Source organism: Cyprinodon tularosa, unplaced genomic scaffold (assembly GCF_016077235.1).
Source record: "Cyprinodon tularosa strain WSP-4 unplaced genomic scaffold, ASM1607723v1 ctg66, whole genome shotgun sequence".
Lineage (NCBI taxonomy): Eukaryota > Metazoa > Chordata > Actinopteri > Cyprinodontiformes > Cyprinodontidae > Cyprinodon > Cyprinodon tularosa.
Window position 1 is genome coordinate 5,685,778 of NW_024039407.1, and position 288,358 is coordinate 5,974,135.

General features: G+C 38.6%; 2 protein-coding genes across 2 annotated transcripts; one reads left to right on the forward strand and one right to left on the reverse strand.

Moving 5' to 3' along the window:
* The first annotated feature begins 25,053 nt into the window (after positions 1-25,053).
* olfml3a (olfactomedin-like 3a) lies at positions 25,054-42,946 on the forward strand. Its single transcript, XM_038309227.1, has 3 exons — positions 25,054-25,392; positions 32,131-32,440; positions 41,366-42,946. The coding sequence occupies exons 1-3, from the start codon at positions 25,282-25,284 to the stop codon at positions 42,148-42,150; spliced, it is 1,206 nt and encodes a 401-aa protein (XP_038165155.1). The 5' UTR covers positions 25,054-25,281; the 3' UTR covers positions 42,151-42,946.
* Positions 42,947-50,903: 7,957 nt separating this feature from the next.
* Positions 50,904-237,669, reverse strand: syt6a (synaptotagmin VIa). The gene is made up of 7 exons (XM_038309189.1): positions 237,349-237,669; positions 79,965-80,355; positions 75,212-75,773; positions 61,724-61,844; positions 60,667-60,838; positions 57,115-57,265; positions 50,904-51,764 (listed from the first exon to the last, which is right to left on the reverse strand). The coding sequence occupies exons 1-7, from the start codon at positions 237,503-237,505 to the stop codon at positions 51,693-51,695; spliced, it is 1,626 nt and encodes a 541-aa protein (XP_038165117.1). The 5' UTR covers positions 237,506-237,669; the 3' UTR covers positions 50,904-51,692.
* Between the last annotated feature and the right edge of the window lie 50,689 nt (positions 237,670-288,358).

The following is a 288,358-nucleotide window of genomic DNA, read 5'->3' on the forward strand; positions in this document are numbered from 1 at the left end:
TCAGAAGCGACTCTGCATAATAAAAACTGGTGGATAAGCATCGGCTCTAACTTCTATTATACTTAAATATTAATGGTAAATATGCATCATCAACATCATGGGGAACTAATCAATGCATTTGTTACTTCGAAGCTGGATTATAGTTTTTCTGCACTATCAGGAATTCCAGTAAATCTAGTAAAAAGCCTTCAGCTCATTCAAAACACTGCATTAATAAGAGATATTTCTTGTATTTTAGTTTATGAATGTATAGATAAATCCATAATATAATCTGAATTAATCCTCCTCTCAGATAAAAAGGCTTAGATAAACGAGCTCCTGCTTATATCCGGGATCTGATTTTTCTTTATGTTCCTAACGGAGCCCTTTGCTCTCAATCTGCAGATTTATTAGTGGTTCCTAGAATTTCTAAAAGTAGAATGAGAGGCAGGTCGACTTTTTTGTTCATCTTCTAACTTTATGTTCTGTCTGCTTTTTCTCATCAAAATCTGGCCTGGTTCTGTTTAATTGTGACACCAAATCCAGCGGAGGCCATCAGCTGGGCTGCTACTCCCAACAACCTAAATTATAGATGAAACCGTTGGAGCTGTTTTTCAGGATTTAGTCTTGTTTCTCTCCTAGACACAGATATGGGCTCAGCTTTTAATGTGACTAATTGAATGTTCTCTCTTTCATCCCTTTTGACATAAAATCTGGCTCAGAAATCCTCTGCTTAACTGTTTTTTACCTAGACAGAGCCACCTTTGGAGCTAGTTTACTATTACCTGTTCTAATTATTTTTGGATCAGTGCTTTTAAGTTCCTTTTGTTTGCTTCTATCTCATTGAACCCTAGTCAGCCTCAGCAGAAGGCCAGCTGGGTTCGGTTGGAGGTTTCTTGCAGTTAAAAAATGTTTCCTTCTCCACTGTCGCTTTGCAGGTGAACTTCTGCTGTCATTGGAAGCTCATTCAATAGTGGTGAATGCTATAAAGTCAATGACTCTGCAATCAGCTGGATTACCTTGGATTGAAAACTTCTACCCTATCTTCATGTATTTTGTGATTGATTTGTCACTGTAACATGCCTTCAGATCTCATAAACTGAACATTAAGTTGCCACATAGATATACAGCATATATAGTCTATTGAACGAAGATAATACAGTATGTCATGATCTGGCCTGTTTGCTCCTGCTTAATTAGTCATTCCTTTCACCTGTCGTTTCACCTTTCCCTCCCTGCCTCAATTATAATTTATTCCTCTCAACTGTTTCCTGTTGGTTCAGTTCAGCCTGAGCATTCAGGGCCAGATCATTTCTTGTCTTTTTGTTAGCCTGTCTGTTAGTTTTGTTCTTTGGTTTGTGTCCTGGATCCTGGCAGCCAGTGGAAGGAGGGTTTTTGTGTTTGTCTCGTCTCCTGATCATCCACTGTTCCTCCCCCGCGGAGTCCTCTGGGTTTTTGCTCATTATGTGGGGAGGTTCAGTTTTTATCCAGTAAGCCTGGTTCCAGGGAGGAGACCAGTTTAAAGTCCTGCTTCAAGTTCCGGTTCTCCGTCCTGTCTCGGCTACCCTCTTCCACTGAGCCTGCCTGTCTGCACCTGATCTTGTCTGCTCCTGTGCGTGACCACCTGGTCATGCTTCTGGTCCCAGTCAGACTCTGAACCCTCCTGGAAGCCTGTGGATGCCTGGAAGTCTGGATCCTGCCACCTGTTTCTGTTCCTGTCTGTTCTGGATCCTTGACCAGGATCAGCTTCCAGCATGACCTCTGGGACTAAAGCACTGGGGACATTCTTGGCCTGGACTGTTAAACCAGAGTGTCTGAGATTGGGCGGTGCCCCGCCCCCCCGCCTGCAGTGTCCGCGAGCCACAGCTCTGCTTATGTTTGTTTATTTAATAAACGTTTTGAACTTTCCTACTGCCTGTCTCGCCTTGAATACTGGGTCAATCTGTCCTCGGTTCATGACATAATAATGCATTTTTTGCACCATGTTTTTGCACTTTAAGAACCGGAAATGTCATGAGAGCTTTTCAAAACAAAATTTCATTTTGCATACACTCTGTAAATACAAATGACAAAAAAAGTTGTCTAATTGTTATAGTCTGAACCTTATCTGTGTGCATATCAACACACAGGCAACAAGTTCTTGCCTTTAAAAAATTTATATTTCTGTGCTCAGGTATATGCCCTGCTATGTAAATGTCAGCTGTACAAATTAAATATGTGAAAGATAAAATTCTTTATTTCAAGGTTAAAAAAAAACTTTAGTCGCTCATAAAAACACCCTCATTAGAACGCACATAACACTTCAAGACCAGACGTAGGTACTCTACTGATTAAAACTGGAGCTCAGTTGAGAGGAAACCTCTTAACATCCACCTCATTTTGGGAAATTCTTGCCTATTTTGCATACCCAAATGGAAAAGCAAATAACTTAGGAACTTTAAGCCCAAATTACATGTGTGATACGTTACTCGGTTCTACTTGGTCACAATGGAATTTCCCATTGGAAACCTACTAGCACTAAGTTGCTAACTGGTTAGCAAGATGCTTCCGAGAAACCGGCCACAATAAAACTTTCTTGCAAACCTTCCACCACAACAATCCCGCCCCCCTTGATAAACGACCAATCACATTCACTTTATTCAATCGCGTAAAGTTGTGAACCGTTCTGGAGAATTCGGAGATGCAACGGTTGGAAAAGGCGTTTTTCCTACGACTTTAAGTAAAACTGAAAAATTCTGCTGCGAAAAAAAAAAGTGATCCTGTATCATTTTAATTTTTAAATCACAATTTAAACAGACCTTTAAAGAGAAAAATGTAATCAGTAACTATTTCAGCGAAGATCTGTCATGTTGGGGTCTAATCTTCTAACCCACATGCAGAAACACTCAAGAGACAGGAAAAATAGTTAAAAGGTTTATTGACAATGTTTTCAGAAAAATGTGAACGACGTCTTGGTTAGTCAGGCTGGTCACGGGAGGGAAGCAACTAGAGGAGGACAGAACGGTTAGAGTGGATCCAGGAAACTTGCTTTTTAACGGCGGTCTGGGTTAATACCTGCTCAGGGGGTATTCTGACCGGCAGGGGGGGGAACCTTGAGGGTCCAGAGGCTGATCGGCAGGCTGAGGGCAGAGGCGGAGACGGAGGCTGAGGCGGAGGGCAGACAGGCAGGTTCAAGTCAGCGAGAGTTTTCTCCAGGAGTTGACTGATCACCAGATATGTCAGGATCATTACTGGCAAACACTCTGGCAGGGAAGTGTCAGCCTCCTCCTCCTTAAAAAGCCTCCAAATGAGCAGATGGGAAACAGGTGTGCAGAAGTCAGCTCACGCTCTCAGGAGGAAGATCTCAGGCTCCCTCTGGTGGACAAAGGTTGACAAGCCTCTGGATCCCAACAAGATCATAATTATAATTTTTTCAGTGTTGTGACTTCAGTGTATTGGCCATTACAGGGGCCAGGACTAGTTGTGCAGGTGAATGACCTAAAACAGCCCAAACAACAAATATAGAAAAAGAAATATGGATAAACATGTTAGGATAATTATCTTTGAAGATGTGAGTTTATTACACCTTTGTATTGGCTGCCTGTTGCATGTCAGAACTGACGTTTTAATCAAATTAGGACAGTTCCTCTGTCTGGATACATTCTGATTATTCATTCTGGTACAGAATCAATAATCTTCATTCTGTACGAGGCAAGGATTTGGAAATGGAATGAGAGCTTCAGCTAAGAACAAAGTGTAATATTTTGCTAAGGCTGGAGCCATGGATGTCTACTCATCAGCTAACCTGTATGATGTAAAATAAGATGATATGGCAGACTGGAGATGAGGTGAGCCCAGAGGTGAGCAGCTGCCTTTTGTATATTCTAAGCAATTTCTCTGATCTGAGTGAGATTACAATTTCTATCAGAATCTGTCATCATGTCTCCTGGTTATTTAATACATTTAAGTTATGAAGTGTTATTTAAAGAGTTTGTCCTCAGTGATTTCTTTTTAGGGAGAAGAACTGGACAGATAGAGCATCAGGGTGCATACACAGAGCCTATCTTAAACAATTATGCCCTTATCTTTATGTTTGACCTGTGGATTTACAGTAGTTGAAATGTTTTGATGTTGAACTGTTTGCATATATTTATTTAGTTATGACCCATTTAAATCAAACTCAGAACTAGCTCTCGTTAAGGCTGAATACCTGCAGCAGTGTATTCTTTGTAAAACTGGGAGGAATCCTTTCACCTAATAGGGATAGTGAGCATATTCTGCTCTTGGATGCTTCTTCAGACAGCAGTCAGCAATGTCTAGACGGTGGAGCAGTATGGCTAACAGCTGTGTACGCCTATGCACGGACAACTGCCAGTGACAGAATTTCCTTAGGTTCTCACTAACATACTGTGTCTTTATTTTCTAGGGGTCCAGCTCCTATACAGCTTCAGCTGCGGATAAATGCTGCTTTGTGAAGTGTTTTTTTCCCCCTCAGGGGCAACTGTCCGCAGCCCGTCAGGCACTTGTACGCTCAGCGACCAAAAGCAAGTGAATGTTCAAGCCCAGAGCAAGTTTATGTTCATAAATATATCTTATTTTAGATTGTTTGTTTAAAAAAAGCACATTGTCAGGAAGCTGCTCTGTGCGTCGAATAGAAACCAGACACACCTGTGTTCTGTGAGTACTTGACTTGTGTACATAATGCATACCTCACTGAAATCTGGCTTGGATACACCTCATGCCTCAAACCATTTCACAATTCCTGGTAACTACATGACTCACTGACGCTCGCTGGATCTTCCCAAAGTGGGTTTGTAGTCACACTAAGCTGCTAACTTTCCAGGATTACAAGGGCTAACAACACAAACACAGAGCTGGCAAAACTGACAGAACCTTTTATGGGAAATGGATTTTTTTTCTTAAAAATAAAGAGACAAACAGATGTGATAGAAGAAAGTATGTAGAGTTAAAGAGTTTTCCCTTATCTAGATATGTTTAAACAACCCACCTGATATTGGTGCAGAGTTAGCAATGCTGAGTTAGTTCTCAGTGGAAAAGGAGTTTAGATAATCACAGAGGCTCTCTTTGGGCAAATAGTTGTCCAGCAAACAGTCATTAAAGCTTGAGATCAAACAATTCAGGTTTTTTTTAAAGCTGATGCTAATACTTATTATTTTGACATCATTATAATAGATCCATGATGTATGTTTCTGATTCTTTGGGCTGATTTTTGATTATGAGTTAGCTTTTTCTTCCATTTACATGATAGAAAAGATTTTATGATGAGAAATGGTACAGATCTGTCAGTAAACGAAAATTATAAGAATTCAGACAAAACATAAAAAATGGATAGCAAAAGGGGGGGTGCATCAATAGATGCCACTTGCAGAAAAATTCTGTGAATTTCACACATGAAACTCACATATGAATCTGACCTATATACGTCACGTGAAATTAACTTCTGGTACACATACAAATGACACATACGCTTATGATTTTGCTTCATATCAAAAGCAAATGTTTTTATATGTAATTCACATGCAGAAAAGGGTGATTCACATGTGCTTCAAATTGGAATCACATGTTAAAATAATGGTAAATTGTTTCCCAGTTTATTCAGTTTTGTAGAATGAATTAATATTTGTTCTCATGTTAACCTCTTTTCACTTTTGATTTCCACACCAACATAAACGTATTTATTTCCATTCAACGCTGCTCCTTTTTCCACCTGTGCAGCTCAGCCCCTTCTCACCCATGCACATGCTTACCACCTGCCCCCCCAACCAATTTAACCAGACCTTAAACCAGTTAGTTTCCATTTGAAAGCCTTGCAGCAAGAAGATATCTATGATTCCTTCCATGCCTGATTCTGAACGTGCTTTTGCCTCACAAGTTCAACGCCATTTCCATTAAAATTGTGTGCAAAATTATTCTAATTTTAAAATGTTAGGATTCCAGTTGTTTTTTTCTGTTTACCTTCTCTCCACCACCAGATAATCTGTTCTCGTTGGGCCGCGTTGCACACCTGCGGCTCGTTGGGTCTTTACCAGAGGAGTATTTGAGCAGCGGGCTGTCACTACCTCGACGCCAGAGTGTTTGCCAGTATTGGGTACTCCAGCCAAACTGAGTTTAGCAGAGTCTAACCTTAGCCCTGTCTCTCTGAGTCTAAACTTGCTTTGCCTTTGTTCTTCGGCAGGAAGCCTTCCTGTATCCCTTGACAAGCCTGGACCTTCTATCCCTGGAAGGATTAACTGAGTCACACTGAGCAAGGGGAAACCTCCACATGATCCGTTCAAGTCCACTTCTGGAAAACCAAGTGACAGTCCGCTCCTTTACTCCTCTGGGTCCAACGTTAGTCTGCCTGTCCGCTCTCCAACAAGTTCATTCTTCTCAGAATTTAACCCCACAAAAAGGGATCCAAGGAATAACCAAGAGCCCCCCCAAAACAGTTTCTGGTTCCGGTTCACCAGTCCAACAGTATTACCCAGCAGAATATCTCTCTCCATCTGAGTTTTGCTAACCCTCTATAAACCTGTTAACTTTTACCCTTGGTCTCTGAGTGCTTCTCTGCATGTGGGTCAGATCTTTAAAGCTCATAATGACATAAAATGCAAAGTTCCACAATTGCAGTATTTCAATTAAATAACAAATACAATAAAAAAAATTTCACATGATATCTTTAAAAACACAATGGCAGTCCCGAGATAGATCCATACTTCAACCATGGCTCTGGTGGATGCCATCATCCTCCAACTACTTCCGGTCTTCTTCTTGGTTTTTTCAACATGAAATTATGGTCCAGCTGCAGATCACCTGACTCTTGAACTGAAGAGCTGAAGCCTGAGAACTTTTTAAAGCTACAGTGTGTAATAATTACAGGCATATAAATTCAGAAATTTAATATATTATACATAACTATGTTATTTATCATCACCTATGAGCTCAGCCTTTTAACCATAACATTTGCGTTGCCTTAGAATTCGTTATTTATAATTACATAGGAGCGGGTCTCGCAGCCATGGAGGCTGACATCTTTGCGCTACGGCAGCGCAGAGGCAACAAACTAGCGATTGCGAGATCTCCCATGACGCTCGAAAATAACTACGGCAAGTTGAGAGAGATGAACTGAGACGGTACTGAACAGTAGATGGCAGTATTATGCCTGAGAAGCGTTTAGTCTGCCTGAAACCAAAGAAGAAGAAGAAGCAGGTATACTGCGCCTCGGTAACAAGAAAGGTAAACAAGGCGGCAGGCGTGAGTGACTTTGCAAACTGTTTGGCACTGTGTGGCCAAACATCAGACGAATGGAGGATCATGCCTACTCTGTATCACAACGAAAAGCGGCGGACACCGAACCCCCGTCATCTAAGAAGCGGAAACACGACGAGAATAAACGCAAGAGTGACAAGAAACGACAAAAAACACGGATCAACATTGGCACGGCATTTACACGATGGAAGTCACTAATGGAGGAAAAAGGTTTTCAAAGTGACGCTCAAGTTGCCAGTTTTCTCTTGGACAGGTAATTAATCCTATACACACAATTGTCTAATATCACTGCAGTTTTTGGAGTACAGGATGCTCAGACCTGTCTAAAACAATAACATGCTGCGTGATGATGCTGTTACTCTCCAGTATACTTATTCAGCAACGTCCCTGACGTTTCACAGGTAATGATTCAGTAATTTTCTGTAAAATAATTTTCTGGATATATACCTCGGTTACTTCTCTCCGGCTCCTTTGGAGATCTTCAAGCCTTTCCTCCTCTGCTCTCACCCCGCTGGCACCCCTCTCTCGCCTAGCCCCAGCTGCACGCTCACCCCGGCCTCTCTGCCCTCTTCCTCTCCCTCTTACCTCGCCTTGTAACCCCCGTGCCACAAACAAGACTTGGACTCTGTAAACGGGGAATATATATTCTTCCAGCGAACACAATCTCGCTGTTAAACTAATGACTACAATTACTTCGTCTGTTTATATCACCATGCAAAGCAGCTCACCAAAACGTCACAACGACGTAGAAAAAATAACGGGTATATTTATTATCTTAAGTCTACATGAAATCTATACCCTACACAGACTAATGAAATACTATCTGTAAAATTATCTATGTAAACAAACCTCATCACTTGAGAAGGTAGGTGATGCGGACGTCGTGGAAGACATTTTGTCCCGTAACGCTCGCCGTACTGTTGGGGGGGAGAAGCGGTGGGGGGGAGACGTTCATGTTGCTGCAGTCTGCAGTCTGACCGCTAGATGTCGCTGAAAATTACACACTGTAGCTTTAATTTTATCGAGTTTTTACGGGCTCTTTTCAGGTTTTTTCATTGTGGTTGTTTTCTGGAAAAGGATCTTATATAAAATATAATAAGTTACAAAAATAATCTAAAGAAATGTTTTTTTTTGTCTCTCCTGTAGTATTTTCAAATGTTTCTTTTGTTCAATAAGCAAATTACATGCTCCTTTTTAACTTTCTAGATAATCAGCTAAGAGGCAGATGTTCCTTTCCATTTTGCCAACTGTTTCCTAGAAGAGAGGGAAAAAGGGTCAGAAAGATTTCTTGACATTTTCTCTAGGTCGATTATAGGATTGGCTGATACGTCCAGCTCATAAAGGTTCGAAGCCATGCTGTGCAGCGATGTCACTAATAAGACCTTGACTATTACCTGGATTGACAGGCAGAGAATGGGAGGAGAAGGACTGGCTCCACACTGCTCAGTCAGCCAGAAAGGCCTCAAACGGCAGGGCTAACGCAGGTCAAGTGATTTGGCGCTTCGGGTGTATTAAAGCTCTTTACAAGGGACTAAGGGATTTACATGGCCTCACCCTCTCGCTCTGGGCTTTTATACGACCTGGCACAGACCTGGTATGCTTTTCGGACCCTCTCAATCAATACAAAAGGGTAATAAACAATGTTGCCTTTACGGGCATTTAGCGTTTTGTTTAGCTGCAGCGGAAGGACGTTTTTATGGTTGGCTCCTGATGCCTGGTGTGAAGTCGAGCTCAGACAGAGGCGCGAGGTTACATAAGATCCTCTGTTGTATGTCACTCCCACTCACTGACACACAGACACAGAATCCAAATGCAGATCCACATCTGTTTACACGTTTAAACATATAAAGCTTTGGAGTAGTTAGCTTAACCCAAGTAAACATCACAAAAGCACCGAGGTTCTTGTACGATAATCATTAAATCCAGTGGTTGCATGTATAAATGAGCGTTGAAAGTCTTTTTCAGATTTTCAGCTCCAAGATTGTCTGGCTCAGTGAGAAACTTTGCTGTCACCTCACTTTTCATTTGTTCCCAACAGAGGTGTCAAGTAACAAAGTACAAATACTTCATTACTGTACTTAAGTACACTTTTTAGGTATCTATACTTTACTCCATTAATAATTTTTCTACCTACTTCTGACTTCTACTCATTACATTTTCACACAAGTATCTTTACTTTCTATTCCTTACATTTTAAAACAAACGTTACTCGTTACTCTTGGCTTCGGTTTAAGGTATATAAATATTTATTTTCCCGTCATGTGCTCCATCCAATGCAGATCATTGGCTCCATTCATATCTAGTGAAAACTGGTGGATGAGTCATATAACGCAAACACTCATTGGTTAGCTAAAGGAAATCATCAGAAGCAAGCAGGTGTTCTTCAAACTGCAAACGTGAATTGTCTATGCCATGCTACAATGTAGGATTCAGAAAAAGATGTTGAAATGTCTGAAAGGTCGGACACAGGCGAGAGCGTATCAGGAGATGGAGAACAACAAGACCTCCCTCATCCTTGGCCCTATCTCAAAGAATTTTTCGAAATAGTCATAAAATTGAGCTTTCAATTCATATAGTGGCATCTGGCTGTTTTTTTTTTTAAAGTTACTTTATACTTTTATACTTGAAGTAGTTTTTGGAGCACATACTTTTTCACTTTTACTTGAGTAAAGAGGTCAAGTTGATACTTCAACTTTTACCTTTTACTGCAGTATCTATACTTCTACTTAAGTAACAAAAGTGTTTACTTTTGACACCACTGGTTTCCAACTCCTTGAAAACTAAATCTGGGACGCTTCTTGGCCAGACATTGTCTTCTAACCTGCTGAAATGATTCATCATTTTTTTCTGTGAAATTATTTTTTAAACATCCCTTGTCTTTCCAAGGAATGGCTCACAGCACTACCTGTAGACCCACATCAGAAAGGGTTAAAGAGAGCAGCTTTAATTAAGAAAAAGACTTTAACAATTACATTACATCTGCATCCTACTGGACCAATGGTTTTACCACTATCTTTCTGTTTTTCTGTTTCTGTCTCCTTGAACCCCAGTCGGTCTCGGCAGACGGCCGCTCACCCTGAGCCTGGTTCTGCTGGAGGTTTCGTCCTGTTAAATGGGAGTTTTTCCTCTCCACTGTTGCTACAAGCATGCTTAGTGTGAGGGATTGCTTTGAGTCAATGAGTCGATGCAATCAACTGGTTTTCCTCAAACAGAAAACTTTGATTCAATTTGACTGGATGATCTGGTGAACTGTAAAGTGCCTTGAGATGACATGTGTTAAGAATTGGCGCTATATACCGGTAAATAAACTGAATTAAATTGAATTTAACCCCTATAGAGGACTAAGACTCAGTAAAAAAACACACAACTGAATAAAAATTAAACATTGAAATCATATATGTAGAAATCCAATTTAAATGGTGTTTCAAACTTGCACATCTGAGTGAAATTGTAAATTATATTTGTGAATCCATTACTAAAAGCTACAACTTCAAAATGCATTTTCTAATATTTCCAAATGGAGATTAAAACCCCCCAGTTAATGAATCTATTTAAGCTTTTTTTTTATCGTACATTTAGAAAATAATGCCTTTTTCCATTTTATATTCTTTTTCACTTTGCATTTTCAAATCCTTTTTTGATTCCTTAAGTTTTTTAACTTTTATATCTTTATTTTGTATCCAAATTTTAAGGGAGTTTATGGATAGACTCTCAGCTGAATGCCAGTAAGCATTAAAAGATCCATTCATCCATCCAATGCCTTGCATGACTGTGCAGGGTTGTGGGAATCTGGTGGCTATTTCTAGTGATCTCTGGATGAGAGGTGCATTCTTTTCTGCACATATCTACAGTCCATCACTAGGTATGCACACTGTTAAAAACAACCAGGAATATCCAAACTAACACATTAAAAAGGTAAAAATATATTCTGTACAATTTTATATGGTCTGGCTTGCATGGTGTTGCAGGTTTTCAGGTTCTGGGTTCGATTCCTGATTCCTGTTCTTTGTTCATGGAGTTTGCATGTTCTCCCCGTGCATGTGAAGGTTCTCTCTGGGTACTCCAGCTTCCTACCATAGTCCAAAAACATGACTGTTAACTGGCTTCTCTAAACTTTCCTTAGGTGTGAGTATGTGTGCATACACTGCAAAAACTTTCTAGAAATAAGTAAACTTTTCTCAAATTAAATATATTTACCCTTGATTTGAGTATGTAAATGAGATAATTTGCTAATGGAATTAGTATTTTTACTCTTAAAATAAGATAATTAGATAATATGCACTTGAAATAAGACAATGCAGTTGTGTTTTCTTATTTTAAACCTAAATTGTCTTGTTCCATTGGCAATATGTCTCTTTTATCTCCTCAATTCAAGAACAAATGCACTTATTTTAAGAAAAAAGGACTTATCAAGATTTTGATTTTTTCCAGTGTAGTTGTTTTTCTTTGTATGTCTTTGTGTCGCCCTCCGACACTGTCTACCTGTCCAGGGTGTACCCGCCTCTCGCATATAGGCTGCCGTAGATAGGCACCTTCCCACCATGACCCAGACAGGGACTAAGCAGGAGAAAATGGATGGATGATATGATGTTATTTTTCCAATTATTGTTAACAGATTTAACTTTTTTGCAGTAACTGTTCTGTTCTCTTTTTTTTTTAGGTTTGATCAACTCTTATTTTAAGATTTTAACTTATTAGGGTTTTTTGTTTTGTTTTTTAACTATATGACATACGTAAATGGGTTAGTGTGAGAATAATAAGGGAGGATCTTTGGAATCCAGCAGAAAAAATATAACAAGTAAAAAACTAAAAGTTATTTATTTGTATTTAATAAATAGTGAAAAATAAAACATCTTTGAATTATCTTACTTGCCAGCCAGATATGAGCCAATGGAGGTAGAAAATATCAATTTAAATGTCTGGCAAATGAATTATCTTCTGCTAATATTTAATGAAAACATTTCATGAAAATTTGAAGATGAAAAGCAAATGTATAGGTTTTTTTTATTAGTTTCTATGTTTCAGGTTCAGAAGAGCAGGAAAATGACTTTGATCAAGTTATTCAAATAAATAAATAATGAAAAGCATGAACTCTAATAACAAATTCCTGCTTAATAAAGAAGGAATAAAGTGAATCTATTTTGAATAATAACCAGTATGCACAATTCAAACTTTTTTTTATTAAACTAGTTTTATTTCATATTGAATCTAGGAAAGATGAAAACACTGGATCCATAATGTAATAAATTAATTTGAATTCTAAACCTGTCTGGACTCTTAACAGCAGGACAGATGCTGCCATCTTGTGGTCACGTTTGGAAGAAGACTGCTGCAGGATGTCTCCGTTCCTTTGTGTAAATAAATTCAATCAGCAAGACCCACACTGAAGAAAAGGAGCAGCTGCATCCTTCTGTAATCCACTTACCTCGACACTGAAAAGGTTATGAGAGCACACTTTGCCAATACCTAATGAATCCTAAATGACAGGACACAGAGATGCAATTAGGCAGGTTATTAAGCATGGGCTGAAAGATTTGTTGTGAAGCTTAACAGTGAATACAGAAAATGATCTAAAACTGTATTAAAAAAATAATTCTTACAGTGATAATAAAAAAAAGCAGCTATATCTTGATAAAAACACAAAAAAATAAAATAAACAAAAACTAACTCCCAAGTTTTGGAGACTTCAGTCTGTTAATGCTTTTTGGCGTCTGCTGCACACAGACAGCACGTTTAAGATTAGATCAAACTCCAGGTTGCCCATTTCGGTTCTAAATGCGGCCGTTCTGCACTTTGTTACCATGACGACACTAGCAGTATGGTCTGATGTCTGGCAGCATAAAAATAGACAGGGAGTTGTGGTTCAATTCAGGACTCGCTGGGATGATACTGGGCAACAGACAAAGAACATGATTATAACAGGCATCATGTTGTATCTGGGTCCTTATCAGACTCTAACGATGAAGCAATGAGCTGTTGTTTGCTCGTTAAAGTAATCTCAGCTTAATTGCTTGATGTATTATTGAAACAAAGTGTCTCTGTTGGCCATAGGTCACGCCTAGAGACCCCCTTACTAATGCACAAGAACCACAAACCGAAAAAAACCCAAACTGGACCATAAAACTAGAGAAAACTACATAAGATTATTGCAGGGAGGAAGAGGTGTTTCACAACTACACAGTAAAGTTGATGTTATAACATTTGAATTCCTGGGTTTGGGTATTTGAATCCCTGTTGGGCTTTTGGTTTAAGGGCAGCTTTAATAAATCATGAATTGCGGTAATATGTGATGCAATATTGAAGACTGAAGGTCAAACTTAAATTATTTTAAAACCATATTCTCTTGGAAAAACAATCAATAAAATGTCTTTGGAAATGTGCACAGCTCCACGGTAACTGCATGGCTGGTGCATCTTTCTGCAGTTATGACTCCATTGGCAACACCTAAGAAGTTTGCTGGGAAACTGTTAATTACTGTACACACCAGAGCGAGATAAACAGTTAGCAGATCCACCTTGACGCAAAAAAATAATGGGAGGTTATTGCATTTGTGAGTGGTTTAGAAACTGTGGTATTGTTATTAGACAATATTTCAAACAGCACAGTCTGAAGCATCATGAAAACATATTTGGATGTTTTTCTTAAACTAAGACCTGGTTTCCTCTGAATTATTGGTCTAAACACTATTAATTAATAATTCAGTTTATTTATATAGTTTCCATTTACAACCCATGTTATCTTAAGGCACTTTATTCAGTTATACATTCATATTCGTTAAAAGTTTTCTATCTAAGCAAACCCAGCTGATTGCATCCAGTCAGTTACTTTGCAAGATATACTCCTCCTTGATGAGCATGTGGCTAAATATATATTCATATGCATTGTGTCTCTGACTCTGCAGCAATCCCTCACACCAAGTATGCATGTAGCGACAGTAGAGAGGAAAAACTCTCTTTAAACAAGAAGAAACCTTCAGAGGAACCAGGTGAAAAGATAACTGGCTCTGCTTAGGAATTAAACAGCTAAGCAGAAAAGCTCTCAGACAATTTACACGCCAAAAGGGAGGAAAGAAAGGAGATACACTGACTATAAATAGTATTTCCCACTCCCAGTATTTTTCTTTTCATAAATTAATAATAAAGTCTTTGTTGTCAAAGTAAATACAGATTTTTACAAAGTTATGTCAATTAACTTAAATAATTATGTAAAAAAGATATACTGTATAAATATTAATCCCTTTTAAAGGAATAGTACACCCAAAACATGATTAGTCTTCATTTTCTACTCACCCCCATGCTGAACAACACTCTGGAGTACTTTTTTGATATCTCAAATGCATCTGGAGAACTGGGAGGCTTCTTGCTGTCTGCTGACATTCAAATAATGGAGGTCTATGGCGCCCGAGGCAGAAAGGTCCATAAAAGTCCACAAAAAACGTGTCAATATTCCTCCATACTGCTCGTCCAATGTATTCCAAGTGTCCTGAGTGGGTAGCGTCCAGAATTTACTCGAAACGAAGTCATTTAGAATGTTTTTAGAGCATAAACAGTAGTTTATAGGATTTCCTAAAAGCGCGCGCCTGCGAGTTCACGACTCTACGGAAACCGCGGCAGACCAAACCAGACGAAAGTGTGCATTCAGCGTCTGCTCTGCCGATAATGCAAGCGTAGCAGAAGAAATGTGCTGTTTACCTGTGCAAAGAAAGAAACAACGAAAGAAAAATGTCTGAGGACTTCATTGTTGAGGAAGAGCATGAGTTCTTTGCCAAGCTGAATGCGCACTTTTAGAGGAGAAAAGGTAAGGGATACTTTTTATAGTCAGTGTACACACTGCAAAAACAATCCAGAAATAAGTAAAAAATTGCTTAAATTAAGTATATTTAGCCTTAATTTAAGCAGGTAAATAAGATGATTTGCCAATGGAATGAGTATTTTCACTCTTAAAATAAGATAGTTAGATAATATTTACTTGAAATAAGACGATAAAATAGTTTTTTCTTATTTTAAAAGGAAATTGTCTTGTTCCATTGGCAAAGTGTCTGTTTTACCTCCTCAAATCAAGGAAAAACACACTTATTTTAAGAAAAAATAACTTATTGAGGTTTATATTTTTTGCAGTGCAGTTAGTTACAGTAACAGCTGCACCCATAGGAATATCCAGCCGAGAAACAGGACTAAACACCAGAAAAAAGGCTGATAGCTGATAGTAGGATACAGCTAAACAGGAACAGACAGAGATGGCAAAAGTACAGATACTTGTGTTAAAAAATACTCTGGTAAAAGTGGAAGTACTGATTAAACTTCTTTACTCAAGTAAAAGTAACAAAGTACAGGCTTGTAAATTTACTTAAAGTATAAAAGTAAAAGTAGAAACCACTTTTTTCATGCCGTTGCCTACATTTTAAATGGATGTCTGCCAATAGGACTAGATCTCCGTTGTGTTCATTTTCAATCATCTTGTCGTCCATGCTACTATGCTAACGCCACCGCCACCAAGCTGCAATGATTTGCCGCCAATGAATACCGCCGAATCTGTCGATTCATCTTGTAGTGGTGCGTCAAATGCAACGTAGATTCCCATCCAATTAGATTGAATTTGGTATTGATGACGTGAAAAATAATAACGGTAACTCCATTGAAATGATTAAAAACTAAAGTAACGAGCCAATTTTTAAAAATGTAAGGAGTAGAAAGTACAGATATTTGTGTAAAAATGTAAGGAGTAGAAGTAAAAAGTCGCCATAAAAATAAGTAGTAAAGTAAAAATATCAGAAAAATCTACTTGAGTACAGTAACGAACACTCGAAAAAAATCTAAATCTAGATAAGTCATTATTTCCTAAAATAAGTGCATTTGTTCTTGAATTTGGAAGGTAAAAGACATATTTTGCCAATGGAACAAGACAATTTACATTTAAAATAAGAAAAAACAACTGCATTGTCTTATTTCAAGTGCATTTTATCTAAATATCTTATTTTAAGAGAAAAAATACTCATTCAATTGGCAAATCATGTCATTTACCTACTCAAATTAAGGGTATATTCACTCAATTTAAGAAATTTTTACTTATTTCTAGATCAGTTTTTTCAGTGAAGTATTTGTACTTCGTTACTTCCCATCTCTGGGAACAGACCAGATGAACCTACCATGATGAGAAAAAGATGAGAGAACAATAAGGTAGAGTTGAACCAACAAATACTGCAGAATATATATATATATATATATATATATATATATATATATATATATATATATATATATATATATATATATATATATATATATATATATATATGCATCTAACAATTCATAATAAATGTCTAAAAGTTTATGTAGATCCATTAAATTAAAAACTTACGAGGAGAACCTATGGTTGACTTTCTGTTCACAGTTTTTGTGTAAACAGACTCTCAGATGCACTGATGTTCCAGAAACAGTAATATATGCATTTTTCTCATGTCGAGGCAAAGTAGTTTTATTCCAAGGAGCAACGCTGCACTTCTGACTAATTCTGGCTGTAGAGCAAAGTCACATAATCAGAGCAATAAGGCAGATCAGCCGTGGTAAACCAGCGAGGCCAGAAATATGTGATTCTGGTTTAATGAAGCAAATGATCCACTGTAGATGTTCTTTTCCAGCCAACTTTTACATAACCATTTTTTTTTGTACATGCTAAGCTTGTTTCATCTTAACAAAAAAAATCTATTGTCACAGTTTGTTTTCACGCTAGAAATGCCATTTGCTCTCTTAGATATCTAATATTTCCATAACTACTTTTTCATAGTTTCGCTGTATAATTATAATTAGGAAAAATAATGCTTGTCAGAATCTTTCCATCAGTATTTTATAATTTCATTTCACACACCAATAAAACACAAACCAATTTGTCCGATTCCTAAAAGTCTGACGAACAGAAACAGTCATTTCAAACATTACTAATTAATTGATTTGTGAGCTTTTCTATTCCGCAGACCTGCATGATTAATGAGAGTTGTTGCAAGTTTATTTAATTACAAAGTAGAGATTTATCAAAGATTGATCATCCTTTTAAAATTAAAATATCTCAAACTAAACTATTTCTTGCTCATCAGACTTGAAAATGTCTCAGAAACAAACATTAAAGAAAATCCATGGAGATTTTAGCCTCCCAAGGAGTGTGTTACCATCAAAGATTACCTCAAGATCAAGAAGTAGAAACATCATAAGACGACGAGCAACTTCTTATAGTTACTAAATTTAATAGTGAGAAAGTGAGTCCACCACTGCAAGAATGACCACTTACCTTTTTTAAATAGTAATATCCACACTGGAAAAAAACAAAATCTAGATAAGTCATTTTTTTTTTTTATTAGTGCATTTGTTCTTGAATTGAGGAGGTAAAATAGACACTTTGCCAATAGAAAAAGACAATTTACATTTAAAATTAGAAAACACAACTGCATTGTCTTATTTTAAGTGCATATTGTCTAGATACCTTATTTTAAGAGTAAAAATACTAATTCCATTGGCAAATCATCTCCTTTACCTCCTCAAATTAAGGTTAAATACACTTAATTTAAGAAAGTTTTACTTATTTCTAGATTGTTTTTGCAGTGCATCTCTATATTATATTCGGCATATCCAGCTGTAAATTTAGTTCATAACACTAGTGATCTATATATTATATTCATTATTTATAATAGTATTCATCTCTATACTCATTTAGTAGAAATACCCATGTCCTGTATTTATGCAACAATTATTTATCCTGCACTTGCTGCTATTGCACTTCTGGTTAGACCTAAACTGCATTTCATTGCCTTGTACCTGTACATGTGTAATGACAATAAAGTTGAATCTAATCTAATCTAATCTAATCTAATCTAATCTAATCTTGCCAACAATAAATGGCCTTGGAATGACAACTATCTGTAGGAAGGATTGGAGCAGAGCCTACCTACTGCACTGCAAAAATGATCTCAAAATGAGTAACAAAGTCTTAAATTAAGAATATTTACCCTTAATTTGAGCAGGTAAATAAGATGATTTGCCTATGGAATTAGTATTTTTACTCTTAAAATAAGGTATCTAGATAAAACGCACTTGAAATAAGACAATGCAATTGTTTTTTTCTTATTTTAAGTGTAAATTGTCTTGTTCCATTGGCAAAGTGTCTCACTTAAATCCTTAATTCAAGAAAAAATGCACTTATTCTAAGAAGAAATTACTTATTTAGATTTCATTTTTTTGCAGTGTGAGAAGACAGAGATTTCTAGATTGCAGGAGTGCTCCTGAAGACCTTTTTTTAACTCATCAGTCACTATCGTTGGTATACCATCTGGATCAGCAGCTTATTTACAGCTAAGAGGAAATATTAAATAAGGGAAGCCAAATCTGGCTTATGATGCTGCCTGATCTAATGCAGGTACTGAGGGAAGTACTTTTGCAAACATAACCTCACGTTTGAACGATTTCTACCATTTTTTTCTGAGACAGACTGCTGCATCCACGTTTGCAGAGTAACATTATTGCACATCTTTCCTCCCAGCAGCTGTAAGACTAAAACCCTCACTTCTCCCAATGAACTCAGTCAGCATTTACGACCCAGCTGTTTGTTTCTTTATTGTTGTTTTTTGCATTTTTTTCCACTTCCTGTAAATCGCTTTTTTTTTCTTCTGAAGGAACCTTCTGAGATATGATATTTTTTTAGCTTTTTATTTTCGAGAACGGCTTAATCAAGGAGCTTCTCATCTATTCCTGATGTCTGCAGAGTGCTAGAGACGAAGGTTGATTTTATGACTGAAAAATTCCAATGACTGTTGTTACATTTGTGATGGTAGGACATCTTATTGTGACTTGATCTTCATCCAGCTTTGATTTCCCAGTATCAGTTATTTTCTTTTTTTTATTATTATTATTATTATTAATGCCCTATTTATAGGTAAAAGACCAGAGAAATATTTGCATTCATAGATAATCTAGCAGCTTTTGTATCATGTTTTACACTGGAAAAACCATCTAGAAATAAGTAAAAATGTCTTAAATTAACTGTATTAACCCTTAATTTGAGTAGATAAATGATGTAGTTTGCCAATGGAATGAGTATTTTTACGCTTAAAATTGATATAATTAGATAATACGCACTTGAAATAAAACAATGCAATTGGGTTTTCTTATTCTAAATGTAAATTGTCTTGTTCTATTCGCAAAATGTCGCTTTTACCTCCTCAATTCAAGAACAAATGCATTTATTTTAAGAAAATAATCACTTATCTAGATTTAGATTTTTTCCAGTGCAAGGATATCTGATAAAGAAATTATAAAATTATAGAATACCTAATTTCCTGTTTTTTTATGAAATACCAGAAGTTAGATATAATTTTTTTAATAAGGCTTCATTTATATTAATACCATCTTTCATATAACAAATTAATATTTTTCAGAAATAACAGAATTTTCTTGCTGTTTCATATTTTTTGATTATCCCCAATTTTCCAGTTTTGGATGATGTTGCTGTAACATTTTATTTATTTATTTTAAGACTGTTGTTGTCCGTTGATATTATGGTTTTCATTTTTGGGACAAATTCAGATTACATCTAAAGTTTGCCATATGCAGCTCTTTGTGTATTTAATTTCAGAGGTTCTAATCTAATCTTTTAGATTTCTTCCACACACCTGAATTAGGCTCCAGAAATATGATGAATATGCTTCTGCGTCACCTGATGGCTGCTTTTGGATGTCATTTAATCATATGAATCAAGTGTGCTGCAACAAAGATATGTCTAAAACATGCAGGGCAGTGCTAACTGAGATGCAATTTTGAGAAATACACTCACCGGCCACTTTATTAGGTACACCTGTCCAACTGCTCGTTAACACTTAATTTCTAAGCAGCCAATCACATAGTGGCAACTCAGTGCATGTAGGCATGTAGACATGGTCAAGACAATCTCCTGCAGTTCAAACCGAGCATTAGTATGCGGAAGAAAGGTGATTTGAGTGACTTTGAACGTGGCATGATTGTTGGTGCCAGAAGGGCTGGTCTGAGTATTTCAGAAACTGCTGATCTACTGGGATTTTCACGCACAACCATCTCTAGGGTTTACAGAGAATGGTCCGAAAAAGAAAAACCATCCAGTGAGCGGCAGTTCTGTGGGCGGAAATGCCTTGTTGATGCCAGAGGTCAGAGGAGAATGGCCAGACTGGTCCGAGCTGATAGAAGGGCAACAGTGACTCAAATAACCACCCGTTACAACCAAGGTGGGCAGAAGAGCATCTCTGAACGCACAGTACGTCGAACTTTGAGGCAGATGGGCTACAGCAGCAGAAGACCACACCGGGTGCCACTCCTTTCAGCTAAGAACAGGAAACTGAGGCTACAATTTGCACAAGCTCATGGAAATTGGACAATGGAAGATTGGAAAAACGTTGCCTGGTCTGATGAGTCTCGATTTCTGCTGCGACATTCGGATGGTAGGGTCAGAATTTGGCGTCTACAACATGAAAGCATGGATCCATCCTGCCTTGTATCAACGGTTCAGGCTGGTGGTGGTGGTGTCATGGTGTGGGGAATATTTTCTTTGCACTCTTTGGGCCCCTTGGTACCAATTGAGCATCGTTGCAGCGCCACAGCCTACCTGAGTATTGTTGCTGACCATGTCCATCCCTTTATGACCACAATGTACCCAACTTCTAATGTCTACTTTCAGCAGGATAATGCGCCATGTCATAAAGCTGGAATCATCTCAGACTGGTTTCTTGAACATGACAATGAGTTCACTGTACTCAAATGGCCTCCACAGTCACCGGATCTCAATCCAATAGAGCATCTTTGGGATGTGGTGGAACGGGAGATTCGCATCATGGATGTGCAGCCGACAAATCTGCGGCAACTGTGTGATGCCATCATGTCAATATGGACCAAACTCCCTGAGGAATGCTTCCAGCACATTGTTGAATCTATGCCACCAAGAATTGAGGCAGTTCTGAAGGCAAAAGGGGGTCCAACCCGTTACTAGCATGGGGTACCGAATAAAGTGGCCGGTGAGTGTAATGTTTAAGTTTATCCTTAAGATCAATTTTGGTCCTTTAAGTTTGGTTAGTTGGTTCTAGTTCAGCTTCCTTTGTGTTTGTGCTTACAGCTGTTCCTGATTCCTGGATTAACTCACCTGTGCTAAATGCCATTCTCCACTCACGCCTCAGTAAGCCTTATGGTTTGGAGTTCTCTGTTGGTTACTCTCATATTGCCACCCTGCTCTCCTGATTCAAGATCTTTAACTAGGGTGACAAGATGTCCCAGTTTGTGCGGGACAGCCCCACATTTGTTTTTGTGTATCTGTAACGCTTCTATTTTAATAATCTAACCTCCAATACTCTCGGTTTAAGTCTCAGTTTTGATACTACTCCCAATATACAAACCATGACAAAAGTTTTTTACACATATTCATCCTGGGGGTTAAGAAAAAAATCTTGAATGGAGCTTTAGATGATCAATGAGAACAGTATTCTGGGTCGCTTTCCTGTTTCGTGCTGTTCATGCTAAATTCGGCACCTAACATCTGCAGCCTCAGTGGAGCTGAATATTCATCAAACCAACTAGAAACACAATCTGCTTCCCTGGAGTCTCACTGGATACTTTTTGAAAAACCACCTTAAACTTCATCCAACTGTCTTGAAGTTTTCCAAGAAGAACAATAATGAAGAGCCCAATAAAAGATAAAAACAACCGACAGTATTCAAGTATATCTAACTCACTTAGAATGAGTACATGGATATTTTCAAAGGACATATATATTCAGTTTTGTAACACTTTTTGTTTTTGTTTTTTTCAAAATGTGGCTTGTTCATTTGGGGTATTTACCAGAGGGCTCGATTCCCAGGTGATGTCAAATAGTTGTAGGTAAAAATGTCTTAAACTGCTAAGATAAAGTGGAAAGTTGTTTCTCTGATAACTGAACATATATTTGACTTTTTATAGAGTAAAACAAAAAACACAGGAAATATGTTTGTTGATCTGTTTGTGTCGCAGCATGTATTTCTGTCTGATCTTCAAAGTAGCTTCAAACACAGTAATTTCAATTAATAACTAATCAATATAAAGCTTTATGGGATGACTTCCACTCGCTGCACTATAATTGTTTTCTCCCAAATCATTAAAGTTGTACAGATTAAATGTTGGGTCAAAATTTGACTAAAATTGTGTTACTTCAAGCCCTGGAATATATTACTTAAATCTTTAAATTAAAGTAATATTAAGCTATTAATTGAACTATTAGGGTCAGGTTAGTCTGGCTTATATACAGCGATTAGAAAAGGAAGTTTAATAAAATTATAATAAAAACCTCCATTTTTTTAAAATACGGTTTGCGATTACTGGTGTGTCTGACTAGTGTTTGAAGTCATTTGATTTTTTCATCACTTGAATATAAAGAGAAAAAAGAAAGAAAAGTAAAGTGGCAAAAATGCAGTAAAGATAATTAAAGATAATAAAAGTCAATAAGATGACTGTATATAGAAGATATAATGACAGATTAAAAATAGAATAAATACAAAGGGAAGCTAGATTGTAATATAACAATTGTTTAGATAACTCAGTCAAAGGCCACTCTAGACAAATACTGCATTTAAGCTATTCAAGTTTTCTGGGAAGTTTATTGTAGTTCAATCTGAAAAACTCAAACAAAGAAAAAAGACAATTAGGAGAAATTATTGATACAATTACTTTGTCTTTGGCGCTCGGCAGGAAACATAGCTCTTAATTTTGATGGATATGCATGAACAAGAGCAAAGAATAGGACTGTTTCCCCCCCAGGCCTGAAAAACTGCTGGTTAGCGAGACAGTATGCTGAGCTTTATGGAGAGATCCAGTGGAATGCGTGAGCTGATACTAGAGCTTCACTCGGAGACCTGAAAGATGGAAGTGCAGTTGGATAACAGAGAGAACCTGTCCAGGATGAGCAAGCATGAAGCGATAGTGGAGAGGAAAAACTCCCCTTTGGGAAGAAACCAGGCTCAACATGGCGGTATTCTGCCGGACCGGTTAGATGAGACAGGGAATGCAGTAAGAGTCCGGGAGGAATGACCCTCTGATGAAGCTTTAGCTACGATGGTGGAGGAGGGGCTGGGGGTGGGTTGAAATGGTGTCATCTGGATGAAGTCACACAGCACATCCACCGCCTGTGCACAGGAGCAGACAGGTGCATATCGGAGGCCTTTTAAGATGAACTTTGGATGCTGATTGGCTATCATGGAGGCGTGGTTCAAAGCTGAGTGTCGATGATGGATATAGTAAAGCAATTCGTTTCTTCAGTTGAACTTCCGCCTAGGCTCCATATTAGTGCAGCATAAGAACTAATTGGTGGTTCTGGTTCTGCAGAGCAGATTTGATCCAGTACACCTGGGGTCTTGCTGTTGATCCACTTGCAGCCAGTCTGTAATGTTTTTTGGAGCTAAGTCTTTTAGTAATTTTTAGACTATCATACTGTAAGAATTTTAAATGCTTTTCTCTGCTAATCACAGAACCTGGGTGATTCACTTTTTAGGCACAAATACTCACACAGAGAAGAAGAAAAATATTTGTAGGAGAAACAGAATTCATTAAACTCAGAGAAACCATCATTACATTCTCTGCTGGGTCATTCCAAACCATTCTCGGCCCGCTCTCTTTCACTTTATGTTTAATGGTCTTTTTTTGAGTGTTCTGCCTCACCACTTCAAAACATATTCTCCACAGCAACTGTCTGTCTTCTGAAATGTCTGTCATCATTAGACAATTTAGCAATATCTGTGTGCAGGTAATGCTAATGGGAGCTGTAGTTTACCATTTCAATTTGTTTATCAATTCAGATGCCATTTAAGAAATCACCTAGAAAAAATTATACAAAACTGAACTCAGTCGTCAATAGGTGTGTTTCCATTACAAGTGTTTCATAAAACTAGGTTGATATTCTGCTAATTTGGAAAAATCCAACTTTTGCAGTTGCTGTGTTTCCATTAAATAAAAAGTTAATCAAAACACGACAGTGCTGGAAGTAAACAACCGAGATATATCCGTATTTTGGCCATCGCTCTATTGGACAACATCATCCTCCATCTACTTCCAAACTTCTTCTTAATCTCATTACAAGGCAGTAAGGTCCATTAGAACATAACATAACGTTTGTGATGCAAAAAAACACATTTTTCATTGTAGTTTTGCTAAATATAAGAATTTTATTGCGGCAGACCAACTTCACAAACTTCACAGAAGCATAAAAACTTTTTTATCGAAAAGTTTACTTTTTTTTTGAAATTGCAGTATTTCCTTTAAGCAAAGTATATTTTTATAATTAAAATTAGCAGAAGTTTATGGTTGGAAACAAAGCTTCTGTGGCCCTGCAATCCACCAGTGCTGAAATTCACCCACATTTATTGGGTTTCATGTCAAACTTCAGTAGCAGCAATTAAAAGTAGTTGAAGGTCAATTTTTTTTAGAATAAGGATGTTATTAATAGGAAGGCTTTTTTCAGGGTGCTCTTACTATTTACTGGTCCATTGCCATGAAGTTACATAAAGTCGCACACTGCCAAATAAGAGATTATTGGAAATAATAAAGTCTGTTTGATAAAAGTTTACTAATAGGCTGTTTTTTGTCATTTCATTAAATCCCTTCTTAAAATTAAGTGAATGAATGCACTTTAAGTGTCAATTTTCTCTTTTCTTTGTGCTCATGTCCACTTATTCACCTGAAACAGTAGTAGCACCACTGAAATTAAACCCATCTGCCAAAGTGAGTCCACTACTGTAACAAAAAGCCGGGTTAGAGGCACAAAGCTCCTCCCTGAGAGTTTGTGAAAACATTCCAGCAAAGTCAGAGCAGTCAAAGAATCGGAAACCCTCAGTTTGGCCTCTTTCTCTCTCTATCATTCTCACCTTTTTTTGCTCACTTCATCCATTACGGCACGCTCTGTTTAGAGACTGTGTAACCAGCTCGGATGGTTTAACAGTGGAAAGCGGCAGAGAGAAACCCCGAGGAGTCCTCTTCATTCTATCAAGACAGAGAAACTTACAGTAGACGTCCTCTTGATCAGTTCATAATGAAGCTGGTGCTCGTCCTCCTCGTTTCCTGTTCCTGGACTTTAATTGGAGCCCAGAATTACTACCAGGCACTGATGGATTATCTGGAGAACAGATTGTTGGCTATTGAGGTAAGAAACAAGCCCCCTTTTCTAAATGACTTTTGACAAATGACTCTCTTTAAGTACCAGTACAGATTTCTCTGTAGTCATTAAAAAATTACAGGCACCAGTTGATAACCTTCTCTTCTTTATTTTATTTGAATTTAATGTCCTAACTCATGCAAACTAATTAATGCAATCTCTGCCAGGCTCATCAACTTTTTTAGGGCCCTCGGGGGGGAATAACAGTGAATATGAAGAGGTCTGCTTCTCATGCAACAAGCACCTTCAGTCCAGCAGTGTTACAACAGCTTTCACGTCTAAGACAATGACACATCATAAATGAGTACAATGCCGACCTTTGCTGGCGTTGAATCAAACACCTCAGCAGTCTAATGGAGTTAAGATGAAGACACACAACAACTAACTGCCTCAGGGCAAGGATCCAATTGCTAAGAGTTTAAAAGTGAGGTTACGCAGCAGCATGTCAGAAATAAGAGCAGGCTCAATTTGTATGAAGGAAGACTGGGCGAATAAGCTGAATGTGATATAAAACACAGGAGGATTACATGTCAGTCACTCTGGCATCGGCTCTCACATTTTGAGGAAGCATCTGGGGAAACCCGTCAAACATTGTTTGTATTTTCAGGCAAAATCTGAACTAAGAGTATCCAAGTTGGGCTGTCCTAGATCAGAACTGATCATGGTCCAAACTAAGATAAATAAATAAAAATTCACAAATATAACATTTGACCTTTCTTCATCAGACTGAATTGGTCAAACTATAACAGACAAAAGTGTTGGAACCTTCCCAGAGCCTTCAATGAATTTAATTTTATGTTTAGTGAGAAAAAGCAGTGAACAAAACTGTATAGTGTTAATATCTAACCCCCCAATAAAGAAGAGCATTTGAGCTATGATTGGATTACTATTACTGTAGGTCATTCTGAATCATTGATATGTTTTATTTAAACAATCATATATACCATTATTGTCATGATTTTACTAAAGTTCAGACCCAAAAGCTGAAGACCAAACAGGGAGACCAGGAGAAAAGGTTTAAAGCTACAATGTGTAATAATTACAGGGATATAAAGTCAGAAATGTAATATATTATACATAACTATGTTATTTATCATCATCTACGAGCTCAGCCTCTTAACCTTAATATTTGCGTTGTCTTAGAATTCGTTATTTATAATTACATAGGAGCGGGTCTCGCAGCCATGGAGGCAGACATCTTTGCGCTACGGCAGCACAGAGCCAACAAACTAGCGATTGCGAGATCGCCAAAACGTCACAACGATGTAGAAAATAACAGGTGTATTTATTATCTTAAGTCTACATGAAATCTATACCCTACACAGACTAATGAAATGCTATCTGTAAAATTATCTATGTAAACAAACCTCATCACTTGAGAAGGTAGGTGATGCGGACGTCGTGGAAGACATTTTGTCCCGTAACGCTCGCCGTACTGTTGGAGGGTAGAAGCGGTGGGGGGAGATGTTCATGTTGCTGCAGTCTGCAGTCTGACCGCTAGATGTCGCTAAAAGTTACACACTGTAGCTTTAACAGGTTTTATTGAAGAGATAATGCTGAGAGAAGTATTGCTCTAAACGCTGCTCAACCGGAAGTTTCCAGAGAAGTTGTTGAATCTTTGACTCCAGTCTGTATGCTGTAGTTCCAATGTCTGCCTGATTCGGCGGGGGCGGAACAGGGTTTACCCAGAATGCGGTTGTTTGTAGGTGAACGGAGAAACTGACTGCCACTCAGATTTCCTGCGGTACTTGAACGGGTCGTATTGGAGATGAATCCCTTTCTCAGTGTGAAGCTCAAACGATCTCTTGGGGAAAGTGGATTCAAACCTCCTGTTTGAACCCCAGCTCAGTTTGAAGCTCTGTCGACCCTTCCAGGGAGAGAAGGTCAGAAAAATCCAGTTTGCAGGATGACTTCCTGCCGAGAAGCAAAAGACAAACAATGTTAAAACTCAGGTTGACAAGAACTCAGTTTGACTCAACAAAACTCAGCTTGGCTAGAGTACCCAAAACTGGCAAACACTCTGGCGTCGAGGTAGTGGCAGTTAGCAGCTTAAGAACGCTCCGTTAATGAGGAAACCATCAGCAGGTGTGTGAGGAGGCGGACCAGAACCAGGCGCCTCCTGGTGGAGGAAGGGAGAAAACACAGAACACAAACACACAGACAGGAGTCCTGACAATTATGCAGATCTGGCTTCATCTTTCCGACCAGATTCCAGCTACATAGTCACAAGAAGATTTGAACATTAATATAATAAGGTTCCACTGTATACACATAGTGTGCATCCTGACAGTGTTTAGTGCTTTTTGAGCATAAATAGAAGGATCAATGAGCTGATAAGAACAGATAAAGCGCCATTTGCTGGAAATACTGCAGAACTAGCAGCTAGATAGGGGCCTTCCTTCCTTCCTTCCTTCCTTCCTTCCTTCCTTCCTTCCTTCCTTCCTTCCTTCCTTCCTTCCTTCCTTCCTTCCTTCCTTCCTTCCTTCCTTCCTTCCTTCCTTCCTTCCTTCCTCGGCAGCTTTAGCTTTCACCTCAGTGAAAAAACAACGTTCATAATTTATCCCAAGGTCTATTTGAGTCTTATCCCTCTTGGATCTTGGAATTTCCTTCATTATTTTCACCCTTTGAAGGTATCACTGGCATTTTAGCCACATCGCTTATTTCCTTGTTTACCCCCTGCTCACATGTGCAGTATCGTACGTCCTTAGTTACCTTATCATCACTATACACTACTGCTTTATTTACCAGCATATAAAGCAAACAGATAAAGCGTAAAACACAAAAATAAACACTACGGCAGTAGGATGGAGTATGCAATGCAACCACAGTGAGCTTTAGGCATGTAAATTTTTTAAATGGCATATATGATTATACAGCATTAAGGCTTTTGCAGCAACCATCTTGGTGTCCTCCAGGTTTGCCTTGTATGAATCTCCATCTATCTTCCATCAGCAGACCAGCTGTTGCATCTAACAAAAAGTATTCGTACAGCCTCCATCATGTTTCACTCTGGAGATAGTGTATTAATGGTGACATGCAATGCTGCTGTATTGAACAATTTCAGAAAAGGCTAACTTTGTTCTCTGAACAAAACATCCTCTCCACAGGTATCCTTAGGTTACAAACTGAGTGGCAATTGTTGAAACTGGATTTGATTTGAGCATTTTCAAAGCAACGTATGTCTTTGTTACTGTCTCCCATGAAATAACAAAAACATACATTATATTTAATGCGAGACAACATTTGCAAACTAATGCATTTTTCCAGCTAAAACCAAACTTGTGTATGTGGGAATAGAGGAATAAATATTCCTTTTCATTTAAATCTCTCTAGAAAAATAAAAAAGCAATTTCTTTTATCTTTTCAAATTGTGCGGCTGTAATGCAATAACACATTTTCTACTTACAGAAGGATTTTTTTCTTCCACCCTTTCAGCTACAATATGCTTGCTTGACTTCTATTTTTGTGTAAAGACAGCAGTTCATCAGAAAACTTAAAATGTGCTCGCAATTCAATTCAAGCGCCGTCACACGGCGAGCAAAGGGGGAAAATGAAACCTGAGGAAAAGCGGAAAAGAAAAGGAGAGAGGTTGCAGTTATTACGTCTTCCTATGAATTACTTGTCATATTCTCATTGTGTCAGTCTGTGTAGAGAAACCCGATGCCATATTGCATTTGAGACAGTGATGATGTTTTGATAGAATGAAACAGGAACTTCAAACACTGGAAGATTTTTTTAAGGCAATAAGATGAAAAGTAAAAAAATTTAAAAAGGCAGCAGCTCTGGTGCCACAGTGTTTGAGGTGAATGCTGAGGTTACTGTGACAATTGGGGGAATTTACAAAGCAATGCAAAGTGCTCCATTTTCTGCATGATTGCATGCTTTCTCTGCTCTACCTGTTCGACTGGACACAGACTCCAAATACAGGCAGAGGAAAACTTATAAATCAAGTTTAGCAGATGCAGCAATTATAACCTTTTGTGTCAATATTTTACATCTGTCAATATCAGTATAAAATCACCATCTTGTTCCATTACTGTTACATGCTAAGATCACGTTTTGTAATGCCAGTTACAATGAAACTTACAAAAAAAATTTTTAAAGCTACAGCGTTTAATTTTCAGTTACATCTAATGGTCAGACTGCCGAATGCAGCCACATAAACTGTCCCCTCTGCTGCTGTGGTTCCTTAGCTGCATAGTTGGACTGTTTGTCCCGGTTACGGAGCTCTCTCTCCCGGATTCAGGACAGGAGAAAAAGATTACAGTCTGCTCACAAACTATGACTGTTCAATATCCTGTGCAATAACCTGTTTCTTTATATTTGATACCCTGTGCAATAGTTATATAGACAAATACCCATCTATATAAATACCCTGTGCAATAATCCTGTATAATAACCCTGCCTTTAAAAAATGGACTTTAGCTGTCATATATCTATCTATCTATCTATCTATCTATCTATCTATCTATCTATCTATCTATCTATCTATCTATCTATCTATCTATCTATCTATCTATCTATCTATCTATCTATCTATCTATCTATCTATCTATCTATCTATCTATCTATCTATCTATCTATCTATCTATCTATCTATCTATCTATCTATCTATCTATCTATCTATCATCTATCTATCTATCTATCTATCTATCTATCTATCTATCTATCTATCTATCTATCTATCTATCTATCTATCTATCTATCTATCTATCTATCTATCTATCTATCTATCTATCTATCTATCTATCTATCTATCTATCTATCTATAGCCAGTTTGCCAGCTCTGTGCTGCTTTAGAGCAAAGATGTCTCCCTCTACAAATAAGAACCAACTCAAATATAAATACCTATTTATAATTATAGAGGAGTGGGATTATGGTCTAGTGCAGGGGTCTTCAACGTTTTCCAGGCTAAGGACCCCCAAACTGATGGCGATATGGGAGCAGGGACCCCCTAATTATACATATTGTACGAAATTGTGTTATATCAAGCTGGTGCTATGGTCACTCTATTAAAAATGGTGTCATGTAATGAAAGTAGTTTCACCCTGGGATTATTAAAGTATTTCTGATTCTAATTCTTCATTGATGGGACAGGTGTTGTGAATTAAACGGTGTCCAGCTTGAAAGAGCTCCAGTGTGTCGCTGAATGTGTGCATTGATGACTGAAAGACTAATTGAAATGTGTATTTAAACACATTTCAATTAGTAGAAAAATTGCAGGGGGAATATATAAAAAAAAAAAAAGTCTAATCAACCAAACCTTTTGCGACCCCCATGCAGTACCCTTATAGACCCCCTAGGGGTCGCGGACCCCCTGTTGAAGACCTCTGGTCTAGTGGTAAGAGCAGTGCCATTGGGAACCAGAGGTTCTGAGTTCCAGCCCCAGTCTCCCATTGACTGCCACTCTGGGCCCCTGAGCAAAGACCCTTAACCTCACACTGCTCACCAGGCGCTGCACAATAGCAGCCCACTGCTCCCCAAGGGAATTTGTTAAATGCAGAAAGTTTGTTTCATTGCTCTGTGACAGTAAAATAACAATAAGACCATAAAATTCTAAGGCCAGGCAAATATAAAGATTGAGACGTTCATTCCAGTGCTTATAATAAATAACATAGTCTTTCTGCAGTGAGGAGCAAAGACTCATTTCTATTGATCTGCATGAAAGTTAACAAAAGCATATGTATTGGTCGAGGGCAACCTTTACGTTTGGCTTAAAGAACCAAAAGACCTCGCATAGGAACGTGAGGCTCTCTGTAAGACTGAGAGGAAGGTTGTAGGTGCCACCAGAAGGCATTTAGTTTTACTGAGACGTCGGTAATCTAGAGTGGGATCCCCCCTAGTTATCCAGGTTGGCACCATAGGATTGGTGTGTATCGGGCAGAGTTAAATTACCTGTAGATAATGGGAAAGGTTTTTTCAATTCTATGGTAGTAGAACAAAAGGCAAGGTTCTGGGGAATTGTCAACTGCCCAAGGAGAAATTTTTGATCAAATGCTAACAGCTTTAAAGATAATTAGAAATCAAATACTGGAAAATTAGCTCAAACAAAGTCCTCTTCTTCTCCATAAAAAAAAAAAAAAAAGGAAAAAAAAAATCATCAAATAAATAAATGTAGTCTAACAAAAACTTCCAACTGTTTTTAATATTCTTTTTTTGTTTGTGCATTGTTTATTTTATTTTATTCTTTTTATTTTTCATACTTGCTTTGATTCTGTTTTATCTTCCTGTATTTTAATCATGTAAAGCACTTTGCATTGTCTTTGTACTGAATTGTGCTATACAAATAAATTTGCCTTGCCTTGCTTAAAGTGAAGAGAATGTGATCTATAAGCAATAGAAAAACATTGCAATTCATAAAACTAAATCTAAAAAGAAATTAGAAAAATCTTTATTTGAACCTGCAAGATGTGTAAAAAAAAAAAAAAAACCTTAAAAAATTAAGATGCAAAAAAAAATAAATGGGTAAAATCCCTCTCGCAAACATGGTATATGATAAAAGCCAACCTGTGCCATGTGATGTTATACTGCCACTGAGGATATGGGTTAAAAAATGGCAAGACGTTAATGAGAGGCAAATGCTTTGTCTGTTAATGTAAACCAACTAGCTTGATTGTCAGACTGACACACTTTAAAAATCTAAACAAAGTTCACAAAAAAAGGAGAAAAAGCTCCACCCTGCAGGGCCATCTAACATTTTTGGTGCTTTCCTCCTTACTTACAGGACCGCATGCATCTGTGGCATCAACAAGCCCATCAATACCACACAGAGATGCTGGATTTTAAAAAGCTAACCACAGAGGCCATGGTTGGGATAAGGAGTGACCAGAGCGCCATGTTTAAAGAGCTGGAAGGAGCTTCTGCTCGGATGGACTTGGTGGAGAAAGAAATGGACTATGTGGAGACCCAGAATTCTCCACGGGCTTGTGCGAACAAGGCTGACAGAGTGTTAGAGCAGGAGGCCTGGGGTCTGCAGGAGAGAGAAGAGGTGGAGGAAGAGGGCGGCTGGGAGGAGCTGCAGCCCAGAGTCTCCGGTGAGCTGTGAGAAGTGTACCCATACATCAGCCAAACAACCTTAAATCTTTCAAATTTATTCACGACAAGAAGCCTAGAAGAGTAAAAAACCCATAAGACATGTTGGAGTTTTGGTCTGTATCACACATAATACACATCCCAGCAGGAAACACATCAAACATTTTGCAGGGTTGTAGCCTTGGAAAAGTTATGCCTCTGGAAAATGGGGAGACAAACACAGCAGTATAACAAGTGCCTCTGATTCTATAAACAGTCACATTTTCCAGCCAAAGCCAGGTCTCATGCCTGTTTCTGTGCAGCTACTCCCCTGTTAGAGAGAAGTATTTATCATCATAATCCTGACATCCAAAGATGTGCTGCTGAAAAACAGCTCATAGACACAGTTCCTTTTATAAGACTGTGATGCAGTTTGTATGATAACTTTAAAACCATGATACAGAAGGTTAAAGAAGGGATCTGAATTTGTATTAAATGTGCAAAAAACGTGTATTCACTTTGAGAATTTCCATATCTTTTCTTCATTTTATTGGGAATGTAAGGTAGACAAAACAATACATATATTGCATATTTCTATACTAAAAAGATCCTAAAAGTGTCATTCATTCATATTCAGAAGCCTCAAGAGACATTCTAGAACAAGCTAATAATGGGAGAGTAAACGGCGATTCTTGAGTTAAATTGTGCAGATTGGACTCACCTGGTTCAGTGGCTGTGCAGAAAAAAAATCCGAGAGATAGAGATGACTTAATGGCTCCACATCTCCCACCTTTGCCACGTTGGGATCAATATGTCGGCAGACAAGTGGGGTCTTTAAATATGAAGGGAATTGTGTTCTGTTCTTGTTCCAAGCAAAAATGTTTTGTAAATAAAAATAAGAAAAAATGCAATTCAGTAATTAAACATTTAATATTTTGATAATTACAAGGTTTTGATGATAACTTGGTTGTTTTCTTGTTTCATATTTTAGTTTTTCAAAATTTTTTCAAACTGTACTTTTCTAAACAAATTTTATATATTCAAATATCTCTTTTTCAAAAACAGGTTTTCAGAATTTTATTCTTTTCAAATTGCATTTAATGATCACATCCCCCTCAATTCAATTCCAATAAATGTATTTATCATCTAATAAAGACCAATTTAAATGCATCTTCACTGCTCACTCCAGAGGAAACCCCGCCCCTCTGAAATGAACAGAAATCTATAAAAATGCAGTTTGAAAAGAAAACTATTCATAATCTTGGGTTTTTCACTGTAAAATTCTTAATGTTGTGTTTTTAGGTCGACAATTTTAAGATGTGTCCAGGGACTTTTGGCTAATTCTGGTGCATTTGCAGTAATGCTTATTAATGTACTCTATCAGATAAATAATAAATCTAAATCTAAATCTGAAAAATAAACATTAAAAAAAGCAAAAATAAAAAAAAAAATATTGGAAAACAGTTTTTTATTAACAAGTTTTTCAAAGTTTCATTTCTGGATTGCATATTATTAAATTTTTCATTCACAAAACCTGTTTGCTTACAACAATGATGAAACAAAATTCCCTCCAGATTCAAACCCTGTGGTTCTGCAGCTTCTGGTAGCAGATGATTGACTGTTACCTGGATAAATAAACGCCTAAATTACCAGCTGAACAGTTTATCCATGTATCGCTTTTGTTTCTTCCATCAAAAATCCAACATAATTCCAACACAGAGCAGACATCCACACACATGTATGATACTTTGTGGTGGAACACCTAATGCCACAAATAGGATTTCTATAATATATATATATACATATATATACTGTATGGTGATGGCTAACCAACCAGACATCGTGTTGATGAACAAACAGCAGAAGAAGGCAGTAGTGATAGATGTGGCAATCCCAAGCGACAGCAACATCAAGAAGAAAGAACAAGAGAAGCTTGAGAAATACCAAGGGCTGAAGGAGGAGCTAGAAAAGATGTGGAAAGTAAGAGCAGCAGTGGTGCCAGTGGTAATTGGAGCACTGGGGGCTGTGACCCCCAAACTGGGAGAGTGGCTACAGCAGATTCCAGGTAAAACATCAGAGGTCTCTGTCCAGAAGAGCGCAGTCCTAGGAACAGCTAAGATACTGCGCAGAACCCTCAAACTCCCAGGCCTCTGGTAGAGGACCCAAGCTTGATGATGACCAATGAAGGCCATGGATGGTAACAGGTGATTTCGTTTTTGTACGCACTTCCAGCTTGACTTAAAAAGCCAAAATAAAAAATATAAAAAAATTACCTCAAATGGCTTGGAACTTTAGCCTGGGTGCCATTCCGAACTTAGTCCCGCCCACAAAGTTTGAGGTCGGGGAAGTTCGGTCTGGCTCTGCTCCATAGTAGCGCGAGTATTAAAGCCCACTGTCAGGCGATCCAATCAAATTGTCTGGGCGGGCTTTATACGATGATGGACAGATGACAAACAGTAACGTAATCAACCACGTGACCAATGCGCGCTTGGGTGACAACAATAATGGCTGCCGCTGGAGAGTTTAGGTGAGTAGATTCTGCTATTAGGTCTGTTCTAGAAGATATCGACAGCAAATTAATTTTAAAAGAGGAACAGAGAAACGCGATCAAGTCTCATATTCTTATTATAGGCGTGCAACTGCACGCTTTGATTTTTGTGGACAACAACTATGCCTCGCTTAACATACGTCACGCACTCCGTTGCTCTTATTGGTTGTAGGTCTATCCAATTGAGTGCAGAGGCATTTTTTTTCCTGGTTCGTTCGAAACACGCCCCATAATCACAGCTCTATGGAGCAGTATCAGACTCATATTCTGCCTAGAATTGAGTCGGACTACGTCAGGCTATTGGAACTTAGTAGAAACGAAATTTTATGTTTTAAGCTCCCAAAATAGTGGTCAAAAAATCATTTTTGAAAACCACCTGTCCACACTAGACATTTATTAAACCATCCTCCAACACCTGGTTTGCTCTTAATCACTCAAATTAATGGGAGGCTCTAACAATTAAGAACTTACTCCAAACACTTCCAAATGTAAAAAATAAATAAAACATTTTGGTTCTAAATTTACTTAAATATATTTTATATACCAAAAGACAAAAACTAAATTGGTAGAAATAACAAATTACAAATATATATACATATATATATGTACGTATATACATATATATATATATATATACGTATATACATATATATGTATATATACATATACATATATACATATATATATATATGTGTGTGTACATATATATATATATATATATATATATATATACACATATATGTACACACACATATATATATATATATGTATATATGTATATGTATATATACATATATATGTATATACGTATATATATATATATATATGTATATACGTACATATATATATATATATATATATATGTACACACACATATATATATACATATGTATATATGTATATGTATATATACATATATATGTATATACGTATATATATATATATATATATATATATATATATATATATATATATATATATATATATATGTATATACGTACATATATATATGTATATATATATATATATATATATATATATAAATATATATATATAAATATATATATATATATATATATAGCCTCTAATGACTCATATGACCTTATATACTACAACTGGAATACAAATATTAATTCATATTTCTTCATGCAGTGTGTAAAAAAATAGCATATGAGTTGAAACCATGTTTTATTTTCCTTTGATTAGGCTTTGTGTTGGTTTGTCACATAAAATCCCAATAAAATACTTAAGAGTTGAAGTACATCAGAGTTTGTTGGAGGAAGATTAAAGCAGAACGATGATTTTTCAAGACGTTTCATTGAAGATCCATAACGTTTGCATTGTAATGTGTGATAATTGGATCACCTTTTATTTTTTTATTTTTACCCCAAACAGATGAAGACGAATTGATTTCAGTGATACCCAGGCTGAGTCAATATGAAATTAATAAGACATAATGAAAGCATTATATATTATTATTACCAAGCCTCCGTTCAGAATTATAATGCTGGACTTTTATTTCATGTTTGTAAAAGACTGAATTCAAAGATGGTCCGTTGCAGAGACGTCTCTCTCTATTACTTCTTATTTTCTGTCAGTGGCTGCAGAAGGACAAAAAAAACCTGCCCTGAGGTCAGAGACGCTTCTCTCCTTGCTCATGTTCACAGAAATGAGCTTTGCACATTGAGATCCATTGTGAATGTCGGTGAAGTGATCCGGAACAATCTTCTCTTTGTAGCAAAGAGCCAGATCAGATCTGGAAAGCTAATCCTGATATGGCTCAGGGACAAATGGGGGCGAGGATGGATGACGGTCGTTGAGTGTGGCTTTCCTTCTATGTTTTCACAGTTAGGGGATAGACTTAGTTTAGGATACATTCTTTTACAGACAGCATATTTAATCTATCTGTGAACTGGACTCAAACTTAAGTTCCTTCCTAATATTCTCCTGACTGCAACCTTGCAGGAAACCAACATTCCTTATGGAGAAACAACCCTTGAAGGACCTAATACTGTTGAACAAGTGGAGTTTCACTATTTATTATATTAGTGACATCCTCTGCTGGTTGTGTTTATTGGCATCCCTTGATTTTTAATAAGTCAGAGGCTTCTCCAGATCTGCCTTAAGACAGACCACTGTAGGAGATCCCTCCTACCTGCTATAGATGGTTAAAGAGGGAAAAATGAAATAGATAAATATGACATGAAATAAGCAGCTTTAAATGTATGATAAAAACAATAAATGTAGCATGAAATAAATAAATGTAGCATGAAACAAATAAAAAAAATGGTATATTTATCTATTTAATACATCATTAGACAATTAAATGTACCAGCAAATAATGAATTATGGATTTAAATAATCAAATTTGTCATTAAATAATTAAACATGACATGTAAAATAATTATTTTCAATTTTTAAGTTAATTGACATATATAATATTGTTTTACTCTGTATTTATTTATTTCATAGTTTCTGTGTAGCAAAGTCATGAAATTATTTAAACTGTAAACTTCACCCATCAAAGTCAGTGGGCGGGACCAGGGCCTCGCTTTTAGAAATCCCGGTATCTGATTGGCTGCCTCTCACTGAGCAAGCTTCCTAGATTTCTTTGGCTCTAAAATCAATGGCTTGTCAGGTATGTTTAATTGATGAAACATTTAATTATTCAATTTTACATTTAATTTTTTTTTTTTTTTGTGTGGCTCTAATAACCTTTATTTTTGTCTTTTATTTGAAGTAGACGGACAGGAAATGGGATTAGAGAAAGGTGGACCTGCAGCAAAGGTCACCAAGCTGGGACTCAAACCTTTGAAGAGGGCTAAAGCTTCTGAACATGAGTTGTGCGCTTAATGCCTGCACCACCACCACACCAAACATTTTACAATTTATTAAAAAAAATTTTTTTATTTCATTAAACATTAATTTTATTTTATTTCTCTTAACCCTTCATAATCTACAGCCAACAACTCATTGACAAAACCCTTACAATATGATTTACATCTATATTTACATTTACAGTTAGGGTTAATGAGGTATTATTTTTATTATTTGTAAAAAACATTAATTTTTTTATGATGTAAAATTTTCAAACCATACACATTTTCTAATTTAAAAAGTGTTCATAGTTTGTTTCGTGTTCTTGTTGTATCTCTGCTTCTGTCTCCATGAACCAAAGTCGGCCTCAGCAGATGGCCGCTCACACTGAGCCTGGTTCTGCTGGAGGTTTCTTCCTCTTAAAAGGGAGTTTTCCTCTCCACTGTTGCTGCATGCATGCATGGTGTGAGGCATTGCTGCAGAGTCAATGAAAAATCTAGGCAATATCTAAATGTTCATCCAGGAGGAGCGCATCCTTCAAAGCTGGTTTTCCCTAAATAGAAAACTTTTTATCCAATCTGAATGGATGATCTGATTGGATTTTCTTTGTTAAGTGATATTATAAATAAATAAAATAAAATTAAAGTAAGGAGTTCAAAGTGAAAAAAAGGGAAAATTTTATCCTTAATTAGATTTTTTTAGTGGGTGAAATGCCCAGTAGAAAAAATAACCTTTTAATCAAAGCATTGTGTTCACATTTCCTGCAAGCTACAGTGATCCATCTGAAATAAGAGCAATTGTAGGTTTTTCAATGTGCGCTCATTCCTGTTTTGAAATTTCTACTTTATTTTCTTTGTCAAAGTAGCTTAGAACATCTCACCGGTTATCTTGTTTTCCTTGGTATAAATAGGACCTTATACAAAGGGGCCGTTTCTTCTAGCATCAGGCCAATAGGCCGGAGGAGGACTCTAATTTACCTTGCCAGAGCACACAAAGGGGAGGATGATAAGAGAGCTCTAAATATATGTCCAAAGCTCAATGTTGGAGAACTTCAGTCCCTTTGGATAAATCATATTTGGATCACCAGAAGAACCATTAACCTCTCAACTAGAGGTATGGGAGCGATGTCAATTCAATTCAATTCAATTCAGTTTATTTATATAGCGCCAAATTCACAACACATGTCATCTCAAGGCACTTTACAGTTCAACCAGATCATACAGTCAAATTGATACAAAGTTTTCTATCTAAGGAAAACCAGTTGATTGCATTGACTCATTGACTCAAATACAATCCCCCACACTAAGCATGCTTGTAGCGACAGTGGAGAGGAAAAACTCCCTTTTAACAGGAAGAAACCTCCAGCAGAACCAGGCTCAGTGTGAGCGGCCATCTGCCGAGGCCGACTGGGGTTCAAGGAGACAGAAGCAGAGATACAAAAAGCAGCTGTAAAAGGCGGCCCCGTCCAGGAAACACACAGCCAGGCAGACGAGCTCCAAGGCAGCTCCCATGCCAGAGGACGAAGAGAGCACATCCACTCAGTCACGGTCAGAGAAACAGGACCACACTGGAAAACAGGCCGATCTCCAACATCTATAAACAAGGGTGTTGATAGAAGCAGCACAGCTGATGTTTCTTTCCAGGATGATGTCACAGCCAAACAGGAACAGACGAGGCAAAGCTACTCTGAGGAAAAGCAGAGAGAGCAGAAGGTTAGAGATTGAACTAACAGATTCTGCAGAATAGGAGAACAGAGAGAGAATGAAGCAGAATGATGAAATGGGGGTCCCTATGTCCTCCAAAAGTCTAAGCCTATAGCAGCATAACTATAGAGATAGCTCAGGGATGAGCCTTCAACAAATTTTATTTCATTGAAACTGTGTACTTAGGTCATCTTAAAATTAAGGGCTGGCTTTCATTTTAGTGCCAAAAAACCCAACATATTCTGGAGAAAAGAAGGTTCTTTTTTTTCCATATGATAAATTTGGCATAGAAAATATGCTACAAAAATAGGGTAGAAAAAACTCACTTTTCATTATCATCAAAGAGCACATTTTTCAAACATTATTATCATTACATATAACTTGTAAAAAACCACAGAGATTTTTGAACTGTGCTTTGCAGCTAAATATGTATGACTGACAGAGAATTAAATTCCTTTTTCAATAACATTCCTATATGAGTCTGTTTTTTTTTCAACTATAACAATAGGTAACATTGTAAAAGTATAAACTTTTTTTATATTTGTATAATTATCTGTTAGTTTGCAATAGTTTTGGTCCCTAGCTAAATATTTATGCTGTTGGGTGGAGTGAGGCATGGAACATTTTGGGAACCCCCATCATTGAAAATTTAACCACAAAAAAAACATGTAATAGATTTTAAAGGCGGATATTCCAATATGCTACCACATAGGTGTAGGCTGCAAATATCAGATTTTGGTTGTTAGCTAGTCTTATAAAACAACAATCGTCACAAAATTGGAGCTCTGTGAATTCCACACTATTGATCCCGTTATACGTTGAATATTCAGACTGGGAGAAAATTAAAAACGGCTTTGCATTTCTTTTTTAAATGTCCATTTACAGACAGTGTGCTTTGTTTGAAACAATAGTGGAAAAAAAACTCCCTCCATACAACCACTTTAAAGCAATTTTAACAAATACATGTTAGGACCATTTAAATGGCATGTCGCATAGACTGGAATACCTGTTTTATACGACGGAGTATTAGGGCCACACATGAAGAGAAAAAATATTTTTGCCATGACGAGATTAAACTCGACATGTCGACTTTAAAGTCGACATGTCGAGTTTAAACTCGCCATTTCGAGAATAAAGTTGAAATGTCTTGTTGAGTTTAATCTCGACGTGTCGACTTTAAACTCGCCCTGTCGACTTTAAACTCGCCATTTCGAGAATAAAGTTGATATATCGTGGCGACTTTAATCTCGACATTCCAAAGTTTGGAGAAAAGAGCAACCGCGCTCCACAGCTGCAGTCTGCGTTTTAAGAGTGAAGGTAGTCTTTGACGTGCTGCAACTGTATAATCATCACAGGAAGTACAATTTGACCAAATCATCTACACAAGGCATGTCTGATTCTGGATTCTGTGCATGTAACCTGTGCAGCGGTTGGCTCTCTTGAACTAATTTCAACTTTATTGTCGACACGTCGAGATTAAACTCAACATGACATTTCAACTTTATTCTCGAAATGTCGACTTTAAAGTCGACATGTCGAGTTTATTCTCGTCATGGCAAAAATATTTTTTCTCTTCATGTGGGGCCCTAATACTCCGTCGTAGTTTTATGATAGCACTGTATCTGTAAAATGCTGTTAGGATGATAAGGTCTGCATAGCTAATGGTAGAGTTGCCTGACCTTTGCAGAGCTGCAGCTGTGCAGCCAGCGGCTCCTTTCATCCCATAATCTCCTTACACGGCATGTAAGAAAGATGAACTTGAAAAGGCATAGAAGTGGTTATAAACACACACTCTTTTTGGTTGATTTCTATTTTTTTTTTTTGTAAAAGCACAATGCTTATCCTATTATCCTTTTTTGTTTTGTTCTGTTTTTCCTTAGAGTGTGAGGAGTTGATCTCCAGCTTCAGATCTGTGAAGATCCTAAAGAGAATAGGCAGCCCCAAAGGCATGTGGACAAGAGATCCCAAGTCCTCCAAGGTTTACATCTTTAATGGTACATCAGGGGAAACCGTCTACGAGTTCAGATCTGTTCAGGAGTTTTCCAGATCCCAGGGAGTGGCAGAGAGCAGGATAATCCACCTTCCCTTTGAGTGGACCGGGCCTGGAGGTGCTGTTCATAATGGATATTTGTATTACATAAACCAGGAGACTGACACAGATGTGCAGGTGATCAAATATGACCTGATGAGTGGTTTAGTGACGGACACTGCTATGTTCCCTATAGGGAAGCATGTTAGTCTTTACACTTTAAATCCTGAGACTGTTGCAGACCTTGCGGTAGATGATGAGGGCTTGTGGCTCCTATTTATCCCTACTGACAGCGAACCAAACATTAGCCTTGCAAAGATGGACACCGCCACGCTTGATATAGAACAAATCTGGGACACCCGTTGCCCGCGGGAGAATGCAGAGGCGGCTTTTGTAGTCTGTGGGACCGTGTATGTTGTTTACAACACCCGCCTGGCCAGCCGATCTCGGATTCAGTGCGTGTATGACGTGAATGACATGATGGTCAGTGAAGAGGCTCCTCTGCTTTACTTCCCCAGGAGGTACGGAGCACACGCTAGTCTGAAATACAACCCAGAGGAGAAGCAACTTTATGGCTGGGATGATGGCTACCAAATCATTTACAGGGTAACAATAAAGAGGAAACTCTTGGCTTGAATTCTTGGTTTCATGTTTAGAAATATTGAAGGATGGAAAAAGAAAACGTCTTTAATCTGTTCACAATATATTTGGTTGAAAATGAATAATCTGTGTTTTTATTTTGAGACTTTAGTTGCTGCGCAACAAAGGGTTTAGTAATGTAGATACCATATGTGGTTTGTGACACAAGAATCCCCCCCTTAACTTGATATACAGTAGTTGACATTCAAAGGTTCCCCACTTTCCTTTATGGGCCATTGTCTGGACTTTGGCTGGTCCCCTACAATTCCTTTTTAAACATCAATCTTTGTACTAAAATATTGTTTCTGTCATGATTTGTGAACATTAAGATCTAAAAAGAAGCGTTATCTGCTGGTCAGACCCTATTATTCAATGAAAGGGTGGAGTCAGAGTAAAAAAATATGCACGCCTACTACTGTACTCTAGTGTAAAAAAAATTTGTTCACATTTCTATTCTATTTCTAATGTGTCTCATTTAAAGGGATCCAGAACTAGTTAAACACAATGGCTTAAATATGTTTTGATTAAATGAAAAACTGCCGAAATTTCTTCAAAAATGATATTTTCTTTGTTACATTTTTTTTGCATGGAGGTCTCAATATTTCCCTGTGCAGGTCATGCTGGGTGGATGATGTGGTCTGAGCTGAAAACTACAGAGTAAGACAGGAAGGCTAACATGACGAAATTAGTTTTCATCCTATGCTGGTGAAGATTCTCAGTCATCCAGGTCATTGTCATTCCAAGAAAGTAAAAAAAAACAATCAACTGGACTTTGTTTTCAAGTTTAAAGACGTTTCACTTCCCATCCAGGAAGCTTTTTCATGCTTTATTCTGCCAGGCTAATAATTCCCTTTAAAGGAGAATTCCGGTTTTTAACACTTTTAGCCCATTTTCTGTAGTGTCCAGGATGAAATCGAATGATCGACACCAAAATTTTGACAATTGGTCCTGTCTCTGCTTTTTGGCTCATGCAGAATCCCCCCCTGGCTGCTTCAGAATGGCTTCCATTGTGCATGTCCGATAATGTCCTTAAAACAACCTTAAACGTTCTTTTTTTAAAATATGCTACTCACCGGGTCGTCAGCGCTGTTCAATGACGTTCCAAAAAAAGTTTCGTAAAGAAAAAACGTTCCTGTAGTGTTTTATTTAGCATTTTGTAAATCCCATTGAGTTCTGTTGGAATAGTCAATATCCCTCCGCCACCGGAAACGGAAATGGGGCTGTTTACGCTTAGTTGTAGTCTTTTCGCAAGGCCCAAGTGTTTATGCTTCACTCTGTGTACTCCGACGTCGAGGTGCTAACGTCTCTGTTAAACACTTTAAAAAACTCTGAAAATGGAATACGAAAGGTGGATTCTTGAGGAGGACATATTGGACTTTGAGTTTGACGGTAGAGGATACCGTCGCCAACTAGTGGTCTGGAGTGTGCAACGCTTCAGATTCGAACGGGAAGCGGAAGTTTATAAGCAGTTGTGCTGTATCGGAAAAAATAGTTCTGGGATTTACAAAATGCTAAATAAAACAAGACAGGAACGGTTTTTCTTCACGAAACTTTTTTTGGAACGTCATTGAACAGCGCTGACGACCCGGTGAGTAGCATATTTTAAAAAAAGAACGTGTAAGGTTGTTTTAAGGACATTATCGGACATGCACTATGGAAGCCATTCTGAAGCAGCCAGGGGGGGATTCTGCATGAGCCAAAAAGCAGAGACAGGACCAATTGTCAAAATTTTGGTGTCGATCATTCGATTTCATCCTGGACACTACAGAAAATGGGCTAAAAGTGTTAAAAACCGGAATTATCCTTTAACCCCCCTTGAAAAAGCTTCCTGTTGTTTGTTAACTTTTTGGGAAGGATTTTATCACTTTCACTGATGTAAATTTAGCCAATGCCACACTGCCTCAGTTTCCAATAGCTGTTATATGTGAGATATCTGTTTGAAACAAACATGATCAACTTGTGAATAAATGTCTACTATATTAACTAGAGCTAACAGCATAGCAGAAGCTAACATGAAATCAAAATCAAATCAGAAGATAATAAATGACTAAATGAAGATAATGATTAACTTTGAGACTTGAAAGTTGAAGGTTTGGAAATATTCTTAACAAGAATATTTAGAATCTGAGTTTGACTCTGATCCAGCAAGGCTCAAAGATTAGGTCACACTGCTTTTGTGTCCCAATGCAAATTTGAATGCCTTGGAACTTTACTTTCACAGGTTTTCCACAGGTCAATAAAAATCATTAAAAGTAATTCAATTATTATTTTTTTTTTAATTAAGGCCTTAATTGGCATTAAAATGTATTAAATGTTTTAAATGCTTTATTAAAAAAAACAATTTCTTCTGATATATAAGATATATAAGATATAACTGGTTCCACGTGTTTGGGCAGAGCTGCTCACCGTTGACCGTAAAGCCCTATGCTTGGAAAAGATTTTTGAGGCAGAGAAAAAGCTAAAGAATGCGAAAATGCTAATTTCATCAAAAGCGGGGGAAAAAAGAAAATGAGGAATTCGGGACATGGATGCAGCCTGCCAACAGTAAAGATGACGAAGGATTTTGCCATGTTTTTTACACACACACACATATATCAACACATTCTTATTATCAGTTCACATGAAATCGTACGAAAAGTTATGCACAGTATTTCGTACGTTTTTGACGTTTTTTCTCGAAAAACACATCAGTGCGCATGCGCAGCCAGACAGACGAAAAAAGCAGATCCGCGGACGGACGTAAAATTGGGGAAAACAGTGCAATAATTACTTCTTCATGTCTTTAACTAGGTTGCTTGCTGTTTTGTATCTTAGGGTTAGGGTTAATTGTATGTCTTGTCTCGAGGCAAGACGTAAAAATACGACGAAATGCGACGAAAAAAAATTGTGGATCTATCTATATCTTACTAAATAATGTCTATAAAATTAGTACAATCCTTTTGATTCTACCCTATTTTATATTGCCTTTATTGGCATTGAGGGACTAAAATTCCCACTATTTTACTGAATGTAAATGGGATCATTAGTTATTGTTGTAATTGCAATGTTCTTTCATTGTTTTTCGTTACCACAGAGTTAAACAAAAGACCGGTTGCCTGTCTGTGGTTGTCAAGACCCGAACGACTGAGAATTTATACAGGCTTGTTTCTAGTCATTTATTGAAAGATTCCTTCAGGTGAATCTCATTTTCAAAAGGACGTCTTTTCCATATTCTTTATTAATTCTTTATTAAGTTAATACTCCGTAATGAAGTGGCACATTTAAATGTGACAAAAAAAGAGATAAATCTAAAAAAGGGGAAATCCATAAAAAAATTTTTTTAAAAATCATAAAACCGACTGCTGTCAGTTTGCCATTCTAACCTCTGAGGCGAGATAGTCTTCATCAATCCAGGAGGTTCATCAACATAGATAGAATTGTTATTTAAAAATGAATAAACATATCCTATAATTTGTGTAGAGAAGGTGTGCTGGAGCATTTCTTCTCCTATGTCAGGATAAGATCGGGATCCAAGAGGGATGCACAAATGAGTGAAAGGCTAATGGGGAATGTATGGGAATTAACATTCCTATTTTGTTGAAAGTCTTAATGGGAATAATGCTTTTTTTGTAGAAATCTGTTGTTAATTTATTCCAGTATATAACTGGAAAAGGCTGGCTAGCTTTTGAACTGCTTTTTATTTTTTTCAATTTTTTTAATGTATTGTACAGTACAGAATAGGGAGACCAAAAATGTATTAATAGATGACGAGTCTTTGGTCTGTGGATTCTCCTTCGGTTTATTTGCATGATGTTATTCAGCCAGTATCTGCTTGTTAAGCCAGAGGAGATGTTGTTTGTTTGTCTCTAAAACACGCATTACAGAAGCCCCCGTTTTGTTTTTTGTTTTTTTGCATAAGTCTTTTAATCAAAGAAAAGGAAATCATGTCACAGAATACATCACGCTCCATGGGAGAAAACACAACAAGCAATGTTTCTGATGCTTTTTTTTTTCGTTGAGAATTTCAAACAAAACGAGGAAATGAAAACCTGTGGTGAAAATACTGTTTTCTATTTCAGTTTTACTTTATTACACATTGGATCACTGAGTTTAGCAAGAACTCATTTGTCTTCAACAACATTTCTATCATTACAGATACAAAATCTTTAATAAAAAATTTCAAACCTTGGAGCTATTTTAACATTTGGAAAGAATTACAAGATCATATCAACAAACAGTACAATAATAGGCAAAGCTAGAAGGTCTTAAAACAGTCCATAAAATGAGGCAATCGATCTAACAGGTTCCACCATAGATGAAAACACACCACATTGTTGGAGGAATATCACCATCATAAAATACAATTTTTATTTTATATATATATAAAAGGAGCGGAAACAACACAATAAATCACCCACTTGTTTAGATAGTAGAAATCTAATAATGCCATTAGTCTAAAGTGATTTTCAACATTCAAATAATTGAATTACAGCAGAGTATTGATGCTATGGTAGAATACGTCAAGCAGGAACAATGCAGTGACTCATTCTTGCTCTAAAAGGCGCCAATTAAAGAAATGCCACCGTTCTGTTGATGCAGACCTGTCCACCCAACAGCTTCCCCCGCTCTGTCATCTTAGTCTCTCAGTTTAACACAGAAGTGCCAAACGACTCTCTTTGGGTATATTTATCCGTTAAGGAAATGTCTAAAACAGACCTTTCAAGGTCTGCAGAATCCATCTGTTTATGTCTTCATGTCTGGCTTCGATTTTCCCATGACATACTCTGTGGCATGACGTTAGGTTAAATGCATCTGTACAAACTGTACCAAACTGTAATCTGCGATTGTTGTTAAGCAGCTGTCCCGCCAGGTATCATTTCCAGTTTGCAGCTTCTTGTGTTGCGTTCTAAATGTGCTAATGAGGAGCTCCAGATAAAGTACTGCTTCTGGAAGCTCAAACTATAACAACCTAAAATTGGATTAAATGACACCTGAATTAAACATTTCATTAAAAACAAAGATATTTTTGTTTGTTTTTTTTCTTTTAAAGCATTGGTTGAAAACAAGCACAGAACAGAGATGTACTGTAGAATATCCACAATGCCATGATCATTTACAATATAACCATTTTCAGTTTTGAAACATAAAACAGTCATTAACAAATACAAACACAAGAGAAATGTGAATATATCTTACAGCTGTAAAGTTTTAAAAATCCACTGCCTGTCATGTCACTTTGCTAACAAAAGACACCATAGCAATGGTTACTGTATATGCTGAAACTAAAAATGAACATTAGCTGATGTAAGTCGCTGCCCGATGTGAGTCACTTATGAGTAGAAGGTCAGTTACAATCACTCTATTTCCTCTCTCTTCACTTTATAGATTTTGAAAAAGTGTAAAAATTGAAAAAAAATTATAAACAACACATTTTGCTGCTAAATAGACTATTTTAACGGCATCTCTAAAAGTTGCAACTCTAAATGTTGCATACTTTTATAAAAGCCGAGTTATAATTACTAATATTCACTGGTTATTTGTAGAGATGGAAGCCAAGAGGGCATATGATGTTATAAAAATGAGGCACATTTTATTTTAAAATTTTCAAGTTGCTAAAACAGCAACATTGATAGGGGTACATTTATCATACCAGAGCAGATTGCTATTTATAAATAAGAAGGTTAAAAAATCTAAAGTAAATTTTTTATAGCTGATATTCAACATTGTCACATCTCTTTTGAGACGTGATAATGTTGAAGAGGCCTAACGTAAAAATTTGTTTGACACAAACAATCTAGATCCGTTCAATTAAAAATAAAAGCTGTCATGTGTGGACGCACTGTATATACTATATCTATTGTACCTTTTTCTTAATAATCATAATTTACATGATGTAGGTCTATTCAAGAATTGTTGAAGATGCTAATTGTTGAGGAAACCAGTCCTTGCATTTGCTACTTTAAGGCTGGACTATTGTAATATTTCACTATCAGAAAGTCCACAAAATGTAGTAAAAGTCTTACATCTGATCCAGTACTCTGTAGACAAAGTTAAATTAAAGAGAGATTTTATGTTTCAAATTTTAGCTTCCCTTCAGTGGCTTCCTGTTAAATCCAAAAAAAATATTTAAAATGCTCCTTTTTAAAATATAAAGCCTCAAATAACCAAGCTCTATCTTATATCAGAGATCTGATTGTTCCTCCTGTTCCTAATAGAGCTTTCGATCTGTAGATTTATTAGTGGTTCCTAGATATTAGTTTAATTAGTATGTATGTTGGTTTCTCTCTCCTCGGAAACCAACTATCAGATTTAATCTGAGGTCACCATGCTGTCTACTTTAAAGACTAGACTGCATAAAATGTCCTTTTTGATAAAGGTTATAGTTAGAAAGGCTCAGTTTATCTTGAGCTATATCTGTAGTTATGCTGCTATACACTTGAATGCTGGAGGACATAGGGGCCACTTTTCCAAAATCTGCCACATTCTACTTTTATTCTCTAATTTAACATGATTTGTTATTTTAACTTCTAATTTCATGTTCTTGGTGCTTTTTTTCATCCTTGTAGCTTAATCTGGCCTCGCACTCTATCCAGCTGTGTCATCATCCTGGAGGGAGGCATCAGCTGGCCTGCTGCTATCAACAACTTCAATTATAGATGATAGAATTAGCCTTGTTTCTCTCCTAGACATAGCTATGGGCAAAACATTTGACTAAGTCTAACTACTTGTACTCTTCAGACAACTTCAGGAAAATATATTTACCATTTCCAAGATGCTAAATGTTTTAATTGCTACTATCTACAACCTTTGAATGAATGTATGGATGAACTTTTAGAGCAACAATTTAGAAATTCTATAGTTACTCCCTTAATTTAATAGTTTTCATGCAAGTGGGCATATTTCATCAAATGTTTTCCTTTTTCTGTTTATGTCTTCTTAAAATAATAACCAGCTAATATTTACTGCTTGAATAGGTTTATCTGCTCAAGTAGCGTGATGCAATCAGTTCCTAAATAGATATGCTGCTCCTAAAACATCAATTGTAGTTTTAAAATGTTCATGGTATTTATGTCTAGGGCTCATTAAAATACCACGCCCTAGCTGTGTGCCTTTCTTGGAATCCTGAACTTTGAAAACTGAAAATAATGTGCTCATTTTGTGATCTACTGTTGCCTATATTAGCAACAACTAATACCATAAGCAGAAGCTAACATGAAATTTAAATCAAATAGTCAAAAAAGTGACAGTGAAGATCGTTCAATCTCTCTTCTATTCTCTCTTCTATCTCTGAAAAAATGTGTTGATCCTGATGCTAACCGTAAACGGCCTCACAACATTTTATTTAAATATTAGTATAATATTAGTAATAATAGTATTTAAACTAAACAGCTTAAAGTTTTATTTTATTTACAATTAAAATAAATATTTCTGAGATAAACTCTTATGTTACAGCTGATCATTGATTTTTAATTAGAATTTTAAGACGTATCAACAGTATCTTGGCCAACTTATGCTGTTTTGGAACAGTATATTTCTGAAACCTACTTACTCATAACTCGATGAAGCAGGTCGCACTGGAAAAGCCAGAGATGTGTCTTTGGAAAGTCTTTTTTTTTTTTTTTTATCATACTATGCAAGTTTATGGATATTTTCTATTAAGGCAATATGTGCCATTTCAGTTTGATAATGAAAGTGTATATGTGACTCAAATTGGGGATAAACTTACATCAGAAGACAGATTTTAATACCACCAGTAGATAAACATTATTAGAAATAGGAACTGTACAGTGGAAAAACGATGTAGAAATAAGTCAAAATTTCTTAAATTAAGTGTATTTACCCTTAATTTGAGTAGGTAAATGAGAGTTTGCCAATGGAATGAGTGTTTTTGCTCTTAAAATAAGATATTTAGATAATATGCTCTTGAAATGAGACAATTTAATTGTGTTTTCTTATTTTAAGTGTAAATTGTCTTGTTCCATTGGCAAAATGTCTCTTTTACCTCCTCAATCCAAGAAAAAATGCACTTATTTTAAGAAAAAATTATTTATCTAGATTTCGATTTTTTTTCCAGACTACAGTATGTTGCACTGCTAAATATGTAAGGAAGACAGAAGCTCCACTGTGGGATGATTCAAGTTAGTAACAGACTTGTTTGTTGACTAGTTTAAAACGGTTCTCAGTTTCAACTTAATGTGGAAGTCTTACCAAAACCAATAAGTGACATAGCAGGCATAAAAAAAAAATAAATAAAAAAATCCCCCTTATCTAATGAAATCCTTCCACATATTCAGTTTGGAATTGGAACATTTTTAAGCATAAGAACAAAACTTAGAATTTACTACAAATCCCAACACAATGAACCAATTTAACATTTAGTAAATCAATAGACATAAAAAGTTGCATCTGTAAAAAGGGGAATATTGAAACCTTATTCTTTTCTTTTCATCACTGACACTGTCATGAATTCAAAATCTCTTTTTTTGTATTCTATCTTATCATTTATTATTCTATAAGCAAAACCGAATACAAAACACCAGTACATAAATATATTTACATCCGCCAACACCGTTAGCAAAACAAACCTACAGTAACAGGTAAACGAAAAGGCTTCTTTATTGTCTATGTTCTTATTTTGGAAGAAACGGAACACCAAAGTGATAAAGAAGGTAAGAGTGATAAAAGTGTGCTTGAAATATCCCTGCTTAGATATTTGGATCTCTCTTCATTGACAGCTTTACTTGTTTTTACTCACATAAAAAAAAATAAAATAAAAAAAAAAGTAAAACTGATGGGTCTTCATGATGTTGTGAAGTTTTACAAGTTGTAAAACTTAAGAGGAACCAGTTTATTCCATTCTGGTCCTCTCAATGGTGATCTTTTGTTTTTATTTTTTTGTTTTTTAAACCTATACAAAACTTTTAACTACTCGAGTTTATAGCCTAACCCATAAAGATAATCATATATGAACTATCTAACAAAAACATCTAACAAAAAAATATAGATCTAATGTTAATTCAAGAATGCAAAAATAAATGTGAGTGAAGCATAAACTTCTAAAATAGCTTTCTTTTAGATCATCTCCTTTTTTTTCTTCCTTGGCAATATATGAACTCGGCTTCCCGTTGAGAAATATCCACTGCTTTCATGGAGTGATATTCGACAGGGCTTTTTCTCCATCAAAGAGACTCCATGAATCAAAGTTGCAAGTACTTTGTAAGGACATCTAGCTAGATTTACCTCAGCGTGGACAAATCAGCAATCAATGTCTGCAGACATGATCTCTAGCCAATCTCCTAGAAAACAACCCTAGCTTCAGGCCATCGCACCAGCCACATCGAGAAAAGCCTGAGCTTCACACAGCTGACATACAGAAAGTCCTATTTCAGTACTTGGGAGTGCTCTGGGACTAGACTGGAGGAAGTGAGGGGTGTGGGGATGAGAGCGAGTGAGAAGGGAGAGACAGTGGGATTGTGTTTCTCCTCAAGCACACAGACAGGAAGTGAATCAGGAGGAGGGAGGAAACCCCTTCTGGGCTGCTGGGTCACAGGTAGCTCATCTCAGGGACTAGCAGGGGGTCTCGGTGAGGGGCAGGAGCCCTGGCTGTCAAAGCTGGCAGTTCTCGCCTTCCACTGTGGGACAAAAACACAAAGACAGTCATTCATTCAGGATATTCAGCAGTAGTAGATTCTGTAAAAGAGCAGAAGGGAAAAACCGCTAATAATAATTCTTCCAAAACTAAGAACCTTGTGTTTATTGTGATTCCTGAACGATGTCAAATCCCAAAGCCGGTGCATTTTATGTCAAATCAGAAAAAAGTATTTTAACTAACAGGAGGGTGCCACAGTGTCAGCGTTCTTAAAATAAACATTAAATTGTTGATTCTTCTAATATTGAAGTGGTTAAATGGTAAACATGTACTTATATAGCACCTTTAGTCAGGAGAATTGACCAAAGCGCTTTCCACTACAGTCAGTCATTCACCCACACGCATTGTTGGTGCCCTGTGGCTCACTGACAGATGCAAGGATGACACACGGGCTCCACCAGGCCCTCTGATCTCAGTAGGAAATGCAGGTGAGGTGAAGGGACAACATTTGAACTCACAACCCTTTGGCTGCAGGGCAAACTCTTGCATCTGACGCTACTTTCACCCCAATAGTTTGAAAACTTGATTTCTAACACTTATGATACCTTAATTCTGCATTTTAAGAAATACATTTGATCTGTCATCAAAGCTTGTTGGGGTTTGGACTATGTAACATAGAAACAATAAATTAATACTAATAATGATAATAGTTGAACTTTATTGATCTCACATTGGAGAAATTTACCACTGCATTTAACCCATCCTCTTGGGGAGCAGTGGGCTGCTACTGTGTGGTAGCCTCGTGAGACCATCCTGATCTCACGAGCTTTCAAGGTTTCACTCGCAGATCAGTCTGGAGACTCTCCGTTAAAGAAAATTTGGAGCCGTTCGCCAAACGAACGTCCAATCAGCGTTGGCTTTGAGGCGGGTCGAGGTGTGACGCAACGAGAAGCGCGACAGTTCAGTCTAAAGAACATGGTGGCTTCAGCCGATGAAACTAGCGTTAGCGTGGCTATCGAGCAAGTTTTATCGGAATTACAGAGTATTTTTTCACTGAAAGAAGAGCAAAACACTGCTCTGGAGGCTTTTCTCAGAGGAAAATATGTTTTTGCTCTTCTCCCGACTGGTTTCGGCAAGAGTTTGATCTATCAATTGTTCCTCTTCGTCGTCGCTCTGTTAGTACGTTATATGCTTCGTTGATCTGATTGGTTTATTTGGCCCGTCTATCACCAACATAGGCCAATCAGCTAACTAGTATTTTCGCCCCTTCCCAAAATTACTTCTATGGAAGGTTTCTGGCGGAGTCAGGTTAAATGTCTGGTGCCGTGGGAGCAATGTGGGGTTAAGGGTTTTGCTAAGGAACCCAGAGTGCAGGCTGTAGGGATCGAAGAGGGTACTTGCAACCTTCTCAGAGCAAAGACACACTGCTCTTACCACAAGGACCCCCAAATTGATGGTGAGATGGAGCGGGGACCCCCTAATTATATATATTATATGAAATTGTGTTATATCAAACTGGTCCTATAGTGACTCTATTACAGATGGAGTCATGTAACGAAAGTTATTTCTCCCTGGGATTATTAAAGCATTTTTGATTCTGCTTCATCGTTGATGGGACAGGTGTTGTGAATGAAACGGTGTCCAGCTTGAAAGAGCTCCTGTGTGTCGCTGAATGTGTGCATTGATGACTGAAAGACATCTTCTACCTCTATTTATCTGTTTACTGCAGTCTGTTGAATTCGTGTTAATGTGGATATAGAAACATTTCAATTAGTGGAAAAAATTGCAGGGGGGAATATGAAAAAAAAAAAAGTCTAATCAACCAAAACATTTGCGACCCCCATGCAGTACCTCTGTGGACCCTCTAGGGGTCACGGACCCCCATTTGAAGACCTCTGCACTAGGCCAACACTCTCTCTCTAAATACTGTTCTGCAGATTCTATTTGAATAGAATAGAAAATAGAATATAAAATCCCTTTATTTTCCAATGATGGAGAAATTGTGGTGTTACGGCAGCAAAAGATTATTGCAAAAGTGGTCACAAAATCTGGACCCTAGAATAGTGTATAAAACTAACGGAACTCTGATGAAGATTCTCAGTCATCCAGGTCATAATCATTCCGTAAAAGTTTAAAAAGCAATCCAATGGACTTGGTTTCCAAGGTTTGAAACCTTGGATAAAAGGCTCTTCCAAGGTTTTTAAACCTTGGAAACCAAGTCCAGTGGATTGCTTTTTAAACTTTTACGGAAATACTAACAGAATAGTGAATAACTGATTATTATAATTAATTAATCAACTAACATAATAATTTAAGCTTTTCACATATTTGAGAAGCTATGAAAAGGCGTTATGCCATAAATCATGATATTAACTTTGAAGATTGGTGGAAAAAATTGTTTGCTCTCCTTTCAAAATGGCTATCCAAAGCACTCTCCAAATACACCCAGGGACATGAGATGCCCCCCACTGTGCTTGAGATAAAAGGCTCTACTCACAGATCTCCCATTCTATTTGCCCATGAACCAAATTCATAGAGGGTAAAAAGAAAACGTGGTTAAATTGACTTCTTCCCTCGACACCCAATCAAGTTAGATCTCCTACTGGTGATTCCAGACACAGATTTCTGGAAGACAGACTGTCTGTATCATGTTCTCTGAGTCTACTCAGAAGTCCAAGACATAGATCTAGACCCAGCAGACCACAAAGGACACACCTAGCCTCTAGGCTGAGCTATCTGAATGTAGACCCACCCAATACAGGCTAGGCTAAACTCTCCTGAACTTTGGAGACACCTCACATTTGCTAAACAGATATCAAAAGAGGTTATTTATTTGCCTAAACAGTTTGGATTTTCGATGATTTTCTAAATAATTTTTTTTTTCAAGTTTTTACAGCGCTAGTGGCACATTTTTCTGACAGTAGGCTGACAGGAAAGGGGGTATGAGAGCAGTGATGGGAGTAACGGCGTTACTAACGCCACTACCTTTTTTTAGTAACGAGTAATCAAAATGATTACTCTTACTGTAACTATAACGCAGTAACAATTGCCGACACCCCGTTACGGCACGTTACTCAGGTTGCACAATTAACCTTTTTTCATGATAGGACTCATGCACGTGTCATGAGAGAGGGGAGGATGGAGAGTGAGGAGGACTCCAGCGGCAAAACAGCGCTTTCCAGATGGAAATACTGGTGTTACGTGGAGCTGCGTTTCCCCATCAGATACGGTTTCCCCTGCATCTCCGCACAGAAGGCACGATTCACCGCGCAAGCGACAGGAAACGCGCATGCTCGCTAAAGGCGCGTAACAGCCGCCCTGTGCTTGCGCCACTAGGGAACTACGGAGAGCGCTAACAATCATTAGCCTATATGGAGAAAGGGAGAAATCTGGATGGATGGATGGATGGATGGATGGATGGATGGATGGATGGATGGATGGATGGATGGATGGATGGATGGATGGATATAGCTACATGTTGCAGTATCTATAACAACCCAAACAAAGGATTTCAGAATTAGACATCCCCAGTTATTAATTTCATACACTCGCAAAAGTAACGCAATAGTTACTTTTACTACTAACTAGTTACTTTTATTGTGGAGTAACTCAGTTACTAAGTCAATTACTTTTTGGGAGAAGTAACTAGTAACTATAACTAATTACTTTTTCAAAGTAACGTGCCCAACACTGTATGCGAGAGGGGGAAGAGACACACGGCAAAGGACCACATGCCAGATTCAAACCCAGCTCGGCCGCGTCGAGGACTATGGCCTCCGACCATAGGTCGTGCACATTAACCACTGCGCCACCTTCACGCCCTTTTTTCAAAATCATTTTAAGTATCAACTGTTTTGTGAATAAATCTAACAAAAAGATAATAGTGACTGTAGGGATGGGAATCGAAAACCGGTTCCTGTTAAGAACCGGTTCCGTATTTTCCGATTCCATGGCATCGTTTGGCAGCTCACTGAACGATTCTTTTTTCGATTCCCGCAGCACCAGAGCCTAGAGCGCCGGCTCTGGGGAGCACGACTTACGTCACGTTTTTTACGTAAGTTACGTAAGTTACGCAAGTTACGCAAGTTACGCAAGTTGGAAGAACTATTCGAGGAGGAAGACAACGAGCTGCGGTCACTTTGTGAATCAAAGCCCCGTCTTTCCTTAGCCCAGAGGGTAGATCAGGAAATCCAGCTCTATAAAAGCTTGCCCTCCATCCCCTGCAGGGATAGCGCCACACTGTGGTGGTGGAACAAGCAAGATACGCTGCCCTTGCTATCTGACTGGCTGAAAACTACCTCTGTGTGCAGGCTTCCTCCACCCCATCTGAGAGGGTGTTCTCCACGGCTGGAGACACCATAAGCCCTGAAAGATCCTGTATCCTTCCAGAAAAAGCAGATATGCTCATCTTTCTGCAAAATAACTGTTAATTTTCCCTACTACTCTTTTATAATTAGTATTTTTTGTTATTTAAAATAGGTTATTATCCCATCATTTGTTATTAGACATTGTTGGTTATTAAGTTTGTTCTTGTATATTTATTTTTCATTTAAACACAGATGTTACTCCAGTTTCACATTTCCTGTGGACATCTTGATCTTGTTGAGTTTGTAAGATTGTGCAATAGTTAAGTAAACAAAGTTGATGCTGATAATCAAACTGTTTGTTCTCCTTTTTCCCCCAAATTGGAATCGAAAAAAGAATCGATAAAGAATCGAATCATTTCATAGAATCGAAAAGGGAATCGGAATCGTGAAAATCTTTTCAATTCCCAACCCTAAGTGACTGCATGGTACCCAATGCTGACATGTTTTAAACTGATGTTCATAAAGCTAAAATTATCTTTATTTCGCTAAGGGTTTAAAAACTAATGTAACAATGCTGTTTAAGAATTTTCTGATATGCTTATTAAATTTGATTAACAAAATATGATCAACATTTATATTGAGTCTCCTAATTTCTGTTGGCTACTAGCTCTAACCTGACTGAATCTAGCCTAAGAGACTGTCCTTCAATATGGTTTTCTCACTGGAAAAACAATCTAGAAATAAGTAAAAATTTCTTACATTTTCTGCATTTATCCTTAATTCAAGTAGCTAAAGGAGAAAGTTTGCCAATGGGATGCGTATTTTTACTCTTAAAATATGTTAATTAGATAATATGCACTTGAAACAAGACAATGCATTTGTGTTTTCTTATTTTAAGTGCAAATTGTCTTGTTCCATTGGCAAAATGTCTCTTTTACCTTCTTAATCCAAGAACAAATGCACTTATTTTAAGAAAAAATGACTTATCTAGATTTTGATTTTTTCCAGATCTTTTTTCTGTTAAGTAGAGCGCTTTACCCAGACATAGAACATTTCTTCAAGGAGAATCCCTACAATCTTACGCACCTCCTTCTCAGATTTCTTGGACTCCAGGAGGGAATGCCAGTGTGCAATAGGCTTCCGTGGATAAGCCAGCATTTCATTCCAGTGGTCCCTGCCAAGTCCCTCAGCATGGCTTCCAACTCTCATCACACCAATGATCTCATTATGACCCACCCTGTGGAGGCACAAGCATGTGATATAATGAATAAATCTGATTTAACTTGATGCAACATCTCAAACATGCCTTTTTTTTTTATTGCACAAGGGCCCGCTTGTAATCAAAGGAGACAACGCTGATTGCCCATCCCCTTTCAACTGATGTAGCTGGTTTTCTCTGTGGCATTTAAACCGAATCGTTTTGGAGAAATTACACCTGATATGTGCTAATAATTCAATTAACTGAATAAATGTCAATTTTCTATTCTTTGAAAAATTCTATGATTATTAAGACAACCTGATAAGGTCACTTCATGGTGCCAGGGTGTGAATACAACATAAAAGGCTAAGAATGAAATTCTGCAGGTAGGCTATTCACCCCCTTTTTTTCAACTGAGAAACAGGAAAAGAAAAATACCCACAATCTGACCTTTAACATGCATGCTCTCATTCTGTCAGCTGTCTGCACTCCAACCATTCCTTTCATATTTCTTGGACAGAGTCACATTCTATAAACACAAAGCACCATATTACACTGCTTTTGCTCTTAGCTTTTGTCTGAAATATAGCTAACTTTAGCATTTCCTGCACTGAATTGCAAATTTATGGAGTAAATTTTGCTTCCTTGCAATTGCAAGAAAAGAACACATTTTATAAATTAACAATGTGAAAAAAACTGCAATAAAGTAATACAACTAAAACAATTAGGTAACTTAGGTAACGGTTTTGAGAGTAACTTTGTTGTTTTTTTCACATTTTGTCCTTAAAAGATCTTTTTAAAACATTATTTTCTAAATTTCTTGTACTGATTTTAGATTTTAAAATTTTATTTTTCAAAATTTTCTTTCAGACTTAGTTTTAAAAAGTGTATTCTTTTCAAAATTGTTTATTTCTGATCACATTCCCTTCCCTTCTGGGAGGGCTTTCCTCTGGACTTAGGAGCAAAGATGCGTTTTTATTCGTTTGCATCGATGCTAGCAACAATATTTGTATTGAGGTTAAAGAGAGGAGAATGTAATCTCTAAATACAATTTGAAAATTGTATTAATATAAAATATGTCAAACAAAATAAAGTTAAAAAATATAGAAGAAAGAACGATAGGAAAAAATTTAGAAAATAAAATAAAAACAGCAAATTTACACTCAATCTTTTTTGATTACGAATTATTAGGCAACTGTAAAAGTGCGGAAAGCCTGAGTTCCTTTAAATCAAGACTAAAAACACATTTGTTTAGGATTGCCTTCGACTGTTCTAGTTAAACAGTTCAACGAAAACATATTTTCTTTAGTCCAACTGTTTTTAATATTATTTTTTGTTTCTGCATTTTTTATATTTTTTTTATTTTTTATTTTTTCCTACTTGCTTTGATTCTGTTTTATCTTCCTGTATTTTAATCATGTAAAGCACTTTGCATTGTCTTTATACTGAATTGTGCTATACAAATAAATTTGCCTTGCCTTGCCTATTTAAAGACAGAGAAACTATAAACAATGAAATATCCGCTGGGCTGCTGCCATCAACACCTCAGTTATAGATGATACAGTTAGGCTTTTAACATCTAGTCCTGTTTCTCTCCTAGACATAACAATGCGTATGGCGTTTACTGTGACTAACAGTATGTTCTTTCATCACCTTTGCATGAAAACAAACTCAGGGCTTGTCTTCTTAAAGCCAGCACACATTGTACGTTTTCTGGGCGATTTTCCAGTCGTGCGAGAATCTTTCGATCGGGCGGACTTTCAGCCTGATCGTGCGTCGTAAGTCGTATAGTGTACAGGGGGTAATGAGCGGCGATCGGCCTCTCACAACCACCCCCCGATCAGGAATCGTGAGGTCGAGGGAATATCAAACATGTTTGATTTTCTCCCGACCGTCGTGGGCAAATGGCTCGGTGGGCATGCGCAAACAAGGATTCTTCTTTTTATTCAGTGTATTCTCATTATCAGTTCGTATGAAATCGTACGAAAAGTTATGCATAGTATTTCGTACGTTTTTGATGTTTTTTTCGTCGTATTTCGTCATATTTTTACATCTTGCCTCAAGACAAGATATCCTTGCGCATGCGCATCTTACGCACCATTCAATAACATAGAATTTAACATAAAATTAACCCTAACCCTAAGATACAAAACAGCAAGCAACCTAGTGAGAAACTTCAAGAAGTTATTATTGCACTGTTTTTCCCAGTTTTACATCCGTCAGCGGATCTGCTTTTTTCGTCTGTCTGGCTGCGCATGCAGGAGGAAAAAAGTACAAAAACGTACGAAATACTGTGCATAACTTTTCGTACGATTTCATACAAACTGATAATGAGAATATGTTTTATTCTGCCTCTCAGATGTAAACACAGCAGTGTGGCAGGGGTGCAATGAGTGAAATGCAGTTCTTTTTTAAAATAAACAGACCATAGTAGCCAAGTTTGCTCAGCCATGTCTTTGTCCAAATATGTTGTCGCCTTTTCTTTTTAGGGCTTTCAGCACAAAAATGCACAAGGCAGTGCGTTTCACTATAGTGAGCTTAATATTCCCCTTCTACTTGTCTTGCTTCCTGATAAACGCGTCAGAGCAGCTCCATCTCACTGTGGAGCTGAGTCCGACGTGCTTTTTAGTCGTACTGTGAGCAGGTAGATCGCATGAGAGCGTCGGGCCGAACATAAATCGTGAGCTGTGATCTCACACCGTACAGTGTGAGCGGCAGCTGCGTGCGATAACTGAAAAAAATCGCATAGTGTACGCCCGGCTTAACTGTTGACTTAGTTTACCTTTACTTTTTTAAAGCACAAAACTTTTATAGATCAGTGCTTCCGTGTTCTTGTTGTATGTTTGCTTCTCTCTTTGAACCCCAGCCAACCTCAACAAAAGGCTTTTCATATTGAGTCTGGATTTGCCAGAGGTTTCTTCCTGTTAAAAAAGAGATTTTCCTCTCCACTGTCCCTGCATGCATGCTTGTTGCTAGGGATTGCTGAAGAGTCCTTGACACCATTCAAGTGAATACTGTCGCTAGCTACATCATCATTGAGGAGGAGAATGTCCTGCGAGTCAATGACTGGATGCAATCAGGTGGTTGTCCTTAGAAAACAGTTAATCAGACTGACTGAATGAATCGTCTTGAGATGACATGTGTTGGGAGTTGGTGCTATATAAATAAACTTAATTGAATTGAATATGTGACCATGAGTAATTGTAAGTAATACTCTCTTACAAACCTGCTATATTAAACATGTTCAAAATAATTTAATAACAGAATAAAACAACAAAAAATCAAGTTCATATGAATCTTATTGCTCTAAAATGATTAAATTTAACAAGAACGAAAAAGAGTACAGTGACATTTTGGCAACCATGATCTTCTTTGTTTTTTATCGTGTTAATCATCAAGTAAAAATATAATTTATTTATCAAGCTATAGAATAAACATACAAATCGTAGTCCATCACAGAGATGTGCAGGCTGACATGGTCCATACTGTCTGGAGGGATGTCGAAGATGATGGCTTCATTATAGGTGGGATTCAGGGTGTTCTTTTTAATGCTCGTTTTCTTCTTTTTTAAACGCCTGCCGTCACAAATGAGCGATACTTTAACATAGGGATCTAACAAGGGGAAGAGAGGAAGAGAGAAAGGAAAGAAACCATTAATTCAGCATGTTTGTTTATCTTATTTCCACACCAGCAGAGCAGTAACAATCAAGACAAAGCTTGAATGTTTTCCCACGGCAAAGGATCATCCCTTCTGGATTTGATAAACTGGTGCATCAATGTTTTTACTAAACAAAAAAGCAATGCTGGAGGACCTGGTGCCAGTAATGTGCATCAAAGTGACTCACCGCCGTGCGTTAACAAAATGGATGCAAGGCCAAAGATAGCTCCCAAATAGCATCACTAAGAAAGCTTCCTGAATGCTGAATTTGCTCTTCATTTGTGAGTGATAAATCACTGCACAGCATCCATCAAGCCAGGTTTTAGTTATTTATAAGCTGCTCTGGATCCATAAACATGTTGGATATGCTGGGAGGCACAATACAATAGATCTAAGTTTACAATGAACAGACTGCAAAAGCTCTGACAACTCAGGGAATTAAAGTTGTGAGTCACATCAAAACTGTGAAATGTCATTAAATGTGTGAGGAGGAAAAAGGAACCACATTTATTCTGAATAACACTTGAACCCTGGCATTTAAAGCCTAATAAATGTCACATTTCACAAGTGATATCCCAATCGTAGGGGAAGTTTTAATAGAGAAGTGAGATGGCACTCCATTAAAATAAGAGACTGCCTGAAACTATTTCTTGTCAAAGTTTTAATTTTGCAGGTGCAGGATAATAATAAGCTGAAACAATCTGAATTCGCCCACTCAAACTACCGTCCATGGATTCTTTATTCTCTCTGTCATCACTACAAATGGGAATTAAAAGGAAGATAGTTTATTTTGACTCGCTGTCATTGTCAGTGAATCACACAAAGAGAACACGACTTACCCGAGTACCCGGTGATGTCCATAGCCTTGAGGTTCCTGCACTTGATAACAGTAAGTGTGAGTCTGCCTGCAGTGGGCAGGTAGCACAATGAGAACATGATCTCCCCAAGGTCAACGCTTTCCTTTCAGAACACAAACAGAAAAAAAAAAAAACAGCTTTACAGGTGCTGGTCATAAAATTAGAATATCATGAAAAAGTAGATTGATTTCAGTAATTCCATTTAAAAAGTGAAACTTGTATATTATATTCATACATTACATACAAACTCATATATTTCAGATGTTTATTTTGTTTAATTTTGATGATTACAAATGACAACAAATGAAAATCTCAAATTCATCATATCAGAAAATTAGAATATTGTGAAAAGGTTCAAAATTGATGGCCCCTGGTGCCACACTCTAATCAGCTAATTAACTCAAACCACCTGCAAAAGCCTTTAAATGGTCTTTCAGTCTAGTTCTATAGGCTACACAATCATGGGGAAGACTGCTGACTTGACAGTTGTCCAAAAGACGACCATCGACACCTTGCACAAGGAGGGCAAGACACAAAAGGTCATCGCTAAAGAGGCTGGCTGTTCACAGAGCTCAGTGTCCAAGCACATTAATAGAGAGGCGAAGGGAAGGAAAAGATGTGGTCGAAAAAAGTGTACAAGCAAGAGAGATAACCGCACCCTGGAGAGGATTGTGAAACAAAACCCATTCAAAAATGTGGGGGAGATTCACAAAGAGTGGACTGCAGCTGGAGTGAGTGCTTCAAGAACCACCACACACAGACGTATGAAAGACATGGGTTTCTGCTGTCGCATTCCTTGTGTCAAGCCACTCTTGAACCACAGACAGCGTCAGAAGCGTCTTGCCTGGGCTAAAGAGAAACAGGACTGGACTGCTGGTGAGTGGTCCAAAGTCATGTTCTCTGATGAAAGTAAATTTTGCATTTCCTTTGGAAATCAAGGTCCCAGAGTCTGGAGGAAAAGAAGAGAGGCACTTCATCCACGTTGCTTGAAGTCCAGTGTAAAGTTTCCACAGTCAGTGATGGTTTGGGGTGCCATGTCATCTGCTGGTGTTGGTCCATTGTGTTTTCTGAGGTCCAGGGTCAACGCAGCCACATACCAGGAAGTTTTAGAGCACTTCATGCTTCCTGCAGCTGACCAACTTTTTGGAGATGCAGATTTCATTTTCCAACAGGACTTGGCACCTGCACACAGTGCCAAAGCTACCAGTACCTGGTTGAAGGACCATGGTATCCCTGTTCTTAATTGGCCAGCAAACTCTCCTGACCTTAACCCCATAGAAAATCTATGGGGTATTGTGAAGAAGAAGATGCAATACACCAGACCCAACAATTCAGAAGAGCTAAAAGCCACTATTAGAGCAACCTGGGCTATCATAACACCTGAGCAGTGCCACAGACTGATCGACTCCATGCCACGCCGCATTGCTGTAGTAATACAGGCCAAAGGAGGCCCAACTAAATACTGAGTGCTGTACATGCTCATACTTTTCATGTTCATACTTTTCAGTTGGCCAACATTTCTATAAATCCTTTGTTTTTATTGGTCTTCAGTAATATTCTAATTTTATGATATGATGAATTTGAGATTTTCATTTGTTGTCATTTGTAATCATCAAAATTAAACAAAATAAACATCTGAAATATATGAGTTTGTATGTAATGTATGAATATAATATACAAGTTTCACTTTTTAAATGGAATTACTGAAATCAATCTACTTTCATGATATTCTAATTTTATGACCAGCACCTGTACATTCAGCCCAAAGGTTTCAGTTCATAGCAAAGAACATATTTGTGTGTATATTCATTTTAAATACAGGATTTTGAGAGATTTTGGCAAATTTTTAAATCCTAAGTCGGAGTGTATCAACAGTGAAGTATGGTTAGGGAAAAATATTGGACCCATGTTGAATCCTGACATTTAATTCAACTATAACTTAAATGAAATCAATGTTGATTCAGCCTTTATTTACATCTTCATCTATATGGGGGTAAATTTTAGTACCTTTAGTAAAAAAAAAAAAAAAAGAAAATCAAAACCCATTTCTTTTTTCTCTTCTTTTTTTTTAACAGTGTCCTGTCTGGCAATAAGAACAATTATATTGATGCCAAAAAGAGCCCAAAAGATTTTACTTTCACAAGTGTAGCAGTATGGCAATTGCTATATTGCTCCACTTGTTTAATGCATATAAATTGCTTTATTATAATTATGCAGAGAGTTTTACAGTTTATATGGACACTGCAATGCAAATAGTGCAGAAAAACAGAAGAAGAAAAAGAGAAAAGATGAAAGAAAGAGGAGATAGAAAGGAGACAATGACAAAACATTTTCAGTTTGCTTCATCACCTGCAACGAGATGCAAAAAGAACAGCACAACCGAAAGACATGGTACGAGACACACAATAAAATAACACCTTGAAACTATCGCTGAAGTAGTATTATTAAGTCTGACATGTACTCTGTGTTACCTGAAGATATGAATTTGGGGTTACTGTATGGAAGTGAAACCCATTTCTAAATTTCCAAGTTATCCTGTATACTGACTTACAGACAGACAAACAAGCAAACATTACACACAAACACAAATTCGACTAAAAACAAAATATCTTTGAAAGAAGTAATCTACCCTGTAATTTCTCGAGACCACATCTGGTCACGTACACTAACAGGTGTCAACACATAAAAAATGAATATCCAGGTTTTGTCACCCGCTCTGTTCAATGATGTTTAAGGATCTCGAGCAATGTAAAAAAAAAACAACAACCAATGTTTAAATAAAAAAATGATAATAAAGGCCTGTAGTCTGATATCTACGGAAGAGGATTAGGGCCACTGAAAAAAAATGTTTGATTTCTGATTTTTAAATTTTTTTTCAGTTTAACATGGGAAAAAAGTCAGAATTCTGACTTTAATCTCATAATTCTGACTTTAATCTCAGAATGCTGACTGAATTCTGACAATAAAAAAGTCAGAATTCTGAGAAAAAAAGTCAGAATTGTGAGATTAAAGGCAGAATTCTGAAAAAAAAAGTCAGTTAACTTTTTTATTTTTTATTTTCAGTGGCCCTAATCCTGTTCCGTAGATATCAGATGCTGTTCCTCAAAACAGGAAATATTTCTAAAGGAATTGGTAAAGATTAGAGATGCACCAGTTGGGTTTTTGCAGGCCAATATAAATTTAAGGTTTTCTATGAGATCTAAAGGCCACCATATACTTTACAAGAAGCAAGAGGTTTTCTCTAGTTCTGAAGGTGGCAAGAACAAGAAAAAAGTTTGTTTTGACTATTCTTAGTCCAAGAAACACTCAGCTGAAACATACTGCCCCAATAACACTTGCTAATGAAGATGAAGAGCCAAAAGTAGAGGAGCAGACAGAAATAGGAGCTCAGGGTGTGCTCTGGCACTATTTGGAAAAACTATGAACACCGGGAGTGTGTGGTGCTGCAGGGGTGGGACTCTCCCTCTAAAATAAATAACGTGTATTAAATATTTCAAGTGAGCTGAGATGGCATGACTCTCAAATCACCACGGTTGAACTGTGAAACCTCAGTGGTAAGTTAAGATACTTGAGGCATTTCTGCTTTTTCAACTTAAACACATCTATCTAAATCTATCTAAGTCTTTTCCAGAGTACAACACAGTGTGAGAAAAAATGTAATTCCAAAACGTGCCCAGAACCAGCAGACTACTTCAAGGCAGTATAGAGAGAACAATATAACTTAATAAGACGAGGGAGCAAGAAGAAAAATATCAATGTTGTGCCAGTTAGTGCCTAGTTAAAAAAAATGAGCTCAAAGTTCAGTTGACATGGATGAAAATTAACTTTTTCATGTTCATTAATTCAAAACTGATCCATTCTGTTCGCCGTTCACAAAAAATATGAACGTATTCAGTGAACGCGTTCATGCACAACACTGGTTCTCGTGCAGTATGTTGCAGCTTCAGATAAAATGAGCTCAATAAACCAATTATGTAGTTAAGGTGATTTCTTAAAAGGTGCGTAGTCACATTTTTAAAATTTCTAAAAGGTACATAGCAGTAATTCATTGGAATGTCAAACAAAGTTTGAATGAAAGATTACCCGGTCCTGCTGGCTTATTATTTAATATTTTTTTGGTTTTACTCTTTGTTTTTTCATAATATTTTTAGTAAATAAATGATAATAAATGATAATTGTTTTAGTAAATAAATGATAATTTGCATGCGCGCAGGGAATAAACAAGAAGTAGCCCACCTCGGCTAAGCCATTTAACACAAGCAAGGAAAGTATGGAAACACGAAGAAAAGTCCAAAAGCCCTTGTGAAAAAATGTAAAAATAATATTACACTTCATAAGGCAAGGCAACACAAGGCAAGGCAAATTTATTTGTATAGCACAATTCAGTACAAAGACAATGCAAAGTGCTTTACATGATTAAAATATAGGAAAATAAAACAGAATCAAAGCAAGTAAGAAAAAAATGAAATAAAGGGGATAAGGGATAAGACTAAAACAATTGTTGAAATATAATATGTGGTGTTCACTGAAGCAGAAGCTAAAGCTGCCAAGGCATTCAGATGTGTCTGCTAAGTTCATGTATAGGTGAATAAATAAATGTCCCCTTTTATTACTGATACTAGTAATAGCAATGTTATTGTTCGTCTTTACAGTCTAAGTAAAAACAAATAGATAGACAGACTGACTGACAGACAGAGAATTTTATTTCCCCTTGATGTTTTGAAAGATGACGTGGAGGATTCAGAGTTGACGTAGATCGATTTATTCAATTTCTACTGGTTGTTCTTTGGCCATACCGAGCTGTCTCTTTACTTAGACACATTATTGGACGGTTTGCTCTATTTAGTTGTTAACATGTGGCTCTCTGATAGTTCTGTGGTACTACCAGCAGATGGCGACAAGTCTGTTTCTATTATCTCACCTGGAATTCTATTTAGGCTTAAAAACACTGGATGGACGCTTGGTGTATATTGCTTTAATTTTACTATGATTAAATGATTTTTTATCTGTTTGGTAAAGGCTCAGGTATAACGTAATGAGGCACTTTTAACATTAACTATGATCATAATCATAAGGCTCATTAAACTCAACACTTGCTTGTATAACAGAAATGTGAACCTCATCTGTTTGATGCATTGAGTATGTGTTTTTGTACTTGACCGGCGAAATATCGGTCAGTCAACTGTCTGCTACTGTTAATTATCATTATTATTATACTTTTTTTTTTTTAACATTAACTCTCATTAAGGTTATCATGTAGCATGTTAGCTTTCTCATTCAGGATTGTTAGTCTTTCCTTTTGTGTTTATTGGGAAATTATAATCTGAAAATGAGTGAACAATAATTAACGGTAAGTTAGATGTTAACTCAGACGGAATATATTCATCACTTTTTGGCAAATCACTACATTTTGAAAAGGCAGCCCATGTGTTAGAAAATGATCTGATAATTAAAGAATCATTAGTTTAATCAATGATACCTCATTAATGATGAGTGGTTCTGAATTAACTGTGAACCAGACAGAGAAGAGGACAACGCAACATTAGCATCAACCTCTTTATGGTCAATAAATCATTTTTAGTGTTATGTCTCCCAGGCAACTCCTCGGTCTGTATATTTGTGGACTTAAATGGTATTGATAAAATACAATTTTACTCTAAAGGTCGTGTCATATTATCAATCCATGCATCCATCCTAATCCTGGCAGTTTAAGACATTTTACCACCGAGTTAGGCCTTCCAAATAATCCCTACAATGTTTCCATAACTTGTGAAGAAAATACATCATACCAGGGTCATGATCTGTACTGAGGGCTCACCTTAAATGTTCATTTCACTCACTGACTTACCTAACTCTGCCCGGTTTTCTAATTATCACTCATCTCATCCAGCTGTGTCTATTCCTTTACATTCGGTTCAGCCCAAGCTATCGGGGCAAGATCACTGTTTGTTTATGCCTGTTAGTCTGTCTGTTTAGTTTTTTCCATGATTCATATCTTTGTTCCTGGCGGCTAGGGGATTAAGAGTATTTTTGTGTCTGTCTGGTCTCCTGAGCGTGCCCTGGTCCTTCTCCACGGAGCCCTCAGTGTTTTGGCTTGAAACGCAGAGAGTCAGTTTTATTCCCGTAAGCCTGGCTCCAAGGAGGAGTCCAGTTTAAAGTTTCCAGCAGATATTCAGGTACCATGTCATGTCTCTGTTTACTTCAACCACTGAGCCGGCCCGTCTGCACCTGATCCTGCCTGTCTGCATCTTTGCGTGTCTGTATGAGCACGCTTCTAGACCCGTTCTAACTCCGAACCTGCCTAAATGCTCTGAGGATCCCTGGAACCCAGGATCTATCCTTTCCTCGGCGGATCGGAACCCCCGCTTGGACTGCGGATCCCTGGATCTCGTTCCACAGCTCCCCGCTTCTGTTTTGTTTTAATAAACATTTTGAACTTTCCTCCTGATGGTCTCACCTTGAATACTGGGTCCATCTGTCCCGTTTTCTGACAACCAGACACAGATTGCATAACACTTGCATGGATTTGCATGACCTCAATGGCAGAAATGTACAGCGTTTTCAAACTGCAGACTTAATGAGATCTAAACAGCCTCAACTTGATTACATTAGGCATTTTAAAACTATATAAGTTATTTGATGAAAGCAATTTATCCACCATGGTAATAACACTTAAAATAAATGTTTGACTTTTTTCCATAATTTTTTTCTGTTATATGGCTTAAATATGTTAGACTGCAATGACTTAAATGTAAAGCATAACGGGACTGAAATGAAAAATTTGAATTGATGACAAAATATGTACAATTGGAGGAAGCCATTGTTCTTAATCAAAACAAAGAGTTTTCAAGCGTGGTAGCGATAGAAAGTTATTTAAAAAATCCTGATGCTGAAAAACAGTCTAACGTCAAGTTCTTGTGGCTATTAAGCTGAAAATATAAGAGCAATGGTGCCATAGTTTAATGTAACCAATTATCCAGGAAATAGAGGTGGAAATTTGAAGATATTAAACAGTTGGGATTTTAACCTTCTATCGAACATATAAATTGGCCTGCATGTCTAAATATTAACTTTAACTTACTTAAAGTGCTGCACGACTGAGTTAATAGTATTAAGTGGAATGAGTGTCCTGATATCTGCTCCATGTGGGCTCTTAGCCCATCAACACTATTAAGGTCTCTCAGTGTCCTAATCACATAGAATGAGCTTAGGAAGAACTCCAATGATTGGCAAATCCCCAAGCTGCCTGTCTAAGTGCTACAGTCTTAAAGCTACACATACAGCTCCAATCCGATTGCTCTGTTCTGTAAGTATGGGATTCTGCTGGAAGGGTGAGAAGGTTCGCAAATAATGTTAGACGGCAAATATGTCAAGAGCTATAAAAGCATAAACTGACACTTTGTCTGAGAAGAATCATAGGTTGTTTTGGAGGATGTCAGAAACATTTCCACTGTGTGTATATATACATTTTTTTTTTTTTTTGCACCAATTGGGTAGTATATCTAAAGTATTCATCACTCAGAATTCATTTATTTTTCTTAAAGGGGTGCACCATCAGTTGTAAAAATACACTTAATTTTAGGGTTTTTGTTTTAATACAAGTCATGTACGCTAGGTCATCTAACAGTAGCTCCTTCCAGCATAAACAGCAATGAGTATGATTAAAACTTTTCTTTTGAAAATTAATGACAATGTAGGAACCACAACAGATAAAAAGAGGTGGTGGACTATCTATCTATCTATCTATCTATCTATCTATCTATCTATCTATCTATCTATCTATCTATCTATCTATCTATCTATCTATCTATCTATCTATCTATCTATCTATCTATCTATCTATCTATCTATCTATCTATCTATCTATCTATCTATCTATCTATCTATCTATCTATCTATCTATCTATCTATCTATCTATCTACCTATCTATCTATCTATCATGAAAAGTCCTTTGCTTTCAAAAAGAGCTGAAAACATAGGTGAAGGGGGTTTGGTGACCTACTAATATTGATGTTATACTTTTGACATTTGGAGCGCTTCTAAAGTCCCATAAATAATTAAAAATAAATCCAGGATCTGCATCACATCTGCGTGACCTTTATGAACTGCCAGAAGCACATGTCAGCACGTTAGCACTACCGCAAACAAGAATTAAAAAATCAGACTTAAAGATCCTATAGTATTTTAATTTGTTTGTGAAAAAAGATCAGATATTTTTTGGTAGAGTTTACACATCTAGTCGCTAGTTCCTTTCTAGATTGTTACACACAGTTGTTAGTCACACTGGCAAATCATTCAATTACCTCTATTTATTAATGTTATTAGCCAGTGAAAATGTTTTGTAATACTATGTTTTGAACAGAGACAGGGGTCAAATTGCTTGAAATCCATTTTGTATCTACTATCTACAGCACTTTTAATCCTTACCTTAAAGGTTGAGGTTATCAGTAATTAGCTCCCTCTAATCCTAGATTCCAAGAGTGCTCAGTATTGATATCTTTTGCACTCATTAAATCTTACAACGTTTTACAACAAACAACAATTACATTTGCTTTTTGTTTCAGCCGAACACTTACCATCTAAGCATTCTTATGTTACCTATCTTGGAGTTGATGCAGAGCAAGGAGTTTTGTCAGAAAATCAATCGATGGTTCAATCAAGTTAGTGTGCCAAGAAAGGCTGCCTGCATTTTCTGCCCACAAAGCAATAATGTTGAGATTATTGAACAAATCCCGAAGAAGTTCAACAACTGAAGCACGCGGAGCTGTCAGATAATGGTACCCTGTGGAGGTGATAAAGTGACAAGGGCTCTGAGGCGCCTAATGTGCTGCCAACAACAAGTAAACATGCCATTCTTGAAGATGGCCTCTAGAAATTGTTCAGAAGTAGCTTTAAAAGTTACTTAGTTTAACATGCACACACATGCTTATTGGCATCACAGGTCTGTTAAAACATCAGTTAAAACATCTAATATAGTCATATAATCCCACCGGAAATCATTAAAGAAATGTCAAATAGTTTAAGAGACAACAAAAAGCTTTATTTGGTTCTAACCTCATAAATTTAAAATGGTTCTGCTGTTAAGGCTTTAAATGCCCCTTAGACAAATGAGACTGAGGCTGAGCAACAAACACTCCAGCTGCAAAAAAACAAGAATTAAATATGTGAGGAAAACATCACAGGCCCGCTATAATACATTATGGAGAAGATGTGATTTTTTTAAGCCACAGGTTCCCAAAATAGAGGTTAGAACCTACCCCATGAAGTCACCAAACACCAAGTGGGGTATCCCGGAGGTATATGAGGGGCATCAATATAATATTTAATACATAAATGTGAATGTCCCAAGACATAAATGAATGCACCATGAAATTAGCAGATGTTAAATGCATTAATTTATCCAATATCAATCCATTTTCTTTGGCTTTTCCTTCAAGCTCACAGTAGGGCTGTTGCCTATCTCCAGTGGCTTATGGTTAAAAGACATTGTAAACCCTGGACAGGTCACCACACATAGGTACTCTGCTGTATAAGTCCCCCCAGTGCTAATTCTACATCAGGCTATCTCTGAGTTTCAATCTGCACATACAGAGGGAGTTTTCATCCTTGCTGGGGATTTTAACCAGGCTAATTTGAAGACTGTGCTTCCTCATTTTTATCAACATATGGACTAAGCAACTCAGGGACATAACACTCTAGACTTATCCACTGCCTGTCCTCTGACCACCGATACATCAGCGTCTGGGGCTCTGTGCGGCAACCGCTGCCTTCCGTTGTCAGTCAACCGGCTGGAACAATCCTCATCCTCTTGGCTCACATTGAACTATAAGACCAGGTTAGTGACTCCCACGTTTATAATCATCCACTTCCAGAAACACATGGTCAGTAACCTGTTGTCTCCTCCTGCAGAAGTTCCTGCCTTAGACACCCACGCTGTTCACTTTGGTTCAGTTTCCAATAAACCTGTTTAGAAACATGTTTGTCCGACTCAAATACTGGATCCTACTGTTCTGAGCTTGAAAGAGATGCAATGTGGCATTGTCCAAACTTATGTCGGTCAAATGCAAATGATAAAAAATAACTCTGGTATTGTTAGCATTCCTGTGTTTACTTTTTAGGTTCCAATCCACTAAGACTTAACTGCATCATCAACCCAGTATGGTTTACACAGGTGAAAAAATTAGCTGTGTTCAAACGTCCAATCTGACCCTTTAATGTATTCAAACATAAGGGATGCATTCAGGTCAGGCCCCTGCCCCCACCTTGGATAGTTAGATCTGTCATGCTAATTCCTGCATATAGGCCGCAGCTCATCAGGACTAAACAGTAAAGCAGGTCAGGGTGTGGATGGAGGGGGCCATGCAGACACTCCAGGACTGTTTTGAATGCTCTGACTGGAACATGTTCAAAGCTGCAGCAACCTTTGATAACAATATCAATATCGATGGGTGTGCCATGAATGCGTCTGCCTACATCAGCAAATGCATTAACGACGTCAGCACCACAAAGAACACCGTCATCCAACCAACGACCCTGGATGACTGGGGAGGATCGGAAATCCCTAAAAACACAGAACTCAGCCTTGAAGTCTAATGATAGTGAGGCAGACATGTGCAATGTGGAGTCAAGAAGTCATCTCCATGTCATGTATTTGTTCTACCCAGCCACTGAAGCAGGTGAGTCCAATCTTCACCATGAATTAACCTGTGCAGATTGGACTCACCTGGTTAATTGGCTTGGTAGATTAAATACATAACATGGAGATGACTTGTTGACTCCACATTGCCCGTGTCTGTAGTGAGGCACTGAGGACAGTGCGAGCCAGCTTGAACCGTGCCATCAGATCAGTGAAGCAGAACAACAGCCACAAGATCCAGGATCTCCTCCATGATGTGAGCAACACCAGGAGGATGTGGCAAGGTATACAGGGAATCACAGATTACAAAACACCCTAACCCTCGGTGGGCGTAGCTGATTTGAGTTCCTAAATGGACTAAACAACTTATTTGGAAGGTTTGATGCACTAAACACCACTCCAGCAGTGAAAGCTGTTCCACATCATGGAGAGGAGGAACTTTTCCTTGCCACAGCTGACATGTGGAAGACTCTGAGGAGAGTCAACCCAAGAAAGGCACCAGGCCCCGATAACATTCCTGGTCGGGTGTTCAAGGAGTGTGCAGGTCAACTGACTGGTGTCCTCACAGACATTTCTAACACCTTGCTGGACCGAGTCATAGTGCCAGCATGGTTTAAGTCTGCCTCAATCATTCTGGTCCCAAAGAAGCCTCAGGTCACCTCATTCAATGACCACTGGCCTGTCACACTGACTCCCATTGTGATGACATGCTTTAAAAGGCTGGTAAAAGAACACATCGTCTCCAGTCTCCTCCCAACATTCGACCCGTTCCAGTTCGCCTACCAACGGACCTGTTCCACTGAGGACAGCATCTCCTCTAATCTTCACCTAAGCCCATCACACATGAAGGAGAAGAACACCCACATGTGGATGCTGTTGCGGGCCTTCAGTTCAGCTTTCAACACCATCATCCTACAGCATTTGATAGGAAAACTGGAACATCTGGGCTTCAATACACCTCTTTGCAATTGGCTGTTAGACTTACTCACAAACAGACCTCAGTCCGGCAGGGTTTGAAAGAACACCTCTGATGTAATCACCCTGAGCACAGGCTCCCATCCTAAGAACCCTGCTGTTCACTCTGATGACACAAGACTGCACTCCCAGGTCCACCACCAATCACATCGTGAGGTTTGCAGATGACACCACGGTGATGGGCCTCATCAGAGAAGACAATGACTTGGACTACAGAGAGGAAGTGGAGCAGCTGCTGGGCTGGTGCAGAGAAAACAGCCTGATCCTGAACATGGAGAAGACAAAATAGATCATCTTCAACTTGAGGACGAACAGACCTAACCACACTCCACTGATCATCAACAGCTTAGCTGTAGAGGTGGTTAGCAGTACCAAATTCCTTTGGGTGCGCATCACAAAGAACCTCACCTGGAATATGAACATTTCCACACAGGTAAAAAGGGCACAAAAGCGCTTGTATTTACTGCGAAAAATGAGGAGAGCCCACCTGTACCCACCCATCCTCACAAACCTCTATAGAAGCAGCATAGAGAGCATTCTGACCAGCTGTCTCACTGTGTGGTGTGGAGACTGCATCATCTCAGACTGTAAGAACCAGAGAAGAGTGTAGGAGTGTTGGCCTAATGGTTTAAAGCAGTGCACTTGTGCTCTGAGAAGGTTGCAAGTACTCGGTTCGCCTCCATTCTGGGTTCCTGAGCAAAACCCTTAAGCCCACACTGCTTCCCTTATCCCTCTTACAATGAAACACTTTTTGCACCTATTTACAGTTGATCTTGGACTTTTTTTTTTACATAACTACTCTTGGAGCTCCATACTTGCTCGCCTCCATTGCTTTTCCTTGCTGACCATCTGTACACATGTGCAGTGACATAATCTGCTAATGTTCTTATGGTAGATATATACAGAAAGGATATATTTACTAACAAAGTGACGAAAAGCAAAGCACTAAGGACAAAAATCACAAACACTAGGCCAGCAGGAAGCTAACCTCGTGAGACCATCCTGATCTCGCGAGCTTTCAAGATTTCACTCGCTAATCAGTCTGGAGACTCTCCGTTGAAGAAAATTTGGAGCCGTTCACCAAACGAACGTCCAATCAGCATTGGATTTGAGGCGGGTTGAGGTGTGACGCAACGAGAAGCGTGACAGTTCAGTCTAAACAACATGTCGGCTTCAGTCGATGAAACTAGCGTTAGCGTGGCTATCGAGCAAGTTTTATCGGAATTACAGAGTATTTCTTTACTGAAAGAAGAGCAAAACACTGCTCTGGAGGCTTTTCTCAGAGGAAAAGATGTTTTTGCTCTTCTCCCAACTGGTTTCGGCAAGAGTTTGATCTATCAATTGGCTCCTCTTCGTCGTCGCTCTGTTAGTACGTCATATGCTTCGTTGATCTGATTGGTTTATTTGGCCCGTCTATCACCAACATAGGCCAATCAGCTAACCAGTATTTTCGCCCCTTCCCAAAATTACTTCTACGGAAGGTTTCCAGATGGATATGCGGAGCAAATCCATCTGGCGGAGTCAGGTTAGCAGGAAGCTGCAATTTGTCATAAAAATGTTAATTGCAACCAGAGTGAGTTACTGATGCATACATTTAAAGATTGCTAAGTAACTTGGCTATATATCCTTTAAAACAATGGGTTGGGAAATATTTTATTATAATGTGTTCATTTATGAAATTAATAAATCCACAGGGGAGAAATCCTGCCAATCTTCCTAAGGTGTACCCTGCCTCTGATCCAGCGACCGTTGCAAATAGGCAGCAGCTCACCCCCACCCCCAAACATCCATGAGAAGAGAAGCAAGTATAGACAATCAATACTTCTGAAAGACAGAACAGGAAAAAGATGATTCTTACACTTGTTGCGTACTCGATGTCCCTCCATATGTTTGTCTCCCTCGAAAGATCAGATGTCTCGAACAAGTTCTCCAGCACGACTTCCCCAATCATATCATGCCGAGAAAATCTGTCAAAGTCAAAGACGCTCATGTGGAGCTTCCTCACAGGCAGCTCGTCGTAAGGCACGGGAAACTGGAAGCTTTCGTTAAACGTGGGGTTGAGCGTCTTCCGGTGGACACGGGTCTGGAACTTCTTGCGATCAGGTAGGAGGTAGACCTTGACGTAAGGGTCAGAGGTACCGCACAGGTCCTTGGCTGGTAGGTCTACTGCCCTGAGAATATTGACGATTAATGCCTCGTTTTCATAGTCGTACTTGAGTGAGATGTTAATCCTGCCACAGTTTTTCTCTTTGCCATTCTTGGACGACTCCTCTGAGTCTGAGGCCTTCTGTTGGTAGAGCTCTGGTTGGATGCGACCCAGGCTGGTTGGCTTTTCGTCTCTGTCCACCATGTAGTCATTGCCCAAATCTAAACTGCCCACCTGCATCTGCCTGGGGAGGTGTCTTTTGAAAGAGTTGTGCCTAAAGAGAACAAAACGAGTAAAAAGCTTATAAGAGGATGTAGGGAAAATCTGTGGGATTTTTTTAATGAACAAACTCAGACAGACAAGTGTTGACAAAGGGCAGAGGACCGATTTTCACTCCTAGCAACAGACCTGACAACACAGATATCTTGCAGAGAAAGAACATCTAAATACACTAGCCAATTAGAAATTATATAAACATAATTTTTGAATTTAATCACATAGAGCAGAGATTTTAGTAAAGCAGATTACTTTGAGCTCATGGTGAACTGTGTTGCTGACTTCTTTAATGAATAGAAACTAAGGTGTGGTTGAAAGTAGCAAAACATTGTTTCTCTGAGTGCATACAAACCTCATGTAAAAATAGGTACATGTGAATATGAAACGTCTGTTTTAAATAAGACCCTTTATGAAACAAAGACCCTTTATGACACAAACACAGTTTTAATAGTATAAGCAGCTCCTTTGGGACACAAAAAAGGGCATCATCTGTTCCAACTACCATCTCTACAGTCACAGTAAAGAGATGTTGCATTATAGGCCCGCCTCCCATGATGAAATTGGTCCGGTCTGTTTGAGGCAGGAGAGTGTTGAGCCATGCCAAACTTACGTACCCTTGTACGTCAGTGTGGCTGGCCTGGCCACTGATATGCTGTGAGTGAAACTGGCATACAGAGCAAAGAGGATGGATATTGAACACAAACAGTCATATTTCTCCTTAAAGGAATAGTACACCCAAAACATGATTAGCCTTCATTTTCTACTCACCCCCATGCTGAACAACACTCTGGAGTACTTTTTTGATATCTCAAATGCATCTGGAGATCTGGGAGGCTTCTTGCTGTCTGCTGACATTCAAATAATGGAGGTGCCCAGCGCCCGAGGCAGAAAAGTCCATAAAAGTCCACAAAAAACGTTTCAATATTCCTCCATACTGCTCGTCCAATGTATTCCAAGTTTCCTGAGTGGGTAGCATCCAGAATTTACTCGAAACTAAGTCATTTAGAATGTTTTTAGAGCATAAACAGTAGTGTATAGGATTTCCTGAAAGCGCGCACATGCACGATCACGACGCTACGGAAGATGGCAGACCAAACCAGATGAAAGTGCGCATTCAGCTCGGCAAAGAACTCATGCTCTTCCTCAACACTGAAGTCCTCAGACATTTTTCTTTCGTTGTTTCTTTCTTTGCACAGGTAAACGGCACATTTCTTCTTCTACGCTTGCATTATTGGAAGAGCAGACGCTGAATGCGCACTTTCATCCGGCTTGGTCTGCCGGCTTCCGTAGCGTCGTGAACGCGCATGTGCGCGCTTTCAGGAAATCCTATACACTACTGTTTATGCTCTAAAAACATTCTAAATGACTTCGTTTCGAGTAAATTCTGGATGCTACCCACTCAGGACACTTGGAATACATTGGACGAGCAGTATGGAGGAATATTGAAACGTTTTTTGTGGACTTTTATGGACTTTTCTGCCTCGGGCGCTGGGCACCTCCATTATTTGAATGTCAGCAGACAGCAAGAAGCCTCCCAGATCTCCAGATGCATTTGAGATATCAAAAAAGTACTCCAGGGTGTTGTTCAGCATGGGGGTGAGTAGAAAATGAAGGCTAATCATGTTTTGGGTGTACTATTCCTTTAAATCACCTGCTGGATGGTAAGAAAAATGGCCGTTCCAAGAGGACAGTGATTCCAAACAGTCGTCAAAACTGCTTTTGTAATGGATAAAGCTGGCCGACGTCAGCTCTGTTGAATGAACCTGACCTTAGTCCTAACCAATATGGCTGAAATGTTCAATAAAGCAGCTTTATTAAGAAAAACTAAAATTAAAGCTTTATTCATTAATTAAAAAAGCTACAATAACTTCATGCCAGCAAAGCAGTTCTTCATAAGCTTATGGAAATCTGTCTAATTAGCCAAGTTTTGACTAAAATGAAATACCTAACAACATCAATTCCTCTCTGTGTTGTGTCATACTTCTACCTCTGGTAGATTAAAAGTTGTGGATCACTTATTGAATAATCTTAGAAATGCTACTGAGCCTAATAGAAAAAAAAAAACCTCTTCCACAAGTCTTATAACACTGGGAATATAAAATTGTGGGTCATTTTTTTAATGGGACATTCCTCTACATGCATGAAAAGGCTCAAATTAAGCGTGATGATTTTCAGAGACTTTCAGCATAAGATTCTTTAATAAATGCTGAGTGTTTTTCAAGGGTTTTTAAACATATTCGACCTGGTTGCTAATAACTGTGGAAAAGGCTGTAAAACAGGATTAATAAAAGACTGATATTGGCTTCTTAACCTGCTGCAAACATACTGCAAAATGCTTTCGGTACAACTTTATTTCATTAATTGGTCTGAGGACTCGTTACACCGATATGACAATGACCTACAGAGAACTGCGACTGAATTATACTCAACAACCAGAACATACAAAAATGTTGAGAATAAATGTTGAAGTTATTCTCAGGCTGCACTGTGGAAATGTGCTACAGCTTGAGGTTATTTCTGTTTCCCATTTTTTATATTCCAGGTTGAAATAAAGAGACATAATGTAAGTTTTTTTACTGAAAATATCTTTAAAACAGCCTTTTTATTTGAACCTTTGCGACTAAAACATCGTTTGCAGACTGGCAGCTCATTAGTTCTGATGCATCTATAAGCCAGTAGCCTATCTTCACTAAACATACTTTGGAAGTTCCTGCACTGTTCAGCGGATATGATTTCAATTTGGTATAATCTAGCAAACAATTCAAAGTTACTTTCAAGATCTACGTAGATAATCAAAAGCAACCGGTATAAAGCTTAACTCAGTCACTAATGGCAATTCTATGTAGGTTGAAAAAAAAGGAAAAAGAAAAACAAAACTCATTTACGAGCTCGCTACAATAACAAGCTGAAGAGTGCTGCAGTTCTGTGTTTTGGCCACAGGTGGCAGTATCATGAGAAAACTCTGTAATGCCTCTTAAAGGGATAGTTCGGTATTTTTGACATGAATCTGTATGGCATCCCCATCACCAGTGGCATGCAATCACACTGACTTACCCCTGGCAGCGTCCTGTGAGCAGAGTTATCGTCCAGTTTTGGTCAAGCCGAAAGTAGTCCGGCAGGTTTTTAGGACCAGCGAAATAAATCTCGGTCCGCCCAGCTAGGAGCTAGGCGGAGGGAGACATGCATCTGGCTGTTGTTGAGCTCGCTGTCTGAATGACGGCGCACAGTGATACGAACAGAGAGAAAATAGGACCAATTGATAACGACGTGTGACTTTTTCCACTACAACGTTTTTGGGATGCAAAAATATCACTCTTTTGAACACATAATGTTTTGGGAAGAGAAAAGTTTTATTTCGCTGGTCCTAAAAACCTGCCGGACTACTTTCGGCTTGACCAAAACTGGACGATAACTCTGCTCACAGGACGCTGCCAGGGGTAAGTCAGTGTGATTGCATGCCACTGGTGATGGGGATGCCATACAGATTCATGTCAAAAATACCGAACTATCCCTTTAAATGGAGCTTCTTACATGCATGTTGTGAAATCAGGATCTGTGGAGCGAAAACTGTTACATTATTGTTGCAAGCAAAAGACACTTTGTGTAAATAAAAAATACAATCCAGAAATTAATGTTTGAAAAACGTATTCATTGAAAAAAAAAAAAGGTTTTAATAATCACTGTAACTATTTTTTGTATTTATTTATTTTTTGTTTTATTCACTTTTGGTGATGATCATTCTGCTAAAAAAGAGGAGTGAAGATGTATTTCTGCTTGGAGATTAGCAGCAACATTTTTTATTTGTTTGTTTAGGTTTAAAGCAAAGACAATTTGATCTGTAAAACATAATGTGGAAAGAATGCAGTTTAAAAATCACATTAACTAGAAAAATAACAAGTTATCAAAATAAAATTTAAAAAATATAATAATTTGAAACAAATATACCGTAATAAAAAAACCAGCAGAATCACTCTCAGAAGCATGCTTTTAATTGAAAAGTTTTAATTGTAGTTTATTTAAATTTTTGAAGTGTTTATTGTAATATTTCTATTTCATTTGCTTGCAACAATAAGGGAACAACATTTACTCCTTATGTATTCATAAGGAGCATGCAACCCCAAGTGTTTTTAGATAGCATACAAAACATACCTGACTGTTATACAATGAGGTTTGCATGCAATAGACTAACCGTGTGGAGGACGCCGGCTCAGTGGTTTGTCTCTGCATGCGTTGCGTGCGACGTAGGAAGTGCTCCCTCATAGAGAGCTGCACGTCAGCAGGGATGTCAGGGGAGGTACGGCTTATCTTCACCGCAGCCTCAAGGAAGCCCATCGAACCCACGGGGTCCTTCACCTTCTCTGTCGCCATGGTGACCACCGGATGCTGGGGACTGGGCGGAGGAAGGGATTGCTGGTGCGGACAGTGCTCCAGGTCACCGGACGGGCTGAGAGATGGGCTTGGGAACTGAGCCTTGCTCCTCCAAGGCACCCAGCAGAGCTTCCAGGAGACTAATGTGAGAAGACCCAGCAGAGCGAGGCCACAAACAAGAAAGACGGCGAGCGCGAGGCCAAAAGTAGCGTCTGGTGGTGAGCCGCAGGGACCAGAAGCAGAAGATCACACAATATGGACAAACAGATGGTGATTCCAAGGGTGAGAGATGATAAACAGAGAGAGAGAGAGAGAGAGAGAGTCTATTAGAACATGGTTTTTGTTACAGTCTGCTGCTGCATCAGTGGTTTCTATACAACACTGAGGGCATTAAGTACAATGAGAGATGTGCCTCAATTATATTTAAAACAAATAAGCATTACTCATTTAGCCAAACGAAACTGAATGTAAACATTTAAATCCAAGATTATTTCCCAACAGCCGCAATTTTCTATTTAATGTTATTGGCTGCAGATGTAATATTCCAAATGTGACAAATTATTAATAAAAACAAACAAATTCAGGATTTGGATTAAAATAACTCAATAAACCAATAATCCAGCAAGAGCTCTGGTATTTTTAGAGATGAGGCATAAATAAATAAATAAAAGATTGGTTGGATTCATTTATTTTCTGCTCTATGAGAATCCTTCATATGAGAAACACAATAAGAGCTGGATATATACCAAGGATGCTGTCAAACACCCTGCAGGGATTTACAACGAGCGAAGGACAAAATCCACAGGGAAGTGTACTCAGACTACGAGTGCTGCCTCTTCTCTTTTAAATGAATATTACACTCAGCACCTGTGGCTTAGAGTGCCTTCTTCTCACGCTCTTCACAAGGGATTAAACTCTTTCGACAAATACTGACTTGTGTTGCTTTTTGATTGTTCAGATTTGATATGCAATCACATGCAGAAGAGAGTTTAAGTGGCCTCTCGTAGAAATCTTGAAATTCTTTTTACAAAATACACAAGAGAAAGAGCAAAAAGCTGCACAGAGGCATGTGGAAATAGCTCAGACTTGACCTTTTCTCACTAAAACACAACTACGAGCTTTGACATGAGTAGAAACCTGCTGTTTGTGTTCTTCCAGGTTAGATCATGTTTGCTGTGCAGCGTGCCAGGTAGTTCTTGGGAAGAATCATGTAAACATTGAATGAAGGGGGTCCTTTGGCCATTTTCTGACTGAACCTATGATTAACTCATTAAAATATTTGTGCATATGTTTGTTTGTTTCATCGCCTTGTTGGTTTAAACTCAACTTGGTGGACCTGGATTTTACCAAGTAAGTAATGGTGCTTTAATGTGGAAAGAAAAACAGTGGCTCAGTGTCTTGGGGTCTGATGGCTCCACCGGAGATAACAAATGCAGTAAGCATCATGTTCAACACTCCAAAACCCTTGTTTCAGCTGCTTTTACACCATTCCAATATCTCTCATGTTATATGATGCACTTTTGTGTAGATTAATGCAAACCAAAAACTAAATATTGAAAAAGAAAACCAGCATTTTTTTTTATTCTGTTATAGAAAGCAATAACATACTCAGACCTCATACGCAGAACCTTGAAAGGAATAACTGTCAGGAAATACACAAACCAGCCAGTAAGACATGATTATAATTATTTTTAATTCATTTACAAAAATGGTCTTTATATTATCAACTTGGACAATAAAAGAGGCAAAATTACAAAAATTCTACTTAGATAGCCATGCTACCTTTGCATCAAAATACCTTGCAGGAGACAGCAGGAAGAAAGCATGCCAAGAACTACTGAGTGCTACACTGGAAAAAAAATCAAAATCTAGATAAGTCATTTTTTTCTTAAAATAAATGCATTTGTTCTTGGATTAAGGAGGTAAAAGAGACATTTTGCCAATGGAACAAGGCAATTTACACTTAAAATAAGACAAAACACAATTCCATTGTCTTATTTCAAGTGCATATCATCTAATTAACTTATTTTAAGAGGAAAAATACTCATTCAATTGGCAAACTATCTAATTTACCTACTCAAATTAAGGGTAAACACACTTAATTAAATAAAATTTGCACTTATTTCTAGATAATTTTTCCAGTGCCAGCTAGCCTCAACTCCGCGTATGGACCCACCAGGGTGACTATAATTCAACTAGTTTTGTGGGATCTTTAGCAATATTGAGGAATGGAAAACCATTTACTGATGGCGAGTATGCTAAAACGTTCATGCTGGATGTAGCCTATGAACTTAGTATACTTAAGTATGGATTTTGGTATACGTCTATTTTGCCCCCCGCAGACAAAATTCCACCAGCCGCCACTGGTTTATAATAATCATAGCCAAGTCATAATAATGAAAGACTCAGGCTTATTTACAGGGCAAAAATGTCTGTTTGGACAGATGACAATAGGACTTTGCAAATTAAATTATTTAACCTTACTTCATAAATCTAAACATAAATAATGTTGTGTAAAGTGTAAAAGAAAGCTTTGTTTCCCTTTGATTTTCTAGTGATGTGGAAATGCAATGCCTTAAGATGAAGACGCATAAATGAGTTATAAAGGTAACTCATTTAAATATTACATTAAACTACTTTAGAATTTTTTCCATCACAATTTGCTCAAGATTTATGGGATTCATTGTGTAGAATTCAAGCTAATTAGAAAGTCCTTTAAGGGAGCTTTTTGGTTTAGTCAATCAACAGACAGGATTTCGAGCCTAAGCGATTTATCCTTGAGGAGGATTTCTCTGCTATCCAAGGCTCTGGCCTCCACTTGTCATGAGGAATTTTACACAGCTCTCCACAAAGCTTCATCTGGACCGGACTGTCGCTTGCAGTCTTCATCTTCGGTCACGGCAAATCGAAGCTGATCCCAGGCTGCGCTCTCAGAGATGCTGCTGTATGTCTCAGTGTTTCACTACAAAAATGTGTTGACGGCTCTTCAGCATGTAGTTCCTTCTAGTTTTACTGCTGTTCTACTACAAAAATCTCTTTGACACATATCCTGTGAGACACTGAACGGTGTACGACAGAAAAGAACAGAAAAACAACCCGAAACCCTGATTTATAACGAGCAGTTCTGAATGTCAGTCATGGTGGATTTGTTAATGCATTTAATCGCACCTGCTTTGCTTCATGTTTACATGTGAACTGTTTACACAACTTGAAGCTGACGTGATCAAAGCCTGCTGAACTGGCAGTAAACTTCTGAAATCCCTGCTTTGCACTGGATGTACAGACAGCCTTCACTTGATTATTGTGTCACAGAACCAACATAATGGTTCTTATGCATGTCTGCTCTGCTCTAACAGGCTCAGTGGCCGTCCAGGTCCCACTGAATGGGAAGGTGTCAAAAATGCATTTGAGTCTGAACTTTGATGCTGACAGTGATAATAACACTCTTTTCGCTGGTCCTTCTCCACTCACATAGCAACTCAGGGTGAACCACAGTGTGAAAATTGCTGTGGCCCAGGAAATAAAGACTGTGTGAACAGACTGCTAGACGAATTATATTAATACCTGTATGATTGTTTACCTACTTTGACCTTAAGACATTTATCATCAGATATATAAGTTCTACAGATGTTAATAAAATGTATATTATTGTTCGTTGCAACTAACACATGTGAATAAAATAAAATATTGTTAAAATACAATATATTTTCATCACTTTTGTAACTTTACCACCACAAATGACTTAAAGCTACAGTGTGTAATAATTACAGGGATATAAAGTCAGAAATTTAATATATTATACATAACTATGTTATTTATCATCACCTATGAGCTCAGCCTCTTAACCTTAATATTTGCGTTGCCTTAGAATTCGTTATTTATAATTACATAGGAGCGGGTCTCGCAGCCATGGAGGCTGACATCTTTGCGCTACGGCAGCGCAGAGCCAACAAACTAGTGATTGCGAGATCTCCCATGACGCTCGAAAATAACTACGGCAAGTTAAGAGAGATGAACTGAGACGGTACTGAACAGTAGATGGCAGTATTATGCTTGAGAAGCGTTTAGTCTGCCTGAAACCAAAGAAGAAGAAGAAGCAGGTATACTGCGCCTCAGTAACAAGAAAGGTGAACAAGGCGGCAGGCGTGAGTGACTTTGCAAACTGTTTGGCACTGTGTGGCCAAACATCAGACGAATGGAGGATCATGCCTACTCTGTATCACAACGAAAAGCGGCGCACACCGAACCCCCGTCATCTAAGAAGCGGAAACACGACGAGAATAAACGCAAGCATGACAAGAAACGACAAAAAACACGGATCAACATTGGCACGGTATTTACACGATGGAAGTCACTGATGGAGGAAAAAGGTTTTCAAAGTGACGCTCAAGTTGCCAGTTTTCTCTTGGACAGGTAATTAATCCTACACACACAATTGTCTAATATCACTGCAGTTTTTGGAGTACAGGATGCTCAGACCTGTCTAAAACAATAACATGCTGCGTGATGATGCTGTTACTCTCCAGTATACTTATTCAGCAACGTCCCTGACGTTTCACAGGTAATGATTCAGTAATTTTCTGTAAAATAATTTTCTGGATATATACCTCGGTTACTTCTCTCCGGCTCCTTTGGAGATCTTCAAGCCTTTCTTCCTCTGCTCTCACCCCGCTGGCACCCCTCCCTCGCCTGGCCCTAGCTGCACGCCCACCCCGGCTTCTCTGCCCTCTCCCTCTTCCTCGCCTTGTAACCCCCGTGCCACAAACAAGACTTGGACTCTGTAAACGGGGAATATATATTCTTCCAGCGAACACAATCTCGCTGTTAAACTAATGACTACAATTACTTAGTCTGTTTATATCACCATGCAAAGCAGCTCACCAAAACGTCACAACGATGTAGAAAAAATAACGGGTATATTTATTATCTAAAGTCTACATGAAATCTATACCCTACACAGACTAATGAAATACTATCTGTAAAATTATCTATGTAAACAAACCTCATCACTTGAGAAGGTAGGTGATTCCGACGTCGTGGAAGACATTTTGTCCCCTAACGCTCGCCGTACTGTTGGGGGGGAGAAGCGGTGGGGGGGAGACGTTCATGTTGCTGCAGTCTGCAGTCTGGACGTTAGATGTCGCTGAAAATTACACACTGTAGCTTTAAAGATGCTGATATTTGGGTGAAATATGCTTTATAATAAATAAAATTCTGAAAAGTGTGGCAGTGTTTTTTGTAATCAGAGAACTTTACCATATTATGACTGAATATAGTCCAAATAAATACATCCAGAAGTTGCAGTTAGCAAAAAAGGGAGATTCCCTGACTGCATCAACTTAAATCTGTGTAACTTAATAGTGTCAGGATTTGGAGTTGGTTTGAGGACCCAAATGCAGAGGCAAGTAGGCAGAAGTGAATTTAAGTGGGTTTAATAAGGTTCACAGGAACTGAGGCAGGAATCAAAAAATCCAACAAAATAACATTGAACCAGAACCAAGGAGACATCAGGGGAAAACCAAACTCTAGGAACCAGGGAGAGACGAGGAAGGCAGAGACGATCCAGCACACAGGAACTGAAGAGGGAGGCTTTTAAAGGGGACAGAGACAAAGAGAGGGATAACGAGAGGATTAGAAACAGGTGAGGGCAGAGCAGAAAACAGAGCTAGGGAAAGAGGACACAAGAGGGCAGCAGAGGACAACAAATGGAAAACCAAGACTGTGCCAAATAGAAAACAAAAGATATCCCCTTTTCTCTCCTTTATTTACATTAATGCATTTGCATGCTTTTACTTTGAAACTTTTATTTTGAAAGAGGAAGTGCAATCCTCTCTTTCCAATTTTATTTTTCCTGTTTCATGTTTTTATTTGAACTTTATTATTGCAGACGTTTTTGTCCAAAAACATGGCTGTTAGGTTAATTGGCTTCTCTACAGTCCCCTTAGCTGTGAGTGTGTGCGTGAATGGTTGTTTCTCATGTTTGTCTCTGTGTTCCCCTGCGATGGACTGGCGACCTGTCCAGGGTGGACCCCGCCTCTCGCCCATTGACTGCTGGAGATAGGCACCAGCACCACTCCTGACCCAACTCGGGATAAGCGTGCTAGAAAATGGATGGATGGATATTGCAGATGTCCCTAATAAAGGCTGGATGTCTTCAGTTCAACCGGTAGAGAAAGACAGGCAAAATGGAACTGCCTTGAGTTCAGATAGTAGTGAAGTTCAGCATAGAGCTAATTTGACTGGTGTCATTTATGTGTATCAGACAGTTCCCACAAAGGTCAAACACTGAAGAATGTGCTCAAAACTATAAAGAAATGGTCATCTGGGTGAATTGAAAGCAGATTAAGCAGAGTAGCATTCATTATAGAAGTAACCTAGTGGCTCACAGTAATACAGACAGAACTGTAAATATACATAGCTCAGGTAAAACAAATGGTTTGGCAAGTGGCTTATTAACACATTAATCTAAACACGTAATTTCTCCATAGTAAAACACGGTGGTGGCTGCCAGTCAGAACCTATGGGATTATTAATACAAAAAAAACACACACAGAGGAATCCCAGAAGAAACGCCTCTGATGTAAGACTTGACACCAGGACAGACTGCTCTAAACAAACAGTTCAAGATACAAGGCGATGGCTTACATGGCATTGTATCCATGAGTTTGAATTACCCAATCACAAAGAATTTGTGGCAAGACTTACTGAATCCAGGTACTCAGAGATTCACTTCCATACATATTCTTATCTTTAGGTAACACAGAGTAGGCTACATGTCAGATTAAATAATGCTACTTCAGCGATAGTACCTGGGTGTTACTTTATTGTACGTCTCGTACCATGTCTGTTGGTTGCGTTGTCCTTTCTACATCTCTGTTGGGATCTGGAGTTTTCTGCCATCTGTCTCCAGGAGAGAGCGCCCTGGGTCTCCTGAGCAGGAGCTTCAGGCACACCTGAAGTTCATCTGCCGATCAGGAGACCAACTACATAAGCAGCAGCCAGACGTGTCTTCAGCGCCAGTGTTGCCAAGTTATGGTTAGCAGAACCTGAGCCAAGCCCGCTAGTCTGATTCTACGTGCCTCTGAACATTTCTGTGTTCTAACCTGTTGCTGTGCTCTTTGTTTCCTAGACCTGTCCGCCTGCCCTCACGAGCCGAACCTGAAGACTCACTTCTGGATCTGTGTTCTGTTCTCAGGAGAGAACCCTGGCAAACCCTCAAGGTCTGTTAACAAACTCTGGTCTGAAGACAAACGCTGCTACTATCAAGCCTCTGCTGGATCCACAAGCTCTGGACCCAATTGGTTCCCCCTCTCTTCGAATCAGTCTGAATACCTCCAGGTATTGAACCAACTTCAAACTCAGTCAAGAAACTCCAGACCTCTGGCTAACCAAACTTTCCCTTCTCTACAGAGAACCCTCAAGAAGTCTGTCCCGGGCTTATACCAGAACCGTGTTTATATGTTTGTGCAACATTGAATAAACCTTTGAACTTTTTACCCCGTGTCCGTGGTGTGTTCTGCATGTGGGTTAAGTCTGTGAAGCCCATCATGACACTCTTTGCAGGTGATGAAGCAGACTGAAAATGTTGTATCATTATCTCCCTTTTATCTTTTCTTTCTTTCATCTTCTCTCCTTTTTTTCTGTTTTTCCTCTTCGGTTCATTGCAGTGTTCATATAATCTGTGAAACTCCCTCCATAATTTTAATAAAGCTATTTATTTGCATAAAACAAGCGGAACACTTGTGCTGCTCCACTTGTGAAAGTAAAATCTGTTTGGCTCTTTTTGGCATCAAGACAATTATTCTTATTGCCACATTGCCAGACAGGACACTGTAATAAAAAAAAGAAAGAAAAAAAAGACTTACTAAATCCAAATAACACAAAGAATTGAAAAAAATTACTTTATAATAATAGCACTTTATATTTGGACTATACAAAACACTTTTTATTAGGAATATTGTCATGCTCCCTAATGGACTTAGAGCAGTCACTGGCTGATTTTTCTTCAGGCTAAGAACGTCCATCTGCTCAATAAAAACTCTGCAACAGCATCAGATTTGCTCCAGCTGGACAAAGCAGCATGATAAAGCTACCCACCAATGCTGGCTGGATTTATTTATTTCCTCACATAGACTGAAAAATACATCCCAGGAGGTAGGAGGTAAACATCTGCAAGTTTACCTCCTACATGCAAAAGACGTGATGCCAGACCCCAGGATAGATCTGCTTAGCACAGAAAACAAACCTGTTGCCAGACACAATAAAAAACAAATTGGAATTGCATAAGGTGTAGGCACCAGCTTGATCGATATATATGTGTTGATTTCTTTGTTACACAAGGAAATATAAGCCTTTTCGGTAATTCCTCACCAAGCAGACATTACCAGCTGCAGAACGCTGATTGATCATTATGACTTGTTGATGGAAGGAATATCATCTTCACAGCAGGATCCATTACAAGCTATTTCAGGAAGCACTTCGAAAAATAAAAAACAATAAAGGAAATCCTCCATATCTCATTTGTGCTCACTGATACATGTTGTGCATAAATGATGAGTGAATTATTGTGTTTATTAAGTGGGTTTTCTTTTTCCACTGGCCAGAGAGAAGCTCATTAGCACACAGTCATGATGGTCATCCTGAAATAATTTCAAATCCTTCTGTTACAAAAGCATTTATTAAAGTAACCACTAAAACCCAGTTTACAGGAGTGTCTCAGTTGATTACCCACACTAACAGGGAGAATTTTAATCTTGTCTTAGTGTCACCAAAGCTTAACACATGCTGTGATGATAAAGCATTGATCTCCTGCCAGACTGTAGTCTTACCATTACATCCAGGAGTTGAAAACACCTGCTCATCCTTAAAGTACAAAAGTTAGTACTGGAAATGAGGATGTTGAACCCTCTGGAACCATTTATACTCCCAAACCCTGATATATTTACAAGATAAAGGAAGGCTCTGTGTCTACACCTTGAAGCTTTGTCTCTCTGGTTCATTTTCCTGAAAAGAGATCACTCGCGACAAACTCTTTAAAGAACACGTTACACTTATATGTATCAAATAACCAGGAGACATGACAACAGATTTTGATAGAAATTATAATCTTACTCAGATCAGAGAAGTTGCTTAGGGTTACAGAAGGCAGCTGCTTACCAACCCGGCTCACTTCTCGGGAAGTGGCCACGATGAACGGTTAAAGAAACATTTTATACAACTCCAGTCTGTCACATTGTTAGGTTCAAAAATGTAGGTTTGTAAAAGAAGGACTGAGTCCACACAGAAAAGGATTTTCAACAGCTTCTGCAGAAGGGGAGAAAGAGCTACAACCCAACACAGTACTCTCTCTCCCTGACCCCCCTCTTGCAGTCCCCTTTTATTAAAACATAAATGTCCCCTTTGCAGTCCCCTTTAAAACATAGCACCTTCTGCTGCACTTTTCTACTGAGCACTTGTCAGTTTCACACGGTTTTATTTCTGATAGCAAGGAGTAGCTAGCCTAGGCTAGCGCTAGCTTAGCATTGCTATGGCTTCTCTCTCTCCCTCCCTCTCTTTTCCAACTCTTCCTTCTTCCTCTCCTCTCTCCTGCTCTCTGTGTCAGATGTTCAGTTATTCCTCTGCCTCCTTTAGTGATAATGGGATGTGTAATAAGTGTAGTATTTTTGTAGCTTTGGAGGCGAGGGTGTCAGAGTTAGAATCCAGGCTTCAGGCTGTTGCACATCCAGGAGTTAAAGTAGGCCCCCCACGTAGCTCTCCTCCAAAAGTGCCTGAGCAGCCAGGCGATTGGGTAACTGTACGCAGAAAGCGTAGTCGTGGATCTCTGCCCACTGGTCACCACCAACCCGTTCACGTTTCTAACCGGTTTTCCCCACTCAGTGACACACCCACTGAGAAGCCCACTCTGGTGATTGGCAGCTCCATAGTCAGAAACGTGGCATTAGAGACACCACGGACCATAGTCAAATGTTTGCCGGGGGCCAGAACGGGCGACATCAAATCCTACCTGAAACTACTGGCTAAGGATAAGGTTAAATACAGTAAGATTGTTATTCACGCTGGTGGTAATGACACCCGGTTACGCCGATCGGAGGTCACTAAAATTAGTGTTGCTTCGGTGTGTAAGTTTGCCAAAAAAATGTCGGACTCCGTAATTTTCTCTGGTCCCCTCCCTGATCTGACCAGTGATGACATGTTTAGCCGCATGTCGTCATTCAACCGCTGGTTGTCTAGGTGGTGTCCTGAAAACAACGTGGGCTACATTAATAATTGGCAATCCTTTTGGGGAAAGCCTGGTCTGATTCGGAGAGACGGCATCCATCCCACTTTGGATGGTGCAGCTCTTCTTTCTAGGAATCTGGCCACATTTATTAGTCCTCCAAAACCCTGACCACCCAGGGTGCAGACCAGGAAGCAGAGTTGTAGTTTAACACACATCTCTGCAGCTTCTCTACTGTTACCCACTCTTTACTCCATCCAGACAGTGTCTTGCCCACGACCAAAATCTAATAAATTAGCAAAGATTCCCAAAGGAGTAAATCATGATGATCTAATTAAAATCAAAATAACTCCAAGTGGGGAAAAAGTTAAAACAATTAAATGCGGTCTGTTTAACATAAGATCGCTTTCCTCTAAAAGTCTGCTAGTTAATGACTTGATTTGTGATAATCACATTGACTTGTTTTGCCTTACAGAAACCTGGCTGCAGCAAGAGGATTATGTGAGCATAAACGAGGCAACTCCTTCAAGCTATTTAAATTTTCACATACCCAGAAGTTCTGGGCGAGGAGGAGGAGTAGCAACAATCTTCCAGTCTGACTTACTGATTACTCCCAAAACAGTTAATACCTACAACTCTTTTGAACATTTAACCCTTAATTTCCCTCATCCAAATTTCAAGGCAAGAAAACCTCTTCTTTTTGTAACTTTGTATCGTCCGCCAGGTCCTTACTCTGAATTTTTAGATGAGTTTTCAGAGTTCCTTTCTGATTTGGTATTAAATACTGACAGGGTCATCATAGTGGGAGATTTTAACATCCATGCTGACATTGAAGGCGATAGCTTAAGAGCAGCCTTTAATGCTATCTTAGACACTATTGGCTTTGTTCAAAATGTGAATAGTCCCACACATTCTCATCTTCATACTTTGGATCTTGTGCTGACATACGGCATAGAATGTGAAGAAATAACAGTATTTCCTCACAACCCTGTCCTCTCTGACCACTTTCTAATAACCTTCAGGATTACTTTAACAGAGTTCTCCTCCCCCAAAAGAAGGTTCAATTTTAGTAGATCTTTATCAGATAGTGCAGTTATAAATTTTAAAGAATCGGCTTCACTTTCTCTCTCCTCTGTGTCGCTGAGCAGTGCTGCAGAGTGCAAAAGTATAGCTTATTCCCCTTCACAGGTTGATGATTTTGTTGATGGGGTTGCTAGTTCTCTGCGTACTGCCTTAGACAACGCAGCTCCTTTGAAAATGAAAACCGTTAAAAATAGAAAGCTTGCTCCTTGGTTTAATGCAGAGCTGCGTACTTTGAAGCAAAATGCTAGGAAACTGGAGAGAAAATATCGCTCCACAGGCCTGCAGGAGTCCTTCCTAGTCTGGAAAAATGGTTTACTGCTGTATAAGAGGACCCTTTGTAAAGCAAGAGCAGCATACTTCTCCTCATTAATAGAGGAGAATAAGAATAATCCTAGATTTCTTTTTAATACAGTTGCCAAACTCACCCAGAGCCATAGCTCTGTTGAACCGTCCATTCCACCTGCTCTTAACAGCAATGATTTTATGGGATTCTTTATAAATAAGATTGATCTTATTAAAAATAAGATCATAAGCACTCCTCTATCCGCGATTGTACCTGAGGTAGTCATGGAATCTGAACCGGGTTTAGACTGCTTTGATCCAGTTGAACTTTCTGAATTAGCAAAATTATTGTCTTCATCTAGGCCTGCAACTTGTATGTTAGATCCAGTTCCAACCAGGTTATTTAAGGAGGTATTCCCTTTGATCTCCTCCTCCATTTTAGATGTGATTAATCTATCTCTGTTACAGGGATATGTACCTAAAGCTTTGAAGGTTGCTGTAATTAAACCTCTGCTTAAGAAACCGTCTCTTGACCCAGATGACTTGGTTAATTATAGACCTATATCCAATCTTCCTTTCTTATCCAAAATTCTTGAGAAAGTAGTTGCCAAACAAGTTTGCGACCACTTACACCATAATGAACTTTTTGAAGAGTTTCAGTCTGGCTTTAGAGCTCATCATAGCACTGAAACAGCTCTGGTGAAAGTCACTAATGATATTCTCATGGCCTCAGATAATGGACTTGTATCTGTGCTCGTCCTGTTGGATCTTAGTGCTGCATTTGATACAGTTGACCATAATATTCTTTTAGAAAGACTTGAATATTTTGTTGGAATTAAAGGAACAGCACTAGACTGGTTTAAATCCTATCTATCTGATCGAATTCAGTTTGTTTATGTTAATGATAGATCTTCAACACACTCAAAGGTTACCTGTGGAGTACCACAGGGATCAGTGCTAGGACCAATTCTCTTTACTTTATACATGCTCCCAATTGGTAGAGTTATTAGACAGCATGGGATTAATTTCCACTGTTATGCTGATGATACCCAGCTATATCTGTCTATAAATCCAGATGAAGCTAACCCATTACATAGATTACAAGCATGTCTTGAAGACATAAAAACCTGGATGACTCTTAACTTTCTGCTTCTGAATGCAGACAAAACAGAAGTTATAGTCTTTGGACCAGAGTCTCTGAAAAAGAAGCTGATTAGCCAGTCACTTCATTTGGATGGGATTAAACTGATTTCAGATAATAAAGTAAAACATCTTGGTGTTATTTTTGATCAGGACCTGTCATTTAAATCCCAGATCAAAGAGGTTTCTAGAATTTCCTTCTTTCATCTGAGGAACATTGCAAAAATTAGAAATCTCCTGTCCAGGGGTGATGCTGAGAAACTAGTCCATGCATTTGTTACTTCAAGGCTGGACTATTGTAATTCTTTACTATCAGGAAGTCCACAAACTGTAGTTAAAAGCCTTCAGCTGATCCAAAATGCTGCAGCCAGAGTTCTGATGAAAATTAAAAAGAGAGATCATATCTCTCCTATCCTGGCTTCTCTTCATTGGCTTCCTGTTAAATCAAGAATAGAATTTAAAATCCTCCTTCTCACATATAAAGCCTTAAATGGCCAAGCTCCATCTTATATCAGAGATCTGATTGTTCCTTATGTTCCTAACAGAGCACTTTGCTCTCAATCTGCAGGTTTACTAGTGGTTCCTAGAATTTCTAAAAGTAGAATGGGAGGCAGATCTTTTAGTTATCAGGCTCCTCTCCTGTGGAACCAACTACCAGTTTTAGTCCGTGAGGCAGACACTCTGTCTACTTTTAAGACTAGGCTTAAAACTTTCCCTTTTGATAAAGCTTATAGTTAGGGTGGCTCGGGTTATCCTGAGCTCTCTCTCTATAGTTATGCTGCTATAGGCTTAGACTTTTGGAGGACATAGGGACCCCGATTTCATCATTCTGCTTAATTCTCTCTCTGTTCTCCTATTCTGCAGAATCTGTTTGTTCAATCTCTAACCTTCTGCTCTCTCTGCTTTTCCTCAGAGTAGCTTTGCCTCGTCTGTTCCTGTTTGGCTGTGACGTCATCCAGGAAAGAAACATCAGCTGTGCTGCTTCCATCAACACCCTTGTTTGTAGATGTTGGAGATCGGCCTGTCTTCAGGTGTGGTCCTGTTTCTCTGGCCGTGGCTGGGTGGATGTGCTCTCTTCATCCTCTGGCATGGGAGCTGCCTTGGAGCTCGTCTGCCTGGCTGTGTGTTTCCTGGACGGGGCCGCCTTTTACAGCTGCTTTTTGTATCTCTGCTTCTGTCTCCTTGAACCCCAGTCGGCCTTGGCAGATGGCCGCTCACACTGAGCCTGGTTCTGCTGGAGGTTTCTTCCTGTTAAAAGGGAGTTTTTCCTCTCCACTGTCGCTACAAGCATGCTTAGTGTGAGGGATTGTATTTGAGTCAATGAGTCAATGCAATCAACTGGTTTTCCTTTGATAGAAAACTTTGTATCAATTTGACTGTATGATCTGGTTGAACTGTAAAGTGCCTTGAGATGACATGTGTTGTGAATTTGGCGCTATATAAATAAACTGAATTGAATTGAATTAACAGAACATAACACATGGGGTGGGTTACAAAACAGTATTCTTCTGACAGGACAATTGATCAGGTCATAAGACAGGATGTTCCACAGACTGAATCACAAGACAGAGTGAAGCATCTCATTTCTTCAATGTTTCATATGTACACACATTAATTTTATAATCATCATTGAATAAACCTAACACACATCATCACATTTTACATCATACTTGTTTGCATATCAGGAGACATTCATGTCAGAGTCTTGGTCTGTTTGCTCCTGTTTTTCTTGGTTATCCATTTGTTGTCCTCTGCTGCCCTCTTGTGTCCTCCCTTGCTCTGTTTCTCTGTCCTGCCTGCCCCTGTTGTCAATTTCCTCGTCAGCTCTCTCTTTGTCTCTGTCCCCTTTAAAAGCCCTCCCTCTTCAGTTCCTGTTTGCTGGATCCTCGCCTTACTTCCCGTCTATCATCTGCCTGCCTTGCCTCGTCTCTCCCTGGCTTCTGGTTTTGGTTAATCCCTGATGTCTGCTTGGTTCTGGTACATTTGTAATTTTCTGTTGGACTCTGATTCCTGCTTCTGGATCTGTGAACCAAAATAAACAGACTTAAATTCACCTCTGCCTACTGGTCTCTGCGTTTGGGTCCTCCATACAAACACCGCCTCATGACAATTCATGGCTCCAGCCTTGCAAAACATTACACTTCTTCTTAGTTGAAGGACACCGCTCTCATTCCTTTCCCAAATCTTTGCAACATACAAAAAGATTATAACTGTATATAGCCGGACCGAGGAACTGGCCTAATTAGATAAACTACATCAGTTCTGAAACGCAACAGGCGGCTAATATTAAGGTGTAATAAACTCACACATCCTTAATGATAATTATCCATTAACTCCATTTAAGAGATCCATATAAAAGGCAAAGCAATGCACTACTGTATGATTATGAAGGCAGAAACAAAATTAAAAGCATCACCATCAAAGTGTGCGGGCCACTAGAAAACATAAAAAAAAAGGATGTGTATGGGCAAAAATTCTGCAGTCATGGTTAGAGTCAATATCCTCTAATGATCTATTGCAATATTTGAAATAATCAGTTTTTAATCACACCTCTACAATAATCCACACTGTGTTTTAGGTCAGAATGTATGTCAAAAGTACAGTGGCTCTGAAGTGCAGACTGCAACTACAAATCTAAAAGCGCAACTACATTAACAAAAACAAAACTACATAAAGAAAAGCGCAACTAGATTTGTAGTTGCAGTTTGCACTTGAGAGCCACCATACAAAAGGGTGCCTAGGAAAAAAAATGCTCATACAAGACGTTTTATTTAAAACAAATGCACATACACTACTCTCTACTCACATTTTGAATGCTTTACTCTTGCAGATTTAGTACCATGACACCCAAAATGACATGCATCTAACCTCTGTTTTACTCACCACCTGTGTATGTTCGCTTCTGTCAACTTTTGTAACTTTGAGGGTGGTAACCCCTAGAAAAAGTCAACCACCTTTGATTGGCTAGATTTCAGATTTCAGATTTCTGCAGCTAATAACGTTAGCAAAACAACTGTTCTTTTAAAGTGTTCTGACTGCAGTAGCTACATGCTTCAAAATTATATTTAACCCTCGCCAAGGAGGTTATGTTTTTAGTCTAATTTGTGTCTTTATTTGTCTGTCGATCTGTCGGTGAAATAGCCTCGTGAGACCATCCTGATCTTGCGAGCTTTCAAGGTTTCACTCGCAGATCAGTCTGGCTACTTTCCGTTAAAGAAAATTTGGAGCCGTCCACCAAACGAACGTCCAATCAGCGTTGGCTTTGAGGCGAGTTGAGGTGTGACGCAACGAGAAGCGCGACAGTTCAGTCTAAACAACATGGCGGCTTCAGCCGATGAAACTAGCGTTAGCGTGGCTATCGAGCAAGTTTATTCGGAATTACAGAGTATTTCTTCACTGAAAGAAGAGCAAAACACTGCTCTGGAGGCTTTTCTCAGAGGAAAAGATGTTTTTGCTCTTCTCCTGACTGGTTTCGGCAAGAGTTTGATCTATCAATTGGCTTGTGCCTGGCTTGTGGTTGTGTTTTCGTCGTCGCTCTGTTAGTACGTCATATGCTTCGTTGATCTGATTGGTTTATTTGGCCCGTCTATCACCAACATAGGCCAATCAGCTAACCAGTATTTTCGCCCCTTCCCAAAATTACTTCAACGGAAGGTTTCCAGATGGATATGCGGAGCAAATCCATCTGGCGGAGTCAGGTTATCGGTGAAAGGGATAACTTAAAAAAAAATTATGAAAGGATTTTAATTAATCTTTATTCCAAAGGTGCACCTCAGTCCGAGGAATAATCAATTTAATGTTGTTTATGATCCACATCATAATCCAGATGCAGGAATTTTTCAAGGATTCTTTAACATTATTTTGCAGAACATGCAGTTCCTCCCTGAACCAGAGAGTGGCAGCAGTGACTATTGACAGCTTCAGCATCGGACTGAAAAAAGTCCAGAAGTATTATACTGCAGACAAAAACACAGTAAAGGTGAGCCATGTTGGTGACCCCTGTTATAGTGACTAAATATCTATTGTTTATTAAAATAATAAAAAACTTGATTTTAATAAGTGTACAAACATTGCCATTTATGTGTTTCCTGATATGATTATTATTACATTCGATTGCTAAAACATTGGAAATAAGTCCCATTGTGTCTGCTAGCTGTTAGGTGTCATTGTCTTGATAAAAAAAGAAAAAACAGCCTAGCCAAAGATTGATGGTTTTCTGCAGACGATGACATTATCCTTTTCAAAGTCAAACTAAATCTCTTTGAACATCTGGTTCAAGTTTCTAGCTTCAGTCAGCCCATGTCAGACCATCTCCCTTCTTACTTGTGGTGACTCATGATTGCTTTGCTTCTTGTCTGGTTATGGTGTTTTAGTGTTTGTTTTGTGGGACATTATGCATCTGTTATGCTCCAGCTTTGAGCAAACAAAAAAGTCACCTGCCTGTGGCATGTTACCCGCAGTCGGTGCCTGCGTTTAAATCAATGCACAGCTATCTGCTAAAAACTTCCTGGGAGAGAAATCAACAGGAGATCTATGTTTAGTTCTGCTCCTGGCGCATATTGAAGTGTGACCTCATGTCGCTTTGAAACTTTACAAACTGAGAGAAGTATTTTTAAATCGGTGTAGCTTTTTATGCTTTTTATATACGTGGCCAATGAGAGGAATCAAGAATTTCTGTGTAAATAGCGGGGCTTTTCTGCTGTAAATGTAAAAACAGAGGCGTTGGAGTTGAAATGCAGCAAATTTATTTGTCCTTTTTTACATCCTCCTTTGTTGCCGTACTGAGCAGAAGAGACAGACTAAATGCCGACAGCTAATGATGCAGTGAGTCAGAGTCAGGGAGCTGGTGTGAATGTTGAAGAAATGGAGAATGTTAGAGAAAGCCACTGTTCTTCCTCTCTAGACAGATGGGTAATGAAGCAGAGCTCTGTGAGCATATTAGTACCTCCGGACCAAATCTCCGACAGCGACCAACCTCAGGGTTTAACACTGTATTAATGATCAGACCCATGCATGTTGAGTGGTTTATTTCTATCCTACAGTCAATCAACTTCACCATCAGCTTCACAAAGAAAGAATCTGAGTCTCAATCAAGATTCTAGGATTGGTTTGCATGGAATGACGGTGGAGATTTGGAGAAGAATTATATTATACATCTAGCATATATATATATATATATATATATATATATATATATATATATATATATATATATATATATATATATATATATATATATATATATATATATATATATATACACACACAATTAGCAGTTGGTTCACTACACACTGATGCTTCCATTCAAAGTTGTGTCATATAAGCAACCTCTCATTGTGGATTAAATTAAAGAGCTTTCTCAAGACATTTGCAGCCATCTTCCTCTCATAGCAACAGCAGGGCAGCAGTGTCCGACTCCCAGACTTTACCTTTTTCCAGACACCAACAATGTGTCCTGGGTTGCGCCCTTTGCCTCCTCCAGGTGGGAGGAATGTGTCCAGATAGCATCTAAAACAGACGTCCAAGCCATCACAGCTGACTCCTCTTTATGAGGATGAGAAGTATTGGGTGATGGGACGAATCTATCGACCATCGAAGATAGACTCAGCCCCTCAACAAACGTTTTGTAAAAGTGATCTTTTTTTGTTCCCTCTTTGGACCTATAGGTTAAGACACAGTCCAACATGAAAAAAACAAAAACTAAAGCTGATTTTGATAGTACACACAAACTCCATCCAGGAGCCGCTTTCCCCCCAGGTAAAAACATGCAGCAGTGATTTACCTACTTAAACTTGAGATGGATAGAAATAACTGATCAAAACCAGAGCTCGAAAATATCGTCCACCGCAATTTGTTGGGCGGACAAATCTCGATGGAAAATTGTTAAATATCGCCCAACCTTAACTCCAGTCCATGACTCTCTAAGGAAGAGCCCAATCCCCCTACAGATGAACCTAATTTCAGCCCCTTGTAAATGTGAATCTCAAGCAATTTGAGGCCCTTCACTTGAGGCAAGAGTTCTCATCTGGCCTGAATAGGGCAGGCCACCCTTGTCCAGTCGAAAACCATGGCCTCAGACTTAAGGGCTGGTTATAGTCCTGCACCAGTGTGTCGCTGTGAGCTTTTCGCAGGTATGATGCAGATATTTTTGATTTATGCCCAATTTTGAAGCATGGTCTGCGCTATGTTGTTCCACACCACGACGTAGGGTTGTCACGATACTAAACTTTTTACCTCCATACCGATACTAGGGAAAATATTCGATACCATTTTCGATACCACAAGGATAAAAACAAAGAGTCCAGAATTCAACAGAAATTTTCATTAATAATAAAAATTAAATAAATACAATAAACAATAAGAACAATATTTTGAGGTTGTATTCTGTGCACAATATTAAGCAAGCTTGATAAAAAACTTACAAAATTAAAATGAAGTGTTCCTTCCTTGGCTATGCTTTACACACATAACAATGACACTAGCCAAACCGGTTAAGAAACAAAAATAATTCTCAGCAGCTGCACCTGTTACAGAAAAAGTCTGAAACTGAAAAGTGCACCGAATTATTCAATCACACTGTGTTCAGAAAGTGCATTGTCCTCTATTCTGCACTTTAGATGAATGACTGCTTAGGTGCCACTGGTGGTAGCACTGTATCGATACTTTTGAAGATTAGTATTGTATCCGGATACGTTTCAGTATCGATACTTTTTTGAGTATTGATACTTTTGACAACCCTACCACAACGCAAGAGGGACAATCACGAACTAGCTGTGGGTCTAGATATTGCAGAGGGGGTGAGGAAGTGGAAAAAATGCAAGGGGCAAGTTTGTGCGGGGATCCAGGTAGAAAAAGGGTCCCAGTGTTCTCGCACACCTCAGTTTTCTACCTGGTCCATCTTCACAAGTCGTTTTCCACAACCGCGGTCATACGAACAAAACCAGCCAGTAAGGTACAAAACAGGAAATACGCATAGTGTAGAGCGGATATAGATCTGACCAATCAGAGACCTCATGTCTGCACCACAGTGTCTACGGAAGGGGGGGGGGGGGGGGGGGGGGGGGATATCTGAGGTAACTCCGACACACGAACTATGGCAACTGTAAAAACTGTAAATTTACTGGTTCCTATCCAATATACCATCTATTTCTTGGCTGCACCTATCCTGTCCATTGATTGATTGGTCGGCATTGCAAGAAAACTGTTAGCAAATGTAATAATTATCTGCATCTGTCCACATCGGTCTCTACTGGAAATGTTAGCTGTGAAAACAGCAGAAACAACGCTGAACTCCCAAAGCTGCTCTCTGGACCTGAAAGTTTTGTACACCCACAAAGCCTCTTCATACTGCTCTATTTCCCCTAAATAGCAGGGCCAGTGCTGGTGCCTACTTATTAGCAGACAGATCCATATTTGCTCCATCAATCAGGCTAACACTACTGCGCTGAACCCTGAAGCCAGCGCAGTTCAAACCATATCCTGTTTGAAAGTCCCTTTAGTCAGCCATGAGCTGTTATTGTTGCTAAACAGGGTTTATTTTTAATTATTATAATATACAATAAGTTTGGTTTATACAATCAAGTTTATGTTTGATGCTTAATATGTCCATGTCTTTCAGCATCCCAGGGAATTAGGAAAGTCTTGAACCTCGGCGTCCATTGAATATAATTATTATAAGATGTATCCAGGGACTGCACTGTTGTGCGAGGCTTTGCAGAGAAGTAGCACTTTGAAATCTTATTTGGTATTTCTAGCGGCACAAAAGTTTAATTGAGGTCTGTTTTGAATACTAACAGAAAATTGCATCCTGTGCCATTTTTTTATTTATTTATTTTTTTAATCAAGTTCTCTCAGATCTCACCTGGTTTCCATAGTAACAAAGTCATTATGGGGGGTGTTTGCTGAGACGTGTGGAAGACTCTGAGGAGGGTCAACCCGCGGAAGGCCCCAGGTCCCGACAACATACCTGGGCGGGTGCTCAAGGAGTGTGCAGGTCAGCTAGCTGGTGTCCTCACGGACATTTTTAACACCTCGCTGGAGCAAGCCACAGTGCCAGCATGCTTCAAGTCTGCCTCCATCATCCCAGTGCCAAAGAAACCTCAAGTCACCTGCTACAACGACTACCGGCCCGTCGCACTGACTCCCATCATGATGAAGTGCTTTGAAAGGCTGGTAAAGGAACACATCGTCTCCAGTCTCCCCCCAACACTCGACCCGTTCCAGTTTGCCTACCGGCGAAACCGCTCCACTGAGGACGCCATCTCCTCTGCTCTTCACCTGAGCCTGGCCCACCTGGAGGAGAAGAACACCCACGTGCGGATGCTGTTCCTGGACTTCAGTTCAGCGTTTAACACCATCATCCCACAGCACCTGGTGGGAAAGCTGGAACATCTGGGCTTCAACACACCCCTTCGAAACTGGCTGCTGGACTTCCTCACCAACAGACCTCAGTCAGTCCGGGTCGGTCAGAACACCTCTGATGTCATCACCCTCAGCACGGGCTCCCCTCAGGGCTGCGTCCTGAGCCCCCTGCTGTTCACCCTGATGACATATGACTGCGTCCCCAGGTTCACCACCAATCACATCGTGAAGTTTGCGGACGACACCACGGTGGTGGGCCTCATCAGGGACGACAACGACCGGGACTACAGAGAGGAGGTGGAGCAGCTGGTGGACTGGTGCAGTGAAAACAGTCTGATCCTGAACGTGGAGAAGACGAAGGAGATCATCGTCGACTTCAGGAAAAACCGCCCCCACCATGCTCCACTGCTCATCAACAGCTCAGCTGTGGAGGTGGTCAGCAGCACAAAGTTCCTGGGGGTGCACATCACGGACAACCTCACCTGGACTGTAAACACTTCATCTCTAGTGAAGAGGGCACAGAAGCGCTTGTACTTTCTGCGGAGGATGAGGAGAGCCCGCCTGCCCCCGCCCATCCTCACAACCTTCTACAGAAGCACCATAGAGAGCGTTCTGACCAGCTGTCTCTCTCTGTGGTGTGGAGGCTGCAGAGCTTCTGACTGGAAGAATGTGAGGAGGGTGGTGAGGACAGCGGAAGGAATCATTGGGGCTCCTCTTCCCTCCATTAAGGACATTTCATCACAGCGCTGTGTGTCCCGAGCCCGTAATATCATCAAAGACCCCTCACACCCCCACCATGGACTGTTCTCCCTGCTGCCCTCTGGAAAGAGGTTCCGCAGCATCCGCTGCAGATCCACCAGGTTGTGCAACAGCTTCTTCCCCACTGCCATCAGACTGTTGAACCTTTGATCCACAATCCGAACTCTGCACCTATTGCACATTATCGGGCATCAAATGCTGCTGAACTTTTAACTTTTAGCCCTTTAAATTGTTCATCTCATTGTATTTTTCAATAACGCATTTTTTGCACAAATGCCATTTTGCACTGAACCACTGCAACTTGCACACTGTCTCTTATCCTCTGCACTGTTCACACTTTGACCACTGCTGCACTTTTTGTATTTTTCTATAACTCGTGCCATTGTGAAATATCAATGCAACGCTCATAAGCTGTATGTAACGCAATTTCGTTCTGTATGCACCCTGTGCATACAAAATGACAAATAAAGAAGTCTAAGTCTAAGTCTAAGATGAACTGAATTGTCTGTGGCAGGACTATTCCATCCCATTATAGTTAACGCACAGATAATGGAAACACACATAGAGTAGGCTTTTTCATGCAGTTTCATTAGGAGTCAAATTAGACTCTGCCATACAATCATAATTGTGGAAAATAAACTAATCAGTTACAGCAATTTAAGAAAACATCTCCCTGCATTGACCTCTTTTTCAATTTTTTTGATTAACATTTGGAGAACCCGTTGTTTAAAAAAAGTTAATTCCAGTAAATGGTGTCTTTAGAGCTTAAAATACAGGTTAACTTAGTCGTATAATTTACACCAAAATGAGCATAATGAGATAATGTGAAGACTCCAATATTAAAATAAGCTACAACTTTTTCTGTCCCAAAAAATTTATAAAAAAGAAAACAAGATTTATTACAGTTAATCTTGTTCCTCAACACATAATTTGATTTGGCAACTAAAAGTGATTCACAATCATCTGCAATGAAAGACACAATAAAGATGATAAAGCAAAATAAAAAAAAGAAATAAAAGCTGCAGAGTATAAAGCTCCTATAGTAGAGGCACCGGCACGAAAGATTTATAATAAAACAAGTTTAGGTATCCATTGTTAGTTTGCAGTCCATTAAGCAGCTATTATAAGTGATTTTGGTTAGAAAGCTATAGTTCTTATGGGTGATGCCGATTATTATTCTTAGGGAGGATAGGGAGGATGTCATTAGCACACAAAAAGCACACTGTTTTTTTTCTTCATTTTTTTCATTTTTGCGAGATATAAACAAAGAGGCTTTCCGGTTGGATCAGGCTCCCACGCAGTGTTGCTGCAGTAAAGCTAAATGAGCATCAAAACTTTCAAACAGATGGTAATTCAAATACTAAAATCAATAAAAGTTCTGGTTTGACAAAACAATAAACATCTACATTAGGTTTGAAAAAAAAAGCATGTTTCAAAAGTTATAAGAGCATCAAAACTTTCTTGGAAAATGCTATGGTTGTATGAAAAAAGTGAAAGATGGTGGAAATGCTCACCTCACTGAAAAACATAAATGTCACAGTCTTGCCCTGAAATACACTTTTTTTTCTTGCAGCAAAAAGTTTAATATATTTAAAATAATAATAGCAATAAATAAATCTCTTTAATGTCCCAACTCTGATGTTTGCATATCAATGTTAATTTATTTAAGTTCAAACTAAAATAAATAAATAAAGAGAAACTCAAGCTGTTTGAATGAAAGGTCATATAGAAATGGGTCTTGAGCAAAAGTCTCCACAGTCTCAGCCATCCTTGCATGAAAAGGTTAAACAACGTTTAGGAACACAAATTGCAAAAGCCCTAAGACCTCTGAAAAAACAAGTCAGAGAAGAGGATTCAAAACTGGAAATAGGTGGTCTTGTTTTTTTCATGGTTTTGGTTCTGTTTAAGTTTTCTTTTTGAATTTTCATTGGTTTAATTTCCATTTTGTAGTGTTTTAGTTGTTTTCTGGTTGTATTTGACTTCTTATGCATTTCTTGTTTACCCTCATTCCCCTAACTCCCTTCTAGTTTGTTCTATACACACCTGCTCCCAATCAGTTGATTACTCCTGCCTTTTTTCTGTTTGGCTAATAAATTAATCTATTACTGCTTGCTGGTTCCTCGTAATTTCTTTGCTCCTTATTTATGTTTTCCCTGACATCTTCTTATTTTTGGTTGACTGTATTTTGCTATTTTTGCTTCAGTTGCCTCCTTTTGGTTATCAAATCTGCATCTCTGCATTTGGTTCCTCTAAAAAAAAAAAACCACACAACCGGACAGTTTCTTTAGCACTTGTTGAAAGATTAGCTTCCACAGTTTGGACGGTAGGCAATGTTAAGAGGATTTATCTAGTCCAACATAGAAGGCATAACAAAAATCCAACTGAGAAATAATAACAGTAAGAAAGTTGAAAAATAATTGGAAAATATGCCTTCCTCCTGGCAAATTGCCTAAAAATTGTAACAATTGCATTCATATGTGTCATGATTCTGTCCTTTCTGGACTTTTCATCTCTGTTAAAGTTTTTACTTTGGCTCTTCAGTTACACTGTGATGTATGCCATTCTGTTTTCTAAGTCAATTTCTTTTCCATTTGGTGTTATCCAAGTTATTTTCTAGTTATATTTAAGCTCCATTGTATTTCTTGTTTACTTTCCCCCTTGTGCCAGTCTCCTTTCCCCTAGCTCCCTTTTAGATCCTGTCCACACCTGCTCCCAATTAGCTGATTACTCCATTCATCGTTCTGTTTGTCATATATCGTCCTCCTCTGCTGTTACTGTTTTTCTGGATTCTCTGCATTCCCTCATTCCTTCAGTTAATTCCTCCCTGGTGTCTCCTAGTTTTGGTTCCTTGGAATCTTGTCAATCGGTTCTGGATTATGGCTTCTGTATTTTTATTTAATTAAATTTTGCAAGAAATTCTGTCTGCCTCTTCAGCTTTGTTTTAGTCACCAACAACCACCCTGCTCTCCAGGTCTGCATATTTGGATCCTTTCCTGCCAGATCAGGTTATTTCACATGACAGGATGTTGCTGTCTAAAAATTCAAATGGATTCTCCGATCTTCAAAAACTCCACTTATTTATGTTGTGGTATATAGTTATAATTCAATATACTTATGCAACAGACATCAGTTGGTAATAGTTTGATAAACAACCACTTCAAAACATTTTGTGGGGGAAAATAGAGCGTTGTTGCAACTGTACCAATAGTGGACAGGTGTATGGAGTTAATTTTGTTCTATTTGTGTTGGAAGCAAATAACCATTTTTATAAAGGGTCATTTAGAATACATTTTTAAACAAAAAATTTGCTGTATTCTCAGATTTTGTTTTCTTTCCTCAATTTGTTTTTTCCAGTTAAGAAGATAATGTGATCTGTAAACCCTGTTTGAAAAGAATGTAGTTTGTAAAACTCAATCTGAAAAACAGACATTTAAAAAGAACCAAAAACCCGAAAATATAAAATCCGTAAAACAAAATGCAAAAAAATTTATTTTGAAAAAATAAAATTTTAAAATACAACTTAAAAAAGTGATACAATAATGTTTCAAAATGTATATTTAAAAAATGAATAAAATTACATTTGAAAAAGTAAAATAAAGGTTAATTTCTAGATTTGCATTTTCTTTCCATTTTTATTCACAAAATTATTTTTTTACTTGAAACAAAATTCACTCCATACAAGTGCAACTTTTTTTTTTTTTTTTACAGTGTCCTGTCTGGCAAGGTGGCAATAAGAATAATTGTCTTGATGCCAAAAGGAGCCCAACAGATTTTACTTTCACAAGTGTAGCGGTATCGCAATTGCCATACCGCTCCACTTGTTTCATGTATATAAATTGCTTTATTATAATTATGCAGGGAGTTTTACAGTTCATATGGACACTGCAATGTAAGTAGAGCAGAAAAACAGAAGAAGAAGAAGGAAAAAGAAAAAGAAAAAAACAGGACAAAAGATGAAAGAAAGAGGAGATAGGAAGGAGACAATGACAAAACATTTTCAGTCTGCTTCAACACCTGTAATGAGATGGAGAAAAAAAAAAAAAAAAAAGAAAAAAGAACAGCACAACCAAAAAACATGGTACGAGATATACAATAAAGCAAACACCTTGAAACTATCACTAAAGTAATATTATTAAGTCTGACATGTACTCTGTGTTACCTGAAGATATGAATGTGGGGTTTCTGTTTGGAAGTGAATCTCTAAGTACCTGAAGCCTAGCACCTGTAGTTGTTTGTGAGGGTGAACTTGTGCATGTAAAGTTTTAACCATAGAAAAAAATGCTCAATAGTGGTTGTGGAGAGCCGGAGAGGCACACCCCCCAGAGCACTGAGTCCAGCGCCGGGAGACCCAAAGCCCCAGGCGCCCAAGGGGACCCCAGAAGCGAAGGCACCAAGGCGGGGCCAGCCCCGGAAATCAGACCCCACCAAGGCAGGAGGAGAGACAGCCACGAGGAAGCCCCCCAGCCACCGCCATGCCGGCGCCCCGGGGAGCCGCGGGGACGAGTCCGCGGGCCCCGCCGGCAGCCGGCCACCCCGAAGTAGGGCCGGGCGCCGAACACCAGCCCCCCCACGGCGCCGACCGAAACGCCCCAGCCCCACAGAGCACCGAAACACGCCCCGCCCCCCCGCACCAAGCCCCGGCGACCGGCCGCAACACCCACCGCGACCGCACCACCCAGGAAAACACTAAGACGGCCCCGCCCCCGGCCGGGGCCCATGCGCATCCGCCGCGAACCGGCCACGAGCGCCGCGGGACCCCCCCCAAAACGCCCCCCCCGGCCAAAAGCGCAGCCCCACCCCACCAAGACCGATGCCAACAGCGCGCAACGAAACACACCGCGCACAGAATCAGCCCGAGAGCAGAAAAGCCGCCCGGCGCAAAACCGCAAGAGGAGCAGACCGCAGCCGGCGCAACCACCCCCCCCCAGCAGCCCGAGGGGCAGCACAAAGCCAGAGCGGAGCGAACCGCGCCGCCCCCCCCACCGGACGACGCCAAAGCAGCCCAGCCACGTCCGCCACCCCCCCCCGCAGCCCGCACCAGGCCCCGACACGCGGCCAGAGCAGCTCCGCCGCCCCGGCCCCCCACCACGCGCCGGTCATAGCCACCCCAGGCCCACACCCGCCCCGCAGCCCCACCCGCCGCGATCAGTGGGAACAGAGCAGCCCCGCCATGCCTCCAGGAGGGAAAACCCACCCGAATACCCAGCCAGCGCAGCCAGCCCGCCCAGACCGGCCCCCCAACACTACCCCCGCCGGAGCCGCCCGGACCCCCACACACCAGCGGCGCGCCGCCAGCAGGACCCCCACCCAGCAGGCCCGCCTGCCCCCCGAGAAAACAGACATGCCAAACCCCCCAAAGAAAAAAAGAGAAAAAAAAAAAAAAAAGAAAAAAAAAAAGGGGCCCCCACAATGCGACAGCGGACACCAGACACCGACCCGCCCGCAACCGCTCCCCCCCACCGAGGAAGAGAAAAAAAAAAAAAAATAAATAATAACAAATAAATAGGTAAATAAATTAATTAATTAATAATTACAATTAAAATAAATAGGCAAGAGGAGAAGTGCGAGCGGAAAAACCGGAGCCCAAAACAGGACCCAAGACCCGCACCCCACCATGCCGCGCAACTTTTGACGAAGACCAAGAGAGGCGGGGGTACACCCTGGCCAGGTCACCAGTCTGTCGCAAGGCAACACAGAGATGCAACCATACACATGCAGACACACCTGCTCACACTTAAGGACAATTTAAAGAAGCCAATTAATCTCATATTTTGGGTAAGTGGAAGGAGGCCAGAGTACCTGTAGAGAACTCATGCATGCAAGTACAATACATGCATACTCCAGGCAGAAAGACCCAGGGCCACGAATGGAACCGAGAACCTTCTTGCTGCAAGTGTAACCCACAGCACATAAGGCCCTACTTCCGGGTTCAATCTGAGTAGTGCGCCCTGTCCCTTTAAAAAGGGGGCGGATCCCTGACCCAAACAGATTGCTCCACAGATGCTACAGCCAACGCTGCTCCTCGCTGTGGCTTCTCTGTTTTTGAAAAAAAAAACCCGCCTTGACACTCCACCGCTGCTTAATTTACTCTAATGCCTTCACCATAGATCACTTTAGCTTTTTACAACTCGGTAAGTTTGTTTTCATCTATTGGCTCATGCTTGATTGTTCATTCAAACTTACTGATAACTTAAATAATACCGCAGATTTACAACTCACAACCTGGTGGACATTCCCTATATGCTCTCTCAAATCATCTACTCATCGGTGAGTTAAAGTATATTTTTATTTCTTATTTTGAGTCTGTGATGCTGCAGTACACCGGTTGCATGCTACGCTAACAGGGGTAGTTAATATAGCTCCCAGACACGCCCACAGCTTCACTCATACTTTATTTTTTTGATTAATTCAGAGGGAAACTTTTCCCCAACCAAGAAGCAGTAAGATTTTTCCCAAGCAGTAAATGTATTGGTCATACATTATTTTATGCTTTGGGTTAATTATAGAACTTTGTTTGGAACTTTTCCAGCCTTAGAAACCATGGTTCTTTTTTGTTTAAATAGATTTGATTGTTTATTGATATGTGTTGCGCAATACAATTAAAATGGAACTGTTGAAATAATTTGGGTTTTTGTTGACCCATGATTTCGTCTTTGAATAAGTGCACTTTAATTTAACTTGAGATATTTAGAAACATTGAAGCTTCATAAAGAAATCTTGTTTATTATTTAAATTATTTGATGTGTCTTAGTGCTGTGATTTATGGCATAACTAACTGACTTATTGTTTTTATTTATTGCTAAGATTAAATTTATTTATTTTACTATTTTATGATTCTGGCCTGATTTCAGGTCAGGTTTTTTTGTTGTGTGCTGTTCCTTTGACTGTCCATTGGGTGGCGAGCTACCAAGAGAACCACCGATACAGTGTGGTAGGAAAAAGTTCTCACAAACTTGGATCCTCTGATTTTGTTTTCCCAATGGACCTCATGAACTTTGAATCCTTTACTAATTGAACTGAAGAGTTTAATTTTGTTTTTGTTTTTTGCTCTTTTGAATTATCCTGTTGGAATATATTTGTTTTTTGTTTTGTTTTTCCTTTGAAATTATATTGATTATCACATTTGTGTGTATATTCTATTAATTCATATCCATATAAATTATATAATATAGCTCATTAACATGTACATGTAACCCATACTCTTTCTATTAGAAAATAAATATACAACTATTAATCATAATTTTCTTTCTTGTGCTTATTCACACCCCTTGACTCTTCAGCCGAATCTACTTCTGAGCTCATTTTGCAGTCAGTCAAGCCCAAGTGTTACACAAGCAAACATTGCTTCAAACTGCACCACCCTCCAATATGGCAGATCCTATCAAAATTTTCCAAACACATGTATTGTTTTTGACGACATGTCAGTCAGATCATGGGGGGTTTTGTGCCCATCTTCACAGTCACAAAGACAAGTTAGACCCAGCGCAGTTCTCAAGCCAATCACAGGCAATATAAATAAGATCTTAGTTTTCTTCTATGGTTTAAATTGGCTCATAAAGATAAAAGATAAAAATAAAGACAGTTCTCTGCATTATCGTCCACCATGGTTGTTGTTTTTCTTCCCGCTTCTGCGTAGCAAGATGCAGCATAGTGACGTTTGTTATAGTGGCGTATAGATCGGATGAATGCGACCTGGCTGTTCAGATTTGAAAAGATGTGATACGTATCTGATTCAGGATCGCTTAGGCTACGTTCACACAGCAGGCCTTAATGCTCAATTCCAATGTTTTTGTGTAATCTGTTTTTTTTTTTTTTGCATTCCTGTTCATATTTCCAAATATATGCGACTTATTACTGATCCTCTGTGTGAACTGCATTCATACAACGCAATTGTCCCGCATGTGCAGTAGAGGATGTGATGACATCATAGGCCAGCGTACTCAGAAGTAAACGTATATGGTAGTGCCAGAGCACATCTAGCGATCTTTCCTAACCTTAAAAACACAATCTTTTCAATATGGTTAAACGTACATAATGCTCTCCGCATTATCATCCACCATGGTTGTTGCTTTTCTTGCTGCTTTTGCGTAGCAAGACGCAGAATAGTAGCCTTGTGAGACCATCCTGATCTCGCGAGCTTTCAAGGTTTCACTCGCAATTCAGTCTGGAGACTCTCCGTTGAAGAAAACTTGGAGCCGTTCACCAAACGAACGTCCAATCAGCGTTGGCTTTGAGGCGGGTTGAGGTGTGACGCAACAAGAAGCGCGACAGTTCAGTCTAAAGGACATGGCGGCTTCAGCCCATGAAACTAGCGTTAGCGTGGCTATCGAGCAAGTTTCATCGGAATTACAAAGTATTTCTTCACTGAAAGAAGAGCAAAACACTGCTCTGGAGGCTTTTCTCAGAGGAAAAGACGTTTTTGCTCTTCTCCCGACTGGTTTTGGCAAGAGTTTGATCTATTAATTGGCTCCTCTTCATCGTCGCTCTGTTAGTACGTCATATGCTTCGTTGATCTAAATGGTTTATTTGGCCCGTCTATCACCAACATAGGCAGAATAGTACCTTTGTCAGGTATTAATGGCATACAGGTTGGATGCGACCTGGCCGTTCAGACACAAGTCGCATTTGAAAAGATCAGATCTGTATCGGATTCAGGACCAAATAGCCAAGTGGCCTGGGTCGCATTGCAAAAAATCGGATCTGTGTTGTTCAGACTGACATGAAAAGATCAGATACAGATCGCATTTGGGAAAAATAAATCGGATTTAGGTCATTATACGCTGCTCTGTGAACATAGCCATTAACTGGACTCTTTGGATGTTTCTGGTTAAGGCTTTTATCAACCCTAAATTATATTGTCCTGTACCAGTTCTTTTGTTTATTTAGACATATCCTAAACTTGTGGTAGAACATAAGCAGCCACTGTGAAGTGACTGATACTTGGAATTGTTTAGAGTTTAAAAGGTTGGCCATTAGCATTATGTTGAGGGGTTCATTATGATTTAATGACTGTGTGGAGGAAGTGGCAGCAGGGTCATAACGCAAACAGCACAGCACAGTTTGGAGGGAGGATCATTTCCTCCCTCTCTTCTACAACACAAGAACAGCAACGCCATGAGTTACTGAATCTTTAGCTTCATTATGGAAAGCAATAATGTTTCAGAAGACCATCAGTAGTTAGTAAATCAGTTTTTTTTTTTTTTAAAGGGCAAAGGCTGTAGCACGACTTCTTCTACAGGTAATTGTAGGAAAGTTTGACAACTATGTCATTGTATGTCAGTGTTTCTTTTCTAAAATAAAAATAAGGCATGTAAATGCAGACCATAATTGTGTTGTTTGATCTTGTTTCCATATAAACATTTTCCTTAAGAAAATATCAATCCTTTCAAGGAATTTTTGCCTTTGAAAACACGACAACTTTAGCCGCCTGTTGGTAGCGGTTTCTGTAGTTTTGATTTTTGAAAAAAACTTCAGCCATCCGTCCGTCCGTCCGTCCATCCACACAGCCATCCATCCATCCATCCATCCATTCATCCGTCCATCCATCCATCCTCGCATCCAGCCATCCGTCCATCTATCCATTCATCCATCAATCCATCCTCCCTCCATCCATGCATCCAGCCATCCTGCCACTCATCCATCCATCCGTCCATCCATCCATCCATCCATCCATCCATCCATCCATTCTCGCATCCAGCCATCTGCCATTCATCCATCAATCCATCCTCCCTCCATCCATGCATCCATCCATCAACCCATTTGTTCGTCCATCCATGCATCCATCCATCCAGCCATCCTGCCACACATCCATCAATCCATCCATCCAGCCATCCGTCCATCTATCCATTCATCCATCAATCCATCCTCCCTCCATCCATGCATCCATCCATCAATCCATCCATCCATCCTGCCACTCATCCATCCGTCCATCCATCCATCCATCCATCCATCCATTCTCGCATCCAGCCATCTGCCATTCATCCATCAATCCATCCTCCCTCCATCCATGCATCCATCCATCCAGCCATCCTGCCACACATCCATCAATCCATCCATCCAGCCATCCGTCCATCTATCCATTCATTCATCAATCCATCCTCCCTCCATCCATACATCCATCCATCAACCCATTTGTTCATCCATCCATCCATCCATCCACCCATCCTTCAGCAAAGATCAGAACTAGAAAGCTGAATGTTTTTCAACTTATTCGGATTCAGTTTTAAATATTTAAATAAAATGCTTTAATGGATTAAAAAATGCTAAGTGTAAGGGCATAAGCACTTTTCTTTCAAATGTAAATGTAGCTTTACACTTGGTGGCATTTAAAAGAGCATTTGAAACAGTTTGTACTTTAGATGTTTTGCCTTGCATTCATCTTCTCTAGCTATTTTAATAAAGCTTGTTACTGTTTATGGGTAAAAGAATACAGAGACACTGAAAATGATAACAGTTATAATTTTTGTTTTTAATATCTAGCAGAAACATCAGTAGAAAGTGCCTCCACATAGAGACAGAAAAGTCATAACCACATAGACATAACCACTATAGTCATAACCACATAACTGCTTGTCAGCACAGTTGTCAAAACAACTATTCTGATACCATTTAATGATCATAGCCTTGAGATTTAAAATGACCAAAATTATAGTTCTTTTACAGCATCTGGTATGTATATATAAAACAGATAATGTTTTCCTGTGACATTAGCCATTTCTTTGTCAACAAAAAAAATGCCTTTGATGTGTAAAGTTGCTCACTAAGTTAAGCTTTTTGTGTTTGATGCACTGAAACAGAAGACAATAAGCTCATACTCCCAAAAAGCTGCATAAATTGTATTAATAACATTGTAGAGGCCATGATGTGCTATGTGACTGATGTTATTTTTAGTTTAAAATGAATTATTAGTCTGCAACAATAAAAAAAACACTTTTTGAAGACCCTAAGTGTATCAAAGATTATTGTTTTTGTTCTTTCTGGCCTACTGATGGGAAGCTTTTCTGCTATTGCATCCATCCTGCAAACATCATTAATCATTTCTGCAAGCAGTGGGGAAAAAAACATAAAACCCTATATTGATTGATACATAAATTTAGAAAGTGTTTCAAATAAGAAAATTCAAACAGAGGCTTAATAATGACCTGTTAAGTATATAACACTGATTATCTCTTAACTAAGTTAGGATAAGGTAGGTAGTATTGGTTTGAATATTTCAGGCAGCATACTATGGGGTAGATTTTGTTCCAATATTGCTACAGGCAAACAGCACATTTTGTAAATGAAAATTAAAAAGAAAAAAAAAAAAATAATTATAATCCAGAAATGAAACTTTATTTCCTATTTACTCAGATTAGATATTTTTCAAATGTAATTTTTACATGCTTTATTGTTTTTCATATATTATTTTTTACATATTTTATTTTTTCACATTTTTTAGATTTTTTTTATTCCCTTTTTTAGTTTTACGTTAAGACTTGCATTCTTTTCAAATTTGCTTTACAGCTCAAATTCTCTTTGCTTCTGGTCACTGAAGAGTGAAAACACATTTCTTTTGGTCTTCATGGTTTTTATTAACAATATTTGTGTTGGTCAATATGAGTGTCAAATGTGTTTGTTTTGGACTTGTAGCAAAGAGAATGTGATCTGTGGAAAGACATTTGAAAAGACTACAATTCATTAAACTCACACTGATAAAACAAAATTTGAACAATTAAAATTTAACAATAGTACATTTGTAAAAAGGTTTTTTTTAAAACATGACATCTGAAAAAACACCAAGATGCTTTCGATACCTTTTTTCGATTAATATGTGATTCACTTTCCCTTACTGGTTTGCATTTTTTTTCTTTTTACACAATGTGTTCTTTGCTTGCCACAATAATGGAACAAAATTTCCCCCATACTTCAAATTTATCATCGGAAATCATAATTTTAAGGAATAACAATGGTGGACCTGGCCTGTATTTTGAAGAAAAGGTGAAAATGCTTAGTGAATCTCCAGAATACGAATCTTCTAGGTGACCTGCAGTGGTCAGCGTGTACCATTACAGATATGGTTTATGGAAGTAACTGTGGTGAATTGCTGTGGGTCTCGTAAAGCAGGCAAGCCCTTGTAGATCTAATTACAGACAAAGTTAATCCTGTTTCGTAATAAAAACCTGGTATAAAACAGACTGCAATGCAGGTTCTTGCACTCAGAGCTCCAAAGTCTCTCATAAATTAAGGTAGAAATGGTACCCTCCTGTGATGACGCATTCTCTCTTAAAATAAAACAGTCTAAGAGTGCTTAAGAGAGAACTACCAAAAATGTGCTCCTTTTGCCACTAAATCCAGATCTCAATTCATTCGAGCTTCCTTGCGATGTGTTGGACAAACACTTTTGATGCAGTGGCTCTTACAACCTGAGAATTTGAAGAATCTTAATGTAGTCTGTGTCTTTAAAGATAGGAGTTGTTTTGACAGCAAACGTGGAACCAACTCACTGGTAAGGAGGTAGTCATAACAATGTGATTGATTGTCTATATTAGTTTAATCCATACTTTGCAGTTAAGGTCTTAGCTACAGCCTCCGGACATCACGAGAAGGATGTTGGCAAAGCTGACATCCTTTTTAGGTAGTGTTGCACCGATACTGATACCAGTATCGGACGGGGCCCCGATACTGCCCTAAAATGGTGGTATCGGCGAGTACCAACAAATAGGGCACCGATACCATTTTGAAAGCCATAAGTTTATTCAACTATTGTCACCCACTCCTGGTAGGCAATAAAAAGTTCTACTGGATTCACTTTGTATTAGATTTTTTCCTGCTTCACAAAGGTAGGCAACATCTCACATCTCCTCCCTGATGATGCAGCAGCTTTAAATAGCTCCTTCATTGTATTGCAGTAGGTCCCTTATATCCTTTAACAAATATGTGCAATAAAGTTGATTTAAGTAATATATAATGTTGCTGATCCGCAACTTTATCTATTCCACCTGCAGCAGGTTTAAATGTAGCTTCAATCCTCATATACGGCAAAAGAAGCTAATGTAGAGCAGATGACGGGGGCTGTCGAAGACTCCACTTTACACAAACTGCAAAGACTTTTCATAAAACTTGAATGCACCAATTTAGTGCAGACCTCTTCCCACGTTATATGCTTATTGAGTCTTCACGACTGCAAATTAAACATGTTTTACAGAGTTGTTTCAAAGCTGCAAGTTATGGCTTTGCCATTCTCCCTGAGGGCTGAAATAATGCGCTCTAATCTTGATGTGGGTACCTCAGCTGTTTTTGGATTTCTCTGTATCGATGTCTTTTTTCCTTTCCAGAGCAATCATCAAATCCCATAATCCTTTAGATCCCCGAAGCCTCACCACATCCAAAGAGGAATTTAGAGCCAAGCGATTCAGCCTGAGGTGAGACGGGGAATCAGAAGAAAATTATTCTCCCTCCGTTTACCGACTAAGGGAACATATGTATATCAAATAATATATTAATACGAAACCTTTAAAACAATTTCTGAAAGTATTTACTATAATAAACTCTTTAATATTTGGAAAAGAATCATTAGCTTAAAATAAATCTTTAGAAGGAAAATAATACTTTTTCATATGCGACATTCCTGCTGAGAAATATGGGGGAGCTTTCTCTCCAATTTGAAAGCATTATCTTGGTTTATTTCTTTATTATAAAAAAAAAACAAGGTCAGTCACTATCTAGCTTCTACTTTAAATCCTGGAAGACATCTCTTAAAATAGTTTAGAGTTGTCGTTTTGAGCAGCTGGTGCTCTTTCTGTCTTGAGTTTTGCCAAAAATCTGCCACAGAGAGGTCTTGTCCAAGAGCGGCGTAGATGTTCAGACTCAGTTGGACAGCTTAAGGATGTGTGCAGTCGGACAGATTGTGTCTTTGGCTTGGAAATATCAAACACATCATGGTTTAGATAATGATAGAATAAAAATGTTTCATAACCATTTTAAGCTAGGCACATTGCATTGCAAGTAGTATAAAAACTTTCAGTATCATTATTGTACAAATAAGTGGATAAACATTGCACTTTTTCGACATCTGATTTTTAATTTTGTAACAATAATTAAATGAAGTTTAAATGCATTTCGCAATGTGCTACAATAAAAAACTAAGTGTTACTAAGTATAAGCAAAGCCTCAAAGTGCTAGACTACAGGTGCTGGTCATAAAATTAGAATATCATGAAAAAGTAGATTGATTTCAGTAATTCCATTTAAAAAGTGAAACTTGTATATTATATTCATACATTACATACAAACTCATATATTTCAGATGTTTATTTTGTTTAATTTTGATGATTACAAATGACAACAAATGAAAATCTCAAATTCATCATATCAGAAAATTAGAATATTACTGAAGACCAATAAAAACAAAGGATTTATAGAAATGTTGGCCAACTGAAAAGTATGAACATGAAAAGTATGAGCATGTACAGCACTCAGTATTTAGTTGGGCCTCCTTTGGCCTGTATTACTGCAGCAATGCGGCGTGGCATGGAGTCGATCAGTCTGTGGCACTGCTCAGGTGTTATGATAGCCCAGGTTGCTCTAATAGTGGCTTTTAGCTCTTCTGAATTGTTGGGTCTGGTGTATTGCATCTTCTTCTTCACAATACCCCATAGATTTTCTATGGGGTTAAGGTCAGGAGAGTTTGCTGGCCAATTAAGAACAGGGATACCATGGTCCTTCAACCAGGTACTGGTAGCTTTGGCACTGTGTGCAGGTGCCAAGTCCTGTTGGAAAATGAAATCTGCATCTCCAAAAAGTTGGTCAGCTGCAGGAAGCATGAAGTGCTCTAAAACTTCCTGGTATGTGGCTGCGTTGACCCTGGACCTCAGAAAACACAATGGACCAACACCAGCAGATGACATGGCACCCCAAACCATCACTGACTGTGGAAACTTTACACTGGACTTCAAGCAACGTGGATGAAGTGCCTCTCTTCTTTTCCTCCAGACTCTGGGACCTTGATTTCCAAAGGAAATGCAAAATTTACTTTCATCAGAGAACATGACTTTGGACCACTCACCAGCAGTCCAGTCCTGTTTCTCTTTAGCCCAGGCAAGACGCTTCTGACGCTGTCTGTGGTTCAAGAGTGGCTTGACACAAGGAATGCGACAGCAGAAACCCATGTCTTTCATACGTCTGTGTGTGGTGGTTCTTGAAGCACTCACTCCAGCTGCAGTCCACTCTTTGTGAATCTCCCCCACATTTTTGAAGGGGTTTTGTTTCACAATCCTCTCCAGGGTGCGGTTATCTCTCTTGCTTGTACACTATTTCGACCACATCTTTTCCTTCCCTTCGCCTCTCTATTAATGTGCTTGGACACTGAGCTCTGTGAACCGCCAGCCTCTTTAGCGATGACCTTTTGTGTCTTGCCCTCCTTGTGCAAGGTGTCGATGGTCGTCTTTTGGACAACTGTCAAGTCAGCAGTCTTCCCCATGATTGTGTAGCCTATAGAACTAGACTGAAAGACCATTTAAAGGCTTTTGCAGGTGGTTTGAGTTAATTAGCTGATTAGAGTGTGGCACCAGGGGCCATCAATTTTGAACCTTTTCACAATATTCTAATTTTCTGATATGATGAATTTGACATTTTCATTTGTTGTCATTTGTAATCATCAAAATTAAACAAAATAAACATCTGAAATAAATGAGTTTGTATGTAATGTATGAATATAATATACAAGTTTCACTTTTTAAATGGAAATACTGAAATCAATCTACTTTTTCATGATATTCTAATTTTATGACCAGCACCTGTATATACAAAACAACTAGAAAAGAACAGTAAGAATAATAAAAAGCAAAAAGTTAAAAATGTTTTATACTTTAAGATCTAAAGAAAAAGGGTTTCCATACTTGTCAATTGTAAATAAAGATTATTCAGGTGTCTAAAACGTATTTTATACCAGAGTTTTGGAGAGAAAAAAAAAAAAAAAAGATCCCCAAAATGTTTGTAAAAAATGTGAATTTAAATAATTTTAATCATCATAAAAGCAAGATGATGAGGTATATAATCCAGATATTAGGTTTTTTTTTGTTGATACATTGGATCCTGAGGAAGATAATATTGAGGACGATATTTTATTTCAAGGTGGATCATCTTAATAAGTGTACCTTCTAATTGTTTATTCTGGTGATATATTTACAAAAGGCCATCCTACATGCTCGCTATCTTTTTCTGCCCATGCGCACTTTCAGGCGTATATCTGTGGTGAGCAATGGTTTTATACAGTCATTGTAGCTCACCTTTCTCAACGGGGATCTTTGAAAATGGCTGAGGGTCATAACAACAAAGTGTATGAGAAGAAAACATAGGCCTCAGAAGAGGCAGATATATCCCATGCTTTGGGCAGAGAGCTGTCCTCGCAACGCATTATGGGATTTTCGCCATAGGCTGTCACTAATAACAAAGATGGCTCAGGAGGTGGCTCAGAGTGGAGGAAGAATTACGTGACCAACCGGTAGCAAAAAGCAGTGATCATCTGTCCGAACAGTCAAACTGAGTTTACTGTAAAGTTCACTATACAGTCCTGGCTCTTTTTAGTGATTGATGGATTTAGGGGTTAGGGCAGACACAGTAAGCCTGTATGAGCAATGAGAACAGCAACTTTTAAATAGAGTGTGCAGGAGGAGAAATGGGCTCCCACGAGCCTTTTCTTTTAAGGTGGAGAGGGCAGATCTTTAAAAAAAAAATGCGAAAATCCTCCACAATACCTTTAATGTTAGTCCATATTTTATGATGAATTTTTTTAGTTTTTTAATATCATTCATATGGTGCAGACACATTCGAGAGCAAATGTCGCACCCTAAGTCGATGATTTTCATATTATCCCTATTAAGAGGGTGCTGCAAGGCAAAGCGGGGTGCAGGTCACTATTCTAAGGCAAAAGGCAGTTATGGCAAATACAAAGAAACAATATTGCCGTTACTCTTGCAAAGTATTCAGAACAAATTTCAAAGGTTGAAAAGGTTTCTTAAATAAAAAGTTTCGCTTCATAAAATCGAGGGCCACCACACTGAGGTTCATACGGGAATCAGCAGATTCAATGACAATTCGCACAGTCAAATCTCAGGTGGGCAAAAGCATATGAATATATTTTATTTTCTTATATAATGCAAGTTACCAGATCTTATATTCTGGTAAGTTGTAATTTTTAACCACATAAAACAATTTGCATGTTATCTTCCAACCTCCACGAATGGTGCGAAATACCTGATAATATTTTTTTATTCCCATTGGATATTTCCAGTAAGCCCTCCCTCGTTGGAATGCAAAGGTCTGCCACCCAGAACAACTGCAAAGTATTTAAAAGCAGGACCATAATCCTGATAAACTGCACGGATGACGTTTTAAGTTATATTTTTCTCATTTAAAAACATCTTTGTACTAGATTTCTCCCACTCAACACAGCAAATTAAGCAAAGCATCTCTCTCCATTGCATCTGCTTTTGTACACAAGAGACTGGCAAAGTGCATCAGATGTGTTTGTACCAGGCACGTGCAGAGGGGGGGGCTAAGGGGGCTTGAGCACCTGCCCCTTTTGCTCCATAATCCCAATGTGCCCTTTTGGTCCCTTTTTTTTTATTTTTTATTTTTTTTTTTTTATTTTTTTTTTTTTTATTATAATTTATAATTTATTTGACACATGTACTGAAATTATTATTATTATCTTTTCTTTTTTGGCAAGATAAACAATACAATAAGCCCTCCGATCACATTGTTACCTTTGACCTTTTGCCGGTGACGACGCACTTGCCTCTCGCACAGTCAGATAAGGCGGCTAACTGCGGAGCTAAAGGTAGCGGATATTCCACATTACACTGTGGCCGCTGCTCATTTGGCCCTAAGCAAGATCAACCATGATCGGACGGATGGCTATGTCTTCAGTCTGCACTGCCTCTCCAATGTCAACCTGAATAGAGATGTAAGTGAAACCAAATGAGCCCCATGGATGATGCAGTATTGTTTGATCTAAAACACTGTTTACTCTGTGCTTTTAGTCTTTTACATTGAAAATTATGTTTTTTAATTCACAAAAAACTGTTCTGTAATGATTACAGAACAGTTTTTTTGTGAATTAAAAAACATAATTTTTGGTGAAAATACTGGAGTAGGCTTCCTACTTGTCAGACAACGGAAAACTTTGAACGTTGTATAATTTCTCTACTTTAGCAAAGAGTAGCGGTTTAAACGGAGGAAAGTAGTTCTTTCTCTGAAGAACTACTGAGCGGGAGGAGACAGCCAGGTGAGGAAAAGCTGTTCTTATCTATCGATTCAGTATTTGTATCATACAGACATTAGGCTGTTGTTCTTGTGCTATGAGCTAGCTGCTAGCTAATGACTTTGCTAGCAAAGCAAGATAACTAAAAAGCTTCCCTGTGTCGTTAATGACAGTAGGACATTCTTCAGTATTACTTATGCAATAGGGGCACATCGCCCGTCAAAAACCTATCATCTCCATAATGGATATATGTCTGATTTTCTAATTTCCTTTGCTGCATGATGTACATTTCATTTATTCTTGCGTTAGGTAAATGTATCTTAAAGGAGAACTCATCCAAAACTACCATGATAGATATATGATAGATATAATGTATGAAGCTGGTGAAAACAAAACTGCGCAGCTTATGCAAGGAGGATCGGTTGTCAGACCTTTTTGTTGGCAATCGAGAAGGATGTGCCAATCATTCACAGTGAGGTCATTAACATTTTTAAAGACATGGCTAACAGAAAACTGCTGCTGTGAACAAAAGAGAACAAAAATAGCAAAAATGCTTAAAAGATGGGAATTTGTTTTTAAACAGTTAAATCACCATGACGGAAAATAAGTTTTTGCATCATAATCTTGGATTTAGTTTGGGGGGAAAAGAAAGGCAAGAGACTGAAATAAATAAGACATTGACCTTCACTCAACACAGAAAAGATGAGACAATGAGGGAAAAAAAGAAAAGAGAAACTGACAAGAAAAAACGAAGAGGAAAGATTGAAGAAAATGTATATAGGTACTTACAAAATACACTAAGACACAAACAGAGTAGGCTTTTCTCATGGTGACATGCATTAATAAAATGTTTGTTTTGTTCTTTTTTTTCTGCAGTTCTAGTTAAAGTTTGATGCAGCAGCTCTGCTTTTCTGAATGGACCGTCTCCATCTCCACTGTCAGTACAGCAAACCAGGCAGACATTCTTTTTTATAGATTACAGTACACTAAAAGGTTGCATTGTGCCCTTGTATGCATTTTTAACAGTTTAATTCTGTAAAGACAAAATATGTCTGGTGGTCCAGCTCTGATTTACATCTTTGGCTAAATTGCAGGTTTGAATATTGTAATACTTTCCTATAACAAAATAGACCTGCAGAAAGAAATTACTAATAAAATATTTTACATATGCATAGTTCTATGTTCTATGTAGAGATTTCCCTTAGCTTTGATTGTATGTCTCACAATTTTGTAATTTATCATTGTTCATTAAACTCTGAAAGCTATGTGACTTTGTTAATATTCTGTCCTAAAATGCGATAAGATGTGCCCTTTTTTTTTTTGAGCACCTGCCCCTTTAGTGGTCTCTGCACGGCCCTGGTTTGTACACATTTTACTCAATGTGTGTCGAGGGATTAAATAAACGCTCTAAGTGCATGTCTGACTTCAATGTGCTCAAGCATCCAAGATGAGGTGTTGGATGTCTCAGCCGTCTTAGTGCTGCCATTCTCATGCTGAATCGTGGCTCGCAGTTTAATTTTCCTATTTGTTCAACTGGTAAATGTTTTTATCGCTAGAATGTGCTGTAGTCCCTCTTTAACCAGAGATTTGGGTATAAGAGCTGATAAGAGATTGGACCAGTGGGTCCAACAAAGCCTCCCTGAACCTCTGGTGAAAAATCTCCCATTTAAAAAGATCTAGCTAACTACCAGCAACCCCCTGCTCACTCCCAATGCTTCATTATGTTAAATTTAGTTTGCTGTCACTTTCCCTTTTCCTGATCACACTAACCCGTTCCAATCATCTCTGCACTCAAGGCCGAAACACATAGCCTGCATCCGACTTTACAAGATCCCATTCTTTTATTTTTCTGTTATACTTTCTTAGGGCCGCATAAGATCGAAGGTTCATGGGAGAAAATATTCTAGGTATTTGCCACTCAAAATAAATCTGGCAGAAACAAAATTTGTTCTTGCTGCTTTAGCTTTGGCAAGCTCAAAGTGTTTCACCTTATCTGTTTTATAACCTCTTAAGCTCTTACCGTACTCGTACTGGTAAAGTAGCCAGTTTATTGAAATGTTTATTGATCTGCATGTCCAAGTCTGCCATACTTGCTATAATTGTGTGCTGTGTGTTTCTGGATTGAGTTATATAAGGGACTTATCTGGCCAGTGTACCTTGCAATTCAGAGCTATTACTTTATCTACCTGTCAGATTCTTGAAAATCCCGTCAAATTGCTGTGTAGATAAACAATTGATCTATCGCTGTTGGTCCTATAAAGGAACATTTCCAGTTGGTGTGGTCAACCCAATTCATCTCAATCAACTTTAATTGCTAGAACTTCAGTCCTGTCTCAGATCGGGCGCTACATAAGGTTTACTGTGTTTCGGTCCCTCAGCCCTGCCTGTTGGGGCCTCTTGGCACTGGCCCCTTTGGTTGCATTTTACAAAATGTTTTTGGGAGCTTGGTTACTCCTTTACACTAGAATGAATTCAACTTTGAAGTATTTAAAGTTGTAGGAAAGCGGTTTTTCCAACCGTTGCATTTCCGAATTCTCCTGAGTGGTGCCCGTCTTTACATGAGTGAATAAAGTGAATGTGATTGGTCGTTTATCAAGGGGGTGGGATTGTTGTGGCAGAAGGTTCGCAACCAAGTTTGATTTTCCCCGGTTTGTCGAAAGCATCTTGCTAACCAGTTAGCATCTTAGTGCTAGGAGGTTCCCAATGGGAAATTCCATTGGGACCAAGTAGCACTAAATTGGTGACTTAGAAACGACACTGTCAAGGAACGCTATGGACAGCGGAAACATGCAAGAGGAGGAGAGTTTTGTGTCGAAGGTCGTAGATGAGTCTCCTCTGTCATCCATTTTTTATTTATTGGAGGAAAGCGGGGACGAAGATGATGTGGAAAAGGACGCCAGGGCGGCAGCAGCTTGGGTTGGTGTAGAAGGCTGCCAGCCGTACATGTTTGAGCCCTTGCCTCGCAACGCTGCCAGTTCTGTTAGCTCTACGCCTGCCGAAGACAGACGTCCATCCCCGTGAACACTGGGACGCAACTCAATGGGAAAGGAAAGGATTCTTATTTCTTATTTCAACCGTTTCATATATTAGCTGCGACATACGAATCAAGATGCTATGACCGAAAAGGTCTGATTGACAGATGACCGTTGATATATGATTGGCTGAATTTAGGTGTACAAGCTGACGTATAACTAACTGGCCTGCATAAGATAACTAAAAAAATTCAACAGATTTTAAGACAGGATTTTTTGTTATATACATTTTCAAAATTTTAGGACAATATCGTCTGAAAGAGTACATTTATATACATGTTTAAGCCAGAATGATTTGTTGTTTAAAAATGATTTCTCCATGACTTTAACTTCATCGATATCAACATCTTTATTTGGGCAGTAGATTTTTACCGAGTTAGGTAAATAGTAGATACAATATTTTAAATGATGCCCTTAAGGAGAAGGCAGAAGCAACTTCCATCAGTTCAAAAAGTTAGGAAATTAATTACTTTTTAACACATTAGCAGTTGCATGTAAAGGTCATATATAAGGCTGAGGATATTTTGAATATTCTGGGGAAGCTCATCAAGCCAGGGCGAAAGTACAGTATATATTCTACGATTGTACAAATTAAGTGGGGATTTTGCTGATTCCCTTCTCTAAGGTCCCTAAATGAGAACTTGTCACCCTCTCTGACTTTCACACCTCGGGGTTAATTTATTCAGACTTTTTGTGAAATGCAGAGACTTCCTCTGTTTTTTTTTTTTTGTCTAAATTAACCTATTGCTAATATAGGGAGCTATGAGCTCTGACTGCAGTGAAATAGATGTTCTCTTTAAAACACTTTTTCTTGGTGTAAAACTTTATGTGGTTAAGAAAAGTTAGGTCAGTTACTTTGAAACAACTGTGAATAATCTTCATCTACTTTAACTTGAATTGGTTAGAAAGGCTAAAGATGAACTTGACAAATTAGAGGGAATTTGTTTGCCCCTTCAATTGTAGCACATCTTCCATAGGGAGCACATTCATCTAAACCTGCCAGATTTATGAATAATTTTAACCTTATATAGTTAAGGTTAAAATTATTTGTTTATTTTCCTTCACTGAGAATCGGTTGGACGGAGCAAGAAATCAGATCATTCCTCTGTTCACAAAAGCTGAGGTGCAGTGAACAGTGCTGGGGATTTAAATTTTGTAAGGATACTTTCCTGAGCAAAATGTGCTGCTTTTTTCCTCTAAAACTCAGCCTAGCAGTCAGAAACACGTGATTAATAATATTGTCTTATGCTTCATATGTCATGAACCGAGGACAGATGGACCCAGTATTCAAGGATAGACAGTCAGTAGGAAAGTTCAAAAAGTGTATTTAGTGAAAAACAAAGCTAAAAGGGGAGCTGCTAGGATGTGTGGCATGCGGCAACTGCAGGATGGGGAGCGGGGCACCGCCCAATCACAGAACTCTGGTTTAACAGTCCAGTCCTAGAATTTCCACAAGTGCTGCAGTCCCAGAGGACATGCGGGAAGCCGTTCCTGGTCACGGATCCAGAACAGACAGGAACAGACAGAACAGGCAGGATCCAGATCAGGCAGGAACAGAAACAGGTGGCAGGATCCAGACTTCAGGCATTTATAGGCTCCCAGGAGGGTTCAGAGTCTGACTGGGACCAGAAGCATGACCCAGTTGTCACGCACAGGAGCAGACAGGATCAGGTGCAGATGAGCAGGCTTAGTGCAAGAGGGTAGCCGAGACAGGACGTGGAACCAGAACTTGATGCAGGACTTTAAACTGGTCTCCTCCCTGGAGCCAGGCTTACTGAGATAAAAGCTGAACCTCCCCACATATTGAGCCAAAAACCCAGAGGACTCCGCGGGGGAGAAACAGTGGACGATCAGGAGACGAGACAAACACAAAAACCCTCTTTCCACTGGTCGGCAGGATCCAGGACATGAACCAAGGAATCAAAATAACAGACAAACTAACAGACAAATAATGATCTGACACTGAATGCTCAGGCTGAACTGAATATAACCAAGAGGAAACAGGTGAGAGGAATAAATTATAATTGAGGCAGGGAGGGAAAACGACAGGTGAAAGGAATGACTAATTAAGGGAGAGCAAACAGGCCATGTCATGAAATCATAAGTACCTAACATCAGTCACTGGTTATGCATAAATGTGTTTTAATGATGTCTTCAAAAATATGCGTATATGAAAGTGTGGAAAGAAAGTTCATAAGGATTTTATTAGAGTTTATTAATTTGGTATTTCTGCACTGGTTGAAAATAACCATGTGGTGATTTATGCTAATGCTCATACAAACTTAAAAGCTCAGGGCAATGAAAAGGTAATGAAGTTCAGAGTATTTCATCCAGACAGAGCTCTGGATTGCCATCTTATTTAAAAACGTCTAAGCTTTCATGTTTTTTGCTTTTAAATTAATCTGAATCGATGGGAACTGAAATCGAAACCAGAATCAAAACCAGAAATTGTAAATATTTTCCAAGCCTAGCTACCAATGAACATGCATCATTCTGCAATAAAATGAACTTCATAAACTTGACAGAAAATGATGCACTTAAATTCCTCAGATTTGGTCTGACCTAAAACTGTCTGTTATACTGTCAAAACAAATACAAACGATGTTACAGCAGCTTAAACAGGAATAAATAGTCTAGATAAGTTATTTGTCATTCTTTGTGTAGACAGAATATTTCTCCTTCTCCTGTCCCCACACTCAGAGAATAGACACATCTATTTATTGCCCATTTTATATTGTTTTAATAAGGGATTACTCCTTGGGGGAAAATCTGGTTATATAGAGTACAAAGAGTTAAAGCAAGATGCCATTAAAGATAAAAATCCAACAGATGATATAAAAAGAGCATATATAGTACAAAAGAGCATAAAAAAAACATGGCCTTGTCCATATAAAGCTTAAAATTCAATGCGAATCCAGACATTTTGAATTGAAAAAGCTTCCTGGAGGGGAAGCAAAATGTCTTTAAACCTTGGAAACCAAGTCCAGTGGATTGTTTTTTTTTTTTTTTTTTTTTCGGAAAGCATTAAAAAGAACAGAAGTTGTAATGACTTGTTGAACATGTTTCCCTTAGATTCAGTAGTAGCCATTCAAAATTTCCCCACTATGCTTGATGGGCCCTTGGCTGTTCCCCTACAATTCATTTTTAAAAACATTAATATTTGCACTAAAATATTCTTTCTGTCGTGATTTGTGGACATTAAGATCTAAAGAGAAGAGAGATCTCCTGGTCAGACTCTGTAATTCAGTGAAAGGGTGGAGTCAGAGTAAAAAATATGCAAGAGTGCGCTGCCATTCAGCTGGCATTTGACTGGGAAGGGACATTTTGAATGTCTGCTAATGTATTAAAATATCTGCACAGGGGAGAGCTAATTGAAGACTACGCAGTAGTTGACTTGGGTTATTGCACTTGCACTGCAGAACTGTACTTAGGTTATAAATAAAAAAAAAGATAATACAGACTACACAGTAGCTGGCATGTGTTATTGCACAGTGAGAGAAAAGAATATTGCACATGACTGACAATAGGTAATGTTTTGCATAAGATTTAGACATAGTGTGTGCAAAATGAAATTTCATTTTGTATACACTAACTCTCATGATATTTCCATTTCTTAAAATGCAGCAGTGGTAAAATGTAAATTTTTGGAGACAAAAAACATGGTGCAAAAAAAAAACACATTGAATGGTCGAAGGAGGGGGGTGCTGACCCTTGTCCTTCTTCCTATCACCTCCTCCTTCCCCCAAGTGAGGAGTTGTACAGCTTCCACTGTTGCTTCGATTTTAACCCTGTAATGCCAAACGTACCATGTTTGATACATACGGTTTCTGAAATGTTTTGCGTCTGACACCTTTTGCATAATTTAATGGTAAAAACTTTGCTCAAAATCCTATTGTACACAAACAGAAATACCTGATAAAAGCCAGTAGAAGACTTCACAAAAAATAATCTTGACTTATTGCATAGTAATAAATTATTAATATCAAAAATGTATTTCTGTTTTTTCTTTTTACATTTTTTGTTAAAAGGGCAAATAAGGAATTCAAACCAAAAAAAAGTAATTTTCTGTTTTGCTTTATTCTTGGATCGGGCTTTAAAGGGTTAAAGGCCTTCCTAACAAACCTAAAACCTCAGATCCTTTCCTTACCTTCCTTCCTTGATCTATTTTACAGTTGTGTCATTTTGTTACCTTATTTCTGGTTCAGTCAACACAGTTTCCGTAGCCTGATGTCTTTCAACCGCCTACAAAACCGTCTTTGTGTTGTCGCAAGTAAAAAAAAAAAGTAAGAAATAGAAATAGATCTTCTTTTTACAAATAACAGCATTGATGTAAATAGGTTCAACATGGGGATTTCAAACTATACTGCTAGAAGCCATTGTCACAAAACCTCTTCTTATAAGCATCAGTTTAGGTTGAATATTAAACATATTTATATGCAAAATAACTATTCTCAATTCCATCCCTTCTGGCATCACTGCCTTACTATATGAAATCTTAAGTTTGCCATTTGGACTTATGAGTGAAATGATGCCAGCACTTACACTCGATAATCCACTAGCAGAGACTCTGAGAGCTGTTATCTCCTCTGCAAGTGTTAAGTTTATCCAAGCAGTCTCTAGCCTCCCCTCACTCTAAACCCCTTAACTGCCTAGAAGCTGTATAATCTAGCCAGTAAACCTGAAATATTAAAGTTATTATAGCAGAAAAGATGTATATCTTTAAAAGCGCTCTTCATACTTTTAAAAGTCGCTCGATTGTTGTCTTCCTTGGCCAATCAGAAGCCAGAAGATAACCCCCTGTGAGGACGTGAGAGTCGTGTTCCTCTGTTGGCGCCTGCTCTTATCACACAATTAACCTGCTTGTTGACCGCGAGACCCCATCTGCACACAGCTCGCCTTCACACATGGGGGGTCATTCACACATGCTTCCTTCTCTGCCGTCTCAGACAGGAGACAAGAGGATGTAATTATTTCTAAAAACAGACAGTTTGGGGGCATGAATGGAAAAATACATTTGAAGAACCTCAACAGTGGATTCAGAATCAGAAATACTTTAATAATCCCAGAGGGAAATTACTTTTGTTACACGCTCTAGTTACAGTTTTACATGATATATACACACATCCAACTATACAATATAATAAGGATAAAAAATAAGAATAAAAAGAGATAAAATATATATACACATTTAGCTCTTCTGTATATATATCTGTATGTATATCTATGTATATCTTCCTTGACATGAATCACATCCGTTTTATTATCATTTCATATTATTTAGCAGTTGTTAAACTTTATAAAGCGAATCAAATCATTGTACCTGATTTTTATCTTATGCGGTTTCTTATAGTAGATTTTACAAAAAGAAAAGCTGAAAATATCCCAATCAGTGAATTTTAAATGTTCTATTTTTGCAAGGATGGATTTTCTCCAAGAAGTCACATTTCTTTTGTCTTTATTTCATTGCGCGCCTGCTTTCAGATCATGTATTAATTTACTTGCTCAAAACCTTTGGATCTGTGACAAGCATAACAGACAGAAACATTTTTATTTAAACAGAAAAAGCTTCAAGCTACAGCAAGGCTATCTACAGGATAGCAGAAAAAAAGTGGTTAAGTCAAATGTTCTTCCTTTCTTTCGACTCGGACACAAAATGAGGACTCGGCTCTGAGATGGTTAATGGAAAAAGCCATGAATCATATATTAATAAATTTCACACATCCTTATTGAGTAAATTATCTTCTCTGAAAGTAAAATGTCTCACTCCATACTTTTCTAATTTAAGGTTTTATTCTACAAAAAAAAAAAAAAATTCTGCAGCAAGGCAAGTTCATTTATATCACACATTTTAGTGGCAAGGCAATTCAATTTCATCCCTTTTTCTTGTGTTATGCTACCGTGGGGAGCTTACTCCACTGTTTCCTTTTCATTCAATAAGACACACAAAGCTGTTTATTATATGAATGAATGAGTGAAAAACTTCATTTCAGACGATCCAGTAGAACTACAAATTTAACACAAGCATATAGATATAACAATATTTATGTAGTTTTATATATATAAATATATATATATATATATATATATATATATATATATATATATATATATATATATATATATATATATATATATATATATATATATATATATATATATATATATATAATCTATCTCCGGGAGTACGGGGTGCCGGGCCCTTTGATACGGGCTGTCAGGTCCCTGTATGACCGGTGTCAGAGTCTGGTCCGCATTGCCGGCAGTAAGTCGGGCTCGTTTCTGGTGAGAGTTGGACTACGCCAGGGCTGCCCTTTGTCACCGATTCTGTTCATTACCTTCATGGACAGAATTTCTAGGCGCAGCCAAGGTGTTGAGGGGATCCGTTTTGGTGGCCTTAGGATTGCGTCTCTGCTTTTTGCAGATGATGTGGTCCTATTGGCTTCATCAGGTCGTGATCTGCAGCTCTCGCTGGATCGGTTCGCAGCCGAGTGTGAAGCGGCCGGGATGGGGATCAGTGCCTCCAAATCCGAGGCCATGGTCTTGAGCCGGAAAAGGGTAGAGTGCCTTCTCCGGGTCAGGGGGGGGTGTCCTGCCCAGAGTGGAGGAGTTTAAGTATCTTGGGATCTTGTTCACGAATGAGGGAAGAAGGGAGCGGGAGATCGACAGGCGGATTGGTGCAGCGTCTGCCGTGAAGCGGGCGCTGTACCGGTCCGTCGTGGTGAAGAGAGAGCTGAGTCAAAAAGCAAAGCTCTCGATTTACCGGTTGATCTACGTTCCTACCCTCATCTATGGTCATGAACTCTGGGTCATGACCGAAAGAACGAGATCGCGGATACAAGCAGCCGAAATGGGTTTCCTCCATAGGGTGGCTGGGCTCTCTCTTAGAGATAGGGTGAGAAGCTCGGTCATCCGGGAGGGACTCGGAGTAGAGCCGCTGCTCCTCCACGTCGAGAGGAGCCAGTTGAGGTGGCTTGGGCATCTGTTTAGGATGCCTCCTGGACGCCTCCCTGGTGAGGTGTTCCGGGCACGTCCCACCGGGGGGAGGCCCCGGGGAAGACCCAGGACACGCTGGAGAGACTATGTTTCTCGGCTGGCTGAGCTGGAAGAAGTGGCTGGGGAGAGGGAAGTCTGGGCCTCCCTTCTTAAGCTGCTGCCCCCGCGACCCGACCCCGGATAAGCGGAGGAAGATGGATATGGATATATATATATATATATATATATATATATATATATATATATATATATATATATATATATATATATATATATATATATATATATATATATATATATATATATATATATATATAATAGGACAAGGAGGTGACACAGGACAGGGGGAAGAGGGAAGGAGTAGAACTTTAACACTTGTATTTTTTATTTTTTGTGTAAAATGTGAACTTCATATTTATTTGTATTTGTATTTTGCTTAATTTTAATTTTACTTAATACTTTTTTGTTGCTTAATTTTAACTTAATAGTTTTTTGCCCTGTAAGCTGCTGGTAACCTTAATTTCAGGAGGTAGTCTTCCCAAGGGACCAATAAAGTTCTGTCTAAGTCTACATATGTGATATTATTAGTATGATTAAAAAGTAGCTAAGGTAACGTTAGCCTTCCTGTGTTTACTTTGTAGGTTCAGGTCCATTAAGATCTAACCTTGCAATTAACACAGCATGAGTTGCGCAGGTTAAAAAATTAAAAATGGTGACCTCCATGGGTGAAAGATATATTATTTAAAAAAATTTAGTTTTTCCATATCTGAAATGCCAATTTTTAAGGTAATAAGAAAGCTACAACATATTTAGGCCAGTATTTTCAACTAGTCATGAAACCGCTTAACATGAACCTTCTTTTCAATTCCTATTAACATATGAGACCTGCTCCAAAAGACATTAAGTATAAAAATGTGTACGTTTATGTACATTTATAGATTCATAGATGTATACAACCATATAAGTGTGCTATTGTAATATAACAAACACTAGAAAAATACTGATTTTGACTCAGATTTTTAAAATCTTGCAAAAGTTATCCTCTTATGGAGCAAATGTATTATAAATACAGAAATGCATGTGACCCCACTCATCCGTCCATCCATTTTCTGTCATGCTTATCCCAGCTGGGGTTGTGAGGGGTGCTGGTGTCTATCTCCAGCTGTATACGGGCGTGAGGCAGGGTCCACCCTGGACAGGTCCCCAGTCCATTGCATGGCAACACAGAGACCAACAGGACAAACAATCATTCACAAACTCAGTTACACCTAAGGAGAATTTAGAGAAGCTAATTAACCTAACAGGTTTGGGATTCTGGGAGGAAGCCGGAGGAGCCACGCATGCACAGGGAGAACATGCAAACTCCATGAAGAAAATCCCTGGGCTTCCCGGAACCTTCTTGCAGTGCTATCAACTGCACCACTGAGCAGCCTTGCATGTAAATATATGGATATAATAGATATAGGAGCAACAGTGTCAAATTAGTGATAATAACAGGTTTCAGAGTTTGTATGCTAACTCTTAAAGCAGTCATGAAGCCTGGTCGTCCTTTCTGCAGTCTTTTATTTGGTTTGGGCAACTTTCAGAGCCGTAGAATAGTTGACAACACTGCTGTCAATCACGTTATGAGTCCCTGACCTTGAGTTGCCTCATTTTTGCATCTGTTGTCCGTTAGATGTATGCCTCATTCCCCAGTCAGCTGACCTGTGATACATCTGCCTTCTGCCTGATTCATCATTCTCCCAAGCCTCGTCTCAGGGACTTACCCTCTTACAATGTGAGTAATGAATTTTTACTATATGGAGAGATATGATATTCTAGCCTATATGAAGTGTTATAATTTGTTTTATATACGAGATGTAAAAAGAAAAAATAAATGTCATAAAGCAACTCCAGTTAGTGGTTCAGCAATATAAGAACTCCAGAGGCCAGTGAGGCAGGTGGATTGCATGATTCTATCAAATAATAAATGCTTGCAATTTATGACATTACAAGGCTGGAGGACCTTTATCGATTTGGCCTGTGCTTTCTGTATATCGCTGTATGGATCTTTTCATTTGCAGAGGTATAGCAGTAAAAACAACGCGGTGTGATCCACCCCTGTAAAAACAGCTTAGGTTCATTTTTAGTTTCAGTAATTCCTATGGCCAGTGGTTCTCCACGCATGCACAACCTCCATTAGATGCAGAGGTTCCGCCTGGTTTTACTTGACAAAAAAAGCCCTATTCTCTACTGACAAAACTCCACGGCTTTGAAATGCTGCCTTGTGAACCTGATGAATAAATATGCAGCAAACCAGCAGAAACACTGTTAACATTGGGTGATGTTCTGGCAGCAGGAAGAAGAAATCATTTCCTAATGTGTTGAAAAGATTTGGGACAAAATTGTAATTGAGCTGTTATGGTGTGCCTGTTAAACAGTTAAATTATTTCTAAGAAGAACTCTTTAACTCTTACTGTTATTTCTTTTTACTTTAAGGGATTCAAATTGAAAAGATCTTTGGAAAATACAGTTAACATAATTTCAAAATACACAAAAATTCACTTTCATACATTTGTAAATAAAAAAACTGCTTTTCTAATCATCAAAAAAAAAATCTGAGGAAACATATTGAAATAATCACTGTGCTTTTATTTCAGATGTACCCATTTTCTTTCAAAACTTAATAATTATCTGTTTTGAGTTTTATTCCAGTATGTTTTGTGTAAATTTACTTCTCAATTGTGAATGCTCTCTAAAGCTCTGTTTCAGAGAAAACAAAACCCAAACTACATATATATGTAGTTTCTTATCATGACGCTAATGTCGACACAAAAGGATTCTGCACCAAGAGGAATATTAGGTTTAAGTCATGTGAGAAGTAGCTCAGGCTTGCTTTGCCAGATCCTATTAGATCGGTAGCCTCGTGAGACCATCCTGATCTCGCGAGCTTTCGAGATTTCACTCGCTAATCAGTCTGGAGACTCTCCGTTGAAGAAAATTTCGAGCCGTTCACCAAACGAACATCCAATCAGCGTTGGCTTTGAGGCGGGTTGAGGTGTGACGCAACGAGAAGAGCGACAGTTCAGTCTAAAGAAAATGGCGGCTTCAGTCGATGAAACTAGCGTTAGCGTGGCTATTGAGCAAGTTTTATCGGAATTACAGAGTATTTCTTCACTGAAAGAGGAGCAAAACACTGCTCTGGAGGCTTTTCTCAGAGGAAAGGATGTTTTTGCTCTTCTCCCGACTGGTTTCGGCAAGAGTAGCCTGGCTGTTAGTACGTCATATGCTTCGTTGATCTGATTGGTTTATTTGGCCCGTCTATCACCAATATAGGCCAATCAGCTAACCAGTATTTGCGCCCCTTCCCAAAATTACTTCAACCGAAGGTTTCCAGATGAATATGCGGAGCAAATCCATCTGGCGGAGTCAGGTTATCAGATCGGTGTCAACTCTAAAAATGTGTCATCTTCAAAAAGAACACAAAACGAGGGTTAGCATCAATAAAGCTTGTGGTTGGTGCAGACATAAGGAAACAAATCAGCTCCCCCCCAATCTAAGTGGCAGTCAGCTCTTCCGTTCCTCAAGGAAACACCTCAACCTGGGTAAACCCTGTCTGCCCTCCAACGAGCAAGTCAATTACTGGAACAACCCACACCTACTGGATTCAGAGAGACACCTTTTCTGGAAACGTGGGTCCTGTTGCCTTTATTCCCTTTTGCAAATCGAAGTTCAAATTTCCCACTGAGCCTGAACTAACAACAGGAACTTCCCCTTCACTTTTCAGTCCCAGTTCGCCAGTGCTCAGAGCAGCACTGGACCCATCTCTACCAGTTCTCAATCAACCTGTTAAACCATCCCCTGGTCTCTCTGATTGGTTTTCTGCATGTGGGTCAGATCTTTCAATAAAATCATGACAATAAGCCTGTAGCCTATTTTACTGAATTTATTTCAGGTTAGAATTTTCCGCTCTGCTCTACAAATGTTACATCAAGCATGTTAAATGTAAAATCGGTCCAATCAATTAAGGCGTTATATATAAGATGGATTTTGTGGATACACAAAAGTGACCGGCATCCATTTAAACTCAAACAACAATGATAGCATGACGTGAGGTGAATAAACAAATAAACTTTCCAACTACAAATGTGTGCTAGGAATATGAGCGGAAGATTGCAACAGTTCTGCGTTTTCGCCACAGGTGGCAGTACATTAAAAAACTCTGAAATACCCCTTTAACTCATTTTTTTTTATGATTTACATTCAAAGCAGCAAGAATTTTTGTTGCCGTTGCTCTACATCGTAGCCACAGTTGCCTTGGTGAACACTGACAGAAGCAAGGCTGCCATGCAAACTTCCACCGGGCCTTTAATCCAACAGAAAGATGGGGAAAGTTTCATGATCAAAGTCACAAACGGTCTCAAAACAAGTTACAAATGAACTTCTACATCCTGAGCCACTGTCGCCACTTTAAGAAATTAATCATTCATTTTAATAATCTATTCCTCCTAATAACAGACAATTGCAAACAGTGTTTATCTTGAATGTTGTTCATTTCATCACATAATTGTGAAAGATGTTTCTGCAAAAGATACTTGATCTTTGAAGTCGATATGGATTTGGTTAAATTAAGTGAGAAAGTTTTTCCTATATATATTTCTAGTCACCTTTTAGAGTTTCTCAGTATTATCAATCAGGCAATAAAACATGATTAACAATAATTAATCATCAATTCATGCTGATAATTATTTATGGGAAGATTAACAAGACCAGATCTGCTTTGTTCTCTCAACACAAAAATCCATCATTTTATTATCAGCAAAGGGTAATCACTTGAAACATATTAGTTGGAAAAAGACATACGACTGCAGCTTTATAAGACAAACGATTCAACTCAACAATGCAATCTATCTGCTGAGGTGTAATTAATAAAAAGGGGGATTTTAGCATTTTTAATATGTTTCTCAAATAGATTTTCATGTAAAAAAAAAACAACAGATTTTTATACTTAAAGACAAAGTGAATAGTAGACTTTTAAATTGGCTTTTAAGGTACTTATTTTGTTAGATTTTAAGGAATTTATATTTCAACTGATGCCTTGATGCCTGCGACCCCAAAGATACCAATCCAATCGACTAGTGACCCTAAAGATACCCCAAAATTATTTACTCCATGGTTATTTATAACTATAGAGTTAATTGATTCTATTCATTTTTAGATTCATTAATTTTTTAGGGACATTTAGACATTTAGCCATCCACACAGCTGTCGTTGTGTACTGTCCCTTTAAGATAGTGTGGTATTGCTACGCGCCACTGCTTCTCTGTAGAGAGCGGGAGAGCTAATGCAGAGAGATACACGTAATCAGACGGACATATTATTTTCATCTTATTTTTCTTTGTAATGTTAGGGGTTGCTTGGACTCTGCTCATTTGTCATGTTTGATAATATAGCAGCCGTTCAACCGGGCCTTGAATGGTTGGTGAAGAGCGTGTTTCATTAAAGTACGACACTGTACCAGTACCAGTGTGGCGGTGAGTTTTGGACCGCCCTCTCCTTCCTTAAACGCAACCCTAAGCGTTACACACCACTCAGAGGAGCCTCATCAGTGAGAGATTGCTCCTCCCCTAATGCAGGACCAACAGACTGCTGAACTCCTTTGTTCCCAAAGCCATCAAGCTGCTGGCGAAGATTCGTAGTCATCCAGATCATAGTAATTAAAAAAAAAAAGTAAAAAAAACAATCCAATGGACTTTGTTTACAAGTGTGAAGAAATTTGCTTGCCATCCAGGAAGCTTTTTCAATTAAAAATGTCAGAAATAGTGTTGAGTCTGAGCCTGGTTCTGCTGGGGGGTTCTTCCTGTCAAATGAGAGTTTTTCCTTTCCACTGTCGCTACAAGCATGCTTAGTGTGAGGGATTGCCTTTGAGTCAATGAGTCGATGCAATCAACTGGTTTTCCTTAGATAGAAAACTTTGAATCAATTTGACTGGATGATCTGGGGAACTGTAAAGTGCCTTAAGATGACATGTGTTGTGATTTATATATATAAATAAACGTGAACTGAGAGTTTATACACTAGCCCAACAAAGTCTTGTATTTGTTTAGAAAACATGCAAGTTGAAACAGGTGAACGGGTCCACCCATTTGGAATGAGGGGCGTTGTGCTTCATTGTTGGCCTGCAATGCCCCATACCTGTCAATATAGACAGGTAATGGGAAGTAAACGTCTTCAAACTTGGAGAAAAAGTTCAGTGGATTTTTTTTCTCCTTTTTTTAGAAAACCATCGAGCTGTACAACTCCTCATTTGGGGGAAGGAGGAGGTAATAGGAAGAAGGACAAGGGTCAGCAACCCCCCCCCCCCTTGGACATCTTATGCAAAACCTCACCTATTGTCACTCATGTGCAATACTCATGTGCAGTAGTTGCAATAACACATGGCAACTACTGCGTAGCCTGCGTAATTTTTTTAATTATTTATAAGGTCAGTACATTTCTGCAGTGTGAGTACAAAAACCCAAGTCAACTACTTTGTAGTCTGCCCTTAGCTCTCTACCGTGCAGATATTTTTATATATAAAGGAGACATATTCTAGGACATTACCACTTTTTTCTTTATGCTTTTTGGTGCTATATACACTTTTTGTCATATTTTGTATCTTTAATGGCATCTTTATTTAACTCTTCATACTTTATATAAGCTACTGGAACCAGAATTCCCCTGATGGAGTAATCCCAAGGGATAAATAAAGATGAATCCAAGTTTAATATTTAAAATAATCATTTTATATGTATTCAACAGGACATTTAATTATTTAACCCTTTAATGCCCGATCCAAGAATAAAACAAAACAGAAAATAACTTTTTTTTTGTTTGAATTCCTTATTTGCCCTTCTAACAAAATATGTAAAAAGAAAAAACAGAAATACATTTTTTATATTAGATAAAGATAGTATCTTTAAATGTCCACTAAGATAGGAGTTGTAGTCTAATACAGAAAAAATGTATTTCTCATAATACATATTTATTTTATCATCCATAATCTTGTTAAAGTCTATTTCCGGGACATTTAAACGATGCTTTAATTAACTAAAAACTGCCTCCACATCAGAGTCCTTGATGGGGCAGGACATAACGTTTGTCGTGACCTTCGGCCTTGGGGCCCTGAATGATTGCGGAAACATCTACTCAGCACAAGGACATGATGCATCAATCTTTCCAGAGCTGCTAAATCAACTGTAGGCTGACATTTGGGGCTCTTGATGCATGATAGTTCAGCTGATAACAAGAAAAATGGCAAAGAGTGAGGAGGTTTTATCATGGTGGGAGTGTTATCGGACTAAGATGAGCTCCAGCACGGCTCAGAGATGCAGCTAAATTCACCCATTTATCTCCTCCATGTGGTGGTGATTAATGAGCTCTTCTGTCTCTGGTTCTAACCCCCATCCCACCAGTATTTACTGGTAAATCCTTCTGTAGGGCTTATCTTCCCTCTCTGCTTGCCACCCTTCTTGTTTCTACAGTCGCTCTGCTGGAGTTTTTTTTCCCAATAAAAGAAGCTTTGTCCTTTCTGTAACCGTCATAATGTTTGTTAAGAAGCAATAGCTCTAGTTTTCTCTATCTATAATAAAAATCTTCAATATTTGTAGTTCTTCAAGGTGCCTCACAGTTAATTATAAAGATGACCTGATTCAATCCAAGCAGCTTATCTGTAAACTTAACTCATCCACCATGTTTGTGTACTGTTTGACATTTTGTGCTAGCTGAACCCACTATGTTAGCAATAGCTGGGAATACCATATTAGGTGGACAATTACTAAAAGAAAAATGTCAAAATGCCGCCCCACTGAAGCAGCAGTAACTCAATTATAGTATTTTTCCTTGACTGATGCATGCGCTCTGTCTGCACTAATGAAGGACTGTGTGTCAAGCTCTGAACTTTTGTCCCCTGATGGCTAAGGTATCATTAGCAGAGTTGCCGACTCCTCAGTAAGGAAAGTAGCTACTGGCTGTGCTAAAAGTCGCTAGAAGTCGCTAAATGACGCCATCGCCTAATTTGCATAATCTGCCACAGGAAGTGATGTGCAAACACAATGGATAAGGTGATTAAGTGACTGACTGTGGCTGTGTGAATCAGATGCTGTTATTTATTTAAGATAAAATAATTCAAATTCAGCTATTTATTTCAGACCAAATAACATTTTACATTTACATCCCGCTCGCTCCCGCCTTGAATGTAAGTCAGGGTGGAGCGGCACCGCGTGATCAATTTGCACCATCAATCCCGGCGCATGCGCGGTTCATTTGCAGTCTGGACGCTGAGGGTAAACATCCTGCGGCTCTGACTGCAGCTCTGATAGGGACTCTTGCGGGAGCGGGAGAATGGGGTTGGGATGGGGAGACGCCCCACGGCAGCAGCTGCCGCTGGAGAACAAGAGTAGGAGCGATACATGCTTTCACGTAAGAGTCTTTAAAAGCCGCCAGCGACACCGTAAAAAGTCGGCAGATTTGTCGCTAGTCGCTTTTTTGAAAAATAGTCGCTGGAGGGGTCTGAAAAATCGCTTAATATAGCGACAAAGTCGCTGAGTTGGCAACACTGATCATTAGGTAATGGATAAAATAAGATAAAATTAAACATTGATTAAAGAGGCAGAACAATAGTTATGATCATCTTATTCATAGTGATGAATTTTATTTTCCCCTAACGTTCTTATGGGGAGGATACACTAGAACTTGTTGCTGTACATCAGTTCATTTAATTAATTGCTGTTGGTCTTGGAACACACAAGCTGTTACTTTACTCTATTTAATAGTCACCATCTGGATTTCTGATAGCTCCTCAATACTGACAGTAGACGGCACCATGTATTTTTATGTCTATTGATTTTACCTGGTGCTGAAATTCTATTTAGGCTCAAAAAGGACTAACTAACAAAAGGACGAATATTTGGTGTATCATTCTGTAATGATCAAGTTGTTTTGGAGCTTTATTGTTTAGAAACATAACAAGGCTATGCAAAAGTAGGGGTGAGTATTGGAATGGGTGTTGCGATACGATGCTTGTCACGATACTCGGGTCACGATACGATATCACTTTATTGCATTATAACCATATATTGCGATTTTTTTCCTGCTGTCAAAATTAAATGCATAGATAAAAAAAGCAACCTCTTTAGATGTTCATCAGATGATATTGATGGTTGAGTTATTTTGGTATCCATGTTGTTTGGGGTTTAAGTGAGTCCATGTCTTCCACTGTGAACGCCTCAACTATAAACAATATGCTGCACCGCACAGCAAAAGGGCACCACAACGCCATCTGCCAGAGTGGCGGAACAAAGGTAGCCCATTTTCCCTCAGTTTTAGGTAAAAAATGTTTCCTTTAAAAAAATCGATACTAGGAACTAAAAGATCGATATCATATCAGGCAGCCAAAAATCGCGATATATTGCCAAAATGATTTTTTTCCACACCCCTATGCAAAAGTAGGCATTGGTAATGGTAATAATAGATCTGTGTGCATTTACAGGAAGTACACTATGGAGGACCTGTAAAAGATGTTTCTATAGCCTCCTAACTCCAAGATACTTCCTACAATCTCTTTTACACCACTGAATAAATTTAAATTTTTATATTTTAATAAAAAAAAACTGTTCAGAATTTGATTATGATGACTCTTAAGGCTGACCATAAACAAACCTATACTCAAATCATTATAGACAAATACTCTAATTTTATATTTTACTCTTACTGGAAGGAAAGAAAACATGGCAAACTATGCTTTCAGAGTGTTTCATTGTTATATTCATGTCAGGGAAAGGGATTAGCATTGAACAATAACAATGTGTTGTTTTGAAAGCTCTCATGTGTTGCTGCAACCCTGAGTTCCAGTAAATAGCAGCGGCTGGGTGGTAATAAAATAACAGCTTTTAAGCGATCTGCCACTCACGGCTGTTTAGATTTTCGGGAAATTTCCCCGATGGTGTTTATACACTCACTTTATTACTTAGACCTTGATGGTACCTGATGGGACCTCCCTTATTCTCTCAGAAGAAGAGCTCAAAGGTTTCCGTCCATAATTGAGGCTGTGTTGTTGCAGACATTTTTATGGAATGAATTTTGGTTCCATTATTGTTACCAGCAAGGAACATGTTTTGTAAAATGAAAGAGGAAAAAGAAAAGTTTTGTATATTAAAATGTGACAAAATGCACTAAGAAGTAGTTACTTTGTAAAAACCTATTAATAAAAAAGAGGCTCAAAGAGAAACTTTGCTTTTTTTTTTTAGATTTTATCCATCTATTATTTTCTGTCACGCTTCATTCTGCTGGGGTCGCGATGGTTGCTGCTGCCTATCTCCAGCTGTCTCTGGGCGAGAGGCGGGATTTTAGATTTTATCATTTAAAGTTATTTAATTTTTTCCATATTCCTTTTTTTAATTTTTTCCCCCCAATTCTTGTTTTTTCAAATCGTTCTTTTCAGACTGAGTTGTATAAATTGTATTCTTTATATCTTTTAAAAAAAAAATTACAGTCTCTTTAACCCTAAGGGCGCGCTTTCCTCTGGAGACGGATTTCTATTGGCCTATATAGAAAAAGATTTTTATTGGTCAATGTGGGCTTGGAGTAAAAGAATTAGATCTGTAAAACTAAATTTGAGAAAAAAACTGCATTTCATTAAACTTAATCTTAAGAAGAATTTTGAAAAAAATAAAAATAAAAATTGAAAATAAAAAAGTTGTAAAGACTATCTGAAAATATTCAAATCTTGCTTACTCCCCAGCAGTCTATGGCTGAAAGGCAGGTTACACCCTGTACAGGTCTCCAATTACAGGGCAGCACAGAGATATACAGCTATGCACAGTCAGACTCACACCCAAGGACAATTAAGAGAAGCCAATTAACCTAAAATTCAGGTGTTTGGACTGTGGAAGGAAGCCAGAGTACCCGGAGAGAACCCACAAATGCACAGGGAGAACATGCAGACTCCATGTAGAAACCTGGGCTGTAACTTGAACCCAGGAACTTCATGTTGCAAAGCAGCGGTCCTACTAACTGCATCATATTGCAGCCCCAAATATTCTCATTCTTTTTGAAAAGATAATGTGAAAAAAGTTATTCCAAAAACCATTTTTTAATAAATTTTGGTTAGTTTTATTTCAAGATTGTATTTTTTTTCCTCAAATTTCCATTTAAAAAATGTGCTCTTTGATAGTTAACAAGATGAACAGTTGCTTATAAAAATATACCAGGGATTAAGGTTTATGTAGTAATTTTAATAAAGGGATCATTTGTCATAAATATCTAATAGAAAGGTTGAAAAAATGCCGAGGAGATCATGATTTGAACCATTTCAGACCTCAAAGGAATACATTAATATACCAGTTTAAAAACAACATGAGAGGAACAAAACGATATGCAGTAGAAAATATGAAAATATAGGCATGAGTATGCAATAAACTCTTTAGTCTGTCATAAGACAGAAAAATCATTTGATTTATCCTAAAACTAGAGGAAATGTGCAGAGCTGAAAGGTGACAGGCTTCTCCAGCTTTGTGACATTCATTAGCCCTGTTCTTCTTATTTTAGCCACACAGCTGCGCCTGTGAAGCAGCTAAGGAAATTATAGAAAGCACAGTGCAAATCAAATTAATGTAGTTTGAAGACATTATGTGACACCTTCATGAACCAGAGCTGCCAAAAGGTCATACTGGTTTCTTTATAATCGATGAGGAAAGGTTGTTGGTGCTTTCTAGTAAAAAAAAAAAGGATGATTCCAGAAAAAAACATAAACGCCGCAGCAATGGAGATGGCAAAAAAATAAAAAATGGTAAAGCTTGTGCAAACAGTAAGAACTTAATGAGGCTATTTTTATGATGACTGCATCAATGTTCAACCTTTTCTCTCTTTGGTGCAACTAAGCCTGCTGGTTGGCTCAACTGTGCAGCTTTAATAAGGATAATAATCTGAGGCTAGAATGCAATCATGGATGTTGGTTCAACGGGTTCTTGGTGAAGTAAAACAAATATCTCAGCAACTTTAAGAAATTAATAGCAATTAAATACAATTCTCTGAATATTAAAAAAGACTTAGGATGAAACATCTGTTCATTGCCGTTTTCTTTTATTCAAGAAAATGTCAGCCTTCCTGGGAATCTTGTATTTTTATTCACTCAGCATAAAGTTGCTCATGTGTACATTTACGGAGCCCCTAAAGGGACATGGAGGGGAAAAAAAGAACTTTTGCGAGATCCCACAAAAGTATTGCAGGATCTCGCAAAAGTTTATTTTTTGCGAGATCGCAATACTTTTGCGGGATCCCCAAATAGTTTTGCGAGATCTTGCAAAACTATTGCGGGATCTCGCAAAAGTACTGTATTGCGGGATCTCGCAAAAGTACTGCGGGATCTCGCAAAAGTTTATTTTTTGTGAGATTTCGCAATACTTTTGCGAGATCCCGCAATACTTTTCCGAGATCCCGCAATACAGTACTTTTGCAAGATCCCGCAATAGTTTTGCGAGATCTCGCAAAGGTATTGCGTGATCTCGCAAAATGTTATTTTTTGCGAGATCTCGTAAAAGTTTTTTTCCCTCCATGTCCCTTTAGGTGCTCCGTATGAATTGTTTTTGACAGATGAAGATGTAAAACAAGACAAATTGTATGCTTATTATTTATTCCACACTGCAGTTTGTTTCCATGTGCTCCATAGTTACACCGCAGCTAATCAGGGGGACCTCTGATTAACTACAAGAAAAAGGAAGAATTAAAACTTATTGCTTTACATGCTCTATGCAAACCTGATTGCCAGCTTGCATAAGGAGCCTTCATCATAAGGTTTATGGACTTAAGACAGTAAACAATAAGGAGCTTTCCCAACTCAAAAGATAAACTGCTTTACATAAATAAATATCATATATCTGTCATCCAATTCTAAAGCATACATAATTTAATCTCTAGCTAAGGCAATAGTGGGATTGTAAATATGCAACATTTTTATTGTATTTTCCCAACATGACAAATGATTTTACATTCTAGCCACACTTATCCAATGAAACTGACAAATGCTCCCACGTTCTTACACTGATATTTGTATTGATAGGCAACTTGGGATTAAGTTCAGGGGCACATCGACAGGAGTACAAGAGGAAACTGGATGAAGTCCTAATTCTGCCCACATAATAAATACTCATGGGTGGTTCTAGAGCCAATCAGGGCCCCTGCCCTAGATATAATACTAGGTCAATTTCTAATAAAGATAATGATCATACAAACATACTGCATGTTTGCACCATATATATTTGTCTTGAAATGTTCTGAACTTTCATATCAATGCGTTTTTGCACCAAGTTTTTTTTCTCTCACATTAACATTTGATCACTGCTGCACTTTATGGAATAGAAAACAAGTTAATTTTCTCATTATCTAAAGATAATTGAAAGACGTTTTCTTGTCATAATGAGAACATTGGTGTGTGTTAAAATTGATTTTTTTTAAGTATAAGTCATGGCAGCCTATGTGTAAATCTGTAAATAATCCTTTGTTTACTTCAAGGTAACAAGACGAAATTGTGGGTTTGATAATTTGCTTCCACTTCTGATTCATAAGCAATTAGACCAATGCACCGGGTGTTTTCTGAACAGCTCCAGTGTTAAGATGCATTAACCCTAGATTAAAGTCCAGTCTGGATTAAAGTCCAGATAAAAGATTTTGATTAAAAAAATAGGGCTGTTGGCCAGCCTCATTCAATACTCATTCAGTATTGAATGAGACTGGCCAACATGTTTGATTTTCTCCCGACCGTCGTGCGCAAATCGCTTAGTGGGCATGCGCAACCCAGGGTTCTTCTTTTTCTTCTTCCTCTCAGATGTAAACACAGCAGCATGGCAGGGGTGCAATGAGTGAAATGGAGTTCTTTCTGTAAAATTGACAGACCATAGTAGCCATGTTTGCTTAGCCATGTCTTTGTCCAAATATGTCCCCGCCTTTTCTTTTTAAGGCTTTCAGCACAAATTTGCACAAGTTGCCAAGGCAGCAGGTTTCACTCTAGTGAGCTTCATATTCCGCTTCGATTTGTTTGGCTTGTTTGGAGTCAGAGTAACTCAATCTCACTGCGGAGCTGAGTCCGACGTGGTTTTTAGTCGTACAGTGTGAGCAGGTAGATCGCATCAGAGCGTCGTGCTGCACATACATCGTGAGCTGTGGCTGGTGCAACGACTGAAATAAATCGCACAGTATACGCCCCGCTTAAGGTATAGATATACCACAGATTCTTGTCCTGAGGAGGTCGCTGTTCTGTGTTGGACCATGCATCTGTAGAGAAGTTGTTTAGTTTCTCTAATGTAAAGATCCGAGCATTCCTCTCTGCATTAAACTGCATACACCACTCCACTCATATTTGATCTGGGGAGGTTTGTCCTTAGGATGCACTAGTCTCGGTTTAAGGGTCTTGTTTGGCTTTCCTGAAAAGTCGCCTACACAAGTGGTTTACTTTCTCAGGTTGGCTCCACCTTCAGAATGGCAAAAGTAGACATGAGAGCACCAGGAGAGAATCTACAGCCGCATAAAAGCAAGAGGAGCAGAGAGAAGGAGCATGAACTCACGTCTGATACATTTAGGGCCTCGTGGTGTGGAATTTGCATGCATAAAACGTTCTAAATGAGTGTGGTTTATGTGCATGTGTTTTAAATAAAGCTGCTGTTATAAGAATTTATTATGCAGGAGCACTTTCAGCAGAATTCTGACTTCATAGTATTGCCATACAATATATTGTTTATGACACACTTAAAAAACTGTTTTATTTTAAATAATATAGAAATTTCAAAATGCAGGTTCCCTTGGCAATTAAACCTAAATTGATTCACTCTACATGGAGCAGTAAAACTTCTAACGCATTTTTCAGTTATTTACTTAAGTCCTTATTTAATTTGTAACGACACAATATAAGTATTTTAAATGGAGGTTTGACTTTAGGACAGTCTTAGAAAGAGGGGATCGAAAAATAAATATATTTTGGTCAAATTTAGACTAAATAGCTTGCTTACGAGGGATTTGGACGACATTTGATTGAAATCAAGTAAAGCACATGCATTGCTGTACCCTCAATTTTGCAATCCATTGTTAATGTTTAGTCTGATTTATTAGTTTTATTTGTTGTTTAGACGGAAACTTGTGTATATTTTTGATCTTAGTGTCATTTTTATCATGCAAATGAAGAATGAAAAAAAAAGCAATGTCAGCTCTAAGGTTCTGTCCAAAAATGGTCAGCAACACATCATGTAGATCGATTTGGCTGATGTCAAAATAAATATTGGTCTTTAAAAAACTTTATCAGTTGATGTCTATTGCTTGCAAAGTTTGTCATCAGTAAGTCCATTATTTTCATTATTAATAGAAAAATGAAAACATGTTTTCCACAAAAAAAAATTATATTGTTGTCGGGAAATTAATGCGTTGTGCATTAAGAAAAAAAGAAACAAAGGTTTAAGTTGTTCTATGATGTGCTATCTTACTTTGAGAGTCGATTTCTATCTTTACGAACTCAACAAAAACCTAAACCATTCCCAGACTTAGGTAAAGAAAAACGGAGTTTTCTGTCTTTCTGAATCATATAACATGGTGTCCTTTCACACTAGAAAAACGATCTAGAAATAAGTAAAAATGTCTCAAATTAAGTGTTTTTTACCCTTTATCTGAGTAGGTAAATGAGATAGTTTGCCAATGGAATGAGCATTTTTACTCTTAAAATAAGATAATTAGATAATATGCATTTGAAATAAGACTATGCAAATGGGTTTTCTTATTTAAAGTGTAAATTGTCTTGCTCCATTGGCAAAATGTTTATTTTACCTCCTCAATCCAAGAACAAATGCACTTAATTTAAGAAAAAATGACTTAAAAAGATTTAGATTTTTTTCCAGGATGCTTTAAAAATCTAAAACTCTGCACACTGCAAAAACGATCTAAAAATTAGTAAAAATTTCTTATATTAAGTGTATTTACCTTTAATTTGAGCAAGTAAATAAGATAATCTGAAAATGGAATAAGCATTTTTACTCTTAAAATAAGTAGAAAATAAGCAAATTAGATATTATGCACTTGAAATAAGAGACTGTAGTTGTTTTTTCTTATTTTAAATGTAAATTGCCTTATTCCATTGGCAAAGTGTATCCCTTAACTGCTTGATTGAAGAAAAAATGCTCTTATTTTAAGAATAATAAACTTACTTAGATTTAAATTTTTTGCAGTGCAGCAGTGCATATGTAAAGAAATAAAAATATTTCCTGAGTGTGAATGAAAAATTCGATAGGAGACTTTTTAGCCCCGGAGCCGAACAAATCCACATAATTCACCGAGAGGGACGCCATTATAAGAATCCGTCCCTACTTACAGAAAAGCCATTTTCATTTTAGCAGCAGGTTTTACTCTGGGGTTCACAGCTGGCAAACTTATAGGAGCAGAATTCTGATTTCCTTCCAGGTAACTTATCAAACATTAGTGTATTTCACTCTCTAAAAAACATGGAAAATTACTGGCAGCACAGGATATCCTCTTGTTTACGAGAGAATATCCTACCACAGTATTGTTTCCCCTCATGAACAGCCAGCATATTGATCCAGGCTGCAAAGCTGTCAAATTTCAACCCAATTTTATATTATACTGAAACAAATGATGCCAGTAAAAGGCAGGCCCCTGAGAGAGCTAAGTGTTATCTCCCCCATCCTGAAGCCTTGTACTCCCAATTGTGTGCTTAAGCAGGCTTTATCACACCAGGGCACACTGTTGTTCGCACGGTAAGCCACCGTGCAGGGGTATTTTACAGTCCAGCCTCAGTGAGTGACATTTTAACAAGAAGTCATAAATGTGTCACAGGAGAGAGGAAGCAAGACAAAATGCCATAATCCTTGAATGTGCCCACAAAAAAAGGGAGCAAACGACCCCTGCGGTTATCCTGATCACACACAATCATGTCAACCCCTCTAACAGTGCACACGCATGCATGCATGCACGCACACACTCAGTCAAATGAGCTTTGCAACCACGTATGTCCCTCACACATGCTGCAAGGAGGCCGTTGGGTCCATTCATGCCAGGAGGCAGCAGCAAGCTGATAAAGCTGGCTGGATTTGTTTAATTCAAGCTTCTCCTGGAACTGCAGCGGCTGATGAAGGGAGGAAAAAAAAGAAAAACAACATAAAACTGCACTCCACGAACAGGTGAACGCAAGCAGGGAGCCGCAAAGACAAAACATAAACAGGATTTCCACTCTGCAAGCTGCAAGGGATATTTGCTCCAAGATAAATCTTAGCCTATTATCACTTCCAACGCACTTTAAATCCTAAGTGACAACAAGGCGAGCGGTGATGAGGATAACACAATTTCCTCTTAGTCAGACTGACAGGAGGCACAGGCTAGCCTGCAGTGTCTCTCCAATGTTAGCCCAACAGTTCTGGTGCTTCATCAAAGTGTCATGATACAAGTTGATCAAACACAGCAGGAGAGAGATGTTGAGACGGAAGAGAAAAAAAAAGGGAAAAAGTGTGCACAGAGGAGTGGACGCATCAGAAAACACACCAGCTCACTCACAGACACAAGCAGCTGTGACCTGCGTTAACATTTTACGCTATGCAGCTGAGTGAGTTTCTACATCCCCGCCGTACAGGTGGAGCCATGCAGCATCAGCTCAGCTGCTCAATAATTGATAAAAAGCGGCGGAGAAGACAAGTCAATATCAAAATAATTTCCCTGCGGTTCTGGCACTAATCTAATTGACAAAGGTAAGTAAGACAGAGACAAAAAGTCTGCAGCAAGACATCCAGGCTAATCAAATATTAAAGCGGAGCTTCATGAATGATACAGAAGAGTGTAATGACTACCAAAAAAAGAAGTTTTCTCTTTTTTTCTTTAGCTCTGCATGAATTATTCAAAAGTAAATACAGATTGTTGGACTAAGATTAACCAAAACAAGATGTTCCAAGGCAAATAAAACAAATCCAGTGCTGCTCTGCATCAGAGCGCAAACACAAGGACAGCATGCAACCTGTTTCACGCCACTGAAACAAAGCTGGAGGAATCAATCGTCAAACAGCCAACAGAGAGGAAAAGAGAACACTCAGAGCATCAGATTTGAACCTCTGATTCAATCTCCAGTGACAGCTGTGTACTCACCAGTGACAGCGCCTTTCACTTTTCCCCTTCTTGATCCTTCACTCTCACTTTTCCCTCCCTGTTTCTCTGTGTTCCTTTCTGTCTCTGTCTCTTTCTATCTCTTTTTTTTTCCTCCCCGCTTCCTCACTCTCTCCTCCTGATCCTCTCCCCTGCTTGCTTCTGCACAGAATGAGCCTCCACTGCACTCTGGAACCCTGTTTCTATGGCACTGCGAGCAAGCAAAGCAAGTCAGCAGGATGCTGTAGTGCAAATGTCTAGGGGCACATCCCTCACTCCAATGGATAGTCAAACGAGCTAAATAACTCTTCACTCCATTCCTGTTGTGCGCAAACACCCAACAAACCACTTAAAGTTCTTTTAAAAATCACCTTTAAGACTCAACATGCGGTTCCTTGACTCCCACAAAAGCAGGCAATGCAGCAAATTAAAAAAAGTCAACATGCACAAGTTTAGTGTGAATGAATATTAATGAGGGTTTCCTCATTAATATCAAAGCATCTCCTTGAATAGATGTCCAGATAACACATTCAAAGAGTTGTTTTATTCCTGCACAGAATGAGATTAGGCAAATGTGTGACGAAAGGATCAAAAGGGAATCTGTTTTGTTTTTTTCTTCTTTTCTGTAATTTTATTTTGATGAGTAACAAATGCGAAGCCAGCGCTTTGTTCTGTTTGAAGAGAGCCTGCGGTGAGATGCTGCGATGAACGCATCCGTGCCACACACTACTTCAAGAGGCACACACCATTGATTTAATAAGCATGGGACACCGCTCCCCAGTCTGCAGCGTTGACTGTGGTCATGCGACATATTGCAGCACAATCAGTACAATCTTCAACAAAGAGGGAGAAGGAGAGGCGGAAACAAGGGGGGAAGGGGATTTACATTACCCTCCCTTTGCACCCTGTATCTGGAAAATTATCAGTTCCTTGTTGCTCTTATCTAGACGGAATTATTTTTGAACACCTTGAAATCACTTTAAAATGCAACCCTGATAAAAACAAATTCAGATGTTTACATATAATAGAGACACATGAAGTAAAAAGTTCAGATGATATATTAAACAAATAGCTTCAAAAGGGAAACACTTTCTATCCCTATCAAGTAATGCGATATATATTATTAAAAACACATCAGATGGTTTAAAAACTCTAGCTTGGGAGTGTTGGCTTGATCTTGATTCATATTTTATCCTGTGAGGAAAAAAAGGACACCACAGACCTCCCAGTATCAGCAGCTTAGAGCAAAGTGATGAGGCTCTCTAGTGGCTGTGAGTAAACTGAGCCTGCAAGTTGAGGAATATAAAACAGAAATCGAGGAAGATTTGTTCTCACACTCTGCAAACCAAACACACAAATCTTCAATCCACGTTCTTTGCAGCAGACAAATATTTCATTTGTTTCATTTTTCTGTTTAATGCAGAGAAGCGTCGAAATATTTATTTTCTAAAGCAGGATCTAGATGTCTGCTGTGAAATATATACAATGCACCTTTTGCCTCACGGCTAGCATAAATGAAAGCTAGTTTCCTGCGCGGTACTTTTAAGTTTTTGTTGAACCATGCTTGGAAAGGAGGCTTTTTTTGCACCTCAGTGTTGTGCAGAACACCATCAGAATGCATTCATAGGATTGTTTGGATTTTCTGAAATCTCTAAAGTTATTATAAAAAATAGTTTCCTTAGATGCAATAGGGAAGGTTTTAAGCAAATGAAAGAACACCAGGAGGCTAAAGGTTTATTGAACAACCCACTGATTAAGCAGATTAATAAATACAACTCAAATTGAGGAAGTTCACATCTATGGCAGACAGTTAAATTAAGATTTTTTAAACCCTTGTAAAACATTGGATTAAACTACTGGCCAGGGACAGGGGTTTGTATTTAGTTTTAGCAAACTGTCCCTAAACCCTTATGCATTCTTCTTATTTGTGTTAAATGTAAAGGAATGTTTCCTTTTAAACAACTAAAATTAAAGACAATATTACACTGAGAAATGTTTCTGTTTTCTGATCTGTAAAACATGGCTTTGTTTGTTTGTCTGTTAGACAAATAGTGTGGCTATCAGCACAAATTTGCACAAAATTTTAAGGCTGCTGGAGGACAAAGGGAAAACTTTCTTTATTCTGCTTCATTCTACATTGGAAAAATGACCTAGAAATAAGTAAAAATGTCCTAAATTAAGTGTATTTACCCTTAGTCTGAGTAGGTAAATAAGAAAGTTTGCCAATGGAATGAGTATTTTTACTCTTAAAATAAGATAATTCGATAATATGCACTTGAACTAAGACAATGACATTGTTTTTTCTTATTAGAAGTGTAATTTGTCTTGTTCCATTGGCAAAATGTCTCTTTTACCTCCTCAGTCCAAGAAAAATTAGAATAGATTTCGATTTTTTTCCAGTGTATCTCTATTCTCAAATTCTGTCTTATTCCTTAGCTGCTCTCTCTGCTTTTTCTCTACATAGTAGCTTCATCTGGCCTGTTCCTGTTTAGCTGTGACTCCGTCCTGGAGGGAAATATCAGCTGGGCTGCTGCCATCAACACCTTCGATTACAGATGTTTCTAGTTCAAATGGAGTTTTTTCTCTTTAGCGTGCTTGCTTGCTGTGAGGCAATTTCCTCCAACTGCACAACCTTGTACTTCAATTTCCAATGATAAAGTGTAAACATTTGAATATTATCAATATCAAATTAATTACAATTAGACTCTTTAGAATGCTTTCCAAAGCTAAAAAGTACTTTTCAAACTTTTTTTCTGACTCAAAAGTATTTGCTGCCATGTTCTCTAAAATAATAACAATAATAAAAACTGCTCTTAAACATGTTGTCTGGAACCACAGAATAAGGATATATTTTGCAAATAGGAAAGAGATTTTTGTTTTTGAAAAAAAAAAAAAAAAACATTTAAAATTATAATATGATAGATTGGTGGTCTGGTTTATTCCTGTTTGGCTGTGACTCCATCCTGGAGAGAAATATCAGCTGTGCTGCTGCCATCAACACCTTTGTTTAGAGATGTTAGAGATCAGCCTGTTTTCCAGTGTAGTCCTGTTTCTCTGACTGTGACTGTCTGGATGTGCTCTCTTCATCCTCGGAGTTGGTCTGCCTGGCTGTGTGTTTCCTGGACAGGGCCGCCTATGGAGCTGATTGACAGTTGCCTTTTGTATCTCTGCTTCTTTCTGTTTCTCTGATTCTGTCTCCTTGAACCCCAGTCGGCCTCGGCAGATGGCCGCTCACACTGAGCCTGGTTCTGCTGGAGTTTTTTTCCAGTTAAAAGAGAGTTTTTACTCACTACAAGCATGCTTAGTGTGAGGTATTGCCTTCTATGAAATCGACTGGTTTTCCTGAGATAAAACATTTTTTTATCAATTTGACTGTATGATCTGGTTGAATTGTAAATTGCCTTTAGATGACATGTGTTCTGAATTGGCGCTATATTAATAAACTGAACTGAATTTGATTTAATTGGGTGTGTGGTGCCTTAGTGAAAAGACAGGGAGGACGGCATGGAAATCATGGTTGAGGAAAAAGGATGCAAACTTAAAATGAAACTGTTAAATGGGAGATATGCTGATGAAGGTTCTCAGTCATCCAGGTCATAGTCATCCCGTAAAAATTCAAAAAATATCCACTGGACTTGGTTTTCAAGATTTTTCTCAGAGAAAAAAGTTGAGAAAAACCAACTTTAAACAGAGGTGGTGGACTCAGATTCCAGCTTCCAAAAACATGCAATTCAATCATAGACATGATCCCTTCCAGATATCACCAAACCCCCCACCCCATCACAGAGGAACGAGGGACCTACCCGCTCCAGCCGGTGAACAATACCTCCTTAACGACCAACCCTCAACAATCATAGACAGATTTCAGGTATTACAGGAGACAATCCCCCCCTTAATGGCAATCCCCCCTTCAACGACCGACCCCTAGAATCATAGACAGGTTCAGATATTACAGGCTAACGATGGAACTAACGACCCATTCATCGGTTACCATTGCATGTTTCCAAGCGATACAAGGCCTTGTCTATATAAGACTCAAACTCACTGCGGATCCAGACATTTGAATTGAGAAAGCTTCCTGGAGAGGTGGAGAAACGTCTTCAAATCTTGAAAACCAAGTCCAGTGGATATTTTTTGAATTTTTACGGGATGGTTAAATGGGAGACTTCTTTCATCGTCCTTCATGAAGTTAGATTCAATTCTTCATTTTACAGGAAGTAAAGGAAAAGATTAGGTTGAAAAACAAGGCAACAGTTATGACAGAAATGCCTTTCACAATCAGATCCAGAGCACAAGTGTTGTAAGCATAACAGGCATCATGCAACAACATTTTTGCATTGTTGTTGTAAATTTCTCCTACTTTTTTCTCCTATCATGGGCTCTTTACGAAAATGCAATAAACATCAGACTCAACAAACAATCTAAACTTCAGTAAATGATCCTCATAAACCTGATGCAGTCCTTCTGTACAGTATGTAAGTCAGTGCGCTTTCTTGAGAAATGTAAATCTGCACGATCACCGCCCCAATAATAGTATAAAAGGATTCGACTTCAATCGCTGGTTTGTTCACAGAAAGGGCATTGAAGGTGAAGGAGAGAGGCTTTACCAGCTGAGAGATTTAGATTCTGCTGAATGAGAGCTGAGAAGCACAACTTAAGGACCAGTAAAAGCCAAAAAGTGGGAATAAATCACAAGAGCTGTGGTTGCACTGTTACAGATGTAAAAAAATAAAGATTGTACTTATTTGATCCGAAAATGGTTGCAAAAACATGTCCAGAAAAAGTCAGTGAAAAAAATACTGGTGGTGGCAAAAGGTGCAACATCAAATGTAAATGCTTAATATGAGCATGCCATCAATCAACACAACAAAGTATTCTGTAAAATGTCCTTTTAATACACACACAGTGTACTGTACATCTCCAGACCACATTTGTTATTCCCTCATTTCATTCACTGTCTCTCTCACAATGCATAAAAATCAAAATGTTCACGGCGGAACTCTATTTTGAGTTTCAGACAGACCCAAACCGAAACATTCGACATTTCATATAATAATAAAGCCAAGGAGTTGATATGAACTGAAATGATTGCATTTCTCAGGATACAGACATGGCAGCTGGAAGTGTAGTGACCGATAGCACTGTCATCAGCAAATCAAAATTAGTTTGTCATTACAGACTTACGTTTTTAAAAGGAAATTTGCTTCTAACAAAACATGTGGTCATATTGTGAAAAACTGGGTTTGGATAACAGCTGACTGTGTAATGATCTTGGTTCTGTTCGTTTTCTCTAAGTTTTCAGTTTCAAGTTCATCCAGGTTTTTCCTTGTTTTCTAGCTTTATTGGTGTGTTCTGGATTCATTTAAGTTTCTTAGCTTTTTCTTTGTCTGTCCTCTGTTGCCCCCTTGTGTTTTCTTTTCCCTTGGCTTCCTCATCAGCTCTACTCACACCTGCTCCTTATCAGCTCATTAGTCCTTCCTTTGTTCAGTCAGCCATAAATACACTCCCTCTGCAGTCCTTCTGTGCTGGTTCTTCGTCTTACTTTGTCTGACCCTGGCTCCTTGTGATGGTTTTCCCCTGATGTCTTCATGGTTCTGGTTTGTGTTTTTTTATGATGGATTTTTGGATACCTGTTTTTGTTTAACATTTTTAAGTTGGATTTTTTGGATTCCTGTTTTTGCTGCCTGATCTTTCACTAAATCTTTAAAGAACTCACCCCTGCCTGTCAGCCTCTGCATTTGGGTCTTCTCAAAAACCTCCAAACAAATCGTGACAGACACTGAAGTACTCTGAATCATGTTGAAAGACGCTGGCACAGGTCCACATACGGCAAGTACCCAACGAATGCCAACGTATTCTCATACGTGGGCCATGGGTTACAGGTAAATTATTTGATCGTTGACATACATTAAGTCTAAGTTACTCATAAGTCGTGACGTCTAGCTCACCAAGACCTATGAGTAACTTGTGCATAAATTATGTGTAACTTATCAAGAACTCAACGTATTTGACGTCTTCCAAACGAGCGCTGAACGCGTTTCTAACTTACAGCTATTTGCTCCGCATATCCATCTGGAAACCTTCCGTTGAAGTAATTTTGGGAAGGGGCGAAAATACTGGTTAGCTGATTGGCCTATGTTGGTGATAGACGGGCCAAATAAACCAATCAGATCAACGAAGCATATGACGTACTAACAGAGCGACGACGAAGAAGAGCCAATTGATAGATCAAACTCTTCCCGAAACCAGTCGGGAGAAGAGCAAAAACATCTTTTCCTCTGAGAAATGCCTCCAGAGCAGTGTTTTGCTCTTCTTTCAGTGAAGAAATACTCTGTGATTCTGATTAAACTTGCTCAATAGCCACGCTAACGCTAGTTTCATCGGGTGAAGCCTCCATGTTCTTTAGACTGAACTGTCGCGCTTCTCGTTGCGTCACACCTCAACCCGCCTCAAAGCCAACGCTGATTGGACGTTCATTTGGTGAACGGCTCCAAATTTTCTATAACGGAGAGTCTCCAGACTGATCTGCGAGTGAAACCTTGAAAGTTCGCGAGACCAGGATGGTCTCACGAGGCTAGTTTCACATGAGGATAACGTCAGTTCTCTTCCAGACTTCATCCCCATCATAGGGTGGGTGTCATGGATCCTCGGTCTCGACCAACAAACTTCCTAGCAGACCTGACGCTGATTGCAAACCTTCCTTTTTTCTTTTTCTTTTTATTTATTTATTCTTTTTTTTTTGGCAGGCGGTAGACAGCAGCTAGGTTAATACCAAGATCAAATAAATCTTTTTATGTTGGCCAGATGCCTCTGGGCGCATTGCTGCCACCCTCAAGGCACTGGCTTATGACAGGCATTATGCTGCCATGTGTTATGCATGAGTTAGGCTGTCGTTGGACATAAGTTCTGGACTTGTTATGAATACTCAATTTATACGCCCAAAATTGAAAAAAATACATAGAAAGTTCAGCATATGCCTGCGTTGTAGAAGATTCTGGGATGTCAGGCATATGCTGGCTAAATTGTCAAGGTGTGACAGGGGCTTTAACCAATTGAATGAAAGTGCTTGACTGCGGCTGCTGTCTAATTGTATATCAGGTTTTACTGTAAAGCTATTTCCAGACTGCAGACATAGAGTTTAAGCTGCATGACAGACCACATTGATGAGTTAGATCAGTCTCTTGACAGGTGGATTCCTGCAGTATACCGAGTCCTTTATAAAAGATTGACTAGGTAAATGTAGAAAAAGATGATTTCAAGGCTTGAATTCTTCTATGTTTAACTGTGAGTCAGAACCAGAATATAATCATAGTGCACAACCGAAACTACTACGGCCCTATGGAATATTTGAATGTTTACTTAAGGTTATTGTTATTTTTAAATAATTGTGGGACTGATAGAACTTAGATAATACAGGTGCTGGTCATATAATAAGAAGGAAAACGACAACTACTAAAAACTTCGAAATTCAGTATTTCTAAAAATTAGAATATCATGAAAAGGTTAAACATTGAAGACAACAGGTGCCTTGTTCTCATCAGCTAATCAATTCAAAATACCTGAAAAGGCCTTTAAATGGTCTCTAAGTGTAGTTATGCAGATTACACAATAATAGGAGAGACTCCTGAATTGACAGTTGTCCAAAAGCTACCAGTGAAACCTTGTACAAGGCGGGCAAGACCCAAATGTAATGACTAAAGAGGCTTCACAGAGCTCTGTGTCCAAGCACATTAATAGAGAGGCGAAAGGAAGGAATAGAGGGGGTCAAAAAATTGTTTATAAGCAATACGGATAACTACACCTGGAGAGGATTTTGAAGAAAGACTCATTCATGTGGAGTAGATTCAAAAAGAGTGAATTGCAGGTTGAGCCTGTGCTTTAAGAACCACCACACAGAGATGAATCCAAGACATGGGTTTCAGCTGCTTTTTTTGTTTTGTCAAGTCACTCTTGAACAGGGACGTCCTCAGAAGCATATCATCTGGGTGAAAGACAACAAAGAATACAGTAGAGTGCTGCTGAGTGGTCCACAGTTATAATCCCTGAGGAAAGCAAATCTTGCTTTTCCTTTGGAAGTTGGAGTGTGGAAGAAGAGAGGAGAGGCTCAGAACTAGGGATGGGAATCGAAAACCGGTTCCTGTTCAGAACCGGTTCCGTATTTTCCGATTCCATGGCATCGTTTGGCAGCTCGCTGAACGATTCTTTTTTCGATTCCCGCAGCACCAGAGCCTAGAGCGCCGGCTCTGGGGAGCACGACTTACGTCACGTTTTTTACGTACGTTACGTAAGTTACGCAAGTTACGCAAGTTACGCAATTTGGAAATAACTATTCGAGGAGGAAGACAGCGAGCTGCGGTCACTTTTTGAATCAAAGCCCCGTCTTTCCTTAGCCCAGAGGGTAGATCAGGAAATCCAGCTCTATAAAAGCTTGCCCTCCATCCCCTGCAGGGATAGCGCCACACTGTGGTGGTGGAACAAGCAAGATACGCTGCCCTTGCTATCTGGACTGGCTGAAAACTACCTCTGTGTGCAGGCTTCCTGCACCCCATCTGAGAGGGTGTTCTCCACGGCTGGAGACACCATAAGCCCTGAAAGATCCTGTATCCTTCCAGAAAAAGCAGATATGCTCATCTTTCTGCAAAAGAACTGTTAATTTTCCCTACTACTGTTTTATAATTAGTATTTTTTGTTATTTAAAATAGGTTATTATCCCATCATTTGTTATTAGACATTGTTGGTTATTAAGTTTGTTCTTGTATTCATTTTTCATTTAAACACAGATGTTACTCCAGTTTCACATTTCCTGTGGACATCTTGATCTTGTTGAGTTTGTAAGATTGTGCAATAGTTAAGTAAACAAAGTTGATTCTGATAATCAAACTGTTTGTTCTTCTTTTTCCCCCCAAATTGGAATCGAAAAAAGAATCGATAAAGAATCGAATCGTTTCATAGAATCGAAAAGGGAATCGGAATCGTGAAAATCTTTTCAATTCCCAACCCTACTCAGAACCCACATTCCTTGAGATCCATGGTAAAGGTTCCACTTTCAGCGAAGGTTTGGGACGCCATCGCATCTGCTGGTGTTAGTCTGATGTGTTTTCTGATTTCCAAGGTTCATGCAGAGTTCTAAAGCATTCTTAATTCAGCCCATTTCTGAACAACTGTACGGAGATGCAGATTTAATTTCATTTAACAGGACTTGGCACATGCACAGTCCAATAGCTACCAGTACATGCCTGGTTTAAAGACTATATTATCCCTTTTTTCAATTGGTCAGCAAAGTCATCTTTTCTTAGCCCCATAAAATCTATGGGGTATTTTGAAAAGGAGGATGCAATATGTCAAATTTAGCAATGCAGACTGAAGGCCACTATCAGACCAACCTGGGCTCTTATAACACCAGAGTTGTTCCACAGACTGATCCAGTCGATGCCACGCTGCATTGATGCAGTAATCCTGGCAAAATAAGCCCCAACTTAATATGGAGTACAGTACATGCTCACACATTTCCTGATTATCGTTGGCCAACATTTCTAGAAATCCTTTTTCTTTTGGTAACGTTCTAATTTTCTGAGATACTGAATTGGAAGTCTTTATGAGTTCTCAATAACAATCATGTAAGATACAAGTTTCCCTTTTTAAATAGAAGTAAAATAAATCAACTTGTTCAGAAATAGATGGATAGCGGCAGCCTAGTGGTTAAAGCAAAGAGCTTGAGATCCTGAGGTTCTGAGTGCGAGCCCCAATCCCACAATCTGCTACTCTGGGTCTCTGAGTGGGACCCCTAACCACAATCTGCTCCCCGTGCGCCACATGATGGCAGCCCAATGCTCTCGAAGGGGAAGGGTTAAATGCAGAGATAGATTTCACCAAAGTGAGATCAATAAAGTTCAATAAAAAATAGTAAATCACGAAGAAAATGATTCAGTAGTTGGCCTATGATAAGGTTTACATTACAAAAAAATTCTAATCTAAATAAGATTTTTTTTTTATGCTCATATGAAGAAATTAATGAACAATTAACAATTAGTAAACAGCCCAAACTGGTTAGTGAGTATCGAGAAAGGAAATATTGAGCTTTATAGAAAAATTTAAAGGATTTTGACATTTCCGATTTAACATTATTTATGTATGGTTTTAATTTCTCATCAATCTCCTAGAAATTAAGATTCACACACAATTTCAACTTCAAGATTTGTTGTTAAATCTCTTTTAAATTCTTGGTATGGATGGATGGATGGATGGATGGATAGATGGATAGATGGATGGATGGATAGATGGATGGATGGATAGATGGATAGATGGATAGATGGAACCTACATTTCTACCTACATTTCAGCAGATGTGGAATCAGTCAGTAGGTTGTTTTAAGGAAATGACTGTCTGGTATTTTTAATACGATTGATCTAAGTCCGTCAGATATGCCAATGTATACTATTTTAACACCAAAACATTGTCATATAAAATCAACATGAATCAAAGCATGTTTAAACTAAACAATCCAAACATGCTACAAATATCAAAGATGCAGATGCATCCATAATCTATTGGCCCTCTTGTCCAATCACATCATCATCCTCCCTTTGATGTAGCTGCCACAAACAGCACACACACATATCCAAATCCTTGAAACATTAACAATGCATGACAGATTGGGTTATAAGTAGCAAACAGCATGACAATCAGCTGACAGCAGCTGGACAGGCTCTTGTTGGGGCAATGATGGGTTGTAAGCGGGGAGAGAGTGATGCCTTGGCTTAAGGTGAACTGTTGATGGGTATTAACCAAACAAATGTCAGTGTGTAGTTGTGCAAACGCACACTATGTGTGAGCTGTGACTGTCAGATAAAAAGAAAAATCTGTCCCACACATGTCTCTTGTACTAAGACAAGTAGAGACTGAAGGTGATGTAATTAACATTTTAATGACTCTGACATGACATCAGAGATCCAGACAGTCACGTCTGAATTAAATTCAGACAGATTCTGTTTTTTTGAGGGTTTTTTTTTCTTTACCATGTCCTGGATTTGAAATTACTCAGTAGTCTCTTCTGAGAGGAGACTAATTAAAGCCCAATATAACTTCGCAGCACAGCTAAGCACAATTAGAACACAGAAATTGCCGTGCATATTTTAACTAATTATATGAACCCATGTAATTACACTGTGATAATTAAAAGGGAAAAAAATAAAGCATGCTGTGTATCAACCTATATGTGACCTTTTCCTAAATTTAAAACCCTCCTTTTCTATTTCACATGACATTAACAATGTTGATGAGATACTTCTGATTATCCTCTTCAAGCTTTGCCGGTTAGAGAAGTTTATTTACGGCTTTTAATTGCACCAAAACTGTTTGACAATATTAATGTTAAATCGGTGTAAGTTCAGCCTTCTTTCTGATTTAAATCATTGCACTTACTCTATATTATTTGACTCATAAACTTAAAACATTGTAAAATAGCATCAATTTAAAGTCCTGTTATGAAGTAGATGAAGTTAGAAGGGGTTCGAGCTGTAAGTGCAGTGGAAAAGAAATCAATATATATTTTGGGATTTTCAAAAGGATTTTGTCACCATAGATCACCCCTTATTACTAAACAGACTATGGAAATCTGGCATTAGAGGATTGGCTTATAAATGTATAGCACGCTACTTGCATAACTGTGACAAACTGATGTAATAAAGATCAAATGTGGGGTACCTCAGGATGCAGTACTTAGTCCATTGCGTTTTCTGTTATATATTAATGATATTTGTTTTATTCCAAGTCCCTTGACTGTATTTTAAATGCTGACGACACTGTGTTCTGTAGTTGAGATCTTTTTGACCGCTTCTGGACATGAGTTTCAGAAATTTAACTTATGGTTTGATTAATATGAATTACCAACTTGGTAAAACAAAGGCCATTATTTAGATATAGGCCCAAAGGTTTTAATAGAGATTTAACAATAAATGCTGAAATAAAAATTGTGTGTGAATCTAAATTTCTAGGAGATATCATTGATGAGAAATTAAGCCGGAAACCATATATAAATGATGTTAAATCTGAAATGCCAAAATCGATTGTAATTCTCTATAAATGTCAGTATTTCCTTTCTTAGCACTCACTAACCCGCTTATATTGTTCATTAATTTCTTCATATGAGACATTTTGTGTTTAGGTGTGGAAAAAAAAAAAACAACTGATACAAATTCATCATTTTTTTTTTTTTTCAAAACAAAGATTTAAGACCTAGAAATAAGTAAACATTTCTTAAGTTTATTTATCCTTAATTTGAGTTGGTAAATAGGATGATTAGCCAATTGAATGAATATTTTTACTCTTAAAATAAGATATTTAGATAATATGCACTTGAAATAAGACAATGCAATAGTTTTTTTGTTTTTTTATTCTAAATGTAACTTGTCTTGTTCCACTGGCAAAGTGTCTCATTTATGTTCTCAATTCAAAAACAATGCAATGATTTTAAGAAAATGACTTATTTAGATATTAACTTATTCCAATGTAAGCTTTATCATGAGCCAAATACTGGCTTACTTACTTCATTAAACCATATATATATATACCTTTATATTTCAGAGCAGATCTTTTAGTGTGTTTAACTTTCTTTCAAAGGTCAGAGCTCAGATCTGTAAATTAAGAAACTCCTGAGTTGAATGTGTTTTATTTGTAACTCAGAAATCCTGTAGGATTTATAATATTCATAAGGTGGAACAGCATCCATTAAATATGCTAGATTAATTTGGTTTCCAATTGGGCATACCAATCAGTATGTCCATTTTGAAAGTCCCGTGTAGATTAAATAAGCCACTTGAGACCATTAATTAATGTTTTCTTCCTTGTTGCGGCTAGTGAAATTAGCAAAGCATCATCAGTCTAATAGCTTATATCATCAATAGTAACGGTCATCTCTGTTTATAAACTGACAAATTTATAAATACAATGATAGACACTAATGAAAAAGCTGCAAACCAACTAGAAATGAAAATGTCTGTGTTTAATTAAAAAGAGAGTTCATTTAATCTTTAGCTCCCTTAACAAAAACAGTGAATCTAGCGTTAGCTTAGCTAATATGAAGTTTATTATTTAATTTTATAAATTTTTGAACATTTTGCTAATGTTATTAGAACACATTTATGACTATATATGTTAAACCAAGTTATTTAATGATGTCTTCACTTAGCCAACTGTTAACTATTTGAGAAAACAGTGATTAGCCTATAGATATTTTGCTAATGTTGCTAAAGATATTTTGCTAATGTTGCTAGCCTCAACCAGGGGACATCAATAAAGTCCCATGAGGCGACATATCCAGAAAAGTTTATTTGTGTATATTTTAAATAAAACTACTAAGTATGGTTGCTTGATGCAGAAGAAACAGTGGAGCTTACAGTAATAATTATTTTGCTAATCAATTAATCAATCTGTAAGTTTTTTTCTAGCATAGAAAAAAAAAAGTTTTTTTTATTCCATCTTAAATGCAAAGTCTTTTAAATGTTTAATACTTAAGGACAATTACAGTTTTGTAGGTTTGTTCTTTAGCCAATGGCATGTGTTAGATTGTATACTCCAGTTAATCAGCAACTGATTGATAAATTATGCGATAATTACTTCAATAATTAATTAATCACTGTTAATCCAATTAATTGTTTCAGTTCTAGATTACATTTATATATGTGTTGTTTGTGATTTTCTCTACATAAGTCCACAGCAAATCCATAATAGTTATGTTTCCTATTCGAGCATCCTATAATAACAGTTTTGCTTTCTACTTAATAGGAAACCAGTCATTATATCTGAAGAAAAACACAGATCTCCATTAATTAAATCCACAACCTTCTACTGCAGCACAGAACAAATACAGAAAACACTGTCTCAAGGCTCTCACTGTTATAGAAAGTCATTCTTGTTTCTGCTGATAGCTTAGAAGAGGGAGGGATGATACAAGGTGTGGATTTTGAATAAATGGGATGCATATGTTGAATAGTATGATGATAGATCAGCTCCCTTAGCAAATCTTATTTCCACCTCTATAAGGCGGCACTATTGCAGAACGGTAAACAGCAGAGAACATATATATTCAACACCACACCTTTTCCAGAAACCTTCATGCATTTTCTAACAAAACAATGCATAAAGATGATAACATAGTCTTTTAAATATGCATAGCTGGGCTGTTCCCTCTGCAGAGGGGCCTTTACTCAAGATGATTGTTTTACAATTATAAAACCACTGCTGGGATTACAGTGTAATATTTATTCAATGCAGATTCTGCAGATTTCAGCTTTTTTTTTTCCATTTGACACAACAGTATTTCATGAAGCAGCAAGCAAGCAGCGCTGTTTTGTATGAGGCCCCTTGACAGATTCTATCCTATATACATTTTGAAAGATTTACATCTATTTAGTGATTTACCTGGAGGGATATAAGACACAAAAAAACAAACGTAAAAGGAAAGAGTAAAAGTTAAAAGTGTCAAGAGTTCAAATCTCGTTATTTCTGGACTTACCGTAGTTTGACTCAGGGATCCCCAAGCTATGATTGATATGCTTGCAAACAGCACAGCTGAAGCAAGCAGGGAAAAGGACAAAGGTTATTTAGAACCTAAACTGGACCTAAATGTGTCTGTGTAGATTTATTTTTTAAATCAATGCTTGTTCTCTATTTTCTGCTTGTACAGCCTCAACTAGTTAGGTAAAGTAGTTAAGGGGCTTGCATGTGCATACATGGGGTTAACTGGGAGGACTGGCCTCATACATCTATCTGCTTGGCAATCTCTTTGGAGGGAACATGGCAGGAAAAACAGCAAAGTTTATTGGACATTTGTTCACAGCCTTGCATACATGCAATGCATGCATGCATACACTCACTGCTCCTTTACTTCATAAAGGTGTTTTGACAGTTAACTAAAACTAGTATTCTGATAAATTAAGAGCAAAGTTTGCAGAATTGATCCTTGCTTTTTCCCAGAGACATAAATGCTTAGAAGTGCATTTCTAGAAGGGCAGATTTTCTGATGATTAAACAAAAATGCTAAATAAAGGAGAAGAATAATTTTCCGTGGCATGTTGTTTTACATTTTAAGCCACCAACTACATTTTCTATCTGTTATGCCTTGTGACGTCTAATGCCCACCGAAGGAGGCGACAACTGAATCAGTTGTCCACGTCTTAAGACAATGAAAATACAGAGCCTCAATTTTTGCAGGGTTTTACAAAGTAATGTACACTTATAAACTAAAAATGGACACAAATAGGAACATTTAATAAAACAAATTGAAAGAATATGTCAGTTTTACACTATCTCCAGAAAACTGAAGTCAGTGTAAAAATCTATAGGGCATATTAACTATAAACTACTAATTATGGAAATAAAACCCATTTCCAACAGGCGATTATGAAGAACAGAACCCAAGCAACAAGAAAATTAAAAAAGGGAAAAAGTATGTTGGATATTCCTTTTTCAAAATAATTAAAGAGATGATATGAATTCAAGTGTTGCTTCAAGAATTTCCAAGAAAAATGTGTTAGGTGGACATAAAACTCTTTGGGTCCTTCCATGATTCATTTTAAAGCTATTTAACACCTCCATTCTAAAATCTAGGTTATTCAATTAACTCAGAGACACAACGATCACTTGTTTAGGGTCAGATATGGAGAAACACCAAAAAGAATCAAGGAGGCGGCCCTAATGTCAATGACAGTTTAAATGTCTTTTTGCTATTTGTAAAGAAGATACCCCTGAGAGAAGCACAGCAGAATCCACAGAAGCAAAAAAAAAAAAAAAAAAAAAAGGAATATTTTGTGACGGTAAGATTAGTTGAGACAACGATGCCAATGATGCAATTGTTCATGCTTTTGCAGAAACAAAGGCTGAACAGCCTGAAGCATAACTGGAAGCATAGTCATGTCAGGGTAAAAATAGCTGAAAAACAGCAGGAACAAACAAGAAAAAAAAAAGATCCAATCAGCCATGGTCCCCGAGTCATTTACAAGAACACCAAGCACAATCTCCACACTCTGTCCCAGATGTATGCACATCGTTTCTGATTCAATTTTATGGAATAATAACTATCTGATTAGTTTATTCTGGAGGAACAACATGGTTCAGGTTCAGTATTATACAGTTAGCTCAATTCAAAAATACTTTATTAATCCTAGATTAAACTTATAATGATGTAACTCATATTATAGAGCTTTCATAAATAAGTTATAGATGTTAATGGCCATAAGCATGTAGCATCTCCTGTAGTGGCTTGGTTTACATCGATCTGGAGAAGCCTCTGACTGATGAAGAGGTTGCTCAGGGCTGCCCATAATTTGCCTCATTTAATGAAAAATTCTTCTTAAAGTGGTTAGGGAAAGAAAACAAATTGATACCTCTGCAGTAGAGATGTAAACAAATAATCCACTTATGAGTTATTGCAGAGTAATGGTTTATCAGATTAAAAATAGGTTCCATCACATTAATTTAAGTCTTATAATGTCACAGACGTCCACTAGCGGCTCCCACTGTTCATTTTAAATGGAACCTCACTGGTATTTGCTAGAGACGTAATGCCAGGTGGTAGGAATGCATGCTAAAGCAGAAATATGTATTGTACCCGAGTCTGGATTATTTATACCGTTTAATGATAACAAAGATACAGAATTAACTTTATGGATTGTTTTTTGGAAATAAAAAAACTCCGTAAACCATCCCCTGCATGCCGAAGCAGCGTAAGCTCCGCCGCTGTATTTGAAAGGTGAGGAGGTGATGATAAAAAAGTGGAGTATATTATGCAAACAAGAAACTAGACACTGTAGACGAAGTGAAGTTTCATTATTCCTTTGAGAGAGCAACCACAACAACTTGTTGAAAAGTGCTATTAACAGCACAAAACTTAAAACTGAGAGCTTTATCTAAGTTAGCATCCAGTTAGTCTGGCGTTATCTTAGAGCGATATAACCGATCTATTAATGATAGTTTTTTTATCGCTGGCATTGAAAATCATAATCGGAGAATTATGCATTAAGATTCCTGTTTAGTTAGATCTTATCAATAAGTTCATTAAAGTGTAAGGAAATATTTTTGTCGTGTATTCACTCAGCATTCAATAAGGCCCCGTCCATACGAAGTCAAAACGAACACGAAACGCTAATATTTTCCAGAACGTTCCAGATGTAAAATAAATGTGATCAACCACATGAATGCATGAAAACGCTGCAAAATGTATGCCAGGCCTGTAAGTGGAGCTGTGGTGCCACAGCAAAAATAGGCGAAAACAGGCAACGAAATGTTGGGCATGCGCAGTAATATTTATACAACAACCAAACCCGAAAACCCCTGCGGGTCCATTTTCGTGGTTCAGTGAAATTCAGGTGCTGAACTATGTCGTCGATATTGCTCTGTTCTTCCTGGAGATATTCCAGAAGAAGAAGATTCTGTTGTAAGCCCGACAGCAGGGTGAGTAGCATGAGCAGCAACCATTCAACACAGTACGGCGCCATTGTTGTTGTGTTACTGTGTCGCGCATGCGTGTTTAGAGTCGACGCTATGACGCATGCGTGTAAGAAAAAAAATGCGGTCAGACCTTAAAGATGGAAACGCGAAAACGGCGTTTCAAAATCTTCCCACTCTGAAGGCTTAATAAAAAAAAGATTGTTTACAGACCCCGAAACGCCGGCTTCATATGGATGAGAGGCTGGTTTGGTGAAAAATTTGTGAATTTAGGCCAGGGTTTGACTTCGTGTGGACGGGGCCTATATCTAGCACAATAGCTGAAATGAAGTATTATATTTTCTTCTTTACGTGGGATATTGTAACATATTGGCATTTTCATGTTGTGAAAAGATCTTATTTAAGAGAAAATGTGTTTTTTAAGGATATTGCTTTGTATCAATTAATCATTAGTCAATTGATAACTTTAGATTGATTAATTAATTGATAACCTACACCCGTGCTCTGAAGGTTTTATTGAAATACATCTCTTCTGTGGCCAACAGCTGGACTAACTGGTGCTTTGAAAAGCTTTACAGGGATGTGTTGCTAATTATGGATGGAAGTACATTATGACTGATCTTTCATAATGTTTCATCTGAAACATCATTAGTTCAACTGTTTTTAATGTTCTTTTTTGTTTCTGCATTTTTTATTTTGTTTTTTTTTTCCTACTTGCTTTGATTCTGTTTTATTTTCCTATATTTTATTCATGTAAAGCACTTTGCATTGTCTTTGTACTGAAATGTGCTATATAAATAAATTTGCCTTGCCTTGCCTTCATCAGCTGGCTTGCTAGAACAGTCTGAAGCTTTCTGCTTGAGAATCAAGTCTTGTGATCTGGTGAATATGCTGATGACTAACATTAACCATCAGGGTTAAAGATGTTAGACTAAAATATCTGCACATTCAAATTGACCTTATCTAAATATGAAAAAATTCAAGGGAAACAGACACAACACTGGGAAATCTGTGACTCCTTCATTTTAAACTAATTAAGACAAGGTCATCAGTTTATAATCAACATGCAGACCTGAGTTTGATTATCAATAACGTGACATTTCTGAAGATGTCATTTCCATTAAAACTATTCCTGGGTCGGAATAACAAGCTCTTTACTTTGACTTCAATCTGCATGTTTAACGTTATATACAATCTACATGCAATCATAAAAGAACTTTACATGTTTTTATACTAGACTAGGTGTTCTGAGAGGTGGTGATATCAGTTGTAGATGACATCACCACCTCTCAGATGAATCAGATATTTACATGTGTTGTTTTAAATACAATATATATTTCCCTCACATTAAACAGGATGAAATTCTATATTAATGATTACTTCTACTTTCAAAAATAGTAGGTGATAATCTTTTGGAGTATATTTTTGTCCCTATTCAAAATAAACTGCATTGATTCACTAATCAAGATCCTACCAATCTCATACACTGCCAGTTTGTAGTCATTGACATATTATGCTATGTATTTCATTGAAGGAATTGTGGCATATTGTGGCTGAGGTGTACAAAGATGGTGGAGATACATAAATAGGTAGTAGGTATGATAGATACTACAAACACAAAGGACACTCATTAAAAAACACATGTAGAGGAGAAATGCTGCAAACACAGAAACCATTTATTGATTAGGTACAGATATGCCACAAATACATAAATGATGCAATGCTAATGCTCAAACACACTTCTGTCATGGTTTTCTTTTCCCTCGCTTCCTTCTTGCCTCTGTTCACACCTGCTTCCAATCTGCTAATTAGCTTGGCCTCACTCCCATATATTCTCCTCCTGTTCAGTCACTCTTGGCTGGTTTGTCGTCATTTCTTTGCCCCCTTTTTCTAAGTATTCCTGGCTGAAAGTTTTTGTAGATTTTGTGGATTTATGTTTTGGATGTTTTGCTTCTGTTGAACTTTTTGGTTAATTAAATATTCAAGACACCACTACAGCTTTTTGTGTCTGCATTTGGGTCCTGTCAAACCTCCACCTCCCACTTGACAGTAGCAAAAATCCAAAACACCCTCGCTCAAGCTTCAACCAATGGAAGAAGGACCGTATCCTCTCCAAATCCAATCGTTTCATTAAGAGGAAGGCCCAGCTTCTCCATTCAGCGCCTCAGCCGAACTTTGACCCACCTCCACCCCATCTCTTGCCTCCCTCGTAGTCCACTCTTAGGACCGGATCTATCAAAGGTTTGCGTGTATAAAAACGTGAGCTATTTCACTGCGCACGCTAAAAAATGTACAAACTGATCTATCAACAGCGTGCTAAAAGGATTTGGTCTTTAAAACGTGCTAAATAGCGCCTCTTATCCATTTAGTACTTTTTCTGCAATGAATATGCAACATGGGGCGTTTACACGCAAAAGTGCGTCTTGTGTGAGGAGAACATGTAAATATATTAATTTAGCACTCGCAAAGTGATTTATTAAACCTGAAAGCAATTTTGCTAACGGTATCTGACTCTATATTTAACACGTTTCAAAAGAAGGTGCAAATGGTCTGTATGCGTAATTACGCACACATGGCAGCGGTTATTGTCGCAAGAAGGAGACATCGAAATGAAGCAAAGAGACGCAGAGAACGCATTTTTTCACTCCGTGTGAATATTTTTGGAATGAACGAGGAAACGATCATCAAAACATATCGTTTATCCAGCATTGACATTTTGGAGCTGTTGGGGGAACTCCGAATGGATTTGGAGCCAGCCACAAGGAGGACCAACGCAATACCAGATATCACAAAACTCCTTGCAACATTGCACTTTTTTGCATCTGGGTCATCGCAGCGTACGGTTGCAGCGAGAGCTGGGATCTCCCAATCTCGTTTTTCAGAAGTGCTGTCCGACGTTCTAAATGCCATGTCGCCCTGACGCCCTACCTCCCCCCCTGCGCCTGTGGAGCAACATGCCAATGCTGTGCAGTCATCTCATCCACAGTCACTTCTTGTGAGCCATTTGGTATGTGCATTTTTCTACAGGCCAATACAAAACACCTGTTTTTTGTTTTTTTTTACTGCAGTGAAGTAGAAATTCAGCGACATACCACCTTAGGGAATAAAGGTTGCCAAAGTTTTTTCTTTATATATATATATTTTTTTTTTTTTTTTTTTTTGGGGGGGGGGGGTCACTGTAAGATTTAAATTTCTTAATGCACTAGTTTGTACAAACTACAAACTACTTTTCCGCAAACCACAAAACGCGCAAAACCATCATTTAAATAGGGCGTCTCCAACAGTTTTGCACCTGCCACCGGTTTCGCAATCACTCTTGTTAAATCACCCGCAAACCATGGTTCAGCCCCTTGTGCAAAATTCCAGTTTGCGAGCGCAAATTACTGCACGCAAAATTAGATCTTGATAAATCCGGCCCTTAGACCCTCTCAACCTCTTGCTTATTCCAGCAACAGTGTCCGAGCAACCGGGGGGAAGATTAGTTACTCATCCTAGCAAATGCTGATTCTTGGCATGCAGGTCTTCTGCTAGGGCCCAAGTGCCAAATAATTTATTTTCATTCATGTTATAATTGCTTCTTTTCTCAGCGTGAGTCTCTGCAGGTTGAATTTTCAGTTAGTTCATATGAGAAAAAAATGGAAGGATCAAACGTGATAAGTAATTATTTAATTCAAATTGTAAACACATAAGTAAATATAGCATATAAACAAAGGAGAAGAAAACCTTTAAAGATGCTTCATCATTAGTCATAGTAGTAGTATTTATAGCAGGTAGTGGTACTGTTATTGGTTACTTCAAAATTTTGAGAGAATATGTATTTAGAGAAATGATTTTCTTGACCAAGATGAAACAGCTCATCAGCTGCTTTAAGGCCCTTGGAGCTGTGACTCGTCTTATGACACATGCCCCGTTTCTTTTTCAGCCGTTGACCCCGCTGGACTTCCACTGAGCATTTTAGGGGAAGCAGCGGAATGGCAGCCTGGTTACACATCACTGTTTAAAGTGAGCTGAACAGGCCAACATTAAAGCACAATACGAGCAGGTTCTGCTCGTGTAACTGAAACGATAAACCTCTCATATGTTATAAAAGCATCCTACAGTTAAAATGACTATTTAAAGAGTGGCATAAAAACTTTATATTGCTATACGAATCCCATTTTTGTTTATTCCCAAGGGTCTGGCCCATAAACATTAAGTCATACTAATGCCTATGACCTTGTCCCATATAGGTTGATGATCGTCTCCCCCTAGTGTTGTGGAGCACTCCCAGGATTTTCCTTTAACTTGTGTTTATGTGTCTGTAGCACATCTGCATTTTACTGCTCACCATTTCCTGTAACCAGAATTGCTCTTTTGATGTGTTTTTGTGTAAATCTCATTTTAGTCTCTGCAGTATTTATTGTATTTGCTAAATATTTATGTATTAGCAGCACATTTGTACCGCTTAGCCACCATATGCCACAGTTCCTTCAATCATAACTGTTTCTCTATATTTGACACCCAGGACAATAACTATATATATATAAATATAAGTATTCATCCATATAAATACCCATGTAAACACCCTGTGGAATAACCCAGTATAATGATCCCACTATAAAAATCTTTTTTTTAAAAGCTGTCATATGTGTATGTATCCCGTGCACTTTTTTCTTCCTTTGGCACATTCTTCTTCTTTGACTATTTGAGGTGATGTAACAAGTAAATTTCTCCACTGTGAGATCAGTAAAATCAATCAATCAAATGAACAGCATCATTCTGGACTGGGTAGTTGGGGCCTTGATGAGTAATTAATCTAGTTGTGTCGTTACGTACTTATTGACTGTGGTGGAGCGCAGACTGAGAGCACATCAGGAGTGTTTATTGTTTAATTTGTTGTGATGGTAAATCTAAAATGTTCTAGATTTTTTTAAGAGCATTCTAACCCAATAAGTGTCTCTGTGATTACACTGGAAAGTTAAGAAAGTCTCACTCTTTAGAATACCAGTGTGTTTGATTCGTGAAAGCGGTGGACATTATTTATGGATATCCAATTATGCGAAGAGAATACAAGCAATTGATGAGTCTATGTTTTTAAAGCAGCAAAATTATTCTTCAGATGACATCCTGTTACGTTCCTGTTCTTTGAGACCAGTGAGAAGACAAAACATGATTTTTTTTCTGTTTCTGTTTTCTTTAAAAGAACTGAGGCTCAGTGGCTCCATATGGACGTGGTGTGCAAAGGTTGCATGAGGTGCCATGTGCAGGTTTTGAAAATATAAATAGCGGAAACTGTTAGGAATCCAGTTTGTGTGGGTTATGTTTTTGTGTTTTTTCCCTCCACCACCAGGTGGCGCCTGCAGATGGTTGCCTCATTACCGGAGGACTCTTAAGCTGCTGACTGCCACTACTTCGACGCCAGAGTGTTTGTCAGTTTTGGGTACTCTAGCCAAGATGAGTTTTGCTGAGTCAAACTGAGTTTTTCTCAACCTGAGTCTTAACCTTGTGTTTTTGTCTTTGCCTCTTGTCAGGAAGTCATCCTGCATACTGGATGTTTTGGACCTTCTCCCCCCGGAAGGATCGTCTGAGCTTCAAAGTGAGCTGGGGATTCTAACTGGAGGTTTGGATCTACTTTTCCCCAAAGGATTGTTTGAGCTTCACACTGAGCAGGGGATTCATCTCCACAAGAAACCGTTCAAGTACCATAGGAAATCTAAGTGGCAGTCAGCTCCTCCGTTCCTTAAGGAAACACCTCAACCTGGGTAAACCCTATCCGCCCTCCAACGAGCAAGTCAATTACTGGATCAACCCACACCTACTGGATTCAGAGAAAGAAACTTTTTCTGGAAACGTAAGTCCTGTTGCCTTAATTCCCTTGTGCAAATGAAAGCTCAAATTTCCCACTCAGCCTGAACTAGCCACAGGAACTTCCCCTTCACTTTTCAGTCCCGGTTTGCCAGTGTTCAGAGCAGCACTGGACCCATCTCTACCAGTTCTCAATAAACCTGTAAAACCTTCCCCTGGTCTCTCTGTTTGGTTTTCTGCATGTGGGTCAGATCCTTGCATAAAATCATGACAGAAACATGTTTGAGGACATAAGAAAAATAAGATATAAATAAGATTATTCTCCAGTGTATATGAACATAGACACGCAGCATATTAGAGAATTAGCTGACTTAGTTCATTCTGCTTATTGTTTTGTTACAAAGATTGTTGCGTATTTGTTAGCAATAAAGCCAGTGCAGTTATCCCTGGGCAGGTGTACCATCAGAATTCTGCCAAAAGATATCATGTAATTAATACTGATAGGAGCAGTTTTAATGAAAACACACAAACATAAACTTCTCTCCATGTCCATTTTGAAGGTATTATGGGTGCAGATTCAAAAGGATAAGCCCCCAATATGTCAGACTCATGGGTTTATGCTCCTTCTCTCTGCTCCTTTTGCTATTCATGCAGTTGTAGATTCTCCCCTATTCACATGTGAATCTGTTTGTTGGCACTCATGCATCTGTAACTTTGAGGGTGGAACCAACTTGGGACAGTAAACTCTCTCTGATCATCTCCCTTGCTTTGCTGAAATTCAAGATCAGATAAAAAAATTTCATACCATGCCACATAGCTGCTCATCAGCTCCCTGAATTCAGCTTCTTTCCCATCGTTTATGCGCTCAACGACTGAAGAGTCATCTGAGTATTTCTGCAGATGTCAGGAAATTGCCTTGTACTGGAAGTCGGAGGTGTTCAGATAAATAGGAATGGTGAGAGTACCGCCCTCTGTGGTGTTCCTGTTCCCCATCTACCAGGTTAGACAGTTGACCATTTAGTCTCACAACCTGTAGTCTGTTTGATTGACACTAGAAGGAACCATGCATGACTGCAACTGTAGTGTTAGGAGCTGATAGACGGGTCTGATATTCAACAGTCATTCCTGAGCTGTTCCATGGCAACCAAATGTGACGACCTCATCCTTATGTTGCCCAGTTATATAATGCAGATTATAATAAAATATAAAATGCTCCTGAATAAACATAAATGCATAAATGTGAGAAGCTGATTTCAAAATGTAATCAGAGCTATGACTATATACATGCTGCTGTAAGGACGCTGTCTCGTTTGCTTTGATTGGAGTGGGTTTTTTGTGATGTCCTGAATCGTTTTAAGCTTTATGGAGTACATTTTGTTCCATTATTGTTGCAAAGAACACATTTTGTTGAATGTAGTTTGAAAAGAGAGTTTAATCCAGAAATGATACTTTTTGATAAATTTCTCAACCAAAAAAAATCTCAATCAAAGTTTATTTGTGTAGCACTTTACAGCAACACCAGGAAGACCAAAGTGCTACACAGAAAGATTAAGACATTGTAAAAAAAAAAAAAAAAAAACTAAAATGCTAAGCATTTTCTAAGTATTAAAAACCAGTTTAAAAAATTGAGTCTTTAATCTGGATTTAAAAAGGGGCAGATCTGTGGGAACCTGCATTCGAGGGGCAGACTATTCCAAAGTTTAGGTGCGGTAAACATAAAGGAACGATCGCCTCTTTGTTCATACTGGGGAACGTCCAGAAGCATTTGATCCGCAGACTGGAGAGCTCTGCTGGGGTGATTTAAGGTCAACATCTCAGTTAAGAATGATGGAGCAAGACCATAAGGGGGTTTAAAAAAAAAGTCTAAAAATTTTAAAATCCATCTAAAATGGACCGGGAACCGGTGCAGGGAGGAGAGGACGGCTGTGTTTTGATGAACTGCAGAGGAGACGAGCTGCTGCATTCTGCACTAACTGTAACCATTGGAGTGACGACTGTGGGAAGCCAGAGTAGAGCGCGTTGCAATCGTCCAGCCAAGAACTAAAAGGTCTTGGCGTGAGAGCAGAGATGGGAAGTAACGAAGTACAAATACTTCGTTACTGTACTCAAATAGATTTTTATGATATTTTGACTTTACTACTTATTTTTATGGCGACTTTTTACTTCTACTCCTTACATTTTTACACAAATATCTGTACTTTCTACTCCTTACATTTTTAAAAATTGTCTCGTTACTTTAGTTTTGAATCATTTCAATGGAGTTACCGTTATTATTTTTCACGTCATCAATACCAAATTCAATCTAATTGGATGGGAATCTACGTTGCATTTGACGCACCACTACAAGATGAATCGACAGATTCGGCGGTATTCATTGGCGGCAAATCATTGCAGCTTGGTGGCGGTGGCGTTAGCATAGTAGCATGGACGACGAGATGATTGAAAATGAACACAACGGAGATCTAGTACTATTGGCAGACGTCCATTTAAAATGTAGGCAACAGCATGAAAAAAGTGGTTTCTACTTTTACTTTTATACTTTAAGTAAATTTACAAGCCTGTACTTTGTTACTTTTACTTGAGTAAAGAAGTTTAATCAGTACTTCCACTTTTACCAGAGTATTTTTTAACACAAGCATCTGTACTTTTACTCAGGTACGGAAAGTGAGTACTTTTGCCATCTCTGCGTGAAAGAAAGGGTTTCACCTTGGTCAAAAGGTGCAGCTGGAAAAAATTTGTTGAGGGTAACTTTACTGTTTTCTTTATTTTTCAAATAATTTTTCTTTATTTATTTTTTGTATTACATTTTTTTTCATATTTTTTCAAATTTAATATTTTAAATTTCTCTTTTTCATATCGAGTTTGAGGAGTTTTTTTTTATTTTTTTATTATGGCACTAGTGGCTACTAGCGGCATGAAGGCAAGGCCAGGCAAGGCAAATTTATTTGTATAACACACTTCAGTACAAAGACAATGCAAAGTGCTTTACATGATTAAAATATAGGAAAATAAAACAGAATCAAAGCAAGTAGGAAAAAATAAGAAAATAAATAAAATAAAATAAAATAAAGAGGGAAGGACATGCGGCAAAGGACCACAGGCCGGATTCTAACCCGGGTTGTCGAGGACTAAGGCCTCTGTACATGGGTCCTGCGCACTTACCACTGGGATTTGTGTTTTCAAATCCCATTTATTGCATCTTAAAAACCAAATAGTACAAACGATACTTTTACCTGCACAAATGAAGTAGAACTGAAAAATTAGGCAACATCATTTTGATTCATTTCAGAGCTTAATAGGGGGATAGTTGACCTCAGCATGACCTCTTTTTCAGACATTTATTTTTTCATTTTTATAAATGATCATTTTCAATGCACAAACCTGCACTAATGAAGCAATAACCATTCAGTCTATTTGCTGTGGTTTTTTCACATCGGTGGGGTTTCACCTTCATGCAGCTGAAGCTGCTCCTATTTGATGACAAGGTGCAGCGTGTAAACACTGTACATCTGAAACAGAGCGGTGAACTACCTGCAGCGTTTTCTTTCTGAATGCACCTTTAAACATATGCTTCATAATGTCTTCTGTATTCCATCCATCCATCTTCTTCCGCTAATCTGGGGTCGGGTCGCGGAGGTAGCAGCTTCAGTAGGGAGTTGAATCTTTTGTATTTAAACCATTTATTTGTTTATTAAGATTTTTTTTTACTTAAATTTTCTGATTAAAATGAGAGAATATACCAGGTACAATCAATGTGTCCAGCAATAACTCTTTGCTCCCATTGTCTTTGTTTCTAAGGGAGCAGAGAAGTTATTTGTAAAAGAGTTGATAACTACTTGGAGAAACAAGAATTGCTTGGAGACCATCAGTATGAGTGGAGAACAGAAGCAATCAACCTTTCCAGCCGTAATTGAATTTGTGAAAAATATGGCAACAGCTGTAGATAAACATCTTGCAGCAAAAGTGTTTATTGATTAATGGAAAGTGTTTGATACCATTCATCATATGGTTCTTTTCCAAAAATTGGATTTATATAGAATTGAAGTTATTATGAACTATGGGCTAAAAGTTAACAAAGCAGGCATGTGCATAAATCTGAACTTTGTATTTTATCTGGAAGACTTTTTGAGATATAAATTGGTTTAAAAAAAAAAAAAGAGAGAGAGAGAGAAAGCTTATGCTTCAGCTGTTCTATTACACAAGCATTAATGTTCTTTACTGGTAGTGCAAATATGAACAAAAATAAGCTTCTTTTTGTTAAGTCTAGATTTTGTCTGCCTGATTACAATCACTTAAAGAAAACTTAGAATGTTTGAGAGCAAATTTACCCTGTGCTCTAATTTTAAATAGAGGGAAAAAGGAATGTTAATTAGAAATGAGGTTGTTGTTTCTGTCAGTTTATGTTTGCAAATATTTATGTAGCATAAAAATGATGAAGAATTGGGGTTTTAGTCGAAATTAAAACAAAAATATAGATTTTTTTAAGCATTATTGAAAGCAAAGAACACTTTTTTGTAAGTGAAAATTATAGAGAATGCGATCATGATTGAGAAATTTAATGTTGGAAAATGTCCTGCTTAATAAAGTTATAGGTAGTATCTAAAACATTTGCTGTTTTTTTTCAGATTTAAATTAATTACATGCCATATTTCTTTAAAAATTTCTCTTTTTCACATTAAGTTTTAAGAATGGCTTTTTTTTATGGTGTTTTATAGATCCCATTCTCTTCACTTCTTGGGGTGAGTTTTCGTCTCAAGTGAGGTTTTAAATATGCATTTCTATTGTTCTGCATGAATTCTAAAAACATTTTTAATGGTAAATGTGTCTAAGGTTTCTATTCTAAGTTGAGAGAAGCTAATCAGTAAAAAAAACTATGAAAAGAATGCAATTTTTAAAAATCAACCTGAAAAAGGTAGATTGAAAAAATTATAGTTGAAAATATTAAACCGAAAAGAAAAATGAGGATAAAGTTTGAAAAAACATAATACAAAAAGGGAGAAATACTTTTTAATAAAATAGTAAAGTTACACACAAAACCTTTTTTTCTTATTTAGACGTTTATTAAAGTTTAATTTCTGGGTTCTTTCAAATCAAATTTCCATTTGCAATATGTGTTCTTCACTTGCAAGAATAATCCTTAAAAAAAAAGCTGTGTTTGAAATGATCGGAATTCTTTGCTTTAAATGTCGATTTGATCTCTTTCCCAGATTGAAAGTAGCTGTAACCATAAATTAAATCTGTAAAGTACCTTTAAAATATGCTCTCACAGGGTCAAGGGTCAACAGAAATGCACTTGGCCCATTTCATTTCCTATTGCGCCATAAATCAAGAACCTCTTTTCCTCTTTTGCCCCTAAAACACATTGGATCTGCCTGTGGTTTGAAGCTCCGTGAGAAAATCAAAGTCGGGTTCAAAGGAGAGAGAACTCAGCAGGCTGAGGGACTGTTTTTCCCACAGGGAGGGAAGCCTTGAGAACAAAATGAAACCACGTCCACTCTCAGTTTCACCTGAGGAGATTTAATAGAGCCTCTCTGAAATCCCTCCATGCGTCAGCAAGGCTGACCTGGAACTGAGCTTTAGGCTTGGAAATAAAATGGCGAGGAGGTTAAATGAGAGATTTAGCACAGAGCTGAGGGAAAAGAGAAAGGGCAAGGAAGCATCTTCACAAACAAAGACTTCTTTCTGTGGCATAAATGTTCATTAAATAGGAACTTTGTTTAAAGATACAATATTTATCTCTATATTCGTTTTAAAAAATACAAGAACTACAGAAAATAAAGGCTCAAGTTTGCTTGTTTACCTAAATTTTAGATGCTTTAGATTTTTCTAAAACTCAAACAGTTTATTAGTTACATCTTACTGCAAACAGCCTTCACACTAAAGCGCCTTGAAATCATAACTAGGATTTTAATACTAAAATAAAGTTTTCACAATTTTGCAATGGATACGCCCTTTATGTGTAGTTTTTCTTTTCCATGTACAGCACTATGAATTGTGGTGCCACTGAAATATGTGATAAATGTGCTTTAAAAACTTGCCTTACATAACCATCAGAAACAACTGTTTATTTTTCTATAGAAAACATACCTCTTGGATTATTGCAAATCATTTCAATCTTAATTTGCCATATAATAATATGAAAGAAACACTGTGACACTGTGCCAATTACTAGCTTTTTAAAGAAAAATGTAATCATTTTCAGGCAAATATTATGCACCTTGCACAGATTTATGGTTGGTGTTGGCTACCCTTTAAAGGAAAAGTCCGATCAGCAATGAATGATCAATGGATTATCATTTATAGCTAGAACTTATACGGTCGCTGTAATTTAATGAATTTAGTGTTAATCAGTAAAAACAATCATTTTCACTGCGTCCACTGAGTCCGGGACCGGCCATTTTTGCCCAAATAAAGTAACACCTTAGTCCTGCCATAATCCAGCAGTGACGTCACGGTGCGGCAAGCCTAGCGCCATTTTCCCCGCTTTACAAGCAAAATCAGTGGGAACTACTAGACACATCTGCAATCAACAACAATTATTAACGATTTTGAGATGACTTTCCCATTGAAATTCACCAGAGCTATAGTGAAACTAACAATGCCCACGTGCATGGCAGTTGGATGTTGTAATACATCGACTAAAAGTGAAAAAAATAAAGTTATTTCACCTTTCCGATTCATGATCCTCCACTGACGGGTTTGTCGTTGGATTGCCAACTTGAAGAGGGAGGATTTGCCATTGAACTTCTTGTCAGTGAAAAACTTGTAGTATTAGCCAACATTTGGAAGAAGAACGTGTTCTTTGACAAACATGGACTACTCCAGTAAAGCATATTCAATTAAAAATTACTCCTAATTGAAACCACTTATCATTTATTGGACAGTATGTAAAAAATCTCATATTTAAAGTAATGTCAGAAGATTGAATTCTGAATATCATCAGACTTTTCCTTTAAAAACTTTGTCATGTAGTTTGAGAAACCTGGAAGTTACTGGTCTAGTGCCCCTAGTGGCTAAAATATACAAGTGTTACTTTACCTATAAGCCTATAGGTAAAGTATTTCACTTAAGCTTATATGTGAGTCATGGCACGTGAGTGAATGGTTTTGACTGTTTAGTGTATTTAAATCAAGAAAAGACTGGCTTCAGCAGAAATTCACGATTAAAAGTGGGCCAGCCAAATTATCACTGATCCAATTATCACTGAAGTGTGAGAGATTAACTAAAAAGGGCTGTAAAAAAGAAAGGACCTCACAATCTGACACATTTGGACGATTTCTGCCAGAGTGGGCAAATATTAGCAAGTGAAAATGTGTAATTCTAATTTTCTCACAAGTAGAAGACTGAGTGATGCAATAATCATACCAATAATCAGCGGCCTCTTCAACAAAGCATTGCTCTAATGTTTCTAACCATCATGCAATTGCGTTAATATGTTTTAATCATCTAAGATGAAAGCAAATTAATTAGAATGATCAGAAAGAACTAAAATACACACATATATGTGTATATATTTACTAAGAGGCAAAAATGCCATGAAAGTGAAAAATGCCATGAAAGTGAAAAATGCTTCATGTAACTGCCTAAAATACTGCTGACAAAACATGTTGGCACTTGCAGCAAAAAAAGGCACTTCAAAGAATAACTGAAAAGTGCCTCTCAAAGCATGGACAAACCAAATACCTTCTGAAGAGCGGATCTCAAAGTCAAATCCTTGAGCAATGACTCCCTGCAACATTAAGATGTACTCCTTTACCTACAGCCCTGAATCATATGGTTAAACTGCCTCATTGGAATGCAGTTAAGCTCTTAAAAAGCCCCAATTACGAGTTCATATTTGATTCCAATGTGTTGAAGCAGAGACGCATTAAAAAAATTGCAGGACAAAGGCCCTCAAGGACTGGAATTTAAGATTCCTATTCCGGTGTAAATTTTCTTTTCAGGAAAAACAGGTATGATCAAATGTCATCAATCTGCCACCTTGCTCATCATAGTCACGGTAACTAGTCATTAATTTGATTCAGGTGTTGATCCAGAGATTCCTAAAAGGTAAAAAAAAAAAATCCACTGGACTTCGTTTCCAAGTTTGAAGATGTTTTGTTTCCCATCCAGGAAGCTTTTTCAATTCAAAATGTCAGGATCTAAGGCTACTTTTACACTGCAGGTCTTAATGCTGTATTTCGATTTTCTCTGACAGGTCGTTCGGTCCACTACCTAAATGCAGCCAAAACAAGCCTAATCTTTTAACAGCCTAATTTTAACACTCATGCACAGAAGGAAAGTGTAGACGTCACACAGCAGTCCAATGTTTACAGACTCGATTATTATGAAGGTGTGACACACTGAACCCAAAATCCAGTTGGCCAGTTTTTTCTGCTTTGTCTGGCCAGCAAAAGCAATTCGCACAGAAGGCAACGTCTCCAACAGTATGTTACTGAGCCTGCCAGTTGTTGGTTTCACCTCAACATGGCAAAGGAGGACAGATAAAAGAACAGAGAAGCCTGCCCATCAAAGCGACAGAGAGAAGGCAGTGGCTGGCCACTGTCTTAGCCAGAGGTAGGATGAAGGAACAGTCCATCTAGGGCCAACATTGGCTCCATTGTTTAGACCTTAAGGTTTTTATAATTGTAGTATAGTTGTTTAAATAAGGCTTAAATGAACACCTTGATAGCGGAACACAGACATTTACATTTGTAATTAGTATGCTACTCTAATGCTACGTTCACAACGCAAGCAGCAGAGGCAGCAGAAGCAGCTAGTTTACATACAAAGTCAACATTCATCCTGGTTCAGCAAAAAGTCCTGCAGGGCTTTTGAGCAGCGCATCATGAGCTTCTGACGTGCAAAACGTGCTTCAGAGGGCTGCAACTGCTGAAGTTGGAAAAATGTTACTTTTTCTGCTCGACGCGCCACATCAACCAACCGGAGAAGCTGATCTGGGAGCTGGCAGTGATGAACTGACTGCACAGATGAGGTTTTGAGGTGGACTTTTTTCACTTAAAAACATTAAAATTAGTTTTTAATCAATGATCACAGCAAATATAGCGGCCATTGTTACAGCAAAGAATCGAAAGGGTAGCTCCGCCCAACGCGCATCAGACCCACTTTTCGACCGTGCCGCTAAAGCAGCAAAGATGCTTCAGCCGCACGTCAGAACTAAACTTGTACAAGCATCAAAAATGAAGCTGCTGCTTGTGATGTGAATATAGCATAAAGCATTTCCCGTTCTGTGCTGTGCTGTTACTAGTCGCAACTAGGAGGAAAGCTGTCTTGAGAGGTGGGATTTCCTGAAAATTAACAATCGCAGGAAGTGTTTTCCAATATTGCACTATTAGTATATTCAAATATTAACTGCAGAGTGTGTGTATATTTGAAATTGGTGATATTTGTCTAAAAATTTTGGATTTCAGGAAATTCGCAATGGTTTTAAAATTATTTATCCAGTTATGAGTAAAGAAGGACAATTTCTATCAAAAAGACTTGGATTTTCTCAATGTTTTGCAAATGTCTTTTCTTTTTTTTTTTGCAAAGACCTTTAATGACATTTGAGAGCTGGTTTGTTTACAGGAATGGCTTCGATTATTTCAGTCCCAGTCAGTGAACTCTAGATAACAGACGGTATACAGAGCTGCTGAATAGATTGATGGATGATGAAGATTAACTGCCTCAGTGCCATGGACTGTTGTGCAAACACAGCAGACTGCTGAAACCTTCTACAAGGAAAATATTGACCATGAAACTTTAGTACCAATGTTGAACAGAGTCATGCTTCACCACTACTCTAATTTAGATCGAATCTGGCTTGATTCCCTTTTATTTTATCATTCAGAGATTTACAAATGTATTCCCTGAATTAAAGTTAATGTCTATGAAAAAAACAAAACACAGACTGTGCTAAAGTATATCAGGCTGACTGTTCTTTCTACCTCCGGATCACCTTACGTCTGCTTTCTGACTTCTCCTCACATCCATCTGCTTAATGAGACTATGCCCTATGGTTCCTGAAACATGAGTTCAACTAACCTGTTATTAATATGAATTTACCCAGTAAATCTGTTGTTGTCAGAGAGGAAACCATTAGGAATATTTCTATCAAAAGAAAGTGAAAAGATGATTCAAGAAAAGTTGGGATTAGGACCCTCACACTTAATACTGTACCATAGGTCCTTTTAAAAATGCAGCTTAAACAGCTTAAAACTGAGGACTTATATTAAGACGGACTGACCGCATGTATTTACCATGTTTAAAAGAAAAATCTGATTGTTAACTGCTGGGTCAAATTATCAGGGTTTTTTTTGGTTTGTTTTTTTGCTAATTTTTTTGAAGTGTTACATTAGAAGATTATTTTTTTTATTATTATTTGAATTTTCAAATAAGCATAAATACTCCAAAGAAGAGGGGGAAAAACATTTTTCAAATATACTGTGACGTAGCAAATAGTTACCTTACATGAATGATCATCTGTTTCTGCTGCAGCTCGCGTCCTAAATGCAGCACAAGAATCGCAATTCTCTCTTGATGTGTCCAGATGGCACGAACCATCACTAATGCTAGCTGGCATGATAAAGTAAGTGCCACTTGCCTGATTGCAACACATTCATTAAAACCTCTAACTATCACCAATCTATGGTCTGTGCTAACTTACTAACTCTACTTACTTACTTATTTTAGCCAAGGATAACCTAAACTTCTTAACACATTGCTCTTCAATTTGCTTCAATGGAAGAAGGGTCTTGAGGAAATACCGTTAAATTGCAAGAAGGTAATGGATGGATCCTGCAGGAAGCAGGATTATTCTGCAGGAATAAGTATTTGAAGTCTGCATATCTCCAGATATGAAATGGTGCTCGTCCAGAGATACACAGATAGCGGATCCATGAAAGATGCGTCTTGCATATCTAGAATAGAATAGAATAGAATAGAATAGAATAGAAAATCCCTTTAATGTCCCACAATGGGGAAATTATGCTGCTTTACAGCAGGAAGAAGATTACACACACGAAAATGGTCTGACAAATATGGACCTTAGAAAAGTGTATAAGAATAACATAATAGTGAAGAGTTAAAAGATAAACAATAAAATACTGTACGCTATAGACATTCTTACAATAATGGATCTTTAAAAATAGCCACAACATCAGAGATGTGCAAAATGAGAGAACTATGTTATTTCACTGACTAAGGTAGAAACTGCAATATCAGCATGAATGAAACAACTTATTGAGGTTGTTGGGAACAGTGGTGGTTCTAGAGACCGAGGATCTGTAATAGCGCTTCCTGGTGCATTTAGGGTGCAGCGGTCTGTCAAGGAAGGAGCTCTCCAGTTCTACAACAGCTTACTGTAATGCATGGGGTGGGAGATATTACCCAACAGAGATGTAAATTTTATTATGCTCTGTATCTTTAATGGATACAGATAAAATAATGGTTGTATCTTTCCTGGATTTAAACCCTTCTTGTCCAGTACTGGTCGTCCACCATAAGCTCCAGCTAATAGTGGACTCCTCCCCCTTTTTGGTGCTCCTCCCCCTCGCTGATGCGCCCTCTGCCGTGCAGGCTTCTCCGATGAACCTCTGTCCTTCTCCGATCTCCCACTGTGGTTTGTTTACACTACTTCCAGAGAGGGACACAGCGGACCTGCCGCCTCGTCCCGGTTCTGGTGCTTTTTTGCCAGGGCTTTGGCTCTGATGTGTTTGCGGCTCCTGTTTGAGCTCCAGAAAGCCATCTCATCTTACATTAATATCCATGGAACTGGGAGCTTCTCTGATGGACCTGCTAGACCCAGGAACACTGGCAGCTTTTCAGCTTCCAAAGAAAACAAAGCACCACAACTCACTCCGTAAATTCAAGATATGCCATTTTGAGATGAAACCAACAACCAGCAGAATTTTGTGGATCTTTTTTTCCACTTTGTGAAATGCTATTGATCTCTGTGCGCATTTCTGGCAAAATCTCAAAGCATGAAAAAATGTTAATTTTTTGCACAGGTTTAGTTTTGAGTGTAAATGCACTGTAGAATCTTTGTGATAATAGGTTTGGAGCATTAAGTCACTGAAGATCCTGAGAGTACTCTTACTGTATTGTAAAGGGAGTTTTTCCTCTCCACTGTCACTACAAGCATGCTTAGTGTGAGGGATTGTATTTGAGTCAATGAGTCAATGCAATCAACTGGTTTTCCTTAGAAAACTTTGTATCAATTTGACTGTATGATCTTGTTAAACTGTAAAGTGCCTTGAGATGACATGTGTTGTGAATTTGGCGCTATAGAAATAAACTGAATTGTACCGTTAAAGCTGATGGAGGAAAGAAAGACATTTTCTACATTATTTTATGGGGGCAGAATTTAAAAATGAAATTAGATATCTCTTACACTGTATCTGTGAGTTTACTCCACTTGCAATAAATACGGTATGCTAATCATATACAGGTGTGAGGTGAAATGAGCCGATGGATAATTTGGCAAAGAATGCCACAGATTTCCATACTCCTATTAGCAGATGTGAGGTCGGGACATTCATTTGAGAAAGACGTCTAAATAAAGGCAACAAGATAAAGATTGTGACAAAGGGCAGATTTTTTGTTTCAACTCCAAGATAAGATCAGCCAAAAAGTTAAATACAGGAAGATTATTTGGGACTTAAATTGTTTTTTGTCATTTCTGTTTGAGGCAATGGTTAAAAGGTAGAGTTAAAATAACTGAAAAAAATAACAATGTAAAATAGCTCAAGGTGAGAAAATAACAGGAACAGCTATTCTTAAATGAAAAACCATTTAAGAAGGAAGTCATGAAAAGCAAAGCATAAAGTCAGGTATAAAGGAGATAATAGGAAATTGTTTCTGTTTTATTAAACATAATTGTCATGAATCGCGGACAGATGGACCCAGTATTCAGGAGAGGCAGTCAGTAGGAAAGTTCGAAAGGTCTATTAAAATAAAAACTAAACAAAGCGGAGCTGTGGCTCGCGGACACTGCAGGCGGGGGGGCGGGGCACCGCCCAATCTCAGACACTCTGGGGGAGAAACACAGGTAAGTGACCACGATCATCTGACAGAAGATTAACTGTGTTGGTCACTTACCTGGTTTAACAGTCCAGACCATGAGTGTCCCCAGTGCTGCAGTCCCAGAGGTGATGGTGGAAGCTGATCCTGGTGAGGGATCCAGAACAGACAGGAACAGAGACAGGTGGCAGGATCCAGACTTCCATGCAACCACAGGCTTCCAGGAGGGTTCAGAGTCTTACTGGGACCAGAAGCATGACCAGTTGGTCACGCACAGGAGCAGACAGGATCAGGTGCAGACAGGCAGACTCAGTGGAAGAGGGTAGCCGAGACAGGACGTGGAACCGGAACTTGAAGCAGACTTTAAACTGGTCTCCACCCAGGAGCCAGGCTTACTTAGATAAAAACTGAACCTCCCCCCATAATGAGCCAAAAACCCAGAGGACTCCGCAGGGGAGGAACAGTGGACGATCAGGAGACGAGACAAACACTAAAACCCTCTTTCCACTGGCAGCTAGGATCCAGGACATGAACCAAATAAAAACTGAACAGAAAGACTGACAGAAAGACAAGCAATGATCTGGCCCTGAATGCTCAGGCTGAACTGAATATAAGCCAAAGGAAACAGGTGAGAGGAATAAATTATAATTGAGGCTGGGAAGGAAGAGGGCAGGTGATAGGAATTACTAATTAGGGGAGAGCAAACAGGCCAGATCATGACAATAATATTAAGAACCAGATCATTAGAGGAAAAGCCATATTCAGGAAGGCTTGTTGTTGCAATTTAAATAGTTGTTTTAAATAAATAATCAAGCCCTGTCGAAGGCAGACAAAAAAACTAAGCAACATAACAGCACTACAGCTTATAACAGACAGAGGCACCCAAGGCAGACATACAGAAAAAGACAGATTTAAAGGGCTGGATAAGGTTTCGGTCATAAAAACAGACTAGTTTTTGATTTTTCAAAAGGTAAGAACTTGGTCCTGAACAACCAAGGCGGAAAAAAGAATGCTGGACATCGACTCACACAAGGCTGTCAAATAGTGATGGGTAGGGCAACACCGATGCGTCGGCGCATGTGTCTGTCTCATAGAGCGAAACCTGTGTCGACGTGTGTATCGCTACGGAAAAGTCACGTGACCGAAACAGTTCCTGTATTGGTCACGTGACCGATGTTTCGAACTGATTGACAAGCCTTTATAAGGATGCGCATCTGCCAACGAGATGCATCTGCCAAAACAATCTTGCGTGTTTTGCGAATATAAAATTCATCAAAAATTATGGAGCTTCCTCAAGCAAAAAGAAAGGTTTCTGCCGTGTGGGACCACTTTGATGTCATTTCGGAAAATAAGGTATTTGTTTTAATTTCCTTGTTTCATCCTGTTCCTCTCAGAGTTTCCACTTGATTCATGTACTAAAATACTATTTTTTTTTTTTAAGATGACCTTTGGGAACATTTTGATCTCGAAGTGGGGAGGCAGACCAAAAGTGCCACAGCTGATGCCATCCTTGAGGTGCAGAGATACATGGCAGAGGGCAATATTGCGAGGTCCCAGGATCCTCTTGTATATTGGAAAAACTAAAGGACGGTTTATCCAAACCTCTTCCGCCTGGCCTTAAAATTTTTGTGCACTCCAGCTTCATCTGTGCCGTGTGAGCGGGTGTTTTCCACAGCTGGAGAACTAATATCAAAAAAGCGCAACAGACTGAATTTCAAAACTTATTTTTTTTAATAAAAATTTGTAAAAAAAAAATACCAGTGAACAAGCATCTTCATTTACTACATGTTTACTTAGACTTAGACTTAGACTTCACTTTATTAATCCCTTGGGATTACTCCCTTCGGGAAATTGTATTTCCAGTAGCAGGAAAAATTGCACATACAAGAAAATAGAGGATGTTTAGACACAGTATATACAATAGAAAAATAAAATCAATTAAATAAGGTGTAGGAAGATGTATTGGGGGATGAGGATAGACAAATAAATACAGATTAGAGATTATTAAATTATGATGCAGGTTCTCATTATTCATTGACTGTTTCTAAAATATCAAATATGTTTTAATAATAATACAATGCATCATACAATGAATTGCATCATATTAGTGTATATAATAGGTCATCAAATCAGTGTCAGTTAACTCTGTCAACTAGGTTGCCTGTAGGGATTTTTAATGTCCAGCAGGTGTCAGTATTCAGTGACACAGTATCGACACAGTATCAATACAGTTTGGTAATGTGTCGAAACGTTTCATTGCGCCTCATCAACCCATCACTACTGTCAAATAATCGGTGGAAGACTGCGGAAGCAAAGGATAAGAAGGCAGATGAACAGATGCAGAGAAATGGCTTAACTCAGCTGCTGGGAAGGAGGGAAGGGTTGGCTGATGAGCATGACACACTGAGGCCCTACTTATCAAGGGTCTTAAATTCCAGTCACCGAGGTCAGGTGTCCTGCACCTCTTAGATGTGCCTCTGTTTCCACACACCTGGATCAAATGGATAAATTACCTCCTCAGCATGCAGTCAAGAACTCTGAAATCCTGCTAATGTTCTGACCATTTGACTCAGGTGTGTTTAGACCACTGCTTTTCAAATAATGTCCTTGGGGGCTGATGTCCTGCTTTTTTAGATCTGTTGTTGCTCCAACAGATCTAGCTCATATGACAGATTCTCCTCGGTGGACTCTCAAGTTCTCAGTAGTGTTGTATCAGGGACTCATCTAAGAAATGCAAGATGGCATCTCTCCAGAATTTAAACTGGACATAATTAATCTGTAGTAATGCTAATCCACCACTGACTGTTCTGCTAACCCAGTGGTTCCAAAAGTAGAGGGTGCGCCCCCAAGGGGGTTACCTAGTGTAATTGCAGGGGGCATGGTAGAAATGAATTTAAATGACACAAGAAATGACAGAGAAATTAACATTTATGTGGTATTTTTTTTTATTTAAAGGAGAATGTAGTTTATTTTAAAGCAATTCCACTTGAAAAGGTTGGTTAAGGGCTGTGCGGTGGGTATTTGGACGGGTGCAAAAACTTTCATGTAAACCAAAAGGGTGGCCCAGCATGAAAAGTTTGGGAACCATTGTGCTAACTGCTATTAAAATATTGTTAAAGCGATCCATGATTATTGTGATCGTTACAAAATACTTTATTTGACAAATACTTATTTTGAATGTTAATACAATACAGTAAATATCCTCACTAAAATTGTTCTTTCAATACGTTGAAATAAAACATTGTCACATGAACATTGTAATGTTGTTTACGCTACAATGCATTCTGGGTAAATGGCGTATTCTAGGTCCCGTAGCTCTATCTCCGTCCAGCCAAAACAGCAATGAATAACATTGAATCTTTTCAGTTTGAGCCTGATCGGTGGAAATTGGTGACATTGTAGAAATCAGAAGAGGTGATGAAGATGAGGAAAACCAAACTGAGGTAGAGGGGAGAGTTGGCTGAAGAAGTTGGTGTTTTTGCGGCTGCTGCAAGTAGATGCTAACCTAGATGGACATCTATGCTACATAGAGCTCCAGTTTCTATCTGAGGCTTTTTATGGGTCGCATTTGGATAAAAATAAAAAAATTCTCAGCTCTATTGGAACTATGTTTCACAACATCTGAAAAATGCTTCACTGTCACTTTAAAAAAATCGGTCATTGTCCTCTGATATAACTTTGATTTAACGTTGGCTTCTGCTAATGGCGTTAGCTCTAACTAATATAATAAATAGTAGATGAAAAGCCGACCACATTTCTTTGATTTATTTGAATTATATGTCTAGTGATTCTTTCAATTCAGCTCAGAATATTAGTATAGCAACATTTCCCATTACATTTCATCTCAATTCATTTTACAGAGACGATTCAACTTCATCATACAGTCAGATTGGTTTTCTATCTAAGGAAAATCAGTTAATTGCAAAGACTCATTGACTTAAAAGCAATCCCTCACACCGAGCATGTATGTAGCAAAAATGGAGAGGAAAACTCCTTTTTAACAAGAAGAAACCAAGAACCAGGCTCAGTGTGAGTGGCCATCCGCAAAGGGTGAATGAGAGTTCAAGGAGACACAGAAAGACATAAAAAAGGAAGCAGATATACAAAGGATAACTATTATCTAGTTCCACAGGTGGCCCTATCCAGGAAAGACACAGCCAAGCAGACAATCTCCAAGCCAGCTCCTATGTCAGAGGATGAAAGAGAGCACATGCAGTTAGCCACGGTAAGAGAAACAGGACTACAGTAAAAATCAGGCCCAACTCTAACATCTATAAAAAAAGCTGTTGATGGCAGCAGCTTGGTTAAAATTTATCTCCAGGATGGTGTTACAGCCAAACAGATCAGAAGAAGCTACTATGATAGGATAAGTATTGAGAACAACAAATTTTTAGGTTGAACTAACAAGTATTGCAGAATGGGAGACTAGAGATCAAATTAAGCGAAAGAGGAAAAGTGGTCTCTATGTCCTCCAGCAGTCAACACCTATAGCAGCAAAAAGGAAAGTTTTAAGCCTAGCCTTAAAAGTAGACAGGGTGTCTGCCTCATGGACTAAAACTGGTTGTTGGTTCCACAGGAGAGGAGCCTGATAACTAAACAATCTGCCTCCCATTATACTTTAAGAAACTCTAGGGCTGTGATGCAGTGTGACGTTTTCTAGATTTACGCCAGATAACCATACAGTAGCAGCCATGCAGAATAGCCCTCTCCAGTCAAACGCCAGCCGAACGGAAGCCTACTCCTCTGCGACTCCCAGCAAAATCCCCTCCAACTTCCAGCCACTGGCCTTCTCCTGGGCATGCATATTTTTTATTCTAAATCCTCCCTTTCACTGAATTAAAGGGTCTGAACAGGAGATTTCGCTTCTCTTTAGATATTGATGTCCACAAATCGTGACAGAAAGAATACTTTAGTATAAAGATTGATGAGGAATTGTAGGGGACCAGCCCAGGGCCCATCAAGGAAAGTGGGGAAATTTTAAATGGCTTCTGCTGTAACACTAGAAAAAAAAACTAGTTGTGGATCCCTTTGAAAAAATAAGAGTATAAAAGATTACAATCCTGAAGAAATGTAAAAAAAAAGTATGGAATTTTATTAATTTCCGGAGTGTTTGAATGTACTGACTGGATGTTATACAAGTTTTTTTTTGCTCTGAAACTGTGGAGTTTGATTATGATTTGTTTTTATATTTTTATTTCACTCCACTGACATGTGAGTAATTTATTGCTAGAAATATCACTACTTTTTTGTCTTTCATTTTCTTTCTTCCAACAGTACATTTTGTCCTGCGAGCTGCATCATCTCATGTTGCAAAATGTCAACAGTAAGTAAGGGTTGCAGGGCTTAGCGAGTGGTCAATTAACCCAGGAGGGCAGTTGGTTTCCTCAGCACTAATACTGAAGCTCTCTGCAAAGCCACACAGGGACATATCAGTAGTGGATCAAGTCAGGCAGAGGCCGGATATTGCAAGACTTCTGTGCCTAGTGATTTGGGCAGTCCACAGAGAGGGTTGCCATTTCCTCTTTGACTGACCTACTCCACTCTGAATGCAGGGCATTTCTCTAACACTGACAGATTCTATCCTCAGTTCTGGCAGGATGCCACACAAGCCCAGGGGCTGTACCTATAGAAACACCTTCTGACTGAATACAGGTGCTGGTCATAAAATTAGAATATCATGAAAAAATAGATTGATTTCAGTAATTCCATTTAAAAGGTGAAACTTGTATATTATATTCATACATTACATACAAACTCATATATTTCAGATGTTTATTTTGTTTAATTTTGATGATTACAAATGACAACAAATGAAAATCTCAAATTCATCATATCAGAAAATTAGAATATTACTGAAGACCAATAAAAACAAAGGATTTATAGAAATGTTGGCCAACTGAAAAGTATGAACATGAAAAGTATGAGCATGTACAGCACTCAGTATTTAGTTGGGCCTCCTTTGGCCTGTATTACTGCAGCAATGCGGCGTGGCATGGAGTCGATCAGTCTGTGGCACTGCTCAGGTGTTATGATAGCCCAGGTTGCTCTAATAGTGGCTTTTAGCTCTTCTGAATTGTTGGGTCTGGTGTATTGCATCTTCTTCTTCACAATACCCCATAGATTTTCTATGGGGTTAAGGTCAGGAGAGTTTGCTGGCCAATTAAGAACAGGGATACCATGGTCCTTCAACCAGGTACTGGTAGCTTTGGCACTGTGTGCAGGTGCCAAGTCCTGTTGGAAAATGAAATCTGCATCTCCAAAAAGTTGGTCAGCTGCAGGAAGCATGAAGTGCTCTAAAACTTCCTGGTATGTGGCTGCGTTGACCCTGGACCTCAGAAAACACAATGGACCAACACCAGCAGATGACATGGCACCCCAAACCATCACTGACTGTGGAAACTTTACACTGGACTTCAAGCAACGTGGATGAAGTGCCTCTCTTCTTTTCCTCCAGACTCTGGGACCTTGATTTCCAAAGGAAATGCAAAATTTACTTTCATCAGAGAACATGACTTTGGACCACTCACCAGCAGTCCAGTCCTGTTTCTCTTTAGACGCTTCTGACGCTGTCTGGTTCAAGAGTGGCTTGACACAAGGAAAGCGACAGCAGAAACCCATGTCTTTCATACGTCTGTGTGTGGTGGTTCTTGAAGCACTCACTCCAGCTGCAGTCCACTCTTTGTGAATCTCCCCCACATTTTTGAAGGGGTTTTGTTTCACAATCCTCTCCAGGGTGCGGTTATCTCTCTTGCTTGTACACTTTTTTCAACCACATCTTTTCCTTCCCTTCGCCTCTCTATTAATGTGCTTGGACACTGAGCTCTGTGAACAGCCAGCCTCTTTAGCGATGACCTTTTGTGTCTTGCCCTCCTTGTGCAAGGTGTCGATGGTCGTCTTTTGGACAACTGTCAAGTCAGCAGTCTTCCCCATGATTGTGTAGCCTATAGAACTAGACTGAAAGACCATTTAAAGGCTTTTGCAGGTGGTTTGAGTTAATTAGCTGATTAGAGTGTGGCACCAGGGGCCATCAATTTTGAACCTTTTCACAATATTCTAATTTTCTGATATGATGAATTTGAGATTTTCATTTGTTGTCATTTGTAATCATCAAAATTAAACAAAATAAACATCTGAAATATATGAGTTTGTATGTAATGTATGAATATAATATACAAGTTTCACTTTTTAAATGGAATTACTGAAATCAATCTACTTTTTCATGATATTCTAATTTTATGACCAGCACCTGTATATTATCTTAACATAGTGAGAGACAGATGCACTACCCTGTAGAGTATGTTGGTATGCACTGCCTCCACTGTTTGATGGGAATGTTTGTGCAGCAGACCTTGAAAGAGGGATTCAGTCTCTGTCGGCTGCATAATAATGTAGAAAAAAAAAATTGTCAAACCACTTTTAAAATGCTTAGAGATGCACTTTGGATGGAATTGCTTGTAAATCATGTTAGTAGCTTTAGAGCAATCAAAGGTAATGGATGATACAGGAACAAAATAATCATGGTTGATATTAGTTTAGCTCTAAGGCCAAAGAGTCAGAATTTTTTGCTTCAGTGGAAAAAACAAACATATAATTAGTCTAGTACATCATATATTACAAATTTATTTGTTATTTAGTCCATGTGTTCAGTCTTTGTTCTGATTGGGTATGTTTCTTTGCACTGCAGTAATTGATGCTGTCGATTTCCTTAGTGGTCTGGCTGTTTACTCCCTGTCCAAACTATCTTGCAAAAATGATGGCTTGAACTGTGTTGTGTTCATATGCCTTGTGGCTCCTTTAAATGTCAATATTTTCCCTGTTTCCTTGGGACAATTACCAACACAACTTTTTTGAAGAGTGATAAGAAATCTGTCCTCTTCACCTGTTTATGTTTGCGAAGCTCATCCTAATTTATAGATTGGAGATTGATGCTGGCTGCTCTTGTCAATATCGAACCAACTGGTTGAATGTAAATCGCAAGACTCTTTTCTTCCTAGTTGTGGCTAATACTGTTAGCAAAGCATGTTCAGGCTAATAGATGTTCTCCTCAAGACTTCATATCCAACACAAAAAGAAAAGCTAAAATGTAAATGTGTATATATATATATATATATATATATATATATATATATATATATATATATATATATATATATATTGTTAGGGTCCTGTTTTTCTTTTAGTTTCTCCTTCCACCACTAGATGGTGCCCCTTCCCCTTTTTGGCCTGGAGGGTTGTTTCCGGTTTTCCTCCCACACCTGCGGCTCGTTGGGTCATCACCAGAGGAGTATTTGAGCAGCGGACTGTCACCACCTCGATGCCAGAGTGTTTTTGCCAGTATTGGGTACTCTAGCCAAACTGAGATTAGCTGAGTCTAACCTTTGTGCCTCTGAGTCTAAGTTTGCCTTTTTTCTCCTTTATGTTCTCCGGTAGGATAACTCTCCTGATCTGCTGGATAAGCCTGTTCTTTCTACCCCTTTGGAAGGAAATATAATATTGTCTCTCTGAGCAAGGGGAAACCCTTGACCTCTGGAAATCCTGTGACTCGCTCCGAGTCACAGGATTGCTCCGCTGCTCCTCTAAACCCATCACTGCCTGTCCATCCTCCAACGAGTACTATTTTCTCTGGACAATACCCCCACAAACTGGACCCAAGAACCCCTCAAATGTTAGTCTTTACTGAACCATTCATCAGCCTCGATCATTTTCCCTACAGCCCTTGAACTCATCCTTGTTTTTTCCCCCCTAGAGTTTCCGGTTTCAGTTCACCAGATCACTGGATCTCCCTCTTAGAAAACCTGCTTAATCTATCTCTCTCTCTGAGCTTGTAACCTCTGCAACAAACTAGTTTTATTTTAATTAATTAATTAATTTAATTAATTTAATTAATTTTTCCCTTAATCTCTGAGTGGTTATCTGCATGTGGGTTAGATCTCTGAAGCCCATCATGACATATATATATATACAAACATACATAAGTGTTCATTCAAGCCTTAATTTCCTAAGTATACGTAAACAATGGAGCTGATGTTAGCTTAGATCATACACAGTTCATTTTAGAGTACATTGCAGCTGCTGTCAAAACTTTTACACACTTTGTTATGCAAAAGCTGACCAACTGTTGCGGCTCCAAATTATTTTATGTTATTTGCACCGACATGGCCCAAAAATAACTTGGATAACCTTTCTGATTATACAAAATATTGCAATTAACTTATCAAAATGAAGTCAGCTACCCTGAGCTATGTTCAAAAGATTCATCACAAAATTTATGCCATATTTAACACAGTTAAGTTATAGACAAGTGCTGAACAAATACAAACAAACGATAGGACTGAACTGTTTATATTTTTCCAAAGGGGAAATATGTTAGAATCTGAAAATTGCTGTCCATAAATATACCTAAATAACAAAAAATGGTTAAAGAGTTCCTAGATTTTAAAATCAAATCATTTGTTCTAATATATGCCAGAATATGCAAGAGTTCTAGTTGTGGACACTGATAAGCGTTAACCACAATCTCACATAGACTGACAAATATGGTCAGAACACAAAATTAATTCAGATATAAATTATTACATTTATGTATAAAGCACAGTTTAAAGATGAAACCAAATCAAGGAAATCTATAAGCAAAGTAAGAAAACTGCTGACTTGCTTTAAGCATAAAACCCTCAGGAATTCTGCCGCAGTGAAGGGATTTGATGTTATGGATCCTGCACTGTAACAGTGTCATGCTTGGGGCTTCAAACCCTCATTATTCCTTCTAACCTTCGTATAACACTTAGAAGACTTTTCCAAGGTTGTTATGCAGACGAAACATATGTGACAAGCTGACTCTGACTGAGGCATGGTTTTATAATGATGCTCTGATCATGTCTCCTCTCTGCTCTTCCTGCCTGCCTTTCTATGAAGCTCATTCAGTGAATACATAAGAGGCTCTGCCTGGTCGATAACTCTGGGTGACAGTTCATCAGTTACCAAACCGAAACAAAAAAAAATGCTTCTTCCCTGATATGGCACACTCATGCAACGTGTTCCCAGAATACCCAACTCTGTTCCTAATTACATGCATCGTTGAGGATTAGTTTGTCAAAGGGGGTTACGATCTAGCAGGAGGCAAATTACCATCAATAATACACATGTACACTGAGCTTTTCCATGACTGACCGCCAGGTCTTCACTAAAAGCGTTAAATTGCTCAATCTTGTTTCTGTCACACTCCCCAACATATTTTATGTGCAACAATAATTGATAAAACATTAGTAATATGCTCTGCAGGCCTTCCAGCTTAGACAATGTAAAAACTGTCAGGATAATTCACTGTATTTTACTGGAAAAATATGACATAGAAACCTTTGAACTTAGATACAATAAAACTCTTAAATTAACATTAAATTAACTAAATTAATATTTAGTTACACTTTGTTCTTATAAGACTTAATTTTACGACAGCTTAATGGTGAATTAATCTAAGTCAGTGTAGTTTGAACATGGAAAAAACTGCAAAACAAAACATTTAAATGAAGTTAAAAATTAAAACATGTGTAAAGAATATTGCAATTTAATTTTTTGAAAAGATATTTTATTTTACAAAACTGTCTAGATCCAATGAACATGTTAAAATACAATACCTAGGAGTATAGATATTAGGAATATCGCTGTGTTGATATGACAGGTATAAAATATGTACTTTCACTTAAATATAGGTTTAAAGTATAGGTTAAAAATATAGGGTTAACGATGTAAGCTGTTACTTTTCACCAGTGCTAAGGCTTCACAATTTTTAAATTGTAATTTATATATTTCAATATAAAAATGTAGTATAATACTTAAAGATATTTAAGGTACAGTAAGCACAGACAATGTGTACATTTTCCACTACAAAAACTTGTTTATTTATATGTGGATAGTATAGATTTTTCTGCAGCATAAAGGTTTCATAATGTAAACTATACTGGCACTTCTTTAAACTAATTTACATTTTTACAATATTTTATCACTAAAGCATTTCTGGAAACAACAGCTGCTACAGTTTTTCAGAAATAAAATTATTTGTTTATTTTTAAAGTGCACATTTGATTAAAAAAAAAAAAAGAAAGAAAAAACATTGTTATGAAAACATATCAGCTAGCCGACATGAGGATCAAAAAGAAAATGTTTGTGGCAGAATCTTACAGAAAAATCTCCATAAATTCACATGTGGTTCCTATTTTCCATACATGGTTCAGGTGGTGCACGTGTTAAATATTAAAAACATTTGAAAACATGTTCCACATGTGTTAACACTTTTATAACTTGTACCACATGAGGTCAGAGTCTTCTATGTTAAGATTATGTGGTTGTGCTCAGTTTCACAACCCTATTATCAAGGTTTCCAGGCTCTTCATGCTAAGCCTTCCTTTTGGTTTACAAAAACTTTTTGTATATGCTGCACATTTATGTATTTGAAGCACATTTGCACCTCTAAGCCACTTGTGTGCGGAACCTGTTATGTCCTAAAGGCCTGTTGATTTCTGACACATTGTTGAGGTTTGTTAACCTGACTCCGCCAGATAACGAGGACTCTTGGAATCCGACCAGACCTCGGCGTCGCGCTATGACATAATCGTACAGTACTTCGAATCTGGCCTTCTAAGGATGCGTCCTAGGTTTTCGAACAGAGCAACTGAGTGGCTGCAGAGGTGGAGTATAAAAGGGGAACAGAACAAAGGATGGACTAATGAGCTGAATAAGGAACAGGTGTGAGAAGAACTAACTAGAAGGAAACCAGGGCGAAGGAAACAAGCACAGGCGAGCAACAGAGCGTAACTACAGACTGCTTGAATATAATGGAAAATAAACCAAAGATCAACAAAACAGAATAACTAATAACAGAAAACTAAAAACTCAGAGCCCCAAAAGGGGAAAACCATGACATATGTGACACAAACACTTCTGTCTTTTTAAGTTAAAGAATATAAACAGCTGTTTCAGGACATAATCAGCTGTATCATTGAAATATTGCTGCATTGCAGCTGTAATATTGACTTCTGTGGTTACAGATCAGCTCTGTTCTGTTATGAACCTGCCTCCCGTGATGCGATTGGTCCAGCCAGTTTGGCTGGTCATGCTAGGGGTCAGTAACCTAACTCCACCAGATGGATTTGCTCCGCATATCCATCTGGAAACCTTCCGTTTAAGTAATTTTGGGAAGGAAAATACTGGTTAGCTGATTGGCCTATGTCGGTGATAGACGGACCAAATAAACCAATCAGATCAACGAAGCATATGACGTAACAGAGCTACGACAAAAACACAACCACAAGCCAGGCTACTCTTGCCGAAACCAGTCGGGAGAAGAGCAAAAACATCTTTTCCTCTGAGAAAAGCCTCCAGAACAGTGTTTTGCTCTTCTTTCAGTGAAGAAATACTCTGTAATTCCGATAAAACTTGCTCAATAGCCACGCTAACGCTAGTTTCATCGGCTGAAGCCACCATGTTCTTTAGACTGAACTGTCGCGCTTCTCGTTGCATCACACCTCTGTGAGTGAAACCTTGAAAGCTCACGAGATCACGATGGTCTCACGAGGCTAGAGGTTTGTGCGACCAAACATCTTATTTTAGCTCCTCACAGCCTGATTTTTCTCACCACATAAATTGGAAAATTTTTAACCACACAGACAACTATGCAAGGAAAAGGTAATGAACAAGTTTGTAAATTCAATATACTTACGTATTTTGAATTTTAACCTCTGTTTAAGGTTGTTTTTTCTCCCTTAACATAACATGACATAACATGACACAGGATTCAGCTCTCAAAAACCTACAACGCAGGGATAGAATTGATTCCTTCCCACTATCATAATTCTCATCGCCATGCAGGCGACCAAGACATCCCTCCTGGTAAACCAGGCCAACATTGCCCCTAACGACTCCCCCTTTTCAGAGGCATAGACCAGTATCGGGTATTTCAGGCTAACAAAGACCTCAACGACTCCCCTATACTAAGGAGCAGACCTGTTCTTCCGGTTCAATTTGCAGGTTTTCTAAGCCATAACAAGGCTTTGGGCTGGTTTTGAGCTCTGAACTCAACGCTATTTAAGACATTTTTAATTGAAAAAAACTTCCTGGATGGGAAACGAAACGTCTTCAGTCTCAGAAAACAAAGTCCTGTGGGGTTTTTTTTGGAATGACTATGACCTGGATGACTGAGAATCTTCACCAGCACTAAAGCATCTGTTACTCAGATCTAATGGCTAATATTTAGCCTAGACCTCCTCAGAGCAAACTGTTAAAACTAACAGCTAAAGTTGGCTATGCAACCCAACCAACTAAAGACATATAAATGCTGTGGAGGAGAGATTTCCCAAGTAGTACTAACTGGAAAAGGCAATGATTCACCCTCCTAAGTACGAATCAGCTGTGATTTGCACTTGGCTGTGATTGTGATGGTTTCAGTGAGTCATTCACTGTACCAAACAGGCATTGATTCCCTCGTGCTGAGTATCAGGAGTGATTCATGCTGCTGATTCCCTCATTTGCCCAGTGTACAGATGAGACACTAATTTATTTGCGCTGTTAGGCTGTGTTTAGGTCTGAACCAATCATGCACTCGTTCATGTAGTATGCAAATCGCACTGAGAATGACACTGTTGCACCTTCTTTCATAGTAAATCAAAGAAACAAGATAGGAAAGACATTATCTGAAATAGATAAAACACTAATACGTGTTTTATATAACTGTGAAATGATGTACATCAAGGAGAAGGACCAAAATTGCACCCTGTGGAGAATTGCCCTTTTGGACTTTTGTGGTTTGAACAAAACGTCAAGCATAAAAAAAAAAAAGCTGCTTTCACACTTGAAATGTCCAGACCGGTTTCATTAAGGCCCAACACCAACACCTTGGTTTTAATATAAAAAAGTGTTATATCTATGTGATGACACTTTTAAATGATGGCTTATTTCTGTGCTTTATATAGGGTGACCAGACGTCCTCTTTTTCCGGGACATGTCCTACTTTTCATACCTAAAAAAATGACCGTCTGTTGGTTTCCGGGGCCGGTCCGGTAACGTGTTTATAACTAGTCCAGAGTGTATGTCCAACAACAGCATAACTTATGCGTAAAGCACTATAGCGTAATGCCCTTGAAATTTTAAAAGCCAGTCTCCTTTTCTATAAAAAAAAAAAAAAAAACAAGGCTTTGACAGGCTGTATAAACCCACAGACTCGATGCTATTCCTAACATCTGGAATTGAAAAAGCTTCCTGGATGGGAAGCGAAATGTCTTCAAACATAGAAACAAAGTTCAGTGGATTGTTTTTTAACTGTTTTGGAGCAGGGGGATACCAGAGGATACCAGAGAAAGAACCCAAGTAGAGAGTGCACTAGAGCAGAGCAGAGGTGGCAGGACCTGAGGCCAACTATAGATGCCTACAGAAGAAAATCTGAGAACAGCGGACAAAGAATGACACCAGCAGCACGGCTTCAAACTGGATCCGGAGGTTGCAGACTTTTTGCCAGAAAATTAATTCAATTCAAATGCAGTGTAGTCTAGGGTGACCATATTTTCCTTTCGGAAAACCAGGACACCTTGGAGCCGGGGGTGGGGCAGTATATAGAGATGTCTATATCTACAGTTGATTTATTAAAAATGCTTCTCAGTAAAAGTCAACAGCAATAACTCCAATAACAAACGATAATTTCATTCAAAATGTATTTATTAAAAATGCTTAACAATTCCTGTAATGAATGAATAGCACAATGAAAGAAATAATGTCTCATCTAAACATCCCTCACTTAATAATAAAAGTTAACAATAACTCTCAACTCCCAATAACACGATACTCAGCCTCAGCAATGAACAAAATAATGTCTGTTCTGTAGGCTATTGGAGAAATTAAATTAACAAATGAGCTAATTAACAAAAATACCTCTTGTGTAGCAAAAATAACTCAAAATGTACCAAAAACGAACAAACATATCAATAGACTATCTTTACTTTCGGTGTCCAGGTGGCTTTTCAGATCCCTTGCACCTCCATTGGACACCGAGACATATGTGCCTGCTTTGCACACTGTGCAGAAGGAAACTCTTTTGTAAATCGTCGGTAAACATACATTTGCGCTTTTGCATGTTGTTGGCGTACTGACAGCCACGCAATCTATATTCTGATTAAGAACAGGGCTGCCCGCACCGTCGCGGCTCGGGGATTACGTCACACACAGCGCCATGCACTGTGCCCTAGCGCCTGTAAATTTAATGGTCCAATTAAGGTAATTTAAAAAATCAGGACATTTCCTCACTTTCTTAAAAAAAACTGGGACGCTCGGGACAGGACGTGAAATACGGATATGTCCCGGGAAATACGGACGTTTGGTCACCCTAGTGTAGTCAAGCAATTAGTTTGTCCACCCAACAGAGGCCGTTAGTTGGTTTGTTGTAGATGAACTAATTTGCAACAGTTATCAGCTGTGTTACTCCTGATAGAAGCTTCTTTTGGCTCTGTTTTTCAGAGATTTTTCATGTGTTTGATGATTTAATCAAGCTGCTGTGTCCAGGGTGATTCCTCTGGCTCTGTCCTCCCAGCAGAAACATGTAGTTAGCTTGTTATAGCCCACAATAGATGAACTCTGATGTCACAGGTATCAGCTGTAGTTATTTTTCACAGAAGTCATACCAGCTTGTGACCATTGGCTCCTTTCAGTCCTACTTTGAGAGAAATATTTCATTTATTTTCTTTATTGAGAATTGATTTGAGAAGGGTGACAGAGGTTGAAGGTAAATTTTACACACTTGGGCTTTAACAATCTATAATCAACATATTCTCATTATCAGTTCGTTTGAAATCGTATGAAAAGTTATGCACAGTATTTCGTACAATTTGGACGTTTTTCCTCAAAAAAACTGATCAGTGCGCATGCGCAGCCAGACAGACGAAAAAAGCAGATCCACGGACGGACGTAAAACTGGGAAAAACAGAGCAATAATTACTTCTTGAAGTCTCTCACTAGGTTGCTTGCTGTTTTGTATCTTAGGGTTAGGGTTAGGGTCAGGGTTAGGGTTAATTGTATGTTAAATTTTATGTTATTGAATGGTGCGTAAGATGCGCATGCAGGATATCTTGTCTTGAGGCAAGACGTAAAAATACGATGAAATACGACGAAAAAAAATGTCAAAAACATACAAAATTACTGTGCATAACTTTTCGTACGATTTCATAAGAACTGATAATGAGAATACACTGCTATGATCTAAGTAGGTTGTAGTAGCTTTATCATATAAACTGTTAAACCCAAAGTAAATAAGATGCTTAATCGATGACACACTTTCTCACTTTGTATAGTTACTACAGGGCAATACTTTTAGTTTTTGTTCCCCTAAAATCTTTTCACATTGTTTTCCTATAGCCAAAAAGATTTGCTTCACCAATGCGGCAAAAAAAAACTTTTTGTTCCTATATCCAAGCATGATTTATTTAAAACCTTATGTAAGTTTTAGAATAAATTGTGTGCTTTTTGTGCTGTTAAAAAACGATTCAGCCACAACGCAAAGCCACTTCTTCATATTTTATTGTTTTATAAAGAAGACAGTGAGGAATTTTTCACCAGTGGAAAATCTGTAAGGTCATTGCATCAATTCTTGTCAGCTTAGGTAACATCATTTAAGTCCAGGCAGCGGCTGCTTTGCAGAGGGCGCTAACGTGATCACAGGATGAAATGTCACAGCAAACCTCAGATTGCCCTTTTCTTTCCCTGTTTTTGTGTCGAGTTAACGTGAATGCACCCTGTCACTCTCTTTACCTCAAGGGAACCCCTAAAACAACTTGAAAACTTGGTGCCTATGGAGAGGTTATCCCATTGCTCTGGTTTCCCCCCAAATGAAAAACAAACCATTAATTAGCTCTCGTAAATTAGGTATTTAGGAAATGCACGCTTGTGTCTCCATCTCAGCAGTGTGGTGAACTGCTATTGAAAGCAGAACTGTGTTATTTGACCCAATGCACAAACTTTACTGGTACCAACTGTGTTTGCCCCTTTAAACTGGATGTACAGTGGGTACTAGTTGGAAATGGACGGTTTCCTGCATGATTCCTGTGTGATTCCCACGTGAATCACAATGTATTTCCTGAGGCCAGTTTTTTTATTTCAAAAAGAACTGCAATGTACCCGGACAACCACCAGGTGGCGCTTGGGACCTCTGCCGTGCTGAGGGTGACGTTTGTGGGCCTGCAGTCAACTGAAAAGCAGGTTTATTGGGGATCTTGGTGTGATACTGTGCTATTTTATTTTGTTTTTGATTAAAATAAAGTTAATGAATTAATTTAACATAGTGACTGCATAATCTTATTTTATGAAAATGGTTGCGTAGTTATAGATACACCTCCGATCTTATCTGAGATCTGTTTATTTCTATTTATTTGCATCTCTATTTTTTAATGAAAAATAATATTAATTAAGTTGGAACCGGGGATACGGACTGAGGCGCAACCAGAGAAAGGCGACAGAGACAGAGCTGCTGCTGGTGATCTTGAAATTAAAATCATATCCAAAGTTGATTCCTCATTAAGATAAGCCAAAGTTATTCAACAGGGTATGTAAGAAAATTTATTTTCTTTAGTTTTGTAAAATATAAGTGCCGTAGCGTCACTGCATTATTTATCAAGTAACTTTCCAGTAGTGACGTTATTTTTTTTATCAGGTAGCAACATAGCCTCCACAAACGCTACAACATCCAGGGCAAAACTAAGTAATGAAACCAGGTTTTCTATTTTTGAAACAACAATTGGAGTTATTGATGCATGAGCATGAGTTCTTTGCTGAGCTGAATGCATACTTTCGTCTGGGTTGGTCTGCCGCGGTTTCCGTAGCGTCGTGAACGCGCTTTCAGAAAATCCTATACACTACTGTTTATGCTCTAAAAACATTCTAAATGACTTCGTTTCGAGTAAATTCTGGATGCTACCCACTCAGGACACTTGGAATACATTGGACGAGTAGTATGGAGGAATATTGACATGTTTTTTGTGGACTTTTATGGACCTTTCTGTCTCGGGCACCATAGACCTCCATTATTTGAATGTCAGCAGACAGCAAGAAGCCTCCCAGATCTCCAGATGCATTTGAGATATCAAAAAAGTACTCCAGAGTGTTGTTCAGCATGGGGGTGAGTAGAAAATGAAGGCTAATCATGTTTTGGGTGTACTATTCCTTTAATTACAGAAATGGTTTGGCCTTGGCGCATCAGGTCCACCCGCCAGTCAGCAACAGTTTGCTTTAGTGACATCATTTAACACATAGACAACAAATAAAACAATTGAATAACAAAATATGCAAATAAGCAGCAACATGGAAAAACCTTCAGCGGCTGAAGAATGCTCTCCCTCAAAGTCTGGTTTTAAAAAATTTTGTTAGGATAATTATCAATAATGATGTGTGAGTCTATTCCACCCTAATATTACCAGCCTTTTGTGTGAATATAAATGTCTGTCATGGGCCCCCAAATTCCTGGCCATGCTACAAGTGGTCTCCACTTGGTCTCCAATTCCTGGCCAGGTGATCTACTGCCCTGCAACTTTTAGGCACATGCCTGCTCCAGCCAAATTGGATCAAATAAGTAACCAATTACAAGACCTTTACTAAACCCGATGGCATGATGAGGAGATCATCAGTCCTTTGATTCAGCTGTGTTGGAGCGAATGCATTGAAAAGTTTCAGGGTGTAGATGTCCTGGCCTGGAGTTAGAGGCAACTGATGTACACAGTATGTTACATTATCCCTCTTGTTTCTTATTTTTGCATTGAACAAGCTGCAAGTTAAAGTTTTTATAGTGATTAAATATTAATGACTTTGCAGTTGTTCAGCTTCTCAAAACAGAAAACTTTTAAGGGAATGTAGTGAGCATACAGTCTGCTAGGACAAAACAAATGCAGGAAGTTCCTCTTACTTCCATCAAAGTTTAAAAAATATGCCTTTCAGTGCTGGCTTTGTCACTTCTTGTTTCGATCTTTGCTGAAACAATACAATAATTTCAGCAATCATGCGTTTAGTGATATTACCCTGTAAGACTGCCCATTAATCTGTGTGATGAAGTGTGCAGGCCCCACATCTGATTCTATACCATCAACCAGATGAGCGTGAAAACCCTGTCGGCCACAGAGGCTCAAAGCTTTCACCATGACAGACAGCTCTACGGCCGTTATGACAAAACGGTTACATAAACTGGTTCAGCCTCTTGAAACTTGGGGACGGTCGAGGTGTTTCCTTCAGAAGGGTCTGACATGTTCAAAGCGAGGCTGTCATAAAAGAACCAATACAACAGACAGAATAATAAATGTCTTTTCTTTATGTTCAGCATAGGCATTGATATTGGTTCACCCTGATTGTCTTTCAGTACTATATTTGTTTTAGCATCGGAATGAGGACTGCTGCATTCTACCTGCCTTAGGAGCAGGTACTTTGGAGTGATTTCTAATACGAGCCTGTTTCAGATGAAAGCACTATTAATACAAACTGAAGTGAAGCAAAACAGACAGCTTCAAACCAAGCAGTTAAAGTGGTTCAGACAGCTGATATACATATATATATATATATATATATATATATATATATATATATATATATATATATATACATATACACACACATAGACACACATATACATATATATACACACACATAGATACATATATATATATATATATATATATATATATATATATATATATATATATATATATATATATATATATATATATACATATACACACATATACATATATATATATACATACACACACATACATATATATACATATATATATACATATACACACATATACATGCATATACACACACACATATATATATATATATATATACATATACACACACATACACATATATATATGCATATACATACAGACACATATACATATATATACATATACACACACACATATATATATACATATACAAACACATATATAAGTATATACATATACACACACACATATATATAGATATATAGTTATATATATATTTGTCTCTCTCTCTCTCTCTCTCTATATATATATATATATATATATATATATATATATATATATATATATATATATATATATATATATATATATATATATATATATATATATATATATATATATATATATATATATATATACATTCATAACTAAGTAGTACAGATACCTCTGTAAAAAATAGTGTGGTAAAAGTCCTTTCCTTAATTACAAGCAAGAATTTATAGCTTCTACATTGTTCTTAAGTACAAAAGTACATGTTTTGTCTTGAATGACATGAATGAAAATGTAAAAACTCTATTCTTAATAATAAGTTTTGTTAAAAAGAAAAAAGGTAAATGATCCTCTTTTGCTCACTGTGGTGGTAGATAAACAAAAATACTGATTCTGTCTGGTTTATTTCTACATTTAAATTTGAGACAAAATAACATAACTGAACAAAAAAAAAACTTGAAACACAATGAAAATGTAAATATAAAATCTAGTAAAGGAGGAATGGATAAGGAATGTCGTTTGTCTCAGAAATTTATCTATCATCTGCTATCTTTCACAGCCCCCTTGTCTTCAGCAATGTTGCTTTCTTAAAGGAATAGTACACCCAAAACATGATGACTTCGTTTCGAGTAAATTCTGGATGCTACCCACTCAGGACACTTGGAATACATTGGACGAGCAGTATGGAGGAATATTGACACGTTTTTGTGGACTTTTATGGACCTTTCTGTCTCGGGCGCCATAGACCTCCATTATTTGAATGTCAGCAGACAGCAAGAAGCCTCCCAGATCTCCAGATGCATTTGAGATATCAAAAAAGTACTCCAGAGTGTTGTTCAGCATGGGGGTGAGTAGAAAATGAAGGCTAATCATGTTTTGGGTGTACTATTCCTTTAACAAACTGGGCTCCAATAGGACAGATTATTTTCTTAATTGTAATTGTTTGGTTTTAAGTGGGGCTTTATGTCATTAACTTATTGAAGTAATAAGCCAGTTTTGAGAAATTAAGGAGTAGAAGGTTTGGATCTTTAAAAAGTCCTTAGAAGAATAAATACTCAACTCAGCTACCAAACACAATGGATGCTCGTAATGACACTTCTCAGTTTAATGCATTTGAAGTTGCACATTTTTTGTGTGATATAAGAAACAAACCATTACATTTCTGTAACTTTATGTGTTACATATGCAGCAACTGAACTCTAAAACCTTCTGGAAGATAAAATTTCCAAGTTAAATGTTCAGCTAAGAGTTGTTTCATTTATCAAACTTTAAACCCAGAGAGTCTGACTGCAATTTAAATCCATCATAACAAACACAGAAAAAGGTGCATTTTTCAAAGAACAGAATATTGTTTCCAGTGGGAGAGAAAAAACTGTTAACACCAAGCTTTCAACAAAATAAAAGTTTTGTGATATTATTGTATGTGGTAAATGTTTACATTTGAAAACCCTGCATCCATTAACTTATGCAGTTTGGTCATTAGAATATCATCCACATATTGTCGAAGTCACACACAAAGATATGTGCACGGGTCTCCTGAATTGATCACTATTCACCTTCTTTAAGATCTGCTCGTACAAACAAGGTGGCACCTGTTTTAAGACACAAAAAGATATTTCTACAGAATTAGCAGTTGTTATTGTAGCTCTCCGTGCACTATACATCAATCTTTTCCAACTAATGTACTTCCTGGGTGCGTCATGTCACATCAGGCATCCCCAGGTCACCAGATGGAAGATACAAGCTTATAAATCATAATCAGCTGGTTTTCCAGAGGTTATGATATCCTATATACAGGATTCTCAGAGCCTAAGGAAGGGAAACAGATCAACAACACCAAAAATACCCCCATCATTGTTGTCAGTGGACATCAGGGCTGTTTCTGAATACTCAATATTTGTTTTAAGACAGACCAACTGTTTTTTTTATGACTGAAAAGTTCAATCTAAACTCCTCCCACCAAAGCGTAGGATTCTAGTTATTCTGGTACGATTTTGCAAGGTTCTTGGTTTTTCGTTATCCTGAAAGATATGAAATAGTCAGGAAAAAGAGTAATTGGATTACTAAAAAGACATTTTTACTCCTTATAAAAACGTATTACCAAAAAGTTATGAAGAAATCATGATCCCTGTATAGTTATGAATAGTAATCCTGATCTCAGTTTTTTTTTAAGGAACTGATTAAGGTTGTAAATGATTTGGGCACCAATTATATTATAAAAAAACAAATATTTCCAAATGTGAAATACTGTTCTACACTTATTAAATGTACTCAAAACTGCTGACTTGCTGTTACATCATTTTTTACTTTAAATTTGCCTCCCTGATGTTTAAAATATAGAGGTGGATGCTCTATATTACATTAGCTTATAGATTGTTGTGAATAGAACTATAGATGATAGTTTTTGATGGCTATTTTTAGGTACCAACATGGGTGTAGGTTTGCATAGGGACCATAGGGACATGTCCCTACCAAAATTTTGGACGGACCTATTTGTCCCTACCAATAATTGGATGTGAACAACATGTTTATAATTTACTATACAGCAGCCGCTTCTTTTCCTCTCGGTTTAACTCTCTGATTATTCTGCCTTAAGTTCCGCCTTCTCTCTTTCTGATTGCGTGTTTTCTAGTCTGTATGTTCGCGCGCGCGGGTGCTTGAAGCGCAAAAAAAAAGACGCTAAAATAAATTAATATTGGGCTACGAAACTAGTCCAAATTAAAAAACTTATTATCTACGCTAAAACAGCCGAAAGCTTCTGATTGGAGTTCTGTAAAGAAGCAGGAGAGAGTTTTTTGATTTGTGGAACTTGAGAAATGTAAGTTAACAATGTTAGGATTTATTTTATTTTATCTTTTAATCAGATAGCCAAAGGCTCCTCAAAGAAGATCTTTTATGAAATGAAACCAGGTGAAACAGAAACGTTTAAACGTTTCCTTTGGAGGAGTTCTGGATGGAGAATATTGACAGACAAAAACTTTTTTTTTTTTTTTTACTTCTTAAATGCTAAATGTTTACATATTTTTTACAATCTTGGTATAATTCCTGCTCTAAGTGGGTCGGCTAAAGGCACATTTTAGTGGCCCTATACTACAGTTTACGATTAATCAATTACTAAATTAGTTCACGATTATTTAAATAATTTGTTAATATGATTGTTTCAGCCATAGATAAAATACATGAAATTAGCTACACAGAGTAACTACAGCCCAGATGTACAACTTCTAATATTAATACTTTAAATGCTCAGTGTCAGTTCCTCTTCTAGTGCCACATGTAAATACAATACATTTATTTACTGTCACTTGAATGCATTATTTTGCATGATCTAGAGAGAGCATATTAGATAAAAAAAAATAAGAGTGGGTTTTACCTCTGCACAATTCTATATCTTCAAAAGAGAACACAGGATAAATCCACATATTATAGACTATATTTGGTTAAACAGACACTGTCTTAGTAGCAGGTAAATTTAAATGCAATCCTTTTCAAAGTGGAAAAAGTCCTAATTCCACATTCATCAGAGCCAGTGATGATTTAAATATTGATAAACAGCATCTAGAGCATGTAGTGCTTATAATATTTGTATTAATGTAGCAAGAAATGCTGCTGTTCTCTTTAAACAAAATGAGCCCTGAAGCTCACATTAAGCATAAAAAAGAGCATGCATATTTTTGCAAAGGACCAATGAAACTGAAGAATATTGTCCCTACCAAAGTTGAAATCAAACCTACGCCCTTGGGTACCAACATATAATTTTGATGGACAACTTTCAAATTGGTGATTAAAACACCTGTAAATAACAAAAACAATCTCAACAAAGAGGGATGCTGAACACTTCAACCTCATTGTTACATATTATAAAGCTCCCATAGAGCAAGTGGGAGAAAGAAACCAAAAAATGATCCTCTGCTCTGTTGTCTTTCTCTCTGGCCTCTTTAGCTCTTGCTGTTATGCTCACTTGGGGCTGAACTGCTAAATCAATAAACCAATCCTGCTGCTCAATAACTCAGCAGAGGCTTTTGCCTGGTGTGACAGTCTAGGTAACACACAGCAGGTTTCTATTTAAGGCTAGCCATTTTTAAGACCCGCTTGCACTGAAAGTGAATGCCTTTGGTTGGTTCCACCTCATAATAACATTTTGCTTCGAAGCTCTGGGTAAAAGAAATATATGAAACTCACTAAAATGTCCACCTTAAGGTTGCTGCAGATTTAGTTCCTTTCATCTCATACCCACACATTCACAGGAGCACAAAGTTGTTTTTAGTGAAAGAAAAACCCATATTGGTCACAGAAGTAACTTGAATCTAAAAAAAAAATTATAGTAAAACATTTGTATATGAAAATTACCAAATGAAAGTTAGAAAATTGTTTTCTAACTTTTTTTGCAAACTATGCATCAATGAGCTTGAGCTGAAAACTCACAAAACATTCCTGGACAAAAATAATGGTAAACCTAGAAAAGATTGAAAATAATGTAACCAAAAGGACATGTTCACTCAAGCTATGTTCACTAATTATAATCCAGGTGTCTATAATCTTTCAGTGTATGCTCATTATGAGTTCATATGAAATCGTACGAAAAGTTATGCGTTTTGGACGTTTTTTTCGTCGTATTTCGTCGTATTTTTACGTCTTGCCTCGAGACAAGATATCCTTGCGCATGCGCATCTTAAGCACCATTCAATAACATAGAATTTAACATACAATTAACCCTAACCCTAACTCTAAGATACAAAACAGCAAGCAACATAGTTAGAGACATGAAGAAGTAATTATTGCACTGTTTTTCCAAGTTTTACGTCCGTCCGCGGATCTGCTTTTTTCGTCTGTCTGCCTGCGCATGCGCATTGATCTGTTTTTTTGAGGAAAAACGTGCAAAACGTACGAAATACTGTGCATAATTTTTCGTACGATTTCATACGAACTGATAATGAGAATATGTTGAATCTTTTTATCAGTGAGTTGGACTTTATTTAGCGCTACAGGTACAGTAGTCACTGTTCTGTTTGGTGACATGGTGGGTACCACACTCAACATGAACCAGAGGAAGCAAATGAAAAGTTACCTCATGAGATTAGAAAGAGAACTATAGACAAGCATGTTAAAGGTAAAGGCTACAGTATACAGCCATCTCCAAACACAATGATATGCCTGTGTATACAGCTGTACATATTTTTCAGAAATGTAAGATCCATATGATTATAGCCAACCTCCCTGGATGACTAAACAAAGAGATGGATAATACCTATGGTAATAAAAGAGCCCAGAAAAACTTCTAAAGTGGTTAATGGTGAACTTCAAGCTCAGGGAACATCAGTGTCAGATCGCACCCTTCGCTGTTCTTTGAGCTAAACTGGAATTAATGGGAGACTGTCAGGGAGGACACATTGTTGAAAACTTGCCAAATGACATGCTGAGAGCCCACAAAGCTTTTGGGTGAATGCCCTATGGAGAGATGAGGGAAAAAATAACTTTTCGGAAGACACATCAGCTCCATGTTCATAGATGGGAAAATTAAGCATATCAAGCAAAGAACACTGTCTCTAGTGTGAGACATGGAGGAGACTGGTATGCTCAGGGCTGATTGCTTCATCTGGCACTGTGTGTCTAAATCTCTGCAGGTACAGTGAAATTTCATGACTATCAAGGTGTTCTAGAGAGAAATGTGCTGCCTGGTGACAGCAAAGAATTGCAATAGTCCAGCATTGAAGTAACAGATGTATGGACTAGTTTCTCAGCGTCACAGGATATTTCAAATAATTGCGATATTCAGGAGACAATGGAGGGAAATTCTGGTATCCAACTATTTTCTCCAGTTAAATGAACGGAGATCGATGGATTCCACTCACTCAGCACTTTATTTTTAACTTTGCAAAGAGAGAAAAGTTCATCATACATATTGCACAGTAATCAGCCCTGTTCTGCCTGGGCAGCGTTCGTTCCCTCTTACTTATAATAATGGAAAGTTTTCAGAGTCAAAACAAATTACAAACACTTTGATTAAAAAGTAACACGTTATGAATAAACCTTGAGAAGGAATCTGTTTTTTTATGGGAAGAAGGTCAAAAATAACACCAATCTGATCAAAATGAACACCAAGGATCCCTGTGATACTCCTCAGGTAACCCTGGAGCATGAGGAAGATTTATCATTAACATAAACTAAAATCTGTTTGATAAGTCAGGTCTGAATTTTTCATTCAGATCAAAACTAAAAAGAGAGTATTTTATTATATTTTCTTTAGCAACACAGTGAGCAAAAGAGGAAAAATTAGTAATTGTCTGTGCATGGAAGTAAATGGTAAATGGCATGTACTTATATAGCGCCTTTTTTCTAGTCAGGAGACTTGACCAAAGCGCTTTACACTACATTCATTCACCCATTCACACACTCACACACTGATGGTGGCAAGCTACACTGCAGCCACAGCTGCCCTGGGGCTCACTGACAGAACCATCAGTAGACAATGCAGGTGAAGTGTCTTGCCCAAGGACACAACGACAATAAAAAAGTCAGAGCCGGCCGGGGCTTGAAACATCAATCCTTCGATTTCAGGGCAAACTCCTACATCCAACGCCACTGTCGCCCCAGTATTGATTTAAAGCTTCAGTGTGTAATAATTACAGGGATATACAGTCAGAAATGTAATATATTATACATAACTATGTTATTTATCATCATCTACGAGCTCAGCCTCTTAACCTTAATATTTGCGTTGCCTTAGAATTCGTTATTTATAATTACATAGGAGCGGGTCTCGCAGCCATGGAGGCAGACATCTTTGCGCTACGGCAGCGCAGAGCCAACAAACTAGCGATTGCGAGATCGCCCATGACGCTCGAAAATAACTACAGCAAGTTGTTTAAGTCTACATGAAATCTATACCCTACACAGACTAATGAAATACTATCTGTAAAATTATCTATGTAAACAAACCTCATCACTTGAGAAGGTAGGTGATGCGGACGTCGTGGAAGACATTTTGTCCCGTAACGCTCGCTGTACTGTTGGGGGGAGAAGCGGTGGGGGGGAGATGTTCATGTTGCTGCGTTCTGCAGTCTGGACGTTAGATGTCGCTGAAAATTACACACTGTAGCTTTAAGAAAAGTTTTTAGAAAGCATTTTCTATATGTATAGCAAAAACTTATAATTTTAAAATAATACAATGTGGTATGAAAACTAAAGGATTTCAGTGTGTACTTTTACCCTCATCAGATAATTTTTACACAAGTATATATACTTTTAGTTAAAGAAGCATTAAGTCGTTTTCAAGAGGAGCTCCCCCTACAGGACCTTTTAAAAATAGCACTGCTGTTAATACTGCCTGGCCTCCACGAGACGCTCACCCAAGAGCTACAGCAGGGTTGGTCTCTAAGAAGCTGGAGGATTATATCACAACCAAACGAGAGGATGGTAGTATTTTACCTTAGATAATGTCTAATATAAATGTTTTGCAATTTTTTTATTTGATGTCATGTCTCGGAGCAATGTCCTGATCGGATTCATGTTTTCCCTTTCTTTCGTCGCCTTACATGGGTTTTCTTTTCTTTGCCTTTTTTTGCCGGCTGTGCCACATCATAAACCTCCAAAATAATGAAATCGTTTCTAATCACCTGTTGGTAGCATAGAGCAAGATGTGTGGCTACTGAAGCTAATGGCTGTATATCGGGCTGCCATAAAGCTGTTCATCTGACTGTGATAACGAGAACATAGCCGCAAGACTGCCATCATTCAGGAAAGTATGCTTTACCGATCAGAGCCAATAGAGGTAGATGACAGACCACTCAGTTATTTCATAAACACTAAGAATGCCATCACAGGGAGAGGATCTATTAAGGTAAACATATAAATTAGTGCTGCTTTAAGTAAAGGGATTGAGAAGTTTTGATGCCTCTAATCCCAATCTGATTAGAGTCCAAATTACAGAGCCATTTTAAACCTTCAGCATAGCATTAAATTAAGGTTTTTAAACCCCGTCTGAACTGAATGAAAGAAGAGAGTGCTGCAGTGAGGTGGTGGAATAGTTAGTGACCTTGGACTGAGAGAAAAATACAGATATTTTACACCTTTATTATTAATAAAGCTGAATCCCCAAGAAGAGCTCTGAGTTTGAAATGCTGGGTAAAACCCAGACTGCTGTTTCCTGGTCTATCTGGAACTATTTTTGTCACATACGAATGGGATTTCAATGATCTTCCACATATGTTCAGCCAAGGAACAGATGACATTACTTGAAATGAGCATCATCGGGGATGTTCTTATTGCCTGTCACTCTTCAGAATTAAAATGATGAGGAAACACCAGAAGGCTTTTAAAAAAAAAGAAAAAAAAGATGAATGTGTTTCCATTTATAATTCTGTTCACAGATGCTCTGACAGAGATGGTGGTTCGTATTTGAACCGCTGCTAAAATTGTGTCTTTTGAGGATTTGTTTTAATGAAAAATGACTCTCATATGGAATGTCATTATTGCCTTCTTCCCTTGAAGTGCTTCTGTGATTTCAGCTAAGTGCTTTAGTGTCTCTCTTTGCTTTTGACTTGAGGTTATAAAAAAAAGACGTGCATTAGATCCTGTTATCCTCCTTGTTTTAAGGTGCCATGCCTTCAAAATCTTATTTGTACCATTACCTACGTCATCTGTTTTTGTTAGACTAAAAAAAAAAAACAGTCTGGCTGATAAAAATCTGTAGAATTAAGAATATTAAAAGGTTTCATGTAATGTTCCTAACAAAATAAAACAAAATTATTGAAATATATCCAATGGGAAAATTTTTCAAAACAAATTAAAGGGTCATTCTGGTCTCTTTTTTTTTTTTTTTGACAAACGGATAACAAAAAAAAAAATAAATCCCTATTTGATTTTAATTTTAAAATATGAAGTAAAAATGTAATGCAATGGATTTCTCTTGTTTGTGTTAAAAAAAAAAGAGAAAAAAATATATGATTAGCAAAATAAAATACCTATGTTGTCAAGGTTAAGTGGAGGTTTTTGAGAACCCAAATGCAGAGGTGAGGTTGAAGAGGTGAGTCTTGTAGATTTAATAAACATCCAGTGGCAAATACAGTAGTGGCAAAAATACAAAATACTGATTAAAAACACACATGAGGAGCAAGTATTAACAAAACAACAACAAGGAACCAACACTGGCTCTGCATCCTCCAAGGACTCGGTCTACCTAGACTGGATCCTTCGAAGTCCTTGAAAATAAGGAGACCGGAAGAGTTTTGGCTGTGAATTCGACCGGGTCTACCCTTCGGCGGGTTTTACTGCCATAAGGTCTGTTGCTTATCAACCGTGAAAGTTGACACACAAAGCAGGAAAAGAATGAAAACCGAAGTTTTTTGTTTATTTATTTCTTTTTTATTGTAAAGTGAACAAAGACTACATTAACAAGAATCCAGAGTGGAATAAAGGTTCCAACCACCGGGAGCAGGAATAAATACAATCAAATGTAATGATAGAAACCTTAGTCAGTTAAATAACCTGCTGCTGTCATTCTGCACATCTCTGATGTTGCTGCTATTTTCAAATTACTGTAAAAATGTCCATAGCTGCATATCGGTTATTTATTCTCCAGTTTTATATTGTTAAAACACTTTACAGAATTGCATTGTTTGTTTGTTTTTTTTAACTCTTCCCTATTATGTTATTCTTATATATTTTTCTAAGGTCCTCATTTGTGTGACCATTTTCAATAATCTTTCTGCTGTAAGTCTGCCCATTGTGGGACAATAAAGGGATTTTCTATTCTATTCTATAAAAGGGGTAGAAAGATATAAGTAAATCTAAACAATGCATGTATAAAAAAATCAGCAAAATCTCTAATATTCAACAACAACAAAATCTTAGTTAAGCATATTGTGCAAAACAGCAATAAAGATAAAAATCCTATCAGATTTATAGTCCCCACCCTGCAGATATATTAGAATCTGTCCTTAAATTCCAGCCAAACCCATTTACACAGTAACAGATAAAAACCTTTAAATAAACCAAACATTCCTGCCACATATCTGACTCAATAACCATTAAAACAACTATTTTATTTCATCTCAGACGGAACTATTCACTGACTTGTATTATATTAAACTGGACTTCCAATTTTCACCACTGTTCGGCGCCAAGTAACCTTTCCTCTGATCACGGCTTGCTTGGTCTCGCAATGAATCCTGGGTAAACCAAGGATACCGAGGATACATCAGACCCGTCCTTCAAATCAGGCAAAAAGAAGGGCGCATTTTAAGGCCGCATAACGAGGACTCTTAGAATCCGACCAGACCTCGGCGCCGCGCTATGACATAATCGTACTTCGAATCTGGCCTTCTACGGACGCGTCCTAGGTTTTCGAATAGAGCAACTGAGTGGCTGCAGAGGTGGAGTATAAAAGGGGAACAGAACAAAGGATGGACTAATGAGCTGAATAAGGAACAGGTGTGAGAAGAACTAACTAGAAGGAAACCAGGGAGAAGGAAACAAGCACAGGGGAGCAACAGAGCGTAACTACAGACTGCTTGAATATAATGGAAAATAAACCACAGATCAACAAAACAGAATAACTAATAACAGAAAACTAAAAACTCAGAGCCCCAAAAGGGGAAAACCATGACATATGTGACACAAACACTTCTGTCTTCAGAAAGAAAAACTCTTGTTTTAATTTAAAGAATATAAACAGCTGTTTCAGGACATAATCAGCTGTATCAATTAAATATTGCTGCATTGCAGCTGTAATATTAACTGCTGTGGTTACAGATCAGCTCTGTTCTGTTATGAACCTGCCTCCCATGATGCGATTGGTCCAGCCAGTTTGGTTGGTCATGCTAGGGGTCAGTGGGTGAAGAACTAAATGTAGTTTGAAGAACTTTACTTTTTAGAGTCATTTTTACTTTTTTGCTCATTGAAATATAATACAGTACTCAAACAAAAACTAAAAAAGTTTTCCCATACCTTTTTTAACAAAGGACATTAAAAATCGCTTTGTAATTCTATTTCAATTTTCTGTTTTTTAAAACAATAATCAAACAGCCACTTGTTTTTATATTCTGATATTATTTTTTAAAAGAAATATCAAAGACCTAAAGGTACACCGACCTAGCCTCGTGAGACCATCCTGATCTCGCGAGCTTTCAAGGTTTCACTCGCTAATCAGTCTGGAGACTCTCCGTTGAAGAAAATTTGGAGCCGTTCACCAAACGAACGTCCAATCAGCGTTGGCTTTGAGGCGGGTTGAGGTGTGACGCAACGAGAAGCACGACAGTTCAGTCTAAAGAACATGGCGGCTTCAGCCGATGAAACTAGCATTAGCGTGGCTATCGAGCAAGTTTTATTGGAATTACAGAGTATTTCTTCACTGAAAGAAGAGCAAAACACTGCTCTGGAGGCTTTTCTCAGAGGAAAAGATGTTTTTGCTCTTCTCCCGACTGGTTTCCGCAAGAGTAGCCTGACTTATGGTTGTGTTTTTTCGTAGTCGGTTTGTTAGTACGTCATATGCTTTGTTGATCTGATTGGTTTATTTGGCCCGTCTATCACCAACATAGGCCAATCAGCTAACCAGTATTTTCGCCCCTTCCCAAAATTATTTCAACGGAAGGTTTCCAGATGGATATGCGGAGCAAATCCATCTGGCGGAGTCAGGTTAACACCGACCCATTATTCACAAACAGGGGTGTCAAATGTATTTTGACTTTATTCAAGTAGAAGTATAGATACTTCTGTTTAAAAAATCAACAACTGTCTAATAGCTGAAGTATCAAGTTAAACTTTTTAGTCAAGTAAAGGCAGTGTTGGGCAAGCTACTTGTCCAGTGTAGTGAGCTAAGCTATCAGTTCCTCGACAATAAATTAAGCTTCACTACACCAAAGCTACCACCTAAAGAATTATAGCAAGCTAAGTTACACTAATGTGTTAACAGTAGCTTAACAACATCAGAAGCTACTTAACGTTGTACCAACCTAATATCAATTCAAAATGAGTCTGATGCACTGGTTAAAACATTTATTAAAGATCAGCCAATGACATATCACAAGTATAAACATTGCTTTATAATCAGCATAATAAAAAAAACTAAACTATTTACTAGTAGACAAAAAAAATAAACAATCTGCTGTTATTAGAGCCAAATGAAAGGTACTGTGTAGTGTTCTACACATTGAGACATGGCTATGAGTTTGCATTCAATGGACATCTCTAGGGAAAACAAAACCCTACAAAAGGCATCTTATTTCTTTAGGGTCTCCCTTAGAGAAAACTTCTTCAGACCTCAATTAAACAGTCAATTCAAGTAACAAATGAAACTGTTTACAAAAAAGGTGAAAAAATAAAGAAGCTAATTAATATATATACATTTATGTCTCACTGTATAATTTAATTTCTACCTACGTATTTATTCATTGTATTTTGGGGGGTAATTAATTGAATGCTTATTTATTTATTGAGCATGTATTTATTTATGTATTTATTTTTATATATGGGAGAGCTGTTCCTCCATACCTAAAAAATCTTATCTGTGCAAATAAGCCTTAAAACATCTGAACACGTACTTTTTATCAGAGGATTCAACAAGTTTCAAAATCTCTGAAGATAAGGCGCTCTGTCTCCTCCTCTATGCTGTGTGTGTGCCTCTGTGTGTCTGTGTGTGTGTGTGGGTGTCATTCTTTGAGTTCCACTGCAGTACGCATGCGCATATTTCGTAGACACAGACAGGAGAGGCAGAATAGAGGCTCATGCATGAATGTCCAACGAATAACTCCGATTGTTGTTTCAAAAATAGAAAACCTGGTTTCATTACTTAGTTATGCCATGGATTTTGTAGCGTGGACGCTACGTCGCTACTTGATAAAAATAATAACGTCACCACTGGAAAGTTACTTGATAAATAAAGCAGCGACGCTACGGTCAAGCTACTGGAAAATGTAGTTAAACTAATAGCTGCACTACTGCCCATCACTGAGTAAAGGTGTGAAAATCAAAGCTGCTTTTTAGGACTAAATCTCAGGCTGCACATTATGGGCTTATACTGCACTACCCCATCAGGGGAACATTTTTCTACAGTCTATAATTAGTACGACTTAAAGATGTTTCCTGTTTCAGCTGCATATTCACCCAGACTGTGCTCTATTGGGGAGCAGACACTTGTCCCCAGTAGAGCACGCGGGCCCCACGATGTGCTAAGATTGATTAAAAATGCAGACAGACACCCACGTCCACACAAAAAAAGTGCTAAATTGATGATGTACTGTACAGTGAATATACTTTTCTTGATTACAATGTCATGGTAGTCAAATAACATTACAGGCAATTTTATCGCTTGACTGTGAAAGAGTGGGGAGTACCAAGATGGCAGAGGATGACTTCTGTTTTTTCTGCCTATCAGCAATCCAGTGAATAAATAGAGATCAGTGACATTGCAATTAGATCACAATTACAATCAACTTCCCTGAAATAAAGTGATAAACAGTTTGACTGTATGTCAGAGCGATATGCCATGTAATACATGCAAATTAGTTAAAAATTATAAACTTCAAATATTTTCTTTGATCTTTTTTAATTAGTAGCATAAGAGGTTCCCGTTTTGTTATTTTTTATAAATTTAAAAATGAGTAATAATGAGAAAGAAAACATTTTTTTTTGTAATATTTAGTCAGTATTTTATACAGCTGGTTCAATAAATTGTTAAAATATAATAATGTAGTTGTTTTTGTTTTTTTAATTCAGCATATTCTACAAAAGATGTTTAGCCTTTAATGTTACGGAAAGATTCCCTTGATATATAGGAAAAAATTATTTTTTTATTTTTTGGTCGCTTATAGATTAATCATTAGTTGATTGTTAAGATTAATCAGTTTTGGATTAATTAATCAATTGGTAATTGCATCCCTAGTCCCGACCCCCACTTTGAAAACATCTGATCTAAAACAATTTAGTACGGAATATAAGCAAAAATAGGACAAACCTGGCAGATATCTCTTACATTTCCGTTGCTCTGTGCATAAAGGCAGTTAAATGTTTGGTGTAAATACACTGAATGCACAAATGAAATGTTGGAATGTGATCTTATATACTAATGGTTTCAACAATAACAACACAAGCCTTTGAGGACTGGCGTTTGGTCTTTTCATGGCAGCTGAGACAGACGTTTTTCCCTGTGTTATCTCTCACAACAGGAGCAGGCTGTCTCTAGCATTCCTTTGTGGTCTACAGTGAAATGTTGTATCAATAAAATGCCAAGACAGTAGCAAGTGGGTATGAATTATTGAAAGCCACCGTGGTTCATGCTAATCTCCCCACAGCAGTTAATTTAATGTTCTTGTTTTTTTTTCTTTTTGGAACTGACCTGCAATGCACCATTCACTAATGCAAATATCACAAATAACACAGAGGAGCGGATCAGCGGGAAGGAAACGAGTGATCCGGCGGATGCTAATGTCCTCCGCCGGCCGAAGTCTTGCTCAATAAACCTGGAAATGAGACGAGCTTGAAAAAAATGCAGCAACGAAAAATGAGCCTCGTCCTTTGAAGCCCACACACCTGAAGAAGCAGCTGATAATGAGAGGAAAATCTGCAAACAAGGCTGACAGCCTAAAGGGGTGAAAGGTGCATTCGGCCATTAGGAATGACACAAGGCTTAGTGGATGTGCTTTGTAACCTTTATCGCAGCTCGGGAGTGAATATCAATAACTTAGCAAGGCGCCTGATCTGTGGGAAATGTTCTCTTAGCAGAGTGTGAGACACAGAGCCGTGCTTTTATCTTCTGCCGTAAGACAGCAGGTCTTTCCTATAACAGCAGGCAGGGCCAGCATATTACTTTGATTGGGATAAAATCAACCCAGTCTTGATTCAACACAATGGTCATTATAGAGAGGCTTATTATTGCCTTGCCACATCTACAAGAGGGAAAAGAAGTCCCAGGGCTTTCTAATTATTTGTTTTCATTTCATCATAATCGGTTTGAAAATACAGAGGGGGGTTATTCATCCATCGGCAGGGGGAATTTGCAGGGAAAATATAGCAAGACAAGATGACTCTAGAGGGCTCCTGGTAAAAAAAAAAGGGCTCTGTGGATCTGTGGAGTAAATTTTGCATCCTTTTGCAAGCAAAGAGGACGTTTTCTAAATGGAAGTTTGAATGAAGGCAAAGGAACTACCCTACACAGACTAATGAAATACTATCTGTAAAATTATCTATGTAAACAAACCTCATCACTTGAGAAGGTAGGTGATGCGGACGTCATGGAAGACATTTTGTCCCGTAACGCTCGCCGTACTGTTGGGGGGGAGAAGCGGTGGGGGGGAGATGTTCATGTTGCTGCGGTCTGCAGTCTGGACGTTAGATGTCGCTGAAAATTACACACTGTAGCTTTAAAGGTATACCATGCAACCGGTGTTGATTTTCCAGCGATGCTCCCCCCAGAGGGCGAAGGTAAAAGTGCACTGTCGTAAATATGCTCAGCTGCTCTCCTGGTTTCTCCGTCAAGCCAGGCGCGGTTGTTTTGAGCTTAGCAGACATGCGAACGCAACGAATCACCATGTCTACTGCGGTAAGTGACTATTTTGTTCCAATTTTCAAGTTTGAAAATTTAGCATGTTTTTCATACATTATTTGCTATACATGTGTCTAAATAACAAAGATTGTAGTTAGCCAAGTTCTCGCCGTAAAGCAAGACCGACTCTCGCGATGCACGAGACTTCTGAGCCTGTGGGTGCGGGCCGAGGGCTCCTGCAATTGGAAGTACGGTATTTCCCCTACAGACCACAAGGGTGGCCGAGAAAACCTTTGTTCGACCTGAAATGACTAATTTAATCATCCAAAAACGTTATGGAACACATTAATTAACGGAAAAATGTTGCATAGTATGCCTTTAAAAGACTGTCGCTAATACTTCTGTCTCATAAAAACCAGTGAGTCGGACCAATGACATGCCAGCAGTTTTTTTGGGGTGGGACACTTTGGAATGACGACGGTAAAAAAGGCCTTGCCAGTAGCCTGATAAACCAGACTAAATGTGAGATTAAATGGGTGATTTAGTTGGGCCCCGATGAATCACACATCGGAAGATTGTTAATGAGAGGAACCCGTTGTTTTTCAAATCCATGTCTAAGCCTATTGTCAAACACTCTGACCAATGAGCACAACTGACTGTGACGTAGGAAGCACGACAGAAAGCTGGTGGGGGAGTGTAAACAAACAGCCTGTCCGTAAAACGGCGAATAATTCCTTCTTAAAAACGAATCAGCGTAGAGCCTTTTCCTGCTCACGTTTCAACAAAAAACCCAAGTCTAAACCTTCCAAAACTGATTCCAAAGCTGAGTCAAACGAGAACTGTTCAATAGTTGTTGCTATCTTACTTGTTGTGCTTTCTCCAACATCACACAGCTTTGTCATCATGCCCTCAAAACCCTGCCCACTTTGCATCCAAAAATTCAAAACACATCTCTGCATTGTGATTGGCAGTTCTAGGGCCTGGGGCATTGATCGAGGCTAGACTAAACTCGCAGGCAAAAATTATTTTGGCCGCTGGCGGGTGGGGCTAGTTTACTAGGCTATCTTGCTGGGTCATTACAAACCTGTCAATACTGCAATTGACTTTGTTTTAGCTAAAATAGCGACAATGTCTCGTTTAAAAAATAGAAGCACTTTTTGCATCCGTTTGGATGCTTGGTGTTGGTGAGCAGAGAGATAGCGCCTACCTGACAGACTCTTAGATGGGGAAGAGTGGTTATTTTCCCAAATGAGGTCATAAAGGGCATGATTTGGAAACAGAACATTATGTACACACATTTAATTAAGAGGTGGAACAAGGCAGTGAGAGGGGTTAAAGGTTTTTTTGTTTTTTGTTTTCATTTGTGAACCTCATATGTAGGTTTCAAGACAGTAATTACTGTTGAAGATTCTAAGTCATGGTCATTCCATCCATCAATTTTCCATAATTTTCCCTCCCAGCTTGGGTCGCTGGTGTCTATCTCCAGCGGTATATGGGCGAAAGGTAGGGTACACACCCTAGACACGTCGCCGGTCTATTGCAGGATGTGTACCCCACCTAAATATAATTTAGAGAAGCCAATTAACCTAACAGTCAGGTTGTGGGAGGAAGCCGGAATACCCGGCGAGAACCCACGCATGCACAGGGAAAACATGCAAACTCCATGCATAAAGACCGTAGGCCGGGAATTGAACCCGAACCTTCTTGCTACAAATTATCAGTGTTACCCACTGTTCCACTGAGAAGCTTGCATATCGTTAAAAAACAAACCGCTGGACTTTTCGCTTCCCATTCAAAAAGCTTTCTTAATTCAAAAGGTCTGGAGTAGCGTTGAAGCCTTGTTATGGCATAGAAAACATGCAAATTGAACCGAAAACAGGTCCATCCCTTAGTAATGGGGAGTCATTAGGTTGTTGTTGGCCTGGCTAAACAGGCGAAACGTTTTGTTTTTTCCATGCAGGGCGAAAAAAGACTTAAAAATACAGATTATAGTGTGCAACTGTCTTCAGGGGGAAAGTAAATAAATTTAACATGGAAGTGTTTTTACAAAATAGTTAGCACCATGAGGTCTGAATCTTATGTGGAGAACTTTGGGTACAAGTTATTTTTGCAAATGAAAAGTGTCCTGAACCATACCCCAAATAAGTAGAGCGGTTTAAATCTGCAGGATTTTATTTCGTTTTTCTAGATGCTTTTTTATTCATTTTTTATTTTCACTAAAATCTTTGCAAGCCCCAAACCCAATGTTTTGATTACATGTTCCATAAATAAAGTGTTTGTGTTTCAAAAGCTGACTCAAAGGTTTCATGGCAATGTGTCTGTGTCTTTTTTTTTTAAATGAGGTACTTTAGCAATGCAATAGTATCAAACAAATTGATTAATCTAGATCAAATGTAGTAGAAAAGGAAAAGAATAAGAGGGCTCTAAAGTCCAGAGTTCAACATTATTAAAAGTCTGCAGTAAAGCTTTGACAAAGCCTTGCATAAACAAATGCTTAAACTGTGGGAGTGGAGTGGGCCGGACTCCAAAGGAGTTTGTAAAAGTGATAAGGTCATTATTCAAGTTAATGAGGTCAAGAAGGGTATAGCTAAACACATAATTAAGAGTGACAGATAGATTTCTGCACACTTATTCTGAAATGTGGTTAAGTTTTTGTCAAATAAAATGCTTTAACAGGGGACCAGGAAAATAGGATAATATCCTTTTATGTAAAGACACTGCCATTTTATTTCCTGCTCAATATTTTTTAAGAAATCGATGCATAAGATCTGACATGTTCATCAAAGGCCAGAAAAGTTTAGTTTAACTTCGTCGCTTGGATAGAATTGCTCATTCTACAGGTTTGTTGTTGTGTCTGTGGAACCGTTTTCAGTTCCCTATGAAATATTCAAAACAAAAAGTTTCATTTGAATTATTTTCAATGTATCTTTGTACCTGAATTGCGGCGTCTGAATTAGGGACTCTGTTTGATGTTAAAAATTTGATGTTGAAACCAACAGGCTGATGCAAGCAAAGACAAAGGTATATTCTCAATACACTCTGAGAATCAAGCTATAAATGCTTTGATGCTTGAAAAATAACTGAAGTTTAACTTTTGACTCAGCTATCGCTTCAATTATTAATATGTTTCTTGGGTGAATACCTAAACAGAGCATTTTTGTGGCATTCTCTTGCATCGAGAAAAGAATACTTGGCAATTTTTATGATGACTTACACTTATTTGTGGTCACTATCCCGCTGCATTGGCCTTAATGCATGCTAAATTCACAGCAGCATCTTTTTTTGTGAAAACAGTATGGAAGGCTAAATATGTCATGGAAAATGTTTTTTTTTATGTGTAATGAATAACTGCACCATTTAATAATAAATCTAAAATTATCAAAATAATGTACCAATATGACATGCAAAACTAAATAAGTAAATTTGCCATGAAATAATGAAACATACATTTGAAATATACATTCAATTATCGCATTCTTTATTTATCAATATTGAGACATCTGAGTGGCAAACATTATGATTATGGATTATGATTATTATTTTGGAAATGGATACAATATGACTACTGGCCATGACCCATCCCTTCACACGCAACCCTGATAGACTTTCAAAATAAGACTCCGGGGACCCTACAAAATAAAAGCCCCTACATTAAACTCATATTTTTTTCCCCAGCATATGGCTCAACATTATGACGCAAACTCAACCACTTTTTTAAAATTAGACTCTAGGGGGCTTTTCAAAACATGCCCCACAGCAAATTTCAAAATAAAAGCCTCCCATTGCTACTTTATCTACTGCCCTAATAACAGGGGAAAAGAGTGATTTAACGATTGGAAAGTCATCAAGTATCACTGCTGGGTCTGACCCTTTTCTCAACACACAACCCTGCTAGACTTTCAAAATAAGACTCCAGTGACTCTACAACATAAAAGCCTCTATATTATACTCGTGTATTAATTGATGCAAATGGCTCAGCATTATGACCCAAACTCTACCAGCTTGTTTCTATTAGACTCTAGGGACCTTTTCAAAACATACCCCAGAGCGAATTTCACAATAAAAGTCTCCCATTTACACTCTAATACAGCATCTATTCACCCAATAACATGGAAAACCAGTGATTTCATATTTAGAAATGGATTCTATATCACTGCTGGGCATGACCCTTCCCTTGACACACATCCATGATGGACTTTCGAAATAAGACTAAAGGGACTCTACAAAATAAAAGCCTCTTCCTTACACACACTCATTCATTGTGCCGTATGGCTCGTAGCTATGACCCAAATTCAACCAATTTCTTCAAATTACACTACCAAGGCCTGTTGACCACACACCTCAGTGCATATTTCTTAATCAGGTTCTAAGATTTACACTGTAATAAAGCATCTGCTAACCTCGTAACATGCAGTCTATGCCTGCCAACGGTGCTTTCATCACCACAGCGGCTCGTTACATGCAGGTTAGTTTTTTTGATAAATTCAGCTCCTTAAGTGGTATTGGCACTCTTTCTATAAGCTTCTCTCTCTATCCTTACTCTGCTTCTCATGGCCAGTCTTGCACATAGGTTTGTAGATTTTCAATCCTCTAAGGATGACACTGTTTTCTCTATGCTGATCAACCGACACGTTTTAAATCATTTCAAATTGTTTTGCCAAGTCTTGACATTTCCACATATGATTTCAAAATTTTGATACTTATTCAATACCATCTTCCTCAACATTTTACTTCCCATCCTTAAGCTACTCATTTTTTCTTCAACCAGATAAGACTAAAGTTTTTCTTTGTAATTTCTTTTCTGATTCAACTAATTTAATACTTTTCAGCCTATGCTGTGAACTTTGGCTTCATTCTGCTCTCTTTTTGGACAGGAATTAAGCTTTTCTGTTTGCTGCCTGACATGTTTCTGGAAAGCAGGTGGAAAGCAGGTGGCCCCCCTTCAAAATTTCTTTAGAACTTTTCCTAGAAACTTGGGAGACATTATGTAAAGACCCTTCTCGTGCCCACATTCAATACATTTTTTGATCATGTATGGTTTGGCTGTGCAGCTTTTAAGATGAGTCTGTTTCTGCCATTTTACTGCCAAATGATTCTACCCTACAAAATCTTCAGATGATTCAATTGTTTTCTGCAGTTTGAAGTTTCTGATAACTTCATATCACATTTTCATATGTTCTTCAGGTAATTTCAGCTTTTTCCATTCAGCAGAAGCTTCCCACTTGCTGTTTCTCCGAAAGAGCTTTTTCTAGTTTCTCTTGTTTCTCTCTCATATACAGATTAAAGCTATATTATATAACTTTTCTTAAATAAATCTATATCTGTCACCAAGTTGTGAAAATATGTTATGAGATAATTTGTTGAAAAAAATAGATTGATCTCCTTCACTTCCTCCCTGAGCTACTAGTGACATCTGCAGAAATACAAACCCCACTGAAATACGTGCACAAAAGCCTAACTGACTTTTGTCAGTTCTAAGACCCTGTTGCTGGATCAGATGGTTTGTTTTTGACCAAGCAGTGTATTTCTCTAGTTAGTACTGGGAACATGGAGAAAAGGCAGAAGTGCTTAATATTCTCACAGCTTGTCGGTCTCATAACATACTGTCACAACATAATGACCTAAATATGTAAAAAAAAAAAAAAACTATATAACCTTTATACCTGCCATATCTGATAGTGAAGCACTGCAGAACTTACATTGCGCTGTATGCTTTCTTCTCAATGTTGCTTTACAAATATATTCTTTGTGATTTAAATAGCCGAATTTTATAACCCATGATTTGGCCGATATCTTATCCCATTCTCAGACAACCACTTGTGACTTTCAATCGAAGTGCTGCAGCCCGCATGCAGGTGAAAGGGGGTGGGCGTGACAGCGATAAAAAACAAAACATGCATTTACCAATGAGACAGGTTATTGCTTGGATTTGAATCCAAGCATCCAATAGAAAGAAGGATCTTAAAGAAACTGATAATATTCTGATGATTAGCGTTATTTCCACAGTTGTGGTCTTGACCGGTCTTGAAATAAAATGCAGAGTCCTCAGCGCCGAGACCGAGACAAGACCGAGACCAAATGCGGTCAAGTCCGAGACGAGACCAAGACCATCAAAAAATGGTCTCAAGACCGGTCTCAAGACCAAGACCGATCTGGAGTACTACAACACTGTTATTAACTGCAAAAATAATCAGCAGATCAATCAATCAACTAGAACATCTGTGGTTGCAGTCCTGCTGGTTAAATAAGAACAATAACTGTACAGAAATTAAAGTACAAAAGAACAAGATCAGTTCTGCATCAAATCTGTATGAAAAACATTCAAACGGTCATGAAGCCCCTTTTTAAAACATCAAGCCTCATGGTACTTACATGGAATTCAAAACATTGCATAAAAATGTAAGCAATATGAAATGCTAGATCTTTGAAATGTAAAGATGCTATAAATACGGTTTAATACTTCCAATTTCCTTCTGTTAAATATTCAGTATTGCGCCTGTTTTCTGGCACTTTAGCTTCTGGTGCTCACCGGTAAAAAATCTTAGATACATTACCAAATCATAAGAATGGCACATTTAAAATGAATCTTAACTGAAAATAAAATATGAAAGACTCTTAATCAGCTTCACATTTTCCTTGGTTACTCATCCAAGTGACTGCCGATTCACAGAATCAAAGTCTTCTGCCGGCGCTCGGCGCCAAAGAACTTATTTCATTCAAGTCAATAAAAATATTCTAATTGCAGCTTTTCTCTATGTGAGTCTCACCAGGTTAAACTAAAAATGTGTTGAGCGTATAATTAGACATAAGCAATGCAAAAAATATTACAAAAGTATGTTAATAAGTAAAAAAACTACACTACAGGTGATACTTTAAAAAAGTAAACGAGCAGTGTCGATTAATCCAAAGCTGCTTGGCAACGGGAACAATAAAAAAAAAAATCTTAAAGCTAGGGCTTTCAAAGTTAACATATTAAGGCATATTAATACAACTTTCTTTTAATGTCATTCATTTTTTAAAGCTGATTAATGCATATGCTGTCAACTTTCACTTAACCTTAACCTTACCGTGCTGTCAACCTTAACTACGCTGTGATTTATAAAGTATTTTCAGTTTCTGATTAGGCTGATTTTACAATTTCTTAAGATTTGCAGAGAGCTGTTTTCTTTACCATTGAAGATAAACAAAGAAAAAACACACTAAAAACACAGCAAAGGATGATGTTGAAAACAGTTATGAACTACTTAAGCATTTATTTATTTGAATAAATGAACAACATGAAAAATGATCCCTTGTTCAGAAATGGCTGAAGATAAGCAGCAACATCAGATGCATAACGAATATTTTTGAAAGAATGAGAGCAGCAAGAAGGTTGTGGGTGTTAATCTTACTTTGTGGACTTTGCATGTCCTCCCTGGCCATACGTGGGTGCTCTCTGGGTACCCCGGGTAAACTGCATCCTCAGGGGGTTCCAGAACGTCTCAAGCTTCAAAGCTGATGATTCTATCTTGTAACAACTGTTCCGTTTGTTGATGATGGTATAACGGTGTTGGGGATGTTTTCCTAGCACCCGTGGCAGCTATCAAATCTACTTTTTTTTTCCGCCACATGAGTATTCGTTGCTGACCAGGTCCATTCCTTAAGTACCAAAGTAAGTTTAATTAAGTTATATTAAATCTACTTACCTTACACTTAGATGCCCTCCAAAGCTTCCCGATGTCAACCTTTTTGTGTAAGTGCTTTGCAGAACTTTAGTAGCAACAGTAAAGATGTTGAAGTCAACAATAAAACATGTTGTTGTTTGGTGTGAGGGATTGCCTTTGAGTCAATGAGTCAAAGCAATCACCTGGTTTTCCTCAGATAGAAAACTTTGAATCAATTTGACTGTATAATCTCATTGAATTGTCTCTGTAAAGTGGCTTGAGATGACATGTGTCTATATAAAAAACTGAATTGAATTGAAAACAGTGTTAAAAGCATCTTTACAAACAGCAGTCAAGGGTCATTTATATGTTAATAATAGCCTGCAATTAAGTTTAGAACTCTTACTAAAGTATAAATTAAAACTTTGAATTGCCTTAGGCTATGAAATAAAATAACTTATTGAATAAAAAAAGTAAAACCTCAGCCTGAATTACCAACCTCCAGAGTGCATTTCCTCTATGCATTGTAAAGATTGTGAGGCCTCTCCTCCAAACAGCCATCATATTATTATTATTGGTAACAGTGGTTTGAATATATTATTTCTTTACTTTCCTTTTTTAAAGCTTATAGTTAGAGTGGCTCAGATTATTCTGAGCTATCTCTATAGTTATACTGCTATAGGTTTTGACTGCTGGAGGACATAGGGACCCCCATTTCATCATTCTGATTTATTCTGTCTCTATTTTCCCAATCTGCAGAATCTGTTAGTTCAATCTCTAACATCACGCTCTCTCAGCTTTTCCTCAGAGTAGCTTTGCCTCGTCTGTTCCTGTTTGGCTGTGACTCCATCCTGGAGAGAAACATCAGCTGTGCTGCTTCCATCAACACCCTTGTTTATAGATGCTGGAGATCGGCCTGTTTTCCAGTGTGGTCCTGTTTCTCTGACTGTGACTAACTGGATGTGCTCTCTTCATCCTCTGACATGGGAGCTGGCTCGGAGCTCGTCTGCCTGGCTGTGTGTTTCCTGGACGGGGCCGCCTTTTACAGCTGCGTTTTGTATCTCTGTTTCTGTCTCCTTGAACCCCAGTCGGCCTCAGCAGATGGCCGCTCACACTGAGCCTGGTTCTGCTGGAGGTTTCTACCTGTTAAAAGGGAGTTTTTCCTCTCCACTGTCGCTGCAAGCATGCTTACTGTGAGGGATTGCTTTGAGTCAATGAGTCGATGCAATCAACTGGTTTTCCTTAGATAGAAAACTTTGAATCAATTTGACTGTGGGATCTGGTTGAAGTGTAAAGTGCCTTGAGATGTTTGTGAATGTTTTGATTGTTTTGTGAATTGGCGCTATATAAAAAAACTGAATTGAATTGAATTATTTATTTCTTCTCAAGGCCTGTAGATTAGTTTCCCAGGGGGAACTATAGAAGCCCCCATTTGTGTTGGTCTCTACCAGTAGACAGTGCTCTATGGCATGCTGGAGGGACAGTTGGAGATGTAATGGTTCAACAGAGTCTCACTCAAAATTGATCAAATACTGATGCTTGGTCAAGCCCCTGTTATTGGGGTACCCCTCTCCTCATACCTTAGTGTTTCTGATTTCCTGATCCTGACCCGTCGTGCCTCTCGAGCTCTGAGCCTGCCTGTTCCCATCTGAACGGTTTGCCTGGACTGTTTAACCAGGGTAGTCAATCACACCTTCATAATCATCCGCCGTCAGATTATCGTGGTCACTAACCTGTGTTTCTCTCCTGCAGAGGTTCCAGCCTTAGACGCCATAGCCTCTGCTACTGAAGATCTGCAGTCGGTCTTTTAAATTAATGCTTTTTGAGTAACCCCCCTGTCTGTCTGGCCTTGAATACTGGGTTCTCTGTTCTTTGCAGTGACATACTCTGTACAACCAGAACTAGAACCAAATATAGAGAAGCAGCATTTAGGTCCTATGCTCCACTTATCCGAAACAAACTCCCAGTAGACTGTAACAGTGCCAGGAAAAAGAAGTTATTGAAGGCAAAGTTAAAAACCCATTATTATAGAACTGCCTTTGACTGTTATAAGTTGAACTGTTAACTGAGGCCCTGTTTTTGTTTTACTACCTACTTTTATCATGTTTTTATCTTTACTTGATTCGATTCTGCTTTAATTTTTCTCCTGTTTTATTGTTTAATTCATGCAAAGCAATTTGAATTTTCCTTGCACTGAATTGTCAGCCGCTTCAGATGTTATGATCACAATAAATGGCCGAAATAAGCTTCAAACGCGGTAAAAAAAAAAAAAAAAGAAGGCAGGCAGGATTTAAATAAAGTAGATTAAAAGTTTAAAGTAGGTAAGTAATAAATAAAACTTAAGGGTTCAGATGTGGCCATGGCAGCTATTATCGACGATAAGTGACCTACTGGGAGGTAGAGAAGGTGAAGTCGGACACCATTTTATAGCCACTAATAACGGCCTGTTGATCCCATCCTTAATGGGTGGAATTGTGCTATACAAACAAATATGCTTTCCTTGCCTTCGCCCGCATAAGCCGCTCCTTGTCCCATGAAAAAAGTCAGTACGACCAGCTTGGGGCCAAATATAGCAGGGCCAGCTTGTCAAAGGTTGTTATAAAGAATGGGGGAAATTAACCAGATCCACCTCCTCCCACTTATTTCATGTCAAAATATAAAGTTTGTATGGCAGGAATCATTCAGACACTGGCTTGGTCGAACGTCATGTTTACCAAATTGCAGCTTTTGTGTATCAGCACACTGTCAACTCTGTCACCATGAGTATTTATAAGCTTCAAAGCTTTTCAGGGTTTGGCGTTCCTGTCTACCACATTAGACTCAACAAAATTCCTTTTTATGAGAAAAAAATAAGAATGCACCCACTTCAGGGTCATAGCTAGATACTGTAAATCAATACTAATTTTATTTAGAGATGGGTAGTAACTAGTTACATTTGCTCCGTTACATTTACTTATGTTTTTGGAAGAAAAAAAAATACTTTTAGAGGTAGTTTTAAAGCATTGTACTTTTTTACTTTTACTTGAGAAAAAAGTGATAAAATATCAACTCTTTTTCCTGAGTAAAATCTCTGGCTCCTCTGCACCGACACTAACTTAACTTAATAAAAACCAGCTTGTTTAGACAAATGTCCATTAAGGAGAAATACTTTCTCTTTTTTATATAGTCAAGGGTTAGTGGTTAAATGATATTTGTCCTTCCATCCATCCATCCATCCATCCATCCATCCATCCATCCATGTTCCCAGGCCAGCCGAGAAACATAGTCTCTCCAGCGTGTCCTGGGTCTTCCCCGGGGCCTCTCCCCGGTGGGACGTGCCCGAAACACCTCACCAGGGAGGCGTCCAGGAGGCATCCTTACCAGATGCCCGAGCCACCTCAACTGGCTCCTCTCGACGTGGAGGAGCAGCGGCTCTACTCCGGCTCTACTCCGAGTCCCTCCCGGATGACCGAGCTTCTCACCCTATCTCTCAGCCCTGGCGGAGTCCAACTCTCACCGGAAACGAGCCCGACTTACTGTCGGCAATGCGGACCAGACTCTGACACCGGTCATACAGGGACCTGACAGCCCGTATCAAAGGGCCCGGCACCCCGTACTCCCGGAGAACCCCCAACAGGGCCCCCCGAGGGACACGGTCAATCGCCTTCTCCAAGTCCACAAAGCACATGTAGAGTGGTTGGGCGAACTCCCATGCACCCTCCAGGACCCTGCTGAGGGTGTAGAGCTGGTCCAGCGTTCCACGACCAGGACGAAAACCACACTGCTCTTCCTGAATCCGAGGTTCGACTATCCGACGGACCCTCCTCTCCAGCACCCCCGAATAGACCTTGCCCGGGAGGCTTAAGAGTGTGACTCCTCTGTAATTGGAGCACACCCTCCGGTCCCCCTTTTTGAATAGGAATAGGAATTTTAATTTGTACATTTTATAACTCAAAAATGTCTTCTAAAGTCTAAAAATGTCTTAATTCCACCAAAATATGTGGATATATGGTGTTTTTTTTTTTTATCTCATTCTTTGTTGCACCAAATAAAATATTAAATCATTCGTTATGATCATGAGAAGTAAATCGGTTACTTAGTATTTGAGTAGCCTATTAAAATATAATAAGCTACTCAATAATATATAATATAAAATACTTTCATCTTTTAATTGAGTAAAAATATGATGACGTAGTGTGACTTAGATAAATACAAGTTTTCGATACTCTATTTACCTATTATCATATTCAAGCAGAAATAAGTAGAAGAATAGCTTGTTGGTGGAGGTAAAAATGTGAAACTTGTCTGTATATGGTCTGCATTAACAGATAAGTTTATTATTTTACTAAAAGCAGCATTACCAAGGACAAACAGGACATTTCTTACTTTATAAGATCTTGAATGCAGCACTAAGAGGTCCCTCCTACAGAGAGCAGACAAAAGGCTTTGCTCAGGTGATATTTTAAGGACTCATCTGTATAGCCTTAGACTGGGGCCATGATTTCATCATATTCAACCACTTACCATGCTTTCAATTTCACCCATAGTTTGCTCCTTTATCTGCTTGTAATTCAAAAAGCAACTCAACATTATCAAACCCAGCCACTGCAACCAATCTGCATGCCTTTTGAATCAAGTTGCAGCTTTCCTTACTTTGCAATCTACATACAACTCTTATCTGCAAACAAAGCAGAGGAGAGAAAAGGAAAAGAAAAAGATTTGCTCATAAAAAGCTTTAGGTTTGAACGGATGATGCGCTACAACCTTAACGACCGTTAGAACATCTTATGAAAGAAATAACACTTGGTATGGCTTTTTAAAAGGACTCATTTTAATGCAAAGCACGGTCCTAAGAAATGACTGAATGATTAATCTCTTAATTCAACGAGAGATAAAGTGTTCTGTCTGAGTCTATCTGTAGTGTCATTTAAAACAGAAGTATTAAAACTGACTGTCAGTTTGTTAGCTAATGAATGGTGTCATTTCTCAATAGAGACGGTCTTAGTGTGTGTTCTTAGTCCACCTTAGCAGAGGTGGGTTGAGTACCTAGAAAATGCTCTCAAGTAAAAGTAGCACTACTTTGATACATTTTTTACTCGAGTAACATTAAAAAATAGACAAATTAAATTAAAAAGAGAGTAAAAAAGTACTTGGTAATGTCATGATCTTGCCTGTTTGCTCTCCCTTAATTAGTAATTTCTTTCACCTGCCGTTTACACTCCCTGCCTCAATTATAATTTATTCCTCTCACCTGTTTCCTCTTGGTTATATCCAGTTCAGCCTGAGTATTCAGGGCCAGATCATTATTTGTCTTTCTGTTAGCCTGTCTGTTAGTTTGATTCCTTGGTTCATATCCTGGATCCTGGCGGCCAGTGGAAAGAGGTTTTTGTGTTTGTCTCGTCTCCTGATCATCCACTGTTCCTCCCCCGCGGAGTCTTCTAGGTTTTTGGCTCTATATGTGGGGAGGTTCAGTTTTTATCAAAGTAAGCCTGGGTCCAAGGAGTAGACCAGTTTAAAGGTCCTGCATCAAGTTCTGGTTGCACGTCCTGTCTCGGCTACCCTCTGCCACTGAGCCTGCTCATCTGCACCTGATCCTGTCTGCTCCTGTTCGTGACCGCCTGGTCATGCTTCCGGTCCCAGTCAGACTATGAACCTGGATCCTGCCACCTGTCTGTTCCAGCCTGATCTGGATCCTATTCTGTCTGTTCCTGTCTGTTCTGGATCCCAGACTATGATCGGCTTTCCTGCATAACCTCTGGAACTGCAGCACTGGGGACACTCTTGGACTGGACTATTAAACCAGAGTGTCTGACCTGTTTGTTTGCAGTAGAAAAACTCAAATCTCTTTGAAAGCTGCCTGTTGGATGAGCGCACTGTGTTCCTGAGCCGAATCGAGACAGACTTCTTCTGCGCAACGAAACCAAACTAAACCCCGCCCCCTCCATACCACTGGGCCAACACGTAAAGATAATTTCCACTCTTTTCATCTGATGTTTAATAAATAAATAATATAGGTAGAATAGATATTTCACATGTGTTTGTGTTTTATCTGAAAGAAGTTTTTGATTCAGCTGCTGATGGTTTATAAGTAGGAGTTCTGAACTGAATGCTAATGCTCAATGAGCCTGATTAAACGATTCATGCTGTGTGTTACTCTCTGCTTAATTGCTCTTTTTCAATTTGTTTGCTAGCACTGTTAGTGCCAAGCTACCTCATTGGCGACCCTATGGTTGCAGCCATGTTGTGAGTCTACTAATCCCTCCTATTTCTAGCAGGCCCACCCCAGAAGCGGATTCCTAACCCACTCTTTCCAGTGTCACTATTCACTGTTTACCATTCACGGTAAAACCAGGGGATACTTCACTGTTCCGATTGCATTTAATATCAAAGGGTTCTTATTTGGAGAGAATCTTATTTCTAATTTTTACACAGTTAATGTTGTTATATTGTTGCTGCAAGCAAGGAACACATTTTGTAATTGAAAAATAGAAGAAAAATGCATTCCAGGAATTAAGCGTTGTAAAAAAAACGTCTTAAGCCCAAATGCCCCCTTTCAAGGGGGCTTTAGTTCTTTTGCAACAATAATAAGCCTGTAGCTGAGTAACTCTGAGACTAACACACACTTATCAGTCCAAATCTTCATCTGAGATTTCTCTACAAGACCATCAACTTCATTCTAATATCCACTGACATCAGCTCCCACACCATGCATGAAATGAGAGCCAACAAGACTCTGACGTGTCTGATGTTAAACACATTAACAAAACTCTGATTATTTGCAGCTGACATCTCAAGAAATTCCCCTCAAAAACACCAGCAAAACCAACAAAGCACATAAAACCGGTCCTATTTGGCTGTTTTTTTCCATCAAAAAATGTTTTCTGAATAAAAGTCAGTTTCTAAAATACTGTACATCCAGCAAACATTTTTTTCTTCTCTCTGTATTACACTACAGCAGTTTCTCAATATTTGGAATCTGTGCGTAAATTACAAAGACCTCTGCTATTCTTGCGTGTGCTTTGCGTGAGCTTCTGTCTATCTCAAATTAGCAGATATCATTGAAATCTGTAGAATGTGTCTTCTCCAAAGAGCTATGAAACTTACTGACTTGGAAAAAGGGTATTTAGATATGCTTTGTGTATATATATATATATATATATATATATATATATATATATATATATATATATATATATATATATATATATATATATACGCATATGTATACAACACACATTGCACACATAGAGTGCTGAAATAAAAGCCAAACTATTCCAAAATGGCACAGTAGGAGTTAAACATCTATAACCTTTCAATTGCTTGCTGTATGGGCACCAAAGTTGCTCTATATGTCAGTTACTAAAATTCTTTATTTGCAGTTTGTTATGTTTATTTCTTTCGTTACAGGAAAGTTTTGTATGTATATGTATGTGTATTGTTTTGTTTTTGGCCATTTATACATTTCTTAATCAGGCCCAGAATAATTTACTTCCAAAATCCATTTTACTACCAAAATGTTTTCCTTCCAATTCATTTTCAGGACCTTTATGTCAATTGATCGCAAGATTAGCAGTTAGGGCAGTGTATGCAAAATACTTTACATAACAAAAAAATATTAAGAGCAAGAAATTCGCTGTTTTCTTAGATATTATTTTTTTCAAAAAATTTTTTTCCAGTTTTAGTTAAATATTTTATCCTTTTGGATTTTTTATTCATTTTGAAAATATGCTTTTGATTGTTTTTTGTTTGTTTGTTTTATTTCCCCTTACAAAAGATGTTATTTTCTTGCAAAAATAACGCAACAAAATTCACTCCATAGATTTTTTTCCCTCTGCCTGTAGATCAGTAAATCCTGTTTAGATCCTGAATCAGAACATGATCCACTCAGGTTCTCTTCTTTAGTAAACAGATTTAGTGTCAAAGCTCTATTTTTAATTCTTGTCCTTTCCTCTGTGTCACAGCTACCTCGACCTTTTAGTAGATATGTGCAGTCAGCATGAAAAAAACAGAACTTATTTGTAAAAAGAGGATGTTATTTTCTCCAGCTGCAAGCAGCACTATGGGTGTATTTTCTCATAAATATATAGATGGATGCTTTTTCATTTTAAACACACTTAAAGGTGCTGGTATCTCATTTCAAGGGCTTTGTAAATTGGACAGATGCATAAACTTTGGATTATAAATGTTCTTAAACCACAGTCCCATAGCGAATAAGCCTGAGGGTCTGTCTGTGACTAATTTCTTAAATTTGTAATTAAAAGAAAGCTTTTGACACCACTGCTGGAGGTCGCAATCTATTTAATCTGTAATTAAATATTTCACTGCAGTGGTGGGTTTCTCCATACTATTCCTTATCTGCTCTCTGTGGGAATCCTGCTTTGTTGCAAAGAAAAATACATGCAAGAAGACATCTTCTACAACCCCCCAACCAAGACATCCTCCACCATTATGAGAAGCAGCTTGTCTTTAGCCTCCACGTGGCAGAAAGGATTTACATCAGTAGCTACATAACATGCAATGGCATTTAGTGTCCCCACAGCTCAATGGTGGACGCCACTGGCTCTGTGATTTACGTTCGATGCTTCCGTTGAGGATGATGCGAGGCGACAGTAGATTTGGTCAGGATTGGTGTGACAAGCCCTGTGTGAGCAGGAAAGTATTTCTTGAAGAAGCAGCCAGAAATAATTTTTCCACTGTAGCGTGCACCTGAGGATAAGGGGGAAAACTTTTTTTTTGCACCTTTTCTTTTTTTTTCTTAGATAAACACAATGCATCTGATCTGAGCTTTAGGGAACAGTAAGCCGTAGCTCGAGAAAGGAAATAAAAAGGGGAAAATATTAGCAAACAGTCGTAGATGAGATTTATGCAAACAATAATCTGATTTTCTGACAGGCTTCAGCTAACAGCTGTTCTGCTGCAGTTATTTTTTGATGAAACCAGATAGGATCCTCCAATCTACTAATCTCAACATGATGAAAGCTCATGGGGGCATGCTTTTATCAGTCTTTAATACATTAACGCTCTCATCATCTTTTTGATCTTACTGCATTTTATCTGTATTGTAAAAGGAAATTAAATAAAGTTGCTTCTGCTAGAAGAAAAAAAAAACTGAAACCACAAGAGCAATCATTTGCTAGATTATACAGAGAGCTTACAGTAAAGTAGCTGCACTCTAAAAATCCACCTAAAGAGCCCAAAGCATGCTTAAACCACACATTCACACGTGTAAATCAGCTCATGAATAAGTTAGAAGTCTTAAGTGTTAAACACACAAAAAACTACTGTGTTTAAAAGCTGCACTTGTGTTCAATTGTCCAGTGAGGCATAAAAAGAGGCATTTTTTTGTCATTATCCTTTAGTTTTAGTAGTCTGGACAACATCGGCCGGCGTCGTCTCAGCTCAGGATGATCTATAAATCCTACACACGTTTTCTCCCTTTGTGTCACACCTATATATTCCCTTATTTTCTAATGTGTCTGTTGGTGGTGGGGGTCACAAAACTTATTAAGGTTACTGCTTTAAGCATTCCCCAGAACCTGGCTGAGCAAACATCTGTGACCCTGCATGTGAGAGTTAAAATATTACTACCTTTCACACAACAAACAGGACAGTTTGTCTACTTACCTGCGTCTTTGTGATCAAAGCCCTGACTGGTCAATATGAAGAGGAAATCCTGACAGGTCTCCTGATCCAATAGGGTGCTGTTGTGCAGGCAGAGGTCAACAATTATGGTCACAGCTTTCTGACAGACCATGTCATACTCCTCCTGGTCAGGACTCATGCTCCCAGCTGCATCCTCAGACTCGTCTGCTCATCCAAAGGGGACTAACGCACGCACACACACACAGACATCCAAACACAAACCCACTCACGCTGCCGCTCGACATCAAGATAAATGTAACTTGTCTCCATCCACAGCGGATTCTTCTCCTTCATGTACGCTCTCTCTCATCAGCGTTTTACGCACAGATACGCTCACTCTTGTGCATGTGTGGGTGTTTGCGCTCTTCAGCACCGGTGCTTGTGTAGCTACACTGTTTGTAGATGTGAATCACATTTGTCCCCCAGGTGATGTAAGGGTAGAAATATTGCATCATATCTATCCTACTTAAGAAGCAAAATAATGAAGAAAAAAACTTCATATGTTGGTAAATGTCAAAGATTCGTCCCGACCTGACCTGTGCAGAAAAAAAAATTATAATAGATAAATAAAATAAGATAAAGCATACCCACCACAATGTCCACTAGAGTTGTTTTTTTCTCTCGGGTTGACTGATACGGCTGGTCTCTAGAGTTCAGAGCGTCTCGTGTGATACATTTTCCCCTGGAGGTAAACCACCTGTGACTGCTGGGTCTCCCTGTCCCCAATGACAAAGCTCAAGATGAGTTCTGTTTACAGCATGTAGAGATGATGTTTGAACTGCTTCGGAGCTGCTTTGGAACTATAAATATATACATTTCTTTACAAAGAGACACATTCTTATTCATATTGAATGGCATTTTTCATTAAGTAAAAATATAAAAATAATATTGAAGAATTGGGAATTATTTGACCAGAGATGGCAAAAGTACTCACTTTCCGTACTTGAGTAAAAGTACAGATACTTGTGTTAGAAATACTCTGGTAAAAGTGGAAGTACTGATTAAACTTCTTTACTCAAGTAAAAGTAACAAAGTACAGGCTTGTAAATTTACTTAAAGTATAAAAGTAAAAGTAGAAACCACTTTTTTTATGCCGTTGCCTACATTTTAAATGGATGTCTGCCAATAGGACTAGATCTCCGTTGTGTTCATTTTCAATCATCTCGTCGTCCATACTATTATGCTAACGCCACCGCCAATTCAATTCAATTCAATTCAGTTTATTTATATAGCGCCAAATTCACAACACATGTCATCTCAAGGCACTTTACAGTTCAACCAGATCATACAGTCAAATTGATACAAAGTTTTCTATCTAAGGAAAACCAGTTGATTGCATTGACTCATTGACTCAAATACAATCCCTCACACTAAGCATGCTTGTAGCGACAGTGGAGAGGAAAAACTCCCTTTGAACAGGAAGAAACCTCCAGCAGAACCAGGCTCAGTGTGAGCGGCCATCTGCCGAGGCCGACTGGCCACCAAGCTGCAATGATTTGCCGCGAATGAATACCGCCGAATCTGTCGATTCATCTTGTAGTGGTGCGTCAAATGCAACGTAGATTCCCATCCAATTAGATTGAATTAGGTATTGATGACGTGAAAAATAATAACGGTAACTCCATTGAAATGATTCAAAACTAAAGTAACAAGCAAATTTTTTTAAATGTAAGCAGTAGAAAGTACAGATATTTGTGCAAAAATGTAAGGAGTAGAAGTAAAAAGTCGCCATAAAAATAAGTAGTAAAGTAAAGTAAAAATATCAGAAAAATCTACTTGAGTACAGTAACGAAGTATTTGTACTTCATTACTTCCCATCTCTGTATATGACACTATACATTGTGATATAATAAAAGACAATTGTGACTCAAAAGGGGCATATTTCTTTTTTTAAACTTGAAAATCCAAAGCTGACCTGAAGGGACACTAGTTTGGTTTTGAATTAAAATGTGTGCAAAACTATGTTGATATTCTGCTACCGTAATATTGAAAAAGCAAATTGCAGTATCCATCATCTGACAAGCTTGTCCCGAATGGGGATGCTGGTGCCTATCTCCAGCTGTCAATGGGCGAGAGGCAGGGTACACCCTGGACAGGTCGCCAGTCCATCGCAGGGCAACTCAAAGACAAACAACCATTTAGACTCACACCTAAGGAGAATTTAGACAAGTCAATTAACCTAACAGTCAGGTTTTTGGACTGTGGGAGGAAGCCAGAGTACCCGGAGAGAACCCACGCATGCTCAGGGAGAACATGCAAACTCCATGCAGAAAGACCACAGGCTGGGAATCAAACCCTGAACCTTCTTGCTGCAAGGCACTGAGCAGCCCTCAGCAAATTGCGAGGGTTGCTCAGAAAAAGCAAATTGCGGTATTTCAATAAAATAAGAAATGTAGTTAAATGTATTCATGAATATGTTTGTTTACATGATAACTCTTGAAAGCAACAGGGCAGTGGGGGATGCAATCACATCCTCCACTGCTTATATACACTCACCGGCCACTTTATTAGGTACACCTGTCCAACTGCTCGTTAACACTTAATTTCTAAGCAGCCAATCACATGGCGGCAACTCAGTGCATTTAGGCATGTAGACATGGTCAAGACAATCTCCTGCAGTTCAAACCGAGCATCAGTATGGGGAAGAAAGGTGATTTGAGTGACTTTGAACGTGGCATGATTGTTGGTGCCAGAAGGGCTGGTCTGAGTATTTCAGAAACTGCTGATCTACTGGGATTTTCACGCGCAACCATCTCTAGGGTTTACAGGGAATGGTCCGAAAAAGACAAAACATCCAGTGAGCGGCAGTTCTGTGGGCGGAAATGCCTTGTTGATGCCAGAGGTCAGAGGAGAATAGCCAGACTGGTTCCAGCTGATAGAAGGGCAACAGTGACTCAAATAGCCACCCGTTACAACCAAGGTCGGCAGAAGAGCATCTCTGAACGCACAGTACGTCGAACTTTGAGGCAGATGGGCTACAGCAGCAGAAGACCACACCGGGTGCCACTCCTTTCAGCTAAGAACTGGAAACTGAGGCTACAATTTGCACAAGCTCATCAAAATTGGACAATAGAAGATTGGAAAAACGTTGCCTGGTCTGATGAGTCTCGATTTCTGCTGCGACATTCGGATGGTACGGTCAGAATTTGGCGTCTACAACATGAAAGCATGGATCCATCCTGCCTTGTATCAACGGTTAAGGCTGGTGGTGGTGGTGTCATGGTGTGGGGAATATTTTCTTGGCACTCTTTGGGCCCCTTAGTACCAATTGAGCATCGTTGCAACGCCACAGCCTACCTGAGTATTGTTGCTGACCATGTCCATCCCTTTATGACCACAATGTACCCAACTTCTAATGGCTACTTTCAGCAGGATAATGCGCCATGTCATAAAGCTGGAATCATCTCAGACTGGTTTCGAGAACATGACAATGAGTTCACTGTACTCAAATGGCCTCCACAGTCACCAGATCTCAATCCAATAGAGCATCTTTGGGATGTGGTGGAACGGGAGATTCGCATCATGGATGTGCAGCCTACAAATCTGCGGCAACTGTGTGACGCCATCATGTCAATATGGACCAAACTCCCTGAGGAATGCTTCCAGCACCTTGTTGAATCTATGCCACCAAGAATTGAGGCAGTTCTGAAGGCAAAAGGGGGTCCAACCCGTTACTAGCATGGGGTACCTAATAAAGTGGCCGGTGAGTGTATGTCTGTATTGCCACGTTCAGACCGCAAGCAGCAGAGGCAGCAGAAGCAGCTAGTTTACATGCAAAGTGAATGGCTGACGCTCATCAAGGCGCAGAAAAAGGTCCTGCAGTGCGTTTGACCAGCTGAAGCAGCGCGTCATGAGCTTCTTACCTCACCTCAGAATTGGAAAAATTCTGCTTTCAAATAAAATTTGAAGGCAGGGTTGTAATCTTGATTACCTGACTGCACAGATGTAGTTTTCAGGTGGACTTCCTCACTAAAAAACATATTAAAACTACTTTTTACCCACTGATCACAGCAAATATAGCTGCCATAGTAACAGGCAAAGAAAGGATAGCGTAGCTCCGCACAATCAGCGCATCAGACCCACTTCTCGACTGGGCAGCTAGAGCAGCAAAGTCAGAACTAAACTTGTACAAGCAGGATGCGCATTTTTGCTGCTCCTGCTGCTTGCGGACTAAATATAGCATATGTGTGTAAGGGTATTATGTGAGTGTGAATTAATGAATGTGAATTTGTCTTTTTCTACTTATGTTGATAAATAGGCACTATGGCCTCTGGGGTCGGGCCCTTCAGAGACTGGGCCCCTTAGTGATCGGGATGCTCTCATCTGCCCTTCTGTGGTGGGTTTCCCAGTGATAGGGGGTACCTCTGCATGGATCACCTCCTTATCGGCCCTGGACCCTGTAGGGTACCTCTGGGGCCACACACACCTGCTATTAAGAATATTGTCCGTCTGAAGAAGCCTTATAAATCCTTCATACATGAGCATACCCAAGCATTCATAGCATGCTAGTTTGGTTCCAGGTGTTCACAGATGCACACTAATACTAAATACTAACCTGCAGCTACAGATATATACCACCCTGAATAATGTTTTGTAATCACCACAGATTTTGGCTATCAGATGGAAACCCACTGCTGTTGAAGCTTTTTTATGTTTGCTTTGGTTTTCTGTTGTCTCCTTTTTGCTTTTGTTATGTTCTCTGTTTTATGTCTCTCTTGTCTCATAGAGATTTGGAAGCAGTCTTGTAGGAGTTACTGTATATTGTCTGTGTTCTCTAGTTTGGTTGTTTTGTTTTATTTTGTCTCCTTTCGTGCACTCTTTCCTGTCTCTATCTATTTCTTTCTCCCATTAATTCTTTTTTTTTTATATTCTTTATTTAAGATTATTAGGAATCCAACACACATACATATGTATATTTATGCATGCACTTACATAGATAAAAAAAAAAAAAAAAACAAGGGGGGGGGGGTCTCAGCAAACATTTAAGTCCATTTTGGCAATTGACATTTAGAGGTTCTCATCGGCTCACATGAAAGACAAATGTTTATATCCAATGTCTTTCATTAAAAGACAGAGACATGTCAAGGGGACTAGCAGCTTTTTATAACACTTAGGGCCGGATTTATCAAGATCCAATTTTGAACAAGACGCACTTTTGCGTGTAAACGCCCCATATTGCATATTCATTGCAGAAAAAGTACTAAATGGATAAGAGGCGCTATTTAGCACGTTTTAAAGACCAAATCCTTTTAGCATGCTGTTGATAGATCAGTTTGTACATTTTAGCAGTGAAATAGCTCACGTTTTTATACACGCAAACCTTTGATAGATCCGGCCCAAAGCATCTTTATCAGAGTGGCCATCCAAAGTGGGAAATAGCTGGGGTCCAAACACTCAGAAAAATGTCAATTTTTACATGAAGTTTTGCTGTTATCTTTTCCATTATATACACATTCTTCAATCTTTCTTGCCACTGTTGAAGGGTGGGAGGCAAAAGCTTGAGCCAAGACAAAGTTATAATTTTTCTCGCTACTAGTAGCAGAATCTGTAGTAACTGGACTTCCTTTTTCCCTATATCGTCTCCTGGGGTCAAACCCAGTATATAATGCAGTGGGTTAAGTGGTAACGTGAACTTGAGTATTTTTTTTAATTTCTTCTCCCATTAATTCTTATCCCCTCTTTCTTTCTAACCATACAAGTACCAAGCAGAACCTTATGGGAACAGTCATAATGGTCTGCTTGTGCAAGCAAATCTGTTGGGCTATCATCTAGCCAGATTTATTCCCCGAGCTTTATTGGGTAACAGGACTTAGTTTCTCTTATTTCATAAATAATTCATGCTATTTACTCACTATAAAAGTTTTAACTGAGTCTGTTTAACCTGCGTGAGCATGTTTGTAGACAAGTCATACATTCTTCCCATAATAAACCAGATTCTTTGTCAATGTTTATTCATAACATGTTACTGTTTAACCAAAGTGTTTGTAGTTTGTTTGACTCTGAAAACTTTCCATTATTGTAAGTAAGGGGGAACGAACACTGCCCAGGCAGAGCAGGGCTGAATACTGTGCAATAATGCAGAACTGTTCTGTCTTGGCAAAGATAAAAAATAAAGTGCCGACTGAGTGAAATCCATCTATCTCCATTTATTTAACTGGAGCAAAAAGTTGAATACTTTTTTCCCACTACATGATGTAAAGCACTTTGAATTTCTTGCCACTGAAATGTTTTACATAAGTAAATTTGCCTTGTCTGGTCTGAATTAACAGACAGAGGGTTTATCTGGTATTTTTTTCAGCAAGCAGTTCAAGTCTTAATTGACTAGAAAAGGTATATCAGAGTTTCTGATTTTTTACCGACTAAGGAGGACATTGAAGTGAGATTGTATCTCCATTAGTTTTAATGGGTTTCATGTAAAAAGCTTTACAAAGAAAAGGTTGTCCCCAGGCGGCTAAAAGCCTCAGCAGGGAACAATATACCCTTGTCTTAAAACTAACCTTGGATATGAGTACTTAATGATAAAAACATCAGAAACAAGTGTGATCAAAAATAAGAGATCATTTCAAAAGGCCAATCATGTGTATGTTGTTAGAAAACTCCGACCCAAACCAGTTATGTTTATAGTCTGCATTACTCAGATGTCATAAATTGTTTATGATACTATAGATAAATTCACAAATTTACAAATTTACAGAAACAAATCACCAATCTAGAAGTTTGAATCACAAATCTACAAGTACAAATAACAAATTTATTAATACTAATCACATATTTAAAGGTCATAAATTGACATATATAGCAACTTGATGAGTAAAGAAATGTACATGTATGAATCTGAATTTTATAACTGACAAGTTAAAATCTGAAATGTAGGAGTGTAAATCACACATTTAAGTAACAATAATAAAATTACGAGTATGAATTTATGACTTACACTCGTAATCATAAATTCATGAATAGCATTAGTATTGTTGCAATGATGTAATTTTGTAACTTTTATTAATAAGTGGTGCTCTCACAAATGAAAATATGGAGTCCTGTGTACGAATGAAATGAAAGCAAGGAATATAACGACAGCCTCGGAAAGGGTGCGCTTGTCTAACTCTACTGAGTGTGCCTGTGATAAACCTTACCGACAATAAAATGGCTTTTTAATTTAATAGCTATTAAAATAAGAAGCTGAAAAACAACAACAATCAGGAAAATAAAAAAAGGAAATAATAAAGGGCGATTCAAGAATCACCAATGAAAAGTCACTTAATTTCTGCTGGAGGCAGAATTAGTATCTGCCCTGACTAGCAAACTTTTTTTTTTTTTTTCCTGACGAGCAACTCTGAGGCGGGAGTTTTCTGTTCACATCACGTCACGTCTGAAAATGGATAGCTTTTAAATTAAAAAGCCATTTAAGGTTTAACTGAGACTTGAGCAGAGCGCGGTTTGTGCGCGAAGAGAAGGAGGCAAGCGAGAGGAGAAAATTTCTGTGCAAGAAGCATTAAATCTGAGAGAAGCAACAAAGATTTGAGAGAGAAGAGAAAATATTTGAGAGAGAGCACATGTTTTGAGTGTGAGCATTATAAGTTTTGAGTGCAAGAAGATGAAATTCTTTTCTCAAATTGAAATTATGTGCTCTTGCATTATGGCAGGATAATTCTCCCATAGGAATAAACATATATCTTAAATCTATTTTACATTAATAACTTTCATTTACAAATTTAAAAATCCATGTTTAGGCTTTTATCGACAGTTATAGAACCCTGTAGAACATTTTCCAAGCTCAAAAAAATCCCCGAGAATTTATCATATGATTGGGTTTGGTGGCTACTATTTCATTCATAATTTTAAGAACGCTCCTTGTATTAAAACATTTTGTGTTTCACTTCATCCATGATGTTTTGTCCTTCATAATCATTGGATGAGCCCTGTTCAAACCTACTGGCATACAGAATCAGAGGGCGGAGTTATACGCCACCAGGCGTCTATGAAGTGTCAGCAGGTGTTAAATGAATGCCAGGTGGCACTCATTAAACACCTGCTGCTTTTTATTAAGCCTGCAGTGCTGCTATATAAACACCAGTAGGGGGCGCTTTTAATGACGTTTTTAGATGTGTAAAGTGGTGCAGGAAAGGGACTGATTATTCCAGAAGGCAGCTTTCCATATGTCTGCAGCTGGAACATGTGGAAGGTGGGTTTGGGATTATTTTTAGATCAGAGTGAATACTGTATTGAACTGAAATACTGTAACGTATTTCAATTGGATTTCTAGTTCAACTTAGCTCCTATTGGAGACGGTAAACAGATGAGATGGGAGGGGGTAATCAAGGGGCTCACTCAATGTGATAAAACCTTATGGGAAGACAAAACAGAAGGTTTAATCAGAACAAAGCGGGGAAAATGCAATGAAGAAGGAACAGATAGATGTGATGTGCTTTGGTGTTTTTACTTTAGAAATGCTAAGATGGCTCTTAACTGTTAACAGAGAGGTTTTTAACAAGCAGACTCAGAAAAGCTTATGAAGAAGGGGGTTAATGTGTAGCAGTCAAAGTTCCCATTAAATTGAGATGAGTAAGCTTAGGGCTTCCATGCAAACACTAATTTGTTTGACACCTGTTGAAACGGCCACACTTTGGGAGCTAACATGTCTCTGGGTGTATTCACACCTGCAATGTTTGGAACACTTAAGAAGGTTGAGTCACGCGTCCCTCTACAAAAAAGACCAACAAGCACTTTACCATGATAAAATAAGGTCATACACTCCCAGCTTCTTTCTTGATGTTGTTTAGAAAGCAGTGGCAGCAGGGAGGCTCTGTCATGATCTGGCCTGTTTGCTCCTCCTTAATTAGTAATTCCTTTCACCTGTCGTTTTCCCTCCCTGCCTCAATGATCATTTATTCCTCTCACCTGTTTCCTCTTGGTTATATTCAATTCAGCCTGAGCATTCAGGGCCAGATCATTTCTTGTCTTTCTGTTAGCCAGTCTGTTCAGTTTACTTCTTGGTTCATGTTCTGGATCCTGGCGGCCAGTGGAAGGAGGGTTTTGTGTCTGTCTCGTCTCCTGCTCGTCCACTGTTCCTCCCCTGCTGAGTCCTCTGGGTTTTTGGCTCTGTACGCAGGGAGGTTCAGTTTTTATCAAAGTAAGCCTGGCTCCAAGGTGGAGACCAGTTTAAAGGTCCTGCATCAAATTGGTTCCACGTCCTGTCTCGGCTACCATCTGCCGCTGAGCCTGCCCATCTGCACCTAATCCCCTGGTCACGCTTTCAGACCCTGTCAGACTCTGAACCCTCCTGGGAAGTTGTGGATGCCTGGAAGTTTGGATTCTGCTACCTGTTTCTGTCCCTGCCTGATCTGGATTCTGTTCCTGTCTGTTCTGGATCCCTGACTGGGATCGGCTTCTAGCATGTCCTCTGGGACTGCAGCACTTGGGGACATTCTTGGACTGATCTGCTAGACCAGGTAAGTGACTCACTGAGAACATCTTCAGTCAGATGATCGTGGTCACTTACCTGTGTTTCTCCCACAGAGTGTCTGAAATTGGGCGGTTCCCCGCCCCCTCCTGCAGAATCCGCGAGCCACAGCTCCACTTCAGTTTTCTTTATTTAATAAACGTTTTGAACTTTCCTACTGGATGTCTCTCCTTGAATACTGGGTCCCTCTGACCGCGTTTCATGACAGGCTCAATGTGTTAATTAAATTCAAACTTCAGGTATTGCATTAACAAACGTTAAAACATATAAAACACATCACTACAACGTGTGAAAATGGCTGCTGGGAAGCGCTCTGAAATAATACACTCCAGAAACCATGTCAAAAGTTCAGCAAAGATCATTTTTCCCTCTCAATTCATGAAGAAACCTCCTCCCTGTCTGGCTACTGTCAGTCAGAAAACCTTAAGCATGTTAGCCAATCACCATTGAGCAGCCAGCTTCACGACCCACCCCTGATCCATGGACCCCCTAAGACGTTTAGCCTCACTGGAACTGATGCATTTTTGCATGTTATCCATTTAGGGCTGTACTTTCTTGCTGCTTACCTCAATAGACCGAGACTTGAACCTCAACAGGTTCATAGGGACAAGGAGGGTCCGGCTGCTCCATAGCGGAGGGTAAAGCAATAAACAGCTGATTAATGGGCAACATACTCATACAATCAGGTGCATTTTGATGCATATTTAATGCAGTTTGATGACAACATTTATGAAGATTAACAACACATATTTTACCAATAATTTTACGAAATTTACAGGGGATTATTAAAAGGGCCATTGTTAGATAAGCTTAAATAAAATTTCAGCACCTGGTACAATCACTTGACATAAAACGATGTGTCACCATCAGCTGGCAGTACCACAGTACTATCAGAAAGCCATATAGTGATGACTGAAGTAGCTACTTAAAGGAGAATTCCGGTTTTTAACACTTTTAGCCCATTTTCTGTAGTGTCCAGGATGAAATCGAATGATCAACACCAAAATTTTGACAATTGGTCCTGTCTCTGCTTTTTGGCTCATGCAGAATCCCCCCCTGGCTGCTTCAGAATGGCTTCCATTGTGCATGTCCGATAATGTCCTTAAAACAACCTTAAACGTTCTTTTTTTTAAATATGCTACTCACCGGGTTGTCAGCGCTGTTCAATGACGTTCCAAAAAAAGTTTCGTAAAGAAAAAACGTTCCTGTAGTGTTTTATTTAGCATTTTGTAAATCCCATTGAGTTCTGTTGGAATAGTCAATATTCCCCTGCCACCGGAAACGGAAATGGGGCCTGTTTACACAGTTGTAGTCTTTTCGCTTCACTCTGTGTACTCCGACGTCGAGAATCAAGAATCCACCTTTCGTATTCCATTTTCAGAGTTTTTTAAAGTGTTTAACAGAGACGTTAGCACCTCGACGTCGGAGTACACAGAGTGAAGCGACTTAGATGATAAAACAAGTTGATTGTGTTAACAGACATTGTTTTTACTAGTTACCTGCATATTTTACAAATCACAGGTTTCTGTCTGACTTGCTAAAACTGAAATATTGCTCAAACAGTTGTTATTCCTATTGGGGTAGAATCATTGGCATTGTAAACAGAAGTAAATATTAATGTATTTTTCATTAGTAATAAAATATATCTGCCCCGACTCAGGGACTGGTGGCGCCAGCATACGGTTGCCACGGTTTAGCTATGGCTAAATTTTATAGTTTGCTATCATTAGTGTGTGAATGACTGGATGTAATGTAAAGTCAAATCTCTTGACTTGAAAAAGCATTACATAACTAAAGGCCATTTACAATTTATATTTCCACAATTAAATAAATACTATTATTTTGCATGCCTCTGGACATTATGTGAATGTAATTTTTTTTCTTTATTAATCATTGTGATGAGAAAGCGTAGCTCTCACCTTCAATGTTTTCATCCACTGACATACTTACTTGCAACTGAACATGATGTTATATTTCAAGCTACTGCCGCTTCTGAAGTTTAGTAGATTTTCTCTGTGGGTTCAGTAGCAGTGGTTGTTGATGTTTCTATGGTGGGGGCATTGCAACACATTTGTAGCCTGGGTGCCATTCCGAACTTAGTCCCGCCCACAAGGTTTGAGGTCGGGAAGTTCGGCCTGGCATTGCTCCATAGTAGCGCGAGTATGATCGCCCACTCTCTGGCGATCCAATCAAATTGTCAGGGCGGGCTTTATACGATGATGGACAGATGATCAACAGTAACGTAATCAACCAAGTGACCAAAGCGCGCGTGGGTGACAACAACAATGGCTGCCGCTGGAGAGTTGAGGTGTGTAGATTCTGCTATTAGGTCTGTTCTAGAAGATATTTACAGCAAATTAATTTTAAAAGAGGAACAGAGAAACGCGATCAAGGCTCATCTTCTTATTCTCGGCGTGCAACTGCACGCTTTGATTTTTGTTGACAACAACTATGCGTCACTTAACATACGTCACGCACTCCGTTGCTCTTATTGGTTGTAGGTCTATCCAATGGAGTGCAGAGGCATTTTTTTTCCTGGTTCGCTTGAAACACGCCCCATAATCACAGCTCTATGGAGCAGTATCAGACTCATTTTCTGACTAGAATTGAGTAGGACTATGTCAGGCTAACACATTTGCACTTAGGGCACCCAAATGCCTAACAACCACCGCTGAATTTATGGCGTTGTGTTCTTTTTATCAGGTTATAGGTCATTCACCACAGTACCATGTGAAATGAACCACACTTAATATAGAAAAGTAGGGCCATCGTTGGTCTGGACAAAATAAGCGATATAAAAGACTTACCTGGTGTGATTAAAGGACTACATTTGGAATCGATTTATGAATTTATTTGCACACAGACAGAAAGCTAGTTTATATTCTCCACTTATCTGGAACGAACTTCCAGAAGACTGTAAAAGTGCTGAAAGCCTGAGTTTTTAACTGTCTTTGACTGTTGAAGTTAAACCGCTAACTAAGGTTCTATTAGATTAGGTTTCTGTTCTGTTTTATATGCTTCACTACCTACTTTCATAATGTTTTGATCTCTCCTTGCTTTTATTTTCCTTCTGTTTTATTGTTTAATTCATTCAAAGCACTTTGAACATTCTTTGTACTGAACTTAGCTGTACAAATAAACTGGCCAGTTGCTTTTTATTCTTATTTTTCCTGCTTTGGGAACACCGAGAAAATAACTGGATTGGTTGGTTTTCCCAAACTGGAAGACTCACCCAAGTAACACCTGCATTCAATCCCCTCGTCATGCGCCTCTGCTCCTGCCAATCACTGTAAAGCCCTCGTTCCTCTTAAGCCAACCATCCAGTAAGGTTCTACTTAAAGTTCTGGATTCAAAGAATCTCCTGGACTTCAGCTGTGCTTCAACCCTCCCCTCCCCCCACCACCCCGTCTTCCTTCTCCTCTAGCATCTACTCCACCATCATGTATCCCAGAGGAATACATCACTAATCCTAATCTCACAATGATCATCCCAGCTCAGCGTTATTCGGAGCTTCCACGTTTTCTGCCGTTGTCTGAGCGCCAAAAAAACATCAGATCAGCAATAAATCTCTCTAATTGCCACTTTGCTTGTGTGTGTGAGTCTCTCCAGATTGAATTGACACATACAATGTTGTTGCATTGCAAAAACAGCAGCACTTCAGCTAACATGGTTTTACTTCCTCTGTGGAATTTCCACCTGCATTTGACATTAGCATATTTTGGAAGGGAGCTGATAAAGATTAAAAAATATCTGATTGAGTTAGGAACTGACAACCAAGAGAGGCCTGTATTCCATTAAACTTAATCTGAACATATCTTTTGGCTAAGAATAACCATTAGAGTAATGTAATAAACTGTGATGAATGCGGCCTTGGCAAAATAATCTTATGTCTATGTAATTACAAAACTACACTGAGTTTAGCCAGCCCCCGTTTGACTACCATCCATAATTCAATTAAACTGAGATGTAAATACTTTGGTGTCCTTGTGAGTGGGCTATTCTTGATATATTGCTTAGATAATAGCTTATTAGAATCCCCTTCCTGTCTTCCTAAAGGTTGCATTTGGGGTCTGCTTTGCTTCCTGTCACTGTTAGATTGGATCTACTCTTCTTGGTGTATCCTTACAAGCAGCTAATGGATGTTTCTTGCTGTAGCTTTGCAAAAGAGTCAATGGGAGAAGTTCTTCTGAAGCCACTCATGCAAACTTGAATCACCAGTTCTACTAGACTGCCTGGTTAAACATATGGGATCAAAATATAAACCTATAAACTTTTAAAAGACAGACATTCATATTTATTAGCTGACTGATGAATAAAAAAAGCACTAAGAACTAAATACTATGTCCATATGGACTAAAATCTGTTCAACTGATGTTGCAAGCGAATTAGAATTTGCTAATAATACATTCCAGAAATGAAACTTGGAAGAATATCTTAATCCAAAAACAATTTTGAGAGTAACTGTTTTTTCATATTTCATTTTTAGTTCTTCAGTCTTTCTTTATATTTTGCTTTTCAGATTTCCTTTTTTAAACTTAGTTGTTTACTTTTTCCCTGTTAGGGTTCTGTTTGTGGGGAATGTTTTTGTGTTTTCTTTTTAGTTTCTCCTCCTACCCACTAGATGGTGTGGGTAGGATGGTGTTTGGCCTGGAGGGCCTCTTCCGGTCCACCCAAACCCCCCCCCCCCCCCCCCCCCCCCCCCCCCCCACACACACCCACACACCCCACACCCCCCCGCACACCTGCGGCCCGTTGGGTAATCACCAGAGGAGTATTTGAGCAGCGGACTGTCACCACCTCGATGTCAGGGTGTTTGCCAGTATTGGGTACTCTAGCCTCACTTAGTTTAGTCTAACCTTTTACTTTTCGTCTCTCTGAGTCTAAGGTTTTTTACCTTTTTGTCTCTTTGTGTTCTCCGGCAGGATAACCCCCCTATCGGCTGGAAAAGCCTGGTCCTTCTCCCCTTGGAAGGAATTATTCATCTAATACTGAGCATGGGGAAACCTTCACCAGATCCGTTAAAGTCCTCCTCAAGAAAGTCTGTGACAGTCAGCACCGCTGCTCCTCTGGACCCACCATTAGTCTGCCTGTCCGCCCTCCAACAAGTAACCACAATCTCTGGACAATTCCCCAACAAACTGGACCCAAGTATCAATCAAGAACCATAGGCCTAGTACATTATTTAAAACTGTTCCATTTATCTCCTTCGATCAATTTTCCTACAGACCTTGAACTCATCTCTGTGATCTCCCCCCTAGAGTTTCCGTTTCCGGTTCACCTGACCGCAGGATTTCCCGCATCTGAGAATAACCTGTTTTCTCTATCTCTCTCTGAGTTTTGTAAACCTCACCAATAAACTGTTAACTTTTTTCGTGCCTCTGAGTGGTTTTCTGCATGTGGGTTAGATCTTTGAGACCCATCATGACATTCCCAGATTTATTATTTTCACATTTTTTGTTTAAAAATTATTTTGTAAGATTGAAAGTTACAAATTGAATTGTTTTTCAAATTGTCCTTTACAGTTCATTCTCTTCACAACAAGCCGATAAAGATGCTCCCTTTTGACGACCACACTGACCAATAAAAATGCAGTTGCTAACGTTCATGCAGATCAATAAAAATGCAATCTGTAAAAGAAAAATCTGAAAAGAATGTAAGTCATAAGACTCAATTTGAACAAGAAAAAATATATATATAAAATTGAGAAAATAATTATTTCAAAAAATTGAAAAAAAATAATTAAAAAAGAGATATGACAAAACAGCAAAGTTTTCAAATTTGGAAACTTTTTTTATTTGTTTTCTTGACAGACAGAAGACAGACAGCTTTATGCATATGGTAAATGGCCTGTACTTATAAAGTGCTTTTTCAAGTCAGTAGACTTGACCAAAGCACTTTAAACTACATTCAGTCATTCACACATTCACTCACTGATGGTGGCCAGCTACATTGTAGCCACAGCTGCCCTGGGGCTCACTGACAGAAGTGATGTATATAAAATATATATCTATATATATTCGCTATATTTACGGGAGAGATAGTAATAGACTGAAACAGGGTTTTTCTCCCTGGCAGCATACAATTGTTTTATATGCCAGCATTATTTGGACTGTTCAATACTAGGAGCAATTGTAAAAATAACACAACTACCTAGCTTTAAAATGTCTTTGGTGATCAGGTTGTCGTTACCCAAGTTACATTCAAATAAAAGCAGGAGCATTAAAGAGGACATCTTAATGTCCATTAATTAAAGGGTATATATCATGCTTTTAAACCGCTCCTTTATTCACTTCAGAGATGTGTTCATTTATAAAGTGGAACTGCACAGTTCTCTGCCCTGAATTGATCATTACTGTTGCTCCCAGGCGCTCTTTTTACTTCTTTTCTGAGGAGTGTCGTTTGGTGCTGCCTCTTTTAATGTGAACAAGGTACTTCAAACCCTTCTCCTGTTCATGTTGCAGAGCACTCCACTCAAACCTCTTTCGGCCATTGTGGGGGTTTGACAGCAGAGATATGATTATCGAGCAGCACACAAACTAGGGGATTGTTTAAGGACATTTCCATTTCCCAACATCTAAACATTTTGACCTATACACTTGAAGCTTCAGGTCCTTTACTCAGGACTACAAAATCACTACAAGAAATTCAAATGGCGGATTATGAAACTTGTGTAGCAATACAGCAGCAACTCCTGTGTCGTGATCAAAAGACTGAATGGATTAAGGGCTGCATGGTGGTGCAGTAGCGTTGTTGCCTTTCATCAAAAAGGTTTTGGGTTCAAATCCCGGCCCATGGTCTTTCTGCATGGGGTTTGCATGTTCTTCCTTGCATGTGTGGATTCTCTCCTGGTACTCCAGCTTCCTCCCACAGTCCAAAAATATGACTGTTAGGTTAATTGGCTTCTCTAACTTGTCTAAATTTGTGTGTCGTTGTGTTGCCCCCCAACAGGCTGGTGACCTGTCCAGTGTGGACCCGCCTTTTACCCATAGACTGCCGGAGATAGGCTGTCATGATCTGGCCTGTTTGCTCCTCCCTTAATTAGTCATTCCTTTCACCTGTCGTTTTCCCTCCCTGCCTCAATTATCATTTATTCCTCTCACCTGTTTCCTCTTGGTTATATTCAGTTCAGCCTGATCATTACTCGTCTTTCTGTCAGTTTTATTCCTTGGTTCGTGTCCTGGATCCTGGCAGCCAGTGGAAAGAGGGTTTTAGTGTTTGTCTCGTCTCCTGATCGTCCACTGTTCCTCCCCAGCGGAGTCCTCTTGGTTTTTGGCTCTATATGTGGGGAGGTTCAGTTTTTATTCCAGTAAGCCTGGCTCCAGGGAGGAGACCAGTTTAAAGTCCTGCATCAAGTTCTGGCTCCACGTCCCGTCTCGGCTACCCTCTTCCACTGAGCCTGCTCATCTGCACCTGATCCTGTCTGCTCCTGTGCGTGACCACCTGGTCATGCTTCTGGTCCCAGTCAGACTCTGAACCCTCCTGGGAGCTTGTGGATGCCTGGAAGTCTGGATCCTGCCACCTGTTCGGTTCCTGCCTGATCTGGATCCTGTTCCTGTCCGTTCCTGTCTGTTCTGGATCCCTGACCAGGATCGGCTTCCAGCATGACCTCTGGGGCACTTGGGGACATTCTTGGACTGGACTGTTAAACCAGAGTGTCTGCGATTGGGCGGTGCCCCGCTCCCCATCCTGCAGTGTCCGTGAGCCACAGCTCCACTTTAGTTTTTGTTAATTTAATAAACCTTTTTGAACTTTCCTACTGACGGTCTCTCCTTGAATACTGGGTCCATCTGTCCTCGTTTCATGACATAGGCACCTGCCCCACCACGACCACTACGAAGTGTGAGAAGATAGATGGATGAATGGATTAAAAACAAGATCACCCAAATGGGATACAAAGATATCCATTATAATGAGATAACTGGTGTCTTCTCCAAATAACTGTTACAGGCTACCTTCATTTGCCTTATATGTATTATGTTTAAGGTGAGAATTACATTAAATTAGCTTTTAGTTAAATTAAAATGTCTTCTTGTTACTTAAATACAATTTCCTCTGCTAATGTATAGCATGAAAGTGTAGTATTTGGGTGCAATCTGACCATAAAAAACTTACATAAAACACATAATGATTGCTTTTTAATAAAGTAACAGCATAGTAATTCCACAGAGGTGTAATGTGTGAAAGATATATTAGTAAAAAAGAAGAAAGCATTGATTAAACAGTTCATATCAAACTATAAAAAACATTTTATCCTCTATGTTAATTATTCACATGCTGTCTCTCTTATAAAAGCGTTTTCATCTCTTAATAAATTAGATATCTGCAGACACAGAAGAAAAGTGCTGAGAGGAAAACAAATAAGTATCCCCCTGCTTGATAATGGTGAACAAATGTGGTAATCAAACTGACTGCTGAGGGAGCTAGTTTTAAATGGTAAGACTAATAATCCAGCAAATTTAAAGCTCACCAATGTCATTAGGAATTCTGCCTGTAAACTACAGCTAAATGAGGAGGAACCAAAATGACCGTGCAGGCACTATTACAGCAGGTAAAAGAAAGGGGAATTGTAGCTAGAGGTTTTAAGTTTGATATGTAAATCATTTTCCTCTTTAGGGATGGCAGCCCAGATGCTAAACTTGATTCATAGTGTCAGATGCAGGAGAAACCCTGCCTTGCTCAAAGTTATGCTAATCGTCATGGTCAAACTTGACCTGCAGGGCACGGTAGCAGACTTTCCGCAGTAGTTTGTTCAAGTTTCAGCTTGTTAAGAAGTGATAATCAACAGAGCTGCAAGGGAGCTAAAGATATCTACATTAGCTGGTATTTAAGCTCATTAGCATCTAGTTTCAATTATCTGATTTCCTCTATATAATGATAGTACCTGCAAATAATAAATCAATTATGTGGGCATTAAAGGTGCCGGCTCTATTTCAATTAAGACCAAAAATTAGTTTAATGTAATGCGTTTTTTTTCCCTTTTTAATTTGGATTATGAAACAGTGGTGAATACTTTTACCCTGAGGCAGCAAGGTTGGATCAGCTTTATTATTCCAAAGGAAATGCAAACAAAGCACTTTCTCATTCACACATCTGCACACGTCCCTGAAGTGATAAGTTAAATTGAGCTCCTGTTAGCTATCAGTAGATTCCAGAGGAGCAAATTCTCTCCTTCCATGCATATCAAAGCATTCTAATAATAAGTATTGCAGATTGGTATTACGTCTTACTATTCCCCACTACAGGGGTTCCTAAAGTAGGGGTTTGAAACCCCTGTGGAGTCACAAAACAACAAGCGGGTGGTTGACAACAAGGTTTTTATTTTTGTTGTTTTTTCACAATTGTGATGTGTCACCCTGAAAGGTTTGGGAAGACATACTCTTATACACTGATTCCAAAAGTTTGGGTGTTTCAACATGTATTGGGTCTTGAGATCCTCTACAGAAATAAGACCCTGTCCCATTTCTATCACCTGCACTGCAAAAAATCTAAATCTTGATAAGTCATTTTTTCTTAAAATAAGTGCACTTGTTCTTAAACTGAGGGGATAAAAGAGACATTCTGCCAATGGAACAAGAAAATTTAGATTTAAAATAAGAAAACACAATTGCATTGTTTATTTTCAAGTGACTATTATCTATTTATCTTATTTTAAGAGTAAAAATACTGATTCCATTGGCAAACTATTTCATTTACCTACTCAAATCAAGGGTAAATACACTTAATTTCAGAAATTTTTAATTATTTCTAGATCGTTTTTCCAGTGCAATTGTTTTGAGCCCTGACACATGTAAGGTTAGTGTGTCCAAATAATTTTAAGAGGTTGGGGGAAGTGCCCTTCAACCCTTAAAACTGGGGTCTGCAACCTGCGGCTCCAGAGCCACATATGGCTCTTTGGACCCTCTCCAGCGGCTCTTAATAGTAGCTAAAATGTATATAAAGAGCTAAATAATTTACTATAATATATACCGTAATCAATAGCTTTAGCGTTTTTTATAAGATGGAAAAGAATGAGATTAAAAGAACCAGAAATATGTTTTAAGAGACATTTTTCTATGAATTAGCTTGAAAATTATATGTTTTAGCATTAAAAATACATGAATTGTTGAGATGGCAACAACTAATTTCCTATACAAGATTAAAAAAAAAAGGTTTTCTAGAAAAAGTCATGTTATATTTTGCGGCTCTAAACAACTTTTACTTGGTCGGACTCTTTGGACATGAAAGGTTGCAGACCCCTGCCTTAAAATGATCCCTTCAGACCGACGGTGGTCAAGAGCTGACTTGGAACGAAGTGGTTTCTCAGAAATCATACAGCCAAAACAAAAACGGCTTAAGGCTGTTGAAAAGAACTGCAAAAATGTAAGTATATTTTAACAATAAACCATGTATTTTTTTAAGAAATATGTTGGGATGTCTTAGACATATACAATTGAATTCCATACAATTGTGTAAAAACATAAATATTGCAAAATTTCTATTTTCATTGTACACAAATCAATAGAGAGAGCTTTTTTGGGGGGGTTGTTTTTTTTTTCTTAATAAATGTAAAGTAGGATGTTTATGCATGACAGCTTTTAACAAAATAAAATTACACTCTTCACATCTCACAGAAAGAGACAGACAGACAGACAGAAACAGAGATAATTAATGAAAGTAATAAAAATTAAAACTCAATCTAAACATTTTCAAAAGAGTTAGTCAACAAATACTAAAAATGAACTGAGAGTGAAAGAATTGAAAATCAGAAGAATAACCTAAATAAGAATTACAACAAGAAAAATGTCAAATTATTTAAATCTTGGTGTCCAGTCAGATGTAAATGTGCATACATCGTATTAGTAGATTACTAAGCACCTAAGTTAGATTTTACATTGATGAATTTCAAGTTACTATTTGCAATTTTTGTGAAAAATACTCTTATTTTCTCACCATAACCATATTCCACTCTAGTAACGACGATGGGACTGAAACCCGTAATCAAACACAAAAAGCATTCAACCAAAAAGGTCCTGTTGACTTTCACATAAGGAGAAAGGACAAAAAAACTTTATAGAATATCAGTATACTGTTGTAAAGCATCAGCAGATATACAATGTTTATGTTTTACAAAATAAGTAATTGTAAAAAAATAGAATGTTCAATATTGAGAAAGTTATTATCAACACTGATACTCTAGTTTTTAAGTGGTTTTTAACAGGGTTGAATTCCTTTCCTGGTTCTCAGAGAAAGTGATTATCTCTATAATGTTCGAAGCATGACATGGGTGGGAGGTGTTACTGATGAGTCGTGATTACTCAGCATTCTCACCTCTGCAACCTGCTGAACTGTGTATAGCAGCGTCCTGCATATGTAGCTTGCATCCTTAGATTAACTTTTCAATTTAGGAAGTGAAGTTGGCTTCATTATTATTGCACATGGCACCTCCATGTGAGCGGTCCATTAGCGCTTACTAACCAGTATTCCCAGAAACTTGTAACTGTGATGATCTCCATATCATCACCCTGAATACTGGAGCTGGTATCGGCCTCCTCCGTCTGAAGCCCACAACCATCTTCTTGGCCTTAAGGTGTTGATCTCTGTGGCAGCACAGAAGCTGTGTCCCCGTTTGAGTTTGGTGAGAACAGTCATTTTCGTTTTCCTTAATGTTCTGCTAAGAGGCTGTCGGGGAAAATTCACTAGAACTTGGATTTGTTGCATATCGGGCTGATCTTGGACCAGACCGAGCTGTTTATTTTCTGTGAGGCTTACCTCCCCTAATAATAAGAAACATTTTATATTAGTTTATAGATAAGGCTGGTCACCCGTTTGGGAAGCTTCATGACAGTGTTCCCTCTTGGAAGTACAGCGACTGATAAAATAATAGTAATACATAGAAAAACATCTCCTTGCTGACAGCAGCAACACAAGAAACGGTTTCACTATCTTAAAGAAAGCGAAAGAAACAACATAAAAGAGAACAAAACCTAATGTATAGTAAGGCTGATTTTTTTCATTGTAAGTGTTCCTTGTTGCCATAGAAAGCATACTGTAACAGTTGATCCAAACTGGTTTTAACATAAACCAGTGTTGTTGTTACAGAATTGTAAGTTTACATGGGTGTGCTAGTTGCATGCAGGTGTTCTCTCAGATGAGCATACCTGGTCAGACCAGCATACCAATAGTCAATACCCATTTATCCCTTTAGGTTTGTATGAAAAATACACTTTAAACTACCTCAATGCCTCTAGGCGTGTACAAAAAAAACTATTAATTACTTACTTTTTGATGTTTTTTTTAAGCGTATGGCATTTCTTTTCTTTTTTTCTACATAACTAAAGGGATACACGCCCATCGAGGTAGTTTAAAGTCTATCTTTCATACAAAACTAAAGGGATAAACGCAAATCTGACGTCTTGCGAATGTGTATTGGCTATGGGTATGCTGGTCTGACCGGGTATGCTGATCTGACAGAACACCGGCCACCGTTGCTGCAACATGTGTTTGTTACAGTGACGTGCTAGTGCATAGGTCACGGATTAGTGGACCGCAGTCCTGATCCGGACCCACCTGCTGGGTGATCTGGACCTAACCTGATTTAAAAGATATAGCAATTACTGCAAGTTGTCCAATGGCAGTGTCTGACTTCACTGGTGTTGCTTCTCCTGTTTGTATGGTAAAGCCGTCCAGGCTGCATGTGATACTTATTAGCCAATGAGTTGTCAGTCTGGGTTGCTGCTGCTGCTACTTTTAGACACAGCAGGCAAACCTGTGGCAAGCCGGGCGATGGGAACAAAGGAGAAGACGAAGAGAAAAAGTGAAAGAAAGTGTGGACTGCTGGAAGAACTGCGGTGAACTGGTGACAGAAAAGTGAAATGGCGTGCTCAAAGATGACCCTGCACATTTAGAGGATGTTTGGCTCAACCCACTGCTTTGAAGCAGGACTCCCCACCATGACCTTTATCAAAAATAAATATGGATCCAGGCTCAAAATGAGCACCTTGTCATGTGCTTGAGAATGGCTGTGTCACCAATTAACCCCAGGTTTAAATCCTTCTAGGGCAGCCTAAAGCCCACTGCTCTCATTAAGCCAGGAAAAAAAAAAGTCAGATCAGGTGTTTTATTAAATATGTGAATCAGAAAATTGTTTATCTACCAAACTGAACGTTTGTTGTTCTCTACTTAAAAAAAAAAACACCTTAGATTTTAAAATGGAAACATGTTCTTTTTTTTTTTATTCAATGTATAACACGGATGTATGAACACCTCATTTTATTTCACTGTTAAATTCTATTTTAGGTAACAGATTATAATTAAAAACTGGTTGTTGATTTTCCTTATTCAGACCCTGCTGATTTTTAATTGGTTACCCCTGTGCTAGGGTATTGTCTTAATTTGAGTGAAATGCTGGTTACACTCCCTGCAACAGTGTGTCGCAGTGAGCTTGTCGCAGATATTTTTGATTTATGTCCAATATTGAAGCATGGTCTGTGCTATGTTATCCCATGCAGCAATGCTAGAGGGACAATCAGGAACTAGCTGTTGGTCTAGATATGGCCGAGGTGGTGAGGAAGTGGGTGCAAGTTTGTGTGACAACGGAGGGTCATGAGGGCTAAAAAGAGCGGGGATCCAGGGAGAAAAAGGGTCCCAGCGTTCTCGCGCACCTCGCTCTTCTGGCTGGTCCATCTTCAAGAGTTGTTTTCCACAATGGCGGTCATATAAACAAAACAGGCTAGTAAGGTGCCAAACAGGAAATACGCATAGTGTAGAGCGGATGTAGATTTCACCAATTAGAGGCCTCCTGTCTGCGATCACCTACAGTATAATTTCGGAGAGGTGCAGCAGTTTCTGTGGAAGGTACGCGGGGCACATCTGCATTAACTGCTTGACACATGCAGACGACCTGGTTTCTGAGCATAAACCAGCCCTAAGTAGTTGTGCCAATCAATATCTGATGTTGTCAGGACTCCTGTTTTGTGTCTGTGTTTTCTGTGTTTGTCTCCCTTCATCCACCAGGAGGCGCCTGTTTCTGGTCTCCCTCCTCACACACCTGCGGATGTTTTCCTCGTTTAACGGAGTGTTCTTAAGCTGCTGACTGCCACTACTTCGACGCCAAAGTGTTTGCCAGTTTAGGGTACTCTAGCCAAGCTGAGTTTTTGTCAACCAGAGTTTAACTTTGTTTTGTCTTTGCCTCTTGGCAGGAAGTTGTCCTGCAAACTAGATTTCTCAGACCTTCAATCCCCGGAAGGATCAACTGAGCTTCAAACTGAGCTTGGGTTGAAACAGGAGGTTTGGATCCACCTTCCCAAGAGATTGTTTGAGCTTTCACTGAGAAAGGGATTATTCTCCTCAACGACCCGTTTAAGTACCGCAGGAAATCCGAATGGCAGTCAGTATCTCCGTTCTACAACTATCAACCGCATTCTGGGTAAACCCTGTTCCGCCCTCCACCGAATTAGACCAACACTGGAACCACAGCACACAGACAGGAGTCAAGAACACAACAACTTCACTGGAAACGTGAGTCAGCAACCAAAACCTCTTCTCCAAGTTTCACGAGTCAAATTCCCCACTGAGCCTGAACTAACCGCTGTGTCTTGCCCTCACTTTGCAGTTCTGGTTGAGCGGTGTTCAGAGCAACACTTCTCCCTCTGTTTTCTTCTTCAATAAAACCCGTTAAACCTTTTACCTGGACTCTGTTCGGTTTTCTGTGTTTTTGGGTCAGAACTTTGAAACATCATGACAGATGTATTTCCAGCAGATGGCGCCATGTTTGTTCATGTCTGCTAATGGCACCTGGTTGTGGAATTCTATTTAGGATCAAGGGCTTTCTAAACACTATCAGGACACTGGTGTATAGAACTTTATTTTATCAGGATCAAATGGTTTTTGGTCTTTTTCTATAGACATGTAATTTGACCATACCCCTTAAACTCTATCTGGTCCCTGGGAGGTGTTGGCCTCGTGAGACCATCCTGATCTCGCGAGCTTTCAAGGCTTCACTCGCAGATCAGTCTGGCTACTCTCCGTCAAAGAAAATTTGGAGCCGTTCACCAAACGAACGTCCAATCAGCGTTGGCTTTGAGGCGGGTTGAGGTGTGACGCAACGAGAAGCGCGACAGTTCAGTCTAAAGAACATGGCGGCTTCAGCCGATGAAACTAGCATTAGCGTGGCTATCGAGCAGGTTTTATCGGAATTACAGAGTATTTCTTCACTGTAAGAAGAGCAAAACACTGCTCTGGAGGCTTTTCTCAAAAGAAAAGATGTTTTTGCTCTTCTCCCGACTGGTTTCGGCAAGAGTTTGATCTATCAATTGGCTCCTCTTCGTCGTCGCTCTGTTAGTACGTCATATGCTTCGTTGATCTGATTTTACTATTTCAACAGAAGGTTTCCAGATGGATATGTGGAGCAAATCCATCTGGCGGAGTCAGGTTAGGGAGGTGTTACTCTCCTACCTCTTATGGATAATTTCTGAATCATAAAAAATAAAGACAGGGACTTGAATATTCTATGCTGAACAACTATTTTTTTATACATTTTTTAAGTTAAAATCCATAACCAGAAGACAACAAAAAGGGGGGAGGAGTTTTCTTTCCTACTTGTGATCCTATTGTGCTGTCTCGTCATGTGATATTACATCAGCATTTAGTAAAATATTACACCAGTACCTGTTACATTCTAGATGTCTTTATTTTTGTAGCAGCTTTGGGGAAATATTTCACCATCTAGACACCCAGACGGGAACAGATCTCTGTTGTCTCTTGTGCTTTTGCAGCTTGTTTCTCCTTTGAAAGCAGGGAATCAGTCATACAACCTGCCACGCCGTTTCCATATTAAGTACAGGTTGCTGCCACTCGCAGCAACATGTGGGGGCAGTCTACCACCGAGCTCTTCCATTCATCTCCGTAGACAGCTTCCACAGTCACCTTATTGAGCTACATGATAAGGTTCTGAGGCCATCTGTGGCATTTGGAAAGCATCTGCTTGTTTGCCTCCTCGCTCATCCGACATCCGCTGCTGGCTTCGTATGCAGATCACACTCCAAGGTGCTCATTTCACCACTGATCTACTGGGAGCGGCTCCTTTAAAGTGTTTGGCAACTCATTAGTGTAATGACAGCTTGAATTAGAGACTCAATTTCCTTTGAGAGACTTTAAAGCTTTAGTGGTTTATATTTTTCCCTTCTGTTTTAGGACTGCTAAAAACTCACCCAAATTAGAATAATGTGTAATAAAAAAAAATCCCCTTTTCTGGTCTTTATTTTAAGAGCTGAATAAATATTTTCTCATGAAATGTTACTATATGAGAAATTATATATATGATCAACTCTTACCAAAAGTAATTGAATCAACTAAATTATTCATTTAGCCTGGTATTTGACATGGATCTACCTGTAGGTTTGGGAAGATTTCATCATAAGTTTCACAGCTGGAGGTTTAAAAGCTGCTCCTCTAGCAGAATTACAAGCTTTAGTCTGGAAAGAAGTCGAGGAGTCTTGAGTTATAAGAGAGAAGTGCAAGGCTTTTTACTGAGAATCAACGCTGCAGGCTGGTGTGCAGCCAACCTTTAGTTTTAAGTGTTAAATCTGGTAAGAAGTGCTGCCAGGCAGATAAAGTGTGATTTATTCCAGTTGTTACGAAATACACACTAATTGCAATAAATGTACCAAAAGAAATGAAACAATTGATACAATAATTAAAGGAAGTTTTGATGTAAGATTCTATATTTGTTGTGATTGAATTCTGTGAAAAGTTAGTAAAAGTCCAACTTATGTGGGATCCTTGTTTATAGATGCTGGAGATCGGCCTGTTTTCCAGTGTGTTCCTGTTTCTCTTACCGTGACTGGGTGGATGTGCTCTCTTCGTCCTCTGGCATGGGAGCTGGCTCGGAGCTCGTCTGCCTGGCTGTGTGTTTCGTGGACGGGGCCGCCTTTTACAGTTGCTTTTTGTGTCTCTGCTTCTGTCTCCTTGAACCCCAGTCAGCCTCAGCAGATGGCCGCTCACACTGAGCCTGGTTCTGCTGGAGGTTTCTTCCTGTTAAAAGGGAGTTTTTCCTCTCCACTGTCGCTACAAGCATGCTTAGTGTGAGAGATTGTATTTGAGTCAATGAGTCAATGCAATCAACTGGTTTTCCTTGGATAGAAAACTTTGTATCAATTTGATTGTATGATCTGGTTGAACTGTAAAATGCCTTGAGATGACGTGTGTTGTGAATTGGCGCTATATAAATAAACTGAATTGAATTGAATCTACAAAAACCATCATAACCACAACACCAGATTATAATGCAACATATGTGTATTTTGCTGCAGAAATAGTTCGCAATGGGCACACAACTGTTTATTTATAGTTTGAATGCAGTTTAACATATATATATATATATATCTATATATATATCTATATATATATATATATATATAGATATATATATATATATATATATATATATATATATATATATATATATATATATATATATATATATACTGTGTGCAGAATTATTTGGCAAATGAGTATTTCGACCACATCATCCTTTTCATACATGTTGTGCTACTCCAAGCTATATAGGCTTGAAAGCCAACTACCAATTAAGTAAATCAGGTGGTGTGCATCTCTGTAAGGAGAAGGGGTGTGGCCTAATGACATCAACACCCCATATAACTTATGCTTAATTATTAGGCAACTTACTTTCTTTTGGCAAAATGGGTCAGAAAAGAGATTTGACAGACTCTGAAAAGTCAAGAATTGTCAGATCTCTTTCAGAGGGGTGCAGTAGTTTGGAAATTGCCAAGCTTTTGAAGCGGGATCATTGCACAATCAAGCGGTTCATGGCAAATAGCCAACAGGGGCGCAAGAAGCATGTTGAAAAAAGAAGACGCAAAATAACTCCTAATGAATCGAGAAGGATCAAGCGTGAAGCTGTCAGGAAGCATTAGCCACCAGTTGTGCCATATTTCAGAGCTGCAACATGTCTGGAGTGCCGAGAAGACAAAGGTGCTCAATACTCAGGGACCTGGCCAAGGTAAGGAAAGCCGAGAAAAGGCCACCTTTAAACAAGACACACAAGAAAAAATGTCAAGATTGGGCCAAGAAATATCTGAAGACTGATTTCTCCAAAGTGTTTTGGTCTGATGAAATGAGAGTGAGTCTTGATGGGCCAGATGGATGGATGGGCACCAGGCTGGATCAGTAAAGGGCAGCAAGTTCCTTATCAACTCAGATGCCAGCAAGGTGGAGGTGGGGTAATGGTATGGGCTGATATCATCAAAGAAGCGCTTGTTGGACCTTTTCAGGTTGATGATGGAGTCAAGATCAACTCCCAGACCTTAACAATGCTTCGTCACACAGATTAAAATACACCACAGCCTGGCTGGCCAGAAAAAGTCTAAAAGGAGAAAAAAATAATGACATGGCCTCCTTGTTCACCTGATCTGAACCCCATCAAGAACCTGTGGTCCTTCATGAAATGTGAGATCTACAGGGAGGGACAACAGTACACCTCTCTGAACAGTGTCTGGGAGGCTGTGGTGGCTGCTGCACGCAATGTGGATCGCAAATAGATCAAGACACTGACAGAATCTATGGATGGAAGGCTTTTTAGCATCATGGTGAATAAAGGTGGATATATTGGTCACTGATTTGTTTTTGTTTTTGAATGTCGCAAATGTTTATTTCTGAATTTTGAGTTGTTATATTGGTTAAACAGGTGAAAACAAGTGAGATGGGTATATATTCGTTTTTTTATTACGTTGCCTAAGAATTCTGCACAGTAATGTTTACCTGCACACACAGACATCCTCATAAAATGGCCAAATCTAAAAAAAAAAACACACATCAACTTCCAAAAATATGAAACTTTGATATTAAGGAGGCCCAATAATAAAAATAATCCTCAAAAATACAACTTGCCTAATAAATTTGCACATAGTGTAGATAATATATATTTTGTTTACAGCGGTACTTTGCAAAAGTTACAATTGATCAAATAAATGAAGCCCTTTACGAATGCATTGCACAAATAATCTGAACTGCACTGTGAAAAAAATGACTTCAGTGAACTGAATATTTGTTATTGTGCTAATATGAACTGCACTGTAGTAAAAAAAAACTGGACTGAGTCATTAACTGTTTACAATGGTAGCAGCTCAGTCTTACCACATGTTATGATCATGCATTACAAAATGGTATATGATTTATATGAAAGTTAGGAAAGCATGGCTGCAAGAAAAGGTTTTGTGCAATTAGCAACACTAAAAAATAAAAACTTTTACTTAAAAAGCATTATTTACAACAAAAGTGCTCCCCATTCAACTGTTTTGCCTGTTAATGGTTCTTTATTAACCCCAAAACCTCAGACAATTGCTCACAGAGTTAGAAATTCCTGGAGTGATGCGTTTGCTAGTAATCTAAGACGGTCATATCTTTGTATTGACCAGGTGCAGGAAGACGGAGGCCGGAGATGACAAATTAAATGAGCTTGTTTTCATTCCACAGGAGGAAATGTGATCCAGTCGCCACGGCAACCTAGCCTAGAGGTTTCGGGAATGCTTGAGAAATTAAAAACAAGAGGTTATGTAAGGAAAGGGAAAGCAAAATTTGATTAGGAGTGTGTCAGGAGTATATGTTTCACTGTCAATGTTCTCAAATTAAACTCTTGGTTTAATGAGATTAAAAACTCGTGAACTCATAAATATTGTGACAGCTTGAATTGTCAGAGAGGATTTTATCAGAGGAATTCTCCAAGAAAGTCGAAGAATAATTTAGATTTTATCCAACTAAATCTAATTGATTATGGATCCTTCCAAGCTTATGCAACTAAAGCAAATATAATTTAGATATCCAGCAGCACTGAGGGCATGAATCAGATTCTTGTGCTCTGCTCCAGTGAGGACAGGACAGAGCAAATCAGTTTATCTGTGGTAAGAAGGTGCCAAAGCCTCGGAGTTCTTACTGACCCTTTTTACCTGACAAATTCACCCTCTGCTCAGCTCCCCAAGCATGAAATCATTCAGACTGAATGACAGGATGTTTGGTTCGGAGCAGTAGCCCAGGATTTGTTTCTCTGTAGATAAACGCTGTTGATTGCTGCCTGCGATTAAGAAGTGCAAGGATGTCCAAATATCTCTTTAAAGAAATATTTTTTAAGAAGAAAACATTGTAAACAATTGAAAAATGTGATTTTTTTAAACACTCTCAGCCAGACTGATATCACAATATGAAAAGAACCCCTTTGTTTTTTGGGTAAAGATATGTAAAAGGTTACAACAATTAAAATCTAAAACCAAAGGGTTACATGGAACCCAAGCATAGTTAAAGAGACTCTATCTGGCACCCATGCTGAAGATGTGTAAAAATGAAATTAATTTATTTCATTGAGTAAGTTTGCCTAGTAAATTTATTTTAACCTTTAATTTATCTTATTTCTATTTAATTTTAAATGTATTTCAATAAAATAGAGAGACATGGCCATGTTGTTTATGCTGCATAAGTCATGTATGCTAGGTCCTTTAACTACAAAAGAAATACTTCACTGTTCCTTTGAACAGTTCATTATCATTTGATTGGACTTAGACTTTAGCTTCCACTAATGGTGTTAGCTTTACCTAATAGAGTAAACAGTAGATCACAAGCAAATCATATTTTTGTGTTTCAACATATTATGTATAACAGCAAATGAAAAGTTTTAGCAATCAAATTTGACACCAATCAAACGCAAAAAGAAAAAAAAAAACTCAATTAAAGTTAAGCCGGGCTTACACCAGACATGTTCACAAGTCATTTTTTGCAACTCCAAGTCAAGTCTCAAGTCTATTTGCGTGCTTGCTTGTTTCTCCTTGTGTTTTCATCTCCTTCACTGAGACGGTATAGCTTAAAGGTCACTATTATTTCTATGGAATGATCATTATCTTGAACTGGTCAGTGACGTCAGTGCTACATGACTGTTTGACAGCCCCTCTGCAGTTTCTTTTTCTTTTACCTCTGCTGTGTGCGGGTAAAGCGAGCGGCGATCAGTCAAGTTAGTAAAACAAAAAACGCTTAAAAAAATATATTGTTCACAAGTCGGAAATCGCAAGTCTCGTCGAGTCTGAAGTCATTAAATATGCGACTTAAGTGCAACTCGAGTACGAGTCACAAACTCGAGTCCCCACCTCTGGCTTACACTGTACGATTTCTTGCCATTTAGGCCCTTTTCCCTCCAGAATTTTTTTGATCGGGCCAACTTTCAGCCTGATCATGTATTGTGCGTTGTGTAGCGTACAGGGGGTAACAAGGGCCAATAAGCCTCTCACGACCACCTCCCTATCAGGAACCGTCAGGTTGCGAGAAAATCAAAAATGTTTTAAATTCTGTCAGCCGGCGTAAGGTGGTCGTGGGTAAATCACTCAGTCCGCAAACAAGGATTCTTCTTCTTCTTCCTCTCAGATGAAAACACAGAAGCATACCAGGGGTGTGAGTGAAATGGAGTTCTTTCTGTAAAATTGAAGGACTGTAACTATTAATGTGGCTCTCTCAGTCAGAGAGATTCAAACCAAAAGACTCAGAGAGCAGATTTATAGACTGGAGGAAAGAGGGGATAACAGCTAATAAGAAGAGAATTTGAACTGAATAACAGAGATTTTTTTCAGATACCTACAGCTAAGCTAAGACACCTCTATACCTATGAGGTTAAGAAAGAATTATCACCGGAAGGAAATGAGTTGATTAAATTCTTTGTAGATGCATACACGAAAACCCCAACAAAAGTTGTATCTAAGCTATATAAAAGCTTACAAGAACAAAATGGAAATAAAATCCAAATGGGATGCAGAGTTAAAAGTGAAACTGTCAAAGAGTGACCGGCTCTCAATGTCCAAAACACAACAGTCCTCCCCAAACTCTAGAGGCTGGATAACACCTCAATTACAAAATAAATGATTCCACACTAAACAACAATGTTGGAGACAATGTGGACAGATGAATGCCATATATTTTATATACTCTCATATATTTTGGCAATGTACAAAAATACAAACCTACTGGGATCAAGTTGTTAAGGCTATAGAAGAAATAATAGGATACAAGATACCCAAGGACCCACGAATTATGTACTTGAGCTGGCTGGAGAGAGAAGGGATACACAGGAAAGACATCTACTCAAAATCTTGATAGTGGCAGCTAAAAAGGCGATTACCAGAAAATGGTTTAAAAAAGTGACCCTCCACACCTGACGCAATGGATCTCAATAGTGGAGGAAATCTTCACAATGGAGGACATGACCTACCACCTTATGTACAAATACCTTTTTTTTTCTCTTTTATCCACCTTTTATCTTTTTAAAATATTTTATGTGTTTCTTCTGTTATTTCTTATCTGTGATTTGTGAAATGTGAACGTGTGTGTGAAAGGTGTACTACTAATGCAAAAAAATTGCCCATACTGGGACAAATAAAAGCTACTGAACTGAACCTGAAACAACACTGGAGGAAGAGGTTTGATTACACAAATCGGAAAGGACTTACCCTCAATAAGACTGGAACGACAGAAAAACCTTTATAAGACTTGTGTGACCCCCACCTTCACTGAACTCGGACTCTCTTATACCTTTGCTGTATTATCATCCCCCTTCCCTGTTCAAATTCCTTTTTGTGTGTTTTATGCAAAATTGAAAAATACTAAATAAAAAGTAAAAAAATTGTCCAAATACATACTTTTTAGGGCTGTCAGCACACAAAATTGCACAAATTACCAAGTGTCATGATTGTATCTAAAGCTCGGACCCACATGCAGGGAAGCCAAACAGAGAGACACAGAATAAAAGTTTCAACGGGTTTTATTTAAGAGTATTTTTTGAGTTCGGTGCAGAGTTCCTCCGAACTCTGCTTGGCCGGGAAACTGGAAGACGAGGGGAAGACAGACTGTTAGATTCAGGCTCAGTGGGGAATTGGATCTGTTAATCTTGGAGGAGAGGATTTGTTGCCACTCACGTTTCCGGAGAAGAAGAGACACATAGACTGCAGTCTGTGTGTTGGTCTTCCAGAGTTTGTTTGACTCGGTGGAGGGCGGAACAGGGTTGACCCAGAACTCGGACGGAGTGGAATGATGCAGCCGCTGGTTGAAACTCAGTTTTCCTGTGGTACTTGAAGGGGTCGTGGTGAAGATGACTTCCTTACTCAGAGAGTGATCTCAGCGTGCTCAAAGGTGGCTGGATCCAAACCTCCTGTTTGGAATCCGTCGCTCAGTGTAAGACTCAGTTGATCCCACTTGGTAGAAGGCGGTCCGAAAAGGTCCAGTTTGCAGGAAGGCTTCCTGCCGAAAGGCAAAGAACAAACAAAGTTGAGACTTAGGGAGAAACAAGCGCTCAGTAAAACTCAATGTGATCTCAGCTTAGCTAGAGGACAAAAAATCAAAAAGCAAAACTCAGATTAGACTCAGCATAAACAAGGCTTGGCTAGAGTACCCCAAACTGGCAAACACTCTGGCGTCGAAGTAGTGGCAACCAGCAGCTTAAGAGCAGTCCGGTGATGAGGCAACAGCTTGCAGGTGTGTGAGGAGGCGAACCGGAGCCAGGCGCCTCCTGGTGGTGGTAGGGAGAAACACAAAAGACAAGACAAACAGACAAACACAAAAACTGGGATCCTGACACCATGGCAGCGTAGTTCACTCTGAGTTTCATATTCCTTTTCTACTTGTTTGGCTTCCGGATAGATGAGTCTGAGTAGCGCCATCTCACTGCGCAACTGAGTCTGACGTGGTTTTTAGACGTACAGTGTGAGCAGGTAGATTGTATCAGAGCGTCGGGTCGCACAGTGTGAGAACATACATCGTGAGTTGCGAACTCATCCTGTACGATGAAACCTTGTGTTTTTGTCGTACAGTGTGAGCAGTAGCTACGTGCAACGACTGAAGAAATCGTACAGTGTATACCCTGCTTTAGCCTTCCTGTGTTCGCTCTTTAGGTTCCAGTCCAGTAAAACCTAACCGGATCATCAAGCTAGCATGCATTGCACAGGGGAAAATATGGTGCATGGGTAAAATATAACGAAAAATATGTAGTTTTTGATGTAATTATGAGATTTTATATATAACAAATGGCAATTTTTAAGTTAATTGGAAAATTAGAAGATATTAACGCCAACATGTTCAACTAGTGGTGTATCATTTATAAATAAAACATAGCAGAAGAGGAAGAGATAATTAGTTGATTGCAGATAAAAAAATATTTTAGTGACCAGAGCAGAGAATCGACTGAGGAAAAACATTATGCCAGCGTATGACTAACAGTCTGACCCTGTTTATCTATATCCATAGCCAGCAGTTTCAGCTTTAATTTGATTTCGCCTACTCGGACCCTTGGAAAGAACTACGTTTCTAACAATTCTAGTTTGATTCTTCTGAATGTGGAGCCAGTTGGCCTCACAGCAGGTTTGCATCGAATGGTTAGTAGCAAAGACAAGAGGGGCTGAAAAATAATATGATTAAAATATTAAGATTAGAACATAAGTCAGATTCAAATTTGAAACATACAACAAAAATGCATTACATAAATATGGCCACAGGCAAGAACTACCTTTTTTATGATGCTCAGTGGAGCATTTTATTTGCATTAGTCTCTTGTTAAACATGAAAGATATAATTCATGACTGGAAGGAGATTTGACGACACTTTCCTCCATTTTAATGCACTTTGGCCTGGAATAGGAAACTATTTTGAATATAATTATTTAGATTTTTAATGTCGTCCGCCCACAAGTTTTCATCCCAGCAGACTCTGGGAAGAAAAAAGCCCTTGTCGTCACTGCAGACTTATCCTCGTCTCGGTGCTGCATACGTGAAGGAGCTACAGTAGGAGATATGGGTTATATTTGTTGCTTTTCATGGGAGATGCAGAGAATCTTTATTTATGTTAACAGTTTTTGCTATTGTTAATATTAATTGTCAATAGGCAAAGAAATCAGCTTTAGATTCGAGTACAGAGTCCAGTGGTAGTTGTGATCCATATGTCTGATTCCTGTTCCTGATACAAACATGCTGCCCAGTTGTGCTATGGGTTTCAAATTTCCAAATTCTTTAAATGATGCAGAGAAAGACTGAAAGGGAAATATTTTTTTGGGCTTTCAAACTCTGATTTCCTGGAGCACACTTGAAAAGACGGAGTGTTTCATTCACAAATAGAATTAGGGACTTTCTCCTATTTAGAAAGTTTACTTTGGTTAAAAATAAGCACTTGGTCAAAAACAAACAAACAAGATTTGTTGCTCACACAGACCTGTAACTTCTTTAAGAAGTTCCTCTTTCTTCCACTCGTTACCTGTATCAGTGGCACCTGTTTGAACTCGTTATCTGTACAGAATACACCTGTCCACAGGCTTAAAAAGCCAGACTCTAAACTCAGCCATGGCCCAGAACAAAGGGCTGCTGAAGGACACCAGGAAGAAAATTGTAAACCTGCACCAGGCTTAGAAGAGTCAGTTTACAAAAGGCAAGCAGGATGGTGTGAATATATAACTGCTGGAGCAATTGAAAAAAAATGGAAGATATACTAGACCACTGATTATCTCCCTTCATCTAGGGCCCCACACAAGGTGTCACTTGTGGGGTCACAATGATCAACTGATCATGAGAACTGTGAGCAAAAATCCCAGAACTAAACAGATGGGCCGAAGAATTACCTGCAAGAGAGCCCGGACTAAAGTAACAAAGGCTACCATCAGTAAAACACTATGTCCAGGGGGACTCAGATCCTGCAGGGTCAGGCGTGTCCCTCTGATGAAGACCATACACGTCAAGGCCCTTCTGAAGCTTGCCAGAGAGCATTTGGATAAAACCTAAATGAATGTTTTAGGCAAAAACTCAGCTTATTGTGTTTAGAGGAAGAAGAATGTTGAGTTGCACCCCAGGAACACTTAGACTCAGACAACTTTTATTGTCATTTAGTTTACACAGAGTATATACAAAATAAAATTTCATTTAGTACAGCTTTTCAGACAGTAAACACCATACCTACTGTGAAACATGGGGGTGGAGGCATAATGTTTAAGGTCTGTTTCTCTGCAAAGGGGATAGGAAGACCTATCATTGTTAAGCAAATAATGAAAGGGGTCATATATGGGGAGGTTTTCGGCTCAAGCCTCCTTTTATCAGCGAGAGCATTGAAGGTGGAACGAGGTTGGGTCTTCCACCTCAATCCCATAGGTTTGCTGAGGAAGTTGAAAGTGGGTGTTTCCCAGCAACAGCCTCCAAACATCACTGCTGTAGAGGAGATCTGCATGGAGTAATGGGCTGAAGTGCCAGCTATAGAATGTGGAAGCTTGGAGAAGACTGACAGGAAACAAAAGTTATAATGAAGAGTATCAAATTGAACATTTGTTCATCATAATCTACAAATAAATAATTTTTAAAAATCCTACAATGTGACTTCCTAAGTATTTTGTCTCATTTTGTCTCTCAAAGTTGAAGCGTACCTAAGAGTTGCACAATGGGTGGCTGAGTCAATACTTTTTTTTTGGCCCTATGTTTATATGCCATGTACTGATTTTCTTTATTATAATATTTTAAGCAAAACAATATCTGTCTCTTTGTTGTATTCCAGTACGTGACATTATTTATCCTGTTTATGTCAGGATCTTGGCGTTGATGGTTTGGTTTTTTCCTTTGATCCTTGCTCTCCTGTCTAATTGGTTCTGCGGCTGATTATCGACGATCATTCCCACCTGGTTCCTCTACTATTTAGGTTGTGTGTTTGCCTCCCATCAGCGCCAGGTTATTCGTGTGTTTTTGTGGGACGTTCCCTAGCAAACTTCAGTCTGTCTAATTTCCTGATTATGACTAGTTTCTGCCCTGAGAATCTCGAGTTTTGCTTTGCCCCTGTCTGCTCTGTTTGTCGTATCTGGTTCTGGAATCTACCGGCTTCTGAACCTGGAACTGTCGTCTGACTTCGGCCTTGGATTTCCCTTCTGGACTCTGTTACTGCTCAGCGTCGGCTGGCGCCAGCTCCCGCGCTCTCTAGGAACTCTGTGGGTGTCTTCCGCCGCAACTGCGGTCAAACCTCCCTCTTGGATTCTGCTGTGTTCTTCGCCAACTGACTGAACTTTGAATCAGGTCAGTGACTTTGCTCCAAGTCGTATTCAGCTCCACATCCAGTCACTGACCTTTATTCTCCCATCTCTGCAGAGATCCGTCCCGCAGCAGACGAGCAGCCCCGCACACCTGTTTGTATTGAATAAACGCTTTGAACTTTCCCACTGCCTGTCTCGCCTTGAATTTGGGTCCAATATTCTGAGATCATTACAGTTTATCCACAATAACTTGCACAGCTCACACTGTCTACAGAGATGGACAACTTTCCAGAGCCCCCTGAAGCAAATGTTCATTAAAAAAAATAATAATAAACAAATCCTGCTTTTATGTTGTTTGGTGCCCCCCACAGGTTAAGAAAGGGTTACTGCATATGATTTATGCTATTGGCTTAGCCAGGGATGAGGAGACATGTCAACCGCTCTGCCTGGGCAGCAGTGGGTGGTTTGCATAAGGACTGATAGTAAAGTAAATTACTTTGTTATGATGGAAAACAAAAGTAAATTACAGTTTTCTCTATTTTAAATTCTAATAAAAAAAATTTTAAAGAGACGTTATGTAAGTTTTTACAAAATAAATCTCTTAAAAAGTCGTTTTATTTGACCCTTTAACACTAAAACGTTGTTCAATGAGCAGATTGACAACTCAGTAGTTCAGAGCCGATGCAGCTGTAAGCATGTTGCCTGTTTTCCTGAATTTACTTCTGTTTGAAAGTTCCTGCGCTGTTCTGTTGAAGTGACGTCAATTACGTCAATAGGCAAAGAATCGAAGGGTTTTATTCAAGGCCTTAAAGCACAATTCCGTTTATTTTTTTTCTTCGATTGTTTTGTGCAGTGCCGTTCACATTTCCAAATAAATGCGACTTGTATCTGATCACCTGTGTGAACTACATTCATACAGCTTAAGTGTCCCGCAAGCGCAGTAGAGGACGCAATGTTGTCACAAGCAAGCAGTCTCTGCGTTTACACAAGTAAACAAAGATGCACATCTAGCGATCTTTCCCAACCTTAAAAACTCAATATTTTCAAGATGCTTACAAAAAGAATGCTCTCTGCATTATCCATGGTTGTTGTTTTTCTTCCCGCTTCTGCAGAGGAAGATGCAGAATAGGGACATTTGCTGAGTATTAATGCATTCATCAGGTCGGATAAATGCGACCTGGCCGTTCACACACAGGTCGCATTTGAAAAGATCAGATTTGTATCAGATTCAGGACCACATAGTCAAGTGACCTGGGTTGCATTGGAAAAAAAATTGAATCTGTGTTGTTCAGACTGTCATGAAAAGATCAGATAAAGGCCGCGTTGTCATAATTGTCATTAAGCGATATGACCCACATGCATAGAACCACTCAGAGACCAAGGGAAAATAGGTTTATCAAATGTTGATGAAACACAGAAGAAGGAGCTTGAACTCAGTGGATTGGTGAGCAGGAACCGGAAAGTCTGAAGGAGAGGTCGCAGTGATCAGTTCAGGGACTATAGGAAAATTGACTGAGGCTTGAATATAGCTGGAGAGAAACTCATGTTCGAGGGGGCTCTTGTTAATCCTTGAATCCAGTTTGTGGAGAATTAATCCAGAGGAGAGGGAACTCGTTGGAGAGTGGACAGGTAGACATACGTTGGACCCAGAGTAGTAAAGGAGCGGACTGTCTCTTGGTTTTCCAATGAGGACTGGAACAGATCATGTGGAGGTTTACCCCTGCTCAGTGTGTAATCAGTAATCCTTCCAGGGGGAGAAGGTCCAAGTTATCCAGTTACACAGGAAAGGCTTCCTGCCGAAGAGCAAAGACAAAAACAAGATTAGACTCAGAGAAAAAAAGCTTTGGTTAGACTCTGCTAATCTCAGCTTGGCTAGAGTACCCAAAACTGGCAAACACTCTGGCCTCGATTTAGTGACAGTCCGCTGCTCAAATACTCCTCCGGGTAATTATCAAACAAGCCGCAGGTGTGCAGGGAGGCCCAACGAGGAACAGGGCACCACCTGGTGGTGGAGAGTGAAAAAACACAAAAACAACCCACACAAACTGGATTCCTAACACGCATAGGGGAAGAAAAAATTGGATTTTGGTCACTTTGTCTGAACGTAGCCTTTGAGTGTCCCCAAAATCCATTGTGGACTGATCTGAGTGGGTTATTTTGGGCTGTTTTGAATTTATATTTATTTTTTGCAGAAACCTCCACCAGCCACTACTGCATTGCATACTAGTTATTTTATAACTTTTACTAACACTGGATGACAGTCAGACAAACAAGTTTATTGTAGGTGTGGGAGTGTTCTCATCTTCTGGTTGTTCATTACAGAAGCCCATATAATTGGCCCCAAAATCAAAGTCCATCCAATAAAGGCTTTAACCAGTCCTGAAAAATTGTTTTACTAAATCAGAGAAATAATTTGAAGTCTTTCATTATTCTGTGAAATGTTACCAGACAATATTTCTATCTATTTCTGACATTCCAGTTTTATACATTGACCGCTTTTGAACTCTTCTGTGGTTTTGATTTGTAGAGCTGCACCCTGCAGCCTCCTTTGCCTTTTATTTGGAGAACCATTAGGCCTGCAGGATAACTGTTCTCAAGCCTGCCACTCCTAGCAGGGGGCAGTCTTTGTTTCTCCTAATAATCAGTTGAGGTCTTCTTCTGCCCACAACCACTCAGTTATCTCCATCCATAATAACATAGCTGCCTGAGAGATGTGGCAGCCCCCCGATCCTTCATGCCTTTGGTGAAAATTAGCCCAAATCTGCTTTTTTTTAAGGCATGCTGCAAGGAGCATACGGCTCTCGAGCCCTCCCAGGGTTTAATGTCTTATTATTTTCCGCAGACAGAAACAAAATGAACAGTTTTGTCAGCAGGGACGCTGTTGTTCTTTGTGTCACTTCCTTTGAACGCACAGCGAGGGGGGAGCCAGATGAGAAATGGGAAACTGTGGAAAGTCGCTTTTTGCGTCATTAGCTGGGATTTCGCATCTGAGGCTGTTTTCAGGGGATCAGTCATGCACTCAAGGCGAATTATATTGGAGAAAAGATCAGGATGTTCAGACGTGGAGCCAGATATAGAATCACACTTTTTTTTCAGTGACTGTAGCAATGCAGGAGTATCAGCTCATCTCTGCTTCTCCTGCAACACATTCTGGATTACTCTGTTGTCTTTAACTAGGTTATTCCATGAGTAATGGAGCTCAGATTAACTGAATGTAATCAGAGGTGTGAGTTTAGAGAAGAAAACTTTCTTAATTAATGATCAATGTGTTTTCTGAACATGCATATTTATTTTTAACTGAAGCAGCTGTGACATTCTTGTCTTTCTAATTTCAGCTGTATCTTTTTATCAAGCATTTCTACTAATATCGATGAGCCACCAATGCAAACATTAAACACTTTGTCATCCAACAGTATTTTATTAAGATTTCATGGGAGAAAAAATAGAACCTAGAACATTTAATTGTGAGCTGTAAGGAAAGTTTTGCTTCATAGCTGCAAGTTTTTCTTTGAGACTATCACTTTTTCAAGAATGATACATTAAGAAAACATAGATGGTGAATCAAACTAAACATTTTACTGAAAAGAAACTTTATACATGAATGATTTTTATACATTTTGATAGTGTCCAAAATATATATTAATATTTAATTATAATACCAGGTTCAAGAAAAAAGGATCCTGCACAGATAAGAATTGTAGGTTGAAGTCACGTCGCTCAGGTGTTGCCAGATTCAGCAAACATTTGCAAGAAGGTGCTATATAAAGATGAAAACATTTAGTTTCTGGTTTACTTCAAATAATTATTTGTTGTAGAAGATTATATCTGCACCCAGAGAACACAGTATCTGTGTGGAAGCATTATGGAGCATATGGAGATGGGATAATAGATTTCCAATTTTTTATGAGGTAAACAAAATAAATACTTTAGATCAGGGATTCCCATGTGGCGACCACTATTTTAAAAACAGCAGAGAAACTTGAACACCGATGATCACAGATATTCTTTTCCGAACATGCAAATTTGGTCTACATTGACTACATTGATCGATGGATTTCCTATCTAATACTCTCTGCTTTTTCTCATAGTAGCTTCGCCTCGTCTGTTCCTGTTTAGCTGTGACTCCATCCTGGAGAGAAATATCAGTTGTTCTGCTGCCATCAACACCTTTGTTTATAGATGTTCGAGATCAACCTGTTTTTTCAGTGTAGTCCTGTTTCTCTGACTGTCACTGGCTGGATGTGCGCTCTTCATCCTCTAACATGGGAGCTGGCTCGGAGCTCGTCTGCCTGTGTTTCCTGGACGGGGCCGCCTTTTACAGTTGTTTTTTGTATCTCTGCTTCTGTCTCCTTGAACTCCAGACGGCCTCAGCAGATGGACGCTCACACTGAGCCTGGTTTTGCTGGAGGTTTCTTCCTGTTAAAAGGGAGTTTTTCCTCTCCACTGTCGCCTAACTGGAAAAAAAATCGATATCTAGATAAGTCATTTTTTTTTTAAATAAGTGCATTTGTTATTGGATTAAGGAGGTAAAAGAGACATTTTGCCAATGGAGCAAGACCATTTACACTTAAAATAAGAAAACACAATTGCATTGTCGTATTTCAAATGCATATTATCTAATTATCTTATTTTAAGTAAAAAATACTCATTCTATTGGCAAACTATCTCATTTACCTACTCAAATTAAGAATAAATACACTTAATTTAAGAAAGTTTTACTCATTTCTAGATCGTTTTTCCAATTTACAAGCATGCTTAGTGTGAGTGATAGAAAACTTTGAATCAATTTGACTGTATGATCTGGTGAATTGTAAAGTGCTTGGAGGTGACGTGTGGGGAATTGGCGCTATATAAATACACTGAATTTTATTGAATTATAGGTCCAGCAGTTTGCTCATTGTTTGGGTTTTTTCTTTCTTTTCTTGCACTAAACAACTATATGCCACTTTGAGTAAAAGGTTTCATTTGTCCTGTCACCTTTGTTGGCTTTTCCTCTTCCAGATGGCTGATAGCCTGAGGGTTCTGAGCAGCATCTTAGCTGTTTCTGAGAACTCTCCTGCAGATTTCTCAGAGGTTGTTCTTAGAATCTTCCTCTGTTCCTCCTTCTGTTGTTGTCTCTGATCTGCAGCATCTATACCTACAGTACTCTTTTCTAATGTGTGCACTAAAACAACATCTGCCTGCTTAGCCATCACCTGTTTTTCCGTCTGGATCTGGACTTTGTAGAGGTTCTCTCTCCATATTCTTTGTCCACTGTTCTCCCAGCATACCTCTGTCCCATACTTGGTACAAATATCTGCTCCTTGGTTAAGATGTTCCCCGTATTTTTAATCTTCCAGCTTGTTGTATTTATTTAAAATGGGCTTCATTCCCAACACTTGTTCACATTGTACCCAGAGGAAACATGATGCATACATCCATGCTTTTTGGTTCTGTATTCCTGTTAACTCCTTTTGAAAAAAACATGACCTATTTCTCACCACTTACCTGGTGTGCAGCATCACAGCCTTCACTGCTCTCTGCCTTTTAGGAGAGTCAAACACAGATTTTAATTAAAAACAATTTTTATTACCATGAAATCAAGGTCAAACATCCAATTTTCACTCTGAGAAAATTTAATGATTCCAAATATTCTTATATTTAATATTACTGTAAGAACATTATGTATCCCTTGAACAAATTTCCAATCCATATTTTTCTGTCTGGATCTTCTTTATTACATTCATTACCCCATAAAGTCTATTATAATCTAATTAATTTATTTTTATTGTTTTTTTTTCCCCCTCTCTATTTTTCCTCAGAGACTCCATTACCGTTCAACCAACCTCAATACAAACTGTTTACCATTAAATCCTGCCAGGTTGGTTTCTGTTTAACCCTATAATGCCAAGTGTATCGTATTTGATACATACGGTTTCTGAAATGTTTTGCGTCTGACACCTTTTGCATAATCTAATGGTAAAAACTTTGCTCAAAATCCTATTGTACACAATCAGATATACCTGATAACAGAGGGCAGAAGACTACAGAAAATATAATCTTGACTTATCGCATAGTAATAAATTATTAATATCAAAAATATATTTCTGTTTTTTCTTTTTACATATTTTGTTAAAAGGCCAAATAATTTTCTGTTTTGTTTTATTCTTGGATAAGGCTTTAAAGGGTTAACTCTTGTTAGTTTAGTTGCTTTGTTCAGATTATTTGAACTTAATTCTCAAATAAGCGTTGCTGTTTTATTTTGTTGCTTTTATATTGAAAGTGTTGTTTTGATTTGTTAAGTAAGTTCATATGTATTTGTAGATCACATTTTAGGAGCAAAGAAATTCAAAGTACTTCGCATCATGAAAAGATCAGAAGAATCATGCAGTAAAAAAAATATATATATATATATATTTAAAAAAAAACAAGCACTTAGCAAATCATCAAAACAGAATCATCACAAAAACAAACAAACAAACAAAAACACAGAAAATCATCAACCAGATTCAGATGATAATCATGAGGTTTTTTGTTTAGAGCATTTTTTTTTACCTTCTTTTTTTTTTTTTTTTTTTTTCCAGAGCACTACTCAAAGGCAGCTGTGAACAGGCAGCTCTTTAGACTTGATTTCAATGAATTTAGTGTTTCTTACGGTGGCCCTGAAGTGCAAACTGCAACTACAAATCTAAAAGCTCGACTACATAAAGCAAAGCGCAACTACATTAAGGAAAACACAATTACATTAACCTACCGGAAAAGGTAGGTACCAGTGGGAAACATGAGACATCGCTGATTGGACGACGGCACCGTTTGACCCTTGAACCAGAAGTCATTCCACCTGCTGCGGCTTTTGAAAACATGGATATTGTCGGCGCCCCAAACATAGCTGCCGTTATCCAGGAATATTTTGAATCAGGACATACGTACGAGGTGATACTGGATATGCTCAAGACTAATCACGAAATTTCAGTTAGTTTGCGTACACTGAAGACACACTTAAAAGAAGCTGGACTGTTCAGACGACGCAACTTCAGGTTCAAAGGTCAAACGGCGCCGTCGTCCAATGAGCGATGTCTCATGTTTCCCACTGGTACCTACCTTTTCCGGTAGGTTAATGTAATTGTGTTTTCCTTAATGTAGTTGCGCTTTGCTTTAAGTAGTTTCGTTTTTCTTAATGTAGTTGCGCTTTTAGATTTGTAGTTGCAGTTTGCACTTCAGGGCCACCGTAGTTTCTGCTGTTTTGCAGATTTCTGAGAGTTTTTTTTTCTATATTAAAAGTGCATAAAAAAGGAAAGCTGATTCTTTTTCTTTTTTTTTTTTCCAGCTTCTATTGTCATTACACTGTCACAAGTACAGAGCAACAAAATTAATTCTGCATTTAACCCATCCCCTTAGGGAGCAGTGGGCTGCCATTGTGCAGCGCCTGGGGAGCAGTGTGGGGTTAAAGGTCAGAGTGGCGGTCTGTCGAACCCAGAACCTCAGTATTCCAAGATCTATGCCCTAACCACTAGGCTGCCCCTCCCAGCCACTTCTCCATGTTAAGAATGGTGGAATTGTGACTTGGGAAACAAAAAAATATATATATAGTTTGTTTGTTTTTTTTTCCCAGAAGAAGAATCTCCTGCTCAGCCTCTTTGCGCAGCCATCCGGTGTGGTCCACCTTAAATCTCTTGCACTGTGTGCATGTTTGTGTTCAGCCATGATCAGGGCATGTGTTCTACACAGTTTTATCGGCTGGTAGCTCTCTATTTCAGTCACATCCTTAATGAGACGGCCGTACGCTCTGTGGTGATGTTTAGTTTTTCATCATGGTTCCCCTGCTCCTTGTTTTGCACATTGCCTTTCTGCTGACTGAAGCATTTATTGAAAAGATGATCACTGGGGCCCATCTTTGTGATGTTTTCAAAGAATATCAGCTTTTTAAAAAAAATCTCTGAATGTTATTTTTAAGGCTCTCTAGAGCTAAACACTGTCCTTCCTCTCGGGACACAGTTTCCGAGCTCTGGCGTTTGGGTGAAACCCTCTATGCCTTATTAGGAGCTTTGTGTCTAAATGAAAGCAGCTTCTTTCTCTTCCTTTTTGTTTACCCTTTGTTGGTGGTTGTTGCTGATTTCCTTGTCACCTCATCAGAGTCGCTGATTGCCTCTGGGAGCCGTCTTCCACTCTAATCTTTCCCCTCTTGAATTACATTTTGGCTGCACTAATCTTGTCCAAATTACAGCTCAATGCATTTGCCGCTGTCTCACTAATCCTCAGTGCACAGCTTCATGCCGTCTTTGCAGAGGACTAATTGTGGCACCGCCTTAAATATCAATATGCTCGATATCAGCGCTATCGATTGATTTGTTTTTCGCACATAAAACAGTGGCTAACATCCTCCAATGTTTTCATCTGTGTCACATTGGGCCTGGTAACCTCTAGGCTACGAAGCACTCATGCATAGAAAGTGTGACAGCATGATTAATTGCGCCCAGTTCGGAGGCAAGCCATGCTTGCCAACGGATAAGCGAGTATTTCTCAGTAGCATAAAAGAAGTCACTGTTTAACCGCTCTGTGTGAATAGAGGGCTGCTATGATGATAAATGAAAGGACAAGAAACATTCTGCTGATGTCTTTAAAACAAACTGTCGGGGAATTAAAAACAATATATTTTTCAGACGGATAAATGGGTTTTAATCTTCTATTTAGGCACTTTGATGGTGCCTGAAATACAAGCATAAACTATTACTGCCGTATTCAATTTAAAAGGGGGATTTTAGGGCAAATGCACCAGGAGACAGAAAAGGTTTTGCAAATTCCTACTATATGTCTTACTGAGAACTCAGCAAATCCAATGTGCAAGCTGAGATGATTTCCCCTAGTACTGCTTCTGCTCATTTGCTGCACATGATTGGATTAGACTACAGATTATCATGTAGGCAGAGGGTAGTAGCCAAGCAGATAGGCATGCCTTCACAAGTTATTAATTACATTTCTGAAATGTTTCACCCCCAATGAATGCTTTACATAGGATATAAAACTGGCAAATGTAGTTCAGCATAGCAGCTGTAGACTGGAAATAGGAAATATGTTTATGAGCTCTTCTAATCACACGTAGCAATACGTTTCAATCATCTCCCCCACTGTGACCATCACAGATCGCTGACAGCTTTTTATGGTTTTCAATTTTGTTTTTCTTCTGCAAATGTGTGCACAGAATTGCTCGGCAACCATAAAGATGACATTCGAAGATTCGCAGAAGAATAGCCATGAAAGTGACATTTGGATCTTCCAATTTGGCTGTCATCGCTTTGTAGCGAGCTGGATTAAAAAGGAAGAAGGAAAAGCGGGAGGTTGGCCTCAATGTGTAATTAGGCATTAACCCTGCTTTTTATGTGACTCATAGAAAAAATAGTGATGACCCCTGCTTGGAGAAAAAAAAAGCACACACTGGTAGCAATGTCAGAATGAGACATAATCTTTAAAACAGTTGGCAGCACAGCAGCAGCAGAATGAAAACTGTAGCTATGCAATAAATAACACTTCACATTACAGAAAATAATAAAAACCAGGACATTGTTTTCTTTATGATGCTGGAAAACAATATTGAAAAATAAAAGTGAAGGGATGTCGGTTGATGTTAGAGTCTTGTTAAATGTGACCAGAGCAGTGGCGGGGCTGGTTCCCATTTCTGTCATGTTTGTCTTCAGGGATCTAACCCACATGCAGAACACTCAGAGGCTGGGAAAAAGTTCACAAAGTTTATTTGAAACAGATCACAATAAAGAACAATGGTTCTGGGATAAATCGGGTCCGGGTCTGGTCACGACTGGTTTCACTGCAGAGAGGGACAGATTGGTTAGCAGTCTTTCAGTGAACTTGCAGGTCGTGTGTTTGCAGGTCTATACGAGATTAAACAGAGCGGTAGAACGGGGGAACCAGGAGGGTCCAGAGGCGGAAGGCAGGCAGAGGGCTAGGCAGAGGCAGGGCTGAGTGGTAAATCTTACAGAGCAGGTTCAGAGCTTCTCTCTCAGCTCTTTCTGAGAGCGGGCAGGCAGGTATCAGACTGATTCGGATTTCCAGGGTTCTTCTGAGAACAGGCTGCTTGGTTTCACGCTTGAGAAACTCTTTCAGGTTTCAGGTTTTCAGGCAGGTTCTTCCTGAGAAGCAGAGAGGACAAAAACAAATTAGGTTCAGGTTTCAAGGGAGTCAGAGATTCAGACAGGCAGGTTGGCTCAGGCTTGCTAACCATAACTGGTAAAACACTCTGACGTCGGAGTGTTGCTCTGCTCTCCTTAAATGCCGGTCTCCTGATGAGCTCACAAGCCGCAGGTGTGGTAGTAAGCTTCAGCTCCAGGAGACCTAGAACGCCCTCTGCTGGAAAAAGGTGGACAGACCTCCAGATCCCAACAATTTCAGGCAGTATATGGTCAAAAGGCCGGGTGTCATGGTTGGGTGGAGGTTTTTGAGGACCTAAATGCATAGAACAGGAATCAGAGGTGAGTCTTGCAGATTTAATGAGGCAGAAATCCAAAAATCCAAAATTACAAATACAGAAAGCCAGGATCTAGGGGACATCAGGGAAAACACACATGAGGAGCCAGGGAAAGATGAGGAACCAGCACTGAGGAACTGCACAGGGAGAGTATATATGGGAGACAGAACAAAGACTGGACTCATGAGCTGTCAAGGAACAGGTGTGGATGGAAGTGTCTGGACGGAAATAAACACAAGGGGGCAACTCAAGAAATACAAAAGAACTCAAAAATATAACCAGTAACAACTAGAATAACACAAAATGGAAATGAACCCAATAAGCTATAAGCTATTAAACACAGAAAGACAAGAATAAAAAGTATAACTGAAAACTCAAAAAAAAACTTAAACAGAACCAAAGTTCAGTGTCATGCACCGGGTTCATTCTGGTCACCAGTCTGTAGCAGGAAAACACACAGCTGTGCCGAATTTCTGTTAATGCTGAAAATGTTAGGGTATTTCTATTAAATAAAAACACCTGGAACTACAGGTGAATTTGTTTGTTCACATGATAACTCCTAAGATCAGGCTGCCGGCAGCGGTTGACGTCCTCACAAAGTCTGTGAATGAGCAAGATCGGGAGATGAGCCGCATGCTGGGTGCGATTGAACGCGGGCTGGCTGTAGTGGCTCAACTCAAAGGTGAGCCACTGCATGTGGATGTGCAGGCTCGCTTCAAGGCGGAAATGTCCAACAAATTTGAAAATATTAGACCCGCCACGTAGAGCTAGCAAGAAAAAGACGAAAGGCTGATGGAAAATTCCTGTGCAGCCTGCTCTCAAAACAATAAGTGTTATTATGGATTCGGCCTCACACCTTTATCAAAGCCTCTCCTGGATGTTATGGCGAAAGGGCACAGAAAAACTGCTCCCACTCCTCCCCTACACACTCTAGCACAGCGGTCCCCAACCACCGGGTCATAAAGTATATATATATATATATATATATATATATATATATATATATATATATATATATATATATATATATATATATATATATATATATATATATATAAGTTATCGACGATCAGAGTCTGAGTGATGTTTTATTTTGAAAAATATAAAAAAATTGCAGTATTCTCTCCCAATTACATCAGTCGATGCATCTGTGCCTCTTGACACAGGTTAATTCAGGTCAAGACTCATCCTATCTATAACATACTATCTTTGTGAAGCGGGATTTTCTGCGGTTACAGTGACCAAAACAAAGCTACGGAGCAGACTGGACATCAGGAGCACTCTTCGTGTCATTGTCTCCGATTACGCCTAGATGAGCAGCTTGTTGTTTTATTTTAATGCTGTTTGTAATTCATGGTGGCATCCTCCACTCCGATGTTGGGTGGGTAATCAAACTAGGGTGGATCTCACAACAGTACAAAGGTGTGTTTGGATGAGGCGTTCCATGGTCTTTATCAGGTGGGAGTTCAGGGTGACTGGTTTTGGACTGTTTCCTTAATCACAAAAACGAATATGCGTGCGGCATTTTGGGAACCAGTACCAAACAGGTGGTCTTTAGGGAGTGGAGACCATCCCCAGGCTGAGGATCAGGTTCTGTATGTAGCTGAGGACCTAACAGAGCTCATCAGCACAGGTCCTCAGCACCAATGGGGGGATGCCGTCCGGTCCTGAGGCTTTCTTCTGGTTCAGCCTCCTCAGTTGGCCTCTCACCTGAGTTGAAGTGACTGTGAGGGGGGGAGGAGGTATGGTAGATAGTGTGGATGGGTCAGGGTTGGTGAGAATGGCGGCGGGGGGAAAGGTAGGTCTCTCTTGGGCTGGGGGTTGGAGACTTGTGGAGGGGACCAGTGTGAGGAGAGTCAAACCGGGTGAAGAACCTGCTTAACTCATTTGCAACTCACATCCTTTAAGAAGTTCAATTTCCATTTTACATTAAAAAAAAGCTTCAACCACTTACTGGTTCAAAAGAGTTGCTTAGCAAGCCGTAAGCGGCATCCTCCAAAGGAACACAATAAAGATGACTTTCTTCAATATTTCATGCTGCTCCATAATGTTTGGCTTTTCTCGACTCCCTGATCCACTAATAATACACACACTGATTCAGCAAACCCACAGAGTGCTATTATCGAGCCCTTCGGAGCCGTCACCCTGTGGAGAAGCACCGCTGTGCAGCAATAAATCTGGAATTCAATTAACCCAAGCACATCTTGACCTTTGATATTGTAAAACAACATAAGAGGGTAGTTATCGCTGTGTGTTAATGCAAATGATATGCAATGCAACACTGTACAAGCAGCTGACTGTTTTGAGTCGAGTTCTTCGCCAGTTGTGCAGCTCTTTTTGTTCTGTTTCTTTAAATCTGCCCATCTGCCTCTATTGATCAGTATTCAGTATCCCTTCCTGTCTCCGGGGAGATATATTGACATTCAAAGCTGCTCTGTGTCGTATCAATAATTTACTCAGTGATTGTGCCGTTCCATCAGCAGGCAACAGAAGATCACAGCAACGAATATGCATAAAGCATTGATGTTATTGTGTCCATCTGATTTATGGCTGCACTATGAGAGGAGGTGGAAATCGAATGTTTGCGTCCATTTATGCCATCCACCGAAATCATGCATAACAGGATATTAGGCCAATTTACAGGCTGATGCAGCTTCTTACATGAGGCCGGTTAAAGTTAATGATCTACTTAAAAAAACAATCAATAGATGACTTTTTAGAGTTAAGATTTTTTTTGGTTTCAGGTATGAGGATACATTTAGGCATCCCAGAAGACAGGAGAACTCAAACATTTCAGCCGGTGACCCAAAAAATAAGAAATCTATTTAAACACAACAGGTAAAATAAGTATTGAACGCGCCACCATTTTCCTCAGGAAATATATTTCTAGAGGTGCCATTGACATGACATTTTCATCAGATATCAGTAACAATCAATGCAATTCACACATACAAAGAAATCAAATAATAGATGTCGAGAAATTAAGTTATGTGGAATGATGTGGAATGGCAAAGGGAAAGAAAGGGAGGAGAAAAAAGGAATGGAAAGCCAAGACACCAGCCGAAATCTCCCAGCAGAGGCGTAGCAAGAAAAGTTTTATAAAGGCCAGGCGATAACCAATGCACACTGAGGGGTGGCTGAAAGTGGATAGGTGCCAGAACCTCACGGTCAAGCCAAAGATGAGACCAACTATACTTTCCTACAGCCTTTGCTGACAAATAGACAAATATATTCAAACATCCGTGCTTTCTAGATAAAAGGTATAGTGGATAAAATACTTTCCGGTTAGACTTCTGGGGCGAACATATTTTCCATTTTCATTACTTACCTGCTTTTATCGATAATCATTCTGCATAACATTGTAATTTACAAGTACTAATATCTACATAAGTCGATTATTTAATACATTTTTATTAAAATAGTTATTATCTATGATTTCACTGAAGAAACCTAGATGACTTTTTCTCTTTACCCCATATAACACAAAATCTAGTTCTGAAAACGGCATGAATTCTGTACTCATCATCTTTATTGTTAGTATATTGCTGTCTATAATTAACTGCAGTGTTTATATATTAATACATCAAAAAATAGTAAGTAATATATAAAAAATCAAAATGAATAGTCGCCTTGAGAGTATTACTGCTGCCACCATCTGTATTACAGGGGGATAAAATGGCAACAGGGGTGGCCAATGAGTTGCTAAGGGTGGTCATGGCCAACCCTAGCCCCCCATCTATCTCCGCCCCTGTCTCTCAGTATTTAGAAAGCAATCCTGCCCCTTGTCAGTGCAAATTAATTATCAAATTATCTATCTATCTATCTATCTATCTATCTATCTATCTATCTATCTATCTATCTATCTATCTATCTATCTATCTATCTATCTATCTATCTATCTATCTATCTATCTATCTATCTATTATAACATAAATAAAAACATTTATTTTAAAATAATATTTAAACATGCAATTTATAATTCTGATTGCATTTCTAATTAATTAATGGGGCATTTAATGATTCTGTATTTGAAGATTTTGGGGTAAATAATATGTGAATCATGAAT

Bases quoted from the DNA above. Each gene is read 5' to 3' on its own strand.
- syt6a (XM_038309189.1), bottom strand. From the start codon at position 237,505: ATGAGTCCTGACCAGGAGGAGTATGACATGGTCTGTCAGAAAGCTGTG. The intron at 61,845-75,211 runs GTAAGAATCATC...GTGTTCTGAAAG, and splicing joins ACATCGAGTACGCAACAAGT to GAAAGCGTTGACCTTGGGGA. The intron at 60,839-61,723 runs GTAAGTCGTGTT...TCCCCTTGTTAG, and splicing joins GGACATCACCGGGTACTCGG to ATCCCTATGTTAAAGTATCG.
- olfml3a (XM_038309227.1), top strand. From the start codon at position 25,282: ATGAAGCTGGTGCTCGTCCTCCTCGTTTCCTGTTCCTGGACTTTAATT. The intron at 25,393-32,130 runs GTAAGAAACAAG...CCTTACTTACAG, and splicing joins ACAGATTGTTGGCTATTGAG to GACCGCATGCATCTGTGGCA. The intron at 32,441-41,365 runs GTGAGCTGTGAG...GTTTTTCCTTAG, and splicing joins GCTGCAGCCCAGAGTCTCCG to AGTGTGAGGAGTTGATCTCC.